This window comes from Marmota monax, unplaced genomic scaffold (genome assembly GCF_021218885.2).
Source record: "Marmota monax isolate L192 unplaced genomic scaffold, Marmota_monax_Labrador192_F-V1.1 WCK01_AAM20220418_F8-fsc00240, whole genome shotgun sequence".
Classification (NCBI taxonomy): domain Eukaryota; kingdom Metazoa; phylum Chordata; class Mammalia; order Rodentia; family Sciuridae; genus Marmota; species Marmota monax.
Genome location: NW_026693696.1, coordinates 2,004,219 through 2,292,576, shown reverse-complemented (window position 1 = coordinate 2,292,576; position 288,358 = coordinate 2,004,219). Strand labels below are relative to the sequence as shown.

General features: G+C 32.9%; 1 protein-coding gene across 2 annotated transcripts; it reads left to right on the top strand.

Annotated features, from left to right (window-relative positions):
- Positions 1-102,539: 102,539 nt before the first annotated feature.
- Positions 102,540-281,348, top strand: LOC124103352 (cadherin-10). Of its 2 annotated transcripts, none has more exons than XM_046459931.2 (12): positions 102,540-102,924; positions 175,329-175,682; positions 227,426-227,720; positions 229,933-230,052; positions 230,441-230,608; positions 248,555-248,742; positions 250,597-250,850; positions 254,496-254,632; positions 267,432-267,553; positions 272,512-272,620; positions 275,622-275,873; positions 279,661-281,348. In XM_046459931.2, the coding sequence occupies exons 2-12, from the start codon at positions 175,452-175,454 to the stop codon at positions 280,143-280,145; spliced, it is 2,361 nt and encodes a 786-aa protein (XP_046315887.1). In that variant the 5' UTR covers positions 102,540-102,924; positions 175,329-175,451; the 3' UTR covers positions 280,146-281,348. The 2 variants fall into 2 exon arrangements, with proteins under 2 accessions (XP_046315887.1, XP_046315886.1); XM_046459930.2 differs by having other exon boundaries at positions 279,655-281,347.
- Positions 281,349-288,358: the final 7,010 nt, after the last annotated feature.

Genomic DNA, 288,358 nt, shown 5'->3' with positions numbered 1-288,358 from the left:
TAGAAATGTTATTTCTAGTTTATAGTTCTCTCCCCTATCTAATGTTTTTCTCTATCACATCTTTGTCATAACCTATTGAATTTTTTTTTATTTTTTCAGTTTTGCAATACTTTTCTCAAGGCTCTTTCATTCTTGAAAAGTTTTATGACCTGTTTTCAAAATAGAACTGACCATCTCCTGATCTCTGTGAATTTTCCCTTCTCCTATCTTTACAATCCATCTTTGTTTTTTTAAAAAAGCATAGAACGCCATCTTGTATGTGATTACTAGAAAATTTGCTCAGATACTAAGTTTTAAGATCCCTAAAGAAAGGAACAGGTTTTTTTTTCCCTTGCAATATTAACTGTATGGACAAGAATGTCATAATAACAAAACCAGCTAAATTTGATTTTATATTTATGCCCCAAGTTCTGTCATGCAGTCTTGAATATCCTGCCTTACAAAAGCTCTGTGAAGCAGATTCCATCATCCTAAAGTAGCAAAGCATCCTCCCACCCTCAGTAGATTAAAATTAGAATTTTAACCCCCTGTGCTAGCATCTATGATGACACTATTTTACAACACCAATTTGAAGAGGCAAGAGTTTAGAATTCAAACAAGTCCTGATTTATAACCATGGTTTTTCTCTCATTCCAGGTAGCAATCTTTGGAAATATATATATAAATTGTTTGGAATTTTCCTCTTATAACATGGTAATGTATACATGATAAAAATGTTTGTGATTATTCAATGATAAAGTTTATGGGCTAGAGAATCCATCTGTTAAATCTTAGCCCCAACCTTACTTCTATTTTCAGTGTTCTCTAGAGAGTTTATCATGATACTCTTTTCAATGTGACTATTCCATATATTTTAAATGTACTTTTCATGCAATAAAAGACACACTACCCTATATTTCTCTCTCTTTTTGGAAAGATTTATCTTAGATCATAGATACATGTCACAATGTCTCCTTGACTCACTATTAACTGTCTTTGACGTTTCCAAACTTTGTTGTTTTATGGTCTCAGCAAGGAGACACTCAGAGCAGCCAGGAGGCAAGTTGTATGTGCTTTAGGTTTTACATCTGTCACTGAGAATTGACCTTTTTCATTTTCATCAACAGGAAAACCCAGTTCTACATCACGTAAAAAATAAAAGAAGAATAAAATTCTTAAGACAGGTTCCCATCACTTTTAGTCTATGAAAACAGTTTTAACAACAGCAAAGAGTGACTTTTCTCTGAGAAGCCACAAGCAATTGTGTTATCAGGATGAGAACTAAAAGCATTTGGTTTATACATGTGGTATGGCTGTCTTAATCTTTTAGTTCATCAAATTCCAAAGAGTGAGCAAAAGGCAAAGATTGTAACTTTAGCTGCCAAAGAGAGTGTGAATCATTTCTCTCAAGATTTTAAATATCCTTTTTTAGCTTAAAGGCATAAAGTAACAAACCTGAATGAAAACAGATTTAGGCTGTAACAAGAAGACAGAATTTAACCAGCATATGTTAGAATGACTTACTGAAACAGAACAAAAGTTTTATGTATAAATGTTACTTAAAAAAAAACATGGAATGAATTGTTCACACTGTGTTGGCTAGGCATTATTATACTTTTAAAGGTTATGAGAACTCTGCTAGGATAAAGAACTAGCAATTACAAAAAGAATAATCTGTCATGAGAAAGGGCTTTTGATCCTTATTGATTAAAACAAACATTTAGTAAAATCATCTTCCTGTGAATCGTGAGTCAAGGGTACATTGTGACATGTATCTATATGAATATGTCTTGCACAACTGAGTTGGATATAGATTATATTATTTAATATTTGTCCCTGAATTGATAATCTTTTCCTAAAATGGTTTATAATATTTAAGTTATTTACCTTACACTTAGTAATAATGAATCTACAGTTAAATGGAACCAATGGGTAAGTACAGAATGTACTGAAACACACATAACAGTTTAGCTTCTAATTAAGATAACATCTCACATAGAAAGTTTTGATTATTCAAATAATGCTGTAGAAAGGAACAGATTTGTTTATCTTTTTATCAGTATTTTATAACTAATGTCAAGATAAAGTCCAAGTGAATCCACATGTTAAGCGTAAGAAGTAAATAAATAGTAAAAAATATTAAATAAAATATTATTTTAAAAATGTTGATTGGAAAATTATTTTTAATGATTACAAGGTTCAGAAATCATAAAAGAAAGTTTGAAAATTAGGCTACACTGTGGAAAGATTGATATATGTTACACATAACATAAGCCAAATTAAAAGATAAAATGTGATCTGGGTAAAATACTATAGTAAACATGAGAAATAAATGTGTATCTTAAATATATCAAAAGCTAATACAAAGCAACGTAAGGGGACCAGCAGCAGGTAGAGTGAGAGGTTTCTTCCAGGTCTCTGCATAAATGTTTATTTCAAATGGCTTCTCTTTGACAGGCTCACAGAAAATATCACCCTCACTATCTCCTTCACCAGCTGCTTTTCATTATTTTTATGTTCTCTACAAGTTCGAAGAAGTCTAGTACCAGGAACTCTATATTTAATTTGTTATTATATCATAGCCCATAATTTATTGTTCCACATGTAGTTTCTAAAAATTTTGAATGAATTAATGAATCTTGTATCAATGAAAAGAGACATATTAAATAAATAAAGAAAATAAGAAAATAATAAATGTATTATTCCCAGAGGTAAAGACAAAAGAATAAAAATGTGTGTGTGTGCATACATATGTGTGCACAAATAAGAAAGTGAACATAAAAATTTGGTAATATGAATTTGTAGAGAGTTGAATAAGTTTGATTTTGCAAATTTACATATATTTGCTCAGCTGTTTAAAATTAAGAATGGAGAAATAAAGTTTTGAATAAGCTCTGATTTAAATTTTATAAGAAATGATAGTAAGCAATGCATAAAAAATAATTGCTTGATTACAGAGTATGAATGAATTGGTTCACCATCGGCCACACCATAGGCATGTGAAACTGCAAGTTGGGGTTACAATGTAAAGAAATAATGAATATTTGGAAAATACACAGGGACAATAAAAAGGAAACTTAATAAAACAGTGGAAAAGAAATGTTCAAAAGATATGAAACTTTATTTAAGATGGTATTATGTATTCTCTTCCACTTCCACCTTCTCTGACAGGCTTCTCTTACTGTGTTAGCTTCTGATAGTCATGTTCTCCAGTGTTTCTGTGCCTAAAAAAAATTCCTGGATGACTGCCTTCAAAACCATGTCCATCACTGATATTTATACATCAATGATGTTCTGATAATGTGTCTTTGGTTCCATTATTACCTTCAACATGCAGATTTATGGAACTAAATGCTATCCAAACATCACACTTTGGGACATTTATAGGAATTAACATCATTCTACATATTAAGACAGAACCAGACTCAACATAGTTATCAGATGCTTTTTAAAACTTCTGGTAGGACTGCTGAGGCAAACTCAACATCACAAGCAGAAGCCTTGACAGGAATTGTTTGAAACACCTGGTTCTAATACACAGATCAATAGTTTGCCTTCACTTGCTCCCTCTCCTGTTGACACAGGGGATCTAGGGATTGGATAGCTGTAGAAAAACCCAATGTCTTCAGAACTGAGCTTGAGAAGAACCAGTGCCAATCAGTTAAAAAATGGGCTCCCCACCAGTGCACATCTTAACTCCACATGTATAAGAGCATCTAAGCCAAGGTGCTGATTCTGTATAAAAATGGTAGAAATAGTGAATTCTACAAAAGCGATTTTAGTTTATTCAGCTTCTGAATGGAAGTGTATGGGTACAAAGGGGCAAGCTAGGAGGCCTACTGGGGATAATTCACATCAGCTAGCAGGTTGCATGGGTAATTCAATCACCAGAAAAACATAACACAAAATTGTGTCCATCAAATTTCTTTTCATCTAAAACCCCTCCTCTTTCTTGATAGGACTGTCTAGAAACCGTCCTTTATCTTTCATTTCTACTATTTCCAATTCTTATAGGAAATAAGTTGTTTTACTTTGGACACTGAAATGTCTTCTAAATCTTTTTGGGTTTCTGCATATAATCTTCCATTAACACATTTTTGTGTGATATGGGGAACATATTCAGTTTATTTATGATTATTATTTTTATGTGTGATTGAAATGATAATGAAATGCTCCTTATTAAAGTGAGTCAATCTAAAATAATTTTGCATTTTTTTTGCATTTAGTGACCAATTAATAATGTTACACTTATTATTTATGTTAGTTTCTTCAAGATTTATAGATCTATGCAAAATGTTTTTAATCATCAGAAAAATAGAATTTATTTAGTCTATAATATAGGTGGCTTCAGTTGTTTTTTGGACTATAAATATTTTTAAAGCCAACATTAAAGTCAAAAAACAATTAAATTACTAGAAGTTAAGGCTTTTGTTTGTGTTATTTTTCATTTTGAGTTTTATTCTATTTTATGAATTTAATTTGTGTTTAAAATAGACCTGATGATAAAGTTGCACATTTTATGTTGTAGTAAACTAACTAAAATCCCCAACAATGTCCCCATCTAAATCAATGAAATCTGTGAACCGATGACCTTATATCCAAAAGGATTTTATAGATGTGATTTTGTTAAGTATTAAAGTAGGAAAATTATTCTAGATCAACCAGATGAGTTCAATGTAATCACAGGGTCCTTATACAAAGTGAGTGGTAAAGTTAGTAGTAGCAGAGATTAGAAAGAGGTGCTATGGCCAGGCACGGTGGCACATGCCTGTAATCCTAGTGGCTCAGGAGGCCGAGCAGGAGGATTGTGAGTTCAAAGCCAGCTTCAGAAAAATGAGGCACTAAGCAACTCAGTGGGACCCTGTCTCTAAAAAAAATACAAAATAGGGCTGGTTATGTGGCTCTGTGGTCAAGTTCCCCAGGATTCTATCCCCAGTGGCAGCCCCCCACACAAAAAAGTAAGAGATGCTATGACTGGGGAAGAAGCTGAAGTAATATACTCTGAAGATGGAGGAAGGAGACACAAGGCAATTGCAGATGGCCTCTGGCAACTGGAAAAGGCAAGGACATCTCTTCTCCTGTGAAATTTCCAAATGGAATATGACTCTGTCGACAACTTGATTTTAGACTTCTGTCTCCGCTACCATAAGAGAGTAAGTCAGTATTTACTTCATTTGTAATAGTGAGCTACTTAATTTGTAATAATTAATTAAGCAGCAATAGATAACTAATGCATGTTGTTAACAACCATAAAGATTAGGTTCAGTCTGACGTGATGCATGATGTTCACCTCCTCATTTCTGGGAAGGTAAACATTTAACTTGGATGGTAATGCAATCTCAGACTTGACAAGCATGCCTGGGATTCAAGGCGGCAAAGGTTGTCATGCCTTTGAGAGATAATTAGAAGTGGACGGACTTAAAATTTTCTTTTGAGTTCATAATTTTAGCTCCATAAAGAGAATGTTTAACACTTGAAATATTTAATGATGTCAGCTCATCAAAGAAATACCAACAGTATGCCCATAAACAGGGCATATCTTATAATAACAATGTAACACATGAATAGTATCATGTACAAAGTGCTCCCAAAATACACGTTTAACATACTTATATTTAGAAATCACCACTTTCACAATAATCTGTAAAATATATTATATGGAACAGAAAAGGCCAATTAAAAGAAGATGAGATTGTTCTTCCAGCCACATGCTTTGTGAACTGAAAGTGACACACATGTCAAACCAGACAAATAGACTATCTAGAGTGTCATTTTTATGTGGCTGAAGCATAAGCAGAGAACGAAAAAAAAAAAAGGTATAAATAAACTGTTGTAAAAGAGGATGTGCTTGTTCTGGAAATAGTCATTGCTTAAAAATAGTGAAACTTATTTATTACATCTTGAATCATCTTAAGTTTTATAAATCGAAGATATGTTACTTTTGTGATTAGGGAACAAAATCACTAAAATCAGAGGGCTGCAGATACTTGTGATAAACTAGACAGGAAGAAATAAATCCTAAAAAGGTGATAAATGAAATCAACAATCATTCACTACAGATGGAATGACTTAGAAGAAGGACATTCTCCTTTCTGCTTTCCAAGTGGCAAATAAAACTCTGAAATTTTCCCACTCCAGTCCCAATTTCAATCTTAGTACAGTTGTTCTGACAACAAGGCTCCTGAGACATAAGCCACCTGCCTAGTAGACAGCCTTGGTAGCCTTCCCACCTCCAGGGTGCACTCCTTGCTAAGTATCCCCCTATACCTGGATATCCAGGAAGCTGGTCCAGGCCTCCTGCCATCAAGCCTGCCCCTTTTGGGACATGTTGTTTATTCCCAAAGCTGTTATGACAATTTTGTTAGACATGCATGGAGATTGCCTATCTAGGTTCCTATTTTCTTTACTTGCTGACTAAACATCTGTCAGTATGAATCTCATCATCACAAATGGATGTATTGTGGACTCCCATCTTTCCCCTTACTTTTTGCATAGCAACAATTTTTTTCACTCTCAGGAGATGACTATTTTAATACACATCATGTATGTTTCATCATTATCCTAATGTAATTTAGAAATTTATTTTAAATTGCCACATAATTAACAAATATTTATTGAAACTTAAAGAGTAGTACAGGTATATTTCATCTGAAATTAATAATTTTATATATATTATTGAAAGGTCATTAAAAGTGATTTACCAGGAATTGCAATTAAAGTGCTAGTAATCCTTCTGTATGTTCACTGAGTTATTTATATGTTCATAGAAATATGTATGTTTCTGTCATATTTCAGTTACAAATTTCCCCATTCTAGTATGACTGGTTATTAAAAGTGTTGGCTTTAAGAGATTAGATAAACTAAAATAAACTAAATTAAATTAATGTAATTCATTCAGAAATGTTAGCTATTTTGTTACAATCTGTTATGTTCCTTGGATAGCTTTTTCTAAGTTAATTTTATGGAAAAAAATTATAAACCATTTTCAAACACAAAGTGTTTAAAAATATAACACTTTCCAACTGGGCCATTACTTAATTCAAATCTAAAAAGAATATATTGGTTTTCAATGAATCCATTGGCTTGAGAGAAATTGAGTCCATAGTTCCCAAGAGGCAGAAAATAATGTATGTAATATCACCAATAGAACAGGTATTAAATAAGACCATAGAATTGAGCAAGTTAATTTCTTAAAATGTTGAAGAGAAGAAATGATGTGGTAAAGCACACATGGATGATTATATGAATTTTGCATTAATAAATTAAATTGCTATATTTGAGTAAAGGAAACCCCAGAATTTTTTAATGAACCAGTTGGAGATAATGGAACTAACTGATGCCAGGTCAACATGAAGCTTAATTTTCCATTTTCATGAGGAACAGATGGTATGGATGGATATAAAAATTGACTTCATAGAGGGAAAAATGGTTCAGCTTGGCAAGTTTATTTCAGAAATGTTCTTGATAAGTTAGATCTGTTCAGCCATTTTGAGAATGTTCTTCCACAGACATGGTTGATTAAGGGTAATGGTGGCCATGTGTGCCACCTGTGGAAGGACATCTAGATGTCTCCCTGTGGTAAATTTCCCTCCCTGGCCAGCTGGTTTCATGGACCAAGTTTCTGAGAATTTTCATTTTACTTAATTTAATGGAAGCTTAATAAACAAGGAAACAAAATTACATAATGAATTGAATTACAGATTCTTTCTATTTTCTAATGCCTTACAATTTTCCTATGAAGAGTAATTACAGTAAAATAATAAGAGAGATCATAGTGAATGTTCTTTCCAACAAAGATTTTTTTAGAGTAAGAATTATGCATTTAAGAATAATCAAATAAAATTTTATCTAAAGAGTTGTATGTTTGTCTAGGAAAGAATTGTTTTATTCAATCTAGTAATGACAATGAAGCATCAGAGGGCTCAAGATGAGTTCTTCTCTTTTCTTCTAGTGAAGTCTGATTTGAAAAAGTAAGGGAGATGAACTGATAGCTAGATATGTTACAGCCACGGACAGGTTCTACACACCCAGGCCTACTGCAAGTTCTACAGAATAAAGTTAACTTGCTTTTTTGGGGGCCTTGCAATCTACATTCTAATCATGAGAATTTTAAGGTGAACCTGAGTGGGAGAATGCCCGTACCCCAGAGAAGGAATCATAAAACAGTGTATACACAAAAGGAACAGATTTGTATCAAAAACTATTGGGTAAAATTGTCAATAATTAAAACTCCCTAATAATTCACAAGGAAATAATAATATGGTATGTGTCTTTAGGTGACTGTAAGAATACCAATAATAAACATTAGCATAAGAGTTTAACAGAAAAGACAAATATCAAATACATAATAACAATATTGTGTTGGGTGGAAATCACAATGACACAGAGTTCACATTAGGTGTCCATGATCTCCAGGGAGCTCTCCTAGAACCTGGGAGCACAGGTGCTTTTACTCTATTCCTGTGCCTTGCCCTAAGGATTTGTCATAGAGTGTATCCAATGCCCAGAAGCCAAAAGAAAGCATGGAGAAGCTCCTTTGCCTTTGTAAGCTCTGTCTCAGAAATGGTGAATGACTTGTCTCACATTTCACTGTTGAGAACTTAGGTCCTCATTTTATGATCAGGAAGAAGAATGAATATATATTTGACAACAGTGAGCAATCCCACAGGCATATGCAACACACATACTATATTGGTCAAATTATTTTAGGAATGTGTTCAACAGTGCGGCTAAGGGAACTCAAAAACCAGACAGCTAGGGTTCAAATTCTGATGCTTCTTACCTGGTGTAGACACAGTGGTGCTTACCTAACTATTCAGCAAATTCTTCATAGTTAACAGATTCTGTGACCTTATACAAGGTCTATTCTGGCCAATGACTGTGGACAGTGGAGCCATTTTGATATATCAGCACGCTGCGGAATCCGAGATACTCTGTGTTCCAGAAGATGCAACTACAAGAGGCAAGAGCTTCTATCAACCAGGGTCACTGATTACTGATTGGAATAGAGCTCATCATATACCTGGCCATGAGGGAGAGATGATTCCAGGAACATTCAGTTAATTTTAATCAAGGAGTCATCTATTGCTACTGCAATACCTAGTCTACCATAATACATGTCACATAGGTTTTTTTTTTTCTAATTTCATCATCTATAAACAATAATAATAATAAAATTTTGAGATGACAGGATCCTTGTGAGTATAAAATTATTTAATGTATGTGCTGCAGTCTGTCTGGACACAAATTACGAGCCACTCAAGCAGGAACAAACTTTATTTCTGAACTCCACCAGCACACTCCACACACACTCACCGGGTACTCTCCCGAACGCCACGCGGCTCGTCCAGGAACCACCAACCGGAAATCCCTCCTCCGGCACTTCCACAACCAATGCGAACTCTTCAGGAATCCCCGTGAGAGCTCAACCAGAACTCAAAGGGAACTCCGTGAGAACTCAAAAGTCATAATCTTAATGGCTCGCTGGCGTCACTTCTCAACCACTTCTTCTGGCAAAAATGCCATGCGTCATCCCGACTCTGCTGTGGCCCTCAACATCTCCCCCCTATTGTTTAATTAAACAACAAGCAATGTGGCTTAGGGACCATGCCTGTTAGGTTGTCCAATACTACATATGGTCCTTACCTGTCATCGGATGAGCTGACCTCAAGGCATCAGCCTCCGGTCTTAGGTTGGTACTACTGCAATTGGATCTTACCCATCACTGACTACCAGTCCAGCATACAGCCATACTTGTGGATAGGCCTATGCACCAGTGGGGGGGTGAGGTTCTTTGCCTCACTTCTGTTGGCCCCCAAATTTGGCCTTGATGCCAGTGGGGGTGTGAGGTTCTTTTACTCCTGTGGGAATGATTTGAACTCCCATCTCTGGAGTTAGTACTGCTCTGGCGGAGGCGCAGATGTCCAACCCTGTGCTCCCTCTGGTTCGTCTGATAAGAGATCTGATGGATAATGTGTCCTGGGCACTACCCTGATGGTGTCGCTGGGTTCCTCCAGTGCCCCATATGTATATTTGTGGTTGTGGACCCCAGAGCATTGGGCCCCCCTGTCTGTTTTTTGGCAATGGAGCCTGATGCCTTTCTCCACAATATCGTGGGTAAACACCTGGTCCTTGTCCATTTTTTGATAATGGAGTACCCTCTATGGTGGTTTGAGAATGGCATTCATTAGCCCAATGTCTCCCTCTACGGCATCATGGGCAAATACCCGGTATTCTACTCCTTTGATACCTAGCTTTGTTAAACCCTCCTCCTATGGGTCAACTCCTTTTAAAATGTCCTGTTTGTTCACAATTGTAGCATGTTTTTGGCCTGGTACCTAAAGCCTGTTGTACTGCAGCTGCCAAGACTTGCCCTTGTTCATTAATGTCTCTACATAATTTAATATATGTGTTTAAATCTCCATGTTTCCATGGTCTAATGACCTCTCTGAATCAAAGATTTGCTTGCTCATAAGCCAGTTGTTTTATTAATGGCATTGCTTGTTCTGTATCCCCCAAAACTCTGGTAGCTGTTTGAATAAGCCTATCTACAAATTCAGTGTAAGGTTCATTAGCTCCCTGTATTACCTTAGATAATTGACCTTGTAAATCTCCATGTCCTTGTAAAGTCTTCCATGCCCTAATGGCATCTGCAGCAATTTGTGAATATATAGCAGGATCATATTCAATTTGTTGCCGTTGACCCTCATAAGGTCCTTTTCCTAACAACATATCTAGATTTCTTTGAGGGTAACTGGCTGCTGCATTTCGCCTAGCCGTCTCCATGCAAAATTACTCATTGGCAACCTTCCATAACAAATATTGTCCTCCATTTAGCACAGATTTACACATGCTAGCCCAGTCTGCTGGTGTCATGTCCAAGTTGGTAATGGATTTGACCATGCTTACAGTGAAGGGTGCTTGGGGACCATAGGTTGTTACAGCCTCCTTTAACTGCTTCACTGTTTTGAAATCTAGAGCACGGTGAATTTGCTGCCCTCCTGCTTGCTCAAGTACAGGGCATGCTAATCTTTGAGGTCCTGTCTCAGGATCCCATCTATCAACTACGGGGGTTGGAGGCCCCATAGGATATGTTGTCTCTATAGGTGGAGCAATTGGTTGGACACTTACGCCCTCTGGTGATAGAAAGGTATTAGTAGCAGCCTCCTGTTGTAACTTTTTCCCTGATAGTTCTTCCCCCTTTAAATTTTCTTCCTCTGTCTGACTACCTCAAGAGCCCTTCTCTTTTACTTGATCTAAAATGTCTTTCTCCATGGTCTGAACCTCTAACAATTTACTTAACACACATTCGGTTTGTTTTTTACTAATTTCTAATCTACTATAAAGATAACGCACCCCAAAAAGATAACACAAAACAAAACTGAAACAGAATGAAACAAAAACGGAACAAAAAATTGTTGTATCAATTTTCCTATTTTCTTGAAATGTATTTTCGTGGTCTATCTCTATCTCTTCCTCAAGGCCGAACAACTTCAAACCTTGAGCCAACCATTTTTCCCAGGTTAACTGAGAAAGTTCTAGGGATAGGCAGCTTGAAACAAAAACAAAACAAATCAAAACAAGAACACATTGTTTTTTGAAATGGTCATCCATTCTCTCGCCTTCCCTCAGGGGCGAGCAATTTCACTTACCTCCGAAATTCAGGCATTCCCCGCACGGGCCACCAAATGCCGCAGTCGGGCTGGGCACAAATCATGTGCCACTCAAGCAGGAACAAACTTTATTTCTGAACTCCACCAGCACACTCCACACACACTCCCCGGGAACTCTCCCGAACGCCACGCGGCTCGTCCAGGAACCACCAACCGGAAATCCCTTCTCCGGCACTTCCCCAACCAATGCGAACTCTTCAGGAATCCCCGTGAGAGCTCAACCAGAACTCAAAGGGAACTCCCTGAGAATTCAAAAGTCATCATCTTAAAATGGCTCGCTGGTGTCACCTCTCAACCACTACTTCTGGCGAAAATGCCATGCGTCATCCCGACTCGGCTGTGGCCCTCAACATGTATGTAAAGTATAGAGGGCAGTAAATGTTTTGAACATAACTATTTAATAAAATGTTACTTATAAGTTATGAATATGGACTTAGAAGTCATAAAAGTGTTAACAGTAGCAGCCTTCCATCATATAATTAATTGCCATATATATATGTGTATATATATCTATATCTATCTATATCTATCTATCTTTCTCTCTCTCTCTCTCTCTCTCTATATATATATATATATATATATATATATATATCACAAATTCAAGAAAGAAAGTGTTTCAGATTTTTACCACAAATGAGAAACATACTGTTTCCATTGTACCAGCAACAAAAGCAACAACAACAACAACAATATACAGATTCACCAATATTTAAGTAAGTTTCAAGATAATAAAGCTGATTAGCCATAGACAAATTAAAGCAGGACTTTAACCTAAGCAGTGTCACATTAGAGACTTGTATACCGTCACTTTGAATATGTATCCAACTTTTAGAACATTTTTTTTAAATTAAACTTCTCTGTTTCATTTACAATGTACAAAAATCATTTAGTTTATTATAACAACATTATGTACAGGGCTGGGGATGTGGCTCAAGTGGTAGCACGCTCGCCTGGCATGCGTGCAGCCCAGGTACAATCCTCAGCACCACATACAAACAAAGATGTTGTGTCCGCCAAAAACTAAAAAAAATAAATAAATAAATATTAAAAATCTCTCTCTCTCTCTCTCTCTCTCTCTCTCTCTCTCTCTTTTTTAAAAAAATAACAACATTATGTAAATTTTAAAGTCTTTTCTATTAGGAGAAACAAAGAAATTTTCACAATAAATGTATTTTTAAGATTAAGTGTACAAAGAAAAAATCATTGTATACATAAGCAAAGCAGAACCTAACATATAAAATAAACAGAAGGGATACAGAGCCAAAATTGAAGGTCACAGTAAAAACTTCCAAAGGCAGCCAATAAATTTTGTTTTTGTTTTGTCTTATGACTGTTTGTTTTACTTATAGGCAAATAAAAAGATGATAGAAAAAATAATATCAATTTTGGGCCCAAGGCACAAAGAAGAAAGGTGAAAAGCAAAGTAAGAAAAAAAGAATTTTTTGTTTGATTTTTTCTGAACTTCAGATAAGTTGCAAATTGATAAGTGTAAAACTGAAAAAAAACAAGAGAACATCTAATCACTATTAGTGAATTTTTAAGTCTGTAATTTCAGAAGGTTTTACAGAAAAACAGTTAACAAAGTGATACTGAATGGGAGAAAATTCATGCCAGTTATTCTGATAGGGAATTAATATCCAAAATATATAACAACACAAAAACAAGTAATTTATTTCTTTTTAAATGAAAAAATGATCTGAATAGACACTGCTCAAAAGAAGAAAAATGGTATTATGGCTTGGATGTGAGATAGCCCCCAACATGTTACTGAAATCATGTTCAGAGGTGAAAGGTTTAGATCATGAGAGCCATAACCCCCTAATCAGTCCATCCAGTTGATTGGAAAGACTGAGTAGAAACTGCAGACAGGTGGGCATGGCTGGAGGAGGTGGGTCACTGGAGGATGCCCTGGAGGGGTTCCTCTTCTCTTCAGCCCATTTCCTTTCTCTCTCTCTCCCTCTCTCTCTTCCTCCCTCCTGGGTTTATAACTAAAGGAAATGAAGGTAGCATGCAAAAGAAAAGTCTGTGTACTCATGTTTATTGCAGCATTATTCACAATAGCTGAGATAGGGAATCAGCCTAGGTTCCCGTGGGCAAAGGAATGGATGAAGAACATAGTGTATGTGTACACAATGGAATATTATTCAGTCATAAAGGAGAATTAAATTCTGACATTTTCAGGAAAATGGACAGAACTCAAAAATATCTACTTAAATAAAAGTTGTCAGACACAGAAAGATAAGCCCTCATCCACATGTTATCACTTACATGTGGAAAGTTAAAATAAACAAACACACACACACACACACACACAACCTGGAAGTAGAAGAGGCACTGCTAGAAACCACTGAGTACTAGGAAGGATGCTGGGAGCAGTAAAGTGGAGAGGAGACCATGTGGTAGGGGACAAGGATAGAAGGACACAAGGGCATGATCAATGCATCAGGTATGATACAGGGGAAATATCACAATGAATAACATTTTTATAATTAGTTATTACAATTAAATTTTTTTATAATTTGAGAAGTTTCTTAACATACACCCTTAGTGATTACTAAAATATGAAATTTTTAGACTTTAAATGATGGGAAAGAAGGCAGCTCTTTCCTTATTCAAATAAGGGGTGCATGAAGCAAGAAAGGATTCTGACAAGACATGGTAGCAAATTTGTTGCTGAATTTTTTAAAAATTCTGAAATGACATAGTAACTTAATGTCATAATTACATGATAAGAACACAGTAATTAGAGCAAGAAGAGTAAAATACAGAAAGTAGTTGACTGCACTTGGACTCACCTGCTTTTCTAGAGAATGGCAAAATTATTGTGCAACTCCGGGTCAACTGGGTCCTACAATGTCATAAATTCAGTTTTCTCATGATCCACATACTCACAACTTTTTGAATGGCTGATGCACCCAGTTGAAATGGCAAACATACTTAACGTAGCCGACATGGACTTGAATGTTTCTCTCTGGTCTTTTTAATTTTAGAAATCAATGATACAAACACATTAACATTGAAGAAAACAAAACAAAACAAAAAATAACTCAGTTACTTATCTGTGAAACAAGCAAATATAATGAAATGGCCTCTTTAATATAATCAAAGTTTCATAAGGACTAAATGAGAAAATATAGATGACTTTCCTTTGTAAAATGCAGTATACCAGTAAGAATAAATAGTTTGGGGTTTGCCGATAATTCCACATTTGTGTTGTCTTACTGTCGTTTCAACACTGGAGATTGACTATGCTATTATCATTTTATTTTTTTATTCATCTTTTTATTGCTTATTCTAACAATCTTGTATTTAGAAGTTAAATGCCTGTTTCTTCTTTTTGTTGAATGTTCCTACATTGTAGGTTTTTATATACCTGACTTCACACATCAGTCAGAAATAGCTCTATTAACTTGTTAGAGGATAAAATGCACCTTGCAATAATTTTCCTCCAATCATTTTCTCCAATTGCACATGTAATTATTATCTTCTATTTTAGTGCCATTTTCTTTTATTTTCCCTCCCCCTGAACAACTCATGATTATTGCTTTATATGAAAATTTTAATTTGTCCAACACATTTGTTTATTTTCATTACACCTTCGTTCTTTCTGGGAGGAAACCTATTTCCTGGGGACTTAATTTTATTCTTTCTACAATTCAAGTTCAAAATTCACTTGTTGTAGAGTTGGGGGTTGGTAATGTTCTCTTTTATGAAAAATCTTTGTTTTTAAATTTATGTCATTTTAAATCATAGATCAGCTGATCACTAATTCTAGTTTGATAGCATTTCTCTTAGCACTCAGAAGAATTTATCCATTTTTACACTGGCTTCTGTTTTTATTGCTCTAAAGTATCTGTGTCAGTTAGATTGTCCCATTTCTTTGTGAGTTATCTTTTTAATCTTTGTTTTGATTTTCAAGAACTTATTTTTGCCTTTGTTCAGCATTCTCTAATATTCTCATTTATTAGAAACATGATGAGATGAAAATTAGATTTTCTCAAATACATTTTATAACTACTAATTATTCTCATGGATATCATCCCTTATCTATCTGTCCTTTATTCAAGATAACTTAGTTATTGCCAACAAGTAGATTTCAAGTGCTCTTTTCTGTTATATTGACATTTTATTTGCCCTATTCCACAAGCTTTTTTATTGCTATTCATCTAATGAATACATTTTGGAGTTTTAGAATCTATGCTTTTTAAATGTACTCATTTAAATATAGTAGTAACTTACAGTTTTCTTATTCCTTATAATAACTTGGCTTCTTATTTGGTTTCCACCATCTAACTTTGCTGGCAGCTGAATTCTGCTGTTTGCTATATCTGCTGACAGATATATATTTCTTTTGATGTATTTTTGTCATTGTAAAATGTAAGATCCTGTTCAGTGGAATGTTATCAGTCAGGATAGTTCACACTTTTTATTTTAAAGTACATTTCTTTTCAAAAGAAATATTTTGAATTTCGTGTCATTAGGCACGCAAGTGTTGTTCACAGTCTAGAACCATTTAATATTGATTTCTTGGTCTGAATGCAAATAATGTTAATTAAGCTCAAGTAGGCATCAAGGGAAATCTGTGATTATCAATTATAAAAGTGATTTTTCCTACCTGTTGTTCTCCTGTAACCTAGAAGGAGATGCTCAATTGTGTTTTTCATCATTTTTGCCTCCGAATGTATTTTCCCTAAATTCAGATTTTCACTTAGCAATAATCTGTTAAATTAGCCAAGTTTCTTCCTTTCTTTTTCTTTCTTTTTCAGGACTCCTTTGTGTAAGGTACCAATTCCCCACTTCATGAATTTGTCCTTGACTTCACTTGTTACGTTATCTTTAGAACTTCCATCTCTTGGCTACTGGAATAACCAAACACTTGTCCACTCCACCAATTAGCAAAATAGTTGTTAGCTTGTTCTTCCTACTTTTGCTTTTTTTGGCACCTTTCCAATTTGGTTTCTCAATTTGTTTTTCTCAAAAGCTAAGCTCTGCATGAGATTAGCAATTGTCAAAAATTATCCAGTATGCTTAAGGTATTTGTAGAAGAATATTTTCATGTAATATAATGTGAATATTTGCTGAAAATACAAAAGATGTCCATCAGTGTTTCACAGAACTCTTTGCTTTAGTTTGTTTATATTTTCTTAATACTCTTGTATAAATGGAGATTTGCCAAGAACATTTTAGAATAATCAAGGCTATGAGAAATAGCTAATATGGCATAAAAAATCAGTGAAATAAAGATGGGAACAAGATAAAACTTAACATGAATGAAATTGTCAAGTGCAAAATAAATTAGACATGACAACAGTGTTTTTAGTAGAGGCTGTTGGAAAACCATGATTTCTGTGGAACAAATGCATGTATAACCAAAAGAAAGACTGAAAGGTTTGCAAAAGTGAAGAGGATAATGAGAAAAATTTCAAACATTTGTAATGTTGCCCTGTATGGCAAAATGAAATAAAAATACAGGAATTTGAAAGTCAGAAATTCAGGATCAGTGTAAGAAAAGCCCTTATTGACAATGAGAGATTTTATCCATTTGGCTTCTTTATAAAGCACTGAAGATTATTGCAGACAAAAATATATATGAAGATCTGCTGTGGATACTATAGACAAGGTTCCTACTCTAAATGAAATTTCATTAAGGGCATAAGGTTTCTTAAAATTATGTAAGTCTATGGTTCTGTGTTTATACATTTGTTGCTTGATTCCAGGAAAAATTACAAATATATCATTCACTAGTGGTTTATAAGACATACAGTCATCATTCTGAGTAAAATATTTTTCCTATTCAAATCCTCTATGCTACAACTTACATTAGGTGATTTAAAATTCTTGAAACAAAAATTAGGCATTATAGGTTACATGATATATTATCTCTGAGATTCTTTCATTTTCCTTTATAAAAATCCAATAACTCTAAATTGTTTTAGAAAAGCTTGTAAGGAATAAAAGCTTGTTTTAATTATTATCCCCCCAAATAAGTATCAATTAGATATTTTATAAGTTTGATATGATAATAAAGATGATCAAATTTCATGTTCTAGTCTAGAAAAATAATTATCATCTTTTAAATACAGTATCAATAGTTGCTATAGGTCAGAACTCTTGTGGACTATGTTACCTCATTTAGCATGTACATTTCCAATTTTTAGCTAAACACATTCTGGTTAATTTTGTATATTCACTCATTTTACACATACTTAACAGCGAATCTGTTTTTTGTGAGAGACTGGTTAGTGCTGTGGATGCACTAAAAGAAGAAAAATAATCTACCATATTTCAATAAAGTTTATGTTCTAGTGATCTAAACAGTTATTAATCAAAGAAGTGTCTAGTAAAAAAGAAAAGAAGAAGAAATTTCCAAGAAGCACTTAATCCAGTAATAACATTTACTAGAGGAAGTTTTCTTTAGGAAGATCAATAAAATCTTCTCAAAGTAAAGGATGATTGACATGTGCTATTTTCTGGATGTGTTGGAAGTTGGTCCCCAGGGTGGTGGTACTGGGAGATGTTGTGGATCCCTTAAAGAGATGGATCCTAGTAGGAGTGCTTGCATCATTGGAGGAGCTTTTGTGGAACCTCTGAATTCTTGCAAGAAAGAAATATTATAAATGCAAGCCTGACCCCTGAGTCTCCTTCTTGTTTCCTTTTTAAGAAGGTACTTCCACCATTCTGATGTAATCCACTAGAGGCTTTCACCAGGACAGAGCTGATTCTTGGTGCCAAATGCTTGATCCTCCAGAACTATGAGTAAATAAACAACTTTCCTTTATATAGTTACTCTGCATCAGGGATTTTAAAAATAGTAATAGAAAACTAATTAATACAATCTAAGACCTGAAAAATAGCAAGCATTGGTTACTTAAAGAGACATAACAGAGGTATGTAGAGTTCTTGAAACTTTTTCTGGTACAGGGAACATGTTGGAAAAAAATTATTTAGTGAATGATGGGGCTCATAAGGCTATAGAAACTAAATAGTCATCGTGTGTTTAGATTATAGAAAATCAGCAATGATGTGAATGAAATGATATTGAACACAATCTTATCAACATTTTGTCTCTATTTAAGTACTTTCTGGGTTTGATGTCTAGCAATATAAAATATGAAATTGTGGGGGTAATGTATATGAACCAATTTTTAAATTCAATTGTATATCTATCCGTTTGAACTACAGAGCTTTCATTTTTAATCCAGATAATTGATAATAGATTTCCTTTGAACAATTCAAGAGTGGTAAACTAGCATCTCTTTCCTTGAATGTTTCATAACATTTAACTTTCCTTTTGTCTTGTGCCTTACTTGTCTTGAAGTTTACTGTCTCATCTTCACCTCATTAGTAAAGTTCATAAACAGCTTGTTCACAGTTTCTGTTTTGATGTTGGGGATTTTTTGTTATTTGTTTTGCTTTGTTTTACCTTTTATCATATCTTCTCACAGTTCAAGATAATTCTGTCTTTATCACTTTACCAATACATTTTTATTTTTTTGTAGTACTAAGAATTGAACAGAGGGGTGGTTTACCTCTGAGCTACATCTTCAGCACTTTTTATTTTATTTTGAAACAGGATCTTGCTAAATTGCTGAGGTTGGTCTTGAACTTGTAATGCTCCTGCCTCAGCATTCTGAGGAGCTGGAATTAAAGGCATGCACCCCATGCCAGGCATCAATACTTTCTTTCATAATGACTTCCTTAAAGCTAAATCCAAATGAAATATTTTAATACTACTTTCCTTGACCTCCACAAAAATTTGATACCGTTGACCTTTTTATCTTTTATAGTTTTACTTGAACTCTCTTAACTGATATTTTCTTTGTTGTTGTTTTTTCTTCCATGGAAATCTTTGTTGTGATCTATACTCCACTTTCCAACATAATATTATCAAAAACTGTCATTGGCTTGTCCTGGGTCTAATTTTTTCTCACTTGAATTCTTTATAAATGCTTTTGTGTATCCTCATGCTTTCAATACCATTTGCCCACTTTACAAATTTCAGAGTCAACAACAACCACATCGTCCAAGCCATTATTATCAATTGCATGGTACGTTTTTAATTTTATCTCTAAATTTAACTGGGCTACAAGACACCCAAACACTTGGTCAGATATTAGTCCAGTTGTGTCAGGTGAGTGGGTTTTGTACTGATTACTCTTTCTATCAGTACATGATTTTAAGCAGTTGCTCTCCCCAAAGGGTGTCAATCTCATCTAATTAACTAAAGTCCTGGATAAAACCAAAAAGCTAAGGGGGAACTCCTCCATTTGAGCATTTAAACTAAAATATTCATAAGTCGTCTTCAGCCTTCACACAAAATCATGAACTCTTATTGGTCAAGTGACTGCTGATGTCAAAATTGGAGATTGCTCCTTTGGCTCTCCTGGTTCTCAGGGGTTCTGACTTGGAATGGAAATGCAGGTTGTTCTTGGCTGCCAGTTTGCTGACTGTAGATTTTGGGACTTCTCAGTTTTCATATCACTTAAGCCATTTTTATTAAATGTATTTAACATACACAAACATCCATTTATGTTATGTGTGTGAATATTTTATTAGTTGTTTTCTGAATAACCCAGACTAATGCACTCAGGCTTCTGAAATATTTTGCTTTTTTTAATTTCAACTTCCATCTTCTCTTTTTCTAGTATTTTCTCTATTCATAGCCATTCTGTGGTCAGAGGCTTAACTTGATCTCATTGCATCTGTTCAATAAACATGTGTTAAAGAATTCCTTTACATCACTCTTACCTCACTTGTCACATTTCTTCTCTGAGAAAATATATTCCCACCCCTTCTATTGCAGAGCATTCTTCTTCTTTCAATATTATCTCCCTCTATATAATAATAGACTATTTTGTTTTCTATAATCTATCTTTTCTTCCTTGCCTTTTTTCCTTTGATACTTTACGTTCCAGTGATTTAGTAGCCCATGTTATATCTGAATTCTCAATCATTGGAGATTCTGCTTGATCTGAATGAAATTCCTTATACAACCCTGTTCCTTACAATTTTATTCATTTGGGCTGGGGATGTGACTCAAGCGGTAGCGTGCTTGCCTGGCATGTGTGTGGCCCGGGTTCGATCCTCAGCACCACATATAAACAAAGATGTTGTGTCCGCCGAAAACTGAAAAATAAATATTAAAGAAAAAATTCTCTCTCTCTCTCTCTCTCTCTCTCTCTCTCTCTCTCTTTAAAACAAAAACAAAAACAAAAAAAAACAATTTTATTTATTTAATTCAATTTTGAGATCTGTTCAACCTCAAATTTTCTATGTCACATTAAATCATAATTTCTTGTTTTAACTTATTAAAATGTCATCCAATTTATATTTTCTTGGTATTTCATATATATTGAACTTTTAAATTAGTCACCTACTTTGTGTGTCATGGTAATGACTCTCTCTTGCGGTTAGAACATAATAATTGATCAGTGTATCAGTTGAATTAAAATAAATTCCATGTGGCCTAGATTTTTACCAGCAAATTCTTTTTCTAATTTGAAAATTTTGATTAGGTTTACATACAACTAATAATCAGTGTATAGCTAAGGTGTTATTTCTATTCTAAGATATGAAATTCAAAGGAGATATTATACCATTTTTGATATTACAATCATCCATTGGCATCTGTGAAAGATCGTGACAGGACATCTACTAATACCAAAATCTGCAGAGGCTCAAGTCCCTATGTCAAATAGTGTAGTGTTTTGAACTAAATTATTTTGATACCATTCATCTTTGTCTTAGTCCTGTACTCCTGGAAAACAGAAATAATGTAAAAAAAAAAAAAAAAAAAAAACGTGGTTATGAGGCCTAAATATTGGAATGGGGGTTGTGGAGATATTATTTAGCAGATTAAAAAAATTTAGTTAAGAGAAGTAAACTCAGGAGTTTATTATACAGCATGGTATCTAAAGTTACTAATGAAGTCTTGTATTTTTGAAAATTCCTAATGATTTTGATTAGTAGTACTAACCAAAAATGTTTAGTACGGCCAAATAATGCATAGGATAGTTAGTACAAATGAGCCATTTCACTGTGTATACATATATACCTGTATCTGTGATAGAGTCCACCATAAATATACACAATTTTGTATATCTTAATATGTTCATTTGATTATATATTTGACTTCTGAGATGCATACAATGTTATTCATTCTGCTCTTTATTCTCTCTTTTAATAAAAAGGTATAGGAGGGCTGGGGATATAGCTCAGTTGGTAGAGCACTTGCCTACCATGCACAAGGCCATGGCCAAAAAAAAAAAAAAGAATGAGAAAAGAAATTCCATTTCAAATTTTAAATCATATTTTAGTTAGAATATCTAGTGACTTTCCTTCATATATAATTTCAGAGTTTGCATTCTTTGATGACAAGACTATGTGCTTCATTTCCACACTACTGAGTAGTATTTGTTCATCTTGAATTTAAAAGCAAATACTGAGCACAATACTTTTGAGCTTAATGATTTCTCTTTTGGAAATGATTTGTACATGATAAAGAAGAATTTCATATGTCATTGATCATAACATATATTCATATTTTAAAAGGATACTAGAACAGATGCACAAGATGAAAAATAAATCTCTATGTAGAATTCAAGCATTTATATGCACATCAATAATGTTATAGTCAATCTTAGTTCTATAACTAGGACATACTTTGAAAGCCATAGTTTTTATAACAAATTATTTCAGTCCTTTTCCTCTTTCAGTAATTTTATTTTTTCAAAGAAAATAAATGTCAAGTCAGAATTAATGTAAGTGAAATTATACTTTAAGTAGTACTTTGTGCTCATCCTTTTATTCATTGAACACATTAATTGGTCACATAGACCAGAAAAATATTTATAATTGAATTAAAGGAGACATACTAATCTAAAATATTTCTGTGGAATACAAATACAATTCATTGACTCCTGGATTTGATTATATTAAAAATATAAATATGAACATGTTTAATGAAATTCCACCATACTGTCCTTTTAGCATACTGGTAGTTGTTGAAGAATCAAATCCCAGTCAAGTTGTTAGTATTTCTTTGTTCACTAAATACTATTTTTCAATATATAGCTTTATCTAATTAATTTGTGTTAATTTTATTATTGTATTAATTTTTGGAGTTTGTGTGTCTTAAAAGATGAGTAGTGGAGAGCTTTAAGAATTGAGTGGCTCATAACCACTGAATCACGGCAGTACCATTTATACCTTTATATATATAAATTATGTTTCTGTTGTAACACTGACAAACATGATATTTTCAAGTGGATTATGATTATAAATTTCTTAGAGAAACTGTCTTATCTGAAAATATCTATGATAGACTAAGCTTATAGAAATCAGATCATTTTACCATCAGTAAACTAAAGAAAATCACAGCTTTCTGCATAAGCTAGAAATCACTTAAAATCATTTAAATTTAATATTTAACTATTAAATGACCTCTTTAATCTGCTAAGATTATAGCAGCAAAACTTATTTTAAGTATTATCCATTGCTGTTCCCGATATTTATTTTCTGTACAAAGTATTTAAAGTAATTATAATTTAAAAATACTACCCACTTGGGTCAGAAATAAAATTATTATTCCATATTTCAAAAATCACACATGGTCAATATATTTAACTACACTGATCTGTGTTTTGAGCAATTTTTAATCCCCATGATGTCCAAGTGCTTTAAAATTCAGCAAACTTTTATACAAAGTATATTTAAAATTACTTCACACTTCAGTGAAATTCACTCAGCTTTAGGCTAAATATAGAAACGAAACAGTCTACTGCACTCATGTCAAAGCTGGTTAAAGGGAGAAATAGAAAGGGTAATCCATCCAGCTCAAATCTCTGGAGAAATATAACATGCATGAAACAGTATGTCCCTTCCGGCCCTCTGCTATTATTATTTTTTCACTTTTTACTGAAACTGTTTTTATAAACTACCCTAGAAAAGAATAATACACTTGTAAATGACATGAACCTTGTGTGTAAATTTATTAAATTCAGGATAGAGCTTCAGAGGGGTTCAAGCTTCTGACTAGCTCTCCAGTATAAGGCCTGTAGGTCTTTTCTAATTAAAATTAACACACACACACACACACACACAAAATACTATAGCTCAACATTAATGTATAAAGTTAGGGATTTTAAAATGAATGCTAATAAGCAATTTGATTGCTACTATAGCTAACATGGTTTAAAAAGGGGGAAATAACAAACACCCAAGGCTCAGTAGGGAAGATTTCACTCTCTTTGACAAGCTGGAAAGTAGAGACTTGGGAGTCTATCACTTCATATATTTTGAATACTGTGATCTTGGCCATCTTGACCCTTTAACTTACAGGAATTATATCCAAATTTCTAATTCAGCTTATTTTAAAAACGTGACTGTAAAGTCTGAAGTGCAGTAAACTGGGTTCCAATCTGTGTACCCCACCTATAAATTGTGCATCACTGATGATTATTTTAGTTCTATTACATTATTATTATTATTATTATTATTTTGCCTATTAAGTGTGTATAATAGGAAGTGCAGTTTATAATCATTCAATGGATAATAAGAGAATGCCTGAAAGCTCTTACTATTGCCTGGTTCAGAAGTCCTGGACATCAAAGGTTAGATGCTCTTATTTCTCTTTCTTTTGAAAATTCTAGTTTGCATCACCAGCTGCCTTTATGAAATCTTCTTCTCTAACTTCATCTACAGAAATTCACACTTATCAGAGTCAAAACTAAATTTAAAATAAAACAAAATACAGCTCTCAAATAAAACTATCAAATTACAGTGTCTACAACTAGACAGTGTCACCTAATTTGAAAACAGAGACATGAGGTGGGAGGGAAAGGGAGAGAAAAGAGAAATTGCATGGAAATGGAAGGAGACCCTCATTGTTATACAAAATTACATATAAGAGGTTGTGAGGGGGAAGGGAAAAAAAACAAGGGAAATAATTAAATTACAACAGATGGGGTAGAGAGGAGGGGAGGGGAATGGGATAGTAGAGGATAGGAAAGGTAGCAGAATACAACAGTTACTAATATGCATTATGTAAAAATGTGGATGTGTAATTGATGTGATTCTGCAATCTGTATTTGGGGTAAAAATGGGGGTTCATAATCCACTTGAATCGAATGTATGAAATATGATATGTCAAGAGTTTTGTAATGTTTTGAATAACCAATAAAAAAAAGAAACAGAATTTTTATTTGTCTGCTCTTTTAATGTAAAATATTATTGTGAGTTCTATCCTCTGGATATTTGCTCCCCAGAATCTTTTTCAGTGTTTTTTTTTTCTAAAATCCAAGATGAAATCTTCCTATATCCCACCTAGTCTATAGCCTGTGACTTAACAGTCTTCTGACTGTTCATGAGCTTCTGATTATTTCTACTCTGTAATCTTGCAGTTAGATTCATCTTCCTGAAGCAACTCTTTGTTACATTTTTTCATTGGTACTCTAAAGCAAAACATGATACAAATTTTCTGTCCTATCACTCAATATTAATGTATTCCACGTACAGTCAGTCCTCCTTTGTCTTCTCACTGTGTTCTATACTGTGGGTTGCTAAAACAGAACTCTGTGGGTTGGGCTGTTTAAACAACAGACATTTATTACTCACAGTTTGAGGGCTAAAAAGCCAAATGCCAAAGTACTGGCAGATCCTGTGTCTAATGAACTGCTCCTTGGGATATGCAGAAGGCTATGTTCTCTTATCTTCACATGATAAACAGAAAGAAAACTGGTCTCAAAGACACAAATTCCAGCATGAGGGCTCCACCCTCATGACCATCTAAACTTAACAGTCTTCCAAAGACTCCAATTCCTAATATGATCCCATTGAAGATCAGTGATTCAACATTTAAATTTAGGGAGATCAAAAACATTTAGTCCATAACTCTTATATCCTTACGAAACTTATGAACTATTGTTCCAAGTGTCTGTGAGACATTAGTTCCAGGACATCTGCAGATATCAAAATTTGTAGATGCTCAAGATCATTATATATAATGGCATAGTATTTGCATATTATGTGTGCACATCATCCTGAATGTTTTAAGTCATCTTAATATCACTTATGATACCTCATAAATTATAAATGCCATATAAATAATTGTTATATAGTGTTGTTCAGAGAATACTGACCAGAAATAGTTTATACATATTCAGTACAGATTTAATTTTTCCAAATATTTTTGATGTGTGTTTGGTTGAACCCATTTGTAGAACTCACTGATAAAAAGGGATCACTGAATTGCTATTTCTTTCAATATTTATCTTTCCCAGATTTATGCCATTTTGTACAATTTTCCAACTGTTTTCCTTATGTATTCAGATTTTTATTTTTATTTTTATTGAATGAAGGCAATAACTAACTGATAATTCAGAACAAAAACAGAAAGTCAGATAAAATACATATTTTAATAAGAGACGGTTGAGAAAATTTACCAGTTTCCTTGGCTTCTGTAACCCTGAACTTGGTGGCTTAAAATAATCAAACTTATTCTCCAAATTTTTAAAGTCTGTGTGTCCAAAACCAAAATGCCAGAAGTGTTACTTCCTTCTGATTGACGCCATCCCATCTTGCCTCTGGTGGCTACCATACTGCACTGGGGCTCCTGGCCATGTAGATATGTTGCTCCAATCTTTGTATCTGTTGTCACATAATCATCTTCTCCCAATGATTCTCTGTGTCCTCCCATTTTATTCTCCATCCTCCCACTTTCTTCTTTGTGTAAGCACACCATTCATATTAGATTAAGGGCCCAGTCTGACCAGTATGACTTCATCTTTAATAAATATAGTAACAATGACCCTGTTTCCAAGCAGGGTTACATTATGAGGTCAAAGAGATTAGGACTTCAAAATATCATTTTAAGAGACATATGGATTTATATCAAAATGGCAGGAAAAAAATCAGAGATGCCAGACCATGTGAGAGGGTTTCTCACTTCATGGGTTGGTCTTTCTGTCTGGGTGAATTTCTCACACCCACTATTTACAGAAGTCTAGGGTGTTGAGACAGTACTGAATCTCCCTGCACTGAAATTGGCTCATCTACAATATGAAAACAATCATAGTCATGTTAATGCATTCTTGTGAAGTTTAAAGGGTTAGAATGAAGAAATGACTTTAAACAGTGTCATCAGCTTGTGTGTAATTTTTTTTATGACTCCAGGCAGGTCAGAGGCAGCAAGTAGCACCTTGTGCCCAGGATTGGTGTTGAGGAATGGTCTTATGTGGGTAGCCCTTATAATGTGATGCTGTTTCTCTTCTATGGCTGCTCCTTTCTTGATTTCCTTGTTTGACTCAATGTTTTTCATATAAGTAATCACTATAAATATGTCCATGAAATGTCTCAACTAATGACCTGATTAAGGCACCAATAAAATCTGCATGAGGCAAATAAAAGAAATTATTTTCTTTTGTGCTCTCCTCAAGGTTAGAGTGCTCAAATATGAACACTGGTGTCCCAGCTCTTCCCACTGACACTCCTCATATTCAGATAACTCCTGGTTTCATGAATATACCATCTATATCAAAACGAATTCCTTTTAAACCTCCAAACTGAGATATATATATATATATATATATATATATATATATATATATACAATTACTTAGATGATATCTACATATAATGGTGTGATATCTTAATTGAAAAGGGAATAATTTAAATTCACATTTAGCAAAAATAACATTATTTTTAAAACACTTTGTTTTTTTTGTAAATGAGATTGAACCCAGAGCTGCTTAATCACTGAACCACATCCCCAGTCCTTTTTATTTTATTTTATATTTATTTTTTGAGTCAGTTTATTTCTAAGTTGCTTAGGGCTTCACTAAATTGCTAAGGCTGATTTTGATTTTGTGATTCTCTTGCATCAGCCTCTCAAGCCGCTGTGATAACAGGCAGGCACCACTGTGCCTGACCTTAAAACATATTTTCATGTGAAAACGCAGAGTAAAATTGTTTTAAAAGTTCGCATATTCCCTTATTACCTTTTCCTTTCACACTATCAAAATTTTAACTACTGTCTTTTTAATACATGATTCATGGCATATTTGCCTTGAAATTTAGATTGGCAATATTCGTTATTAATTCATTACTGTGTCGATTCTGTGTATACATTGAAAACATAAAAAAGAGAGAATATGCTCACAACCAGTAGAATAATTCACAGTGATGGTCCTGTATAGACCAAAAAGTAAAAGGAAAAAAAAGTAATAATTCAAAATGAGAATACATTAGCAAATTAAATTCCATAAAGGTTTAAGAAATTATACACATTATCAATCATATTTATTCTTATATTTAAGACAGTTTCTGAGAGGAAATATTATATTAGAGGTCATTTTTATTTTTGCTGCAGGGGATCAAACCCAGAGCTTCCTGCAGGTGGTAAGTGTTCTATGACTGAACTAGACCCCTGTCCTTGGATGGCAGTTTTAAGCTAGTTAGCAGTGTGTAGGATAATAGACACATTTTCATTACCATATATAGTTAATGTATCTAAATAATGATACAATTTAATCTTACCTGTTCAGGACCTAAATGTTTCTTTTTTAAAAAATCACTTATAATATACCAATTTTTTATTATGAAGTACTAGGTTGTTACTTTTTATAGTGGTTTGAAATTTCTGTTTTATTTGATAAAATGTTTCTAATTATATATGGAGCTCACTTTTTTATGCTTATCTTTGTATTTGCATATTCATTATTGCTTTGAATAAAATACATTGTGATTACTTCATTTGCAAAATACTGTTATTGTTGAAACAAGATACAAGCATATAGTGTTTTTCAGATATATCCAGTTGTCAAATTGATCTGTTTGTGGACACAAATGGAGTTATTAATAAGACATTCCTTGATCAATGAAGGATTTAATAATTATAAATATTTCTTGAGGCATATTTATATTTTGCAATTTTACTTACAAAATTAACACTACTAAACTGGCCTAAGAAGCTTTTATAAATATGGAAACATTAATTGTAAAATTTAAAGTTTGTGCCAGGTTTTGTAATGTCATTGTTTTAGAAAAATCAAAGACTAAAATAGATAATAGAAATTGCAAATCTGATATGCTTTGATTTTTTTTTGTTCTAACTATATATATTTATGAAAGTAAATAATTTTACATGGAATATCTGCAATATTTTTAATGATTCAAAGGGTATCAGAAAATGTAAGTTATATATGAGATTATTAAACCTTACTAAATATTAAAATTAATTAATGCATTTCCATTAATATAAAATAATATGTTATAACTGTGGGCAGTGATTCAAAAGAAGCAAAAACTGAAACAAAGAATCCAGATTTTTATTGTTGTTGACCATAAATATAGTGTCTATTATGTATATAGTTTTGAACAAGCTCTGAGGATCTACATACTTTATATAGACTCCTCTTAGAATGTATAATCTAGGACAGAAATTAGATTTATATGTAAGTCATTATTTAACATAATTTTAAATACAAGGTTAATGATGAAAGAACAAAAGTTATTGTGTGGTTTTAGAAGATTTGCCTCCAGCTGTGTAAATCAGGAAATGTTTTGACCCTAGGTCTCCATAATCATAAAACAGACTAGTGGAGTAACTCAAATAGAGTATAGTGAACAGTTTAATTGGTTTGTAGTTGGGAGCAAAATAAAACAGAGAGATTTTGTACACAGAAATAAGATTAGATATGATTGGAAAAGTTAGCTTGGAGACACATAATACTGGATTTCACATTTAAAAAAAAAGGTAAGGTAATTTCATCTGGTATGTAATGAAGACTCTTTAAGATTTTATGCAAAATGTAACACAATTTTAGCAACTTTAGGAAAATTAATCTGGCACCATTGTATTATCTGAATTAGAACAGGAAACAAGGAGTCTATTGAAGTTTAATGCAATAGTCCAGGAAAGAGGCATGAGTTTAACTGTTGCATATGGAGTAATGGCTATAGAAAAAGAAAAGATTACATTGAACATAAAGTGTTACTAAAAGACATAAGATAAAATTACAAAAAAAAAAAAAATGCTGAGAATGCATATGGGAAATGTATAGATACCTTATGAAAATGCTCAGATCAAGTTACATAGCAGTTATTTTGAAATACTGAATGATATCAGGCAAATCATCTAACAGTTAGACCTTTGTTATAATTTTATCTTTGGAAGTTGCAGGACAGAATTTTAGAAAGTGAAAATTTTGACTGAATACACATCAGAATTCCTTAAGATACTTATAAAGCAGTAGGTTTCAAAATCATTCCCAAAACTACTAATTAAATTATGCATTTTTAATTCACTAATTTAGAACCTTATTGTATTTCTTCTCACTCTACCCTATCATTGAGTTAGAAGTGATAGGTTTGGGGCTATAACATAATTCATATTCTCAAATTGTAATTAAAAAATAAATCATGAGAATAAGGGCCTATTTTTAACACTTTGGAACTTCACTTTAGGTTAATGAGTAATCTATTAGACTAAATAATATTTAAATGAATTTAAACTCAAAATGTAATGTTGATTAGTAGATATGGGGGATGTATTTTTATCTGAAATTATTTTATTAAAATCAGTATTATAAATGGTCAGTTTTGTATTTCAAAGCAAAAATAAAACAGACATTTGCTTTTATTATTATCACTCCAGTACTTATATGTTGGCCTATACTTTACTCCCATTTGATGAACATATTTTCTGTTTTTTCTAAGTCCATTGCAGTCATAATACATTCATTTTAATTTCATATTTTTATCATATAGTACATGGCTTTAAATTGTGTAGAACCATCAAAACAGTTGTGAAACATTTTAGCATATTAAACACAATAGTATAAATCAAACTTTCCTTTATTGAGGTGAAAAACATTTTGACTAAAAAAAAAAGTGCAGCAAGGAGTTATATTTTCCCTTGGTTAATTTCTCAACAATTTATATGTCATTTTAAGATCTAATGTGAAATGGAAGTGAGAGAAATTGGAGACATTTAATTACTTGGATTTGTGATCTAACAGTTCAGTCTTTACATGCCTTAAAAACAGACAGTTTTTTTAATAAGAAGTAATGTGAAATTACCTTAACAAAATTAATATTAATCTTTTCACAATAAGCTATAATAAAATGACCAAGTTGAATGTATGCAGATATAGAAGATAAGTCTGTATCTTTTACAATGATAATTTTTTTTTCTGTGAGGCCAGAGTTTTGATGGCAATGAGAAAGAAGTTGACTGTGGATAAGGTCATTCTAGAAATGATAATGTTACTGGAAGATGCTCATACATATACAGTTCAACAAAGCAGATCCTAAGGCCTGAGCCCCTACTTTAATGAGAAGACTGGAAGATCATGCTGAGTTTGTTTTAGTAATGATGAAGTAAAGAGTAATTTGAAGGAATGTAACAGCAACTTTCTGGGAAATTTTTAAGAAAAAAATGAATTATTTTACATTGAATGTAGGCAGGATAAAAAAGATGATGAATTTGGATAAAAAAGATTGCCATATGGAGATAAAAACAATGACATTTTCCTGAAAAGGAAATTTATATACCAATCTAGATCTGGATCTGGATTGGGTTGAGTCATACCAATTGCAATCCTCTTCAGAATATAAATATTGAATGGGGACCAATGTTTATGAATTTATCTGAGAAAAACCTTAAAATGTATATTTGGAAGAAAAAGAATATTGGCTCTCCAAAGACTTATTGAATCATTTTATATCAGATCTTACATTAAGCTATAAAGAAATCAATCATTAGTCATTTCAAAATGACTAATATAGAGTTACAAACCTAGACTGAAACTTACACACAAAGACAGAGTTTATAGTCTCAGGAGATGGAGGAATATCTGCTGATGTGAAGGGATATACAAACCAATTAAGAAAAGATACACTCTGCCTCTAGGACTGTGTCATTAAACCAATGCAGAACTCATGTTTTGAAAGAAACTCACGCCTTACACAGAGCCTCTGTACTCTGACAAATCTTCACCATCCTCTTTCTCCTATACACAGATTGTTCTCCTGGCAGGACGGAAGGAACCCTTTCTCTTCGGTAGGTGGAAATTGCAATGGTGAAGTTACCCTGTGGGTTAAACATCGTAGATAACAGTGAATGTTTACAGTTTTGGTTTCATGTGTATTTTACAGTGTTAACAACTGTTGTACTTGAAGAGAAAAGTGTCACTTGAAAATAGAATATATACTCCAGAGGAATAACCCCTTTATAATGGATTGCTGCCTGCATATTAAACCAAGTGTTTTCAGCTATATCTCTTAAAAGATGAGTTGACTTCTGTGCAAGTTAATCTAAACCTCAGTTAACATCCATTCACATATACTTTTCTAGTGCCATACATACAACATATTTGATCTAATTTTGAATAAGGATCAAAAAAGAAATTTAAAAAATATAAAATATTAAGTAGTAAATAAGCACTATTCTGAACACACAGAAGTACACAAGTTCAAAAGATACCCATATACATAGAGGAAAAATGGTTGAAAAGTGTTTAGTAACCTCAAGTTAATTCAATAAAATATTGCCTTCCAAAATCTCAACTGCAACTTTTGTAGCAAAAGAAAAATCCATCCTAATATTCACATGAAATCTCAGGGGACAAATAATAAAAATTTTTTTGGAAAAGAAGGACAAATTTGGAATCACATTAACTGATTTCAAAGCATACTACAAAAGTATAGTAGTAAAAATAGTATGGAATTGGCATAAAGCCAAATGGACTGATAGAATAAAATAAAAGCCCAGAAATAAACCATAGCATATATGGATAAGTGGTATTCAGCAAATATCAAACCATTCAATAAGGGTATGATAATCTTTTTAATAAATGATGCTGAGAAAATCAGATATGGGTATGCAGTTTATCTTATACCATAATAAAATTAATTAAAACTGGAATAAAAATTTAAATATAAGACCCAAAACTATAAACTCCTAGAATAAAGCACAGATTAAGAACTTCATAATATTAAGCTTATTATTAAGTTCCTGGGAAAAAAAACACTAAAAGTACAAGAAACAAAGAGAAAAAAAATAGACAAATGGAACTGTTAACATACATACAAATGTCTGTATATCAAAGGACACTGTCAACCTGTCAACAGGTGAAAAAGGAATCTACAGAATAGAAAGAAATATTTATAAATCCCATAGCTAAAAGAGATTAATATTCTATATAAATGCAAAAACTTAACATAAAATCAAATAATTCAATTTGAAAATTTGGTAAAAGATTAGACTATAAATTTTCCAAAGATAATGTCCAGTGGCCAGCAATCGTATAAAAAGATGCTTAGCATCACTAATCACAGAAAAAATGCAAGTAAAAACTAAAGTGAAGTATCATTTCACACCTATTAGAGTTGCTTCTTTCTAAATAGGAAATAACAAGCATTGACTAGGTAATAAAGAAATTGCAATCTTGTACATTTTTAATGAGGTTGTAAAATGCTTCAACCAAGATGGAAAGCAGTGTGACTATCATTAGAAATTAAAATGACAACTATCATATGATTCAATAATTTATGAGTATATACCCCAAATACTGAAAGACCCATCCTGAACAGATTTTTTTTAATAACAGCACTGTTCACTGTTGGCAAGAGGTGGTTAAAAACAAATCCAAAAATTCATCATCAACTAATGAATGAGTGAATAAAATGTGGTCTATCAACTGAGTAATGAATAAGCAAAACATAGCATATTAATTACTTTTTCTTTCTTTTTTTTTTTTTTTTTTGGTATGGGAGATTGAACCCAGGGGCACTTAACCACTGAGTTATATCTGCAACTCTTTTTTTTTTTTTGATAGAATTGAGACAGAGTTTTGCTAAATTGTTTAGGGCCTTGCTAAGTTTTTGAGGAGGGCTTTGAATGCATGATCCTCATGCCTCAGCCTCCTGAGCTTCTGAAATTATAGGCATGTATTACCATGCCCAGTTTAATTACCTTTAAAAGGAAGGAAATTCTGTCACATTTTTCAGAATGAGTGAACCCTGAGGATATTATGCTAATGAAATAACCCAGTCGAAAAAACACAAATACTATGTGATTCCAATGATTTAGTTAAATGACTAAATCCATAGAAATAAAGTAGAGCAGTGGTTAGCAGGAGTTGGATGAACAGGACAGCGGAATTGTTTAATGTACAGTTTCAGATTTACAACATGAAAAAGCCTGGCATTCTGCTACACAACAATATGAATACAACCAACATTATGAACTTAAAATGGTTAATATGATAAATTTTACATTATGTGCTTTTAACCATATAGTTAAAAGAATATCACTAATTTAAAGAGCAAAAGAACACATGAAACACAAGATTATAATTTTGTGCACAATGGGGTGAGATTAATACAATCAGAGTCACATTGATGAGAAACCTAAAAATACAAAGAATACAAACGAAGAGAATAGAACAATAAGTGCAGGATTTGCATTGTAGAAAATGGAATCAGGGCTGGGATGTATAGCTCCATGGAAGAGCACTTGCCTGGCAGGCACAGGCCCTGGGTCTGATCCCCAGCACTCAAAGAAAGGAAAGATGGAATCAAATGTAGTGGGAGAGAGAGAACACTTCTCAGAATACAGATGAAAGGTCAGAAAGATTTACAAGATTATACTAAAAGATTACACCATAAAGGGCAAAGCTAACCTTGAGATGATTCTCATTAATAGAGAAATAAAACGAAAACAACAGGAAAAGTCGAACCAAAGAAGGAAACTTTAGTGAAATAACACTTTCTTGTGATGAAAACCAGTGCATGTAAATTGAAAAAGGGAGATTCATTTTAGAAAAATAAGTAAAAGAGGATCACAGCTTAGACATAACTGCAAATTATTCTGACAATAATAGAATTTTTTTAAAGCACTGTTGGAAATCCAAGCAAAAGTGAAAAGTGGGATCCCAGTCACATGCTTTGACACTTTAATGGGTGTGTAGAGCAAAAAAAAATATTTCAAAAATTGTATACCTACTCAAACGCTCTCCTATGTGAAGATTACACAAAACTCTCAATATCTCATTCACTTAGCTCTACTTGAAGGATTTCTTGAGCTTTTGAAATAGACCTGAAGTTTAAAATTTTCCATTTTTGAAAACTTCTTCCCACATATTATCTTGATATAATTTAAATCTCATTGCTCTTCATAAACTAAAAACTGGGGAATTCTAAAAGTGTTTGCACTGTTTTCTCACAGACTTCTATATTATCACATTCAAGGCCATAAAATATACAGATTCTGCCTGCATTGCTTCAAATCCTCTGTCCAAAGGCCTGATCATGCAGGCTTTTAAAGTCTCAATTGGAAGAACTCACCTTGCATAATAATATAAAAGGCAGAAGACAAAGATGTTTGTGGGCTATGACCAAGTGTTTGGAGGGATTATTGTAGATCTATCATAGTCTATGTAAGGCCCATAACAGAATGATGGCTACCGATTGTTATTCTGATATCTTCTCTGTCCTAGTTGGACGTTAGCCTATGAGAACATTCTATCCAATTTTCTCACACACATAAGGAAAAAAAAAGTGTGGTATCTTCCTATAATGTTATGGAATTACAAAAACAAAAGAATTAGTGTGGTTTTTAACACTGAGAATTATAAAAGCAGATTTACAGTCATCGTAGTCTTATTCTCATTACAGGATAGAGGTTTATATTTTGATAAGAGCCTAGAAATCTTTTATATTTTGCCTAAGACAAATAAACACTGATTTAATCTGTTGCTTTTGCTTTCCATGAGGAAAGAGGATGATAACCTTCTTATGATGTCAATGAATCTGAACACCAGCTTGTGATTGTTTTTCTCTTGATGGTCTCTAAAACCTCAAAGAATATGCCAATGACAATGGCATTTTACAAAAAAAGAAGACATGAAGAATGAAGCCAGTTAATCAGAGAAGTCCAAAACCCAAAGCCATTAACATAGGCTTATTAATGTATTATCTACCTACCACAAACATGTATTTAATTGTACAAGACAATAATTTTTAGTAAATTTACAGTCATGTTACCATTCAGGCTGTCAAGGCTTAACATAGTACTGTCACTCTGAAAAAAATCTTTCCAGCCAATTTGTAGAAATTGTGTATTTCCACAACCTGAGGTAACCACTGATTTTTCTCTTACTTACAAGTTTCTCTTGTAAAAAAAATATGTTCCAAAAGTGATTGTTTTAATCAATATTTGAGACAATTGCTAACTGAACCTCATATTCCTGAAGCAAGTATCCAGAATCCCAAATACCTAAGCTTTCCTGACAATCAGTCTTGCTACATTTCCAGGAAACAAGAAGAAAGCAGTTTAAAAACATGCTGTGATTGTGTGATTTCTCTGTTACTGTTACAAAATACCTGAAATAAATCAATTTATAAGAAGAAAAATTTTATTTTGACTTACAACTGTGGAAACACTGATCCATGCTTTTGAACCTTGTGGCAAAATAGTACCTCACTGTGGTAACAGGTAACAGAAGAAGTTGTGGCCAGGAAGCAAAAGAGAGAGAAAAAGGAGGGACTGAGACCTTAGTATCCCTTGCCAAGAGCAAGATTACCAATAACATCTTTATCTTCCACTAGGCTTCACCTCCTAATGTTTAACTGTGTTCCAGCAGTTTCATGGGTTGGGGACCCAGCCTTTAACACTTTTGGCTATCTAGACCATAATACTAACTTACTGTTGCAGGACACTAGATTCATTTGGTTTTGCCTCGAGTATTCTGATCCCCAACACTATGCTACAAAGAGCAGAAATCCTTATTTCTCTAATGTTCCTGTGTTAATTATCAAAACAGGAGGTTGGGAAACAAAAATCTCTTCTAGGCAACTATTTTTCTGCAATTGTTGATTATTCATTTAACTCAGATTGTGCTTTGCTGACATTCATTAATTTCAATGTTGCCCACAATCTCAATGCATCACTGTAAGACAAATTCTGTGTGAGTGGAATCAGACAAAGATGAATCTTATGGATGCATCTCCAAAATGTCAAATGTTCACCTTCATTACTGAATAGCTCTTTATTGCCCAGGGTAATAACTACACATACTAGCTATAGTACTGACACCTCATTTTAACCAGCCCATTCTCAGACACCATAATGAATCATTTATGAAAAGTATTCACCCGCTAGGTGCAGCTTTCGACATCTGCCTTTGTTCCTTCAAAACCTGCAGGATAACAGAAGGCAGGTCTTATTCCGGGTTCTAGCCTTGTTTTGTCCTGTTTTCCCACATTGGCATGAAGTAACACTTGTGTGTGTTAAATCATCCAGGAAATAAGGAAGAAATCGATCTATAATTTCTGAGAATATGGTGCAGTAAATAATCATTATCCCAGCTTAAAAGTATATTGTTTATATTCAATTTCTATAAATTAATTGTTAGGGGAATTAGACTGATTAAAATACCACCTGCAAGGGACCTAGGGAGTAAACCTAGAAAATATGGCATTTTTTACAGATGAGAAAGATTATCCTAAAAAAATGCCAATATCATTCTGTTTTGTCAGAAGGAGAGGAATATACAAGCTGTTATGCAAGAGAATTTGGTGTTACCTGGGAGTTCGGTGACAGGATGACAGGGTTATGAAAGGATCCGTGTAGACCGTTCTCTCTGTCTCTCTCTTGTTCTCACTTTTGCTTTTCTTTTTTCTTTCTTTCTTTATTTTTTTTGTTAAATTTCAAGGCATCAGACTATTATCTCTCATGAAATAAATATCAACTGGTAAATCAAAATCGCTGATGAGAAAATCTGGTACTGGCATGGCAAGTTGTTTTGAGGCCACTGAGAGTTCAAATGAATTAAAATTTGAAATATTTTACCCTTATTCCTGGCTAAAAAAAGATTCAGTCTAAGACTGATTAATAATAGTTGATATTTTCTAATCATGATTTTAATATGCCATCATGTAATAGTTTTTACTCATTGCAGTAATGTGTAATTCTTCCTTTCAAAAAGTCAGTGGGAGTGGCACAAAATGAAGTCTAAAGAAAAAATGGTGACTTTTAGAATCAAACTTTATTTCCAACTCAGGGCTTATTAGGAATTGGAACTTTAAACAATTAAAAATAAAAGCTTTATGGTCATTATCTAAATATCAGTTCTCTGAGTTCACCAACACAATTTTTAAAATGTAGGTGTCCCATGCCACTTCCCCACCTAAAATCACAAAGTGATTTAAACCAAATATTAGTGAGGCATTTACACATAAGAGTATATGGCTTTAAAATATATTTTACTTTGATTTCAGGAATTTTTAGTTGGCTGAAATTTTAGTGAAGATCTTTGTAAGAAAAAAAGTGCATAAACAATGAAAGTACAGTCCAATAAAATTTTACAAACTGATCACATTTTTATACCCACAACTCAGATCTAGAAGCAAAAAATCATCTGCTTCCAAAACCTTCCACTGTATTCTCTAGCAATCCTAATCTTTAGCCTAACTTCAAAAGTACATCATACTTTTATCTGATTTTGAAATAAAAGTTGTAAACACTATACACAAATGGAGTGATAGTGCTATAAATTGTTTGCCTTTTCTAGTGTAACATTATTTCTGACAGCTGTTTTTCTTGCTACAAGAAATTGCACTTTGATCATTGTCATTACTTGAGATCTGGTGTGAAACTATCCAGTTAAATACCTGCAGAGAAAAAATATGCATATATAACTGGGCAGAAGTATATACATATATATCTCATAGTTATATTCAGCTTTGTATTTTACAGTTAAGAAAATGAACATTTGTGCATGAATTTTGGTGAATATTAGAACATATGTTGTTGAATATATACCAAGGAATGGAATTGTGGTTTAAAGGGTATATAGATAATGCCCCCCCCATACTGATAAATGTTTTCAAAACACCTATTTAGGGTCTTTTAGTTTAAGTTTCTTGTCCTGCTATGTCCAGAATCGCCTACTTTGCCCTCCACCAAGATATTTCACCAATCTAAATATAAATCTTCACAATTAAAAATAAGAACAGCCTTTTTGGTAATGGTATGAGAATTCAATCCTCTAGCAAATTAGGAATCATCTATTTTGGTCTCACTGGAATTATTTGAGCAAGTATTAGTAACTTCCCTATATGGATTCCATTCCCCCCCCCCGCCTTTTTAAAAAATAAAACAAGATCAATTATTTCAAATAATTTATCTTATGGTACTAATTCTAATGTTTTAAAAATTTGCATACTTAATATGTCCAGAGAGTATTTCCTTCAAAAAATATATGTAAAATGTCTAAAAGAATTACCTTTAACTTGTCATATTATGAAGATGACAACATACTACTAAAATAGCAAGCACGCCATGTAAGATCTAGGGAACCATTTCACTATAGCTACTGTCTCTGAGGAGTAACCAAACACCTTCTTTGCTCATGTCATTTAGAGTTTGTCTTCATAGTACCAAGCCATATAATTCTTATAATTTTCCCAGAAGAGTTACCAGCTTAAGGACTATGAGTACATAGTCAGATGTGTGTCACATCTCAAGATAAACAAACACTTTAAAATAAAAAATAAATAGTAAATTTTTAAAAATGAGAAATTTTTAATTTAATAAAACTTTATTGATCATTCAACTGAGAATTCTGATTACTCAAAAAAAAAAATAAAAAATACAACACAATCACTCTCATCAAAAAAATCACAAATTATCTCAGAATTTAAAAGTTGCACCATAGTATATGTATGATTAAGTTAAAGATGACAATGATAATGCCTAGAAATTTCATGACCTTTTAAAGCTACTAGAAAGAGTAAAAATGACCAAAAAAATCTGTTTTCAGAAGGTACATCTTAATGTTAAATTTTAAAAGAAGAGTGTTTTATTATTTTCTGTAAAATTTTATAAAATTATTATTGATAGAACAGTTTTTAAATTGATTTAGTCATACTCAAATAAAAGGATTCATAAAATATAATATGGACTAAGAAGAGTTTACCAGAATATTGAGCTTTCTTTGATATTCACAGAAATCAACACAATGTCCATTAGTGCAGAATAAAAGACATAAAACAATTCAGTGTAAAAAAATACCCTGCATTAATGGAACATTAAAGTTATGATTTAAACCCACAGAAGTCAGGAAATTCAGAATTAGAACTCCCAAGGTAACCTTAACTGTGACCTCTTGTACATAAACACTGTTTAGAAAATTGAGATTTTTGCTGTCCTGATCACATATCACTATGAAGAACAGTTTTAAAGGGTGGGAAAAGGCAGTACCTTTCCTTTAAACCACTGTATATGTTTAAAATTTTATACCTACTTAAAAATTCAAACCATCCATCTTATATGACCATATAAGCTAATTATGGCATAAGAAAGAATTTTTAAGATACTATAGAAAGCTGTTGAAGCTACAACATAATGAACTATGTATCAAACATATGAATTTGGATTCTTTTTAAAATATAGTCAAAAGCTCTTACCAGATAAAAAACATAATCATACTTGCTGCAGAATGACAGTGGGGGCATTATTAAAATTATAAAGAATTACAACATATAAGGAAAAGGGATCAAGAAATAATTGAACTGAGGATCAGGAAAAAAAAATCATCCTTTATATATCTCAGCTTTCTAGGGAAGACATTTTATCTGTAATTCATCACCTCTTCATTTGTAAAAAGAAAGGTTTAAGGTAAGTGACATCTTAGCCTCTTCTAACTTTAAAAATAGAATGATTCTATGATTTTATATAAATTTATATTCAAGAAGAGGATCATAAAACTTATTTCAGTTATTCCTTTAGAAACTTAGCAAGCAATGGTTGATCAACCAAGAATGAGACTGATGTAATAAACCTGGGATTCTCTTAGATGGGATGAGCCTGTATCACTGCTACAGCCCTTTCCTTTAGATTGTTTGTGATGAGTCAAAAAATGTAAACGTGTTCATCCAAAGATTAGTTCAGTCTCTGTAACTAGAATGGGTAAAGTAGATGTTTTACTACAATGAAAGACATCTTTCAGCTCTGAGACTGTCTCCCAATAGTATGGAGGTGAAAAGAGTAAGGGCTCAGAGAAAGGCATGTGCATGGGTAGGTATCAGCAACACCAAAGAGTCACCTTTCAACTAAAGTCTCCAAAACCAGTCTCCAGTCCTCCTCAGAATCTCTGTACTGTGGGAGGTAGCTGGATGATGGATGACACAGACCCATACACTAAACAATATATTTTTAAAAGCAAGCAAGTAACAACAATAAAATCCATGACTTATGGTTCTAGTTAGATCAAAGGAAACAATTATGCTCTGTTTCTAATTGTATGTGTTTGAACTTTTTGTTGGGGTGAAAATGCAACTAGTTTCCAATAATAAAAATTAACACAGAACAACACAACAATGTCATCTCAGGGGGCAAATCAAGTCCAATAATCATCTGTGAAATTGGAACTTTGTGCTTGAAAATTACTTTCACCTAAGAGTATAATGTGATCATCCAATATCCATACTATCTCTGGATTTTCTTTGTTAGATCGGGAATAGCTGAGATCATTCATGGAATCCTATAGATAGAGGCTTATATGGCCCATTTACTTAACAGCATTTGATTCATTGAATCATTGATAAATATAGTGAAGTGAAAATAATATTAAAATGTTATCTTAATGTCATTTACAAAAATCCAAGTTGTCTTTTTATTATAGTATCAGAGATTTAAGATCTGACTTTTTTCTTTTACTGTTTTTCTTATATGCATTTGGATCCACCTAGAGAACAGCAACAATGCCTATGATGTAGCCTCATGTTATTGAAAAAACAAAGTGAATTTTGAAAAAAAAATATTATATAAGTCAAAAAATATATTTCAGCTTAATATTTCAAACATAATTTTCATTTTCATATTTGCATAATATCTTGCAAATATTATCAATATGAATGTACCCTTTTATGGCACAAATGGTAATAACCAAATCATTCTGTAGTACTTTTTAATGGAACTTTAAATCATCATATTTATAAGTCACAATTTTTTTCTTCTTATTTTAAAGGCAGAATAATATGCTATAAAGTTAATGCACTATAATTTACTTAATTTCCTTATTGTAAGATACTTCAGCTCTTAGAGAATACACCTAAGGGAATAACCATTACATATTGCTTTTCTTCTCTTGACAAATTTTCAACATGAAATATATATGACTTAATACATAGAGTGACATTGTAACTAGTTGAAGGTGAGGAAAGGAGTGTTTAAAAATTAGACTGTGGTCTTAATGAAAGTGACTGTCAGTGATTAATTGTCTGCTGGAGGAGTGGGACAGAAGACATGTCTGCTGATGGCATGTAGAATCTCAAAAGCCATCTCCCCTAGACGTGTTGAGCTACTTTATTCCTTACCCCAAACCAGTTGTTGCTGAAAGAATAATAGATATGCTTTAGATTTAAACATTCAGATTCACAAAGTACTTTTAAGGGCTTATTAAAGCATTTTTATCACCTTAAAATTCAGTTTAGAATATTAGGCACCAGCTCTGGAGGACTCCCACTGAAATAAAAGTCTGAATGTTTCAAATTTTGGCAGAATAAGCATGGATATTTTTAGAGTGAGCACTTTGCATTGTGTAGGTAATAAAATCATTTAAGGGATATTGTTTCATTATGCAAAACAAGTATTATTCCTCTGAAATATCACTGCATTTGAATTAAATTCCTTTTTAAGAACCCCCCCCTCCACTTTCGTGAATGTTCATAGCTCTTTTCTTCTCTTTCTCCACAAGCTGGTTTCCCCATGGAGGACCTGTCCCTTAATAACTGTTTTTCTTCCAATTACTTTTGTGGTCAGCCTGCCATCCATTCCACTTGACTGAAACCTCTCCACATGTAGGCACCAAAATCTTGTGTGTGATGAAATTTAACAACTCTTTCAATCTCTGTTTTACTTGTCTTCCCTCCCACGTTTGATATTTTTTGATCACTTTCTGCAGAAAATTTTATTTTCCCTTGGCTTCCATGTAAAAAGTGTCTCTTCTTTGTCTCACAACTTTGCTGTGATGGAAGAGAGAGAGAGAGAGAGAGAGAGAGAGAGAGAGAGAGAGAGAGAGAGGTTGAAGTCAAGGTAATGTTGTATCCTCTTCTCATACATTTTTTTCTCTGAAAGCTAATTCATTTTAATCACTTAAAATAAACCTCCTACATACTGATTCCTTACATAATTGAGATTTCTAGTTCAAACCTATATATGCTAATAGATACAGCAGAAAGACCATTTTCTCTCTGCATGAATAGTTGTTTAGAACTTGACCTATTACCTCATCTGAAGACCTGCTAATCATACTCCACTTCTTGTTGTGGTATGAAATATCACTTTCTTAATCAGCCAGAATCATGTCATCTTCACCACCACTATCACCAACATCCTTCTCTCATCATAAACACCCAACTAGTTGTTCTATACTATCTAAATATCTCTGTAATATGTCACTTTCATTTTAAAACTTCTGATATTCCTCCATAATGTTCTCTTTCCCAAACTATTGAAATATCTTCCTAATTCATATTCTGATAGTTGTCTTTTCACCTTATCTCTTCCAAAGTTTCCTCTCCAGGTTCAACAATGAAGATTTTTCTAAAACACGTGTTGGGTAGAATCATTTGCCTTTTTCATTCATTCCATTTCAATCTCTGGCAGAAAAGAGCCTACAGCATCCATGCACATTTTTAGTCATCCTTTCATAAATCCACTCACCTAATTCTTAGCAATAGAAGTGAACATGAAGCTCCTGGTCTCATGAAGTTCACAGTCAAAGATGGAATATTTAAGTTTAGTGATCAATAACACAAAGAAGGAACTCTAAGCAGAGGAATGACAATGAATTTGGGTAAGCCAGAGGTTTTGTGATTAAATTAAATTTGCGTACGCATTTCTCAGGTGAACTTAGGAACATGAGACAGTGTGTATGGGGCATGGTGTTGGGAATGTCCAAATATGAGGTACAATTTTATAAGGTTCTCAGGCAAAAGAGAACATAGAGCTTTGGAAGAGCTTGCTGGTGACAGAGACAGAATTTTACCTCCATTGAAAGAATGAAGAAGAGTAGATACAGATAAAATTTAAGAGGAATTTGAGGATAAGAGATTGGTGAACACTATACTCTTATTCAAGAAATTACATTCTCACATTTCCATTTTAAGAAAAACAATGGACAAAAAACAAAACACAACTATCTGGCTGCAGAATATAAAGGAAGAATCTTCATGACCACGTTCTTGTTTATTGCCCTCCTCTTCTTTCTCATCCTACTGGCTTCACACCTCCAACATGAAGTTAACATGGCATTTTCCTAGAGTTAGCTTTTTTGTGCCTCCAAGACCATGCAAATGTTTCTTTTTCCCCCTAAAATCTGCTTTCCCTTTTCTCAAACTATCAGAATCCACATACAAACAGTGTAGATTCTAGCATTTTCTCCTTTGTGAAACTGTTTTGCCCTCCTCTGTTTTCATGTGGCTGTGACCACATATGTTTGAAGATTTATACACCTAGTTTTGAGTTCCTGCCTCTACCCTAGAATTACACTACCTAAAATCACTGAATTTTTACAACTCTTTATTCACTGTGACAAGCACAGTGCCTGCAACTTGATGAAGGACAGAAAGGATCCAAGAAAAGGGAAGGAGGAATGGAGAGAAGAGAAAAAGAGTGAAGGAGATGAAAAGGAGGAGGAAAAGAGGATAAAGGAGAGAGAAAGAACAGAAGACTTTATTTGATTAATATGTTATTTTCCTACTATATTCCTATAACAAGAGTAAAGTGCTAGAGTAGGGAAAAAAACCTTCTATGAAATAACTAATCGCCTCCACAGAATCCTTGGCAGATGGTCTTACAGACTTTGCTTGAACATTCAGTTACTTGTGGTTCATTTTTTTTAACTAAATCAGTGTTGAAAATGTTGAATATTGAGAGATGATATTTGCCTTCTGACTTTGATCCTTTATAACTAGTTGTTCTTCCTGAGCGTAAGTGAACTTAATGAAAAAAACATCTCCAGGTACATTGTGTTATACAGTGCACTTCTCTGGGCAATTTCTATATGATTAGTGCTCAGAGTAAGATGCGTGATTGTGAAACTACAGCATCGGTGATACATATTATAAAAGCCAAATGCTATCATATGATGTAATATAAAATAACATAAAAGCCAAATGCTAGTGCTATCAAATTATTCCATCCTTCACTCAGTCTTGTTGGAATCATCTACACTTGTTTTTCTTTCTTGAAGACTTTCACCCTTAGTTTGAGGACCCTTTCCCAATATTACTTCTATCCCAGACAGTGATGAATTTAATATTTCCATAAACATTTTTTTCTAAAGTCTTAAGTCCTAGAGCCCACAGCTATCTTGTTCCTCCTCTCTCTCTTTCCTTAAACGTTTCCTCAACAGCTACTTCTGCCTCATGACTTTGCCCTAAATGAGAAAAGCACATTTCCTCTTAGGGCTCTTTGTAACTTTTCTCTACCTAAACTATCCTTCTTCCATATTTTCCCACAACCGTTCTCTACCTAAACTATCCTTCTTCCATATTTTCCCACTCAATCCTTTATTATTTTAATATTCAGTATAGAAATGCTTATTGAGGAGAATACAAAATGAGAATTTCATTTTGATATTTTCTCCTAAAATTGTATTTAAACTATGTCTTCATTTTTTATGCTTAAATCTGCTTTCTTTAAGCCTTCACCCTTTGCTTAATTATATTTTTTCACAAGAAAAAAAGGGTGAGATTTTTGAAACACTTGCTTTTGTGCCACGGAAAATGAGAGAAGTTTAGGGAAAAGCTTGGTTGAACGACTTTGACTTCACTTATTCCATTACTTTTTCTTGCACATCCGTCTTGGAAATTCAGACTATAGCAAAATGGAATCAATGCAAACACCTGAAATTGCAAGTGATAAGTCTATGAACTCAGTTTTGGTCGGCAGTCATGCAACTTTAACTCTTGCAATGATTCATAATTGGAATATCAATTCTCACTTTATATTCTCCACAAATTAAAACCTTTCAAGTTATACTTCAAATTTATTTATTTTGTATCAGAGATTGAACCCAGGGGCAGTTAACTACTGAACCACATCCCAAGCCTGTTATTTTATTTTTTATTTTAAGACAGAATCCTGATAAGTTGCTCAGGGCCTTGCTAAGCTGTTGAGGCTGGCTTTGATTATGATCTGCCTGCCTTAGCCACCCCAGTCACTGGGGTTATAAGCATGTGCCTCAGAGCCTGGCTTACTCTAAATATCTTTTATAATACATCATTTATTTCTGCAAAAATCAATAGATTTGCTCAAAGTTGATGAAAATTATAGGGAGGGGGGTGGTCAACAAACTCTGCAATTAATGTAAGATTAATTCTTCAAAATATGTGGTCATATATAAACAAGTCAATTATTCAGCCAGCTTTTGTGTGCTTATCTATAATAATTGATTGACAGATAAATGGATATTATTTGATGATAAAAAAGATGGGAGTCATTGCAAATAAAATGAACTAATGCCTTTATTTTATAAGGAAACATCAATAATTCTGTTCTTTCCACTGTGTAGGTTGAAATAAATTTATATAATTGTATAATAATGCAGTTTTTTTCTCTCCTTCATTATGCCACTATTTTTATCAAACTTCTTAAAAACCGTGTTTTTATCTCCTTATACTTATTTCTTTTTCCTTTCTGTTCTGGCCTACTTCTTTAAAGATTTCTTCCATTCTATTGGAAAAGCTGACTTCCTTTCTCAGAAACTGGAGCATATGGTTATTTATTTTAAGACCTTACTATTTCTTATCTATCTCCGTGATCATCTCCCTTTATTGTTCACAACATTTTTGACAGTATCAGTCAGGAAAACAAAGATAGTGTTGATTGAAGGTCACTTTATTGATTTCATCAGAATCTATATTTCCTGGATCTCAAATTGAACAGTATTTCTCTGAGTCCCTTTTGAAAACAGCACTTGTAAATTGCCACTCCAAAGTATCTGTGTTTCAGATTTAGGTCAAAGGATACAGCACAGCAGATATGTAGGATGAACAATCTTGGAGATTTAATGTAGAGCATGAGAACCAAATTTAATAGAGTTGTATTATAGTAGGGATTTTTATTTTAAGTAGATTTTACCTACATTTGTGTCAAAACAGTAATTGAATGATAGATATGTTAATATGCTTCAGTATGGTAACAATTTTACTCCCTATATATATATCCCGTAATATCATGTTGTTACCTCAAATATACTAAATTTGTTTTTAAGAAATCATTTCTCATGTACACTTGTCAAGAAATTCATATCAGAAAATTCTTATATTTATGCATTGGTATATTTTCTGAGTTGTACCACAAAATACTATAATACATATAGTTATCAGTTTGTAGCTTATTGTTCTTTCAAAAATGTGTTTATCTGCAAAGATAAATGATTCACTTATCTTTCTCTTAATTTTTTTGTAATTAAGCATCAATGTTCATGGATTCTTTGTGCGCCCTCTCCTCATGCTTTCTAAAGATAAAAGCTATGATCTGCTAAGAAATATATTTCACTGTGGAAGCAGGCATTTATTTCTTTCAAATTAGTTCACCAGGATGCTAATACCAGTTTGTTTCTAATGATTTTATTAAACTATTTAATGCAGTGCTTAAAGGCTAATGACTTTCTTTATTATTTGTATTGTTTTCTTTTTTATTATTTGTATTTTAAAGGTGTTTTTGCTCTATTAGAGATCTAAAATATGTAAATATTGTTAAATATTCATCTTTTATAACACAATGTACTTGTACGTATTCAAGAAGCCTAACATAATATTATTTGATGATTCTCCTTGATTTTATTCATTGATCAAAATGTATTGACTCTAAAACCATGGCAATATGTGCTCTCCTCTTCCTCAAATAGCCTAAAATGCAATGAATGAAGAAATGTGAGTAGATAAACATTTAAAGCAGGGAAATGTTGCTGATATAAAGCTATTTAGGATAAATTACAGTTTAATATTAGGAAAGAATAGGGTCTTAAGGAGCACTGTCAGGTACTCGAGCACATGTGTTACATAAATTATCAGAGGCCGGGGACTAGAAGAATGATAAGAGGTAGAGTTGAAGAAATAGATATTTACCTTAGTAATTTCTTGTGCTATGTCAGGACTTCTAACGATATTTTCCAAATAGTAGATAATTATCAAATGAATTAGAAGGGGGGCACATTTATAATTGTATGCACATTTTAAACAATCACTGCAACTATAATGTAAAGAATACGTTATAGGTAAATTAGCCTGGCCAAACAGGCCACTTCAACAAAGGAAAATTACAGTTAAGAGAAAGCCTTACTTAAGGGTGGCATGAATCGTGGTGGTGCTAGTACAGAGGGAGAGAAACAAATAAAGGGCATTGAAATTAAAAAAGTAATTAAAACATGGCAAACCTATATTCATGCTTTAAGCAGAAACAATAAAATAAAGAAATATCTTTAGATATCTTTCAGGATTGTCAGATTTGAAGGGCAAAAGTTAAAACACATGCAAAAAAAAAACTTGACATAAAATATCAGCTATAGTCATGATTCTAGCTCTCTTTACTTTGAACTCACATGCTGTAAGTATCCAACAAAAGCTCAAATTCCATGTTCAGAAATGATAGTGTAATTGGTGCCAGCTTTCTCAAGATAAGCAAAAAAGAGAGTTTTAGACAATGGTAGAAAGATGTGATCCTTGACAGAAGAGAAGTATTCCAGTTGAATACTTCTTGGGTGCAATTCCCACAATAGGGCACAGAGGAGAATAGGAAGAGCTCAGAATTCAGAATACTGAAGTATTAGAAATTTCCAGGGCAGAATACTCTGAGGAAAGAGAAAAAGAAGATACACAGAGTGAATATCAGATATACACATGGAGATTTCTATGAGTTTTTGCCTAAGGCTTATCTGTGGTAGAATGCTATTGGGACTATGTACTACATAGAGGTACCAAATGTCCCACAGTTCTGGGGGATTTTGCAATCATGGCACCAAAGACAGTAATTTGCACCATAGTAAAGTCATGCCTTTGAAACAAGGACTATAATATAAAGACTAGTTCTCCAGAATAAAGGCCAAAAAGAAATAGCATTTACAAACAAATGAGAGAATCAACATTGTTGTAATAAAACAGTTCACCCATAACTTAATGCTACCAGAGCAAAACTTTCCAACCTTTAAAAGAATACCAAATGATTCAACATGTCATCAGAAGTATCAGGCAGGGCCTTGGGTTTGCACCTGTGGTAGCAGTTATTTCTGCAGATGGGGCATGGGACTAACCTCAGCCCAGGAATATAAAGCCAGCCTGGGCAAAAACAAGACCTCATTTCTTAAAAAATAAATAAATAGAATTTAGTAAATAAAATAAAAATTTAAAAATATCTGTCACCAAATTGGAAAACCACTACAACATAACAAGATATAAAAAGCAGAAAATAGTGGTAATCAATTTAAAACACATGAGATGATCCAGATGTTGAAATTAGCTGCCGGCTTTAAAAAGTGCTTGTGCTATTTTATGAAAAAAAATATTTCACCTGATAATTGAAGTAAAGTTAATCTTGAAAAATAATTGAATCAGTATGAATAAACCAAGTAAAAATTTCATAATTGAAGATAAAAATTTAGAACATGAAATTTTCTAATTTACAATAATAGCAAAATGGAAGCTATAAAAAAACAGGAAGGTACACTTAAAGACAGATAGAAATGATAATATTTGAAAAATAATCAGAAAAATAAAATATGTGCAAACAATGAACAATATCTCATTTTGGACAATATCATACATTATTATATAAGTGCAAATGAATTCAAATACAGAATTATGTAGCAAATGTTGGAATAAATATTACTGGAAATTTCACAAAATTTTTTTTGAAAAATAAACCTATATATTCAAATATTTGACTAATTATAAGAATAAAACTTTTTGTTTGTACCAGGAATTGAATCCAGGCATGTTCAACAACTGAACCACATCCTCAGTCTTTTTTTACATTTTATTTAGAGACAGGGTCTATTCTAAGATGCTTAGGGCCTCACTAAGTTGCCGAGTCTGACTTTCAATTCTTGATCCTCCTGCCTCAGCCTCCTGAGCCACTGGCATTTCAGGAGTGCACCACTGGGACCAGCAGGATGTTTTCCTAAGGTCCTTAGGAACATTATAGTTAGCATATTGGAAAATATCTGTACATAAAAAATAAAAGATAATCAACAATAAGCCATATTAAATATATGGGAACAGTAATAGTAACAATACGTATATTTTTATCAGAAAAAATAATTTATCTTAATCATTTTCATCAGAAACAGATTACAAGGACAGAAGACAACAGGATAATATCTTTAAAGTGCAAAAAGCAGACAAAAGTAAACCAAAAATTCTGTATCACACAATATTTAACTTTAGAATTGTTCTTATTTAAGATGAGCTAAAGCTCGGAACTTTTTACAAACCAACATGCACGTAAAGAAAACTATTTGGAAATCAAATTAAACACAAAATAAGACCAAAAGAAATAATAAAGACATGAGAAAAAAATAATGCAATACAAAACAATAAATAAAATCAATGAACAATCATGCTAAATATTTTAAATTATAGTTTTAACATGTCTGTAGGTATAATAATCTAGGGCAAAAAGAAAATTGCAAAGATATCACAAGTGGAAAGGAAAGGAGATATTTTCACAAAACATCATAATATTTTTAAAAGAAATGTTATAAGAAATGCCAACAAATTCAAATCTTAGAAGAAATTGATATTAAAATATTAAATTATATTTATGTAATATTTACATAACATTTGAATTATCATTTATATAATATTTATTTTTTTAAAGAGAGAGAGAAAGAGAGAGAGAGAGAGAGAGAGAGAGAGAGAGAGAGAGAGAGAGAATTTTAATATTTACTTCTTGGCGGACACAACATCTTTGTTTGTATGGGGTGCTGAGGATCGAACCCGAGCTGCACGCATGCCAGGCGAGCGCGCTACCGCTTGAGCCACATCCCCAGCCCCTATATAATATTTAAATAATATAAATAATATTAAAACCAGGAAAGAGTAAATCAGAGAAGTCATTTATAAATTTAAAATATGATGATAAAACACTTTTCTACAAAGGAAAAATATGTGTGGTGTTCAGTACATGATTTTGCTGATAAATTCCTTGCATCATTTAGAGAAGGAATACTATAAGTCCTATGCAAATATTATGAGAAAGTAACAGAGGATGTAACTCTTCAGAACTAATCATAGAGGTACAGTATTACTCTTGTATGAAAATCATAGGACAAGGGACTGGGGGTGAAATCTCAGTGGTAGGGCAAGTGTTTACTAGTTTGAGCCCTGGATTTGATCTCTAGCACCAAAAAAGGGAAACAAACCAGACAAATTATAATCACATGCATTATAATGAAAAATATTGTTGGCTATGACAGGAAAAGAACTGAAATGGTCTGATGGAATAATGTAGATAACAGTAATTCAGTAAAAATTAAAAGCAACCCTGCACAGATTTTGAGGACAACAGTCTCTGTGCAATAAGAACACATAGGTCTGAGTAGACGTACAAGAAACTTTAAAGAAAGATAAAATTGAAGTTACTCCTGATAAAAGTTTCAAAGTTCAGGGGAAGAAAGTAATATGAATTCCAGGTGACAAATTATCTCATCTTACATAGTCTAAATTCAACAGAAACTATCTTAATAAAAGAAGAGATTCGAATATGATATTAGAGTCTGGAGCCATCAAGATGGGTAGGAAAGGTGCTGAGAGGGGCTGTAGATGGGTAAAGGAGAGATTTGGTCCAAAGAGCATAGTTTCTCTTAGGCAGAAAGAGTGAGTGCAAGTGATCTATGTAACACAGCATGATGACCATAGTGAATAATAATGTGTTGCATATTGTTAAATTACTAAAAGTACACTTTAAATATTTTTATTATAGAAAAATAATCAGAATGTGAGGTGATGGATATGTTAATTAGTATGATTTAGTTTTTCATATTACATACATGTATCATAAAAATCACATTATATCTCATAAATATAATCATTCTGTATCTATTAATAATAAAGTTAAAATAGAACCTTGCATTTAAAAAAACAAGAAATAATGTTGTATTGAATCATATAGGAGATGAAATAACCTGCTAAGAAATAGTACCTAAAATTAATGCCAAGTGATTAAAATAACATCAATAAGAGTTAAAAACAAATTGTTGAATATGTTTGTTTATTGAGAAGTTTTGGTGTGTTTGAAGACAGACATTTGAAATGATTTTATGTTATTTTAAGATTGTCAATATTTCTTGATTGAAAAGGTACATATATTAGTTTAAAAATGAAACAAATATAATAAAATGAGATTCCAATACAACTGAAAAAATGCAGAATGATACTAAAACTAAGAGATATAAATATCTACCAACTAATCAATCATGAAAGTAGCAGCTATCTATTATTTGCATGATTCTACATAAAACAATAAAAAATTATGTTGAATTATTTATTGAAGAAACCTGAAACATAACCCAGCAAGACATGTGCTTACATACACATATGTGTAAAAAATACATGCAACTTGAAGCTACTTTATTACCTCTAAGAATACATTTCATTGCAACCAGATGTGTTGCAATAGCTAATGACAGTGATCTTCTCAATGCCCAGAAAAGAACCCCAAAACTCTGTTAGACAATTACATATTTTAAATGTATAGATTCTAACATTAATTTATAATTAAAATATTTGAATTGCAAACATTACAACTCTAATTCAAATGATAATTCTAAATAACATGAAAATGTTAGCTTTTCCAAAGGCCCCAAATCTTCACAATGCATTTTGGATATGATCTTTTTCCTAGTCAATTTTCACTAAAAAATATCAATAAACTGAGCCACTGTTATGTTTTGACAGGAACTTTTGTCCATTTTGGTCAGACCAATGTTCTCATGGTTTATTTTCTTTTTTAAAGACAATCTTCTCAGTTATGACTCCAGCAGATGCCCTGCAAGTCTCTGGGAACCACCCACACCCACTGACAGCTTTCAAAGGAGCTTCTTACAAAAGTGAAAAAGCAACCAAATCTTCAACAAAGGCTAATGTGTTTTATGCTGGCCATGGTATAAATCAAACAAAAACTCAGAGGATAGTAATCCTCTTTCTCTCAAAAACTTCAGTGGCTTTATTATGTCTATTAGATTCTTTCTTAGATATGTTTTCCTCAATATTGTTGGTTGAAACGAAAAGTATTTTGGAAGAATAGCAATTATGTTTTTCTGTCTCTTTATTGTGCAACTCTTACATCAGTTCATCATCACTTTGTCTGGAGAGACTTTTTTTTCTTTTTTTTGTCCTGGTACTGAGGATTGAAACTCAGGGACATTCAACCACTGAACTAAACCCCCAAGCCCCTCCCCAATTTTTAAATTATTTTGAGACACAGTCTCACTAAACTTCATAGGCTGACCTTGAACTCGGGATCTCCCTGCCTCAGCCTACCAAAATGCTGGATTATATGCATGTGACACCATGCCCCCAGGCTTGTCTGGAGAACCTTGAAAAATGATTTTTCAGGTCAGTTTGCATCATGAATCTGCTTTTAATTGAGATCTGCCCTGCTGCACTCAGGTTCATGTATTACTATGGTGCCAAGTATTTTGTTATATCTTACCTGAATTTCACACTCTTTCTTGATTGCAATCTACTGAATATGTTCTTTTCTTTGTCCAGAAGAATCCAATTCCTCCCCACCCCTACACCCAAGACTCTTTGGTTTCTCATTCTGAGTTTGCCCATGCCCTAAAATCTGGTCAGGACTGGAGACTGATGTAAATATTGGCTCAATTTCAAGATGAAATTGCTGTTTCTGTGTTTTAATACTATCTACCCAACTAGATAGTGGATTGACACTCACAGAAAACAATGCTTGTGTTCCAGTACCTATTGATGTAACAGCCCAATGCTACATCACAGTGCCTGCATCAGCCTCCTCCCCTCCCCTCATCACTTAGTCTTCTCACATCCTAACAAGAAGGGTGAGAATGGCACAATAAAATATTTTTTTAAAGATATTTTTCTTTGTTTTATCATTAAAGTGATTAATTTTTTACTGTGCTTAATTTGTCAACTTAAATTGATCATTTATATGTATGTATAGGAACCAGCATAGTATATAGAGAGTTGGTTTAGTATATCAGTAGTTTCAGGCATCCGCTGAGGGTCTTGGACCAAATCCCCTGTGAATAAGGGAGGAATACTGTAAATAATAGGCACAATGCTGAGAGGTTGTCAGACGCTTATGTGAAAAACACATTTTAAAGTAAAGAATAGAAAACTACTCAGGAAGCTGTGAACTTTAAAAAGTAACTTTATGCTTGCAAAATAGAGACCAGAAAGACAGATGTTTTCTGGGAAGGAATGGGTGTAAAGCAGGAGGGGCAGTAATGTGTTAATACGATTGAGCTTATTGTTTTAGGTTAAGTCTTAGCTCTGCTGTTTCCTGGAAGCATGGCCATCAGAGAAGCACTACCAGCTGCCACCGCAGACTCCTGAAGCAACTGTGGAATAGCAAATAGCTAGACTGTCCCTGAAAAAGTGCCAGTTTTCTTCTCTCTCCCAACCTCCCCTGCACATTATAACGAGCAGACTTACAGCACATTCTTTTTAGTTTGATGGGTATAATGTTCTCTTCTTCTTACTATATGAAATTTAAATATATATGTACATGAGAAAAATAATCCTCTCTTTAGACAGATAAACTGAACCCATCTCAGTATCTGAGAAAGGATTTAGATCTCAGAGCCCACTACAAAACAGCCCTCAGAAATCAAGGATAATTAAGCAATTTTTGAATCCAATGGGAAAGAGTAGGAGCAAATGTACCCCCAGCTGGCATGGGTAACTGGGAACTGGCATCTGTGGCTTATAATTCCAACCCTTATGGTGTAAAGGAAAATGCACATACTCTATTAGGGTCTATTTTCAATTGATCATTGTCTCTTTTCAGTTGTTTCATTTAGAAGCCTTGTAATTAACCTTCACCCAGAGGTTTCATTTGCTGAAATGGATGGGATATTTTTGGCTGTGTTGTTTGAAGAGTAGAATGAGATCAATATAGTCAATAAGATTAAAATAGAATGTGTTCAAATTGTTCAATACAATTGGACACATTTGACATATCTTAGCATATTAAAGATGAGATTGAGGAAATAAGTTAATTTCAATTTATAATAATAATGACAGAGCAAACTAAGTGAAAAACAAGCTACCCTAGGGGAAAAATCCTGCAGAGCTTTCCTTTTTCTCACTAAATTGAGGTGACAACTGTGCTAGGATTTCCATTTCACTTATTATCACTATCATCACTATCACTAGGTCACCTTGTCATACATCACATTAGTTACACACATTTCTGTAGAAATTGCAATAATCAGCATACAGGCAGACAAGTTTCAATGTCATCTCTCCAAAATGTCTATTGATAAGATGGAAGCAATGCAATGTATGAGCCAGGAACAGAATCTTCAGATTTCTATCAATAAGTTTTTTTTTAAAGACATACTTGATATTTCTAATCAAATTTTATTTTTTCATTATTCAAGATTACTTTAGATCTAAGAAATAGCCATGAAAGTGACTACTAATAACTAATGATGCTGATAAACATTAAACACATCTTCTGTAAACTTGTCCATATAAGTAGTGGAAGTGAGGCTGTTTCATGATTTTACATGTGAATGAAAAAAGATGCCCACTGATTCATAGTACCTTTGGACCTTTTCCAACTGTGGATATATTTTGGTAAGGTCAAATTCACTAATCTATTTCTTCTGTTCTCTCTTTTATCTATCACTTGGGAAAAGGTGGTAAAAATTAGCATGTTAGGAGCTGGGGTTGTAGCTTAGTGGTTGAATGCTTGCCTTGCATGTGTGAGGCACTGGTTTGATCCTCAGTACCACATAAATAAATAAAACAATGATATCGTGTCCACCTACAACTGAAAAAAAAACATGTTAGTAAACAAATTTCATGAACTAACTTTATGCCCATTCATGAATTTTGCAAGATAGTTTTCTCTCTTTGTCACTTAAAAGGTAGTACCAAGAATGATGCATTGGAGGTACTGGGAAGATAGCTACTTACCTACCATGCATGAAAACCAGGGTTCAACCCCCAGCACTACATAAAAATAAATAAATAAATAAACAAACAACAATTTAAAAAAAAGGATAAAGAATGATGCAACAAAGAGAGGGAAAAAAGAGATAATATGAAGAAAAAAAACATTATTAATATATAAAATTGTTATGTGTATAATTTGGAAACAATCACCTTCAAAAGAAGGAGACATTTCCACATAAAGTATCATGTCCTTAAGCAATTATATTATTTTGCTAATTTAGAAAATACGACACAAGCCAAGAAAGAAAGAACGAAAGAAAGACAGACTAATTCTAGAATTTACTCACTTTTCTGTTATTAAAATAAGCTAGTTTTGAGTTATTAATAGATTCAAACAGCTTTTACTAGTATCACTCCCATGTCACAATGTGTTGACACATTATGTATTTTCTAACACATTTGGAATGCTAGGCTTCCCTAGTGAATCTCAGTATCTCAGAGGATGAAAACAAAATCTGAACACTGTCAGAAACATCCAAATGTGCTCTAATTTAGGGACTCAGTGGACCAACCCAATTGCCTTGAGATGTCCATTATATGAGAAGAGATAAAATTTTATTATTTTAGTTTATACTTCTCATTATTTATATTTTCTTTTTGGCATATTGTCATTCCTAGTAATAACTCTTGTTTCCTAGATCATATCTCCAAAACAAGTTAGAAAGAAAAAAATATTATATCATTATATATCATATACATGTATTAATATTAAAAAGTGCCAAATTTTTTGTGTGTGCTTATTTTCATCATTTTCTCCCTAAAAATGCACATATAGAGGAAATGTTTAAAATATGCATATCATTAAATAGCCTTTGAACATCTAATTTCAGTAGGTATATTCTATCCAATATTTGGAGTTGATAATTTTTTAAATATATATTTTTAGTTGGACACCATATCTTTATTTTATTTATTTATTTATTTATTTTCACGTAGTGCTGAGGATCAAACCCAGCACCTTACACATGCTAGGCGAGTGCTCTACTACTCGCCTAGCCACAAACCCAGCCCTTTGGAGTTGATATTTCTATTGTTTAACTGTTTGAATTGTTTCTATCTTATTGCATTCATGGTGGCCAACTACAATCATGTGCAAAACATGTTGTCTTTATTGATGCTTACTTCCTTAGTAGAGTTTCCTTTAAATGAAATAACATAATCTAAATGGCTGATGTTTTTAAAAGCCATATATATATACTATTTTCCTTTTATCTGCAGAGGCTACATTCCATGATGTCAGTGGATGACATAAACCTGGCATAGTATCAAAGTGGATATACTATGTTGTTTCCTATATCTGTGTTCCAGTGATAATTTTAATTTATAAACTAGTCACAGGAAGACTGACAACATTAACCAATAGTAAGTAGGGTGATTATAATTGAATGAGACATCATCTTAACCTTGGACTTCCCAGCCTCCAGAACTATGAAAAGTACAAGTTGTTTGTGTCTGCTCAGTCTATGGCATTTTGTTTTTTCAGCCTGAGCTGGGTAAGGCTTAATAGAAAATTGTATGACAAACTGTCAGTTTAATAACTACTACTCATTTTAGAATGAGTCTTTATTTTATTTATTTGTGATTATTTCTAACTTATATCAGCTGTTGCATCTTTTTTGGTTGGGTACATTTTGTAATAGTGTAACAAAATGCCATGAAGTAGGTAATTTATACAGAACATAAATTCATTTACTCACTGTTTTGAAGGCTGGAAAGTCAAATATCAATAAGCCATCAGGTGTTTGTTAAGGGTCAGATGTTGGCTTTCAATGATGTCTTGAGTACTGTTTCTCTCATGGCAGCAAAGAAGAAAGAGAACCAATTCCCACAAAGCCCTTCTTATAATAGCATCAAATATTTCATGGAGGTAGAGTCTTCATGACTGAAATACTTCCCCAAAGGCTTCACTTTCCAAAAGTGTTGAACTTGGAATTAACACATAAATATTGGGAGACACATGTAAACGTTAATCACTGATGACTCATTTTCACAGGGCCACACTATTTTAATTTGAATCACATCTATGTTTTTATGTGAGACAGGACAATGTATTACAATTTGCTCTCCCATTCTAAACTGTCTTTGCTGTTATTAACACTCATTTAATTTTTCCATAAGAATTTAGAAATATATATGTATAAATGAATAGTAAATGTTCTAATTGCAATGACAATGCATATTTTGTTGTTGATATTTGCTAATTTTTATGATCTTAGAGAAGAGAAAACTTAAACATTTTAATTGTAAAACAAACTCTATTAAATGCTTATAATTCTTCATACATAAATAATATTCTTAAAGTTATTGATTTCTTATTATCTGATTATTACATCACTTTCAATAAAAAGCTCATATTTATAATTTATTGTAGAAATTAGAGACAGAGAGTAAACCAGAGTAATTTGTCCCTTCCAGCCAGTATTGTAGAAGACTCTATTTAATAATATCTGTAGAAAAAAATGATTAAAGCCGATCATGCCTGCTACCCAACTAGGAACATTAGTAATTCATTTAATTAAATAGAAATGGTAAAAACAGGAAGAAAACTTCAAGATTAATTACTTAGAATAAAAAAAGTGTGTATGAGTGTTGGCAAAAATAATATGTACTGTATCTGATCTTTCCTAATATTACTGAGAGCAAGTTTTAAGAGGTCTCAATATGTCTAGTAGACATCACACATCCACTTCTCTTAGTAAGAAACATAGATAAGAGCACTACATTGGATAAATGGTTTTAAGGTTTTTTGTGTTATCTACAGTGTTTTAAAAAGCATAATCAACACATAAGACTCCTGCTTTAATTAGTGCTAATTTCTAGCTGAGAAAATATTAGAAATAATTATCTGCATAATGTCACTAGTTTTATATATAATAATTAATGAGAAGAGGGTGCTTTACCCAACACTTATGAAACAATAATTTAATATTAATGAATGCTCTTCAAATACACTGAGTCTTTGAAATATCCAGCTTCCATATTTGTGTTATTTCAAAATGCATTTACTATACAACTTAAATAAAAACAATGATCATGTCATTATTTGTGAATGCAATGTCTCAAGCTAGAGGTAAACTATGATTTCTTCCTGTAATATCACATACACATAGTGCTATTTACACAATAATATTTTAACATGGTTTCATGTTTGCTTAGTTCATTGAAAATACAGGTATATTTAACTGGGTACATAAATTTTATTTCAATAAATAAAGGATCACTCAACTGGTTAAAAAAGTTAAAAATTAAATATGTCAAATGAACATTAATGAACATACGCCAAAGCTTTCTTTTCTTTTTCATTTTCTTGTTTGGATTATGAATCTGATTTTGTAGAAATAATTTTTAATCCCATGCATGACAAAATGGCCATTCTCTGAGTCTTATTATTAAGAAACTTTATAAGAATAGCCAAACTTGAAGTTCACTGATTTTTCTAAGATCATTGTTTATAGAATCAATTTGTGAATGATGTTATTATGTTGTCAACATAAGTTTCACAGAGGAAAATAAACACAGTTTTCTGTAAAAATATCATAGAATACAATGTTCTTGATATATAATTTAATTCTTATCCATTTCAAAAGTAGCATTATTCACATATACCATGGCAGAATTATAACAGTAATAATTGTAAATAACAGATAAATAATAGTAGTCCACATTACTGTTAATCAAGATGATGCTCTAAGAGTGTATTTAGGTACAATTACCAAACACACACACACACACACACACACACACACACACACCACATCCTGATAGTTTCAATAAATACTTAATGATTTAGCAGATAACTTGCTGAATTCATCTATAAGGTAAATATTTTTATAATATATCACCAATACTTAAGCATAAATCAGAGCAAGGGGGTGAGGCTTCAAGACTTCTGACCCCCCAGCTGGCAGAAAATAGAGAACAGAGAAAAGATTCCATGTGAAATAATGGTAAATAATTCTATTTCAAGCACAAAGCAAAACAAGAATCCCTATTCTAAACCAGCATCAAGAGCAAGCATTATTATTGAGAAGAAATTTGAAACAGCAGCTATTTGCTCATGGCTTTCTGAGACTTTTAATTATTTGGGGTCTTGGGAAATGTGGAGCCTGAGACAAACCACCATGACGGCTTGGTGATCAAAACTACAGATATACAAAGATCCAATGTTTTCTTCCATATATGGAAGCTAACTCAAAATAAGTGGAGAGAGGATAAGAAAAATATTGAAGAAGAATCAATGGAGTAGACAAAGGGGAATGAAGGGAAGGCAGTAGCAGGATAGGGAAAGACAGTGGAATGAATCTGACATAACTTTCCTTTATACATATATGAATTTACCACAGTGAACCTCACCATCATGTACATCCACAAGGCACTAATTAAAAAAAATAACTATATATAAGTAAACAGCAGAAAGATCAGTAGAGGGAAGGAAACAGGGAGATGGAGCAGGAACGGGAAGAGGAAGTACTAGAGATTAGATGAGAACAAATATTATTCCATACTTTTAAAATTGTGTAAAAATAAATTATATTGTCTTGTATAACTTAAAAGAATCAATAAACAAAAAAAAACTATAGATATACAATATTTATAAGTGACAAAGTTCCCAAGACAATTTTGGAGCATTAGACACACGGGCTGCTTGAAGCCATTGCCAAGATTTCTAGACATAGACAGAAAAACACAAAGAAACATAGATGCAAAAGGGACAATTAATTTACCTCTTCAATAAATCACAGCCACATTTTTTTTTTTCGGGGGAGTTGTATCAGAGATTGAACACAGAGATGCTTAACCACTGAGATACATCCTTGGCCCTTTCTATCTATCTATCTATTTATTTATTTATTTATTTTTAATTTTGAGGCAGGTTCTCACTAAGCTACTTAGGCCCTTGCTGAACTGCTGATGTTGGCTTTGAACTCACAAACCTGCCTCAGATTCTCTGGCTGCTGGGATTACAGGAATGTGTCACCTTGCCCAGCTCACAGCTATGCATTCTGAAACACATGAATGATGGGCAATGAAAGAAATTCTAAATATAGAGTTTACTTCCAATGAAATTAAAATTAGAATGACACAAAATCTGTTTTCATTAATGTATAATTGTTAATCTTTAAAATGAGTGAACAAGCTCAAGAAAGTATGATATGAATAAAATAATATTATAAAATGAAAACACAAAAGAAATGAAAGATATAACATATATAACATATTTTAAATGAATTGAGACACCATAGTGAGGTTAGGGTTATACAATGTGTGTGTTTAAAAGAAAACTGGGAGCGCTAAGATAAATATGATAAGAATTTAGTAGACCGAATAGTGAGAGTAGAGATATTGTAGCAGAAATCACCACAAAATTTTAGAATTCAGAAAATGAGTCCTCAAATTGAAGAACCAATCTGATTCACTCATACTTTCTGAGTTCTAGATTGAGTCAATGGGGAAGTTTTAAAATTATTGTTTCAGAAGTATCAAAATATCTCAGACATGTATCACAAGTATTAAATCCTTTTCTTTAATGTGGAGGTAGATCAGATTTCATAAGATGTGCTGAGAGTATAATCACTGCTGTTGAAACCTATTCTGCTATCTGCTTCAAACAGCAAATTCCATCTTCTCACTTTCAGAACAAACAGATTCTAAATACGTTAGACATTATAATTCAATTTGTCAAAGACCATTGCATCTGAATACAGTTATCATTAGATAGTGAAAGTGAGACTATTAGTGGCCCTGCCAGTTGAAATTTATCCTGTTCAAGGAAGAGGAAAATGTAGTTTGGAGAAAAAAGAAAAAAGTTGACTCTACTAGGAAAAAAAAAACTTGTTTATTGTAATTTGTCAAGTCACACTCTTCTCATATCTAAATAACCCTTTTTTATACTTGAATGATTTAAGCATACTGTAAAACTTTAATCACTATTTAGAGCCACTAGAATGATGTTTATTAAGATAGCAGTAACCAAGAGTAAATAATGCTCATGTGGCCTAAGGAATTTAATAAAACTTCCCAAAGAAATCAGCTTCACAGAAGACACTACTCAAGGCTGCAAGAGCCTTTGACTTTCTTTTTTATCCTTGTGATAGGAAAAAAAAATCCATTAGTGTTTCATTCCCTTCTAATATTATAGGCAGTTCAGATTGTGCAATGTTTGGCAAGGGGAGGAAGTAAGGGAAAAAAAGGCAGAAAACTAATCAAGTGACTATCTTAAAATACTTTGTATTAAATATGTATTGTAAATCAAAACTTTCATCTTTGTTTGCATTGATATATCCCCTTGGAAGATACATATTTTAGATGATGAAACTAAATTGAAGAAAAATGTTAAAATTACAAACAAAAGATTATACATCAGATTTGTAAACAATTATATTTAAGGATGGGGAGGGAACTCAACAGGAAAAGAGAATTTCTAAGGAACCCACAGCTATGTTTTTTCTGATCCCTAAAATGCTGACAGGACCAAAAATATACCTGGGAACATCACTTAGTACAGCTGGCAAAAGGCAAGGGAACAGATATTTAAGTGGCAAACAGTGGAAGGTCACACACTCATAATTGCACATGCATATGCTGGAAGTCACCAGGGTGTCTGGGGAAACAGAAAGTTCAGCTAAGCTAATACAAGAAAAAAAATGTACAGAGACACATCCTTTGGCCTGGAATATCAAGACAATATATTCACCAGTTCCTGTTTTTAATTGGTTTGTTCTCACTAGCAGAGGATAGAATGCAAAAACTGATATTTTCCCTTATGTAGTATTATTTGCAATGCACAAGGGTCACATTATACTTAAACTGGGTACTATTAATTTAATCTTTGTCATAGAGGAATATATTTCATGTGTTTAAGTTAGTTGCATAATAACTGTGCTGTTTTTAATGAATAAATTTTCAGCCTCTTTAACTGTGAAGGGTATGGGTTCCCTTTAACTGATCAGATTCACAAATGGAAGGAGACAGACCATAAGGAAAAGAGAGAGGCAGAATAAGAGCTAAGAAAACAGTAAAATGGTTGCTGTGATGATTCTCAGTGTGAAAATATAGTATAAACTCTGGAGGAAAAAGCACTCAGCAGTCCATGTTCCTCTGGCAAGTGATGTTTTGATAGCATGTCAAAAGCAAGAGTTACATGGTTTTTGCATTGAGTCTCCTATGCTTAAATCTCTTTAGGTTTTGTATGTGATACTCAGCATCTGTTTATTTGTACTGTTTTGCACAGCCATAGAATGCAATATTTTTTTTCAAATTAGTGGGCATATATACTCCAGCTTACCCTGAAGCAGGACAATTATCATCTCCTGGGAGTTATAATCTACATTTATGCCCTATTATTGAATACATCATTAGCTTGCTCATATGAAGTAAATAGAAATATAACTTAGCCACTGGCAGCGGTTCCTATGGATGCCCAGCCCATTCTGAGCATGACACTAAGGCTTTAATCACAGGCCTGACTCCCAAGACAACCCATTCCTCCAATGCATGTGCTCATTGATGCTGTGGATCATCTAAAGGGTCAACAGAGGAAGATCTAGGACAATCTCTCCTGAGACTGTTGCTTCTGTTGCTGTTCTACTTGGAAACACACACACTTCTTGGGCAATCTAGGAATATCCCAACTGACATCTAAAAGTATATTTATTTTTGGATTAAATACATTGTTAACTTCAGCAGTTTTGATACACAGACATAATTTAGTGAGCAAATTATAGTTCCCTCCCTCCTGGGACTTACAACCTATTGAAGGTGAAATCAAGGGTAGAGAATAAAGGCAAACAACAATAGACACAATAAAGAATGACGATTCTAGTGTTTCTAACTCATTTTATATCTCATTATAAATATTGATATGAATAGTTCAATATTAGTTCCTATTTTACCATGAACATGCACAGAAATTCTTCTGTGGAAAGCTATCCTATTAAACGGGTCAAAAAGCTTAGACTCACCATTTTTCTCTTGATGCCCAAGTATGATCAATAAATTACAGCCTAGAGCCAAGTCAGACTCCTAAGTATCTCTTCAATCTAGATTTATTTTTCTCCATTCCCTTCATATTAGCTCAAGTGCCATGAATTGGAACACTAGGTCACCACTAAAAAGTGAGATTCCACACTGAGCACTATAAAGAATCCTGTAAATAAAGAAAGAAGTGACTGCAACTGTGTATTTCTATGTTATCAACCAGGGCAGTGGCTGTTCTAGGAGGGAGGTCTCTAATGGTAGACTGGCTATTGGCTCCTCTGAGACAGATGGCTCAGCCAGACAGCTAATGCTTTTTTTTTTTTAATCTGAACAGAATCAGAACAATAGATTTAAATCTTATGATATTTTATAAGCTAAAAAAATATTTTATAAGCTGTAGGAGTTCAATATTCTGAAAGTTAGAGCATGATGACTACTTCAGTGTTTATGTCTTGAAAAGGTAGTTTTATCAAAAGCCAGAGCACATTTATTTCAGCTTATTTCTCTCTAGGTCCTTGTGATGTAATTAGAATGGAATCATAAGATGAAGTTGAAAAACTATTAAGGTTTCCTACCCAACTGATGAAGAAAATACTGTGTAATCCTTGTCTTATTTTGCATTTTAAGTTAAAATGTTCTCAAAAATTGTTTTAGTTTGTAAATGGTAGTTTTGTGAGGACAAGCATTTATTGTTGTTGTTTTATTTGTCTTTTCACCCTCAGAAAAATACCAGTCACAGGACAGGTGAAGGATCAATGTACATTGAATGAATAAATATACACATAAATATATTTTCTGTTTTTCTTTCATTAGAGATAAATCATAACATTCTGAGGATATTTGTTTTTTCACATTGGTTTCCACTTTCTTTCATTTTTTTCTACTTACCTAAAAATGAGAAGATTAGGAAGAATGCTTGAGGAAATATAGGGTAAAACAACCAACTTTCTGAGTTTATAAAATCCAGATTGCTTAAGAATTATTTTAGACACTATTAACAAAAGTTCAACTGAGAAATTAAATAACAACAAAACTATTATTTTATAAAGCTGAAAATAAACAGTGATATATTCTTCAGTCATGGCTGACTAGGTGCTCTCTGCTCATGACCTTTGGGTATGGCTTTTTTTCTCTCAGGCAAACTTCTGCATATGGATTTAAGATGTCCACTGGCATCTCCAAACTTGGATGCCATTATAGGTTCAGTTCCACTGGAAGAACAAGCATGCTTCCTATACACCACTCTACTAAAAGTCCCCAGGAAATAATAGCAGGTCTCAATGCAGTTTCAGTATGTATCCCAGAGCCAAACACCAGACTGCTAACCAGGGTCTCTTTCTGATCTTTGGGCTGAAGGCCAACAGTTGAGGAAAGGTCAGCTCCACCCACAAGCTTAGATGACAACAAAATATTGCCAACGACTTAGTACCTGCAGCCCCACAAATTTTCATCTCTGTTTATTCTCATGTGACATCCTCTATCCTTTCCTCTCCAGTTCTTCATTCTCTTGTCTTAAAACTAAATTACCCTTATTTTTTCCCCTCAAATATATCAGAGCTTGTTCACTCCTGAAGGCATTACTGCATGCTTTTCTCTCTCTAGGCTACCCTTCCTTCTTTCCTCTTCATCCTGGTGAGTTCATATTCAGCAAGCAGCCTTCCGTTTAGCAATGACTTCCTAGGTTTGTGAAAACCCATTGATACATTGCTCCCTTAAGAAAATGTATGTGCTTCTTTTCAAATTTTTCATTATTTTAATTACTTGCTTTCTAAACATTTGTGGACTTTGGATCTCTTTAACCTTCAGGAGGACAGCATCCTAGATTGCGATCCTCCATACTGCTACTCCAGGATATGACTTGTTATCTGGCACAAGGTATGTGACATTAAAAGTATGCACTAAGGAGTCAAAGAAAGCAGGGAAAAGAAACCAATGGATTAACTAAATATCTAATAGCTGATTCACATAGACGGAGAAAAACTTCCTAAATAAAAGGCTAGATAGTAAATATTTTAGACTTTGCAGCCACACAGTTTCCGTGACATATTTGTTTTTGGATTTTGGTATTTGTCTGTCTGTGTGTCTGCCTGTTGATCTTTTTATAGTCATTCAGATTATCAGCCAGATGTGTCCTGTGAGTCATGCTTTGCTGACCTCTGCAAGAGCATACTGGTAGTTTTCATGATTTGTGCGACTGCAGAGCATGAGATGCTAACACCAACTCTTCCACCTTTTGCTTTGCTTTTGTTTCTGAGTGCTTAACTTTCTTCTCTACATGAACACAATTTTTTTTTCCAGCACTCAATCCAGAATCATATTGTTGTTTTCTCTTCTCAAATCTGTTTGGTACCAACTTTTTCTCCCTATAAACTGCCTGTACATTTCTTCTAATCTCCTGCTGTCGGTGCCACACTGTGCCTTTTTCATTCGTTAGCCAAGTGCACCTGCTGCCCTGGCTTCTTATTACTGTTTCAAATTTTTATGCTGCATCATCATGCCTTCTGCTTTCTGAAATGCACAGTATAATATTTCAATAGAAGGAGAAATTTTATTTAAAATAAACTGAGTAAAGCAGACATTCCTAGATTCTGACACCAGGAAAATAGCACACCATCTGCCCTTCATAAGGAGCTTTTGCCTGAGGGACATAACTGTTTCACCCAGGTAAGCTCCTACGAATGTAAAAATTGTACAGCCACCTACAAATTCTGATTGCCATTCTAGACCCTCTGTCCTTTTGCTGCCCTCAATTCAATGCTTCATTTTTAATACACTTTTCTCCCATTTTATATATTTTGACATCACTTCCCCTGGAAAACAACCTCCACTAGTCTTCTGAATGGGAAACAGAACACCTTAACCATTAATTCCTCGTGCCTTCAGTTTCTCAGTGTAAATTATGAGATCTTTTTTTTTTAAAGAAAAACTTGTGCATTCTATTTACTGATGTTATATTCTTAAAGAGTAATAAGGCAGCACCTATTATATATGTGCATATAGGTATTTTAAATTACATTCTCTTGCATGCAAAATTTATAAAACTAAGTGAGGATAAAAAAAAGGAACTTCATGAAGGCACTCAAGAACCTCAAATAAAGTATAGCAAAAATAAGTTGTTTCCTAAAATTTACCACAGATGTTTATAAATAATGCATAATTTCAACATGACAAATGCTACATTAAAATAAACTTAACATACAATAAAAATGCAGAGATCTAAATTTGATAAGTGTCTATAAGTGCAAGCATTTTATAAGGAATACCACAATTAAAACAAAACATATCAACCCCTGAAAAACACTTTATCATATCTATATGTTATTAGTCCTTGATCGCTTTTAAGTAAGCACTATTTTCTTTTCTAACTCCATTTATATTACTTTTCTTGCTCCTGAATTTCATACAAATGGAATCATTTACTATGATGTTCTCTTCACATACTCTAATGATCTTATTGCTATTATAGTATCTTTTAAATTAATGCCTTTTGTATATGCATAAAGAGTTCCATTTGTTTTCATTGCAAAGGATCATTTCATTGTATAAATAATGGTAATGAATATACCACAACTAGTTAATTCATTGTCCTATTAACTGAGATTGAGTTTTTAGGTTTTGTCTGTTATTGATAAAGCTCATATGTCTATTCATATACAAGCCTTTTGGTAGATACCGGCTTCGGCTTAGTTAAATTCCTAGATGTGTTTACTTCATTATAAGTTAGGTTAACATTTTATGTGATAAAGTATTGCCAAGCACTTCTCTAAAGTTGCCACAATGTTCCACATATGCTTCAGCAACCCATGTGAAATCCAGCAGCACCAGTCCTCAAAGTCTTTTGTGTTCAGAGTGTTTTTAAATTAACTTTGTTCACTGGCTATGAATTAGCTTGATTTGCGTGTTTCTGACATCTGATTATTTTGAGAACTCATTCAGCTGCTTATTGGCTTTCATATACTCTTCTTTGGAAAATTGTCAGTTTCCTCCTTTTGACCAATTTTATTGTGTGTTATCATTATTATTGTTATTATTGGTTTATAGAGAATCTTTACATAACTTAAACATAGGTAACTTTGTATATATCTTGGTTTATTTGTTCATTTACTTAAATGAGTCTTTTAAATAGCAGTGAATAATTTTCTCAAATAAGATTTTACTGTTCAACAATTTGGGATATATAGAATGGAAACAATAGTACAAATAGTCCCATGAAATTGACACTCAGTTTTCCTACTATCAACACATTACAGCAGTATTGTTATTTGTTGTAACTAATGAACCAATATCAGTAAACTAGTCTTAATTAAGAGTCACTTTTTTTCAGGTTTCCTTTCTTCTCACCTAACATAATTTTCTGTTTTAGGATCCCATCAGTGATTCTCTATTGTCTTTAGTTGCTGTGTATCCTTAGGCTCCCCTTGGTTGTGATAGATTCATAGGTATATTTAATGACTATGACTGTTTTTTAAAAAATGCTCCTTCAGGATTTTGTAGAATCTCCTTCAAATGGTATTTAAGATTTTTGTGGTTATTAGACTGATTTGTGAAAAAAAAATCTATATATATATATATATATATATATATAGATTTTTTTTTAAAGTATAGAGCCAATGTGCCTCTTTCGCCAAATCATTGAGTACATACTTCAACAGGACTTATTACTTGATATTGACCTTGAGGGCCTGTCTGATGTAATCAGTTACATAGTTCCTCCACTATAAATTACTCACCTCAAGCTCCCCTGATCCACACAGTTTATAACATATTTTTTTTGAAGAGAAACACTATGCATAGTCCAAACTTAAGGAGTGGAGAAATGGCACATCACCAGGAAGGCAGAGAATCTATGCAAATTATTTGAAATTCCTTGACATTATTTATTTGTTCAACAGCTTATCATGATGGACTAAATGGACATGTTGTTAATACTTTGGATTATAAGACAGTAATTTTTTTTTTTTTTTTTTTTTTTTTTTATTTGTTGATCGAGGTATACCTCTGGCTACTGGGAATTCTTTCAGTTGGTTCCATGTGTTCCTTTAACATAACCCAGTATTTAGTTGGTATGTGTGACTTATTTATTAATATAGTACAAATAGGCTTTACTTTTGGAGCAGTTTTGCAACTCATATGAAGACTTCCCATATTTCTTCTTTAGCTTTTTATATAGAATGTACTAACATTTTGCGTTAGTTTTGTGTATCTATTACATTTGATTAGTAGGTACTGATGCATTATTACTGAGCCCATAGCATATATTAAAATTCATTCATTGTGTTATGCAGATATCTGGCTGCTGAAAAGTACATAATGTAATGTGTCTGCGATTATAGTCTGATCCAGAATAATTTCACTGCCCCAAACATCTTTTGTGCTCCATCTATTTGCATTTCACTCTGTTTGCATCAAATTTTTGGAAACCATTAACTATTCTCCTGTCTATATAGTTTTGTCTTTTCCTGAATATATTTTAAATGATGCTTTCAGACTGTTTGTTTCACCTAACAATATGTATTTACATTTCATCCATAACTTGACAACTCAGAGCATTCAACTGTATGGGCATACCATAATTATCTTATTCTTACACCTATTGAAAAACATTTCCATTGCTTCAAATTTTGGCAGTTATGGTTACAAATAAGTTTTGTATGATTTCCATGTAAGTTTTTTGTGTAGACATAAATATTCAAATCATGTGGGTAAATACCTAGAAGAACAATTGCTAGATCATGTGTTAAGACTGTGTTGTGTTTAGGTCTGTGAGAAACTGTAAGCTGCCTTCCAAAGTGACTGGAATTTTACTTTCCAATCAGCAATGAAGGAGAACTCCTATAGTTGCATATCTTTACAAACATTTAATGTGTGGTTTGGATTTCAGCTGTTGTATCAGATTTGCACTAGCATTTCAATGATCCTTTAGTTTTCAATTTCGTAATAGCATGATATTTAGCAAATTTTAATATGCACACACACACATACACACATATGCATGCTAGATTTATGTGTCTGTCTTGTCTATCTCTAAGCACTTCTTTACTTTCTCGCTATATAGGATACTTTATTTTCTTTGTATATATTACCTGTCCCAATATTAGAATCATATTAGAATCATATTGCCAATGAATTCTTCACTTAAAGATGGTTTTGGAAGCCAAGATCTCTGTGTTGGGCATTATTGTTTACAATAAAGATTCACTAATTTCTAAGCCATTTTCACAGACAGAGCAAGGAAAGTTGATGTATATGCCAAATCATGTATTTCCATGCTTTAGTCCATTTTCTCCCACCATAACAGAGTATTAGAAACTGGGTATTTATTTGCAATAGAGATTTATTTGATTCAAAGCTCTGGACATTCTAAAATCCAAGAATACCACAAGGTATTTGTCAAGAGCCCTCAGGCTACATCATAGCATAGTGGAAGGGCAGGAGGTCACTCATGAGACAGAGAACAGGGAAAGTGTATTCTTTTATTTGAAGCCCTTTCCCATGATGACATTAATTTATTGAGTACAGAGTCCTTATGACATAATCACCTCTTAAACGTTCCACCTCTCAACACTATTGCAATGGCAATTAAATTTCAACATAATATTTGGAGTGAACATTCAAACTATACCAACACACATCATACACACACACACACACACACACAGATTCCAAAATACAGTTTTCTATACATAAATTAAGCTAAACATGAGTGAATATTGATGCTTTCTACTCTTATCCACTACCACATGAGTCATATTGACATTCTCAAGTTGAACTTCCTACCTGATCATTAAGAAACTGAGATCCCACAATCCATTGACAACATATCTATTTATTCAATTGCAGTATACAGGTAGAGGAATAACAAGTTTATTATTATTTATTCCCATAGAAAATAAATGTATCAACTAGAATACAATGCTTATGCAAAACTTATTTTGTCCTTAGTCATATAGACTCCACTGATTTCCAAATTGTTTAAATCAGAACTTCTATCCTTATTTCCTTCAGTGAGGTTGTTTCATATATTGGTAATACAATTAGATTGTTCAGTCATTCTATAGGATGGATCCTATTCTCAGATGCTTCGACCTGCTAAAGAAATTTATAAGTTCCTGTATATAAACATTTTACTTTTAATCTTGTATTCTTTATGGGTTTTAACAAATGCAAAGTGTCTTATCACCACTGTCTCTCTATGCTTCAACAATTCCTCCCACCAATCATACCACCTACTCTCCTCCTAACAACTGCTATTTTACTTTCTCTGTAATTTACCATATTTCAGAATATCGTAGAGTTGTCATGCCGATTACAACATATATCCATATTCTAGATATTAATCCCCTATCATAAATGACTTCTTTCATTTATCCATAGCTAGTTAAGATTCATCCAAGTCTTCTATGGCCTGATAGTTCAATTCTTATTACCAAATGCTATGCAACTGTAGTAATACACCATAATTTGCAAGTAGAGCATGTGCCTGCTGTTTTGGGATAAAGTATTATACAATTGTCAATTAAGTCAATTGAATGATAGTGCTATTGAGGTCAACTGTATCTTTACTGATGTTGTCTCTACGTTCTCACCTCTGACAGAAGTCTGTTTAGGCTCCTTATTACAGTAGTGACTGTCTTTATTTCTATACCAGTTCTATTAGTTTAAATGTATTTTGATGTTCTGTTTTTTGTTTCATAAGTGATTAGGATTGCTAATTCATCTTAAAGAAATGGGTTTCTTATATAAATATCTAATATTATTGTTATTATTTTTTACTTTTGAATTCAACTTTGTCAAGTAATCAATTTAAAATTTAATCTTATCCAAAAATATTCTCCAACACGACACAGAAATTAACCACCATAACATGAACTTCAATTGTATTTGCTAAATCTCTTAAGCAATGTTACATAACAAACTTTAGTGTGATACATCTTTACATCACAAACCTAGGACTTAAAAAAAGAACAGAATATCTTGATAGACATTTTTAGATTTGTGTATACCACATGTTTTAAAGCTGTTTTCTGTTAACTCTAATATCATGTCATCTCTATTTCATTTTTTTCTAGCATCTATGTTGTCTCTATTTTAATATATTTTACCTGCTTTTTCTTTTTATTGATGATATTTCCTTTTGCTTCAGTCTAGTTACTTTTCACTATAAACTGTGAATGATATGTTATAGAGACTTGGATTGATTGTTCGCATCATTGATTACTTCAAACATTATTTGAAATGTTTATTTTTGCTCTAGTATATAATGGATCACTGGAAGTCATTTTGAATACATGGAAGTTTGGTATTATCCTTTGTTCCCTGTTTGGGGAAAGTCCTTTTGTCCAGCAGTGTAGTCATAATTTGAAGGCATGGCTACACTAGGTCTTAAATGATAAAATTTGACTTCTTACCAAGTGACTTTTATTTTTAAAATTTATTCCTACTATAACATCTACAATGTTTTATTTATTTATTTATTTACTTACTTACTTTTATTGGTTCTTTTTAGTTACATATTACAGCAAAATCTATTTTGATACAATTATACAAGCTTGGAATATATCTTATTCTTGTTAGAGTCCAATCTTATGGATGTACATGGTGGTGAGATTCACTGTATTGTTTTCATATATGTAGATGGGAAAAACTATGTGAGATTCTTACCACGTAACTTCTAATGGTTAGGGACTGAAACTTCATACTCAGTCTCGCCTTGACTCTCCTACAGCTCAGCTCCTTTTTCCTTCCAGTTGTTGCTTTCTATTGGGATAAGTATCTTTTCATAGGAGTAGGACAGAATTTATTTAAAATTATGAAATTCATTATTAAATACCACAGAGTGAGAGAGCTGGGTTATATGATGATCATTTCTATTTTTTCATACTGCTTTCTAGAGTGGTGATGCTAAGTTATAGTCCAACCAAAGATGTAAGAGTGTATGTACCTTTATCACCACATTCTTGAAAACATATGTTATAGTGCCTGTTCTTATTAATTGCTAATCTGTTTGGAGTGAGATGAAATCTTAGTGTATTTTGATTTGCATTTCCTTAATTATGAGAGAGGTTTTTTTTCATATATTTCTTGGTCATTTATGTTCCTTCTTATGAGAAGTTTCTGTTTTGTCCTTTTGCCTTTTCGTTGATTGCCCTATTTGGTTTGTGGGCATTGAGTATTTTGAGTTCTTTATATATTCTAGATATTAATCCCCTATCAGAGGAGTAGCTAGCAATGATTTTCTCTCATTCCATAAGATCTCTATTCACTCTCTTAATTATTTTCTTTGCTGTGCAGAAGCTTTTTAATTTGATGGCATCCCACTTATTGATTCTTAGTTTTATTGCTAGAGCTTTGGGGTCTTGTTGAGGAAGTAAGTGCTAGTACATACGTGATGGAGTGAAGTATGGAACTTGCCCCCGAGGGAAGCTTTCTTCTCCATAGGATTTCCTTCTTCAATTTTCAACCCCTTTGGCAAACCAGAACCCTATCTTCCAACAACATACATTAATAAAACAGTATCTTTCTTATTGAGTTCTAGCAACTTATGACCCATCTACTGGAGTTTTCAATCAGATTAAAAATTATTGGAAGAAATTTCATCTAGTGCTATTCTCTTTATTTCAAGGACGACATTCACCATATTTTTCTGATTCTTTTTTCTTTCAGCTGCATTGTTTCCAGTAACTTTCCATGTCCTTCACATGTTTCACTTTTTTTTTTCATTTCTTTGATTTTACATTTTGTCTGAAGTTATAATGTCTCTGTAAGATGTGTCTCAAACTAGCAGATCATAAGCCATGTTGCTATAATCAAATGAGACCTCCCAATGATATTTGATTGAATTTACTAACAAAATATTTAGATGAAGCAGATAATATTAATTATAATTTTATCATAATTTGTCCCCAAACTTGAAATTTACACAATTTTCATATTATACTCACAATTTTCATGTTTATATACATATATATATATATATATATATATATATATAGACACAGACACATGTAAACATAAACATTTTTAATAAAAATGAAATTTGTTTAAACTGCACTGTAAAGAAGGTATCATAGGGTCCTTTAATTTCCATTATTCAAAATAAGTACAAATGGTCTTTGCTAATCATGCTTCTTAAACTATCCAAATTATTTATTCTTGTTAGACCTAATTAAATTTCTATTCTATGACTGTTAACACTCACTGATATTTAAAACAGGATTTAACACTACATTTCATACTTACTTTGCTTTCTCGCTTTTTGAGTCACATATATTACTCATACCACCTCAAGTTAAAAGAAAAATTCTTTAAGATAACTACAAAATGTAATGCATTTTTAAAACTGTTCATAGTGGAAGGGAAAGAGCTAAAGATCTTGAACACTCAAATAGATATGTTATACTTGTGGCCTAATGTATGACTCTGATACATTTTCTAATTTGATCTAAATTTGTCCTTTGAAAAACTGTATTTGAGTAAATTCTATAGGTTATAAGCTAGTCTATTTTGTGTTGTTATTTTTTCTTGAATCATATAAATGTTCTAAATGTTCTGTTTTCAATAATCATTACCTAATTGAGTGATAACTCTATTATCTTCTTTTCCCAGTGTCCTCTGTGTACTAAAATTGAATTTGATCTGTGTTCTTCTGTTTATTTCAGTACATTTGCCAACAAATTTTAGTGCTCTTTAATAGTAATCCTAAATGATACATCCAAAATATAAATAATGGTGAATGAATTGATATTTTAGGACACAGGATAGCAGATTGGCTATAACACTGTTGCTGAAATTTTTAATGTAAAATGAGTAGACTGATGAGAAAGTATTTCTAAAACTTTAAGTTTTATTTGAGAAGCTCTCTGTTATAAATAAGTACTTTATAAGTTTTGTGATTGCCTCAACTATGTAGATGAAATGCCCATCTTTTAATAAATAGACACATTAGAGGGAAATTTTTTTTAATTATTGGAAAGAAAAGAAAATCAGCTTTCTCCCCCCAAAAAAAAGGTCTTATACAAACCTTTCAAAAAATGAACTTTTGCATTTCAATAATTAGATTATGATCAGAGAGAAATGGGATAGTGCTTTATTTAGTCTTGCATAACAAATAAGCTTATATATCATATATTTTATTTTTATACACAGCTTTTCTCAGCATTCATAAAAGTGTGAAATAATTTGTACTAACACCATATTAAGTTAGACCTGTGTTTTAGATAAGTTGAAATCATTCATTTGATTTAGTTTAGTTGTTGTCCTAAACGCCTATGCTTTATCATATAGCTTTCTGCTCGTGGCAGCCATTTTTCAATCTTTATTAGGTAAAAACAAATCTGGAAAAGTGTGTAGGCCCTGTCTTGAGGATTATAGAAATAAAAATCATTTGGGGTAGATATGTTTGTGCTTTTTATAATGGAATACTAAAATTGCATTTTTTTGATTAGCACATTTTTAATTCTGAAATTTTAAATCAAACACATGGATTTTCAGAGATCCAGATTATAACTATTTGAAATCGTCAGGGAGATACACCAGGTTCTGATCATCAATGTGTTTTTACTTGGTGAAAAAATATGTTGGGGATAAGTGAGAAAGCAAAGGCCAGTTTTAATTTGAAGTTGCTAAAAATAGAAATTTTATCTTGATTTTCTTTTTAATTCCAAGGAGAAAAAAAGTATATTTTGCTAATGAACATTAAATGTTGACTGGACTTTTTCTTATCTCCTTATATTTTATTCTCATTTTTCTCTCTTCTAAACTCATATTACTCTAAGGATGCTGATGACAAATGTGATTATTATCAGCGAGGTTATTTGAGAAATGTTACATGATCTTATGTTCTATCTCTGAAAATCTTCAAGTAAATAAAAGATCATTTTCCCTATAGCTGTATTGTTTTGTGGACAACAAGCAGCCTGAATATCTGCATCTGAAAAAAGAAGAAGAGAAAAAAGTCACTGGCATTATTTAAAAAAATAAGAAATTATAACATTTAAATTTGATTACAGGGCTGGGGAGGTGGCTCAAGGGGTAACGCACTCGCCTGGCATGTGCGGCATGCTGGGTTCAATCCTTAGCACCACATATAAATAAAATAAAGATGCTCTGTCCACCGAAACTAAAAAATAAATATTAAAAAATTCTCTCTCTCTCCTCTCTCTCTCTCTCTCTCTCTCTCTCTCTCTCTCTCTCTCTCTCTTTAAATAAATAAATAAATAAATTTGATTGCACATATGCTGGGTTTAATTCTGTAATACAAGTAAATTTCACATTTTGTGTGTGGTGAAAATGGAATAGCATACACCCCTTTTATTTCAATTAAATAGCTCAATCCTGATTATAAATTAAGTTACTTAACTCTCATAGCTGTGAAGTGGGGAAGAGTATTTTCCCCATTTTACAGGTGAGACAAATTAGTTGCATAAAGAATAAATGACTTTCCCAGCATCTCATACCTACTTGGTGACAGAAACTATATTTGGAGCCTGAAAATTTGGCTGCATTATCTGTTTTCATTCACTTCACTAAGCTTCCTAACAGTTTGTGGGACTTTCATAGAAAAGTAGCTTCAAAAATGCACAGGTTGCTAAGCATGGATAAACAAGAAGATGAACACTGAGGTGGCCATGATGTGGGTGTTGCAGAATATCCTCTTTTCCTGCTCCAACTGGACCCTGAGGGACTTCTTAGATGCTGATTTGATCAAAGGAAAATAAAGACTGAAAATCTGTTATTTCTCAGGGTATAAGTTTCTTCCCAATTTTAACATGTATGATTTTAATATGTAATAACTGAGGTTAAGATGAAAAAACTTGCACAGTTTACATCCTAAAGAAGGTGAAAGAAGGAATATATTATAAATACCCCTAGATATAAAGATTTGGGATTGTATTATTGGGTAGAGGTGCACCAAGGGGCTAATTATGACATATGAGTTACCTATAGATTTTGAGGGCAGCTAAATGAAATGGAGGGAAAAGATTCATTGTCCATCAAAATTCCTATCAGTCGTTTATATCATTCAGTCTAGAGAATTCCCATCAAAGAGTTAATGGTCCTACTTCTTCATATATATATATATATATATATATATATATATATATATATATATATATATTTTTTTTTTTTTAGGTAGAGCAAGTTAGCTCCTGTTCAACTTATTCCCTTCTCTGCACCATTCAAATCACTAGATTAGAGGCTTCTCTGAGTTCTTTTATAATGATAACCATCTAATGAAATTACCTGCTTCTTTGGAAGAAGGAACTATAAACTACTATGAACTATTTTTTTTTAATTTTTTTTATTGGTTGTTCAAAACATTATAAAGCTCTTGACATATCATATTTCATACATTAGATTCAAGTTGGTTATGAACTCCCAATTTTACCCCAAATACAGATTGCAGAATCACATCGGTTACACATCCACATTTTTACATAATGCCCTATTAGTAACTGTTGTATTCTGCTACCTTTCCTATCCTCTACCATCCCCCCTCCCTCCCCTCCCATCTTCTCTCTCTACCCCATCCACTGTAATTCATATCTCTCCTTGTTTATTTTCCCATTCCCCTCACAACCTCTTATATGTAATTTTGTATAACAATGAGGTATTTTTTATTTTATTTTATTTTACCTTAATTATTTTTGTAGTCCTGGGGATAGCAAGCTAGTTAAGTATTCTACAACTGGGCTATCTCCAGCTCTTAAGGTAACTTTTGGACTTATAATAGTCATGTATACATAATGAATATATATCTATGTATTGATTTTCAAGAAAAGATATCTATATTTTACTAGTTCAAATAATTTTATTCTACTTAAATGTTTTTTTTCCTCTGATAACTTTAAGAAACAAAGTTTTATGTTTACATATCTCTTATAAATCTTTGATTATTTTGAAATGAAATGCTTACCTTTCCGAATTGTGTACATACTATTTATAAAACAAAGCAAATAAAAAATGATTTTCTCCACATCTTCTCCAGCATTTATTATTGTTTTTATTCTTGATAAATGTAATTCCTTTATTTTTTTAACTTTTTTTTAGTTACACTTTTATTCTTTTGTTGGTTTTATATACTAGTACAACCACTACAGAAATCAATATGAAGATCCTCAAAAGACTAGAAATGGGATGGTATGACAGAGCTTACCATTCTTCAGCATTTATCCTAAAGAACTAAAGTCCCTATACTATAACAATACATGCATAAACATATTTATAACAGCTAAATTCACGATTACCAAACTATTTAACCAACCTAGGTGTTCATTAATGGATAAATGGAGTAAGAAACATTAACACAATGCAATTTGATTCAGCCATGAAGAAGAATGAAAGGATGTCATTTGCAGGCAAGAGGATGGAACTAAAGAACATTATGTTAAGCAAAATAAGCTAAAATCATGTCATGTATTTTCTTCTATATGTAGGAGCTAGAGGGGAAAAAGCAAAACAAAGATGGGGGCATCTCATAAAATTCAAACAGACATCAATATGTAAAAGAAAGGGACCAGGGAGAAGGAGGAGGGGAGGCAAAGGCGAACTACTAGACAATGACATTGGGCAAATTATGTTATTATATTTTATGTGTGTATCAATATGAAACAATGAATCACACTACTGTGTATAATTGTAATGAACAAAAAATATAAGGAAAATAATTGAAAGTTAGAAAAATAAAAATTGTACATAGAAAAATATTTAAATTAAAATAAATAAATAAAATGTTTTTCAAAAACTAACAATATCTCATTTTTAATAAAGCTGTTTTACTGACAATAAATATTCATATATTCATTTTTTAAATCAAAAATGAAAAAGAGACATGTGTTTTCAAGGACATTAATATGCTGACTTTGATTTTCAACTTATTTTGAAATGAAAATAACAGTTTTTAAAGTAAGCCTTAACAATAGAAAGGTTTTTGTACTATTTCTTTGAACCAGATGGTTTTCAAGAAAGTTAAAGATTGGCAAACACATTATTAAAGGAACATTTTTTTTCATTAATAAAGAAGATAAACTGGGGTCATCCCCACAAAACTTAAAAATTTCAAATACATTTTCAGGTTGTTTTAATTTTAAAGTATTGAAAGAAATGGAAAGTAATATGGAAAGTAATAGGGTAGATTTTTTCTGCATTTTGTAGATGAGAAAACAGAGAAAGGCAGAATTTTTGTCACTTGTACAATGTCACTTTGCCACTAAATGACAGAGTGATCTGGCTAACACAAGAACAACTACACACTTTCTCTAATGCAAAGTATGATAAAGTATTTACCTGTTTTTCACCTCAGTGAAACAAATTCTAATTACCAGCATTATATCACTGCTATTGACCTCAAGAGAGAAAAAAAAAGAGATAAGAAAAATATAACATATAGGGCTGTACTGATTTAGCTCTGAGTATCTTATAAACAAATATATCTCAATTTATACAGTATCAACTAAGCACCAAAGACACATACATGCTTCATTTAGAATATACCTTTCTAAAGGAAATCATGCTAATTTCTCTGGATAAACCCAGTAAGTGTCTTCATTAATCCATATTTGCTTAAATAAGGACTGAAAATCAGTGGAACTTTTCCAAAAGCTGTCAAAAGATATTATTTAGCACTTTGAAAACAAGTTGAAAGCATTTTTTAAAAATTCAAGTAGTTGTTGCTATAACTAGAAAGCACAAAAGAAGACACATATTCAAGTAGCAAAGCGTTGCTTCATGTTGCATAGTACTTTATACACACTGAGTTATTGTATATATTTTCTTTCAGTTCCTACAAGTGTCATTGAGTGTGTGAATGATTGTTTGGAAGATTTACACTTATAATTGGCCAGTAATGAAAATGAAAATGATGGGTAAAATGCCAGATATTGTCAGATGATTATCAATTTATACTAGAATTGTGCCATATAATGTTGTATAATTGAAATAATATTTAAAAGAAATTGTCTCAGGAGAAAGTCTTCCTGAAGGCATGTATATGGAGATTAATACAAACTCCCTGTATTAGAACTTTGTTAAAAACAAGTAATTTTTAAAATTTTACTAACATCAACTCTTTAAAAGATTGAGATACACTTTTATTATGATAATAACATTGAGTAGGCAAACTGTCTTGAAGTAATTCTGTGCTTAAATATGGTTCTGCTATGAGAGTAAAAAACTGAATAGGTTGTTCCCTGACATAAGTTTAATTCTTAACTGTGGATTTTTAAAACAGAAACATAGACAACATAAATAAACAAAAACAAACATATCTGAATCTTTAAAGCTTGGGTTAATAATTTCCAATGGGGTTTCATTATATTTCCTAACTTTATTCAATATCACATGTTAGAAATTTCCAGAACTCAGAATTGAAGGAGCTGGTGCATTTTTTCTTGGGAATCCATGAAAGTAAAGGAAGTAGAATGAATTCCCTCTGCTGCTTTCCATATTGTAGATGAAAAATAAAGGCCACTGCCCTATAAAGTCTTAATTCACTTTTGTTGTTTTATGTGAATTAGTTTTTTGGAAAAAAAATAGTATATACATTAGCTTAAGCTAAAACTCTGTATTATTTTAGCTTCTTTATGGACTTATTATTCTGTGCTGTACAGTGCTTTTTGTAGATAAGAGATAAAAATTTCTTTGGGGAACTGAAACATGCTGGATCAAAAATGATAATATTTCAGAACTCTATTTCAGGGAAAAATTATCATGATAAAAGCTTCTTTCTGGTCTACATTGACCCATGTGCCTTAACCTTTGTCAAATAAGTTATAGCCTACAGAGGCACAACAATTCTGCATTGTACATAAAAACTAGTTTCTCAATCAAGAAGGTCATAGTAAATCAAAACAAAATGGCTAAGGTCATTGGTTTACTTTCCACTGTACCCTTAGTCCCTTCCATCAGCCATAGATTGGTACCCTAACCTTAGAAAATGATTTTGAAAATGTAATTTTTTTTCTTAAATTTAGAACATGTAGTAAGAGTGTAAATAGAAATATGGAAATAAAAACACCAATATTTCTGTTATGGTTTAGATATATATGTCCCCCAAAAGTTCATGCATGACACAATGCAAGAATATTCAGGGATAAAACAATTGAATTTCAAGAGTTTTAACCTACTCACTGGATTAATCCACTGAGGGCTAATTGTAAACGGGTAGGATGTAACTGGAGGAGGTAGGTCACTGAGGACATGTCTTTGGGTTTTATATTTTGTCCCTGTTGAGTAGAGCACTATCTATGCTTCCTGATTGCTGGGTCCTGAGCTGCTTTCCTCTTTCACACCTACCACCATGATGTTCTGTCTCACCTTGGGCCTAGAGAAATGGAGTCAGCTATTCGTAAACTGAGATCTCTGAGACCTTGAGCTCCAAAACACTTTTCCCTCTTTTATATGGTTTTTGTTAGATCCTTTGGTAACAGTAGTAAAAAACTGACTAAAAGACTTTCATTTATGGGCTGGGGTTGTTGCTCAGTGGTAGAGTGCTCGCCTCGCAAGTGAGACCCTGGGTTCGATCCTCAGCACCACATAAAAATAAATAAACAAAATAAAGATATTGTGTCCATGTATAACTAAAAAAAATATTTTTAAAAAAGGATATATATATATATATATATAAACTGCGACAAGGAGTATCAACCAAGGATTCTATAAACTGTGTGTTTTATGTATACACAGGTATTTTCAACTATTTCATCCAGCTCCTATATGGAAGTACCTTAAACACCAAAGTAAACAGGATTCTGTGTACTTCTAAATCTGTTAAGGCATGCACAAAAACTAATGAGTCCTTGATTATTCAGCTATTACACATGGCCCAATTTTGCTGAAAATCTGCATTTGGATATTGAGTAAGGAATAATATTTTACTGACTCAGTTTACTAATTTTTCAACAATGATTTTGTAGTTTACTCCCAAGTTCCCAATGAGACCTGATAAGTTATGATTCAATGAGTTAATTAACAATCAATATGTTACAAATGTCACCTTATGTAGTCACAGATTAAAAATTGAAAGAAAATATTACCAAGCATAATCAGAGAACAGCATTGAACACCACAATTAAGCATTTCACAAATGATTGCTGTACATCAGAAAAATTTTGAACTAAAGTAAGAGACAAATACCCAGATTTAAAACCTGGTGAGTTAACCTATAGCTGAAACATCTTGTAGCAAATGTGTGACATTAATTAAAAATAATAATATCCCTATTCAATTTGGTGAGAAAAATGAACCTACCTTTTAGAATTAAATTATTATATCAACTAAATATTTGGGAAGCAAAATAGAACATTTTTATTTTAACATCTTTAAATGTCATGTACTAGATAAAGAATGACAACAACTGTTGGTTAATACTTATAATTTTTAAAATTTTCTAAGTATTTGTTTAATTATTATCTTAATATAATAACCTTGTGCTCTCTCCAGAAAGGCTGTTGATGTCATCACATATTTTTTTTCTTTTAAAAGCAGTGATATTTATAGAACTTATTCTGCATCAATAAATGTTAGATGATTTCCACAAATTTACAGACTATTTAATACTGTTATTCAATTTCAAAATTTTATGTCATCTCCACTTTTTATTGTAAAACAGAACATAGTAAATTTTTGGTATAAGTGAATTTTATGCTTAAACAATTAATAAGTATATTTAATAACTATATTATTAAGTGTATAAGTGGGTTGTGTCTACATTGGTACTAATATTCATTAACTATTTGACAGGACTTTATAGTTTTCTACCAATGATGATCTTCACTCTATGTCCTTAGAAGAATTCACCTAGATATGTATACCTACATGACAGTAAGAATGATCATTAGTAGCATGATGAGTCTTGTAGGAACACTGATTTGTTTGTAGAGAGCTCACGTGCCCAGACAGGGAAGAATACTTTTACAAAGATTTTCTAAGTTCTTGGTAACACTTCAGATATTTGGCAATAGTCCACAGAATATATAATCAAAATAATTTTATTAAAACCATTGAAATTATTTTTTCAGAAGATGACTTAATGGGATTTACATATTATTTAAAATATTACTCTGCTTTGGTAAAATATGAGATATACACATTTAAGTGACATTAACCTAATTATTTTAAATATAATTTTAAAATATATGTCTATGTTTAGATAATTCCTGTGGGTTTAAAGATAGTTTATTACTGAAATTTACTTTGTTAACTAAATGGCAATTCCTATAAATATTTTAATTAAATAAAACAACATTTACTTTTATTCAAATTTACTTTTTAATCTTAATAAGTAAGCATGCAATGCAGGCCTTCTCAAACTATTATTTTTGTTTTTCAAATATATAATACTGATATTTTTTATTTAATGAAAAAATATAACTTGTATTTGATGTTTGAAACTTATCACCTAAATGGAAAACAAAAATTGCTCATTTCCACGTAGTGTGTCATAAGAATTGACTGCTCTTGGTAAGGAAATTCAAAAGCAGAAATTCTCATCTCAATGAATTTGCATATACTTTCAAATATCATTCTTATTTAGATTTTCAAATTAGGTTTTAGCTCAAAGAAGCATTGGCTAGAAACTACTCGAGTGAAAAATGTGTAGTTTGCAAGGTAGTTAAGTAGCAAACAGTGAAATAGGAACTTCTGAGTGAGCAGCATAGCAGTGATTCAGGCATGAAAATCCTGATGGTCTCTTCTAAAGTATTCATTTGAAATTTTTTAATTAATGCTAATAATAATATCCATATGTGATGTTGAAGGGAAAGTATAAGAAAGATAAATGCAGCATATGTGAGGTGTGGAAAAATGAGAAATATTTAAAATCATAAAACAAATTTGCAAATAGTTTAGCTATCCCTAACCCATTGTTCCTTAGTTCTCATCTCAGTAACACAACTACATTTTGCAGCTGGAGTCATTTCTCATCTCATTTTTCTCCTAATACTAATAATTAATTCATTATCAAATCCTATCATATTTAACTTCCAATTGCATCCCCCAAATCTAAGTATTTCTCTTCAACTTACTCAAGAGCCCATTATATTCTAGTTGGACAAAGCTCTTGGTTGGTACCAGAATTTGACCTCCCTTACTCCTGTTCTTTCTATGATGTGGTTGCCACTAGGTAACAGAAATATTACTTTCCAAATTAAAATGAAATGATGTTTTTCCTCTTCCCCAAATCTCCAGGCACTCCCTATCTTGGTCAGAATAAAAGGACATGACATAACAGGTCCTATCATGTCTGGCAATTTGACCACAACATTCACCTCACAACCTTATCATCTGACTCAGATTTACTGATTTTGAGTCACTGTGGTCTCCTTGCTATGCCTCAAAGTATTAAGGATTAAGAATTTTTCTGCCTCAAGATGCTTGTACTTACTCTTCCCTCTGCCCACAGCACTTTCCCTGTGTGTATAGACAGCAGGCTTTGTAACTTCATTTTATTTTATTTTATTTTATTTTACTTGTACCGAGAATTGAACCCAGAGGTACTTGACCACTGAGCCACATCCCCAGACTTTTTTTTTTTTAATGTTTTCTTTAGAAACAGAGTCTCACTGAGTTGCTTAGGGATTCACCAAATTGGCTAACTTTATGATACCCACGCCTCAGCCTCTCTGGCTGCTGGGATTACAAGTGTGGGCAACCACTCCAGGCCTGACCAAATTTATAAAAAGGAACATAATATCCAGTCTCTATGAACTCTGGTATTTGTTTTTTATTCTGCTTTCACAAACATTTTAAATTTGGTGGCATAAGCAATACAAATTATGATCAACAGTTCTATGGGCCATAAGTCCTACCCAGATAATAACAGTGTCAGTAGCACTGCTTTTCTTTTGAGGGGGGCTCTAGGAAGAATCTATCTCCATGTTTACCCAGTTCTTAAAGAATGACCACATTCTTTTAATCCTCCATCTTTGAAGCTGGCATCAGTGGGTCAAACTCTTTTCTTGCTCTCATACAACTAGTTCTTTTCTGTTTTCACTTCTATTTCTGAGCTAAGCAATGTTCTTTGCTTTTAAGGACTCAAGTGATTATATTGTGATTGACAAGATCATGTGGGATAAACTCCCCAACCCAAGATCCTCAACTTAATCACATCTGCAAAGCCACTTTTGTTATGTATGTGATTATATTCACAGGTTTTAAGGAGAAGGGTTTGGACATATTTAGAAGCTAATATTTTGCTTACCTTATCCTTCTTCGTTTTTATTTATAGGACTTATCACCATCTGCTTAGTTTTTTTGTCTCTCTTTTAATTGAAGGCATGTTTTGTAATAATAGTCTTTGCATATTATGTTTACTGCTCTATCCCTACAGCTTAGAATAATACCTGAAATCTAGGAAACACTAAATAAATATTTGTCCGGGGCAGGAAGAATGTGTGTAGGAACCCAAATCAAGATCGGGAGAATGGAGGTAGAGCAGAATGGCAACTGACTAAGACCCTGCAATAATCATTGCTGTCCCTACACACCAAATGAACAGCTACTCATGTACGGAACTACCTTCACAAAGCTAAGCAAGCCAGGTGACAGGCCACACTCATTAATTATCATATAGTAAGAATCATGTTGAAAAGTGTATTGAGAAGGAAACATTGTCCCACTTCATCCTTCCCCCAACTCCAAGCAGTGTGGACATATAATCCTCCTGCTTGGGGAAAGGAGAGTGTACCCAGGTCAGGCTTCAAGCTTGAAACTCAGTATTGGGTCTATCATGATGAACCCAGTGCTAACTAGAGTCCCATGACTTTTGCCCTAGTCCTGTACCTACAGAATGAGCTTCTGTTACTGTGTTAGCCAAGTGGCTAAGGGAATCCTTCTTACACCCCCCTGAAACCTCAGGAAGCAGAAAGGAGAGCAATATTCCCAGCACACTGTGGAGTAGGGCACAGCACTTTGCCTTGGAGCTCAGCGATGGACCGCCTCCCCTTCCAGGTGAGACACAGAACCAGACAGAAAACAAAGGAAGTTATACTCAGGCCAGACCTTACATGAGGAGACTGTAAACCTGCTCTAACACTCAGTAGTGACCTGTATGATGATGGAACCAAATAGAGTTTGGGCCTGCACCATTGATAGTCTTGGAATGGAATTGGGGCACATCTGCCCATGGATGGCACGAATACTAGGGACTGTGAAACTCAGGCACATTGCAACTTAGCATCAGCTTTTGTAGCCAAGGGACTATCTATACTACCTCTATCCCAATATGTGTTATGTTATGCATCACCATTGGATGCAACCGTGAGACTAGGCGGCTTATTGTGACTGTAAAATTCAGGCATCACAAGGCTTTAGCTTCAGTCTTGAGCCAAGGGACTATCCTCACCAAAACCCTTCTAATATCAGGCAAATAAGTCTGGACCAAGACTCCATTCAGTGAGTGTAAGGCAGAGTCATAAGCCCAAGATTCTGTCTTGAAACTCAGCACAGAATTTGGCACAGTTCAAATTCTATTTGCCCCCATATTATGGTTGGTGCTTATGCATGGAGCCTCTGGATCAGCATCAGTATTGACAGAGGCATGTAGACCCGTCTAAAAGACTTCTATCCAAGCCAGCAGCATGTGTGGCTGGTTGTTGAAATCTTGGACCTCTTCAGTAGTAGGCAGCCAATAGCCAATAGCAATATGGTCTTTGGTACTACCCAATGGTTATCTCAGGGACTATGGACTCAAGTTTTGACAGTGTTGTGGTGTTTATGGCTACATGTGTGGCACAGGAGCTGGTCCCTCCACCATGATTCTGTTGAGAACTAGAGAGGATAATGCAGGGCCAAATGAAAGGATGGTGACCATGGGTAAGGCATTTGGGACTACCCTGAACACAAAGACAGACTTTGGGAAACTTTTTGTATGCTCTTTTCAGATGCTTTTCAAGTTCATGTTAAACTAAACAAGGTAGTTTTGACACAAACCTGGGTTTGGATTATCCTTTAGTGCTGAAACAATGACAACACATTGATTCACATCAAATCTGGACTTTCGGTGCCATCTGGTGCTGACACAGTAAAGCAACTAAGAACTCCGAAAATAAGAAGTGTGCTTAAAAGATAGGCACAAAAAGAGTCAGTTAAAAAGACTGGAATAAGTAGCTAATCATTCAATAACCAGAGTATTCATACACCAAATATGAAGAACTTTCAAGGAACCCTGACCACTCATGACTGTTAAAATAAGGTGCTAGAAACTAACCAGATGATAACCAATATGGAAACATTGTCAGATAGAAAATTTAAAAATTTTTAAGGAAACTTAATGAGTTTGATGAGAAAACAGTGAAAAAATTCAACACTTAAACAGAGGAAATTATCAGAGAGATGGAAGAAATATAAAACAGACTAGCATAAATTATTGAGGTGAACAAATATCTGAAGCAAAACTAAAAACACAACAGAAAAATTAATAAAGAATACATCAAACAGAAGAGAGAATTTGTGTGCTCAAAGATAGGCCATTTGAAAATGCACAAAAGGAAAAAAATTGTAAAGAGAATGGAAAGGAATAAGAAAAGCTTACAGGACCTTTGACAGTATTAAAACAGTAAATATGCAGGTTATTGGGATTGAAGAGGTAGTTGAGAATGCCAAAAGGCTATAAAGCTTATTTAAAGAAATAATAGCAGTGACATTCCAAAACCTGGAAAGGATACAAATATCCAGCTACAGGAAGATCAAAGGTTACCAGTGAGATTTAATCCAATCAGGTCTATACTAACATGTTTTATAATCAAGCCCTTAAAGGTAAGAGATAAAGAAAAGATTCTCAAGGCAATAAGTGAAAAGAAATAACACACAGGAGTGTCACGATTCATCTCTCAGAAGACTTTTCAGCATGAGATTTTCATAGGACTAAAGGTAAAAAAAAAAAAAAGTTTTAAGCTGTCAACCAAAAATATTGTATTCATCAAACTTATATTTAGAAATGAAGAGGGATAAATACATTTCCAGGCAAACAATATCTGAGAGAATATATTTCAACAAGGGGCACTTGTACAATTGTAATGATTACTACAAATTGTCAAAGGAGATGCCAAAAATTAAGAGGCTTCTGGGTGTGTCAATGAGAGTGAGTTTAGGAATGACTGGCATGTGGGATAGCCAACTGAAATGGAGACTCTCCCTAAGCATGGGTTGCTCCATCCAATAGGGTGATAGTGTGGACGGAATAAAAATTGGAAGAACAAGGAAGCAGCAGAAGATGCAAGCTCCATTGTTCTTGAATGGGTTCTTGATTACTGCTGCTATCATCTGAGAATATTGGACTCTCATTTTTTTTTCCCCTCTGCCCTGATTCTCTAGAGAGTTTCCAGAAGCTTTCCTGTGTTGGACAAGGCTATCACCTTTCATTCCTCTTGTTCTGAGGCAGCTGCTGCTCTCCAGTCTGCAGATGGCCATTGTGAACTATCCAGCTTCTGGTCGTGTAAGCCAACTTAATAAATTCCTTTTTATAATTATACTTCCTGTTGATTCTGTTCCTCTAGGGAACCCTAACTGATACATACACTTTTGGTGGCTATGTAAATTAGTGTAGCCATTATGGAAAACAATATGAAGGTCTCCAAAAATTAAGAATAGAACTATTATATGATCTAGCAATCCCGTCCTGTTTGCCCATCCAAAGGAAGTGAAATCAGTATGTAGACGAGACATCTGAATGCCTATACTGAATGCAGCACTATTCACAATAGTCAAGAAATGGAAACAATTTGTCAATTGAGTCAATAAAAAACACATGTAGTACATATAATACCATGTTGTATACTATTCAACCCTTTAAAGATGTGAAATCCTGTCATTTGTGATAACTCAAACAGAACCTGTGATCATTATGCTAAGCCAGGCACAGAAATTCAAGTACAGGATCTGAGTCATGTATACTCTGGAAATGATGATCTCACAGAAGTTGAGTGTAGACTGTTCGTTACCTACCAGAGGCTCAGGAAAGGTTGGTCAGTGGTTAGTATTTATAGTTAGGAGTAGGAGGTTCTGTTTCTGATGTGCGGTTGCACAGTATGATGACTATTGATGATGATAATGTAGTAGGTATTCTAAAAGTCTTGGATTTTGAATGCATTTATCAAAAATAAATTATACATGATTGAGAAGTTTGATATGATTAAACTGGCTGGATCATTACAGAACATAAACATATTGGAATGTCACAAGTTACCTCAAATATGTTCACTTTTAATGTTTTTATGTATGAATTAGATATAAATTTAAATTTAAAAAGAAGTATTTGTTAAGTAAATATATAAGTCAAGTATATTTAATAAGTAAAATGAATATTTATGACCAGGGATATTATACTCAATATTGAAATCAGTAAATATTACTCAAGACATGTAAGATTTCATTTGAATAAGACTAAAATTAAAGTAAGTGTAGTAAAATAATATATGTTATATATTTTTCTTTATAACAATCTATTTGCAAGTTACCCTATCTCCTGTAACCACTCAAGTAATGATATGTTAAGTAAATACAAATAAAAATCAACAATTTTTTAAATTTATTTTTTGTACTTGTAGATGGACAGCATGCCTTTACTTTCTTTGTTTCATTTTTATATGGTGCTAAGTATTAAACCTAGTGCTTTACAAATGCTAGGCAAGTGCTTTGCCACTGAGCTGCAGCCCCAGCCCCCCAAATGAACACTTTTTTTACTGGGAGTTTTCAACCAGATGAAATTTATATTTGTAAAAACCACTTCACTACCACAGCAGTATATTAGCTCTAAAATGTATTGCTCTCAAGAGTCTAGTGCATAAGAAAGAGGAAAGAAAGTGTTAACACCCATTAAATAATTAAATAATCATCTGAATGCCTTACTTTTTTTATATTCATAAATCTATCCTCACTTTTATCATTTAACTTGACTCTATTATTTTTCAGAAATTGCATGCAAACAACAATTAATTCTTTCTTTCTATTGGCTCTTAAACCTTGCCTATACCAAACAGCATAAAGCATTAAGGTGAACACAAAAGATAAAATGCTAAAAATCCTGACAAATATTTCCAAAGCCCTGATGACTAATACTTGCAATCATTTCCATTCATGATACCACATGGTCATTTACATGTGAATATGTATTTTGTCAAACTAAATAAGTTCATATATTACATAGCTGTATTGATTCTTTTAAAAAAAACAAATATTTAAATAATCTGATCTGAGTGTAGTTGCATTATTAATTTTTAAAATTTCATCAGTGGTTTATATTTTTGTACAATTGTCTTTAACACAGATTAGAAGAATTTTTTTAATTAATATATTTATTGATTATACTGATTATAGAGATAATGGTAGATGCACTTAGAAATATATGCAGGATTTTAGGATCAATTGATGAGATAGTGGACCATAAACTTTTATTTTAGTATAGTTCACCTTATTCTCTATCCATGTTCTACAAAAGGAAAGAGCCCACTGTTGATGGTGACTATGACCCCTCCCAACTCAGGACTACAGTCCTGCAGGGATAAGTCCAAATGTGTAAAGTTCCCTATACTGGGCTTCCAATTTGAATTTGTTCTCTTCTACTATGTTCTAGGCCCTCTGCACCTCCTTCCTGACTCTCCTTGCTATGCTCACCTCGACACTAGATCCCAGTGCACAAATCAGTATCCCCAAATCTAAATTAATTAACATTAGAATGAGCATGGACTCCTCAAAAAAGAGATAAAATCTGAAGTGTTTATCAAAGGAAGTATGAACAAAAGAGAAAGGCAGCTCAGGATGAAGTTGGAGAAACAGATTCTTTTATATTAAAAAAATTCACATTAGCAATTTTCAAATACACTTTGATAACTGCAATACTGTGACTATGTTTATCCAAATATATTTAGCAGTTTTACAACTATTTTGCTACTTGAGATGAATTAACATCAAAAGACCATAAGTCATTCCCACCATTTGTAATTCTGTTTATCACTACTCATTTTGATAAATAGTGTTGTGCTCTCTCTCTCTTTTAACACTTATCATTTTCTTTCTATTTTGGATAAAGAAAATTCAACTCTAATATTGTGATTGCAAGTTACAAAATAACATTGATAAACAGGTGCACCTAAAAATTTTTCAAATCATGGAGTAGAATTTATAGAAACCATTTCAAATGATAAGTCCTTACATCTTGATTTATTGTTTTTAAATTTGAATTTAATATTTTAATTAGGGAATGATTAAACCTTTAGTGATTTTAACAAACAAATTCTCTTTGACTGTATATTTTCCAGAAATGTTTTATCCATTCTCTTTAATTGATTTAATAAGAAACACAAAGTGTTAAGCAAATATACTTAATTTAAGAAACTGTATTCAGTGGAATATTGACTATTAATACTTATTATCAAAATATTTGTTCAATCTTGGTGCTTTTACAGTCAAAGGGTACTTTGTTGCAGGGATCATGGTATAAAATAATAATAAAAACAGATCTTCACAAAAAAATCAACAAATCTCACTGTATAAACAAATTGTACCAACACAGATCTTTTTTCCTCTGTTTTTCTTGAAATATGATCTGATACCATACAATTAACAAATGATTCAACAGTTTTTTTCCTCTTGTTATTATTTCATTTTTATAGTGCTGAAAAGCTGGCAAAGATTAAGTACTTCCCCAGGGGCTTGATAGATGTGACATTTGACACATGGTAGTAATAGTTGAAGTCTGTTTTTCTTTACTCCACTTATACACATCATGTAAGTAAGAGGTATATAGGATAACCAAAACAGTATTTATATACATAATATATCTGATAAATTAGTTATCTATCCATTATGATAATGGTTCCAGATTTTGGCAGTAATGAATCTTCTTGGCCAATTGTATATTAAAAGGGTAGTATGTAAGTGCTACCAGGCAAAACACAAATTTATAAATTCCTAGGAGAAAAGGCATTCCATCACACTTATAATTCACTCAAAACCCCACTACATCAGGCTGGGGTTGTAGCTCAGTAGTAGAGCACTTGCCTAGCACATGTGAGGCACTGGGTTCCATCCTCAGCATCACTTACAAATAAGTAAATAAATAATGAAGGTATTGTGTCCATCTACAACTAAAAAAAGAAAAAGAAAAAAAGAACTTACTACATCAAGAACATCAAGGAGATGTCTCTAACCCCCTTTTCAGATACTCAATTCTATCATCACTCCCAGTTAAATCAAAACACTTATGAGTAGCAGTAGAATCAAGAACTGTAGTGGAACCCCCTTTCTCCACAGAAAAGTCTTACGTGGGCTTCTCCAGAAATCTTCACCATGGCTGATTTTGGGACTATCAGCAAAAGAGTCTCTGCAAAAGAATCCAATGTAGATAAACTTCCTATTTTTGTGTCGCCCTGTTTTACTTGGCCACTGGCTGGGAAAATATCATCACTCCAGGTGCTGGACACCCACTTACTAGTTTTTCACAAACATATCCAATATAGTAATTTGTAGAAATGTGCAAACCCGGCCTCTGGCCTTGAGCTGGGCTTCACAGAGATGTCTCATTTTTAAGATAAGAGAAGTTACCAATTGGGCTCCATGGTAATAGCTGGCAGGGAGAGGAAAGAAAGGAGAGAAGAAGCTCTCCACTTCTCAGGTGTTGTCTTTAAAGGGTTAATTTGCCAAGAACAATAAAACAAACAAACAAAAAACTGCTTTTATGTGAACTTCTGCAGACTGTGAACTTCTGAGCTCCTCCCCTTACATGCTGGGTATAAAATTCTGAAACTACCTGAACTCTGTGTTCAGAGGATTGATTGATTATAGCAAAAGTTGTGCCTTCTGAACCTGGCTGCAGCCAAATAAAGCTGTTTCCTGCTATCTTTGGTGCTTTGCCTGTCAGTCCCTACAACAGAACCATCTTTTGGAGCACTTACCACCATAAATATTGGTAAAATTACTTACATAATCAAATTATTATTTTCCTTGCCAGAGCATGAGTTCCATGAAATTGAGGACTCGATGAGTCAATTGAATATCATCAGATACCCAGTATTAAGTGAAACATTAGGCACATTTCAACTGCTCCATACATAATTGGAGAATGAGTAACTAAATATAAGGAATTACGAAATTTTGCATTCTGATTTAATGGAAACTTCCAGTGACTTGACTTTAGAAATTGAATGTTACAGAGAACGAGGCCTCCTCAGTAGAAGTCAAATGCAATTTATCATCCTTGTTTACTAATGACTAGCAGATTTATCAATGTGTTTGTCTGTTAAATGTCAATATTGATTACTGTTCAAACATTGACCTGTGATGAGACCTCTCTAATCCACAGCTGCTATCACACTACTTCAACAATATTATGAGAAAATAAGTAGTTCAGCTACAAAATTGTGTGTTGCAATGCTGAATGGCAATGTGAAGACCTTTGTTCAGAAAAATCATTATGAAATTTAAGTATACAACAGAAGTAAACCAAAAAGTGGCCCTGTTTATCTACGTGGAATACTTACCCATAAAGCACTCCCTATGGATAAGGAATAAGACTCTTGGTTTATTTTATTTTTACAATAGAATTTTATAAAAATTATCCTTTTTCTTTGTGTCCTCTCACCCTCTCCTCTTTCTCTTCCATAATGTCACACTCTGAAGATTATATAGGGCAAGTATTATTGGCAGAGGAACTGGGGAAAGGACAGATATTTGTATGGAAAACAAGCAATCATCATCATTGGAAATCAAAAAAGAAAGGAGTTAAGAGCATTTGTATTGTCAACAGGCTGTTTGAGTGGAACATCACAACTCTGGAATTTTCACTGCCATTCTTCCCCTAGAATGTTGACGCTGAAATGAAAACCAAAGCTGACATTCATCAGAGTTGTAACACTCTATTTTGGAACCTCGAGAGTCACTACTTCCACATTCATCACCCACTTGGCGAAATTCCTTCTTTTTTCCTCTTCATTTGTCTTAATTTCTGTTTCTTTCATTAGATAATTAAATTCTTATTTAGACAGAATTATGATTATAGCGCTCCTTCACAATCTCATAAATAGCATAATGTTTAAAGATGATTCTGCATACGATATATAATTGTTAAAATAATAAGTGATGAATAAACAAATTTCTCATTTACAAATTATGAGTCTTAATTCATTTTTTTCTCTTTTTTTTCATTGCCTTAAAGCAATGTGGGAAAAACTTTTTCTGATCTTAATTCTCAGAATCACCTTGATACTTCTGAAAACAAAACAACGACAGCACTCCCGTTGTTTGTGATTTAGTAAGTTTGAGATGAGACCTTAGAATTTTTAAGCTAATGCTATTTGTGGCTAGACTCTATTTTGAGAGCCATTTTTATGAGTCATAAAACTGCTTATGGAGAGATAAAGTCTACTCCTCTGCAAAGTTTTCCTAAGAGACAGGGTAGACATGTGGTTGGTGTAGGTGAGTTCCCTGGTGGACACATTCAGAAAGTCTCAGAGCTAGAAAACTTGAGTGGCGTTCCACTGAGCTATCATGTACTTCCTGGGATATTTCTGCCAGAGCTCAAACTGAGTGTAAGGGCTGTGACATGCTTTTAGAATGGGGGAAAAGAGTGAAAAGGTTAGGAAGGATCAAAAAGAGATCAGAGTTTATAACTTTGTAAAACAAAATTCATCTTTCCCTTTTTCTCAACAATTGAATTAGAATAGTGGAAGTAGCTTCAAGAGTAAGAAGCACTGTCTAAGAAACAACACCTTTACATGTTTAATGTCTTGTGCACACATAAAATTATACAAAGAATGACCCTGTTTGGTACCTTTCTGCTGGGTCAAAGTGAATTCAGAAAATAAAATCATGAAAATAATTACATTAGAATAGCTTTATTAAATTTTCTATATAGACTATTATGATAGGCTAACTTCACAGCCTTTCTGAAAAACATGCTCATTAGGCATTATTTTCACCTTTGGCCTCCAAGCTGTGTTGATCTGTAGCCTCTCTAGCCACATGTTGTTGGGGTGATGGATGTGAATATAATGACTTAAGAAAAGCAGTGGCTTTTCTTTTTTTTTATTGACAGAAATTCTGTGTATTCGTGCAGCATGGTGTGATGTCCTCATCTATGTACACATTGTTGAAAGATTACATCAAGCTACTTAACATATCTGTCACTTCAATTTATCCTTTGTTGTGATAAGAATATTTTAAAAATGTAACATTGTACAAATTTTTAAAACTAAAATACATTATTATGAACTATAGCTACTGTCCAATGCAGTAGGTCACCAAAACTTACTCCTCCTATCTTACTGAGTCCATTTCCTCTAATCACATCAACATATTCCCTTTCCCATCCCCCCAATCCTGGATCTGCCTCTGGTAACTACTTCTGTATTTTTTTTTCATAAAATTGACTTTTTGGGTTCCAAATATATATGAAAACACATACTATTGGTACAAAGATTTTTAAAATAATATGGAATCCCTCCCCCCCAAAAAAAAACAAAGAATAGAATTATAATATAATCTACCAATCTAATTGCTAGGCGTATATCTTAAAGAGTTAAAATCAATGTGTTGAAGGAATATCTATACATCCATATTTATTTTAGCTTTATTCACACAATAGCTAAGATTTGAAAGCAATATATGTATCCATCAAGAGATTAATGCATTTAAAAATGTGGATAGAATATGCAGTGGAATATTATGCAGTCTTTAAAACCAAGGAAATGGAAATATTTGTGATGACATGATGATAACTGTACTAAGTGAAATAAGTCAGGCACTACTGTAGATTTTGCTATGTTTAGTTCATGTCATGGTCAATATCTCCTTGGAAGAAGGATGAAATATAAAGGTCCCATGATATGAGCATGTGAGAAACAGTCACAAGAAAAGAGAAATACACTTGCTAATGAGGCAGCTGGATCCTACATCACCTAAAACGTGGTGGGGAGGTTGATAGTTTCCACTGAGTAACTAAAGTTCATGGTCTACTTAAATTACATAAGTCACAGCTCTGCTAACATTCTAAAACAAACATCATATGTACTTACACAGTATTATGGCAAATGATATGGATCATCACTGCACTTGCTACTCCCTTTCATTTGATTGAAGTTAATTTACATAGAAATCATTGTATTTGTAAATAATAGTCTTGAGAGACAACTTCCTAGTTCTCTCATATTTCTCTACTGATTTCCTTTCACTCTGACCTATCTCTTAAGGACTTTTGTATTTGGAAAAACTTGGGTGAGAGAGATAGTGTCCTACCAAAGTAAAGATTAACACATTATACAATAAAACAAAATGCTTCCCTTTGGAGCAAAATTGAGGACATTTTTCTCATAGCCCAATCAAAGAAAAAAACAGTAATTTTCCTTAAGTTGGGGTTCTTTAGCTAAGATGAAAATTCACGGCATATACAGTGTTCACTTGTGCTCATCTCAGCTATTACTCTGAGAAGGTAAGGGGGGAAAAGAAGGTGATCCAAACATGTGGTCATTGTTATGCTTTCACTATTAGGTGTTCCCCAAAAGTTTGTGCAAACAGGTTTATATGTGAACTCACTGGGTTATGAAAGCCTCAACCTAATGAGTTATTAATCCCCTGGTGTTAACTGTCAGCAGGTAGTGTGTGGCTGGAGCAAGTAGGTTATTGGGAGGGGCGTGTCTTTGGAGCATATATTCTGTGCTTGCTAAACAGAGCTCTCTCTCTGCTTCATGGTGCTGTGTCCTGAGCTGCTTTCCTCCACCACACACTTCTGCCATGATTTTATGCATTGCTTAGGGCCCCAAAGAATGGAGTCAAATGTCTATAGACTGAGACTGCTGAAACCATAAAGCTCCAAATAAAAGTTTTCTCCTCTAATTGTTCTTGTCAGGTCTTTTAGGTCTCAGTGGTGAAAAAAGCTGACTAAAACAGTCATATTGCTTCCTGTCCCCTTTGTCTCTGAATCAGGAATCTTGTGTTTTCTGAAAGCGTCCATGAAGCTGACAAGGCTAATTTGTTGGGTAGGGTAGATATCATACAATTACTAACTGCTCTTAGTAATAATAAAGGAAGGAAAGTAGGAAGAATGAAATAATATTTTTAAAGTGACTAAATAAAAATACTATTTGTGGTTTGTCTATTTTTTAACAGAATAAACAGGAAATGCATTTTAAAATACTGCCTTTTTCTTAAAACGCTTCTAAGAATTCTTAGAATGCCTTTTCAAAATGACAATATTGATTTAAAAGCTGCTTTTAGCTATCAGACCTAGTCTCTGCACTAAAAATGCAACCTAAAATACAAGATAAACATAAAATATTATATTCATGCTCATTAAATGCAATTGCAAGCACATTAGATTTGTGATTTGTTTTTTTTTCTACCATTCTATTTAATTCCAAAGATATTTATTTCATTCACTTCCTCAAGCATAGAGATAATTTTTAACTAGAAAATATAAAATTTAATTTTTATTATTTTCACTTCATCAGTGTTTCAAAATTTAAATATGCCACTAACCTTATTATTCAGGTATAGATGGAAGCAGTCTTTTTGAGTAAGAATTTAGTTTTCAATCAACATGAGAATTATTCAATCTATTTTTTTTATATTTTAATATGAAGATAGGAATCAATTTACTTGTAAATCTTTTTATATGTAACAAAAATTTTTACATTACAAATTATAGAAATAAGATCAAGCAATGTAATTCAGGTTTAATCTAGAAAAGTCAAGAAAACACACAGCAACCTTTATACCTTAAGTACATGATGGTTTACAACTGGAAGGGAGCAAGAAAAATAAATAAATTTAAGACCACATTTTTTCTCTCTTGATTGTTTTGCAAAATAAATGCATTTTTTGAAACATCACTGATTAGTTGAATTTTTCAACCTTATTTTTCTCTGATTCCATCTTTTCTCTTTCCACTTCCAATTTTCTGGATCGAAGAAATGTTGAGATATTTTTAATTAACAGAAATGTCAGTAACAGTTCAGTCTTATATAACAGAAAGCACTCTAGCTACTTTAGGAAATAATAATAATATAATTTTGGGAGGTAATGTTTAACATAAATCATAAGAACTAGGCCTCTATGAAGAGCACTTCCAGTTCCCAGAATAACATCTCCAATGCTGTTGTCTCAAATGCTTCCACCATTGCCTCAAGTAATGTAGACTGCAAAATCATGTTTGCTCAGCTCATCTACAGAACAAATTAAATGTTTTGCATTATGTCTTTCTCCTTGCTTAGTTCAGTTTATAATTAAGAATGATGAGGGCAACTGAGAAAGAAAAGATTATGGATCACCCTCTACTCTCAACCTGATCACAAGTTGACAATGAAAATGTAATTTTTAATTTTCCAAAACTCTACCTTTAGGTAGATGAAGAGGAGATTGGGGCGGGGGCAGGGAGATGGCTGATTCAAACAAACTATGATAAACTGTGCTTTCTATCATCATATTTTGCAGTTGCTATCATTATATTTTTAGAGAATGAAGCATTGTGGACATTTTCTACTCTTACACTCTTATCTCATACCCATAGAAAGTGAACTCTTCCCATTCCACTAATCTCTCTTCCATTTTTCACAGTTTCCCTATTGTCCCACCCTTGTTTTTCTCCTTTATTTTGTTTTAGCTTCTAATAAACCATTAGACCATTGACTTTGGACCTGGCTTATTTCACTTGGCATGATGTTCTCCAGTTCAATCTATTTACCAGCAAGTGCCATAATTTCGCTCTTTATAACTGAGTCATTCTGTGTGTATGTGTGTGTGTGTATGTTTACTTCATCCATTCATCTGTCCACAGGCATCTGATCATCTGGGCTGCTTCAATAACTTGGCTATTGTGAATTGTGCTGCTATAAACATTGGTATGCCTATATCACTGTAGTATGCTGATTTTAGTTCTTTTGGATAAAAACTGAAAAGCGGTATAGCTGGGTCATATGGTGATTCCACTCCTAGTCTTTTGAAAAATTGCACATTGCTTTCCATAGTGTTTGTACTAATATGCAGTCCTACCAAAAATACATGTGTAATTTTTCCCCACATCTTCACCAGCTTTTATTATTTGTATTCTTGATGATTGTCATTCTGATTAAAGTTAGATGAAATCTCAACCTACTTTTGATATGCTTTTCCCTGATTGCTAGAGATGTTGAACATTTTTTCACATATTTGTTGGCTATTTGTATTTCTTTGAGCAGTTATTTTTTAAAAATAAACTTTTTAGCAAGTTATTCCTTACAGAGTTATATTTATTATTTGGCTACTGCTTGACAACATTTAGACATATAATAATTCTACATGGAATGAAAGATTTTTTTAATTAATTGATTTTATTAAAGTTTGCTTTTTTGTAGAAAGGTCCACCTTCATAGGTACAATTATTATAGAATGAAAGTATGCTCTTTAATTTTTAGTGCTTTATGATAACTAGAAGGTAATTTTTGTGTACCTTTAGATGTAGTTTTAAAAATCACATGCTGAACTATCATTTCAATGTTTTTACCAGGAATTAATTGCTTTTAGTAGAATGTAGTTTTTCTTCACATCAAAGGACATTGTTTTTTTGAGGTACAGATTTTATTTATTCCATTCATATAGAGTTTCCTATAGTTTTTGCACTTTAATTCATCCATTTCAATTTCCATGCCTTACCATTTCCTAGTGATGGGGGTGACTATGGGGAACTTTTATCTAATTTACAAGATTGGTTTACATAGGATTTACAGGCAAAACTCAAAAGAAATATGAAAACTTGCAGAATCTTAAGTTAACTCATTGGTAAAGTAAAATATAGAAAGAATTGAAAAATAATATTGTATAATAAAACAAAATTCATTCTCAAATGTTTAATTTCTAACCAATGTTCTGTTTATTCTTTATTTTAGCCTTGATGTCTAAGCCACACTGTCAACAGGATGACATATGTTCTCAGATATAGAGTGTGGAGAACTTTTATGAGGAGGTCATTAAGAAACTTGTGATAACTATTAATACACTCATTTTTCAAATGCTGTTCCTATCTCTCTCATATTTCTATATATTTTTTAAAGTTAGAATACATTGGTTTTGCTTAGCATTTGTTAAATATGTCATCTAATTGTAAAAGATAATACAAAAATTGGTAAATTACTTTTTGCACTTCAAATTTTTAAAATTTAATTATAATTATTTTTACATGCATATTAATCACTAACATTGACAAAATTTTAATTTGAAACAAGAACAAAAGTTTACACTTTTCTAAAAAAGTGTAGTATATATAATATACTACCATATCATACACAGATGTAACAGGAACTCTTATTTGTATCCATTTCTGCCACTGCCTTTTCTAGGAGCACTAGTGAAGTTATGGGGGCAAATATTTTTCCAGAGTAAATACTACTTCTCCAAGTCTTCCTATTAACAATTTGCTACCAAGTGTCTCATTTCCAGCAATGCAATCATAAAAAAATGATGTGTATACCTGGGTCTCATCTTTAAATGGAAGGAAGCATTCCTCTCCATTTTATTCCTCTTTCAGAATATAGATTTGGAGTGATTTCTCTCATAGCATATAAATGAATTCAACTCTTTAAAAACACTGAGAATCCAGACAAACAACTTAAGTTTCTGATGACTATTAAAGCAGAACTATCATAGAAACAGAAATTTATTTTTAAAAAGCTTGCTTTGATAATACATCATTGCTGTATATATTCCAATTAAGAAAATTGAATTTTACTTCAGATCTCAGCCTTTGATTATTTTCTTAATTAGTCACTTAAGTATAATCCAATTTTTTTTCATATTATACCTCCATTTATTCTGATATTAGCAACAAACATGCAAAAATAATTAATAAAAGAACAATCAACTTTTATGTGTGTACCTCATCAAATAACTACATTTAATTAAATGCTATATAATTTACTAATAGTGTCTGAGCGTTTGAAATTTCTCTTGGAAGACAACCTTAATGTATAACTACTACTATTATATACAAGACACAAACACAACCTATTGACATATATGTGGGCTCTGAAATAAAAGGACATTGTTGAAAATGTATGGTTACATGATTCACAGAATTCTGGAGCTATTATTATGAAACAATTTTATATATTCTAATTTCCTCATGTTTAAAATTTCAAATAATTTTAAAATTCTAACTCTAATAAATATTATCCAGCTGAGGGAAAATGTTTAGTATGCTCGGATATAATACTAGTTACCAGCACTGGTCATATAATAACCTGTGACACATTGAAGGTTCTTTGAAACTGAATTTAGAATGTCATTCTCCCTCACTGAACCCGGGTTTGAGTTTCCTTTCTTTTGCAGTTTGTGATTTTATCAGGGGCCTCCTAATGGTTAGAATGATCAAATAAACACTGAAGAGGCAGTACGTCATCCCCAAAACAGTGCTAGACTGAATATTAAATGAATATTTAATTTTGATTTAATTTTGATTCTGTCCCTAGTTAGCAAAACATTTAACAGTCTAAGTATTATTATCATTAGTAGTAGTATAAGTACTAGTAGTAGTAATAATAGTAGTAGTTATAGAAGTAGTAATAGAACTGGGGATTGAACCCAGGGGCTCTCTACCACTGAGCCCCACCTCCACCCCCAACCCCTTTTAAAATTTTTAAATTTTTGAGAAAGGGTCTTGACTTCATTAAATTGTTAAAGGTGGCCTTGAAATTGTCATCATCCTGAGTCAGCCTCCGAAGCCCCAGGATTATAGGTGTGCTCTAGGGCATCTGGCTGAGCATTGTTATCTCTTTAAAAGGTCTTAGAGAAGATGATGTTCATAATTTCTCTTTCTCTATATAATTACATATTGTAAGTATATTGTATATTAATGTGTGTGTGTTTATGGTTGGCACTTTAAAAAGAAATCTATGTGTAGCCAGAAAAATATGTAGGTGGTAATTATTTTATGGAGCTATACTGACATCCTTTGGTGAGGTTTTGGTTGATTATAATTTAATATAGTGAAAGATAAATAGGGAGTCAATTACATGGCTGATAAGTAGATAAAAACCTTCAAATCCATTTAAATCTGTCCATAGACTAATTTGGGTATGGAATTCATATTTATGATAAATAAAAGTTAAGACAAAAAGAAACTAGATCAAGTCCAAAATCTAAATATTTTGATAATACTAACTACATATTAATTATTAATAAAACATTTTATCTCCAAAATATTGAAGTACAAAGCTGGTAAGATTAAGCAGATAAAACTTCCAAATTATGAGCACGGTATTTTCTCCTTATGACAATAAACAACAACAATAACAACAACAACAGAAACATAAATGGAGAATCAAGGAGAGAAAGTTCACTAAAAAACAAACATTTGAAACTGCAACACCTATTACTCTGGTAACAACACATCAGGTCTGATGTCAATTTGACTTGGCGCTCCCATTAATACTTGGGAGTGTGGTGACAGCATGGTAAAGAAAAATATATGCTAGAAGAAAAAAAAAAAAGAAGTATCTATTTAGAAAAAAAAAATAGGAAGAAGAAGAATTGCAAGAAACAATTGCAGAATCCTGTTCCTGGGATTGTATTACGGACGCAGGCGGATTAGATTGGGCTGATTACCTTAGCTTGAAACAGAGAGTCTTTCTGCCCTGCGGGGGAGGGGACTCCTTTCAAGCAGAGCCCTCCTCTCGAATGCGCCCTCCCCTTGCATTCACTTGCAAATCGCTGTGTGCTCGCAGAAGCAAGCACTTCCCCAGTCTCTAACCTTCCCATGGCGAGTGCTGCAGCTCCATCAGCAGAACCTTTCTCTCCGTGCGAGCTAGGGCTTTCCCCCCCCCCCTTTCCTTTCTTTCTTTCTTTCTTCTTCTTCTTTTTTTTTTTCCCCTTAATCAGAAGCACTGAATGAAAGCCAATCAGAGAGAGAGCTCGCCCCCGTTTTCTTCGGTTCCCTGCCGTCCAGAGTTAAAAGTGATGCTAAGAGAAAGCTTGAGTTAGATTGAAGTAGAATCAGTGATAGAAAATAATAGCAGAAAACAAACAAAAAGGGGACATAGTGACAGTTTCTCCAGGGTTATTTTGGCTGGAACCAACTTCCGCTATCCAGAAGCTGATAAAAAAAAAGGTAGGAAGACTTCACCTCTTTTCTTTAACTCCCTTAAGGTCTTTTTCTTTTCTTCCCTTGGGGGAGATATGCTTGTTTTTTAAGTTGTATTTAACAATTATTTCAAAATAATTATGTTTAATAAACAAATAAGGATACAACTCTTTATAGCAGATTCCAGAAAAAAACTGGGAATATCTATATAGGTAATGCAAAGCTGGATAAATTACATATTATGCTCAACAGTAGATCATGTTATTAGAGTTTGCAAATTCATTCACTCTGAACAAACGCTAAAATTTTAGTGTGGAGTGTAATTTATCATGCTCATATTTGTTTATTTTAAAAATCAGTTTAAGAAGGAACATTGTTGCTGTGAACTCTAACATAACCTAACATTAGTTTGCATTCCATATGAATGGATTCACTCTGTACTTCTTCATAGTCATAGTTCATTGTATCTTCAATATAAAGAGAGATGACAGGCAGAAGAGAGATTCCTTGAAGCTGTCAATGGTCACTAAGCATCTGTATATACAGTAGATTGACATTCATCAGAAATAAAATAGGCATAATGCCTATATTCACATTTTAAATCTGAGTCAGAAGTATGAGGGGGGATAGATTAAGAAGGGGGAATTAAATGCATGTAGTCAGCAGTTGCAGCATTTATTGTCTGTGCTGCAATAAAATCCATATTTTATGTGGTATTAAATTAATGCAGCATATTGCAAGTCTAAATGCCTGTCCCCAACAAGTAACTATTGATAGCATTATAAGTATGGATAAAAACAGGAGTCTGCAAGTGTTTTTATGCCTCCAAATAAAAACCTATCTCTTTATCATTAAAAAAGGGGAGAATATAGGTACACTCAAAGACAAACATCATTTTAGTACCAACCTATCATCTTTTGCTTTCAAAAACGCAGATCTGTTTCCTTAATTGTGGTCCTTTATTCCAGTAAAAGCTTTTATTATCCAAATCTGCACATCCATTTCTTCTCAGGTTTTTAGAGGTGCATTATTTTTTCTTATTTTTTCTCTTGAAGGATCTATATTAAAAATAATCTGTCCCTCTGATGCTGACAGCTGTTATACTTCAATGCATATGTTAGTAGACTTTCTCGCTGCACACCATCCCCCTCTCTATATTTCTTTAAAACATAGCTACAAGAGCTTCTCTGTGGTGAATAACACTTGGCAAGAGTGTGCTCATTTTTTAGGTCTGGTATGGTGAGGATTTTTAATTAGTAGAACTTTCATGAAAACATTATGTCATTGACAGAGCTGCATGTTCATTTTTAGTTAAGGTGATGAAAAAAGGAAGAGGTTAGTTACAGCTTAGAAAAATGGGTAAATAAGTTGCCTGGATAATCTCTGCCCCTTTGCACCCAGTGTAGTAAATGTGGCACATATGTATTCAATGTGCAGTGCATAAGGAAATAGGGGCTTCTGTGGGAAGGGAGGAGTGCAGGGATGGGTAAGTGAACAAATATAAACAGCCTGTGTCTGGTTGAGGGACACATCAAATGAAAAGCCTCTCTGATGATAAAAATATAAAGAAATGCTCCTTTGATATGCTCTTTTTTTTTCTTTTTTTCTTGGCTGTGTTTATAAAGTATGAGTCAATGTCTGCTTTCATTAAATCAGATACTTCTTTGGTTTCAAATACTTGCTGCTAACAAATTGACTTCCCTGGTGAATGCCTTTGCCTTCTCTGACTCCAGTCAAATAATAGAATTCCATTCACTTGATGTTGGGGGGTGGAGAGAACCAAGGAAATGGGAAAACAGAATGTAAACTGTATGAGAACCCATGCATGTGGGCATATATGTGAGGGTAATGGTTAAATTACCTGTTACCTGATTAAGGTTCCAGGTGATATTCCTTGATACTTATTTTTTTTTTTTAAAAAAACTGTTTATTATGAAAAATAGTACTATACAGGATTCAGTTTAACAGTTTACTGTTAGGTTTTACCTATGCTGAGGTTTTCTTTAAAAAAAAATAAATGAATGATTTTCTGCCTAGGCAGATACACATTTTTGGCAAATTATTAAGAAAGTTCATGTAAAAAACAACAAATGATTTTTTTCACATTAAAAGTAAAATGTTTGGAACTGAAAATGTAATTTGCAAAATGTATGAACTCTGATGAAAATAAAGGGTGAAAGTCTTCACCTCTACTTAATTCCACATTGAAACAAATAACTAAAGCAAAGTATATGTTATCTGGGGGATTTCTTGCCATATGACTTATTTCCTATGTTTTTTAACCTACTTTGCAGCAAGTGATAGCACCATGTCCTCCTGGTATATTTCCTTTTTATACCAAATCATTCCACTAGGCTGCAGCACAGGAACATCAGTGACTATGATGATGCTGATTCAGCAGCAAAGTGAACTATATTTTTGTTAAGTGTTATTATCAGTAACAATGTTGCACAGTAAGCAATTAATACAAATCATGGATTTAATTCAACTATATTCTAGTTCTGGGGCTTCAAAAATATTAGTAACAGTTTATTCTTATTTTTGCTATGTAATTTGCATTCTAATACTATTGCCACATTAGAATTGCTTAGAAATTACTGAAACAAAGTATGTAGAGAGAAATGTAAAAAGTAATTATGCCAATCATAACTAATTTCATTCAGCTATTTCATCTGAATTTCAGGTGTAGGTTTTGAATACTATTGTTGATTTACCCAAAATATTATTTTGGAACAGGACTTTAGAAATGCCAATTTACTAACTACATTAGATTTAATAGTTCTGTCTGAAAGAGACTGAAATAAAAAATCAAGTAGCAAGAAAGACTCCCTTATTCTTGTTAGATTTATATTGAACAAATGTAAAATTGACTGAGCATTACTATAATTATAATTTATGATACTTATTATGAATGTTTGGGGGAAGAAACCAAATTCCAAAGAATAACATTTTAAACATATAGATGAAAAATGAAATATAATATACAAAAATTTGATTTTCTTTTGATAATTCTTATTTAGACCAATGGGTTCATCCAGAAAATTTTGTTTTGTCATAGAAACCTGAAACACATATAGAGAAAATATCCTAAATTTAAATGTTTTGAAATATGCCTTTTTTATTGTTGTTGTTCTTACTTAAAATATTTGGATCATGTTCAGAGAGCATTAATATGACACATTTTGCTTTTAATCCAATGAATTCAACACTCAAAATTAGAGATTTCTCTTATGTATATAATGAGAAAATTTTCAAACAAGAAGCAATGCTATCAATTCAGGGTCACCTCTGTCCTCTTCTTACTTTCTGACTCTACTGTAGCCTTACCTCACTTGACATTTTAGTATGAGCCCTTGAGCCCTTGACAGTCTAGTTGTGTTTTCTTGTTTAACTGGATGGTGCCTGAAACATGTAAGGCCATTTTGTTTTTTCCAAACCTTCCCGATAACCTCCAATCCAACTAAAATAAGACATGAGCATTGTAAGATGATCAGATCAATCACATTAAAGTTGTAGATTTCTGGGAATGTATGATCTTTAATGAAATATTAATATTGATCAGTTAAAATAATCTGACAGGTCAGGTTTTTAAACATTGTTTTAGAGTCAACTTTTGCTTAACACTTTAGTATCAATGTGACTTCTTGCAAAAAGTAACATAAATTAAAATTTAAGAATAAAATGCTTTTTAAAAAAACAATTTATTTTTTTGTTTTGTTTTGTTTCTTTGCTGCAGTGTGTTGTCTTATTCTCTATACCTCTATATGACTAAGAAACACTTGTCAAACATATTAACCATATTGGAAGTAGGATTAAAAAAAAAGAGAGAAAAAAAACTGCTAATTGAATGCGAATGAGTAAAATAAAATCACTTTTTACATCATTTTAGCTTGTAAGGTTCCTTGAAAATGCTTGCTTGTGGGAGGTTGAAATACCTTCATGTGACAATCCCTCTCAGCAAAGAGATCCATATCCTTCAAGAGTTTATCAGTACGTTTTAAAGCACTTTACCAAATCATGTGATCTCAATTTCAATACCTTTTTATTTTTATTTTATTTTATTTTTTTAGAAAGCAGGCTTTATTCTACAAACTCTGTATGATACAGTGATATAAATTAAAGTTAAATGACATTTTAAGCTTCAGGACAAGATTAAGCAATAGGCCAGAAGATAGAATACAATACTTTCTCACAACAGGAAATTCAGCATTAAATGACATGTCTAAACACTTCAGAATCCTATTTGTCTTCATAAATGGAGCAGTAAGATTTTTTATCTCTCCCTTCTCCCTTTTCTTCCTCCTCCCTCTCTCCCTCTTTCCTTTGCTTCCTCATTTGTGACAATTACAAAAGTACTTAAATAAATATTTCATGTGCTTTTTTATATTGCCCTATATCAATAATATTTCTGTAAATCTTGTGTTTTTATGACCAGTATTCTAACGTCTGCCACATTATACACTGTATTTATTGCATTATTCTTTGCATCATAGCATGAAGTATTTGACAGTTCAGTTGGCTAAAGTGTGTCTTTAAAAATGAAAGCGATTCTTATTTATAACATTGAGGCTTCTGAGAAGTTGTAATTGGCACCAATATAGTTGATTGCACTAGCAAGGAAATATGGAATTCAGATTTATTAATGGAATTTCTTCTGCAAATAATCAGACTGTAGACTGCATAGGCATGAATTATTATACTCAGTGCATCAGTTATTGATTGTGGATCTGTGTTGATTTGCTGTATGAGAAAGTATTTAAGTAGTTTGATAGAGCCTTGATTTTAAATATAAATCAAATATAAATTTCGTATTTTCAGAAAGCAGTGGTTCATTGGACATGTGGATTTTTCTTTATTGTGAAAAAGAAATACAACAGTTTTTTTTTTTTTTAATTTTTTATTGTTGGCTGTTCAAAACATTACATAGTTCTTGATATATCATATTTCACAATTTGATTCAAGTGGGTTATGAGCTCCCATTTTTACCCCATATACAGATTGCAGAATCACATCAGTTACACATCCATTGATTTACATATTGCCATACTAGTGTCTGTTGTATTCTGCTGCCTTTCCTATCCTCTACTATCCCCCCTCCCCTCCCCTCCCCTCCCCTCCCCTCTTCTCTCTCTGGTCCCTCTACTGAGATTCGTTTGTCCCCCTTATATTATTTTTCCCCTTCCCCTCACTTCCTCTTGTATGTACTTTTGTATAACTCTGAGGGTCTCCTTCCATTTCCATGCATTTTCCCTTCTCTCTCCCTTTCCCTCCCACCTCTCATCCCTGTTTAATGTTAATCTTCTTCTCATGCTCTTCGACCCTACTCTGTTCTTAGTTACTCTCCTTATATCAAAGAAGACATTTGGCATTTGTTTTTTAGGGATTGGCTAGCTTCACTTAGCATAATCTGCTCTAATGCCATCCATTTCCCTATAAATTCTATGATTTTGTCATTTTTTAATGCAGAGTAATACTCCATTGTGTATAAATGCCACATTTTTTTTTATCCATTCATCCACTGAAGGGCATCTAGGTTGGTTCCACAGTCTAGCTATTGTGAATTGTGCTGCTATGAACATCGATGTAGCAGTGTCCCTGTAGCATGCTCTTTTTAGGTCTTTAGGGAATAGACCAAGAAGGGGAATAGCTGGGTCAAATGGTGGCTCCATTCCCAGCTTTCCAAGAAATCTCCATACTGCTTTCCAAATTGGCCGCACCAATTTGCAGTCCCACCAGCAATGTACAAGTGTACCCTTTTCCCCACATCCTCGCCAGCACTTGTTGTTGTTTGACTTCATAATGGCTGCCAATCTAACTGGAGTGAGATGGTATCTTAGGGTGGTTTTGATTTGCATTTCTCTGACAGCTAGAGATGGTGAGCATTTTTTCATGTACTTGTTGATTGATTGTATGTCCTCCTCTGAGAAGTGTCTGTTCAGGTCCTTGGCCCATTTGTTGATTGGGTTGTTTGTTCTCTTATTGTCTAATTTTTTGAGTTCTTTGTATACTCTGGATATTAGGGCTCTATCTGAAGTGTGAGGAGTAAAGATTTGTTCCCAGGATGTAGGCTCTCTATTTACCTCTCTTATTGTATCTTTTGCTGAGAAAAAACTTTTTAGTTTGAGTAAGTCCCATTTGTTGATTCTAGTTATTAACTTTTGTGCTATGGGTGTCCTATTGAGGAATTTGGAGCCCGACCCCACAGTATGTAGATCGTAGCCAACTTTTTCTTCTATCAGACGGCGCGTCTCTGATTTGATATCAAGCTCCTTGATCCATTTTGAATTAACTTTTGTGCATGGCGAGAGAAAGGGATTCAGTTTCATTTTGTTGCATATGGATTTCCAGTTTTCCCAGCACCATTTGTTGAAGATGCTATCCTTCCTCCATTGCATGCTTTTAGCCCCTTTATCAAATATAAGGTAGTTGTAGTTTTGTGGATTGGTTTCTGTGACCTCTATTCTGTACCATTGGTCCACCCGCCTGTTTTGGTACCAGTACCATGCTGTTTTTGTTACTATTGCTCTGTAGTATAGTTTGAAGTCTGGTATCGCTATACCGCCTGATTCACACTTCCTGCTTAGCATTGTTTTTGCTATTCTGGGTCTTTTGTTTTTCCATATGAATTTCATGATTGCTTTCTCAATTTCTACAAGAAATGCCTTTGGGATTTTGATTGGCATTGCATTAAACCTATAGAGAACTTTTGGTAATATCGCCATTTTGATGATGTTAGTTCTGCCTATCCATGAACAGGGTATATTTTTCCATCTTCTAAGATCTTCTTCTATTTCTCTCTTTAGGGTTCTGTAGTTTTCATTGTATAAGTCTTTCACCTCTTTTGTTAGGTTGATTCCCAAGTATTTTATTTTTTTTGAAGATATTGTGAATGGAGTGGTTGTCCTCATTTCCATTTCAGAGGATTTGTCGCTGATATACAGGAATGCCTTTGATTTATGCGTGTTGATTTTATATCCTGCCACTTTGCTGAATTCATTTATTAGCTCTAATAGTTTCTTTGTAGACCCTTTTGGGTCTGCTAGGTATACAATCATGTCATCTGCAAATAGTGATAATTTAAGTTCTTCTTTTCCTATTTTGATGCCTTTAATTTCTTTCGTCTGTCTAATTGCTCTGGCCAGTGTTTCGAGAACTATGTTGAACAGAAGTGGTGAGAGAGGGCATCCCTGTCTTGTTCCAGATTTTAGAGGGAATGCCTTCAATTTTTCTCCATTCAGAATGATGCTAGCCTGAGGCTTAGCATAGATTGCTTTTACAATATTGAGGTATGTTCCTGTTATCCCTAGTTTTTCTAGAGTTTTGAACAAAAAGGGATGCTGTACTTTGTCAAATGCTTTTTCCGCATCTATCGAGATGATCATATGATTCTTATTTTTAAGTCTATTGATGTGGTGAATAACATTTATTGATTTCCGTATATTGAACCAGCCTTGCATCCCAGGGATGAATCCTACTTGATCATGGTGCACAATTTTTTTGATAAGTTTTTGTATCCGAGTGGCCAGAATTTTATTGAGGATTTTTGCATCTAGGTTCATTAGAGATATTGGTCTGTAGTTTTCTTTCTTTGAAGTGTCTTTGTCTGGTTTAGGTATCAGGGTGATGTTGGCCTCGTAGAATGAATTTGGAAGTTCTCCCTCTTTTTCTATTTCCCGAAGTAGCTTGAAAAGTATTGGTATTAGTTCCTCTTTAAAGGTTTTATAAAACTCTGCTGTATACCCATCCGGTCCTGGGCTTTTCTTAGTTGGTAGTCTTTTGATGGTTTCTTCTATTTCCTCAATTGATATTGGTCTGTTTAGGTTGTCTATATCCTCCTGACTCAATCTGGGCAGATCATATGACTTAAGAAATTTATCTATGCCTTCACTATCTTCTAATTTATTGGAGTATAAGGATTCAAAATAATTTTTGATTATCATCTGTATTTCTGAAGTGTCTGTTGTGATATTGCCTCTTTCATCCCGTATGTTTGTAATTTGAGTTCTCTCTCTTCTTCTCTTCCCTAGCATGGCTAAGGGTCTGTCGATTTTGTTTATTTTTTCAAAGAACCAACTTTTAGTTTTGTCAATTTTTTCAATTGTTTCTTTTGTTTCGATTTCATTAATTTCAGCTCTGATTTTAATTATTTCTTGCCTTCTACTTCTTTTGCTGTTGTTTTTCTCTTCTTTTTCTAGGATTTTGAGATGAAGTATGAGATCATTTATTTGTTGGTTTTTTCTTTTTTTAAGGAATGAACTCCAAGCAATGAATTTTCCTCTTAGAACTGCTTTCAATGTGTCCCATAGATTCCGATATGTTGTGTCTGTGTTTTCATTAATCTCTAAGAATTTTTTAATTTCTTCCTTGATGTCTTCTATAACCCATTGATCATTCAGTAACCTATTGTTCATTCTCCAGGTGATGTATTCTTTTCCCTTCCTTCTTTTATCGTTGATTTTCAGTTCCATTCCATTATGATCAGATAGGATGCATGGTATTATCTCTACTCCTTTATATTGTCTAAGAGTTTCCCTGTGACATAATATATGATCTATTTTTGAGAAGGATCCATGTGCTGCTGAGAAAAAAGTGTAACTGCTTGATGTTGGGTGGTATATTCTATATATGTCAATTAAGTCTAGGTTATTAATTGTGTTATTGAGTTCTATAGTTTCCTTATTCAACTTTTGTTTGGAAGATCTGTCCAGTGGTGATAGAGGTGTGTTGAAGTCTCCCATGATTATTGTATGGTGGTCTATTAGACTCTTGAACTTGAGAAGAGTTTGTTTGATGAACATAGCTGCACCATTGTTTGGGGCATATATATTTATGATTGTTATGTCTTGTTGGTGTATGGTTCCCTTGAGCAGTATGTAGTGTCCCTCTTTATCCCTTTTGATTAACTTTGGCTTGAAATCTATTTTATTTGATATGAGTATGGATACTCCTGCTTGTTTCCGAAGTCCATATGAGTGATATGATTTTTCCCAACCTTTCACCTTCAGCCTATGTATGTCTTTTCCTATCAAATGCGTCTCCTGTAGACAGCATATTGTTGGGTCTTGTTTTGTGATCCATTCTACTAGCCTGTGTCTCTTGATTGGTGAGTTTAAGCCATTAATATTTAGGGTTATTATTGAGATATGGGTTGTTCTTCCAGCCATATTTGTTTATTTATGTTACTAAACACGGTTTGTTTTCCTCTTTGATTATTTTCCCCCCTTTAGTGTCCTACCTCCCACTGTTGGTTTACATTGTTATTTTCCATTTCCTCTTCCTGTAATGTTTTGCCAAGGATGTTTTGAAGAGATGGTTTTCTAGCTGCAAATTCTTTTAACTTTTGTTTATCGTGGAAGGTTTTAATTTCATCTTCCATCCTGAAGCTTAATTTCGCTGGAAACACAATTCTTGGTTGGAACCCATTTTCTTTCAGTGTTTGAAATATGTTATTCCAGGATCTTCTAGCTTTCAGAGTCTGTGTTGAAAGATCAGCTGTTATCCTGATTGGCTTACACCTAAATGTGATCTGCTTCCTTTCTCTTGTAGCTTTTAAAATTCTCTCCTTAGTCTGTATGTTGGGCATCTTCATTATAATGTGTCTAGGTGTGGGTCTCTTATGATTTTGCACATTCGGCGTCCTGTAGGCTTCTAGGATTTGGGGTTCTGTCTCATTCTTCAAGTCTGGGAAGTTTTCTCGTATTATTTCATTGAATAGATTGCTCATTCCTTTGGTTTGAAACTCTGTCCCTTCCTGTATCCCAATGACTCTTAAATTTGGTCTCTTGATGTTATCCCATATTTCTTGGATGTTCTGCTCATGGTTTCTTAACAGTCTTGCTGAGCTGTCTATGTTCTTTTCGAGTTGAAATACTTTATCTTCATTGTCTGATGTTCTGTCTTCTAAGTGTTCTACTCTGCTGGTAGTATTCTCAATTGAGTTTTTAAGTTGGCTTATTGCTTCCTGCATTTCTAGGATTTCTGTTTGTTTGTTTTTTATAACCTCTATTTCCCTGTATAGTTGATCTTTTGCTTCTTGGATTTGTTTATGTAATTCATTGTTGAAGTGATCTTTCATTGTCTGATTTTGCTGTCTGATGTCTTCCTTGAGACTCCAGATCATCTGAAGCATGTATATCCTGAATTCTTTATCTGACATTCCATCTGCTGCAGCTATTACCTCTTCTAACGTTGAGTTGACCTGCAATGCTTGTGGTCCTTTCTTTCCTTGTCTCTTCATACTGTTCGCGTTCCTTTCTACTTGGTGAAACTGTTGTGCTATTGAATTTTCCCCCTATATATTTATATTGGTCTTGTATAGTTGCAAAGTCTCCCTCGCAGGCGCGGGCGGCGGCTCTGTCCCTCTGCGGGCCGCTAGGCTTGTTCTGTCGGTGGTCACAGTTCTGTCTACTTTGCAGGTGCAGGCAGCGGCACTGCCCCTCTGCAGGCCTCTGGGGCTGTACTGCCAGTGGGTCGCAGGTGCGCCTACCTTGCAGGCGCGGGGGGGGGGGCGGCTCTACCCTTCCTCAGGCCACTGGGCCTGTTCTGTCTCTCGGTTGCAGTTCTGGCCTGTTCTGATGGTGGTCACAGTTCCCTCTACCTTGCCGGCGCAGGGGGAGGGGGCGGCTCTGCCTCTCAGCAGGCCGCTGCTCCTCTTCTGCTGGTGGGTCGCAGGCCCACCTACCTTGCAGGAGTGATTGGAAGCTCTGTCCCGCCGCGGGCCACTGGGCCTTTTCTGTCCGTGGTCACAGTTTCACCTACCTGGCAGGCGCGGGGGGTGGGGGGCGGCTCTGCCCCTCAGCAGGCCGCTGGGCCTGCTCTGTGCGTGGTCACAGTTCCCTCTACCTTGCTGGTGCAGGGGGAGGGGGCGGCTCTGCCTCTCAGCAGGTCGCTGCTCCTCTTCTGCCGGTGGGTCGCAGGCCCGCCTACCTTGCAGGAGTGATTGGAAGCTCTGTCCTGCCGCGGGCCACTGGGCCTTTTCTGTCCGTGGTCACAGTTCCCCTACCTGGCAGGCGCAGGGGGTGGGGGGCAGCTCTGCCCCTCAGCAGGCCGCTGGGCCTGCTCTGTGCGTGGTCACAGTTCCCTCTCACAGTTTTTAATGTTAAGAAAAAAAAAACTGATATGTAGGGAAAGATGTCTACTCTTAATATTGTGGAGTAAAGAACTGGCTCCTGATTTCCAATTAAAAACTTGGGAAATGAGTTGGAACAATAATCAGGTTAAGTAGAACATGTTGCAAATTAAAATAATCAATAGGCTGAATAAAGTAAATATTTTAACTTGAATTATTCAGGTAATTCTCTTCAGTCTTACCACAAGATGTGTAAATACAAGAATTAAAGTTCAGATTCAGATAGTTATCTGAATAGATCAAAACCAATCAACATATTTGCCTGGGTAATCAGAAAATTTTGAATACATTTCTAGGCGTAATACTAATACAGCTTTTAAAAGTAAACAATTTCCTTTTTTCATATAGATCCATTCCAAATAAAACCAGTTAAACTTCCTTTGAAGTCATTGTAACTTCTGGGATTTTAAAAAAATAAATAAATATTTCCATGGTTCTTGAATCAAATTTTAAGTTTAAATAAGGAGTCATAATGTTTCCATGGTGATTTAATTTCTAATGATAAACTTCAAGTTAATATGCTTATATTTAGGTAGATTGAAATATTTGAATTATCTGAAAATTTTAAGTGTTTTTTTTAACATGTAACTCTTCAACCCATAAATTATATTCGTAAAATATTTTAATAAAACATTTTCTTTTTTGATAATTTTATTTATTTATTTATATTTATGTGGTGCTGAGGATTATAGTGCTAGCATTCTACCACTGAACCACAACCCCAGCCCCTAAATCATTTTCTTTGCACAAACAAAAACTTATAGTTTGCAACCACTAACTTGGTTGATTTAAACCAATTGTCAATAAAATTAAAGATATAAATTGAATGTTTTTAAAGTCAGCATTGTTTCATTCATTGACTTTAGTTATGATAAAAAAAGGAAAGAAACTATTGGGGTAAAATTAAATGTATGTCAACTTATTCATCAAATAAGAGAACTGAGTAAACATTGATTAACCATTACCTTAGTCGAGTATAAAGTTTATATATATATATATATATATATACATATATATATATATATACATATATATATATATGTATATATATATACACACACACATATATACATATATATGTATACATATAATGTTTTACTGCTTTCTAAAGTGTAAGTTGAGTTTTTTCTGCTTTGTGGGTTTACTTCAACCATATGTGGTCATTATAGGAATTTTTAAACATATAGTCACCATACAGCGTAAATCACTAACATATGGATGTCATCTGTCTCTATAGAGTCTCTAAATTTCTGTATATTCTTCTAAATTTAAGTATTTCTTCAGCAACAGGAACTTTGAGCAACTCTTTATTTTTTTATCTCCCCCTCAGCCAAGGCTTATTATTCTTTTAGCGGTTAATTAAAAATTGAATCCTGAACCTAGATATATACTTAGAAACACTCTTCCCTCTTTCTTAAGCTTTCTTTTCTCTTCACTTCTGAATGAGAAGTGTAGATTTTCTATAGAATTTCTGCACTAAATAAGTGACCACCCTCCAAGCTGACATAAACCTTTTTGTATGGATGCAGTGAGAACTAGCAGGGCATGGTGGCTCATGCCTGTAATCAATCCTAAAGTCTGGGGAAGCTGAGGCAGGAGGATCACAAGTTCAATGCCAGCCTCAGCAACTTAGCAAGGTGCTATGCAACTCAGTGAGACCCTGTCTCTAAATAAAATATAAAATAGGGTTGGGGATATAGCTTAGTGGTGGAGATCCCTTGAGTTCAATTCTTGGTGCAGAGAGAGAGAGAGAGAGAGAGAGAGAGAGAGAGAGAGAGAGAGATCTTCTAATAATTATGCCTTTTATTATATATATATATATATATATATATATATATATATATATTTATATATATATATTATTTTTTCAGTAGTTAATAACTAGATAGTTTCACATATGTTTTATTAAATCTTCACTCACTTTTTTCAATACACATTTAGTATTGAAAACAAATTCAGGTCTATATGTGTAATTTTTAAATACATAAATGAAATATCTTTAAAATCTAAGAAATACTTTCATTAATATGCTTTTTTTTCTTCTTATACTTAGATCACTTACTGTCATAGAATTGAAATCCAAATTTAAGCCCAATGGCGATGTGTATAGAGCAAAGACATTAATTCACTTTACTTTGTAGATAGAGGCTAGATTGATCTATCATCAGCTAGGTAGATACCTATATCTAGGTAGGTTCAGGAAGAAAAAAAAAGAATGAATGAGAGAAGATTTCTACTTCATTGAAGTAAATTAATGAAGACTTTACATAAAAAACAAACAAACAAATAAACAAACAAAAAACACTGTTCCTAAAGTCTCTTTATGGAAATTTAATGTTTTTAGTAGTACAAAGAGCTTCAGTAGTATAAGGTAAAAATCTACACTCGTTAAGTTAATTGTCTTTTAATTTTGGTCTATCATATATTTCAGTTTATTCTTATGACATATTGGAATTTTTCTCTTGCATTTTCTATTACAAACATAAATAGCATACTGATGGCTTGCTCAATTTTTCCTTAGTTCCTATTAATTTCTTTCATTTTGAGGAAAGTGACCTCTACCATTTTTTCCTGTCACACCAGGAAATATAAGGAAGAATTCAATACAAATTTTGTTCTTGAAGGGAGGAAGAGTCTAATGTGAGATATTCACAATTAGTACCTTATTATTTATAAAAGAAAATATTAGTTATGTTCTGTTTCCATTTTCTCAAGATAGTAAAGTCAGACAAGAGAACATCATTGGGCAATCACTTATTCCTCCACCCAACAGTCTTCAGTTTTGGCCATGTATTATATATACAATTAGAGAACGCTCTTAGAATATTGTTTCACTCATTCCTTCTTTCTTTCTTTTGCCAATAAATAATATCATATGCCAGGCACTGTCAGATAGCTAGAAATACACACACACACACACACACACACACATATATATATATATATATATATGAGAGAAAATGAACAATTAAAAATACTGAAATGTACTTTCCATGAGGCACTAAATGAATAATCACGTGACTTATCATGATATTTCAGTTTTGATACATTTAATGATTTTACTATGTTTTTTAAAGTGCATAATACAGGTATCTAACTTCATGTTTACTATTGAAGTTACACTAACATATTCAAAGCCAACTGACATCTTTCAAGAAGCCAACTGACATCTTTCAAAAAATATCAAAGTGAAATAGCTGTTTGATTCAAGATATTTTTTTTCGTGTGTGTGTGTGTGTGTGTGTGTGTGTGTGTGTGTGTGTAGCTTCAGATTCATTCAATGTAGCCCCAAGAGTGGACTGTGAATTGCTGCTTCAGTAAGAGCAGCCTTTTGGTGGGTGATCTTTGGTGCACTTCAATTATTGCAATAGCCAATTTTCATCTTGCAGATGCAGGGAACTATATAGACTGAAACAAGTATCAAAATTTAAGACTACTATGCCCATCTAAGACAAGAAGTGTACAGAAAAAATACATATTTGAAGGCCAAGTATTTTCCAAAGTTCTATCACTAAAAATTGTTATAAATAGGAGCTTCCTCATGTCAAGTAATGAAAATCTGCACTCCATAAAAGCCCCTGAATTTCAAACTTAGTCACTCAGTAAAAGAAGACTCTCTTACATAAAATTTCAGGTTGCTTTTTTATTTTTAAGGAGACTGTACAATATTAAAGCTGCATGCCAGAAACACTGAAATTATTTTTTTAGAAAATGTAATGACCCTAACCTAAATGCTGTCATAAGGATGTTTAATGGATAAAAGCATGAACCGTGGCACCAGTCTGACTGATTAAACCCCTAGCTGTGCCACTTACCATTTTATTAATATTCAATACCACTGCTGGTTTTCTGATCTGTTAAATGGGATTAATGATGGTATGTACATAATAGGGCAATTGTCATGATTAAAAGAAGCATGATTAGAAGAAATCTAACACGAGTACCTAACAATTTCTAACACACAATTGGTGTCCTAGTATTGCATATTGATGTTATTTTCATTGACATAATTATTACTTTATGTAAATTGATGTGATTTGTGGTATTTTAAAAAAATATTGTTTTCTTTTAACCATATCATATGATATTTGTTGGAGTACAACTTTACACTTGTTGACTATTTTAACTTGTCCCATTTTGTAAGTTCTTGGTGTTTTAAGTCTGATGCTCTCATCAGTTCTATTAGGGAAGATCATAAATTCTTCATTGTATTTTTTGGAGGGGAGGATGGAGTTTGAATAAAATGATTCTAAGAACATGGTCCATTTATCTATTAATGCAATTGGAAAATTCTGATATAACCTATTATTGTATTTGGTAAGTTTTTGTATATAAAAGTTATAAATATATTCATTTCCTAAAGATTGTGAATCTGTCAATTATATAGAGTTGAATGAGTTGACTGCAAACAGAAAACTTAAAATGCATTCTCAGATAGCCTTTGCATGAACTACGAACTTTATGGGTAAGAATTTTGAAATGATATAAAGGACACAAATCAGGCAAAGAGGAGGAAAGGGCATTAGAAAGATGGAGACTAAGTGTTGTGAGTTCCATAAGCCACATGAACTCACTCAGGTGAAACCTGAGCCATTTCTGATTATATTCTAATAATGGTTCATTCACAAATTTTCCTTCTTGAGGTCAGAGTAATGAGTATAGAAAAAGAATGATGAACAGAGGTAGAACATTCCAGAAATAATCCCATTAACATTTGATACCTATAAATCTCACGAATAATTCTACAGTCTATATTATAAGCTGAAAGGTCAGGGGGCTACCAATTTCTTAGACGAGTTGCCTGAAACTGATGAAGATATACAACCACCTGCAAAATGTGGAACGTTTAACAGGTTTTAGTTTGATAATTCATTCTTTTCACAGTTCACATTCAAGGTGATGGGAAGATCAATTTAAAATCACTGTTTCTGTATTTGTTTTCTTCCCTTTTTGGCTCTATATTGTGATTAAGAACACTTCTGGAATAATTTCTATAGATTACATAAGCAGACCAAAACATAGTTTCGTTTAAGACATACACATTTATGATTCCATAGGTATCTGTCTTTATGAAACTTAATTATAAAGATTAAGAATTATAACAGCTATTTTATCTTTCATTGTTTATTTATAACTCTGGACAAATTAATGTATTTATTTTAGAAGTTCACATATAAAAGGACACACTTGGTACTTTATCCTATGCACCAACTTGTAAAGGTGAGGTCACCATAGTAGAGAACATTAAAACTAGCCAACAAATAAAATTTTCTAAATATAGGATAGAGATTTTTATTTGGTCATACTCTATTTTATATTTATTACCTATTTAATCATTCATTTATCTGTTACTCAAAATTATAGTCCTTTTTGTCATTTTTATTAATGCAGCGGCAGTGGCTATTTAGTAGCATGTTGTTTTTCACAGCCTCACTGTAATATTTGGCTAAATGATTTAACCCTATAGCTGATTGATAGGGAAGGCTAATTTACTATGTTCTATTAACATGGTCTACATTTTAAAATGCCAACAAAGTATATGTATAAAGGCATTAAAAAATAAAATAAAATGCAGTATATTTTATTATCTATGTCTACCTTACTTTTAAGGATTTTAATGGCTAAATATCAGACATTTTTTGTTTGGTTTTAAAATTCTTTTATCATACGAAAGGCAAAGATCACTTACTTGCATTTATTTTTCTTTCATTTATTTGGAAATAAGGTAAGAATAAAATTGTGTAGTATTAGTTGGAAATTAATTTAAAAATCTGAGAAAATACATGTTATTGAATTATTAATTGTGCAGACTTCTAAAAGAATCATGTCCTTTATAAATCCTTCAAATTTTTAAAAGCTTTCAACTTTATGTGTTGTTTTAAATGTTTTCAGTTTAAAAATGACATAAGTTATACTTTGGAGTTCATCAGAGGATTGAAATGAATTTTTTTTTTTTTTTTTTTTTAAGTGTTGACCCATTTATAGGGAAAATCACTGTTAATATTTCTGGCAACATTCTATTCACTTGCCCAGAGGGAAGGTAACATAATTGAGTGTTTGGAGCCATCTTGTGGCCATGCCATTGTAATTAGAGAATGTTCTCTGGATTCAGGTTCTTCTCCAAGAGAACATTGTATTTGAAAACTTTGAATCACATTAAAAATCACATTAAAGATGTATCGTAGATGAATTCCATTTAATTGTTACTTATATGAATTAAAACAAACATTGCATTAGAAAAATCTAAAATAGTTTAAGCAACTTTTTGAAACAAGATACAATTTTGCCATTCAGGTGCAAACAAAATCAAGGAACTCCTTAAATATTTAACTTTTCCAAGGAAAACTCCCTTCCAGCATTCTCTGGTATGGTTATTCTGCATTTTATATAACTTTAAAGAAAAGATCTGATGCCACTAAATTCTGGTCATGGAATATTTTACAGTAGACTCATTGAAAATTCAGAGAGAAATATCTTTGTTTTACTTTTCAATAAATACTAAAGTAAATGATATTTACTTAGGTTATAGTGTACAAATTCACTAAATATAAAGCATCTTTTACTTATTTTTCATAATAGGGAAATTTGTAGTGTTCTCTTATAATTTTATAAATAAGTGCTGTATTTTTGTAAAAAAGGAATAACTTTCTAGAAACTGAAAATAAATACCTAGATATTTAAATCTAGAAAAAAATCATTGATTGCTCATATGGACTTATACCTCATTATTTACTTTATTTTCTAAGTGTAACAAGGTAGAAATTTCATGAAAAACAATTTTCATTTTACCTCATCTGTAGCAATAGATGAGCATAACAATGTTCCTTATTTTATTTCTATAATGTCTATTCATAGCTATTTTTAAACATGCTTATGCTATATCCTAAAGTATTTTTTGTCATCATTGTCATTCCCATCAACATCATCAACATCAAAGCCTGAAAAGAATTTCAGTTCCAAGATGGGACATGGAATAGCTTAGTCTCTTAGTCTGTCTTAGGCTGCAATGAAACAGTTTGTAATGCCTGTTTTGGAGGGCAAAGAAATGATTTGGTTTAATTAACAGAATAGAGCTCAATAAGCACTCATGGTTTTTAAAATTATAATGAACTCGTAAGATTATACACATGCTATGTATTAAAGCCACGATTTTTTCATTGATGTCAGAAAGTTGTTTTCTCTCACTGCTTTGAGTAGGCTAGACTGCCTTTTAATATAAAACAAGTGGTCAGAGCATGTTGTTTCTCATGCATAGCCCAATAGCCTGATGGAAAGCACAGATTACTTTGCTTCCTGTTAAACCACGCTCTTTCTGTCAACAAAAGTGCTTCTATTCTAAGAGATATTACTATTGATTTGCTTTATTCTCAAAAGACAGCTAGATTTTTTTTTTTTTTTTTTGCAATGCTGCACACCAGGTATGATTTAAAATGAACATATAAAGTATTTATATCAGCTACAAAAACAAGACAGGAATAGAAATGATGTATTTAAGAGTTTAAAAGTGTCCAAAATCCAGATGCAAACTTTTGATGATGTCATATTCACATTTAGTGAAATTGGTGGAAACAAAGAATTTTAAAAAATGAATAATAAGTGAATAATGATAAACAAAAGAAATAAACATAAAAACATCTCTACAAGTGAGCAAAAATCAAGAAACCACTCAAAACTTTAGCTATGAAACTTTCACTTTCTTCTTAATTTTTGTCTAAAATATAGCATGCTCATTTGTCCACTTATTCTTTGATCTACTTATTCTTAAGTGATAAAGAAATTTTCATGGTCACCTATATCAGATAGTTGTTTTTTTTGCCCACCTTTTATTGCTTTTTTCAGCAACTTACAGCTAAAAATGCTTTGACTTTAGCTTTTAACTCTTTCCTCTTAAAATATGATTATTTGATCAATCATTTTAGTTCTATCTTTTATTAAAAATGATAGTTTTTTTTTTAAATTTAAATTCCACACTATAGAAAAGATTTAGAGAACAAAGAATTTCCTTTGCAATTCAGCCACACTTTAGAATTCTCAGTATATATTATCGAATTTGCAAGGAACTTGGGAAAGGTGTGTGGGTGAGATATTAAATCTTCCTCACTGAGATGAAAACATAAAGACCAATACACTGCAAGTCATTTAGTGATTTGCTTGTGATTTGAATGAAGTCTCAGAGGAATGTGGAGTAGGGAATATGGTCATGTAAGCCTAGAGAAGCAGACAAGGGACGGGGAGGTACAAACTCTTTCTTTGGTCATTAAAAAGTAAAATTATGACATAATAGCAGATAGAGATACCTCCCGGCTGACCTTCGTGTTTGCATCTCTTCCACCCTAAGCCTTCCTAAATATGTTTTTCTTAATCTATTTCTACTACAATTAACCATTTAGTAAAATATATTGATTTTCCATTATGCAGAAAGCAGCATGTTAGGCAGATGATGTGATGAAAATTAACCATATTTAAACTTCTAATCTCAAATGACTTTTGCTCTTGTCCAGAAGACAATAAAAGTAGACATGACAGGACAGGCTGATACTTTCATAGAATAACATAAGCACAGGATATCAGAAGAGTTAAAGATGAAGTATTTGACAATGTTAGGATTTAGGAAAGTCTTATTTGAGTGATGAGCTTAAGCTAAGCCTATAAAGATGTGATGGTTTTACCCATCACTAACTCAACATTTCTCCCATACAACCCTATTTTGAGAGTCACTAGTGCAGACCAGTAAGCTACTCCCACCCCAGAGGTGGTCACATGTACAGAGTCCTACATCTGCTACTAATGCATCAAAATGAAGGTCTTGGCTAAGGATTCTATTCAACAAATCCTATATTCTTGTCTAGATCAGATAATATCATGGCTGTCTCCTAACCATTCTGCCGTAAGACTTACATGAAGGTATATTTGTGAAGAGCTCAGTCTTTTGTTGTTGTTGTTGTTGTTGTTTTCTATTTTTGTTTTCTGCAATTATAAAACTCTGATGTATCTTACCAGCATCAGTACAACTTACTAGGTTAACGTCACATGTCTTCACTAATCTGATCTACAAGTAGGTCCTCTGGCTCTCCTATAATTCACTTCATATTGCAGAAAAATAGTCTAGTTCTCAGTTCTTCCTAGATTCTCCTTATTTTAGTATCTTATTTTTATTATTTTAATCTCTTCAGTTGTGTTTATTTTGGTCACTCTGACCCCAGGTATGCCTGCTAAAACTCATACTTAATTCAGATAGGCCTCAAATGCTATTTTCACAAGACATTCTGTGAGCTCACCAGATAAAATGTCTTTCTAGCTTTGGAAAACTCCTAACTATGTATTTATAACCTCCTTTACATAAGTCAGCATCCACCTAGAGTTACTTTTGTGTCTGTCTTATTTATTTTGCATATTATTGTGCTCTTAAAAACAGGAGCATTCTGGTTCTTACCTATAACTCAAGCACTTGGCTCATCATCTCCCATGTATCAGCAAATGTGTGATAAGAAAATTCATTTATCATGTAAGTAGAAAATGCATGATGATTTGTTTTTTATGAAAAGATACAATATCATTGAATAATTTAGAGATTACATGACCCATGAAACACACACAAAAAAACTGTTTTTCTTTTGTTGTTGTTCCACTGGGAAATATACACTTTCTCCTTCTTTAAGCAATTTTTGTTTTTAAAAGAAGAAACTCAAAGCAGTTTTTTTCCCCCCCACTTGAACATACCTGGAGACTTAATGCTTCCAACCATTCTCCACCTGACTATAGTTACCACTCAGTAGTCCATTTGGATTATTAATCCATCAAGTGGATTAATCCACTGATGAAGTTATAGTCCTAATCAAGGCCTAAAAGTTTAATCTTTGAACCTTGCTCCCTGGGAATCATGCTTTTAAAACAAGAGCTTTTTGGAGAGCCAAACCTTAATAAATTGTAATACTGAATTGTTTTAGTGTAAGCTCATGAACTGACTACAAATTATTTTTAAAAAGAAAGAATCTTCTAAATACATCTAAAATGACAAGCATTTATTCATTGAAGTAGATTTATTAAAGGGGACATTGAGATAAATTACTTGTTTTGTTGTATGTTGATTTATAGCCATTTATTGTTTTAGGTACATACTCTGAGAAGAGTTTTGCATTATACACAAAGATGAATATAATTTAAATAGTAAGAGACACTTTGTCTTTTAGAATCAAAGTAGTACATAGAAGTATTTATTGGAATATTATTAGGTACCAAAATGACTATAATAAACCAGTTAAGTATGAGGGATCATTAGTATAAGTCAGAAAGCTGAAGTAGTAGAAGAGATGGCATTCTTAATGAACCCTGGCTTGGATTATGGATAGAAGGCTGCAGGGAATTTGCATTCTCAAATATGTATCCCTGTGAGCAAAGGCAGGAAGGAATGTGAAAGTTGGTTGGTTCTTCAGGATCCCAGCTTGGTTGGTGTGGAAAAGATTACATTTATTAAGAGACTTATATATTAGGTTAAGGGCTTTTGACATGATTAAAAGTTTATACAATAGGTACTATTTTGAAAGTACTTATTAAAGAAACAAAGTGTTGAATAAGGTAATAAAATAATCAAATATAGTATGTGGTATTTTTATGCTATATTTGCATTTTATAGGCATGAACTGGTAGTAATAATATACACTCAAATGCTTTCCAATTCAAAACTGTACTAATATTTCTTTATATAAGCTTACCTGGAGGTGACAATGGAGTTATACCATTAATCATAAATGTCTACTTGTCTGCCCATTCTATACCCCTAGCAATTTTCCCATACATTCTGAGTTATTATATTGGTGTTTGTGGTGTTCCCTGACTCTGTTTCCTGCTCCTGACATCTTGATAGCTATGTAGCTTCCTCTCTTATTGATGGAGAGGAATCTTATTGATGCATAATTTCTTTAGTTAGTGTTTGGCGACAGTGTTCTGGCATTTCAAACCCTGTAAAACTGCTGATGCTCATATGAGGTGGCATTTTGATATGTCAGATTGTTTTATTCAAACCCTTCTTCACTTTAGGTTTAGTTACTGTGACCAGGGCAGGGGTGATTTATTTAAATCTCCATTTTATTAAAAATTGCTTCTAAATTCATAGTTAGCCATTGGCAAAATATAATGTAGACATGGAACTACCATCCCTATTTTATTACGTCCATGTTACAAAAGGAGGCAAATTTGTCTTCAGTATAAAGTAAAAACTTAGACAATATCAACATCATGAGTTTATTTTTATAATTGATTGTGATAATTCCTAACGTGATATAAAGTATATAATACTTGTGTAAAATTTTTCATTGTGTTTTGTACACTAAATAACATTATGTAATTAAAGCTACCATTTTGTTTGCAACAATACTGATTATAGATAGGACATTCTAGATTTATTATGGAACAGACTTGAAACAACTAATTAATATTGATAATACACATAATAATTATTGTGATCACTTACTGACCAGCTTCTATATGGTAGACACTATATTGAATGATTTGAATTTGGTATTCTTTTTATCATCTCCTTAAAGAAGGCAGGCAATACTATTTATTCCCATCTTCAAAGGAGAACACTGAGAAAGACAGGTTAGATAACTTTCACAAATCAAAATGCTGTTATGTGACATGGTTGGAATTATACTCTTGATAATATGACCCCTGCTCCTCTATTCTTTTGTTGTTGTTGTTTTTTTAATTTTTAAAATTAGTTTTAGTTATATATAATATTAGGTTTCATTTTGACATAATTATACAATCATGAAATATAATTTGCTCCAGTTCAGTCCCCATTATCTCTTCTTTCCTACCCCTTCTTTTTCGTGATTTACTTCCCTCTGCTTTAATGACCTTTCTTCTATTTATTTATAGTTTTTAAAATTAGTACCTTATATATAAATACACTATGATATATTCATATATGTACCTAGAAAAGCTTGATCAGATTCATTCTATTGTTCCTTCCTCTTCCTATTCCTTCTCCTTCCCACTCAATTCCCTTCCTCTATTCCACTGAGCTTTGTTCAATCTTAATGGAATTTACTTCCCCCATTTTTATTTTTATTTTTTCCTTCCTTTGGTCTGTCTTTGACATATTAGCCTGTTCCTATATTCTTAACCTTTACTCTGTTTCTGACTATGCTTGTATTCCTAAGAGAAGTAGTCAATTTGTTCCAGTCTTATATTCTTTTCTTACAAATTTCTATTTACTAGGGATTTATAATTGTTATTCTTTTCCAATGAGAGAAAAATCATTCTAAAAGCAAGTAGAAATTAAGCTTTAAAAGCATACCAAATGTACTATACTTTAAACATTCTTTGTTTTATTAATATGTAAAATAGAGTTATCAAAATTATTGAACAGTAAGGAGTGAGAAGATAAGAATTTAGATGATAAATGTGTCACTAAAACAATTTACAAAAAGATAGCCATAAATTCATTAGTAAACTTCATGTTGTTCTTAGCATTATAGTTTATTGAAATGTTCTCACTTGGGTAAATAAGACATATACCAATATTTTTAATTAACACAGAATATTTTCAAAGTATATAGGAAAAGAATCCCAGTGGTAAGTTATATGGATTAACTTTTGTATGGAATTAGTTAATTTTCAAAAGCTTATAAATTGTCATGGAACTACTACTGTACATGAAAAAAAAAAAAAAAAGAAAGATTCCACACTCTACATCCATATTACTAAACTGACCCACTCACTGTCTCTAAGCCTTCTCAGTTACACTCACATACACACACACCTCTTTAAATTTTAGCAAACTGGTTATTTCCAGGAAAACTTGAATAACATTTCTTTCTCTTGTGGCTCTAAGCTTTAAAAGATTTTATATTTTTATAAAAATATTTTTATATTTTTATAAAAATCTATATTTAGAAAACTGCATTGAAATTGTAATGTAGGCTAGTGTTTGAAAAATTCAGGTGGTATGGATTTTGAAACTGTGGGCTTTTTTTGTGATAATAGGAATATATTTAATATAACCATATATTTAAAGACGATGACTGTCTTATAATAAATTACTTATGGTATTTCAGGACTCACTTTTTCTACTTTGATAATTGTTTTTCATGCCTGCTTGTAAGTTTCTGAAATAGGAACCAAGGTAGATTTATTTTATGGATTTTTGTCAAATAAACTTCAAATTATATCATGGTAAATTATATGAATTATGGAAATGTTTTTCTATATAGAGAAAAGTGGATCATTGAATTTACTTTGGCCATACTTTTAAATCATATATATATATATATATATATATATATATATATATATGACAGTGGAATGTATTACATACTTTTAAATCTTTGAAAAATCTCCATATTATCTCTCAGTGCCATATACCAAAAGAATCTATTCCATGAAATTAATTTTAATTTGAATGCCTATTGGTTCTATGATTTTTATTTGCAATTATTTTTACCTCTGTCCACTGACATTTAAAATTTTATAAACATAGGGTTTTTTTTATCATTTAGCTAAAAATGCCCGTAAGCTTTCACGTTTAGTGTACAAGTTCTAGTAACATTATTCTGCAAATAATTCACATCACTGTAGCAGCAAGTGTTATAAGCAAACAACAATTTGCCATAAAAACCCAAGATAAATCTAAAGTTATCTCTCTCAATGTTAAATAAAAATGTTACAAATCATAATTACCAAGAGAGAGTGTATTATAGAAAGAACATGTTTTATTCTGCAGCAAAGATTAACATTTCAAAATGTGACAAACCCCATGATATAAGCAACCTTTATAGGTCCTCAACACCAGGAGCCCAAGATACTTCAAATAATTCTTTCTGTGCACCAAAATCTGAAGTTCATATCTAGTAGGGAAATGGCCATTGGTTCATTTTTATCTTTGTCAATTTATGAATTTATGTGTATTTTTGGATATATTCCAGTCAGATATTACCTCTAAATGTAAAGATTTAATTCATAGTCTTGAGGAGAATGCATCCTAAGAGATGGTTCAATATGTGAAATCATATTTTAATAATTGTCATTTGGGAATTTCACCTTGGCTGCTGAAAATCAACTCATTCAACAGCTAGCTATTGAATTATACACCATACCAACTCCTGCCATTTGGCCTGTGTTTCTGAGACTTTTTTTTTTTTAATCAGTGTAAAATTGTTCAAGCTTGGTCTCTTAAGATATAACTAAGGAGCAAGGAAAGCTCTGCACTTTGACAAAGATAAAAGCAGTATTAATGGTATATTAGACCAATTCCCTTTAATAGTCTAGAATTGATTTATTGTATGTTTTTTATCTGAACCTTTTATGAACCTATTATATTTTCAGCCTTTGTAACTTCCACGAGCACTCTACCTAATAAATAAAATAGTATGGCACTTCCCATTATTTGTCCTAAATTTATCTCTTTTAAACTTCACAGGGTACCCTTAGACCTTGTATAATTGAGGTTTGTGGAGAGCTTGGCTTTCATGCTGTCTACCTTCTTCATGATTTAATAGACGTCAGAGTTTCTAGATTGAAGATCCTAATCTCTAAGGTCTTCCCATACCAACTGACTCCATTTCTTTAATGATAGTTTGGTTGTCTTTCTGTGAGCATTTTCTGGCTCTATTATATTTCTTTCAAGTAACACTTTTAGCTTGTGTTAGAGCATTTTATCATGAGCATGGTTCATAGAATTCAATAATAGGAAAAGCATTTCAACATATGGGTTTCTATCCTGTCTTTTACACCTGTTAAGGGACTTAATCCTGCACCTTAATATCTCTTGATTTTTTAGTTCATGCTCATCAAAATCAGGCATTTTGAATAAGTTCTTAAGTCCCATGCTGAATCTAGATGTCAAAAACGAAATTACAATTATTATTTTTAAAAACAGTAGCATAAACCTGACCTAACTTTCATTTGTACATATATGGATATATCGAAGTGAATCACACCATCAGGTACATCTACAAGATAGTAATTAAAAAAAAAAAAAACTGAGAGTAAATAGCAGAAAGATCTGTAGAATAGAGGGAAGGGAACAGGGCAGGGAAGAGGAAAGAGAAAGGGAAAGTCCTGGGGACTAAATTAGAGCAAATTAAATACCATGCATTTATAATTATGTCAAAATGAATCCAAATATTAGGTATAACTAACAGAACTTATAGAAAAAAATAAATAATTTTGAAAAAAACATGAACAGAAAAAGTACTTTAGCAGGAGTTAATGAGAAAAAGAATGAAATGAAGTGTCTTAGACTTCACCTGTGTAATGAGAAATATGGAAATAGTCTTGCAATTTTACATACTGACATGGAAGCTTTGATATGTGGTGATCACCATGTCCAACCTGTGTCGGTCACTTCATCATGGCTTTCTGTAAGTGCCTCAGTAGCAATTATGTTTTCCTCTCTGTGTGCATTGCTTACCCACAGTTTGATTGTATAATTTGTAGCAATATTTGCAGCGTTATTAAAATGCATTTAAATATTGATTAAAAATTGGGGAAAATATCTATGATCTCAAGAAGTTTGTATTCTTGGATGGGAAACAAGGTAGACTAATCCCTATGACCTCAATGAGTTTGTATTCTTGGAGGGGAAACAGAAAATAAAATTTAACAAAACTATTTTTTATGCCTAATTGTAAAAAGCGCTATGAAGGAAGCAAAGCAAAGAATCCAGAGAGTACTGATTTGTAAAGTGGTTTCTTCCTCATAATAGGACACTGTTTCTTGATAGAGCTTTTTTTTTTCCCTACTGTACCCCAGAGCATGTGCCAAAGCTTAAAAAAAAAAAAATGCTGTGTGTGTATCTGCTTATATCCTGTTTTTCCCCTTCAACCTGGTGTTATGCTTTGATAGTGTGGAAATGTAACAGAAATGTATTTCTTAGGGGAAAAGAGAAAGAGAACTTTCATTTCTTATTAGGTAAGGTACAGTTCAGAAAATGCAAAAAACCCCAACAGTTTTGAGTGATACATTTTTATTTTCATCACTGATATAGTTGACAGTTCTGTAGAGAAAAAAACAAAAGACATGCTGTGAGACAAATCCCTAAAAAACACATATGTAGTTATTTAAAAGCACAGCTCACCCTGCAGTTGCATTTGGAATTCAGAATTGCTTTCTACTTGCTTTGATTCTGATAGCTTTCCTTTTCTGCAAGGTAAGAGATACTCTGACCACAGGGTTATTTCAATTCATAAATATTTTTATTCACATGATGCTTAACTGCAATTGAATTTCTCCTGCCAAACCCGACAATCTCTCTGTTTGGTGTTTTCTTATTTTTCTCTTGTTAGCTGCATTTTTTTTTTCTATTCACATAGGCCAAGGTAATTGAAAATAGAGAATTTATCTGATTATTTAAATTATTTTTGATTTACTCAATAAATACTCCCCTGTGAGGACACACATTACAATGTCAGTTCTCTTTTAAAAAAATCTGTTGTGCAGTTTACACGTTGTGAACTGTTGGTCCACATTTGTATATTGTTGTTACCTTTTCTTCTCATTACATGTCATATTTTATTTGCAATTATCAGGCATTTTCATGCCTAAGTGGTCATTAACTTTATGCTTTTCAGCTGTTTGGGACTGTTAAATTAAACTTGTACCCCTACTAATAATGTGCCTGACTAGTTTCCCTGGCTCCCCAGGACTGCTGGCTTAGAACTGGCTGCAGAAAGAACAATACCAGGCTGCTTGATACAGTAACTCCACTTTCCAATCCTCTGCCTTCAGAGGGGCAGAGTGGAAAGGTGAACTAATATTAATTTCTGGCAGAAGCATACCATTTTTTTTCAATTCCAGTATATGTAACATTTTAAGCACAGCCCTCTTTGAAGCAACCTCATATTTTGGTGTCCTAGAATGTGCCAGAACTATGGGTAAATATGCAATTCACATATATATTTGGTGTCACAATCACCTTTTGGAAATGAAAGAATAAAATTATATGATTTCTAAAATCTTGATCTCTTTTATAAAGTTGAATGGTTTTAAATAAATATTTTATTAGAAATATGTAGGTGGAAATATGTGACATTAGAGGTTGATTTCCCCCCTTAATTACCTATGGTTTTATTTGTTTGTAATTAAAATGCATGAATCAATGTTTGTTATCTAATGAATACTGAAAGCCACTTTACTACTACAACCAATAAATGGCTCCTCTGTCCTCAAATTTTATTAAGTCCTGGGGACCTAATGAAGAGTTACACATAGTCTATATTCAAAAGTTTCTATTAGCACATTTAAAGTGCATCATTATTAACACTGTAAAAACCAACAGGATTTTAGAATGATGATAGATTCTCTAATCAGAAGTTGTAGTAGTTCACCTAAAGCACATATCTGCTCCTGCAAATTGTCATATATCCTACTGTATTCCAAATTCTGTAGCCTGTAATCACAGATCCTTTCATATCCACAGAATGAGTTTAGTATGCCTGGTTAGAAAAATTTTCTTCTTCTCTCAGGACCCTCCATCTTCTTTGCAAATTCTCACAACCCAGTTGTAATTGTGTGTGTGTGTGTGTTTGTGTGTGTGTGTGTGTGTAGCTGGAATCAAATCCAGGGCTCTGCACATGGCAGGCAAGCACTCTACCACTGACTGCCACCTTGAGTCAATTAAATCAATTTTTGATGCATACTGTGTACTTTCCCACACTTTTATAAGATGAACAATATGATCAACAATTATTCACCTTATCAAATTAATATGATTTTTCAAAATAGAATTCTAGTGAATTTGAATTCTTGTTGATATTTTCTGGAAAATTCATCCTAAATGAATTGAGTGGGCTTCAAATGGGGCTCTTTATTTCTGTAGTGGCCTTATCTCCATCTCTCTCAACCCAAGCTAGCAAGATTATGCCACTGTTTTGTGGGAAAAAAAGAATCTTACTTGAGGTAATCGCCAAAGGAATAGCAGGAACTGTCAAGATGGTTTAGAATTTGGCTATCACTTATACATGGAAACATTTCATTTTTAATTCGTGTGTGTGTGTGTGTGTGTGTATACACTACATGTATTACATAAGAATCTACATATTCGTGTGTTCACATACACATATACACATCCCAAGTTACATTCTTTTTTTTTTGAGGTCTTTAGACAGAATGATCTATGCAGGAAGGCTTCCTTTGACTTCACTATTTAAAATTGAAATATGCTAACACTCCAAATGCCATTTTCCTATTTGGGTGTTTTGCAAACTTTTATCTCATGTAGCATATTGTAGATTTTTACTTATTGCATTTGTTTATTATTAATATCCTTCCAATGAAATAAAACTTCTTATTGATAGAGGTCTTGATTTTTTTTTTCTGTTGTGTGACTGACTTATTGTAATTTTTGGCTAAATCTTTCCACTGGAATTTAATATTGATGGTGGCTGAGAAGACTCCTTGATTTGTTTAGATCTCTGTCCTCTCAATTGATGAACTGTTTAAATTCATGAGTAAACCAATAGGTATGGGTATTCCATTGGTCTTCTGGATAGTATCCAGACCCAGAGATTACAGAGAGGCTGGATTTCTTCTTTGATTCTTCTTTCCCCTACTACTGTAGAGACACACTCATCAGTATTGTGTATTCAGGGAAAGAGCATGTGTGGACACTAGTCTAAGGGCTCTCATGACCTGGCACTTACACCACTTTTGAGGAGAGAGTTGGTGGAGGCTCCCACCTGAATTAAACTGCATCAGACTTAGCAATATTTGCTGTGTGCTGGCAGATATATCCCAGTTTCAATATCAAAATATTAAGTCAAATGCTGTTGTGCCAAGGGTCTTGTATATTATACTGGCAGTTAGACCTTGATGATAATATTAAACTAAAAAAGAGTTTTCCATAAACCTTCAAAAGTTGAAACAAACTGTCCAGAGCAAGACAGTAGCTAAATTGATTGCTGCTTTATGGAATTTGTATATTTTGTCTTTCCCTCCTCTGTCAACATTTTTTATGTCTAATATGAACACTGATGGATACAGGCATCACTTATAAAATAGTGACAATGAAAAAAAAGAAGAAAAAAATTATCCTGTCCCATAACAGTGGTAATATATAACTGGCATACAGAGTTGATTGCCTAGCATGATTCGGAACAATATGTAAAGGTCAGAAAGTACAACTTTAATAAGTATATGTCCTGTCCTTAGTACATTCCTGGGAAAATAGTTGGACTTGTATGATTTTATTTTATTTATTTTTTTTAAAGAGAGAGAGAGAGAGAGAGAGAGAGAGAGAGAGAGAGAGAGAGAGAGAGAAAGAGAGAGAGAGAGAGAGAGAGAGAGGGAGAAAGAGAGAACATTTTTTAATATTTATTTTTCAGTTTTCAGTGGACACAACATCTTTATTTTTTATTTTATGTGGTGCTGAGGATTGAACTCAGCGCCCCACGCATGCCAGGTGAGCATGTTACTGCTTGAGCCACATCCCCAGCCCCTGGACTTGTATGATTTTAAATAACGCAATATTAATGCGTATTTTTATAATTTTTTTTATTCATTGGCCACATTTTGAAAAAGGAAAAAGGAAGCAATCACATGTATATATCTTAACATACTAATAAGACTGGTTTTTTTTTCAACAAAATAAGAACTTTGCTTTTTTATAACATTCTTTCAGTAGCTATTTAGACTCTTGGCTACTGAAGAAGACTATGTGCATCTTATAAAGAATATGGATTGTTTGAAAATATAATGGATAAAAAATAAGTGAATATCGTTTTTCCATCAGTCTGACAAAAGCACATTAGGGAGTAATCTAAGTCAGTTGCATCAGAAAAGCTATTTCTATGTGTACTGTAGGTATAAACATTACAACTGTGCCAAAAAAAAAATAGGAGTTTGGTGATCTGAAGTCTCTAACATAAGATTTCCAAGGAAGGCAGTTAGGGCAGATGATTTGAGAGATACAGATGCTGATACATTAAATTTATAAACTACATTTTACTTACAAAGTGTTCCTTATTATGAGCACACTTCAATGGTCTTAGTCTGTGCTGGCAGCTAGTACCAAATGGCATATGCTAGGTAGCTTATAAACATTAGAACTTTATCTCTCACAGTTCTGAAGGTTGGGGGATTAAAAAACAAGGTGCCAACAGATTCATTATCTGATGGGGACCACATTCTGGTTCAAAGGTTTTGCCTTCTCACTGTGTCCTCCCATGGTGGAGGGTCTCTGGGGTCTCTTACAAAGGTACTAATCTCATTCATAAGGTTTCACATTATCCCAGTAGTGATGTAATCACCTTATCAAGCCTTGACTTCCTCAAGCCTTCACCTCATAATTCTGTCATCTTGGAGGTTAGGATTCCAGTATTTGAATTTTATAGAGAAATAAATATTCAAATGACAACATTCTGTCCTTGGTACTCCCAAATCAAGTCTTTGTTGCATGCAAAACATTTTTTTCTATTTAAATATTCTTCAAAATCTTAACTTGTTCCATCATTAACTTTAAAATATAAGTTCAAAATGTCATCTCAATAACACCTAAATTTGATATAGGTGAAACTCAGTGATTCATCTTGAAGTAAATTACCATTCAGCTGTGAAATCAAATGTGTTCTGAGCTCCCAAAGTACAATCTTGTAACAGGCATGATATAAGTATTCAATTCCCAAAGGGAGAAAGAAGAAAGAAGAAAGAAGAAGAGAATAGTAGGTCGTTCAGGGGCTAGAATGGACTTATTGGCTCCACGTTCTGTCCTCTAGTCTGGCCAGGACAGAAGATCCTCCTTCCTTCCAGAGACACTGGGATGGTAGACTAGCCCCCATGGCTTTGGGAGCCCTGCCCTGGGGTACTTCCTTGTGTTGGCCTTCCCTCCAGGGTGACTGTGCCTGAATCACTCACCTTTGGCTCCTTCGAACTGCAGTAGAACTCCAGTGGCTATTCTAGTCTGGGGTCAGGGTTAAGTACATACAGTAGTTCAGGGTTTTGAAATTCATGTTAGTACTGTGTAATTGATCTAATTCACAAGCTTATGTTTTGAGGTTTTGTAAGTTTAACTCTTTTATATATTACTATTACTCAATAATCTTATAGAACACACTAAAATACTAAAAATGACAATTACAAAAATAAAGTGGTACAGAGAACATTCAAGTTTGTTAAATCTCAAAATTAAACAATCAAGTAAATGTCATATAAAATGTTTATTAAGGATGATTAACAAAATGCCAAATTTATCCCTGACACTCCACACTGTCTCTCAATGCTTCCGACTATTTACTTAATCCAGAATAAAATAATCTCCTCAAGGAAAAGATAACTCAAATTATTAAGTAAATGTTCCTGTAAATATGGAATTTCATGGTCATGAATGAACATTTGATCAGTGAACTCAAGCATTGTTTAGGTAATTATGCAATAAAATAGTTTTTCTTTTCCATGATTCCAAAAAGTGGCCAGTAGTAGTTAATGAACCACTCATTTAATCAGTTACATAATTATGAGTTAACTGTAACCAGTAATTGCTTGAAATCACTATTTAAAATGAAATAAAGGAGCTACAATTTAAATGAAATAATTGATAAAAAATTAGAACTATAACAAAAATATAAAATATAGCAAAATAAAAGGTTTAATGTTTGTCCACATAATTAATATGAAAATTAGTACAATATGAGATTCCATAGATATTTAAATTATTAAGTACATATGCTGTTAAGTAAAATCATTTTAAAAATGAATGTTAATGAAGCACTTAGCAGCCACCTTTACACGGTTTGATTTTTAGGATCCTTTGCCTGCTAACCTGGTATTGACTTCTGCTTTGTAAACCTATCAGCCTTCAGTCACATCCATGAGTGTAGTTTCCAGACACCTAGAAATTATCACTATCATATCCGTGTTGAATTATTTTTATCCATAATTATGCTTACAATTATAGTGCATTTCTCTGAGATGACTTCTTGTACAAATAGATGATGAGCTACCTTATGTTTTATTTATAATGGGGGAAAATTCCAAATCCAAAAAGAAACCTCTAAACAAACATTGAGATTATATAGTAGTGAATCAGGGTATAATCTGCCCTTTAAACTATTATATGTAATAGAGATGAAATCACAAAATATTTTTGACGCCATTATGTAAAATGGAGTAAGCAGACTACTTAGACTCAAAGTAATTTTTAAACTGTGTAGTTCTACAATCAGCAACCCCTGTAAAAGATGTCCAACTGGGTTTACATGCACATTGATGATGATAAAATAATGCAGTGAGGGCTGGGGATATGGCTCAAGTGGTAGCACACTCGCCTGGCATGTGTGTGGCCCGGTTTCAATCCTCAGCACCACATACAAACAAATATATTGTGACCACGGAAAACTAAAAAATAAATATTAAAAAAAATTCTTTCTTTCTCTCTCTTTAAAAAAAAATAATGCAGTGACTTAAATTCTTAAAAAGTTCTAAACCTTCCTGTGAATTTAGGCATACATTTGGTACCCCACTGTATAATTTTTTATATAATCATATATGATAACCTTTTTTTGTCTTTTATTTATTTTCAGTACTGAGGATTGAATCCTTGCTGTCCAGCATGAGATGAAAGGGCTCTATGATTGACTACATCCCCATATCCTGAATATGGTTTTTAAAATTCCTATTTATATTATAAATTTGTTGTTATTTCTTATTTTTAATCCACTTCTTCACCTACCACCCACATAAGACAGAAATGATTATGGATTGATTGTCTCATCTCACTGAATATTAGAATTGACTCCTTAAAAGAAAGAAGAAAATAATGTATTGCATAAGAGCTTTGAAGTATAGTTTAGAACAATTTTCATATATATTCAACACACCTTTGACATTTTTACTTCCTTCTACATATCAACACTGAATATATCTGATTGCAAATAAATTTCACCAAATGGAAAGTATATAATTTTCTTTTGCTATTGATTTTAACCCCAGGCCCCTAAGAAAATTTTCTAAAATAATATTTTGAAGCATCAAGAATTTTTCATAAGCAAAAATCTTCTACAGATTTGAGAATCATATCATGCTACATGCCTATAAAAGAGAATAAAATTAAGTTGGTATTACCATGTATATCAGAACATATAAATTCTGCATTGGTAAAATAACATTAGAATATGGAAGTATATTGATATACAGAATGATCCAGACTCCTTTTGTTTTCTTTCTTGCCAATCCATGGTTTTGACTTCTATTGATGAGACTAATCATGGTTGTAAAGTAGAGATCTAAGTTTCTTGCTTTCTTGTGAACTACTAGCCACGGCACTGGAAAGAGAGAGAGAGAGAAAGAGAGAGAGAGAGAGAGAGAGAGAGAGAGAGAGAGAGAGAGAGAGAGAGAGAGGTATCATGGGTAAGGACTTAGGAAATCCTATCTTGAGTCAACCAGGGAAAAAGGGATGAAGTTCCTAGAGTTTGCATGCCATGTTGGTGTATGCCTGTTGTCTTAGCAACTCAGGAAGCTGAGGCAGGAGGATGGTAAGTTTGTTTCCAGCCTGGGCAACTTGGCAAGACCCTGTCTCAAAATAAAAAATGAAAAGGGCTAGGGATAGAGAACATCAGTCAAGCCCTCTTGGGGGTGAACTGATTGAGAAAATGTAAAATTCTGAAAACTGGAGTAAGATCCACATGGCTACTACTAGAATTTGCAAAAATACTATTAGAATTTGAAAAACTAGATATAGTGAATATTCCCTTGAGGCATATAAACTGACAAGATGAGTGTGTCATTTGAGATCTTAGATAACTTAGGAAGGAAAACAAAGGAAGCAATGCTAGTTAGCTAATACATTCCAAATCTAGGTATTTCACTGATACATTTATAAGCCCTAAAGTTTATTATTGAACAGGTTTGTGCCTCCACTGACTTCATCAGGAGATGAAATTACATCAAAAAATCCATTTTAATGCACATTTGCACCCCATTCTGGGAAGTAGGTCATAAAATCAATTCAACTTCTAAATATTTTCAGTAGATTTTTTTTCAGCAATTCTCAGTATCTCTGGATATATCACTCCCTACAGTTTAGTTAGCCTAGAAAATATGCAGGTTTTCTTTGTGAAAATGTATTTAAATGGTTTTTAGATTCATTCCTCAAGTGTACCTAAATACTTAATCATTTTAGGGATTCTTAATCTTGAAGTGACTCACTTCTGGAATTTTGCTCAAGAGTCGTACATCTCTGATTGACCAACAGACAGGTTTTTCCAATTTTCAGTTGATATAGTCCAGAGATCATTGCATTTCTGTTTCAGTCCCAGATACTTTGTGATCAATTTGTCACTGGAAAATACTTCCCTGAAGCATCACTATTAATTGCATAAACTACACTTCATATCTTATAACTCATTGATATTGTTTGGTTTTAGTACCTATGGATGCCATCATTCCTAGGGAAATGACCTATTTCAACTACAACATCTCTGACTAGCACTACTGACTAAAAAAGAGCAAACTATATGATATTCTTCAAAGATGCTGATGTTTTATCATCCATGTATTTCTTGAAAGGTGAAGGCATCTTTTACCCTGAAATTGATCAAATTGATTTTAATATATTCATGAATAGGTCACAATGAAACCCACCATTCTATATAACTAATATGCACCAATAAAAAGAAATGCATGGAGTAGGTTGAATAAATCACATATGACAAACCATTATATTATTCTCATTTATTTAATTAATGAATTTTTATAGGTAATGAATCAGTCATCTCAGATCTTCATTAAGAACTTTATTTGGGTTAGATGACCACCAGTAAAGCAAACTACTCTCTAATGTGCTTAGGTTTGAATACTAATGCTAAACTTTGGGAACAATACTGTAACTATAGATAGATACATTATAAAATTATGTTCTGTAACCCTTTGTTGAGTACTTTCAGAATTCATTCCTACAAATGTTTTCTAGATTGTTACTGATACAAATCCTAAAATTTTAGCAATGTTTGCATGTTTAATATCTTTTACGGTTTGAGTTTGTAATGATTTCCTCACCACATGTTGAAGTCTGTTTCTAATTTAGAACTGGAGATAATTAGAAATAACATGGGATGGTTTTCACTGATAAAGTCAATCAGATGAAGTTGTTAATGGTTTTAAGCAAGAGAAAAAAAAGTGTGTCATTGAAGGGCCCATTCTTTCTGCTAATGATATACCCTGAGACATTTGAATGGTTGAAATATGTTGAGCCATGTGGATCTTGCTCCAGTTTTCACAATTTTACATTTTCTCAATCAGTTCACTGGCTTTCATACTGAGGTTGTGATAAGGCTGTACACATACATAACCTTGAAATGTTGAGTTATAAAATTCCCATTGTTATTCTCTGTGCCTTGAGCCAAGATTTTAGGCATTTGTGCTTATTGTTTTCTTTTTCCTTCAAGACATCTGTTCAGTTTGCAACAGCCCACTCACCTTCACAGTACATTCTTCTGAATACTCTTTTATTTTCTTGTTGTGGAACAACTGCCAGATCCTTCAAAACCTTAGTGCTAAGAGGACATTGTACTGTAGGTCGTCGTTAGATGAACTGTTTTGCCATACTGCAAATGAATGAGTGGTATCTTCCTTTTAATTTCATATGAATTTTATTGTGGGAGAAGGGAGACTTAGCTCTACAAAGACTGATGATAAACATCATTTCTTGTACTGCTCTGAGGTTTTATTGTCTCTAAACTCTTCTACCCAATTCTGTATGATTCAGAATTGTGATGCCTCAAGTTTGTGGTGCCAGATTCATATTTGGTGTTCCTAACTGCAAAGGAACTAAAGAATTCTTTTTGGAATTCTTCCTTAGTAATTATGAGTTATGAAGCACAGCATTCACTAGGCTTTAAAAAGTTATTTCAAATATACTTGGCAGAAGAATAATGAAAATATATAGCAATTCTTAACTTTCCTTTGGGTATAGTCTATTTATTTCATATTTTTCCATTGTGAGTCTCATTTTTTTCTTATTAAATTGTCAAAGCACTTTATCCCTTAGAAGTATTAAGTCCTTTATCAAATATGTCACATGTATTTATTTCCATATATATCTTCAAAATCTGTAGGCTTCTTATTGTATTATAACTTTTATATGTATTATCTTTTTTATTTTTTAGAAGCTTATTAGCTCATTTTGGATATATATGATATTAGGGTTCATTTTGACATAATTATACAAGTGTGGAAAATAATTTGCTCCAATTCAGTTCCTAGTACTTCCCTCCTCCCTTCCTTTCCCCTTCACCTTTTTCTTTATATTCATATATGGTCATAGGGAAGTTTGAGCAGATTCATTTCTCCATTCTTCCCATTTCCCATCCTTCCTCCCTTCCCCTCAGTTCATTTCCTCTACTTCTCTGATCTCTGCCATCTTTTTATTAAAGTACATTAAAATTTTAAAGACTTTTAATATTGTCATAACTGTAATTGTGGTTTTATATATTTTTCTAATTATAGCATGGTCCTTTTAATTATATTCCATTAGATCCCAAATTTTGCTTTGTTTTGATTTGCCTAAAATGTCTTTCTGAGATCACTGAAATTGTCTTTTTCCCATTGATATGAAGTTTATGTCTCTTTGGATTTAATGTCATCAAAATTTATATTGGTCTTCTAGTGCATTAATATTGTTGTATTAAACTAAAACAAAACAAAATTTTAGTACTTTTCTTGTTCCTCAGCCGGCCAATCTGCTGTCCTGGACAGGTCACATGGCGAGGACTAAATGCTTTGCAGTGAGAATGTGGACTTTGCCCATTTTACAAGGAGATTTTGGAGGGTACATGGCAAAGACTGTGATATGTAATCCCAACAAAAGGAGCAAGTGAAGTGTTAAAATAGGCTTTAAAAAATCATTCCTTTGATATATCAGTCATTAATTAGTTTTTACATAACTTTCTATTTTTTTCTATTGTCATTGTAAGACCAAATAAATAAATAAATAAATAAACAGCATTTTCTTAAAATTTTTTAAAAATAAGTTCAGTGTTGTACTTACTCATTAAACTTTTTAAAATTTCTGTTGGCATGCGTTGGCTGTGAGGATTCAATTCTATTTTCAACATCAGTTAATTTATTATCAAATCATATCAGAAAACTTTAATTTTGAAATTAAATGTTCATCTTATAAATTAGTGGCTACAATTTCTTTGTTAATAAGGGAAATTATTGTGAATGTTGGAAAATATCATGTAAGCAAAGATTACTAAGTTGTCAAAAATACCACAGATGTCATTTTATTGTAATTATTTGCCAAACAAAAATGGAAGCATTCTTTCAGACCTTTTAGTTAACTCACTTTATTGAAAACTAATGTGAAAATATTGAGATAGATGAACATTTTGGATAACATAACTTTGGAGTACTACAGTGTATATGTTGTGCACTGTTGCTTTTTCAGAGTAGCTGAGCTTCTTTAAACCTAAGCAGTTCTGCTGGACCTTCTCCCACTTTCCTCAAGGACCCTCTTGGCCAGTTATTAAAATGGGACATACTAAGCTTTATCAATCAAGTACATGTGCTAGTGTAGATAAACATTTTGATCGTTTCCTGAATTTTAGTATAGTAAAATGCAGTGAAAGACAGCCTAAATGTATGCTTGAAACTGTACAAAATGTTTTAGGGAATTTGTTGTGAGACAGAGTTCTGAAACTTGGGGTTTTAGATCAGCTATATTAGTTAAAAAAAAAAAAAGAAAAACCTTTGAAAAAGTAATTTACTACTATGAAAACTGATTTTTTGCTTTTATACAATTACTCATTTGAGTGATATTGAATCTGAGGTCACTTAAACTATAAGTTGTAGCAAGAATAGCTTGGAAGTGGGAAAATAATAGAATATTACTCAGCAATAAAAGAGAATAAAATCATGGCATTGGAGAACATAATGCTAAATGAAGTTAGCCAATCTCAAGAAAAACTAATGCTGAATCTTTTCCTCTGATATAAGGAGTCTGATTCTTAGTGGGGTGGGGTGGGGTCATGGGAGGAATAGATGAACTCTAGATAGGGCAGTTGGGGGAGGGAAACGGAGTGTGCAGGGTTTAGAAATGATGGTGGAATGTGATGAACATCATTATCCAAAGTACATGTATGAAGACACGAATTGTATGAAGTAAAAATATACTTTATATATAACCAGAGATATGAAAAAATGCACTCTATATGTGTAATATGAATTGTAATGAATTCCGCTGTCATATATATAAAAAAATAAAAAAATAAAATAAAAATTTAAAAAGAAATAGTATCTTCTAAAAACTTGGCCTACATTGTATGTTTGCATAGAGATTAATTGGCTAATAGATTTCTCACTTCTTCTCAAGATTTTGGCCACTTAGTTTCAGTCTTTTTTTTTTCTTAAAATGTTCACATTTTGTTTAGATTTTTCTTGGAGAACTTAATTAAGTAATTCATCTACATATGAATATTCTAGGTGATGTTCTAATTCTGTGGTTCTCAATTAAGGGAAATTTCATTCCTCTTCTCCTAGGTAACATTTGGCAATATTTTGAGATTTTTTTTTAATGGTCTGGAGTTAGGGGCAGGGAGAACATTGCTACTGTCATGGGATGAATAATGTATAGGATTATACACCTCATCAAGCAACAAACAATTAAGTCCTACAAAGTAATGGAAGTGCTACTGTTGAAAATCTTATATAAATTCATTCTAAATAGAATGTTATGAATTTTAAAGTGATTGGATTAACATTTCTTTTCCAGCAATAACTGATGTAAAGACTTTCTTATTTAAAAATGGATATGTATTTTAAAGAGATGAGATATTAAAGTCAATGGAATCATAATAATGAGAGATTTGTGCTTTTCCAAAATCACTATCATACCTAGATGTCCTTGAATATAATGAGATGTAAGATGGCTGTTAGAGGAAAAAATTATATATGCACTTTGAGAACCAATGTAGTTTATGACCATACCACAAAGTGAGCTTAGCATTCATGCAAATTGATAAGCACAACACTTGGCCCCAGTCCAGGGGTCTAATATGATTTGACATTCCTGTCCATCTGGAAACAGTGAAAGCATTTGAAGACTTACCAAAATATGCTGGAAAACAATCTTAAATTTTGTTCCACATCTAACTGCTTACAAAATAGAAACAATTAACTACGGAATATTTTTTTAGAACATGGAAAAAAAATAGGTATGCCAGAATTTGCAAATTAATTCTAACCTAGTAATAACACCTACTTTGTGAACTTTGTTCACGTTTATCACCTCTACAATTTGTTTTTTCTATGTATTTTATACTTTATTCCTTTCTTTTTGTCTTTTAAAAAAAAAACTCCCTAAGTAGTCAGGCACATTGGCCCATGCCAGTAATCCCAGTGGCTTGGGAAGCTAAGGCAGGAGGATCATGAGTTCAAAGCCAGCTTTAGCAACTTAGTGATGCCCTAAGCAACTCATTGAAACCATGTATCTAAATAAAATATAAGGAAGACTGGGGATGTGGTTCAGTGGTTAAGCACCCCTGAGCTCGATTTCCTGTACCGAAACAAACAAGCAAACAAATACCTCCCTAAGTATAGTACCCTTGTTTAGTTTTCTTCCCTAAAATGAAAAAGGTCTTAAAAAACATAATGCTAATTATAATACAAATGTATTTCATTGAGGAAAACTTCTGATTCTCATAGTCTTGAAAAACAAAAAGTGTCTTAAGTTGTGAATGATTAAACATCATGTGATCCTTGCAACAGAAAACTAAGGTACCCAATATCAACTTTGTTTGCCAAACATAAATTCCTCTTTCTAAAAATTACTACACATAGACCTTCTTCTTTTTAAAAAAATTTTAACTTGCAGAAAATAACTAAATCCATGCAGTGCTGTGGGATATATACCTTTTTTGATGTTGTTGAAAAAGTATAAATACAAAAAAATGACAATATTGCCTAAAATGAAAATGGCTCACATTGATATAATTTGAAGTTATTAAACACAAGGCATACTAAAACCTTGGCAACATGAAAGGGTAGATGGAATACACCATGACCAAGTTCACTACCTCTAATGGCCAAGAGAATGGGGTGATGCACATCTATTATTATAGTAGATGTAATATTATAATAGCTGTCAATTATAATAACTGTGCTTAATTTATATAAATTAATTTACAAAAACAGAGCCATTCTAATGGGTAAGCTGGCAGTAAGAGTCCAAAGGTAAATAACAATCAAGTAAAAATTAGAGACCTCACTGTATTATTTAAGATATTACATTCCCCAGAAATTGAATTTTCAGAGAGAAAATTCCATGAGAAATGTAGGAGGTTTTAGAAATGCTACTTATTTTTAGAATGTAAGGTACTCATTTACTCAATGTTACCTTCCATTTGTTGCATACCTACAGTATGCCACACTATGCCTTATGCTCAGTAGCTTAACAAGAGAAAAATAAGAACTAGTATCCTGTATACATATAAAATGTATTTTAGTGACTGATGATAAACAGTTAAACAATATATAAAATTAACAATCATATAACATTATGATAAATTTCATGAAAAAATAAATGAGGTGAAGTGAATGAGAATGTCTTTGAGGGACAGTTTTAAGTAGGACACTCACAAGGTGATAAGGAGATGACATTTGCTTTGAAACTGAAGCATTTGATAAATAAAATATATGAGATACAGGGAAAGAGCTTTCCATGTAGGAGGATGAATAAGCGCACAGCTCCTGGTGTGGAAGTTGACTGGATCTAATGGTGGAAATGAATAGATGCCATGGGGCCAGAAAAGAATTGATCAAGAGAAACAGATGAGAGAAGAGTTTAGAGAAATTGACAGCAGTAGTATCATGCATGTGTCACTTGGCTGACGAGAAGAAAGCTTGGCTTAGAGTTCATGCAGAAATGTGGGGAAGATGGCCATACTTCTCAGTGACACCAGAACTCCTGCGGTTGGAGGTGGCACAATGGCTGAGGCCAGCTTGTTCAGCTTCATCATCTGGCTATAGAGGCAAGAGGATGCAGGGGAAATTACTTAAAATTTGACCTATCCCTTTGGATTTGCACAGAACAAGCTTGTGCCAAAATGAAGAATAAGAACCTAGGTAAACATGGATCTTATACAGTTTGAACAGGTACACAGGTTTTGCCTCCAGATACCAATTTCAATGTCATTGGCAGAAGGAATTTATTACAGCCTCCACTAGCATAATGGATATGCCTAGGTCTTTCTGTGCTTGCCTTGAAAACCAAAACTAAATCAAGCTTCATCAGATGGTGGATATAATTAGAATGTTGTGAAAATCAGTATCAGAGAAAACAGGTGACAATGTTCCCTGATCTCATTTCAGTTGTTTTTGCAATGTCACGATGGTCATTTTTGCTGAATATTTAATGCATTGACTGTCTGTTAGAGTTTAAAATTTTGATATCCACATCTGCAACTATAATGAGATTTCCATCTACAATTTCATGATTCGTACTCTTTCTATTCCCAATTACTCTTGTCCGAATTCCTTATTTTGGATCAGGAGGAAGTTTAGCTACTAGAGTATAAGCCCTAGAATTATTTTTATGGTGATAATATATTTTCTATGTATCTTTAGTTTTAAAAGTAATAAGGAGTACATATTGCATGCAGCATTACCACAGAGCCCATGTTCCAAATATGCCATTCGTCCACACTTGTTTTCATTTTCCTACTTCATAAATTCTTACCACAAAGATATGGCCTATCCTTAGATCTCACAGAGTTCAGCCAATCATTTAGAGTAATTGTTTCTTGACATTTTTAAATCCACCATGTACACAGTGTACATGAATAACAACACTGACTATACAATAGGACTAGTATACACACTTGTCAAAAAGTTTCAGAAAATCATTTCCGTTATTCCAAATAGATAATTTTTCAGATTCAAAGTTGAATTTGTCATTTTTTTAATCTAAAAGACTTCATTCAATAAATATTTACTTATTGAATAGTTTATTCAAGGTATCTTCAGTGGGTTGAGATGGAAATGACCATCTACTTTTAAAACAGGCCTTTTTGCTAAAAGTCCTTCTACTTAAAAAATAATAGTGAATTATTTTCACTTAATCTGTGTATCGTTTGGTGCTGAGAGAGTGATTCTTTGATGATCAAGAAAGCATGTGTGGAGCTGGGGTTGTGGCTCAGCAGTAGAGCTTCTGCCTAGCACATGTGAGGCTTGGGTTTGATCCTCAGCACCACATAAAAATAAATAAAATAAAGATATTGTGTCCAACTACAACTAAAAGATAAATATTTTAAAAAAAGAAACCATGTGCCCAAAATTTTGTTTAAAATTGGGACAGGTTGTGGCCCTGTTCTCAGTAGCAACACTGTCCCTACTTAAGCTTATTGAGAATGCCTTCAGCAGCTGCTGCCAGTACCTTTAAGGACATTCTTTCACTTTTGTGGTACATGAAGGCTATCATTCATTCATTTCTTCATTCACTTAATGAAGAGTATGTTTTCAAGTCAAACAACACAGGAAGGACATAAGGAAAATGGTGAACAAACATTGTAAAAGTTCCATACAGGATAGAAAGTGAAGACATAAAGATGATTTAATCTTCTTTTTGCTAGAAAGGCTATAGAAGTGAATCATATTGCTATGAAAATATTTACTTATAGGCATATTAACTGCAGAGAGCACAAACACATTGTTTCTCCTGAGTTTTTTTTTAAATATACTTTTGCTCACTTCAGATATAGTGGAATAATAAGTGAAAATTTAGCACTTCAGTGGTGATAAATAAGCTGACCTCCACACAGTCTATACTTCCCATTTGTACCTCAGTCATCTACTTTCAGTTCTAAGAAACTGACAGCTGCAGGATGCATGTAAAGGAAACCATTGCATTGCACTCTTTAATTTCGTTTTTCTCTACAGATATGCTCTTGGATTATTCTAGATAATGATAATGACATCACAAATCAATTATTGATAATTTTTCTCAGAGGCAGTAGATGTGGGTTACACTTCTTAGAAGACCATGTCCTCAGCTTTTCCAAATAAGATACCATATAATCTTAATAAATAAGTAAAAACATTATTAAAATTTTAAATGTTTAATAGTAATATTCTGTCAAATGCTATAATTTCCACATGCATTGATTTTTTTTTTGGGGGGGGAGCAGGGGGTACTGGGGATTGAACTCAGAGGCACCTGACCACTAAGCCACATCCCCAGACCTAGTTTGTATTTTATTTAGAGACAGGGTCTCACTGAGTTGCTTAGCTGCCTTGCCATTACTGAGGTTGGCTTTCAATTTACAATCTTCCCATCTCAGCCTCCTGAGCCCTGGCATTACTAGTGTTCACCACTCTGCCCAGTTCCACATGCATTTTATGATAGATTAAATAATGACATTACATTCTTAAAATTCAACATAGCAATTTCACCATTTTACTAATTATTAGGAGGCATCAATAAATTTAACTGAATGAAAAAATAACTTTAAAACCTCTTCATAAAATGTGTATAAACATGAAAGCTCTATATTATCTAAATTGCCTTCTGGCTTTCTAAGAACCAGTGTGTACATGTGAATTTTTAAAAAATTTCCCCAAATAATGAAGAACAAAAAAAAAAGCATTAAAAATTTATAGTATTAATACATTTAACAAATATTTTTGTAGTTTTTCTATTATGTAAGCAAAGTTATTTTTGTGATATGAAGAGTAAAACTGATTCCAATTCAACTTTCAATCAATTGGAAGATATTTTCTGTATTCTCAAATAGTAATATGATTGTGAAAAACAAAAGTGTGTTATGGAGGTGAGAGAAGATTGCCAATGGGATTATCAACAAATTGTAACATTTTTAAGAATTTCCTTTTTAGGATACTTTATTGCAGTTGAAATGACATCAATTATGCCATTTTATTACAGTTTAAGAAACTCTTATTTTTTCCACTGAACCATTAGAACACTCTGTCCCTTTTATAAATTCATTTGTATAATCATAAGCCACTGATATTTTCATAGAAAATACATAACAATTTTTAAAATTTTAACATAAACAAATTTAAAATCTAAACATATAACAAATTTTAAAATCTAAATCAATTTAATTATTTTATTTGATATTTACTATAGTATAACACATTTCCATAAAATTTAACTATTTAAAACAACATTTATTATGTCAGTTTGTGTGGGTCAGGAATCCAGGCCTGGTTTTAGGGTCTCTCACAGGTTAAAATCAAGTATTGAGTTCCAGTTAGACTAAAGTCCTGAGTTCATTGCTGGCTGTTGGGCTTTGTCCTTCTTCAGAACATGGGTGCTCCACTGTTAAGCTGTATCCCCAGTCATTTATTTTTTGATTTTGACACAAGATCTCTCTACATTGCCCAAGCTGGCCTCGAATATACAATCCCCTTATCTGAGCCTCCCAATTCGCGGTGTTCACTATGGTTCCAGTCAGTCTTTTACCACAAATCCTCTCCAATAGGGTAGCTAGTTTATCCAAGCCTGCAAGTCAAGAAGGCAGGAGAGGGATCTGTTAGCCAGATATAAGTAGCAGTCTTTTCTAACTTAATCATGGAAGTGATATATTTTCACCTTTGCAGTATTCTATTGATTAGAAGCAAATTCTAAGCAATTCCACATTAAAGAAGACAAGATTATATAGGGTGTTCATACTAGGAGGAAGGGTTCTCTGAATACCCTATTAAAGCCAATTATTAGGAAAAATCTATCTTGAAAAATACAAGGCAGAGATTCTTTAACAAGTTTTCTAGTGATGCTGTTTTATTCTTGCCTTTATGTTTCTTGGTTTTAATTCTTGAACTGTTTACATTTTGAATATAGTGTAATAAAGAAGAAAAACTTAAAATTGCAGTATAGCCATTTACTTGCTGAATTGTATTATCATGTTATTTAATTTTTGTTTGGTTAACCCTGTTTGGTTAATCAATTAAGTGGTATTAATATGATCTAGTTATGGATATGAATTAAGGTAATAACAATTATAAGTATGTGTGCATAATACATATGCATAATAATTATATATATATGCATATATGTGTGTATAATAATAATTTACTTACCACTAATTAATTGAGCAATTATCTATATAAGGATCCATGCCAGAAATTTAGCACATTAGCATAAAAATCTGGGAAATAAATAGGCCTGTCTCAGAGTTTTAATTATTAAAATATGAAATATATCTATTCTGTAGTAATCACCAAGCAAATGATGTCTAAAAAAGGATTTGATCTTTATTAAATTTTCTTTTTCTAAATTCTAATTTCTGAGCCTCACAATACCTTCTACCTTCTGCCCATCAGTGACTGTAAATGACCAGTTCTTACAGTATTAACAGAAAATCAAATACAGGTGCAGGGATTTTTTTTCTTCAGCATAATAACTTGTTAGTTTTCATTTCTCTACATCTTTCAGATTTTAAAACATTTTCCCCAAATCCCCAAATGCACATAAGTACAGGCACTTAAAACCTTCTTGAGAGTTTGGACTCAGGAAAATAAAACTCAGCATGAGAATATTTCCAGAAAATATTTATTGATGTTATTAAAAAGATTTCACTAGAAATAAATTAAATCAATACATAATCTCTTTATTCAGGGATCATAATTCCATTTGGTAGAGCTGTTTAACATTGCCATTCATAGGAAACCTGATGTTTTATTCATGTGTTTTTTTTTAAATAGAGGCCAAACATTCATATTTATAATATGAAAAAAATCCCATATTAATATTTAAATATCTGTCTCTAAATTTAATCAAATATAATTAGCATAATGAAAGCCAAAATACAGATGATCTTAGTCAATACAATTTTCAAATGGACTCTAAAACTACTGTTTATTGGAATTAAGTTTTAAAAATTCAATTTATATTTAAGAATCTATTTAATATGATATTCTTTGCTATAGTCCAACACGTGAATAGTTAGAATTCTTTTCCTTACTTTCCCCTTTTATAAGTATTTAATAATCTACTTCACAGTATTAAAAAAATTAACTTAGCATTTTTTAAAGTTCCTGGCTCAATGATTGACAGGTAATAATTACTCATGTATAAAATTTTATTTTTTAAAAACTGTCTCAAAATATAATTAAGTCCTCAAAAAAGGATTGACTTGCAAAAAGTCTCCAGTGTATCTGTGATAATATGGAACATTTCTGCTTCCAGGACCCCTTTAAAATATGTCACTAAATGACTTGTACTGGGTTCTGTTGGAAGCCATGTATAAATTATGGCTTTGTTTGAGCCAACATAAGGCAGTGAGGCTACTTTTCTGAGAACTCATGGGTGAAATTCTCCAGTTGGAGAAAGCCCAGATCATAGTGGTACCCTGCATTAGCACACAGTCCTAGGTTCAAATGCAGCTGCTCAGAGATGGACAAAACTGGCCAAGCCCTGAACAGTCTTGTTTTCCCATCCTTATCCTGCTTTCCTCAAGAAGCCTGCAATACTGAAACATTTTGATGTTTTTTCCCTTATAGAAAGCATTGGGTCCTTTTTCCTTTTTTCAGTTCCAGTTCCTATCAGAGATGGAAGATTTAACAGGGATCCCACTTCTAAAACTAATTTCTGTCTTTGTCTTTTATTCCTCAGTGATTATTTTTTTAAAAATTTATTTTCCTAGCTGATTCACAGCTCTATGGGGGTACTGGTAACCCCAGCAGGATTCCCCTCTCTACTCTTCTGGCCAATACTGTAACAGTTACCAGATGTTATATCCTAAACTCTGGGATTGGTGGGGAAAGAAGTGAATGGATATCTGACAGGCTATAACTGAACAATCAGTAATTCTGATGGGCATCTGAACATTGAGGTAAAGTCAGCTGACAAGATAATTAGGAGACTTTCAATCATGGTGGGGGTGACTGAAGCCAGGAGGGCAAATGTGTATACAAGGAAAGGGATAATGGGGAAAACCAGAAATCAAAACATTAAAGAAAAATTAGCATTAGCTTTGCAGTGATGGCACATGCTATCTTGAGTTCCTGTTGGTCTCTGCTTCACAGTGTCTAATCTCTTTATACACTTGTACTGCCATAATTTGGCGGTGAACATTTTGACAAATTCCTTCAGAGTTTGTTGGCTTTTAATGTAGTGTGATATGCTCAATAAGTTGTAGACCTATCCTTTCACCAACTGAGGTTGAAATATGTGGTTTCTACTGTCTTTGTCTTCATGTTGCTCCCTTCCAATTTTTGTTCTGGCTTATGAGTTACATAATCAGCACACACTGGGTTGCACAGGGCTTGTTATGATTTGGATCTGGAATGACTCCCAAGACCTCCTGGGTTAGTAGATGCAGCAATTCAGAGGTGAAAGGACTTGATCACAAAGGCTCTGGCCTCATCATGAAGTCCATATCATGTCCCATTCTGAGGGTCAGTCCCACTGATAGCTCAAAGATTCACTAGGAGGTGAATCCTCTTTGGAGGAAGTAGGTCATTGAGGGCATGTCCTGGAAAGGAATGTCTTTCTTCCAACCTTTTCCTCTCATTCTCTGTCTTGTGCTCTCTCTCTGCTTCCTGGATTCTATGAGCTTAGCAGCTGTCTGGTACCACATGATTCTGACATGATTTTTTTTGTCCCACCTCAATCCCAGAGGAATGGAGCTGGCTGAACACAAATCTTTCTGCTTCTAAGTTGTTCTTGTCGGAATGAAAAGCTGGCATAGCACTCTTGAGGCTGCCCTTCAAATCATCCACCTGGACACCTGCATCAATCACTTCTTATCTCCACCCAATCTGAGCATCCTTTTCTCCTCACCCTTTAACCAAACCTCAGGAAAGTAGAGAAACAGAGGAGTAATAAAGAGTCAAGACTCAGTGGGCTGATACTATTGGATCATCTGCATATTATTGCTTTTCTGTGGATGATTCTTCAGCATGGTTTTAGTCAGCTTTTTTGGTGCTATGACTAAAGTATCTGACCAGAACAATTGTAAGGAGGAAAATTTTATTTGAGGGCTCACAATTTCAGTGATCTCTGTCCATAGACAGTGGATTCATTCCTCAGGGATGCAGGTGAGGCAGGAAGAACATGGTAGAGAAGTGTGGCAGAGGGAACCAGCTCAAATGGTGATCAGGAAGCAGAGAGAGAGATTCTCCATTTGCCAGTTATAAATATAAACCCAAAGCCACACCCCAGTTTCCACCTCCTCCAGCCATACCCTACAACTTCAGATACCACTCACTTGATCCCTATTGGGGTATTAAATCACTGATTGGGTTAAGACTCTTACAACCCAATTATTTCTCCTCTGAACCTTCTTGCATTTTCTCACACATGAACTTTTTGGAAACACCTCACATCCAAACCATAACAAGCACTTATCGTTCTTTTTTTTTTTTTTCCTTTCCTTATTGCAGGAAGGGAATTTTCCACCTTTTGTCCTCAGTTATCTCCACACCAAAGTTTTTAGTAAAGCATTACAAATTTAGTAATTACTGACTTTCAAGGCATTTATTCTACAAATAAGCCAAAGAAAATACAGTTTGAAACTCAGGGTCATGTCCTCACCCTTTCTTCTGTCCACACACTTGGAGCCTCCCACCCAAAGAATAATGTTATTATAAATGGGTCATAGGCACCCACACATTATGGGAAATTTTAAAATGCACAAATTTTAATAACTTTTGAAATATTGCACATCCAAAAGATCATACAGCATGATTAAGCTAGTTTCATTCCAGGAATGCAAGATTTGTTTAACATATTCAAATCAATAAATGTAATAATGACATGAATAAATTATAGAAATCAAATGATCATGTAAATAGATATTTTTTAAAACATTTGATAAAATTCAACTATATTTATCATAAAAGCTAAGAACAAATTCAATATTGAAATATAGTACCTCTCAACCTAATAAAGGCGATATATGACAAGCCCATAAAAATATCACAGTGCATGATAAAAAAAATATGAACTCATTCCCACTAAGAAAGGAGTAAGACAAGGATGTCCATTCTCACTGCTGCTACTCAATATAGAAGTAGACATTTTAGTCTGAGCAATGAGGCAAGAGAAAGATATAAAAGGCATACAAATAGCAAAGAAAAAAAAATCAAGTTATTATTTGCAGATGATATGATTCTATACATAGAAATACCTAAAGACTCCACCATCACAACAAACAAATGAATTCAGTAAAGTAGCAGGATAAAATGTCCCTCATGGGAAATCAGTAATTTTCTATACATCTATAATTAGTTTGCTGAGAAAGAAATCACAAAAGCTTCCCATTTATAATAGCTAGAATATAAACAAATATAGGAATCAACAACCAAAATGTTTGGAACAAAATTAATTAAGGTAGAAAATATTTGTGCAATGAAAATTATAAACACTGAAGAAATTCAGAGTTGGAAAGATCTTCTGTGTTCACAGACTGAAAGATTTAATATTCTTAAAAACTCCCCATGTTATCTACAGATGCAATGCACTCTTCATTAGAATCTCAATGACATTCTTCACAAAACAGAAAATTCTAAAATTCCCAAGGAAGCGCAAAAATTCCAAATAGACAAAGCAATCTTGAAAATAAAAAAAAAAAACAAAAGTGGAGGCATTATAATACCTGACTTCAAGACATACTATACAGCTATTGTAACCAAAAAAGAATGTCATTTACATAAAAGTTGATGCATAGACCAATAGAACAAAATAAAGAATCCAGAAATAAACCCATGCATCTACAGCCAACGGTTTCTTAACAAATGAATCAAAAACATATATTGGAGAAAGCAATCTGTTTAACAAATGGCGCTTGGGAAACAGGATATTCACACTGAGAAGATTGAAACTTGGCTGCTCTCTCTTATACTGTATAAAAATCAATTCAAAACATATCAAAGGCCTTATTTTAAGACCTGGAACTTTGAAACTTCTATAAAGAAGGGGAAACACTTTAAGATATTGGCACAGGCAACCATTTTCTTCCAAAAGCACAGAAAACAAGAGTAACAGTTGACAAATGGGATAATGTCAAACCTAAAAGCCTCTGAACAGTTAAGAAATCAAGAGTGCAGAAACAACCTACAGAATAGGAGAAAATATTTGTCCATTATTGATCTCACAGAGGATTAATAGTAAAAACATTTAAAGAACTCAAAAAAAAACTTAACAAAAGCAAAAAATCAATAATCCTATTTAAAAATGCCCAATAATTTGAATAGACTGGTCTCAAAAGAAGAAATACAAATGACCAATAGTTATATGAAAAAGTGTTCGTTATAGTTAGCAATCAGAAAATTGCAAATCAAAATTTTAATGAGATATAAGCTCACTCAATTTAGTGAGTCTCATAAGAATATGGCCAAACTACTATTAAAAATTAAAAAAATTATCTTACATACACTTTCATGTTCTTTCTCCTAATAGTAAAATTTTATATCAAATGTATTTCAATAGCAAACTGTAAAGGATTAAGAAAATTCAGTCAGGCTTGATACTATCAAATAAAAATAATAGAAGGCCCCCTTTAAAATATAAAATTATCTTTATAATAATATAGTTAAGAACTATTTATCACCAGATAATCTTTAATATTTAGATCAGGCTAGGATATAAAATATTCAATGTATTAATAAAACAATTTTATGGAAATTACAGAATATTTGGTTTATTTATTTAATGTGAAACAAAAACTTTAATTTGTATAGTCTAAGATGAAAAGTTCTTTCTGGATGACATATAATTCAACTTCTCTTGAGAAATCTTTCATTTCACTTTTTCAGAATAATCTAAAAAAAGAACAACTAATGTTCATCCCTAGACAATAAAGTAAAATTTATTCTGTATGGAATTCTTACCCATATTGCTTAAACTTCTTTGGGATTTACAGAAGGTTGTTAGTTGTTAGAAAACTTAGTCAATATGTCATAAAAATATTATTCCTTATTTATAATTTATGCTAGAAAATTTGTGTGTGAATAAAGTGGGGACAATAGAAGCCTGGTGGTATCTTTCATAACTTTTTTTTTTTTAATGAATAATGCAACCCTGTCAAGTTCATTTCCCTTGTTGACTTGCCTTTTCCTATTTTTGTTTGTTCCATCAGATACTTGTAAATCTAAGGCGCTTTGAGAATAGCTCTCCCATCCCTGTGTCTGTCTCCAAGGGAGAATGTAATCTTACTTCAGTCATCTAATTAGGAATAGGAGTCTCTGTGCTTCAGGCATTGACATCAACACAAGTCTGATGAGCCAGTGTGCTGACATCAATGAACACTTTATTAAATTACACACTCCCCTAAGCAGGCATGGGCTTTCAGAGCCTAATATTTTATGCACTACTGCACTGACTCCTTGTTTGCTGAAGCTCAGGTTGTTCAGGCCTCGCTAAGTATATAAAGTTCTAATGAGGTTATGGAAAAAAAAATTAAACAAGATAGTTGGCATGCTGTTAGGTGTTAAGTGTAGTCCATTGTTTTGACAAGTGATAACTAGAATCAAAGAATTTCAAGAAACAAGACAGAGTATAAGTTTAAGGCAATTTAATTTTTTCCTTTGAACAACAGTTTCTCAGAGTAGAATAAAGGAAGCATTGATCAAAATAAAAATTTAAAATGACTACTTTTTCTGCAGACTACTAATTTAGATATGTAATTAATATTTAGTAGGTCTTGTGTTCTGTATAATTTATCAAATTGCATATTCTTAAAAGTTTTAAATTATTAAAATATTCAATATTTGATAAAGGAGAATGCAGTGAAGGTAAATACATTTTTAAAAAATTTTACATCGTTTTATGGAATAGCCATCCTAACAGATGGGAGATGATGCCTCATTGTGGTTTTGATTTGATTTCTCTGATGTTGATTGATATTGAAAAGCATATCATACACCTGTTGGCCATTCATATCAGTATAAAATTTAAATAGAATAAAATGTATCCTTCCTAAAGTAAAGTTCTATGAATTTTGACAAGTTCCTATTTTCTGTTTTTTTTTAAAGAGATAGAGAGAGAGAGAGAGAGAGAGAGAGAGAATTTTTTAATATTTATTTTTAGTTTTCGGTGGACAGAACATCTTTATTTTATTTTCATGTGGTGCTGAGGATCAAACCCAGCGCCCCGAGCAGGCTAGGCGAGTACACTACCGCTTGAGCCACATCCACAGCCCAAGTTCCTATTTTCTTATGACTACAGTCAAGACAGAGAATATTTCCATATCCCCCTCCCAAATTCCCTTGTAGTATTTTAAGTTTACTAGACTGGAAATTACAGATTTGTGTTGTATCTCTATATTTTTGCTTTATCAAGCGTGTTATATGAATGCAATCATATACTATATGTAATTTTGAGTTTGATGTCTTCTTTTAGTGTATTTAAGATTCATGCATGTGGTTGCATGTATCAATAGTCCATTCAATTTATTGTAGTGTGGATACACTAATATTGTTTATCCATTCATCCATTTGAAAATATTTTGATTGTTTCCATTGTTTTATGATTCTGAGTAAAGTAGGTACACTTTACTTGCATAGAGTTTTATTTTAATAATTCTTTTTTTAAATATGTAGCCTGATAATGTTGAGTGATTGGTACATATGTAACATGATAAACAGAACAAAGCAAATTTGTTTTCAGAAGTAGCTATGATATATTATTCCTACTCGTAAGGTTTAGTAGTATCAATTGCTCTATATTTTTGCCAATACTTAATAATGTCTTTTTAAAATTTTGCTTTAGCTATTTTATTAAGTGCAGTGGTATGCATTGTACTTTTAATTTTTACTCACAATAATGAATGCTGAGCATCTACTTATGTGCTTGTTTGTCATCTGCATTATCTGTTGAAATATCTGTTCAAGTCTTTTGCATGCTTTTATTTTTTTTTAATTATTGGCTTTTATGTTTTCTTTATACAATGTGGATAAATGCTTTCACAGAATAGAATTTTGCAATTATTTTCTACAAGTTTATGAATTGTATTCTCATTTTATTAAAGCATTTTAAAGGAATTTAGCTTTTCTAAAAAATATTATATAAATATTTAGTTGTAGGTGAACGAAATACCTTTTTTTATTTATTTATATGTGGTGCTGAGGACTGAACCCAGGGCCTCACACATGCTAAGCGAGCACTCTACCACTGAGCCACAATCTCAGCCCAAAAGGCATTTAATTTTGGTGGTCAAATTAGTCATTTTTTTAAATTTTAGAAATACCTTTTAAGAATCATATCTAAGAAAGTTTTACCAATTAAAAATCAAAAATGAGTTTTATTTCTAAAATTATTAAAATTTGAATTTTACTTTAGTCTTTTGAAACTGACATATTAAGCTTTCCCAATTATAAATATTTTAAAAATAAAACATCTCTTTGTTAAATTTTTACTTTCCTGTAGGGGCTTGAAAATTTCAGCGTAAAGATCTTGCATATTTTTTTTGTATTCCATCTTAAATATTTCTTGTTTTTTTGGTCTCAGGTAAATTATACTTTTATTCTTATTTCAGTTTACAATTGTGAGATTGCAATTACTTGACACTGTAATTAATGTTTTTTTGTTTCATCTTGTATTTGTCAACTTGCTAAATCTGTTTATTAAATCTAATGTTTCTAAAGCAAATTATCTGGGATTTCTTATATTTAGGATGAAACAGTTTTCTTTTTTCTCTATGTATGATTTTTATTACTTTTTTGTGTTAACTTACTGTTTTGTGGAGGAACTTCAGTTTAAAGCTGAATGCAAGGTGTGAGAAATGACACTTGTACCTGGTTCCTCATCAGCTGGAGGAAAATAAGTAGGTTCTCCCATTAAGTGTGCTAGCTGTGGGATACTGTAAGTGCTCTCTGTGGGATGCAGAATTTTTACTATGAAGGATGTTGAATTTTATGAAGCATTTTTTCTTCATCTCCTGAAGTGGTCAGAGTTTTTCTTAATTTGTTGATAACAGGATTTAAATGATTGACTTTTGAATATTGAACTGAGGTAAAGTCATGATGTGTTATACTTTTTACATATTTTTGTTTGCCTATGTTTCATGAGTATATCTGTCTTCACAGAGATTATTGATCCTTGGTTTCGTTCCTCCAATCTCTTGTAATGACACTTTACTGTTCCAGTGTCAGAGTATTGATGCCTTCACGAACGGTTTTAGGGAGCGCTGTCTTCTGCACATATTCTCTCTATTCAGAAGGTCTGGTTAGTTTATATTAGAATCCGAAGGTAAAATGCACAAGTTGAATTGAGTGGGGCCTACTACATACAGCTACGATGGCGGATGGCGGATTGACATCTCCAGCTAGACAAAGCATTCACTTCCTTACTATTCTGTTTTCTGCTCCTCTTCATATGCCACTGATGATTTTTTTCTTCCTTATTCATTTTCCTTCCTCCCCTTTAATTCATAAAATTAGATATTCTGTATTTTAAAGTTTCATTATTAGATAAAACTGCTGTGATCCAAGGTAAATACTAATCGTGAACAGAATATGCTGAAAAAGATGAAGATACATGTTTGAAAAAAAAAAAAAAAAAAAAAAAAAAACCGAGAGAGCTATTCAAAGGATGCAGGTTGTCCCCTTTCTAGAAAATTGGCCTTGAGATAGATCCTTACCTTTCTACTATTTATTCTCATTCCATCTAATTTATAGGAAAAAGAAAATGACAAAACTCTGTCTAAATAACAATGAACTTTTTTTCATATTGTCTTCCCATTGAGCTTGCTGCAAGTATCTACTACTACATGTTCCTGGTTATGCGAAAATGCAGGAACTTAAATTAAAGTGACCTTGAAATATTTTCTTTGATGAGCTCAGTCCATTGAAGGTCATTAGGATGTGTACCCCCTCACCTCCATAAAATGATGTACACTTTCCCCAAGATGCAGCAGGTCACTTTGGGCAAATAGGTTAAAAGTAAGGTATATGACAATTAAATAAGTAGAATTTCACAAAATATCATTTGAAGATAGAGAGAAGTGAATATATAAAGCGTGCCAACTATCCAGGAGAGAGAGAGAGGAAGTGCTGGGCAGCACTCTGCTTGAAATAGTAATTTGCAATTAACTGACAGAATGGCACTTTATAGATTGTGGCTTAATGGTCCAGAATTTAGATGTACTGTTTTGTTTCTAGCACTGGTCTTAGCCTTCTAAATTCTTACTCAAATGATGAGCCACTCTGGGTCTCACAGTAATTGTGACTGAATATAGGTCAAGTATATAATTGCTGCACAGGCCAATGCATAATCTCTTTTATTGTCTAAAAGCTTAAAAATTTCACTGCCTTTCGTAAGTTTAGATTTTTGTTGTAATGATTAGTATTAAACTGGATTCAGGCACAAAAATGATGCCCTGAATCAGAATTTTAAATTCGAATACTTTCTACTGTTTAAAAATTAAAAGTAATGATTTCCCCATTGACGTTTGTGCTACAAAAAACAACCAATAACCAACATCAAGAAAAACAAAAATTGGACACACCTGTATAAAAAGGAAAGATTGTTGGTCATGAACCTCATCACATGAAAGACTGTAAGCTGTGCATCAGATGGAATTTCAATAGGGGAAGTTGGGAATTAGTAATGATATGGTGAAGATCAGACTGTAAAGCTAAGCCAGAAACCACTCAATGTATCCACGACTTAAAGATGTTTACGACATTTCTTTTTATTAAGCAAGTTACAACGGTAATTCATCAAACTTTCCACTGAAACTATTCTTAAAAAGGAAAAATTGGCTATTGAATGTTTGTTCTCAAGAGTAATTAAATAGCAAATATATACTTAAAATTTGACATGTCAATATATATAAAATCAAAAGCAATCTATTGAATTTAGATACACAAAATGCTTTTATTGTTTTGAGAAAATATTCTAGACCCAGAATCACGCTGTTATCCAAACATGTCCTTCCACAGTTAGTAGTTCTTATGCCTCCCACCACATTAAAAAGAAATCTTCCTCTCCCAATTGATCCATGATCCTCCTGTTGAGCCAACTGGAAGCTAGCTGGAGTGTCTTCTAGATAAGCTTTAATCATAGTAACATCTGTTCATTACTGAATTATGTAGAGAATTTATAAAGAGTGCAGATGCATTTGGTGACCCAAGTATATTTCTAGTTATAACACTGTTTGAATTGAACACCTCATATAACATTACTCTTGAAACTTTCCATACCCTTCAGATTATCCCATAGAAGAAAAATATCTTATGCTGTTTTGAAGACAGCTCAAAATCCATGATAAAGTTTGCTACTGAAAATCAGGGTCAACTTCCCCATTTAGGCGTAGACCTGAGTGCTTGCAATACTTTTAGGGACCCATGCAAATGTTTTAATTTCTTTTAAAATCCAAGAACTAAGCAAACCTCTAAGTAAAATAAAGACATATAGTCATATATAAGTTATATGACTATATACACATATCTGTTAATGTATATATGTATTTATATGAATGCAGTTGTAATATACATTTTGTTTTAAAGCCCACAAAAGCTAAATACCTAGTTTCCATGAAAAGCATAACACAACCCTGAGTAAGAGAAAATTTTTGTCTTAATTATTATTATATTTGGGCTCCACATTGTTATAGGCCTGGACCTAAATTTATATTTCAGCTTATTTATCTTAGAAAAGTGAATTTCATTAAATTAGTGCACAGGCTGCATTTTCTTCTTGGAGCTCTGTAATGTCCTTCCTCTATTCATGTCTCTGTACCTGTCTCTGCCACATTATTCCCACTCATGAAACACAGTTCCACTCCATTGTGTTGTCATAGCTGAATTTAACTCTTACAGTTGTTGGCAAACCTAACACACATACAGTTCACACATATTGGCACTCTATTTTTCTTTCCTTTGGATCATTTTGGATATAAATTCCATCAAAATAATTCCTTAGACCACTGATGTTTAAAGTAGGCACTCCTTCATGTTTTTACATTGTTAATTCTTAGGTGGTAAAAGACATTTCAGTTTTGTTTACATTTGACAGCTCCTATATGGCAGACTTGATGGTACAAGAAAAAGTACTCCATAGACACTGCTGAAAGAACCATTCTGAGTATTGATGACGCATATATAGAATGGAAATTCTGAACACATCCCACTGAGATGCAAAGAATAAGAACAAAAATTTTTAAAGAATGGTTCATTGATTTGTACAACATACTATAGGTTAATACTTCAAATATTTATGTACCTAATAACAGTTTTTGGAGTCTAGTGTCTATATCTATGCATTGATAACTTTAAGAATTAAAATAAATAAATGAATATTAGTAAAAAAGGAAATAAACCTTGAATTGTTTGTTTACTTGAAAAATATAATGAAATTATAATTTAGCATTGAGATAAACATTATAATAAATAAGAAGTACTTTATAAGCTAATCCTGTCTTCCATGAAGAAAATGAACTTCAGCTGACATGGTATTTTTCCAATTTTATATTTCAACCACAGAATGTCATTTAGTAGATACTTCTTTTCTATGGAATGGGATTCCATATAGGGAAAGGACAAGTGATCAACTAATGAGCAGTTCAGTTTAGATTGGGCATATCCTAAAGCATAAATAGAATTAAAAAATAGTGCTAATATATTTTTTGTTTTTTTTTTTATTAAGCCCAATTATATCACAAATCCATGCCACAAGGTGTGTCTGATGATTACTGTGTTTATCCTCATGTTGACAGCAACATGTATCCTTTTAATTTAAGTAGATTTTAATGAACATTTGTTTATCTTTGTATATTTGTATTTTTTACTCATTTTCACAAATTAGTGTCAAAATATTTTGCACTTTTAGTTTAACAGTGAAAACATCTTAAAATACTGTTAATTCCAAATTAGTGCATATTCTATACATTTCCACAGGAGAACATATTAAAGTATATAGTGATTTAGTACATATACAAAAGGTCTTCATTGAAGTGACTTAGAAAAGATCCTTAGTAGTGGCTTCCAACTTTATCTTTTCCTTGGTGTTCTAATATTAATGTTTTCAATAAGAAATAATTCATTCTGGGTGCAAACTCCAAAAGAACTCTGAAATTCTCTGTCTTTGTTTCTTTATTCATTGTTTTGCACAATCATTCAAGTCCTGGATCAAAGAAAATTGGGTACCAGATGGCTTTTATCTGAGCATCTTTAAGTTACCCTGAGAGCATTCTTGCTACCAATTTCCACGTAATGAAATAAATCCCAGCTACAGTAAAATGAGGCTTCCTGAAAGGAGCAGGTGTAATGTCACAGCTGTATTGGCACTGCTAACATGGTCGTGGATCAAGTTACATCTGGGACTGTCACATTTGCTGCTGAGTTAAAAAGGTTGTGCAGAGAGCAGGAAGAACTTTTGGATGATGTTCCTAAGCCTATTAGCAGGAATCTTAGAGATAATGACCACACCAAGTTATGTGCTTCATTCACCAAGGCTCCTCTTCACCCCTGCCATATGCTTTATCTACTCACTGCTGCAAATTTATGTGGGTTGTACATGGCTGGAAAATTACAATATGAAGATGTTAGTTCATACTACAGCTGGAGAAGTGTTTTGCCAGTTTGTGTGCAGGTCACATTCCCAGGAATAAAACTAATTTCAAACAGTTTTGCTTGAAGGGGAATTTTAAACTGAGAATAGCAAGAACTGGAGCTTTTTAGAATTCTTTCTGCATTGATAGCAAACGTAGCAATCAAAAATGTTTGATAACTTATCTGAGATTAAGAAACTTGTGTTGTATATTTTTTTTACTCAACAAAGATGTATTGATCACTAGTTTGAATAATGTCTTATGTGAGTTCTGTCATGTTACATACAAATAGGATTATGCATACAATGTTTTTGTTTTGTTTTAGGGAAGGGAGACAAGTTTCCTTCTTATTAAAATATTTTAGACAGAATAACAATATTCAGTCAATTTCAACAATAATATTCATTGAACACTTTGCATTAATCCCTATATTACTAAATTTGCATGCAAGTTATGCATGCTTTACAATTTAAACAGTAGTACATATGCAGAATATTTAAAATAGAGTGATAAATATTCAGTATAGAACTATATATTTTCTAAGGCATTAAAGCACATTAGGTAATGTATGATGAAGTCTTGGAAAATATGATCAAACATATGGACTCATTTTATTTGTGTCCTTTGTGTAATGCTTTGATTCAATTATCTCACATTGTGCTTTATTCTAGATGCATAAAATGGCACCATTTGAATAAAAAGGAAGTATTTAGTATGCATCAACTCATTTTAATTATACCAATACACCTGAAAAGTGTTCCTTTATTTTTCATTCTTGAATTTCATTAGACAGTATTTGTTGTATGAAATACTAAAAGCATTAAAGTTATATGACTACACAGGCTTCAGTTTGGTCTCAATAATCTTTAGCATTTTTGTTACTATTATAAATGGTGGTTAAAAAAACTAATACTTTAGGATTCTAATCAACATAGCCAATTGACTGAAGAATGATTAATTCTTTTTATTAGCCAAAGATGGATTGTAGCTTAAGTAATCATCTGTGATGTATGAAGACTTAATTAGTAATTGAGTTTTGCCAAAATACCCACTTGTGTATCCTGTGATCTGCTTTTTTTTTGACTGTTTTAATGATAAAATTTGAAGATTTTAGAGGAATTAATATGTGTGATAAGTATTTACAGAGAATAATGAAATCTTGTGATTATAAAAATTATAGAAGCCCAGTGAGAGAAATTATCTAAAATGTGCTTATACAAGAAATCATAGTTTATATATTTATGTTTCTGATTAGAAGGGAAATTGTTTTAGTGTATGCTGACTTGAGTCAAAACTTTCTGGTTAAAAAAGTGTCCAAAATGACTTTGAATATTGAGAAATAATGTTCTAATCTTCCAGTAGCAATCATTATCATAGTAAAATGTGTACCTGTTTTCTGAAGCACTAAATAGGGGAAAAAAGTCATAATAACATTTTATTTTTTTTTTTTATTTTTTATTTTTTTAATTTTTTATTGTGGGTTGTTCAAAACATTACAAATTTCTTGACATATCATATTCCACACTTTGATTCAAGTGGGTTATGAACTCCCACCTTCACCCCATACACAGATTGCAGAATCACATCAGTTGCACATCCATTGATTTTCAAATTGCCATACTAGTGTCTGTTGTGCTCCGCTGCCTTTCCCATCATCCACCCTCCCCCTCACCACCTCTCCCCTCCCCTCCCCTCCTCTCTCTCTACCCCCTCCACTGTATAACCCTGAGGGTCTCCTTCCATTACCGTGCAATTTCCCTTCTGTCTCCCTTTCCCTCCCACCTCTCATCCCTGTTAAATGTTAATCTTCTTCTCCTGCTCTTTGTCCCTACTCTGTTCTTAATTTCCTTATATCAAAGAAGACATTTGGCATTTGTTTTTTAGGGATTGGCTAGCTTCACTTAGCATAATCTGCTCTAATGCCATCCATTTCCCTGTAAATTCTATGATTTTGTCATTTTTTAATGCAGAGTAATACTCCATTGTGTATAAATGCCACATTTTTTTTATCCATTCATCTATTGAAGGGCATCTAGGTTGGTTCCACAGTCTTGCTATTGTGAACTGTGCTGCTATGAACATCGATGTAGCAGTGTCCCTGTAGCATGCTCTTTTTAGGTCTTTAGGGAATAGACCAAGAAGGGGAATAGCTGGGTCAAATGGTGGCTCCATTCCCAGCTTTCCAAGAAATCTCCATACTGCTTTCCAAATTGGCTGCACCAATCTGCAGTCCCACCAGCAATGTACAAGTGTACCCTTTTCCCCACATCCTCGCCAGCACTTGTTGTTGTTTGACTTCCTAATGGCTGCCAATCTTACTGGAGTGAGATGGTATCTTAGGATGGTTTTGATTTGCATTTCTCTGACAGCTAGAGATGTTGAGCATTTTTTCATGTACTTGTTGATTGACTGTATGTCCTCCTCTGAGAAGTGTCTGTTCAGGTCCTTGGCCCATTTGTTGATTGGGTTGTTTGTTCTCTTATTGTCTAATTTTTTGAGTTCTTTGTATACTCTGGATATTAGGGCTCTATCTGAAGTGTGAGGAGTAAAGATTTGTTCCCAGGGTGTAGGCTCCCTATTTACCTCTCTTATTGTTTCTTTTGCTGAGAAAAAACTTTTTAGTTTGAGTAAGTCCCATTTGTTGATTCTAGTTATTAACTTTTGTGCTATGGGTGTCCTATTGAGGAATTTGGAGCCCGACCCCACCGACTGTAGATCGTAGCCAACTTTTTCTTCTATCAGACGGCGCGTCTCTGATTTGATATCAAGCTCCTTGATCCATTTTGAATTCACTTTTGTGCATGGCGAGAAAAAGGGATTCAGTTTCATTTTGTTGCATATGGATTTCCAGTTTTCCCAGCACCATTTGTTGAAGATGCTATCCTTCCTCCATTGCATGCTTTTAGCCCCTTTATCAAATATAAGATAGTTGTAGTTTTGTGGATTGGTTTCTGTGTCCTCTATTCTGTACCATTGGTCCACCCGCCTGTTTTGGTACCAGTACCATGCTGTTTTTGTTACTATTGCTCTGTAGTATAGTTTGAAGTCTGGTATCGCTATACTGCCTGATTCACACTTCCTGCTTAGCATTGTTTTTGCTATTCTGGGTCTTTTATTTTTCCATATGAATTTCATGATTGCTTTCTCAATTTCTACAAGAAATGCCGTTGGGATTTTGATTGGCATTGCATTAAACCTATAGAGAACTTTTGGTAATATCGCCATTTTGATGATGTTAGTTCTGCCTATCCATGAACAGGGTATATTTTTCCATCTTCTAAGATCTTCTTCTATTTCTCTCTTTAGGGTTCTGTAGTTTTCATTGTATAAGTCTTTCACCTCTTTTGTTAGGTTGATTCCCAAGTATTTTATTTTTTTTGAAGATATTTTGAATAGAGTGGTTGTCCTCATTTCCATTTCAGAGGATTTGTCGCTGATATACAGGAATGCCTTTGATTTATGCGTGTTGATTTTATATCCTGCCACTTTGCTGAATTCATTTATTAGCTCTAATAGTTTCTTTGTAGAGCCTTTTGGGTCTGCTAGGTATAGAATCATATCATCTGCAAACAGTGATAATTTAAGTTCTTCTTTTCCTATTTTTATGCCTTTAATTTCTTTCGTCTGTCTAATTGCTCTGGCCAGTGTTTCGAGAACTATGTTGAAGAGAAGTGGTGAGAGAGGGCATCCCTGTCTTGTTCCAGATTTTAGAGGGAATGCCTTCAATTTTTCTCCATTCAGAATGATGCTAGCCTGAGGCTTAGCATAGATTGCTTTTACAATATTGAGGTATGTTCCTGTTATCCCTAGTTTTTCTAGAGTTTTGAACATAAAGGGATGCTGTACTTTGTCGAATGCTTTTTCCGCATCTATCGAGATGAACATATGGTTCTTATTTTTAAGTCTATTGATGTGGTGAATAACATTTATTGATTTCCGTATATTGAACCAGCCTTGCATCCCAGGGATGAATCCTACTTGATCATGGTGTACAATTTTTTTGATATGTTTTTGTATCCGATTCGCCAGAATTTTATTGAGGATTTTTGCATCTAGGTTCATTAGAGATATTGGTCTGTAGTTTTCTTTCTTTGAAGTGTCTTTGTCTGGTTTAGGTATCAGGGTGATGTTGGCCTCGTAGAATGAATTTGGAAGTTCTCCCTCCTTTTCTATTTCCTGAAGTAGCTTGAAAAGTATTGGTATTAGTTCTTCTTTAAAGGTTTTGTAAAATTCTGCTGTATACCCATCCGGCCCTGGGCTTTTCTTAGTTGGTAGTCTTTTTATGGTTTCTTCTATTTCCTCAATTGATATTGGTCTGTTTAGGTTTTCTATATCCTCCTGACTCAATCTGGGCAGATCATATGACTTAAGAAATTTATCTATGCCTTCACTATCTTCTAATTTATTGGAGTATAAGGATTCAAAATAGTTTTTGATTATCTTCTGTATTTCTGAAGTGTCTGTTGTGATATTGCCTTTTTCATCCCGTATGCTAGTAATTTGAGTTCTCTCTCTTCTTCTCTTCGCTAGCATCGCTAAGGGTCTGTCGATTTTGTTTATTTTTTCAAAGAACCAACTTTTAGTTTTGTCAATTTTTTCAATTGTTTCTTTTGTTTCAATTTCATTAATTTCAGCTCTGATTTTGATTATTTCTTGCCTTCTACTTCTTTTGCTGTTATTTTGCTCTTCTTTTTGTAGGATTTTGAGATGAAGTATGAGATCATTTATTTGTTGGTTTTTTCTTTTTTTAAGGAATGAACTCCAAGCAATGAATTTTCCTCTTAGAACTGCTTTCAATGTGTCCCATAGATTCCGATATGTTGTGTCTGTGTTTTCATTTATCTCTAAGAATTTTTTAATTTCCTCCTTGATGTCTTCTATAACCCATTGATCATTCAGTAACCTATTGTTCATTCTCCAATTGATGTATGCTTTTTCCTTCCTTCTTTTATCTTTGATTTTCAGTTTCATTCCATTATGATCAGATAAGATGCATGGTATTATCTCTACTCCTTTATATTGTCTAAGAGTTGCCCTGTGACATAATATATGATCTATTTTTGAGAAGGATCCATGTGCTGCTGAGAAAAAAGTGTAACTGCTTGATGTTGGGTGGTATACTCTATATATGTCAATTAGGTCTAGGTTATTAATAGTGTTATTGAGTTCTATAGTTTCCTTATTCAACTTTTGTTTGGAAGATCTGTCCAGTGGCGAGAGAGGTGTGTTGAAGTCTCCCATGATTATGGTGTGGGGGTCTATTAGACTCTTGAACTTGAGAAGAGTTTGTTTGACGAACATAGCTGCACCATTGTTTGGGGCATAAATATTTATGATTGTTATGTCTTGTTGGTGTATGGTTCCCTTAAGCAGTATGTAGTGCCCCTCTTTATCTCTTTTGATTAACTTTGGCTTGAAATCTATTTTATTTGATATGATTATGGACACGCCTGCTTGTTTCCGAAGTCCATATGAGTGATATGATTTTTCCCAACCTTTCACCTTCAGCCTATGTATGTCTTTTCCTATCAAATGCGTCTCCTGTAGGCAGCATATTGTTGGGTCTTGTTTTGTGATCCATTCTACTAGCCTGTGTCTCTTAATTGGTGAGTTTAAGCCATTAACATTTAGGGTTATTATTGAGATATGGGTTGTTCTTCCAGCCATATTTGTTTATTTCTGTTACTAAACATGGTTTGATTTCCTCTTTGATTATTCCCCGCCCCCTTTACTGTCCTACCTCCCACTGTTGGTTTTCATTGTTATTTTCCATTTCCTCTTCCTGTAATGCTTTGGCGAGGATGTTTTGAAGAGATGGTTTTCTAGCTGCGAATTCTTTAAACTTTTGTTTATCGTGGAAGGTTTTAATTTCATCCTCCATCCTGAAGCTTAATTTCGCTGGATACACAATTCTTGGTTGGAACCCATTTTCTTTCAGTGTTTGAAATATGTTATTCCAGGATCTTCTAGCTTTCAGAGTCTGTGTTGAAAGATCAGCTGTTATCCTGATTGGCTTACCCCTAAATGTAATCTGCTTCCTTTCTCTTGTAGCTTTTAAAATTCTCTCCTTATTCTGTATGTTGGGCATCTTCATTATAATGTGTCTAGGTGTGGATCTCTTATGATTTTGCACATTCCGCATCCTGTAGGCTTCTAGGATTTGGGATTCTGTCTCATTCTTCAAGTCTGGGAAGTTTTCTTGTATTATTTCATTGAATAGACTGCTCATTCCTTTGGTTTGGAGCTCTGTACCTTCCTGTATCCCAATGACTCTTAAGTTTGGTCTCTTAATGTTATCCCATATTTCTTGGATGTTCTGCTCATGGTTTCTTAACAGTCTTGCTGAGCTGTCTATGTTCTTTTCCAGTTGAAATACTTTGTCTTCATTGTCTGATGTTCTATCTTCTAAGTGTTCTACTCTGCTGGTAGTATTCTCCATTGAGTTTTTAAGTTGGTTTATTGCTTCCTGCATTTCTAGGATTTCTGATTGCTTGTTTTTTATAACCTCTATCTCCCTGTATAGTTGATCCTTTGCTTCCTGGATTTGTTTGTGTAATTCATTGTCGAAGTGATCTTTCATTGTCTGATTTTGCTGTTTAATGTCTTCCTTGATACTCCAGATCATCTGAAGCATGTATATCCTGAATTCTTTATCTGACATTCCATCTGCTGCAGCTGTTACCTCTTCTAAAGTTGCGTTGACCTGCATTGCTTGTGGTCCTTTCTTTCCTTGTCTTTTCATACTGCTTGCGTATCTTTCCTGCAGGTGCGGGCGGCGGCTCTGCTCTCTCCTTATTCCAATTTGGGTGTCGTGGCTACCACGCCCGCAGGTCACTGGGCCTGTTCTGGGAGCTGGCGGCGGCTCTGTTCTGCCCCTACTCCAATTGGGGTGACGAATGTACCACGCCGGCAGGCCACCCGGCCTGATCCGCCGGTCGGTTGCAGGTTTGCCTACCCTGCAGGCGCGGGCGGCAGCTCTACTCTGCCCCTACTCCAAATGGGGTGACGTGTCTGTTGTACCGGCAGGCCACTGGGCCTGTCCCGCTGGTCGGTCGCAGATCTGCCCACCTTTCGGGCACGGGTGGAGGCTCTGCTCTGCCCCTACTCCAACTGGGGTGTCGTGACTACCCCGCCTGCAGGACGCTGGGCCTGTTCCTGGCAAGGGAGGCGACTCTGCTCTGTCACTACTCCAATTAGGGTGGTGTTTGTACCACGCCGGCAGGCTCCTGGGCCTGATCTGCTGGTCTGTTGTAGGTCTGCCTACCTTGAAGGCGTGGGCGGCGGATCTGCCCTGCCCCTCCTACCACGCCTGCGGACCCCTGGGCCTGATCTGCAGGTTGATCACTGGTCTGCTCACCCTGCGGGCACGGGTGGCGGTTCCGCTCCGCCCCCACTCCAATTGGGGTCACATGACCACCACACCGGCAGGGCCTGATCCGGGCGTGGGAGAAGGATCTGCTCTGCCCCTACTCCAGTTGGGGTGACGTGTGTACCACACTGGCAGGCCACTGGGCCTGACCCGCCAGGCTGTCACAGGTCTGTTTACCTTGCAAGCGCAAAGGGCGGCTCTGCCCTGCCCCTCCTACCACGCCCATGTACTACTGGGTCGTGGGTCTGCCCACCTGGTGGGTGTGGGTGGCGGCTCCGCTCCGCCCCCTCTCCAATTGGGGTCACGCGGTCACCACGCTGGCGAGCCGCTGGGCCTGCTCCGGGGGCTGGCGGCGGCCCGGCTCCTCCCCTCTGGCTCGAGGACAAATTGAGGAGACTCGGGTGACTGAGCCTCACCCCCCTTACCAGGAGACCAACTGCTTATGTCACCGCTGGTATTGATGAAGATCTCTCCTCCACCGCTTTCTGCTGACATCAGATCTCTGCCATGTTGGTATCCTATGCAAATGGCAGCATTTCGTTCCCCTTGCCGGGCAACCCAAGCAACGGGTGAGTCCTGACCGGCCCTCAGCAGGACCCGGACAGAGACACAGTTTCTGCGGGCTACTAGCCCCGGTCCAGGGAAGTTCCGGGAGCTGGAACTCGGCCGCTCCGTGCTCGGTGTAAGCTCCTATAAGTGTAAGCTCCAAGAAGCAGCCCCTGCGGGCTCAGTTCCGGGAGCCGGGATTCGGCTGCTTAGTGCTTGTTGTTTGCTCTGATAGTAGCAGGGTCCAAGAAGCAGCCTCCGCAGGCTCCGCAGCCCTGAGCCAGGGCGGTTCCGGGACGGTTCCGGGAGCCGGAACTCGGCCACCCCGCGCTCGGTGTTCACTCCGATAAGATCAGATTCTAAGAAGCACCCAGGCGCTGAACCCTAGCAATCTGTCTGCAAGCCGCAGGCGAATTGCAGCCTGAAATTACCTGTTCTATGGCTGAATGAGCTGCGGTCAGTCGAAAACAGGTATGGTGACGTCAGTTTACCAACATGGTGGCTGCTGGCCTCCTCTGTGGTCTGACCGGTGTGGAGAACCGAGATGGACCGCTTCCTTCCCCCGTCTCAAACCCAGAATTCAGCCCTGAGTGTGGTGCTTGCGCGGCTGGCAGAAACTGCAGCAGTGTAACCCTGCGTCTCTATCCCAGTGCGCGTTGCAGACTCTAGCCGCGGGGCGATTTGCTGAATAAGCAGTGTTACCCTCCGTGCGACAAACCTCTCGCGTTTGAGTCCCCGTAGCCAATCCTCGTGCGATGGAAATCCTTCCTCCAGGTTCCGGCGCACCCCACTATTGCTGGAAATTCCTAACAAGATATCCTTTAGCCGTCCTGACTTGTCATACTCCCACACAGTGAAGCAGCACACGGGGGTAATGCACTCCCCTCGCCGCCATCTTCCTTCCTCCATAATAACATTTTAGAGGTGAATTTAGGTTTGAGTTGGTCTACAGATTTTCTGTTGAAAGCATGGGACCAAGCTGTTTTGGCATAATATGGGAGCTAGTTGGCAATGGAGAATCATGCGTGCTACCTCAGATATGCTCAGTGGGAACAGACACTTACCAAAGGTCCTAAGAATCCAGAGTGTATGTCAAAAATTGAAAGCACTAATTTAAAGGAATATGGGAATGCACATGCTAAAGGGTGGTTTAATGATTCTTAATTTGCATGATATTTATGTTAGTTTTATGATGAAAATAAGGAAATATGATTTTAAGTGGACTACTCAAAAATTAAATTTATTAATTGGAAGTTACATTATAAAATTCCATTAATTTAAGTATTTTACTTTTATCGTAATCCTGTTGACACTTTTAATAGTTTATAATTTCCAACAAGTACAATAGTTCCCCTGAATAGTATTTCTATATTCTAAAATACAACTTTTATTTTTCATTGCAAGTAGTCCAACCTATTTAGAAAGAGTTCTTTGTGCAGGGAAGGGGGTACCAGGGATTTAAATCAGGGGCACTCCACCACTGAGCTACATCCTCAGCCCTATTTTGTGTCTTATTTAGAGACAGGGTCTCACTAAGTTGATTAGTACCTCACTTTCGTTGAGGCTGGTTTGAACTCACAATCCTCTTGACTCAGCCTCCCAAGTCTCTGGGATTACAGGCATGCCTCACCATACCCATCCAGAAAGAGTTTTTAAAAACATGTATTACTTAATTCTAGAAACATCTGCTGGTATATCTACATCTAGCTTACAAAATGGAGTTTCACTAGTGGGGAAAATTCAATAGAGTCTAATCACCTAAACAGTACTCTGATTTATATATTCATGAGGAAGTAGTTTGTACACATAAGAAGTTTCATATCAAAACTGAAATGAAAAACAATTGGAAATAATGTGAAATAAAAATTTTAAAATTATCTGATTTCAGATATTGAAATGAATTATGAAAGGTAGATGTTATGTTCCCAGTAGGAGATACACTCAAAATTTTTAATTGATTTGAATCTTGGTGAAATGAGTTTTGGAAAATTAATTTAGGTAACACCCTGTAGGATAACTTTTAAATAAGAAAAGTTGAGGTTTAGAAAACCTGCCAGTAGATATGAACAAGGTAAGCTCTCATTCATGAAATGATCATTTAAAGTTGGGTAGTGGCACATAGAACACAGGGTTGGTGGGGAGCACAGTTTTGAGTCATGAAATACTAAATAAAACAATAAAATATATTAATTTACCATATCAAAAGTCTATTGGTTGAGGGGCTGGGGATGTGGCTCAAGTGGTAGCGCGCTTGCCTGGCATGCGTGCGGCCCGGTTCCATCCTCAGCACCACATACAAACAAAGATGTTGTGTCCGCCGAAAAAACTAAAAAATAAATATTGAAAAATTCTCTCTCTCTCTTTCTCTCTCTCTCTTAAAAAAAAATCTATTGGTTGAATCTAAAGTCAAAGTTATTCTATAATTTGAGGCAGGTTACTGGCAAAAATCATTATTGTGGTATTAATAATAAATGAGCAATGCTTTGACATGTCTACATATAGACTCCGAGCCACATAGAACATCCTAGGGAAAATTAACTTTGGACAAATTAAATGATGATTTAATAAAAGTGTCTACATTTATGTATTCTTGTCAGTGGAATAGTTTTTCCAATGATCATTGTGTAAAATGTACTTAAAATAGATGAACTGAGAATGACTGTTGCTTCAATGAAATTTAATGCTTTGGTGGAAAAGGGTAGAAACCATTCATTACACAAACTTTTCCTTCCCTTAGGAAGTGACTTTCCGGATATACTGTTGAGCACACCCTGAGATACAAAAAGACAAACATCATTTTATTAAATGTTTTTGCTACTTAGAATCCAAACAATATGAGTTTCTGTAAAGTCATTACTTTAGGATGTACAACTATTTTGTGCATCAGGTGATTACTAAACTCCAAGGAAAGTATCACATATAATATTTTAGTAGAGTTAGTATCAATCATGTTGAATGACTTCACACACTATGGAGGTTTCAGTGACATTTAGTACACTCAGGAGATTTACTGCTTCACCATTAGTATTATTTCTAAAGCACATTTATATTAGCTTGTCAATATTTTAAATAACAAAACAAAAAGTAAACAGATTGTTAGCGAATAGTCATAGACGGAAACACAAATGTAAACACCAGAATACTTAGAATTCATGCTATATAAGTAGAACTCAATCATTTCATTTTCCAAGCCATTTTTCTTAACAAATGTCTTATCATCCTTGACACATAATTTATTTCTGTTGGAAAAATTTAAAAATCCACACAAAATTTTAAAATAAAAATATTGTTCTGGGGCTGGGTTTGTAGCTCAGTAGCAGAGTGCTTGCCTAGCATGTGTGAGGCACTGGGTTCCACCCTGAGTACCACATTAAAATAAATAAAACAAAACAAAACAAAACAAAAAAAGGCATTCTGGCCATCAACTACAAAAAGTTTTTTTTTTTTTTTTAATAAGAATATTCTAATAATAAGATAAATGAGGATTAAGAATTTTATTTAAAAATATGCATTTCCATAGATGAATACTTTAGCATAACAACACACAGAAGGTAATGAATCATATTCAGATGTTTGTATCCACTTACAATTTATGCAGGCATTTATTCATTCATTCAAACTATTAGCATCTACTATGTGCAAGATCCTGTTGTATCGTGTTGTTACTAAAGCAGTAAAGAAAACAGAGGAAAAAAAAATCCTTCCTGAAAGAGATTGTAGCTGGTTGGCAGAATTTATGCATAACAAATAAATAAAATGCATGTCATGTGTTGGGATATGTAAAATATCAGAAGAGATTTCAAAGCAAAACCTGAAGGAACCAAAGGGCCTATGTAAGTTGCTATCTTGGGAAAAGGTATTCCAGGCACAGGCAATAAGCAGAAAGACTTGAGGAAAGAAGCAGATGAACTCTGTTGCAGGGTGAAGAAGAGGGTCCTTGTAGCTGGAAAGGAGTTGGTCAGGAGGGCAGCTGGAGGGTTGAAGTGAAGCAGGTCAGAGGAGTGACAGTGATGAAGGGAATGCAGTAATTTTGCATAGATTTTAGATTTCACTCAAAGTTAGATGAGAAGCCAATTGAATGTTCTGTGCACAGCAGTGAAATGGTGTAACTTACTTTTGAATGGGGTTACTTTGGAGATTTTGTTGAGAAAATATTGACAGGCACAACATGGAGAGTGGGGAGTAGACTATTGCCACAGTCCAGCAGAGATGCCATGCAATTTGGGACAAAGTTGATAGCAGTAGGGACCATTAGAACTGCACAGTTTGGGTAAACATAGCACAGGTAGAGCTGTGACTTGATTATATCCTCTTACCCACTAGTATTCATTGTTTTAGAAATGATTCTCTGTAGTGGAATTTTTTTTTTCTGCATCTGGGAAAACCCAGATGTTTTACACAACAAAGAGAGGATTACAACAAAGTGTAATCCTCTTTTGTTTATATGTTTGCTTGTTTATATGTTTATATGTTTGCTTGCTTTTGTCTTTACTTTTGCATCTAGACTAAATTGGAAAAAATTGTGCACTGTTTGAAAAATATTTAAGTATTATTATATTTCACAAGTAATGCACAATTCCTGTAGTTTATTTAAATCACTGTTTTTAAAGTAAAATTTATTCCAGAAAAAAAATGATACACAAAATAAAATACACCTCCAATCTATAGGAATTATAAATTCTAAATACTATTAAATCACCAAAAGAGATAAATGAACTTCATGATGTCTCTTCTTTATACTTTGTTTGAAAGAAAACACCCATAATTATATTTTCTTAAACCATGCATATTTTATGACACAATGCTTCCCCAAACCAATCACCATTCTATGAAAAATAGATACACTAAATATTTTAATAAATTTTTATAATTTTAAATTTAAAATGACAAGTAACAGTCATGATGTTGTCAACTGACTTTTCTTTTATTTGTTTGCTTAAAGATTTTGGAAACGTACCAAACATTAATGAAATGTTGGAAACCAGTTGAAATGCAGTAAAATCCAATCCAGTAAAATAGGACTACTTTTTCTTCATCCACATTGGGATTTGTCAACAAGTGAACTATGACAATACACCAGTTTTTGAGACTGATTCTACTCTGCGTATGCCTGCCACATTTCTGTTCTCCAGAGATAACATTCAGAAGGACTCCTGTGCCTCAACAAAGGATTTTAGGTGCACGAGTGTCAAGAAGTGATGGCAAAATTCTGCATCGTCAAAAACGTGGTTGGATGTGGAATCAGTTTTTCTTACTGGAGGAATATACAGGATCTGATTATCAATATGTAGGCAAGGTAAGTCCATACTGAAATGACAAATATTTACCTTCATACTTTACAAGTCTTACTATGGAAAATGAAAGGTTGTAGAGATGATGATCTGTATAACTTTGATTCCCAAAATATCCGAAAAGCATTATTTATGAAATACTATTCTATTTTGAAAAACTAGGAAATTAATAAATGTAGGAATTTATTTATGTAAATTAATTTTTTTCCACCAACTCATGGACTCAAGATGTAAAAAAATTCCCTTAAAATTTTAACTACAAAACAATGATAGATATATGTTAATATAGTCATTTAAATGACTATATGCATATGTGTTTGTGTATATATATGTGTGTATATGCATGTGTATTCTTTAATTTTCTTAAATCACAATTTGAGAGTATTTGTATAAAAGAAAAACAACTAAGAATATCAGCAGGTAGAAACAATTTACTTACTACAATATGGGGGGGGGATACAAGTCTTGCATTAAACTTTTGTTAAGTTTTTATCTTCTAAGTAACACTATTTTTGATAAAATATAGTTTCATTCATTTAAAAAATGTTAATATGTTTTATCATATTCAATTATATCAGTCCTTAAACATCCAATAATGTAAGAAAGATGATATTAAAGGTGAAATGTTATATTAAGAAGAAAAACAAATAGCAACCTAAGCAATCTTAGCAAAAAGCAAGAATTAACAGACTTGTCACAGACCCAATGGTTGCATGCTTAAGAGCACAGTGTGAAGGTAATTTTTATGGATGTCACTCTAGAAAACTTTTAAAACATGAAATCAACCACATAAAGATGTGATAATTGTAATCTTGACAATAGAAACTATAAATAGTTTTGTTTGTTTTTTCCTGGACATAGGGATCATTTGGCATCTATTTCCCTTCATCTAGTTCTTAATGAGGATTTAATAAATGTTGAGAAATTAAATTATTGCTTTATATACTCTCTCCAGATAGTCAAGATGCTTCTTGTTTTCTTTCTTTTTGCATTGCCCATAGAATGTCAATACTTTAAAATCAAGAACTATACTTCATATCTTTGTCCATAGTCTTGGAATAGAGCTTAATAACTACTTAGCTGATTGAATTAACTTGAGACTTAGTGAATTGAATTCCCTCAGCCATCTGGTACCACTTGGCTCTTCAGCAGATAAAACTAGTCTAGAATTTTAAATCACTGAGGACAATTAAAGTGAGTAACCACTTAAGATATATGCATCTTGATATGCAGTCAAATTATAGTCTCTCTATTCTGCTCTATGAAAGCAAATCAGAAAATCATTTAATGGGATGGGCATAGAGAATTTATGGTAGTTACTTTCTGTAATCTATATACTGAGCTCCTGGATGAACAAAAATTTAGTAAATGCTTTACCTCTGAGATACAAGTAGATTCTGAATCTGTATTACAGCCACAGTGTCCATTTTATACTGTATGTTTCAAGTGGTACAGCACTTTCAAGTTACTGTGGATTATTCATTTCATAATCTGTGAAATAGGAATTTTGTTATTTTTGTCTATATTACAGTATTGTATTAGTTATATTGCATTAATTTCCTATATAATTTAAAATCTTATTTTAAATGGAAGCATACACATTTATATATGTCAAAAAGGCAATGCTAAACATACAATAATTTAATAAATGTGCCTTATGATGAATGTAAATTCAGAATAAGATATATTTTCTTCAGGAAATATGAAAACTTAAAATATCCTACATATTCTCACTAATATTATTTATAATAAGTTTATTACAGCCATGGACATTTCCCCTTAAGTTTTCACTTCCTTTAGGATAAGCATGTGATATTAATGTGTAATGAGCACAAGAATGCAAAGAGGAAGGACATTTTTTAAATATTCAAACAACTGGGAGTGTATTTAATTCATCTGATAAAATTTTTGGTTATAGTGTTAAAGTTGAGGGAAACACAGGAAAATCATACAGTTGGCCACAGAACACCTAGCATATAATGTTTTTTTCTGCCAACATTTCTTTTTCAATGTTTAATTGCATTCTCTTGGTCTTCATTTTCTCATCTATGAAATCAAAAGGAATGATTATACCAGTGAACATTTATGTACATTCACTTTTTAAAGTACTATTATATTACTAATGTAAAGTGTATTTTAATATCTATTTAAAAAAGAGATAAAGAAATAAAGAAAGCATCGGGCGGTGGGGAGAGAGAAAGAGAAGTCAGTGGCTGAATTTCACCACCACAGCTACTATGTTATAAGAAATAGAGTTGGACTGGGGCTGTATCTCAGTGGTAGAGCACTTACCTAGCATGTATGAGGCACTGGGTTCAATCCTCAGGACCATATAGAAATATATAAATTAAATAAAGGTATTTCATCTATAATATGCATATATATTTTTAAAGAAATAAAATCAACCATAATGAACTTAAAACATTTCTTTGCTGAGTTTTCAATGACTAAGAAGGCTATTCTAATAAATCATTCAATCAAATGGATTTCCAAGCAAAAAAATATATCTATCATAAATCCTTTTTTCTTCAAAGAGTTAGTAAGAATGCTGCCCTTTCAGGTATTTTCTATATACAAAAATTGATAGCATTTTGGGGAAGTTTTCATGTACTGGGTCCAATTTCTTCAACTTTGAAAGCATAGTCTTCAAGAGTTGAACTTCAAGAAATATACTTTAAGCCTTTGTATTGCAAACCTCTAACTATTTTTAAATTTCCTAATTTGATTTGAGAAACATTATAATTTTGAACTTTTTATTAATTTGATTTTTTCATATGTAGTTTCTAGTCACAGAGTCCTGTTGCCTGTAAGAGTTGTCCTATTTTATCATAATTTCCAATTTCTCATCTTCCTATTTTTAAATCTAAAATAAATAATGAAACTAAAACTTGTATTCTTGAATTTAATTTTGGTAATAACAGACAACTCTAAGTAAATTACTAATAATATTTACTGTACAAACTTTGTATTTTATATAATAGTCTGAAGTAATGAAAAACATGTTAAAATAGATTTTAGTAAAAATAAGATACAGAGACAAATCCAAACCCACAAAAATTAATAATATAAAAATATAATCGTGGATTTGTCTCTGAATCAGTATAATAAAATCATTCACTTCAGGAAATAAAACTGTAAGCATATGTATATGGTCATGTATATATGTCTGTATATTTATATAATCAGAATAACCCTCAATCCTCTTAAAATCATACAGCATCCAGAGTCATAAAAGATTAAGGGGCCTCCTAGCAATTCTGAACTAACAGATGTCATTAATATCCTTTTCTAAATACAGAATTAGGTCCCAATTTTTTAGCATTCTTGAAAAACAGAAACCATGTTCAACTATTTCTTAAAATCATATCCCTTTGCCCTGAAACATTGTTGCCTTATCAGACTGGAGCCATAATGCCTGCTTTCCATTTCAATAAATTAAGAATATAGTTGAAGCTGTAATTCCCACTGATAATTTAACTGAGATTCCCTTCCAACCACAAGGTACATCACATCTTTAATGCATTGCTGCTGTTTATACACTCTATAACCTAAGATGAACAATCATTCTCCCTCTTGAATAGTCAATAGAAATACTGTTCCTAATGTTTTATTTGTTACAGTTTGGAAACAGCTGCTTTTGTTTGCACAAACCTCTTGCAGGTCATTTGACATTTCATTTTTTTAGTTTACATTTTCTGACTCTAAACTTTCCCATGATCAAAGAGGAATGAGTCATGTATTTTGTCAGTTCTTCTCCACTTCATGTTTTCAGAACTTTCTCATTTGCCTGCACCTTCTGAATGACTGTGATGAGCTCAAATTACCCTAGATTAGTGGTTCTAACTGTGAGTGATTTTGCCTCCCCTGGGACATTTATATGTGTATGGAAGCATTTTAGGTTTTTACAACTTGGCATGTGATTCTTAGTTCTGGCTGTGGGCCAGGACTACTACTAACCATTCGCAATGCATAGAACTGACCCTCCAAGGAGTTTACAGTTGTCAATGTTAGTAGTGCTAAGATTGAAAAACACCATTCTAGAGTTTGCTAGAGGGTTTTTTCTTTTTCTTTTCTTAAATGCTTCAATCTTAATTTTAAATTCTTCACGAGTTCTTACTTCTGAATCTACTTTAATTACAATCATATATCTTTCCTTAAGAGTTGCCAGTCATACTTGTTTTCCCCAGCTTCTACTTCTACCAAGACCTGAACTCCTGTCTTAAGGCTTGGAGTTGGCACCAACCTGCCAGTCATCCCTTGCTGTAGAATTGTGGGCACCAAATAACACTATGAATGAAGTAATTATTCATTATGCCAATAAATATCTAGAAGGCCTTCCAGGTGCTACTTTGTTGTTAAGAGTATGGCAATAAAAAATTTAAATTCTCTGCTCACTGACTATCTGTGTTTAGAGAGAGAACAAATAATATATAAGGGTGTGAGGAGATTATGAGGCTTTTTTTTTTTCTTTTTGTCTCAGGTATGGCCAAGAACAAAACAATAGGTAGGAAAGATCACCATGTTTCATTTCTGCAATACTGAAAACTAAAATTGAAATAACACAGTTTTGGAATTTGTGTTTCATGAATCAATGTTATTAAATGTTAAGACTAGACAGTCAAAGAACCTGCTTTTATATTTATCTTTTTGTTTTTAGAAAGAGTTGTTCATGCGTAAAGCCTCATAATGAAACGGTCACTCAGGATTTCTAAAGGAAGTGTCTCTCAGAAACTCTTTTTTTTCCTCCGAGAAACCTTAAAGGTGATCCATGAAAGACAAACTCATTTTTAATCATTACTATGTTCAGAAATATCAGTGATGTCCACTATATTGGACTGTGTTCCTATTTTCCTGTTAATTTTAATTATATGGGCATAATCATGGTCAACTCTGAAAGGAGTGGTTAGAAGTCAAAGTGAAGCATGTCTAAAATGGGCAATTTAAAAAACTTCATAATATATGGTAGTTTGGAAAGTAAAAAAAAATACTTTTTAATTACTGAAATCAAACCTATATAAAAAATGAAATGATCACTAATTATAGACTATTGATAGGATAGGAATGGAAGGTAGGGGTTGCTGGGATATACATTTATTTTCTATTTGAACAGTACCAAATACAGATATAAAACAAATAGAGTCTATAAAAGGTAAATGAGTAGAAAATATAAGTGAAAAAAAGCTCTGGAAGAAAATCATTATGTGGTATAATTGACAAAGACTCCTTTAAATTAAGTGATAATACATTTCTTCCTAATGGGTGGGCATTTGGATAAAAAGAGACATTATTTCCCTTATATGTAAAAAGTTATTCCCTGATAGCACTGCAAAGTGAATAGATTTTATCACCAGTGATAGATTCTCTGGTGACTTTTATACAAATATACTAATAATCAAGCTGGAATCAATAAAAGCATTTTAAGAGGATACCCTGCAGAATCCAATAATGTTTTCCAAGCAAGCCACCTATTGGTTCTTAAGTCATGTATATATATATATATATATATATATATATATATATATATATATATATGATATATATATTTGATATATATCTCATTTAAATAATATTTTAACCAGAAATTATATAGAGAAAGCTTGCTTGCATTCACAAATCTCATTATAATGTTGTAAAAAAAGAAGTATTCAAGATGATCTTGAGTAGCACTCCAGATATACTTGACAGAGCTTGAAAGCCTCCATAATTATTTTGAAGATTAAAAATCTTCAAAAAGAATGTGCAGCTAAGATTAGTAAACACACAGAGAAGACTTGGAGATTCATTTTAACTTTTAAGTCATTTCGAAAGACTACGTTAACCATTTTACATATTTACTTTACACATTATCCTATACAGAAGTTTTATTGTGTCTTAGTGACATTATAAGAATTTGACTTTGAAGTTTGGTTTAAACATTTTGCCTTATTCCATTTAAAATAATTGTCATCACTTTCAAGCAGAGTATGAAATGTCAAATGTGAAATGTGAAAAATAAAATTATTCAGGCACAAAATCAATTGGGAAATAGGAGGCTTGAAAAACATTTTAAATGAAATGAACCTAATAGGCATATTAAACATTTTGTCCAATACTAGCAGAATACCCATTCTTCTAAGCCCAAATGAAGCATTCTCTAGGATAGATCAAGTTGGATAATGAACAAAGCTTAACAAAGTTAAGATGGTTGTAATCGGCCTGGGGATGTGGCTCAAGTGGTAACGTGCTCGCCTGGCATGTGCGGGGCTCTAGGTTTGATCCTCAGCACCACATAAAAAATAAAAAATAAAGATGTTGTGTCCACCAAAAACTGAAAAATAAAATAAAAAATTCTCTCTCTCTCTCTCTCTCTCTCTTAAAAAAAAAAAGATGGTTGTAATCATATCCAGTATTTTTTCTAGCTATAATGGAATTAGTCTAGAAATTAATAAAAATAGAAATTTTAGAAAAATTGCAAATACATGGAAACAATATGTTCTTGAACAAACTATTGACTCAACAAGATATTAAAAGTTAAATTAAATTATAAAATGTCTTGAAATTAATGAAAATCAACACACAATATATCAAAAGTTTTGGAAGGCAATAATAGTTCAAAGAGAGCAGTTTATAGCAATAAATGCCTACATCAAAAAAGAAGAAAAAACTCAAATAACATCATTACAACTCAATGATTTGGAAAAATAAGAACAAACCGGACCAAAAATCAATAGAGGGAATAAAATTTTAAAAAAGATCAGAGAAAAAAATAAATTAAGAAAACAATAGAAACTCAGGAAAATCAAGAGTTGTCTCGTTGAAATGATAAACAAAATTGACAACTTTTTAGCCTGAATAAATAAGGGAGAAGAATCAAATAAATAAGTCATAGACAAAAAGTGAAGTAATTACAACTAACACAGAAATACAAAAGGGTCAAAAAAATCACTGAGTATTTATTCTACGACAAATTGGATAAACTAGAAGTATTTCATAGAAATGGATGGCATAGTAAAGTTGAATCAAGAAGAATAAAATCTGAACTGACAAGTAGTGAATAATAAAATTAAATCCATAAAAATCTCATCAAATAAAGTCTAGTATCAGATGGATTCACAGTGGAAATCCCCATCTAAAGAACTAATGCCAGTCCTTTCCAAATCATTTGAAAAATTGATATGGAACAAATATTTCCAAACTCAGTTTATGAATCCAGTATTACCCTACTAAGAAATCTACTTAGATATTACAAAAAAAAAGAATAGAAAGAAATAAATTTATAGGAAATTCAGTATTTTTGAAGAACAAAGATACTAAAATACTCAACAAAATACTCACAAACCAACTGAACAATACAGAAACTATAATTCACCATGATCAAATTAGTTTTACCTTTTAGCTGAAAGGAGGGGTCAACATATGAAAATCAATAAATGAGGTACACTATATTCATAGAAAGAAAAAAACAAAAAATATGATCATTTAAATAGATGCATAGTAAGCATTTGACAAAATTCAACATCATTTCATTATTAAAATCTCTCAATAAATGTGGCATAGAAGGAATGATATCAACACACTAAGGATCATATATGAAAATTCCATGGTTAGCATCACACTGGAGAAAAGTTGCAAGTTTTTCATCTAAGATCAGGAACAAGTCCAAGATGCTCATAAATTCTATTCCACATGGTACTGGAAGTTCTAGCAACAATCATTAAAAAAGAAAAGTTAATAAAATACATTTAAATAGACTAGGAAGAATGAAGTTTTGTCTGCTCACTGATGACATTACCTTATAGAAAGAAAACCCTAAAGAAGATATCAAATATCAGCTAGAATCAATAAATTCTCTAGTAGGAGGGCACAAAAATTTCAGTGATTCGATATGTGCAGAATTCTCACTGTAGTGCATTTAAACGGGAATGCAGAAGGATAAGTTGGAGAAACACATGTGGCAAACTTCTGAGTATCTTGCCTAAGATAAGCCCTTATATTCAGCAGTACTGAAGAAGGTGGGAAGCAGTATTAGAGCAACCAAGAGAAAACCCTTTTTGTTTTTTGTCTTTCCTCATTGATTAAAAACTGCAGTACAATAATCCATAGACTATATGATGGGAAGAATTCTTATTTCTCTTTATTTCGGAGAAAATATTTAATATTTTACCATTGATTCCAAAGTTTCCTAAGCCTATTTTAAATAATTTCTTTTTCAGAATAAAGAACTAACTTTTAATTCTAATACCTAATGCTTTTTTATTCATAAAGAAGTATGAAATATGTCCCAATATACTTATGTTCCCATTGAATACTGTTTATTTCTCCCTTTTCCAAATTAATTTGAGAGATACTTTATATTTTCTTGTCTGAACTAAACTTTGAAGTTCTGGAAAAGTCCACATTGTTAATTCTTTGTATATTTTAATCCATTTACTTAGTATATTTTTAACTTTTTTATCTTATTGTTTTCTTATTTTTTTAATGCTTTGATTTATCTCTCAATTTGGGGTTTTCTGATATATATTTTTTTACACAGATAGAGTATGGTTTTGGGTTTTCACAGGGAAGACTACAGAGGTGAAATGTTGATGTCAACATATCATATGATGCCATGGGCTCATGGCTTTAGCATTACTTATTACTGATCGTGTAAGGCTAAGGTTCCCATGTAAGCATTTAGGTAAGATGTGACCTTGTACACTAAATTTTCTAAAATTTTCCTGTTGGATTTAGAGATGAACTTTCTACTTGTGACATAAAAGAGGTAGGCAGTAATACCACATTTCCTAGTCTGTTAAATAATTTGCACAAAATGGATTTTTTTTTTCATGAATGTTGGACAGAATTCAGAAAAGATACCCTATGGCACCACAATTTTATTGTAGGGAAATTTGAACTATTGATTTATTTTCTCTAATGATGATAAGGATAACTAAATTATTTTTCTTCCCTGTAGTAAACAGCACTTTAAACGTCTATTAAATTTTAATTGGGAAAAGTATAATTATGTCTCATAAAAGAATCCCAAAGAGATGAATCATTTTATTTTTTAAAATGTTTATTGTAGTATAACACTTGTGATAGTGATACAAAAAACCCACACTCAGTTTCCCATATCGTTAACATGTTAATACCTTAGTGCATTTGTCATAAGTAATGACCCACTATATATGCTTTATTAACTCGGTTCTATACATTGCTCAGAGTCCATATCTTCTCTTAACCTTTTTCACTTCTAGGATCCAATCAGGAGCCCACAGTGCCATTAGTTCTCATGAATCCTTAGACTTCTTTGAGCTCTGTAAGCTTTATAGATTTCTTTGGTTTTGTTTACTTTGATATTTTTGAGATATACACATGAAATATTTTGCAGCATGTGTCTGAATTTTTTTTTTTTTCTGATTTTTTTTCTCATGGATACAGTATGGTTCTGGTCTTTTTGGTGGCTGACCCAGAGGTGAAGTGCCATTGTTGACATATTATATCATGCCTTGGGCACATGACTTCAGCATTACTTATTACTGATGATGTTAACTTACATTTCTGGTAAAGTTTCCAATGAAACACTACTTTCCTTACAGTGCTTTTTAGAACCTAGTCACTGATCATAGCAAATAATGAATGCACTGGCGGTTATTCTCCAATTCCGTTAAGGGTAGATTTACAATGTTATTTTAAAGTTTCCTGTAGAGGAGAGTTTTATTTTCTACCCTATTCATTGATTTAGTTACTCATTTTTTGTTGTTGTTGTTTTTGCTTTTGATTGTAATATAAACTCCATGACTTACTTTATTGCTTAAATTGATCCAAAGTTGACCATTGGGAAGTCTAGCCAATCATTTTATTCCCTGAGCACTTTCTTACTTTCTGGAACTATCTTGCTTATTTGCCAGCTAAGTGCTGGAATACCACATTTCACAAGGAAGACATTTTAAATAGAAAGATGTGAGGAAAGTTAAACTTTCCAGAATTCAAGTCATCTTATGTTGTAATGCAGAAAGCACATAGCTCTGAGTTGAAGCAAACATTTAAACACCTAATAAATTAAATACTGAAAGATAATGTAGGGTATCAGGAGATTTCAATTTAATAAATATCAGGAAAACTCAGTATGGAAAAGTCAGCCTCATTTAATTGCTTTTGCAACTACTGGATAACAATCTAGGAGATCAAATTTCAATTAACAATGATACAATTGAGGAAATTCTGATGGCAAGTCATCACAGAAAAATCACTTAAAACAATAATTAGAGTTGCAAAAAATAAGTAAAAAGCTATTGTTGGGGAGTTAGAAACTGACTTATGACAAATAGCTTTATGATTTGATTAAAATCATCAGGAATCAATATTTTCAGACACAGTGAAACAATTAGATAGGTTTATATATTTTAATCTCATAATTCCAAATTGAAAAATATAGATGTTATTAACCCTAAAAGAAAATGAATGTTTTACATAAATTCTAGTTATTAAAAACATAAAATGAAACATGTTCAAACTTCCAACAATAGGATAATGGTTAAATAATCAAGATGACTTGCAAAATAAAGCTTGCACAGATCTTAAGGTAAATATACAGACCATAAAATTTTATGGGAATATTATTAGAAAGGAACATCTCTACTACTGGAAAAAACAGATAGAAAATTAAAAGTATGTATTCTTTACACTAAGTGAATTAAATAAATGTTCAGGTTTGTTCATTTACATTCATTTATTTATAGTTATTCAGTAATTCTTTGACCACCTATGATGCATCAGAAGTTAAGGGTGTAGAATAAATTTTAAAACTTGTATTTTGACAAAATCTCAAAAACATTTAAAAATATAAAGAGAATCCTGTCATCATTAAGTTCTTTTGAGGGTTAAATATCTTAACTCATAAAATATTGAAGGCAATAGACTAAAATTGTAGATGAAGATTCAGGAGACATTTGGAGGGCAAAGTCGACTTCCTTGCCCAGAAAGGGTCTCAGAAAAGTTTGAATGACTATGAAAAATTCACTTGAGGAGAAGCTCTTTTGTAATAATTAGTATACTAACTCATAATTAATCCCTAACTCATACACATGAGCTATTTTTCATTTAATCTATGGGTTAGTTTGGACTTAAGCCTATCATCTTGTTCTTTTTTCCCTGTTTGTGTCATCTGCTTTGGCTGCTTTTTTCTTTTCTCTTTTTCTATTGTTGAGAGCCACAGTCAAGTCCGATGGCGCCTGGCATTTTGCCAGAAGGAGTGGTTGGGAGGTGATGCCAGCAAGTCATTGGGGTGATGGTGATTAAGTTAAGCTGTGTATAATTATTGGGATGGTAACTGATTGCTGTAACTGGATGATGCTGGATTGGGGCAAGCTGTGTATTCAGTTGTGTATGTGGACCTCTGCTGTCCAGCAGTGGGGCGGCTCCTGCTGCCTCCGGTGTCCGCTACTTTTGAGTTCTTGCGGAGTTCCCGTTGAGTTCCCATTGGTTCTCATGGAGTTTCGGGGAAGTTCTAGAGAGTTCCCCTTGGGTTCTGGCAACAAAGTGGTTCCGGTTTGAATGTACAAGTGGCTTGTGACCTCCCGGTTATTTTTTGCCCAGCCAGACTGCTTCATTCTATTGTCTGTTAAAGTAACTGAACTTGGTTGTAACAATGCTAGTAATTTTTTGGTGTGTGTGTGTGTGTGTGCAGGATTTGGTATGCTGTGGGTAGTGACTAGATACAGAAGGCCTGTGATCTAAGAATGATTTTTTGTTGTTGTTGTTGTTGCCTGGGATTGAACTCAGGGGCCCTCAACCAGGAAGCCACATCCCCAGCACAATTTTGTATTTTATTAGAGACAGGATTTCACTGAGTTGCTGAGTGCCTCCCCATTGCTGAGGCTGGCTTTGAACTTGTGATCCTCCTGTTTCAGCCAGTCAAGCAGCTTGGATTACAGATGTGTACCACCATGCCTAATGATTTTTTGCATTTTTTAAAGCTCAGTTTAACAAAGAAATAAAGGAAAAGAACATGATGTAAAGGTTAAAAGTGGTCCTACAGCCTGAAGTATTTACTATTTCTTATCTCCATTTTCACAAAAACAGAAAAAAGAATGAACCTGTTTTAGTGCCTTATTTGGAAATTACTTTATCGAAAATCTTCTTTCTGTATGATAGTGTGAAGCCCTCAAAAATATTGGTGCTAGATTAAACCAATCAAAATGACCTTAATAGTTCTACTACTTTCAGGTGTATTTATTTGTCAAAGCTTTAAACTCTTCAGCTATCTTTTATAAATGAAAATCAAAGTTTTAAAAACATTTTATCACAATATGCATCAAGTAAAACTTGAAAATTTTACATATCTTCCCTTTGGGCAATAAAAGCAGTGTTTCCTAAGAGATAGGAAGCAAATTAGAATAAAAACTCTATTTTTCTCAGCTCACTGCCTTGAGATACAAGTGAAATAGAAGAACCTGGGCTGACCCTAATGCTAATGACCAAGTTTTGAGATTCCATGAAAACTGCATTGGCCCATGATCACATGCCTCAATAACTCAGGACAGAGTACCAGAGATGAGAAAGCTATAGAGTGAGAGAACTCCATAAATATTAATAGCACACCCCTCAATTATTCATCATGTGTGAAAACTACCTGAGGCTAGGAGCAGAACCACATACAGACATTAGAAGAAAACACTGTCCCCTGTTCACAGGGAACTGAGAATAGCAACATTCTTATCAACCAGATAGGCAAAAAATAAAAATAAAGGAACTATGTGTTACTGATTAAAAACAAATACCTTGACTCAAGTAGAAAACAATTAACCTAAGAATTACCTCAATTCTTCATTTAGAAAAAAACAAAAATCTTAAAAAAATAATACTCGAAACACAGTTTCAGAATAAAGTCTATTAAAAATACACAAAATCCCAAAATGAATTCTTCTGTGTAATGAATAATAAAATTATAAGTTGTGCAAAGAAGCAGGAAAGTGAACACTAATAAACAGATAGTCCAATCAATTGTAATTGACCCAGAAATTAAACAAGGTATAATTAGCAAGGATATGAAAATACTTACAATACATGTATTCCTTCTAATAAAATAATAATTGGGGCCATTGAATATACAAAAGGTACATAATTCAATCTTTTTAGTTGTAAAGTAAAATGTATATAATGGAAGATACAGAAGATATAATTATGGGTATGTTAGATATTGCAGAAATAAAGAATAAGGAAGGTGAAGGTAAAGCAATAAAAATTACCTAACTCAAACAAAGAGGTTAAAAAACAAATTCTCTTTTAAATTGAAGATTTTTTCACTTAGTTTTCTATGCTACCCACTCACTAAATTATTTCAGCTAGAAGAAGTTTAGTTTATATTGACTATTTATGGTTTAACTTACAAAAAACATTTCACAACATTTGTTTATCAATATCCAACTTTAATCCAGCTTTAGTGTTACATGGATGCTACTGTTAATGTGACACAGATCACATTATTGCTATTCATCTCTCACCTAAATTGCATTTTCATTGTCTTGTGTGTTCCTCATCTGTTTAGAATCACACATTTTTTTATTCTCATCACGTTTGCTTCTTACATCTCATATTCAGTAGGAAATCACTTGTCTTTGTTAGGAAATTAGAATTTTCTTTAATATATTTGCTATTGATGATAATATTGAATTTGAAGAGATCTTGGACTTCATGTGAAAATGTTGATTTTGGGGGGATATAAAATTTGAGAATGACAGATATTTCTCTCTTTTAGTATTATTGGAGTCTTGTTTTTGAAAAATTAGAGGATGGTCTGCTTCTCATATTGAACACCACTTTACCACTTGCCTTTTTTAAAAAATTTTATTTTTTTCTACTGCTTTTAAGCTTTAGCCTTAAGGTTCTCTATTTAACTTACACATTTAAATGTGCTAGAGCTATTGGTGAGAGCCAGACTGTGGCCAAAGCTTCATAGAAGCAATATTGTTACTTTACATGTGGTTACTTATGCATCATCTTTCCTTTATTTTTCTGTCTTTATTTCATTTATATAGGTTAATTATCTGTTTTTAACTGTTTAATAATTGAACATTTTATCAACCTCCTTTTTTATTAATTCTTTTCAGTTATACATGCAGTATGATCCATTTTGCCAAAATTATACAACCATAGAAAATATCTAATTCTAATTAGGACCCCCCCCTTCTTGTGGGTTGGTGTAATAGCCAAATTATGTTAGATCTATTCTATTGTCTTTCCTATTCCCCCTCCATTCCTTTCATTCTCCTTTGTCTAGTCAACTGAAACTCTCTTCTCCTCCCTACCTTTATTGTGGTTTAGCTTCCACATATATACAAAAATATTTGACCTTTAGTTTTTAGGGATTGGCTTATTTCACATAACATGAGAGTTTCCCATTCAAGTTATTTACTGGAAAATGCCATAATCTCATTCTTCTTTATGGCTAATAATATTCCATTGTGTATATATACCACAATATCTTTATCTATTCTTCTGTTGATGGGCATAAAGATTGGTTCCATAGCTTAGCTATTGTGAATTGTACTGCTATAAACATTAATGTGGCTGTCACAGTAGTATGCTGATTTTAAGTCCTTTGGGATAGATGCTGAAGAGTGGGATAAATGGGTCAAATGATGGTTCCATTCCTAGTTTTTTTGAGGAATCTCCATATTGCTTTTCCGAGGGGTAGAAAAAATTTGCAGTCCCATCACAATGTATGAATGTACTGTTTGCCCCCATCCTTGCCAACATGTGTTATTTGTATTCTTGCCATTCTGGTAGGAGTAAGATAAAATATCAGTGTAGTTTTCCATTTCTCTAATTTCTAGACATATTGAACTTTTTTATATATTTGTTTTCATTCATATTTCTTCTTTTTTATTTTTATGGATCTATTGTTTTATATTGTTTCCAGAATTTTTACCATAATTATTTTCCAAAATAACTTCTTTGCTCATATCTGAAAGTGGTAGACTGTCTCTAAGAATTTGATAGGAGCTACACACATATTTTCACTATATGTTGTATTTTAATCATTTGCATATCTTGTTAAACACACTGGACTATTTTTATGAAGTCAAATTATTTATTTGTTTCCCTTTTCTAAGTTTTTTCCTTCATTTTTCTGATTCACTTCTTGGAGCTAACACTCTTCATTCTTTTGTTTCTACATTATTTTGTTTTCGATGTTTTTATTATTTCATTATAGTTATACATAATATTGGGTTCATTTACATAATCATACATGCAAGGAATAAAAATTGTCTATCTTTCTAAATGTTTCACAAATATTTTTGATCTTAAATGTTCTTTTATCAACTGTATTCAGAGCAATTTCTGTATTTTTAAAATTTGTTCTGAGGTATTTATATTTTTGTAACTGTTTAACTCTTCACATTTTTTTCCTGAGCTCTCTTTGTTGTCTTTTTTAGTAAAATATCTTCTACCAATTTTTGCATCAATTATTTCGCATCAATTCTTTATAGTCTTTTTTCAAAGAAACCAATTTTCTTCATAATTTTCTGGTGTTATTTATTTATTTTCTTATTGATTTTTATGCCTTTCTATTGTGTTCTTCTGCCCATTCTTTTTCTTCTTCTAGTAAATTTTACAGTATCTTAGCTGTTTTTCCCCCTCATTATTGATTCAAATAAGTCTTATATAGGTAATAGTATATACAGGTAGGTATTGTGTGAAACATGCAAGAATGCAGGAATTTTCTCTTTATATGTGAATATGATGTCAGACATGAAACTTGTATACATTGGCTGTTATTTCTTTATACTCATTAAAATTGGTGTTTCTAAGGCTGTTCAATATGTAGAATGAGTCTCATCTCTCAGTCTCATACGTGTATAACTTCCTGCAAATAAAGTCTTCTCTTTGATTCATTTTATCCTAAAATTCTTGTGCCCAAACTGATCCCCTACGCTTCTGCCATCAGTTCACATCACTATTCATTTTCTTCTAAATAAGATGGTGCTGATTTTTTTCTTGCCCTTTAATACCAATTTTACTCAATCCTTAAGCAATGTGAGAGTTTGGGAACCAATATGTGCAGTTGAAAATCCATATTAAAAATATCTTTAAAATTTATTTTAACTAGGAATATATAACAGCAAAATGGTTTTTAATTCATTGTACACAGTTGTAGCACAACTTTTTATTTCTCTGATTGTACATGATATAGCACCACACCCTATGTGCAGTCTTACATGTACATAGGTTAATGATGTCCGTTTCATTCCACCATCTTTCCTGCCCCCTGCCCCTTCCCCACCCTCGTTCCCCTTTACCCAATCAAAGTTGCTTCATTTTTCCCATGCCTCCCTTTACCCCATTTCGGCCTTTTTTTTTTTTTTTCCTGTGTGTGTGTGTGTGTGTGTGTGTGTGTTATTGGCTTGCTTCACTTAGCATGATATTCTCCAACTCAATCCATTTACCTGCAAATGATGTGATTTTATTGCTGAGTAATATTCCATTGTGTATATATACCATCGTTTCTTTATCTATGTACCTAGTGAAGGGCATCTAGGTTGCTTCCACAGTTTATCTATTGTGAATTGAGCTGCTATGAACATTTTTGTGGCTGCATTACTATAGTATGCTAACTTTAAGTCCTTTGGGTATAGACCACGGAGTGAGATAGATGAGTCAAATGATAGTTCCATTGCATGTTTTCTAATCACCATACTACTATTCTTATTTTTCCGTTCTTTATATATCCTGGAGATTAATGCTCTATCTGATGTGTGTGAGAAAAAAAATTGCTCCCAAAATATAGGCTCTCTTTTTACCTCATTGATTGTTTCTTTGGCTGAGAAGAAGCTTTTTAGTCTGAGCCTGTCCCATTCATTAATTCTTGATTTTATTTCTTGTGCTATAGGAGTCTTGTTAAGGAAGTCAGGACCTAATTGACATGATGAAGATTTGGGTCTACTTTTTAAGAATCATATGATTACATCAATTGATGCAGATAAATCATTTGACAAAATACAGCATCCATTCATGTTTAAAACACTCAAAAAACTAGAAATAGTAGGAACATACCTCAATATTATAAAAACTGTCTATGCTAAACCCAAGGCCAATATCATTCTAAATGGTGAAAAATTGGAAACCTTCCCTCTAAAAACTGGAGCAAGACAGGGATGTCCTCTTCCACCACTTCTATTCAACACAATTCTTGAAACTCTAGCCAGAATAATTAGACAGACAAAACAAATTAAAGGGATATATAGGAAAAGATGAACTCAAACTATCATTATTTGCTGATGACATGATTCTATACTTAGAGGATCCAAAAACTCCACCAGAAAATTTCTTGAATTAATTAATGAACTCATCAAAGTAGCAGGATATAAAATCAATACCCATAAATCAAATGCATTTGTATACATTAGTAATTAATCCACTGAAAGAGAAATTCGGAAAAACTACCCCATTCACAATAGGCTCAAAATAAAAATAAAAATACTTGGAAATAAACTTATTCCTTATTCTTTCTGCATGCATCATATTCCATTGCACATATATCACATTTTTTATACCCCTTTATCTCTTGAAAGGCACTTAGGTTTATTTCACATCTAACATATTGTGAATAGTGCTACAACAAACATAGGCATGCAGAAATCTTTTTGGTGTCCTGATTTTATTTTGTTAGAGAACAAGGAATGATGGTTTCATTTGTAGTTTGTGGAGAAACTTTGGACATTCTTCATACAGGAACTAATAAGGAATGTTTCAAAGGTACCATATAGGACACCTAGAGAATGGTTGACTTCATTACACATAACTGGTCTTTCAGTTTCTCAAATCCTTTTAAGTTCCATCTGTGATTTCATGTCCAGTGTGAATTTCAATATAATATTGATTTTACCATAGCCATGTAGACAAGTTTTTTTCAGGGGCATCTTCTGGTTATGTCATGAAGACTATGATTGTATAAAAATATGGATTTTTGAATAATGTAATGTTTTAAATAAAATTGAGTTCACCTTTTATGGCTTTATGATTCATAAGAATGATCACTTGTGAAATATACATAGCAATGCTCTGCTTGAGTCAGCTCATGAGAGTACTTTGTTAATTTTTCATAATGTTTTTATGTTAGCTGATGCCATAGGGTACTTTTATATCACAGAAATTGGAGGACACTACAGGCCTTCTGTCTCCAGAAAGTTATTTGTCAAAGACTTGTAGCCCAGCACCATATAATATCATCTTTAATTGATTTTATAGAACTAATGTTAGAATTGAATCTACTTTGGGGCCTATGGTACATTTTTCCTGGCATATTAAAAATACTCAGTAAACCTTCTATATATACTTCCTGCCTTATTGCTGCTCTGGTCTAACCAGTATCTTTAGTACAGGTCTTGAGGCCACATTGGAATGTCTTCTGAATTCATTCATTGTTCTTACACTGACCTTGACTCAAGATGGGTAATGCTTTCTTGGCTTCTGATATAAACTAATTTATTTTCCTGTCATATGACTCATCAATTATTCCTTTCTCTGAGGCATTTTCTTACTCCTGACCCCTGTGGCTTTTAGTATTAATCAGTCTCTACTTGGCTTAATTGAAGCTGTTCCTATTATTTATATCCTGTTTTTCTGCCAAAATTCTTAAAAATTATTTCCCTTCATCTTTACAATATTCAGGACTCATTGTGAATCTAATGGTTAGAATTCACTGCAACCTATCAATTATTAATATATTTACTTCATGTGTATACAGTTCACAACTAACTGCAAATATGCCAATTATGATGAATTCCATAATAATGTGAAAGAGAATTGTTTGGCCTAAATCTCTTCAACTACATTTTTACTGATACAAAACTCCATTTTAAGTAATGTGAAACCTTCAAGCAAAGTGATGAGTTAATGCACACCGTTTTTCTTCTTCATTTGAATTAAATCTTAAGACATCAGAGACAAGTCTTATTAAAATAGAAAGCCAATAGGATTTGAAATTCAGAGGCAATAAAACATTCACACTACATATGATCATCAGTCTAGCCATCATGTAAATTCCTTTGAAAAAAAGGAAAAAATAATTTCAAATCATTCACAAAAGACCTTATTACTAAGTGCAAAAATGTAAATGAGGTTGAGCAAAGTAGGTTAAAAGTAGGAAACAATAAATTATCATAAGCATTTTTTATGTATTCTACAGAGACTTTTTAAAAATGACATCTGACTAGACAGAAAGGTAGAGAACATTTTACTAGTATACATTCTTTGCAGTAATCAAACAACAATTACGTTGTATACATGTTGCATCTTACAATGAAGCCTTTTGGAATATCCATTAAGAAGTGTCTTGCTATAGACACCTATGGAAGGGAGAGGTAAAGAACAGAATCAGGCAAAGAGAGATGGAATTGAAGGCAGTCCTTCACACTGCCACATCTGTCGGACTCTGAATGTAGGTGCCATCTGAGATGGTGACCTGTTTTCTGAAACCAACAGAATACTTTAAAGTGATTTCACACAGCCAGAGCAAAATTCAATCCTTCAAGGCAAAAGTGGAACTATCAACTCTGCATAAATTCCCAATGCATACATTGGGTAATAGTTTTCAATTAATAGAAATAGTTCATTAGTGCTAAAATTTTATGTAAAAGCTTCTAAAAATTAATATTGCTAAGAGAATATTCCCAGATGGGAAAGGAAACTGTAACAATTTCAGACAAAAATAAATCTTACATAAAACATTCATTTGTTCATTTAAATATGCACAGTGATGACAATGGATCTCCTAATAAATAATAAAAATTTAAAGAAAAATATGTATATGTTTGATATAAGCACATAAAGCCTTCTAAAATTTTGAGAAACATAAATTATTTGAATGAAAAAGAATGAAACAATTTTAAATAACAATTTTGCACAAATTATTGTATAATTACATTAATGATTTTGCGGGCAACCTATTTTTTTGACAAAAGTTATTTTTGATATATCCTAATGAGGAATACATATATAGTATGTATTTTATTATACAGGTAAAAGCCATCACATTTGAAGTTTATTGAAATTAGTACACTGATAAAATTCCTACAATTCTTTTATTTTTTTGTTGTAAAATATAAAGTTCCACCATTTTAACTATTTTTAAGTGTGCAATTCAGTGAGATCAATTAGATCCACAGACTTGTACAAATATCAAAGTCCATCTCCATAACATTTTCACCCTTCTCAGTGGAAGTTTTTTCCATTAAACCATGATTCCAAATATTGCCCTGACCATCTTCTTGCAATCAGTGTGCTATTTTTAGTCTATTAATTTGGCTCTTCTGGTTACCTCTATATGAAGGATAAAGGAATGATATAATATTTGTTCTTTTATGTAAAGGAATGATACACTATTTGTCTTATTGTGTCTCTACTGTTTTACTTACTGTATTTCTCTCATGGATTTTTCACCTTGTATCAGGTCTCAGAATTCTATTCTTTTTAAAGATTGAATAATATCAATTTTGCATGTACACTATATTTGGTTTATTCATTCCTCTGAAGATGAACATTTGGATGATTTCTTCCCTTTGGCAAATCTGAAATATGCTGCTCTGAACATTGGAATACAAATAACTGTTGAAGTCCCTGCTTTCATGTCTCTGTATACACACCTGGAAGTGCTAGGTTATAAGTCCGTTCCACATAGAATTTCCTGCAGAACAATCATGCTCTTTAGGACAGTGTTTGTACTATTCTTCATTCCCAGCAGCAGTGTACATGGGGTTCAGTTTCACTACATCCTCACCAACACTAGTTTTGTTTTTGTTTTTCTCCACTGTTGAAAACCACCATCCTAACTGGGCATGAAGCAAGACCTCTTTGTGGTTAAATTTGCATTTTTCTAATGACTAGTGATGCTTTCTATTTTTTCATGTATTTATTTGTCTTGGAATGTCCTCTTTGGAGAAACATGTGTTGAAGTCCTTAGATCAGTTTTTAATTGACTCCTTAGTTAAAATTTCATCATTCTGATCTTTTTAAAATAATGTGATTTAAGAACATGTTCATTATGCCCAACATTTCTTTTTGGAGGCAATATAGCACTATATTAATAATTGCCCTCTGAGTTCTGTTATATATTGTTTTTTTTATCTTTGTAACAATCTTACCTTGAAACAGTTTCAAAGCTGCTTGTCTTAAAATATAAAAGTAAAAATTTAGTTATGGCAATATCTCCTAGATATTTTTCTGGAGTGTAGATCATGAGGTTTTGTTCAACTGACTGCCCTGCTGCTCTTGAACTGATTATGGGAAAACAATTTAACTTTGAAAGGTTTTTGGGTGAGATTAAAATTGAGACACCACAAATTGAGACCACCCCATAAAATTGAGACACCACAAAAAATACATTATATACCTATGTATACTTTGACACCTTTTGTGATAAATTAATAGATTATATATTATCAATCTATATAAGAATGTTAACATATACACCATTTCTGCAACACAACACAGAAAGAAATATAAGGATATAAACTAATAAACATTGCAATAAAATACATTATTTAATTATATATGAACACTACTAACAAAAGGAAAGAAAGAAAAAGTTCACACACAATAACAGGACAGGGCTATGACTTGTTGGCTTATTTAAACTTTACTTATAATCCTCATGAGAAGTTTGGTTTTATGTAGCAAAATACAGTGATTTTGAGTATAGCTGCATATAAGTTTTGAAAAATGCATGTACTGTTGTTATCATATGAAGATATAGAACATTTGAATTTGAATTACATGGTAATTTCCCTGCACGTTTCCTATCTCCATGAAAATTTCTCTGATTTCTCTTGACATAAATCAATATTCTAATAGGAATTGCATTAAATCTATAAAACAGTTTTGGCAGTATGTTCATTTTCACATTATTAATTCTGTCTATCCAAGAGAATGGGAAATCTTTCCATTTTCTAAGATCTTCTTCAATTTCTTTCTTTAGTGTTCTGTAGTTAGAATTGTAGAGGTCTTTCACCTCTTTTGTTAGATTGATTCCCAACTATTTTATTTTATTTTTTTTTTTTTGAGGCTGTTGTCAATGGAGTAGTTTTCCTAATTTCTCTTGCAGTGGCTTCATAACTTATGTATAGAAATGAATTTGATATATGGGTGTTGATTTTATATCGTGCTACTTTGATGAATTCATTTATTCTAGAAGTTTTCTGGTGGAATTTTTTTGGATCTTCTAAATATAGAATATTGTTGTCGGCAAATAGCGCTAGTTTGAGTTCTTCTTTTCCTTTTTGTATCCTTTTAATTTCTTTCATCTGTCTGATTGCTCTGGCTAGAGTTTCAAGGGATATGTTGAATACAAGTGGTGAAAGAGGGCATCCCTGACTTGTTCCAGTTTTTACAGGGAATGCTTTCAATTTTTCTCCATTTAGAAAGTTGTTGGCCTTGAGTTTAGCATAAAAAGCTTCTATAATGAAGAGGTACATTTGTACTATCTTTAGATTTTCTAGTGTTTTGAACATGAAGTCATGGTGTAGTTTGTCAAAATCTTTTTCTGCATCTATTGAAATGATCATATGATTGTTATCTTTAAGTTTACTGATGTGATGAATTATGTTTATTGATTTCCATATGTTGAATCAATCTTGCATCTCTGGGATAAACCCCACTTGATCATGGTTCATTATCTTTTAATATGTTTTTGTGTGCAATTAGCCAGAATTTTATTGAGAATTTTTGTATCTGTTTTCATCAAGGGTACAGTTTAATGCAATTCTTATTAAAATCCCAATGACATTCTTCATAGAACTAGAAAAAGCAATCATGAAATTGATTTGGAAAAATAAGAGACCCAGAATATCCAAAGTAATTCTTAGCAAAAAGAGTGAAGCAGGAAGCATTACAATACCAGACCTTAAATTATACTACATAGTATAGTAGTATGGTAACAAAAATGACATGGTATTGGCACCAAAATAGATCTGTAGACCAGTGGTACAAAATAGAAGATGCAGAGACAAACACATAAATATAGTTATCTGATACTGGACAAAGGTGCCGAAAACATACATTCTAGAAAAGAGCCTATTCAACAAATGGTGCTGGTAAAACTGGAAATCTGAATATAGAAAAATGAAATTAAACCTCTATCTCTCACCCTGCACAAAAATCATTTCAGAGTGGATCAAAGACGTAGGCACTAGAACAAAGACTCTGTGCCTAATAGAAGAAGAAGTAAGCCCAAATCTGCACTATTTTGGCTTATGACCTGACTTCCTTAACAATACTCCTAATGCACAAGAAGTAAAATTAAGAATCAATAAATGGGATTGATTCAGAAAGTTACTTCTCAGCAAAGGAAACAATCAATAACGTGAAGAGAAAGCCTACAGAATGGGAGCAAATTTTTACCACAAGAACATCAGAGAGATCACTAATCTCCAGGATATATAAATAACTCAAAAATTTAACACCAAAAAAAAAAAAAACAATCAATAAATGGGCTAAGGAAATGAACAGACACTTCAAATAAGAAGACATACAATTTATCAACAAACACATGAAAAAAATGTTTATTATCTCTAGTGATTAGAGAAGTGCAAATCAAAACTACTCTAAAATTTCATCTCACTACAATCAGAATGACAATTATCAAGTATACAAGCAATAATAAGAGTTGGTGAGGATGTCAGGGAAAAAGGTACATTCATACATTGCTGGTGGTACTGCAAATTGGTGCAACAACTCTGGAAAGCAGTATGGAGATTCCTCAGAAAACTGGGAAGGAGGGAACCACCATTTGACCCAGCTATCCCAATCATTCCTTTATACCCAAAGGACTTTAAATCAGTACAATACAGTGACATAGCCACATCAATGTTTATAGTAGCCCAATTCACAATAGCTAAACTGTGGAACCAACCTAGATGTCCTTCAACAGGTAAATGGATAAAGAAAAGTACAATGAAGTACTCAGCCTTAAAGAAGAATAAAATTATGGCATTTGCAAATAAATGTATAGAGCTAGAGAATGTAATGTTATGTGAAATAAGCCAATCCCCAAACACCAAAGGTGAAATGTTTTCTCTGATGAGTGGATACTGATCCATAGTTGGTGGGGGGGGGAGTGGTAGGAAAAATTAAAAAACTTTGGATTATGCAGAGGGGAGTGAGGGAAAGGGTGGAGTGTTAGGGATGGGAAGGATGGTTGAATGAGGCAGACATTATTACCCTACATACATGTATGTTTACACTACTGGTGTGACTTCTTCCATGTACAGCTAGAGGAATGAGAAGTTATGCTCCATAAGTGAACAAGGTGTCAAAAAATGCACTCCACTATCATGTATAGCTAATTAGAAAAAAAATTAAAAGTTATAGTTATTCCAAATTTGCATATACATTACCAGTGTATACAGTAAAATTTTATCAAATCAAAATTAAAAAGTCAAAAAATTAATATAATTTCTTTATCATTTTCTATCAAAGGACTTATGAAGCACCTACTATTTCTTATATGGTTTCTTCTTCTCAGCATCATATTTTGAGGATATCTATTACATTTGTCAGTGGTTATTTCTATTTATTGTGGAGAGCAGCTATACTGTATTATCCCAACTCCATTGATGTGCATTTTATGTCCTTTTGTGTCTATATATTTTCCTTTTTCCCCAAATTACTAGAAATCAAATTTTTCATCTTGGACAAGGTATATAATTATCTTAATGAGAAAATTCTAATTTTCTGAAATAGATGAATATAAAATTTTACATGATCTTTATTAATGTATGAGAATGCCTATGGCTTAATGCAATGAATTTCACTGACTTTTAAAATTTTTAAATGCTTTTAATTTTTAATTGACATATAATAATTGTACAAACTTATGGGTTTCAATATAGAGCATCTGAACATGTATCCATTATATATTGATCAAATCAGGGGCTTCAGCATATCTGTCAGCTTGTACATTTATCATTTATTTGTGAGAAAACATTTGAAATCCTCTCTCCTACTTGTATTGAAATACATAACCTCTTATTGTTAAGTACAGCCACTGTACTCTGCAATAGAGTATCAGAAATTATTTCTGCAATTGTAACTTTGTATCTCTTGATCAAACTCTTCCCTTTCTCACCTGCCTCCAGCCTTCCTCAACCTCTAGTAACTACTATTCTACTCTCTTTTTCTTTTTCTTTTTTTATTGGTTGTCCAAAACATTACAATGCTCTTGACATATCATATTTCATACATTTGATTCAAGTGGGCTATTAACTCCCATTTTTACCACGTATACAGATTGCAGATTCACATTGGTTACACATCCATGTTTATACTCTCTTTTTCTATGAGATCTGCTTTTTGAAAATCTTCCACGTGAGTGGGCTAATGTGCATTTAGTCTTCCTGTCCCTGACTTCTTTCACTAAACTTGAAATTTTCTATTTTCACCCACGTTATCACAAATGACAGTATTTTATCTTTTTATGTCTAAATAATAATCCATTGTGCATATGTACATTTGCTTCATCTGCTCATCCACTGATGGACACTTAGATGATTTCATAATGTGGACACTGAACAGTTGCAACAATGAACTCAGGAATGAAGTTATGTCTGCAGCATGATTTCCTTTCCTGACCATGTGCTCTTGCCTTGATCCAAAAGAAGAGACGGGACATAGGAAGATACTATTGCTGAAATCTCAGCTTCAGAGGTCTCAATCTCTAGACAACTAACTTACTCTTGGCCTGAGATGAGGCAGAATATCATGGTGGAAGGGCATGCTAGAGGAAAGTAGCTCAGGACATGGCCATCAGGAAGCAGAGAATTCACTGGTGTTTTTTTGGATTTCAAATTGAGTTGATCCAAGAGGTGTGTATTGATATTTCAATGTTGTTTAATTTTCATTTCCCTTATAACTAAATATGTTCAAAATACCAAATATGGTCCAAGAAAATGGCTTAATGACCAATTGTATACATTATTTTATACAATGTATTTCTAAGGTCAGGGCAAATATTGTGCTATGTTGCAGGAAATTTATCATCAAGTCAGAGGAATTTGCTTATTCTGTGTCAGATGTAAAGTTATTATTAGTGGCTTTTTCTTTAACCTTTCACTGGCATAATCATTTTCTTTATGTTCGAGGAAAAGGTTTACATTTTAATGAAGTCCAGTGTATTATTTTTGTACTTTTTATGATTGGTGCATTTTTGTATTTTGGGGGGTTATCTTACAAATCTTTAATTACCTATATTTGCTTCTAAGCAAATTTACAGTTTTACATATCCCAAATAAATATTTGAATATTTTTGTGTATAATATATGAATATTTTTCTATATAGTCAGCTGTTCTAGCATAATTTGTGAAAAAAAAATCTTTTCTGTTCATAATGAGATGTTGTCATGCATCAGTCACAAATCCATTGACCATGTACACTGGGGTCTAATTATGAGTGATAAATTCTGGTTCATTGATTTATTTATAGATTGTTATGCCAATATCACATTACCCTGATTACTATAGCTTCAAACTAAGTTTTAAAATCCAGTAAGTACACCAAATGTAATTTTCCCCTAAGTTTTTTTTTTAATTCTATGTTCTTCGCAATTTCATATAAATTTTAGATATATATAAAAAACATTCAGGGATATTATTTTTATTTTATTGAGGTTTTATTTGTAAGTGAGGTTGGAGAGAACTAGTATATTCAGGTACCGTGCTTGGACTCCTAAAATGAAACTGTCATGGATTAAGTTGTTTAAAAAAAAAACACAGAAATTTATTTTCTCATTGTTCTGAAGGCTAGAAGTCTTAGACATAGGTATGCAAGGTTGGTTTCTGGTGAAGGCTGTCTTCCTGACTTGCAAACAAGTACTTAACGTGTCTTTTCTTTCTTGTGAGTGAATGGATAAAAGGGTATGGAAGTTAAAGAAAGAGAGAAAAAGAAAAGTGTCTCTGCTTATAATGACATAAATCCTTAGGGTCAGGGTCCCACTCTTATGGTCTCATTTGACCTTCATCATTTCCTCAGAGGGCCCATCTCCAAGTGCAGCTAGGGTGTCAACATAAACTTTTGCGGGGTGAATACAAGTTAAGTCCACACCATATCTTAACATCGAGTTTTCAAATCACTGAACAGATTATATGTTTCCATCTATTTAGGATTTCATTTAACAATATTTTTTAGATTTTAGTGTAAGGATCTTATATGTATCTCAATACAGTTTACCGAAGTATTTTGTGTTATTAGTGCTATAGTAAAAGGTTCTATAGTTTAGAGACAATTTTCAAGTATATGATACTAGTTCATGGGAATATATAATTATTTTTTGTTTGACCTTGCATAATGTGACCTTGATTCAATTATCTATAATCTTTAAAATTTTATGCATACATTTTTTTTTCTACATAGGTAATCATGTTGTCTGAATAATTCCACAATCCCTTCTTTCCTCTTCTCCTTTCTTTCCTGAGTGTTACATTTTTAAGTATATTAAGGGCAAATTAAGCTAGACATTTTCAGGGCTCAAAGAACCTCCATTCTATAGAATAAGTTTTCAGAACCAAATCTGAGTAAGTAGTCATTTTTAGAGATGGCAGTCAGATGTGGCATCTCAGAGATGGATGAAGTTATAGTTTAGAGAGTCGGATTGCTATAGGCACAGTAAGATGTGGAAGAAGATGGTCATATGCACAGTGCAGTGGCAGTGTGAGAGTAAGAGTAAGCAGAATGAGGAGGGAATTCATGCACGGGGAGCTTAGTATGAGGTACTGAAGCAGGGAGGTAGATGCGGTCACCTGAGATATGATGGTGGCAGAGGGGAGATTTGTTACAGAAAGGAGGACTAATCAAAAAGTAAATACACTAAGTAAGGATCATTTCAGCAAATATTCTTTCTGTCACAGAAGGAAGATATAAGTAAGGAAATGAATAAAACTGTGTTATTGAACAACAATTAGAAGCACTAGAATGAATTCATTTTAACATATGTACATATATATACACACATATATATAATACCCATGTATGGTATATGTACACAAAAATAAACCTTAGTTCTATTTAATGAGAGTGTCCCTAGTAGCTTGACTTTTGAGGATGAGTCCACAAGAAGATCAGGGTTTATACAAATCTCATTCATCTTTTATCAGAAAGCAAATAGGTTGTCAAAGAATGAAGGCAACTTGTACTCAAAAGCAACTCTATATATAGTGTTTGAACATCAAAATAAATAATATTAGTCATGAATCATAACCCATTGAAGAAGATAAGAAACAATTCATGAAGATATAAATTATTGATTCATTGATGGAATAAAAAAATAAGAAGTACAATGCTTACATTGTTGTTTCCTATGAAAATATGTATTAATTACAAGGGGAAGACACCAAACTTTCCAGTGGAGAAGATTTATGTTGAACAAAATGAATATAATATGTAAAAACAGAAAATGATATTTAGTGCTCATTATCAAGGTGAAAAAAGAACATAGCACCACTTTTGTGATAATCCCACCAAAATGCCTACCCCATATTTAAATATAAGGAAACATGAGAACTAAATCGAGGCAGATCTTGAAGTTCAGCTCATCTGTAATTACTATGATTGTCTAAATCTTCATTAAGGAATACTGACAAACAGTTCCAGACTCAAATATCCTAAACAAACATACCAACTAAATGGGCAGGTTATTTGAGAGTCAAATCGTTTAGGATAAAATGTGTTCTTACTTCATTCCAACACCCTATTATTTTGACTTTCAAATATCTTTCAAAAGATTTTCTTTCTTTTTTTTCCTTTTCAGTTAGTACGCTTGCTAATATATTTGTATGTACTCATTGAAAGTGTGAGTATTTGGGGTACTGTGTTAAAGGAAATGGTGAGATAGATGAGTTTGTCTTTTGGCTTTGATTTTGAGTGTGGAGGAAACCCCCTTTGTCTTCCTAAATTATATATGATTTAACTACAGAAATCTTTATAGAATAAATGCAAACTCATGTTTTAAAATTGCTTATAAATATACAAATTTAACAGCCTTGCAGATACTTTTTTTTGTGAGTTATGTAATGACACTCTTGCATGCCATTCTCTGCCACCAATTATATGTATGGAAATGGGAAAATCATTTAATTTCTTGGGTTTCTGGTTTGGTCATGAATCAAATGGAGCATTTGGATAAGATTAAATTAAAAACATCATTACTTCTGCCATTTTTTTTTATTTGTTCTTTTTTAGATACACACATAGAATGTATTTTAATATGTACACATGGAGTGTAACTTATTCTAATTAGGATCTCATTCTTATAGTTGTACATAACATGGAGTTTCACTGTGGTATATTTATATATGTACATAAGAAAGTTATATCAGATACATTGTATCATCTTTCTTATTCCTATCCTTTTCCTTTCCCTTCCTTCCCCTTTGTCTAATCCCCTATACTTGTATTCTTCCCCTCCCTGATCTTGTTGGGTTTAGCATCCACATATCAGAGAGAACATTCAGCCTTTAGTTTTTTGAGACTGGCTTATTTCATTAGCATGACAGTTTCCAGATCTATCCATTTACTGGCAAATATCACAAAGTCATTCTTTTTTTAATGGATGAGTAATATTTCATTTTTTATATATAACATAATTTATTTATCCATTCATCATTTGAAGGACACCTATGATAGTTCCATAGCTTAGCAATTGTGAATTGTGCTGTTATAAAACTTGATGTGGCTGTTTCACTATTGTATACTAATTTCAAATCCATTGGGTATATACCAAGGAGTGGGATAACTGGGTCAAATGGTGGTCCTCTTCTAAAATGATATTAACATAGATGACAAAAATAAAGAATGAAAAATATAAGCTATATAAAAGATAATTACCATCAGACTGAATGATAATGTATCTCTATTTAAATTTTGTAAATCAGTATCTAAAGAGCAGTGTTTTCAAATTATGGAGTGATAATTTGCATTTATCATGGTTATATAAAATTTGTGAATATAGTTTGGTAAGCATATTTTTTTAACTTCTATGTATTGTATTTTCTTGTTTTTTTCTCTTTTTCTAAGTTTTCATTAATCTTGCTCTTCTTTTTATCAACTATTATATATGTATATATATATATATATATATATATATATATATATATATATATAAATATCCTAGTTTCTTTTAGTTTTTTTTTAATTTTTATTGGTATATTATGGTTTTATACAACATTAAAATTCATTGTTACATTTTAAAAAATTAGTTGTAGATGGACACAATACCTTTATTTAATTTATTTATTTATATGTGGTGCTGAGGATCAAACCTAGCACCTCACACTTGCAAGTGTTCTACCCCAGCCCCATTGTTACATATTCATATGTGCAAATGTATTGTCTGTGAGATTCATTCAAATTGTTGGGGAGCACTGATTATTTAGTTACAGTTCCAGGAGTGACCCATAGTAATAACTGATTTATAACACATGGATTTACTGGTGGCATTCCTTTATTCAGTATACATTTATAAATATCATATACTGGGGGCTCTGCAAGGGCAAATTTGCAGTTCAAATATGAGTACAAATCCTGGTATCAGAACATTATAGTCTAATAAAGGAGACAGACACTTTTATAAATAATTACAGCATTGCTAGCCAGTCAACATTAGGGGTGAAAATGTTTTTCAAAATACTTCATGGAAGAGGTAAAGCTTCTTCTGATTTTCAAATGATTATTAGAAGTTTTACAGATGATCAGAAGGTGATTGCTCATGCATCACCTTCTGATCATCTGTAAAACTTCTAAGCTTCATGGTGTCTTCAGAGACCTACAGTAGTGAAACTTTGACTTTAGATTGATCAGAATTATATGAATACCAAAAAGGGCTGGGGCTAGGCCTGTAGCTCAGCGGTAGCTCTTTTGTCTGGCATGAGGCACTGAATTCGACTCTCAGCACTGCATATAAATAAATAAAAGTCTATCAACAACTAAAAAAAAATTAAAAAAGAATGCCAAAATATCACTTTGTGAAGAAATTTTGAGGAAAGCATTGATTTTTAAGTTTTCTGTCTACACCGGAGCCCCAGGATATTGTTTGTAGCATATGGTCCTGGAAATATTAAAGTTGAAATGACAGAGAATGGCACCAGATCTTGATGATTTTGCTAGCAAAGGAAAATGTGTTTAAGAGTGCATTATGATTGGTATTATGGAAGAGTTGGGATTGGATAAAACTATAGATGCATATTATGAATGTATTTTTTTCAGTAACTGAGATGAGATGACTTGAGATAGACAAAGCCATCAAAAATTCCCGAAGGTTGGATTTGCATGTAGCATCTTTTCTGGGTCAGAGCATTTTATAGAGAAACGTGTTCTCATTGTGTGAGTTATCTAGGGCTGCCATAAAAAAATACAACAGATGGGGAGGCTTAAAGAACAGAACTTTATTTCTCCCAGTTCTGATGGCCACAAGTCTGAGATCAAGATGTCTGTCAGAAGGATTGGTTTCTTCTGTGATCTCTCGTTGGCATACAGGTAGCTAGTTTTTGTCATGTCCTCACATGATCTCTTCTGGGTTTCTGTTTCCCATTTCCTCTTCTTATAACATTGGATCAGTATTGGTGCTAATGTGTGTGTGAATATATATATTATTGGCTCCACTTAGAAAGATTCTGATATGTTAGACCAGGACCATTTGTTTTTTGCCTTATAATTTTAGTTTTTTGCATGATCCACATTGGAATAGAAATAGGGGATGGCCTTATCTAACATTATGAATTGCTATCTCTAATTAATTACTAGGATCATTGTCTCATGGCTCCTTTATAATATTGTGGTTTCTATCCAAGCTTTAGCTTTTTTCAGAATATCTTGGAAATGATCTGATTTTACTATTGCTTTATGCTGTCTTTTTATGTTTATTTTAATTCTCATGATTCCAAATAATATACATTTAATCTTAAAATGTGGTAATTTTTAGTCATTTTATGGCATCTGTTCTTATACACTACAGGGACATTTTCTTTAAGAGCATAGGCACAGTCTTTAATGTTCACCTAACTGTGGGAAATTGAGTACTTCTGAAGTTTGGAGGAGACTTGTAGAGTTACTACAGAGAGTGATAAGGGAATGGATGAATGCAAATGGGTCACAAATGATGGCTCATTTTGAGCTAATCACAAGGAAAATGTCCTTTGAATTAAGTCCAGAGTAGTTTAACCGTAACACAGTTAGAAATGTGTATAGTCATATCCTCATAGGATTGTTTTTAATTTTTTAATTTATCTTGATTACGAAATAATTTAAAATTCATACCAAGCATGTTTCTGCAGTAATTAATACAGAATATGAAATTTCTTTTAATCTCCTAGATATTACTGCTTTCAAACCTCATACACATGCTGTACCATTCACATTTTTTCTATGTATAATACACATTGATATTTGAGCATTATACTTAAAAATAAAATATGTGATATTTTATAACATAATTAAAATAACACCACGGACCACATTCTGTTCCCTTCATCTGTGCCAGTTATTATTTAAGTGCTGTGTTTAAATCTTCTCAACACTATTGCAAGATAGATATTGTCATTCCACAGGAGGAAACTAACTTAGGAAAGTCAGTTATCCTATCTAGCCATTTAGTTAATAAACAACAAGCTAGGAATCAAATCAAAAACTACATAATTTAGAAACCTGGATTATATATGCCTCTATAGTGTAAGAGCATATTAATACTTATATGCAAAGCATCACAGAGTTACTGCATTATTTTGTTTTGTTTTGTGGGCAGGGTTCTGATTGAGTACAAAAATCCATCGGCAACAATTTCTCAGACTGAAATTGTTTTACTCAAAAAATGTACAGACAGACATTTATAGGGAAAAAAAAAACCTGGAGTTTTAACTCCAGCATGGAATTCATTGAAAACATGACCTAATCTTTCAGAGTCTCAGTTTCCATGTTTATAAATGAAATAATGGTATCCATTCATGCAAATCATAATTCCAGAAATCAAAATCAGGTGATCAATATGCAAACTCTTTAGAATTTATCAAGCCCTACCCAAATGTGCAGCCTTATTAAAACTTACATGAGAAAATACAATAATTATTATCAAACAGCATATTTAATTAAATGCAATTTTAATTATATAAATGAAAAGAAGAATCTAAAAACAGTCAGAATTGGAAGCGGCAGCATTAGTGATAATTATATGTTGGGCATGTACTATGTTGGTGGTTGATTTTCTTCCCAAGCATATTTTTCCTGCCAGCATCTTTAATATGCCAGAAATATGCAAACTGAAGGAAATGGGTAGAATATTGAAAAACATACACACATGCAAGGAACTGGAAATATTTCTGAACAAAATATCATTAGTTCATTTTTATTTAATCAAGAAAGCTAAAGACATGTTACCTAAAGTTTTTGAAGTTAAAGGCAAGACAAAAATATTGAGATATTCTCAGATTTAGAGATTAAATACTGAAAACTGATGTTACTCAAAAGCAGTGATATAAAAGTAGCAAATATTAAAGAGTAACACATTGAAGTACAGAAAGTATGACCACCCATTTAATTTGTTTTCTAGCCAGTAGAAATACATAGCCAGTAGGAATCTGGTCTGTGAAATAAACTGATTTTTTTGGGGGGGCGCATTTTAATCATTTAAACATTTTCAAATGAAAATGCTCATTTACCATTAACTAGACTGTAACATTTCTTTCTTATGATAACTAAACTTAGATTTTAAAGTATCAATTTTGAAAGCACTTGTTTTTTTTATAACACAGTCATCAGTTACTAATACCACCTTTTTATTGCCTTGCAAAAATGCATGTTTTGGGTAATTATTCATTTATTTTGGGGGGTGTAAGGGTGGTACTAGTGATTGAACCAGGGGGTACTTTACTACTGAGCTATGTGCTCTGCTCTTTTTGTTTTATTTGAGACAGGGTCTCACTAAGTTACACAGGCTAGCTTCAACCTAGGAAATCTCCTTCTTCAGCCTCCCCAATCCATGTGATCATAGGCATGGGCTGAGCCTGGCTACTTTGGATAATAATATTTTAACCAAAACTTCACTGTATTGGATTAGCCTATTTTTCTCTTTCCTGCCCATGATATATTTTCAAGTGGTCAGAAAACTTTTGAATTTTCTTTTCAAATAAAGATTTCTCAAGATGAAATGGGTCCTTCCATGTGAATGAGTGCAATAATATACTGTCTGAACAAAGTGTTGTTATGAATATTGATCTAAGTTCAACGTACACATATTGTAACTACATTTTTATTTTATAAAAACAAAGATAATTAATTTAGAATGTTTCTACATGTGTCTAGATATATATTGCTTGCACAGATTTAATGTCAGAAATAAGTATTAAATTTTAACATATGCTAAAATTTCAACATGGCTAAAATTGGCTGTGGCATGTTGTCTAAAAACGAAAGGTGGGATGATTCATTTGCTAGAAGAGTAAAATGTTAGCATCCTATTAATTCCTATGGTACCTATTTTTGAACAGCATATTTATCTCTGTGTGCTAATTTAAAATACACAAAATATAGTGCATAGTTTGATAAGAATTATATACTACTAAAGAGATACATTAAAATAAATAATTCAAACTACACATCCACCCACCACCATCACATTACCCAAGGAAAATGTTTGAGTTTAAGAATAAGATTTTTAAAGTCACTGAATATATACAAATTTTAAAAGTAGTATGCTGAATGAAATTGGATAAGACTCTTGTGAAAATAATCTGGGTTATGAAGCACATTAAAGTTTTTTTTTATTGTTGTTTTTTAGTTGTTGTTAAACTTTATTTTATTCATTTATTTATATGTGTTGCTGAGAATTAAACCCAATGCTTCACACATGGGAGGCAAACGCTCTACTACTGAGCCACAACCCCAACCCACATTAAAGTTTTGATTTTAGATGCCAGAATTCATGGTGGCAGTCAATGTGAAACAGACAGTAAGACTTCACAATGTGAAATGTACTGATTCTTACCTAGCTTATGTTTCAGTTATTAAGACTTATATACGTTGTAAAAATCTGGAGAGATGTTATTCTTTATTATATATACATATGTGTGTGTGTGTATTTACCTGTCCTACTGTGTTTCTTTCTATCTTTGATTTTTAGTCATACATCTCCTTTTCTTAACTCTGACATTTTTTATTTGCATGAGATGGGTAATGAAATTTTTGCCTTTCAAGTATATACATATGTCCTTTGACAGTTAAACAGAGTGTGGTAAAAAAAGTATGGTCATCTAAATAAATCTTGTTTTCTAAAATAACTGATTATAGTAACTAATGTAATAATTATCTTTAATAATTTTTATCCTAATAGATACTATTTCTTTAATTTCTTATAAATCCTTGTTATTAGTGGGATTGCTTCTTATCCTAAATGAGAGATTGAGAATATTTAAGTTTATGAATATCCTAGAAAATTGAGAATCTTGACTGAAGTTTGTAATAATGGACTATTAAAATTTTATAGACAAACATCCTGAAATGAAAAATATAGTGATTGCATTAAATGCCCTTAATTACAGAAAGTTTGACCAGAAATATAAATAAATTTTAACACTACTTAGAGTTCTACAAGTTTTCAGCATTTAAATGATCTTTGGTGCACACTGTATTTACTCTGTTACACTCAATTTAAAAATAGAGTTCACCTTTTTCTCTTTTTCCTATTCCTATTTTACTTAATGTCACATAAATTTATAACACACACACAAAAAAAAATTTTACGTTTTTCCTTTTTCTCTCATTTCAAAAAACTTGAATTCTGGGGGCTGTTAAAAGTTTTATGCAGAATATAAAATTGTTGGGATGATAACTCAAAGGGGTTAAATACAATTAAATTTAGTTCTTGCTTGAGAGAACTGATATATATGCACCATTACTTGCATCTTTAATCCATTCCATTCATCTTATTTTGTTAAGTGACTATACCAATTTTTAAATAATTGTTAAATTCATCAGGGAGGATTTCATTGGAACAGCATTGATTGTCACAGATGCTAAAGGAGTTATTTGTTCTCATATTAGACAGAGATACTTATTGGTAACCTCAGGCCTTTTTTTCAATGACTAGAAATAAGCACTAGGAATTCATATCATTTTTGTTCCCTTGACTATGTAAAGGATACAAGCAAACAATTGAGCTGAAAAATGAAATTAAGCTATGGAATTTTAATGGTGTGTTGTCTTTACTTTTATGTGCAAGGGGCTGAGAATCGCCAATCAAATTATACATGAAATTATATGGAAATGCATTGAACTCGTTTTTTCAGCTAGCAATTGGTTCTGTTTTACTAAAAACATAGGAAAATGTAATAAGTAGGAAAGAACGATGATTATTTAAATTAAGAGCATGAAAATAAAGAAAAACAATACAACTTTCTTAACTGGAAAAAAGGAAATTATAAGTAATGGAAATAAAACCCAGAAAATTTCAACAAGAAAATTTTATAGTAATGTCAGATGTAAATGAAAAAGAGTCTAAAGAATTGGAAGTAAATGCAAAATAAAAAAGAAATTAATTTTAATAATCTTTTTACCTTTGATCACAGTTGCAGAATATGGTATAACAATAGAAAGCTATCTTTCATAGAATTTAGGAAGATGAAGTGATATTGTTTAGGAAATCTTGAAAAGAAGAATATCTCCAAATTCATTTTCTCATTATTTTTTAAATAAAGAGTATGAAAATAATCTTCAGAACATAATTTAATTATTTGGTTTGAATCATTTCAATTGATTGGTAGTATATGTAAAAAATATTTCTGAACAACTCTAGTGTCTAAGTGAATATGTAAGAGTTACCACAGTGTTATAAATAAATTATGCTCAATTAATTTTTCTTTATTACATAATGGCAGGAATAAAGACATGGGCTAATTTTTAATAGTTATATTAAATATTTAATTAAATTGTATTAATTCTTGTAATTTTCTAGTCACTAAATTTTTTACAAAAACTTCCAAGTAATTACATATAATGGTTAGTTCAATCAAAAATTTTGTCTGATCATTAGTGGTAAAAGGACATGTAATGAATTTTTCAGCAAGGATGGAACTTAGACTATAATGTTGATTTAATTAATTCTTATAAAAAGGCCTTGTGGGACTAATATGTAAAATAACTATATTTTATTGATTTTGGAGTTTCAACAGTGAAACATAAAAATGAACATACAGTTATATATTATTTATTACTGTAAATCAAATCACAATTATTTTTGAGCAATTATAGACTACAATTCAATTTAACTTAGAACAATTGCACTATTTTTTCTCAAAGGGTATGTTTTAACACGGTTGCCTAATTACTCTTTCTTTCTTATTTACAAAAGAATAAAATAAGTATACATTAGAAGCACAAGGAACATATGATACCAGACAAAAAATTATGAAGAATTTATTGGGAATTAATACAGGGCCACCATAGGTGCTAGCTACCCCCATCACTTCAGCAGAAGTGCACTGTGATGAGAGTACTACAGAAGAATGCTGAGGTTGAAGTGGCATTATTTTCACCTTTAATTTGAACTGAATGTTTATTGGATTTACTTTCTCCACAGTAATCAACTGTATTGATTGAATTTGCATCTCTATCTCCCCAGCTTTCCAAATCTACTAATGACATAAACAAAATAGTCAATCATATGTTTCCCTGGAGGTGATATATTAAGTGTGTCTACCTACTGTTGAACCTAATCTTTAAAAAATAAACAACAATAGAACGTTTAAAAAAGGTGTAATACTTTAAAAAAGAAGTAAAATACTCAGTACGCAAAAATGAGAAGAAAGAAAAGAATAAATTGGAATAATTTCTAAAATTTTATAAGATAAAATTTTGAACATTGCTTTGTTTACCTTAGTGAAACTATCAACCAAAATTTTTAAAGAAAAACCATTCCAAAAAATCAAAGAAAGGAAACAAATGGGGAGAAAAATAATTTGAAGGAATTAGAGAATATGCAAAAAATTTAAAAAGGTCAATTCCACATGTATGAAAATATTCAATGTAAGTACTATATATATTTGTTGACTAACCCCACTAAATTTAATGATTTAGCACAACAATAATAATTTAAGTAGCTATCATGATGCCTATGATTCAGGACAACAGTAAGAACTTGACTGGAGGATTCAACCTGAGTTTTTCATGAAGTTGCACTCCATGAGTGGCCTAACAGCTAGAGTATCTGACAGATAACTGGGTATCTATCTCTTTTTCTTTTTCTCCCCTTCATTCTTGCTTTTGCTCCCTGTCCTTATATGGATTCAGTAAGAGCTAGTTGGTGCTCCTCATAGCATGCTGACATCAGAGCAACTCAAAAGATCACATAATAACTGCTCAGTGCAATAGTGCAAGAAATCCAGTTCACAAGGCAAAAGGTTCTCCATCTTTTCTCACCAGCATGAGAAGTCTTGAAGCATCCTCTTAGGTATATCCTGTTCATCACAAGAGATTCAGGGGGAGAGGAATTGTGTTCTTGATGTGGAAACCATAGAAAGGATATAAAATTCTTTCTCTTGATTAGGGAGTGATAAGTTATTAAAAGAGGATATAAGGTGGAAAGATTGTTGGATACCCCTATGGAAAATACTGTGCATTACATATATGTAATTAAAAGTGAAGTATCATAGATGAAGAATATGCCTTTGGAAATAAAATTCTCAATATATGACTTGGAGAGAAATGTAAGAAACACAGACAAGGGAATAAAACATGAAGACAAAGAAAAAAATAGAAGCTAAGGGATAATGGAATTAAAGGAAAAATGATGAGGATTGATGTCTGAATAAATAGGATGTCCAAAAATGTTGAATGTTAAAATGGAGGAGAGGGGCACTAATAAAAAATTTTATTAGAATGTCCCAGAACTGAATGGTATGAGGCTGCTGACTGAAAGGACTTGGTGAGTGTGTTGCAGTTTTACTACTATAAACTTTAGGAAATCTGGATAAACAAAAATTTCTTCAAACTTTTAGAAGGAAATAAACCCATGAGTTTTATACAAAAGATCAGAAGTCAGAATGAGTATAACTTTTTTTTTTTTTTTTTTTTTGGTACAGGGGATTGATCTCAGGGGCACTCAACCACTGATCCACATCCCCAGCCCTATTTTGTATTTTGTTTTGAGACAGGTTCTCACTCAGTTGCTTAGTGCCTTGCTTTTGTTGAGGCTGGCTTTGAACTTGCTATCTTTCCATCTCAGCCTCCTGAGCCACTGGGAGTACAGGCATGCCCCTATGTACCTGGTAACTATAGCTTATTTTTTTTACTGTAATGTGAAAATGAAGATAAAGAAGTTGTCCATTCAAGAAAAACAATTGCTGCCCAAGAGAATAAGTGTACATATACTCAGTATTTATCACATCGAAATGAAAAAAAAAATAAGGGTATAACATACTGGAGTTGGAAAGACACAGGGCACTGGTGAAGAACTATCACAGGGTGACAGAGATAAACACAGTTTGAATCTCACAAATTCCCTTTTGGATCATATCAGCAGACTCTGGGGGATGTGTCTTGAAAAAGATGGAACCTGGTTTACCTCACTGTCTAGGCAAAAACATAGGCAGTTATAGATAAGCCTGTGGTTGAGGTAATTGTAGGCAATAATTCTATTATTCTATAGTAATTGTTTTGCTATTATAACAGAATGTTACATACTAATTTAAAAATCTATATGGTATAAACCAAGAATGCCAAGACATTTTTAAAAAAATAGATAGGAATTGTTATTTATTTGAACAGATATCAATAATTATTACAACAAATTGAGAGTTTTTTTAATGAAATAATCATGCCTGTCATAATTTAGTTTGTTTTGTGCTGCTTTGTCAAAATACCAGAAACTGAGTAAGGAAAAAAAAAATATTTCTCACGTATCTGGAGAATGTCAAGGTCAGTGACAAAGAGTTGGCATCGGACAAGAACAATTTTGCTGCATTATCTCATAGTGGAAGATGAGAGGATGAGAAAGCAAGAGAGAGGACCAAACTTGTCATTTTATTTAAACCTATTTCCATGATAAGGAAGCCACTCTTGTAACAACAGCATTAACTTTCTCATTAAGGCAGAGCTCTAATGGCCTAACCTTCCCTCATTAGTCCTCATATGCCAAGACTGCTGCACTGGTGATTCAGCTCTCACCAAATGCTTATTGGAGTGGTAAGGGGAGACACATTCAAGCCAAAGCAGTGCCAATGGACAAATGGAGCAAAATGGAAGGATCTAAAACAGACAAAAATACATTGATGATCTAGTTACAGTTAAGAATTAATGGCTTAAGAAAAATCTTTTTTGAATGCTGATTAGAAACACAAATAGGTCTTTGTGATATGTATAGCATCATAGGCATACATCACACACACATTCAGATGGTAAAAGTGAATCCAATGTCAAAAGGAACACTTATAAAATATTAAAAGAGAGAATTATATGGCTCAATATATATGATTTTGAGTTAGGAAAATATTTCTTTAAAGAGATACAGAGAATAATAATCATATAATGAATGATTGATAAATTTGACTATATTAAAATTAAACATTTCCCTAGGACAAAGGAAACTATTATCAATGATAAAATAAAAATCTCAAACTTGAAGAAGTCATTTCTGATGACATACTATAAATTGTTAAATCCGAATGTATAAAGAAACCCTTAAAATTGAGAATATGTCAAACAGATCAAGAAGAACAGAGAGGGAAGAAAGATATAAATGCACAACAGAGGAAAATTGAATAGTGTACAAAAAAATAAGGGAAGGGGTGATCTCATTCATAAAAATAGCAAGGGTATATTCAAGAAACAGGCCAGTTTGAGTATAGTTGGTTGAAAGGAGTATGAAGTCAAAGTGACAGGCAGAGGCTACATCATTATGAATTAATTATAAATAATTATAAGTTACTTATAATTAATTATAAATTAAGCTATGGACTTTAGATAATGCTCTAAATATGCTAGGAATCCACTGATGGATTTTGAGCAGAGTAGTGGCATGCACTGTTTTACACTGAAAGATGATCTCTTTGGCTAGGAGGTAGAGAGTAATCCTGGAAGGACAAAAATAGAAGTGGAGTGACCAGCTTCGAGAGCTTCAGTGGCAAACTATGGAGGCTGGGATTCAAATAGCAACAGTACAGATTATGAGAAGCAACTGAAGATATATCTTGAAGCCAGAAGGGTTTTGCTTATGGAATAAGAGGGTAGAGCAAGGGGGAAGACTCAGTGACTCCTGGGATTTCACTTTGCTTAGACTTTTTTTTTTGGGGGGGGGGGGCGGACGATGCTGGGATGGAACCTAAGGCTTTGTGCATGTGAGACAAGCGGTCTACCAACTGGTCTATGTCCCCAGCCCTAGGTTTTTGGTTTGAATGAGTAGCTTGATAATCACAGTTAACTGAATTGGAGAGCCATGATTTGTTCAGAGGATGGAAATGATGCACTTGTTTTAGGAGAAGGGTTAGTACTATTACTGGGAAGGTTTTTCTCAAATTATTTGCTCATCACCTGTGATCATTAATTTTATGTGCCATCTTGATAAAGATAGGGTGCCCAATTGTGTGGTCAAATATTTGTCTTACTATTGTTGTGAAGATATTTTTAAATAGGATTAACAATTTTAATCAGTAAACATTACATATATAGATTAACCTCCACAATGTGTCTAGGACTCATCCAATTGGTTAAAGGGCTTAAAATCAAAGAAGAATCTGAAAGAAGACTTCTCAAGATTCTAACAGAAATGCAGCTTGAGTTTTCATCTTGCTACCCTGTCCTATGGGTTTCTGGCTTGAGATTTCAACATCAAGTCTTACTAGAATTTTAAAAATTCCATCCTTCCTTACAGATCTCAGAATTGCCTGTCCCCACAATTGCATGAACCAATTTCTCTCTCTCTCTCTCTCATTGTCATCAATGATTGACAAATTCTCCAAAAGTAGATCGGCTGTCTGTTTTGCCATGTCAGCTTTGCATGAAGAATGTATCTCCTGCTTTCTTTTCCTGGCAGTGCACATTTGCCAAGGGACCAGGTCTGTATTTTTAAACTTTAAGAAGCACTGAGATTGAATGCCTTTAGAGAAAAACATATAAATCGTCAGTTCAATTTACCATTCCTTGGAGAACTCTCCACTCTCACCTATTTCCTACTTTTATATGTTGTTTTGTTTTGAACCTAATAGCCATTAGTCTCTAGCAATATGGACAGTTGTGTTCTGCTTTCTGAAGCTTTCAGCCTTATCCTTAAGCCTCCCTCCAGACTCATAATTCAACACACCTTAAGTCTTTTGCTGAAGAATGATAATGTGCTTGAAGTCCCTTGCTTCAACAGTGTTTGCCCTTTGATGCTATGTGAGCTCTGGGTCTCTAATTCCCAGAAATGCCCTCTTCTTTGGTCAACCACAGGTCTTCACTTCAAACCTATAGCAAGAATGGCCAGTTTTCCAGTATAGAAAGCTGGTGCTGATCGCTAGTTACCTCTGCACACTTTTCCCCCTCAGGTTCCAGTTCTGGTTGTATATACAGTGATGGGACCATAGCAATAGGATTGTTTCTTAATCTATCTGGCTATTGCACATGTCACCAGTGGGAAAGTGAGCCTGCTATTACTAATCTGAGTAATGCTGTTCCTAAGATAAATCAGAGATGTGTATGATACCCTGACAGTTTCAGAGAAAATTTAAATTTGTATCCTTTTGGGTTGGGGAGTGGCACTGAGGATTGAACTCAGGGGCAATCAATCACTGATCAACATCCAGAGCCCTATTTTTGTATTTTGTTTAGAGATAGGGTTTGTCTCAGTTGCTTTGCACCTTGTTTTTGCTGAGGCTGGCTTCGAACTCTGAATCTTTCTGCCTCAGCCTCGCAAGCTACTGGGATTACTACAGTTGTGAACCACTACACCTGGCTAGATTTGCATTCTTTTTTTTTTTGGTGGTGGTTCTGGGGATCGATTGAACCAAGGGCCTTATGCATTCGAGGCAAGCACTCTATCAACTGAGCTATATTCCCAGCCCTATATTTACATTCTTATTCCTACAAAAAATAAATATGTTCCTTGGTAATCCATGTATCTATCATATTTCCATTGATTCATATTCATAGTTGATTTGAGCTCCTGTCTAACTTATAACCTCAATATTCTTCAATATGAAGAATAAGATTTTCTTATTGTACAGATCCACTTTCATCGTAAAGCAGTTGTTGACCCCCACTTTTCATCATCTAACTTTAACTTTTCCACTCATCCAAAATATTGAGGATTTTTAAGAAATAGTACAAAATGGGCTAGGTGTAGTTGTGCATACCTCTAATCCCAGTGGCATGGAAGGCGGAGGCAGGAGAAAAGTCAAGGCCAGCCTCAGACATTTAGCAAGATCCTAAGCAACCTAGTGAGACGCTGCTTCCAAATAAAATATAAAAGGACTGATGATGTAGCTCAAGGGTAAAGCACCTTGGAGTTCAAGCCACAGTACAAAAAAGCAAACAAACCAAAAAACCCTACACAAAATGGGCCCTTATAGTTTGAAAAAAAAAAAGAGAAAGAAAAAAACATATGTGTGGCATTTGACTGCAATATTCATTTCCTTCTAGTAATAGGTAATGGAGTACTCTATACAGTATTTATAATTAAGAGTCCAAAAGAATAGAAGGCTTGGTTCCTGTCCTAAAAATAAATACATGTTTTCTTTCAGGATGACTTACAGAAATAATATTTCAAAATTGTCACATGTGTTTTGAAAGTTTTTGCACGTATTTATATACATATATGTATACACATAATTTATATACATAGTTATGAATAAAATATGGAGAATTTATACATATGTATACTAAAATTATAATTCAGGCAGAAGGAAAGAGACATAATTTTTAAATCAATTTATATAGGATCACAGTTATGACCTTGAAGGCTGAGTAAGAATTTTGCACAATGGATAAATGGAGAAGTTATGGACACATGACATCTAGTAGTTCTGGGGAACTTGTCTTTCTATCTGATAAAGGTGCACATGTCTCAGCCAGAGAGAAGCAGCCTGCTTTATTGATGACAGCCTCATATCTTGATCTCTCTATTCTTTTGATAAGGAAAACACAGAAAGTTAACCTAGAATAAGTTTTTCCTTTTTAACCTAATGCCCTATATTTCAGAGGATCTGTGCATCTATCAGATACTGCATTCAGTATTGTTTTTGTATTTTTCACACATACATACCACATACGTATAATTAAGTTTTTTTATACAATAACATTTATTGCATCTTAAAACAATCCTCATTTCAATAATTATTTTAAAAATATGAATATAAACATTCAAAATCCTCTTTCTAGTTCTCCTCCCTAGACAAAGGACCTCTATGGGCTTAGCAACCCCTTCAAATCACCCTTTGTAGCCAAGTCTTCAATTCTCTTGAAATCATAAAATACCACGTGCAGAATTTTCACCATTATCTTCAATTTGGTGTAGTACATTTCAGTTCAAGAAATATTTAAGTAAACTCCTTCCATTGGTATTTATTCCTAGCCCTCACTTTCCTTTCATAGCGTCTGTTATCACACATTTTTTTGGTGAAGAGGTGGACAGAAAAATTCTCAGTTGCTTTCACAGTTCATATAATTGACATGATCTTCCTTTACTAATTATTCTTTAATCTTTTTTCACATAATTAATAAAAAATGAAGTCAGGCATGGTGACACACATCTGTAATCCCAGTGTCTTGGGAGGCTGAGACAGGAGGATTGCAGGTTTGAGGAAAGCCTCAGCAACTTAACATGGCCTTGGATAACTTAGTGAGCTCTGTCTCAAAAAAAAAAAAAAAAGGCTGGGCTTGCAGCTCAGTTGTAAAATGACTCTGGGTTAATTCCCCAGTACCACCCCCCCAACAAAAAAGTCATATATATTCAAATATATACATAGTTTACATATGTATTGTAAATCCACAATTGTTAAGACTTGTCTAAACTGTGAGAAAGTAAGGTATCAATGTTCACCTGTATTTTCGGACCACAAAGGAATAGTTTGCATAATTTGCTCATTTTTAAAACTATAAGAAGGAAGACACTAACTTCTTAAATAATATAAACTTTCTCTAAAATATTTCCTTTGTAACTCTATTTATAAAGGATAATCTTACAAGTTAGAAATAATATGTCTACTGTATGTTATACATGACACTGATGTTCTTGCCATGTAAAATATTTTTTTTTCCTTTTTTAATTGTGGGCCTCTGAAGTAGATAATGCCTATAAAAGTATGTCTATGAAAAAAAATCAATGCTTTTGATGTTGTCTCACTGTTTTTCTGTACTAGAAAAAAAAACCCTAATTGATATGCTTCAAGATGTAAGTTTACTAAACTTTCTTTTCTTTTCTTTGGTACTGGGGATTTACCTCAGGTATATTTAAACACTGAGCCACATCCCAGCCCTTTTAATTTTTTTTTTTTATTTTGAGACAAGGTCTTGCTAAGTTGCTTAGAGCCTCCCTAAGTTGCTAAGGCTGACTTTGAACTTGTGATAACTCCTTCCTCATCCTCCCAAGTTGCTGGGATTACAGGCATGCACCATCATCCCTGGCTAGTTAACTGATTTTCTAAAAGATGGTAACTTCTAGAGTTGTACAGCACTCACTGATATGAAAACTGATTTCTTGAAGAGTCTTGAGGAATTCTTAATGGCTTCAGAAAGAACTCCCAAACTTCCTTGACCATCCAGATTAGGGTCACCAGTCAGGGGCTCATAATCGCAAGGCCAACCACCCTGTCCATATTTTACTTCCCCATCTCCCCCCCAAAATTAACTATTTATTTATTTCTGAACAGAGTTTGTTTGCTGGCATTAATGTGCTTTCAGCTGATTTCTGATGCTAGACTACCTTTACTGGTATATTTTATTGAATTTTGTTATTTGAGTCAATGCCTTACTTTTCATAAGATATAATTCAGTGGACCAGTAAGAGCAGTATGTTAATGTTGATACCCCCAGACTCGCAAAGGATATCTGCTACATTCTAGATTTCTTTTCAACAACAATAAAATATCTAAGCTATTTGAAAGAAAATCAATCATAAAATGCTCATTGTACTTCAGAAACTATTCAACAATATCTGATATTTTTACAACAATGAACATAAAAATGAACAGAAATTGTTAAATTCAGAGAATGTATGTTATAGTTCTCTTGATTCTTTTATCAAAATTCTTCTTTCAGAGTACTATAAACAATACAAATGTGATTCTACTTATCTATACAATTATTTCTCAAATTTTGGACTGGAGTCAAATACTAACAATTACCAATATCTAAAATGGTCTTAATATTCTGAATAAGAAAGAATTTCACAATATAAACAATATAAGAAGTTTCTCAGAACTAGTCATCTGACTTTTACAGGAAGTACTAGTATTTTTTTTTCTTTTCTTTTCCTTTCCTTTTCCCTCTCCCTCCCTTCCTCCCCCCACCCACCCACCCCCTCTTCTTTCCTTTCCTTTCCTTTCCTTTCCTTTCCTTTTCTTTTCTTTTCTTTTCTTTTCTTTTCTTTCTTTTCTTTCCTACCAAGAATTGAACCCAAAGGCACTTAATCACTGAGCCACATCCTCATCCCCTTTTATTTTTGATACAGGGTTTAACCAGATTGCTTACAGCATCTCTAAACTGATTAAGCCGGCTTTGAACCTGTGATCCTCCTGCCACAGCCTCCTAAACCCCTGGCATGTGCCACCATGACTGGCTTGGTATTTATTTTCACTTTTAAATTTTTTCAATATTTTTTTATAGCCAAAAGTGGAAAAATGAGGTAAAAGCCTTTATGGATTCTTTCAGTAACATGTTAAACTTCTATGTACTCTGAAGATAGATCCTTTTATTGTTTTAGTGGTATTTCCTTATTTTATGAATGAACAGGAAAAAAATGAACTGCTATCAAGAGGTAAAAGATTTGCTATGGTCTGAATATTTGTTTCACCCTAAATTCACATTTTGAATCCCTAACCTCCAAGGTGATGGTATTAGATGGGCCTCTGGGTGGTGGTTAGGATGTGCAGGTGGAAAAGCCTTCAGGAATAAGATCGGTGCCCTTGTAAAAGAAGCCTCAGGCAGACCCCTGGTTCCTTCTGCCATGGAGAGCTCAGCCAGAAGGTACTGAAGAGGTGTCAGCAGACCCTGAATCTGCTGACACATTGTTCTTGGACTTTCCAGCCTCCAGAACTGTGAATGTAAATTCCTGTTGTATAGCAGCTATGTGTCTGTGGTGCTGATTATAGCAGACTAAACACTGTGAAACAAGGATCCTCCAACATGAACCCATCCTGGAGTTTACTCTTAATTTAACTTCCATGCAATAAACAATTGACTCTCTAGTTCCTAAGCTGGGTAATCCAGAATTCCTTTTAATTTATAAGCTTTATTTTATGTAAATATCTCAAATGACTGCTTTATTAGAAATGTTATAAAAAGTATCAGAAATATGCCACATTTCAAATTACCGGGCATTTATTAATCATTTATATTTCAATAATTCTTTAATATAAATGGATTGCTTAGTTTTAAACATTACAACTACTCAATATAAACAAACATAATGATGCTATAATTAAACATATCTGAATAAAGTTAAGGCATAGGAAGATAACTTTTAAATGTGCAGTGCGGTACCAGTTGTTCTATTTTCATTAGTTGTCATGTATCTTGCCATGTCCTTTATCTGCTTGTGAATTTACAAGTAACACAGCAGGTTGTGAATTTTTAATAGGCTTTCCTCAAGGAAAGAAAAGGTCAGTATTAACATAAAATTATTCTTAAAGATTTGTGGCACAAATGTTTCACACCGGAAAACAGGTGTTACTGAGAAACTAAAGCCATAATAATCTAATATTCTTTCCCTGTTTAAAGAAAACTTAGTGTCATATAATAAAATAGCACAAGACAAGTTCTTATAAAAGTTATTTCTCGGTAAGTAGGTGCTATAAGTTTTTTAACACATGTTCCATTGATGACTCTTCTCTGCAACAAAAATAAGTGATCTTATTCAATTAAATGTTTAACAAATTCAAGTACTGAGGACTCACATCCAAATAAAAAAAGGGAAGAGTAATTAGAGGGTTACAATTATAATAATTAATTATTGTCTGAACTTACTAAATGAGGTAGAACAGGAAGTCACACATACACAGAATGACGGAAGGAAACAATGCCAGTGCACATGTGAATAGAGTATGCTCAGAAAAGATGATTGGAAACTAAGGAGATATGTAAAAATAGAGGAGAAGGATTGCCCATTTGTCTCTTCCTGTATCTGCTAGGAAAGCATCAGCATTCAGTGTACCTGCAAGGAGTTGCCTTTAACAACTCATGGGTTTCATCTTTGAGAAGAGGCATTTTCTCCAATCTTGGGAGTATAGGAATTCATCTCTCTGACTCATTTAGTATAACAGATGTCAATTTTAGTTTTTTACTTATACATTTCTCAATTAAAAAAAACAACCTTCTATCATTAAACATAGGTTAATATCAAGACTGTAAATAAGGTCATTTTAATCTTTGTTTTCTTTTTGTTTGTTTTTAGTTGTAAATGGACACAGTACCTTTATTTTATTTATTTATTTTTAGGTGGTGCTGATGCTTGAACCCATTGTCTCACACATGACATGCTAGCCAAAAGCTCTACCACTGAGCTACATGCTCAGACCCAATATTTGTTTTTCTTTTTCTTTTCTTTCTTTGTTTCTTTTTTTTTAATTTCTTTGCTTTCCGTCTTTTAAATAATTTTTTTTTTCGGTACTTGAAATTTAAAGAAGGGACACTCTTCCAGTGATTTACATCCCCAGCCCTTTTTAATTTTTATTTTGAGACAGTGTCTGGCTAAGTTGTTAAAGGTGGCCTCAAATTGCAAATCTTCCTGCCTTAACCTCCCTGGCAGCTGGGATTACAGCCGTGCATCACAACATCCAGCTTCATGTTTTACTCTTTTTTAAAATGTTTATTTATTTATTACTCTTAACTAATATAATATAGTTTACTTGTGTACCTCTGTAAGCAAAGTTTTCTTTAAATACAAATTATTATCACTTCAATATCGTATAGTTCAAAAAATTATTATGTCTATAGTTTCTTAACAATAAAACACAAATACATAGAGAAAATTAATGAGACGGTTACAATTATAACTATTTGCTTCTCTTAGTTATATTTCTGTTGGAGAAAGTAGACATACTTCATTTTTCAATTTTTAATGTCACAGTCTGACTTACAATCCTCATCTCTTTGATACCCTGCTACATGTACAATTTTTCTAATCCAATGGAAACTCCCACAGTATGTGATCCAATTATAGAATCTAATTTTTACTCTCTGTAGTATAATATAAGTAAAAGTAAAAATCCTGCTGTAATTTATATTCTAAAATTCAGCATTATAGAAATTAATATCTCACCATATAAGCAGCTTTTTAAGTATGTTTAACTGATTAGAATAGTTGAACTGATTTTAATCAGTTTCATATCTTGCTTTATATCCTTGACCAAAATCTATGTTCTATATTCATCCTCTGTTCTAAGATGTGAAATTTGTAAAATGGAAAAACTTTTCCCAGTTCAGATGTCTTCTCATTCTTTATTAGGTAGTTTGGGTGTGTATACTTAACAAACCCTCCATTATTCCTATAGGCTAGTTTGGTAGCTGTCCTGTGAATATCCATCCACACCTTGTTTGAATCTTTCATTGAACTAGAATGAAATTTTTTATTTCTTTTAGTTGTACCTGACTCTTCTGATAATAAACAAATATTTATCCATTCAAATTACTGAATGAATAAAAAAAATCAGAACTATCTACTGCAAACCATAAAGTTAACTGTTCAAATGATGGATATTGATATTATCAATGCTCTTTTCTTGAATTATTTTGATTCCCAGGCAGAAAGAAATGTGCAATTCCTAGATCTGCCATATGGAAAATTGCCACTGTGTGGTACATGCATATAATTGAAAAGTTTCCCAGCAACTATGTGCATTTTCATTTACTAAAAATCATCAATCTTGTGACTTTTTGAGAGTGGTTCCCTGGACAACACAATCATATGTTACTTCTGAGAGCTTTTCAGTTAAAAGTAGATATTTCCTGAGTTTTCCACCCCTACTTTACTGTTTATGAATAGCTAAAAAAGTATTTAAAATTTTGTTCTCTAATTTCTTTATCTTTGTCTCTAAAGTGAATATGCCTTTTGGGTTTTCTGTCTTGCATTATATTTGTAATAATGAGTTATCAATCCTGAAATAAGAGAAATAAAAATATTTTTCAAGAGTTGATAGGTAAATACAAATTACTGATAATCATTAAAAATCAAACTACTTTTGTTGATAGTGATAATATTAAAAATTAAGAAAAATCTACAATTTATTAAATATTTCTTAAGGCAAATAATAAAAATTTGAACTGTAATATTTTGTTTCAAATAATAAAACTGTAATCCTAACATGAAAATGTTTACTGGTTGTGTGCTACAACTGAAGAAAACCTTACAATCCTTGTGGTTTTCAAAGCCAAACTTTGTCCTTCCTATGGCCAACCTCCTCCCTTAAGGACACAAATCCAGTGGAAGGCAAGAGATACACTCACTAGAATCCATATCCATTTTTATAATCCACAATGCATGAGGGACACATTACTACCTGCTCAAACATCCTTGGGCTTCCTTTAGGTTCTATGGGTATCTCTTCTCCAGGTCTTCTTAAGACCAAATTCACTCACTGATACCTGTATTCATATGTCTGAGGGCTGACCTTATAGGTGGGTATCTGGTGAAAGGCAGAATATACGGAACTTTCCCATGACACACAGATTCCTGGGTTTGCATTTGTACTCACTGTGATGGTACTGGAATGGGATGTCCATGTGGATGCATGAAAAGCTCTTTGATGTAATGAATTAATTTTGAAAGATTGAGTATAGTTTTCTTTGGACATAGGCAAGGAAGAAAGAAAAAGACTTGCCCTGCATTGTCTTGCCATTTAAGGATTTTAAGAAGATAGATTTGATAAGGCAAGAAGCCAGAACATATTTTATTTTATAGTTTCCTATTTTTTTCAGTAATAAGGATCAAATAATTTTTAATTTGACTTACAACATATATATTGTGTGTTTTATGTAGATTTCTATCTGAACTTGTGCTATGAGACCTACAAACATTTATGAGGTAGTCACTGTCTTTTGTTTGAACCAAAAATGATGTATATTTTTCCTGAAGTATACACTATGCTTTTCAGCTTTGTCTATCTTACAAATCCTAAAATATTTCTAATTCACCGATAGAAATACAATGACTGATAATAAGTTTGTAGAAGGTGAAATTCCTGCAAAATATGAGAGTTAAAGACTTTTCCATACAGCAAAAGATTGAGAGAACTATGTTTACAACAACACATCAAGACTGATGGTTGCTGTCTCAATCAGATTTATTTGCCCATGAAAATGGTTATTTACCAAGTAAAGGGAAGAAGGGATTTGGTTCATTTTATTACTTTTTCCCATTTATAAAAAAAAAAATCTCAATGATACATAAAAGACTATTCCTGGTGCTTAAAGCATATAAATGAGTGTTATCAAACCTATTCAACTCTCATTTCCAGAAGTAAGATTACTGACCCCATTATTCTGTGATGGGATTTGAAGGACCTTCTTTGAATTCTTTCAGCATTATTCGCCTTTAAACGTTATCATGGACATGCTCATTTTTATTTCCCATAGCTTCATTCAGACCAAGATAAAGGAGATGGATCACTCAAATATATTTTATCTGGAGATGGAGCTGGAACTCTTTTTATTATTGATGAAAAAACAGGTGATATTCATGCCACAAGAAGAATTGATAGGGAGGAAAAGGCCTTTTACACTCTACGTGCGCAAGCAATTAACAGAAGAACTCTGCGGCCAGTGGAGCCAGAATCTGAATTTGTGATAAAAATCCATGATATCAATGACAATGAACCAACATTTCCAGAAGAAATTTACACAGCTAGTGTTCCTGAAATGTCTGTTGTAGGTAAGTTCATTTACAGCATTATGAAGATATTTAAAACATGAAAAATTTCAAGAAATACTTAAAATATTAGGATAAATTAACTGAAAACATTTTTATATTCCTTATCAAGACTACATGTTTAACATTATTTTAGTTAGGAAATAAGGAAAAAAGAAATTAATGCATTTCACAGTGCTTGTGAATTTGTAAATCTCATATATATATATATATATATATATATATGATCTTTTAAAAATTAATTAAAAATTGACTTTCAATAAAAAAATGTGAAAATATTAATTTTTGTCACATGGATTTGTATAACAGTTGTGTAAAATTCTGTCCTAGGATATAATTATAGTCATCTCTTTCTTTCCACAAAGGCTGGTTCAGGGCTGCCCACAGATACTGAAATTCTTGGATGCTCAATTTCCTCATATAAAATGGCACGGTATTTGCATACAATGAATGGCCATCCACACATGTATTTTAAATCATTTCTAGATTATTTATAATACCTACTGCAATGAAAATGCTATAGAAATAGTAGCTATACTACATTGGATAGAGACTATTACAGGAAAAACTTCTACTCATATTCAGTAGATGTATATTTTTAAAAAATATTTTTGAACCCAGGAAAATAAAGAACCTGCAGATATAGGTGACCAATGATTTTAAGAATACTATTGCCTGGTGCAGTGGTTCACACATGTAAAGCCAGTCACTGGAGAGGTGGAGGCAAGAGGATTCTAATCCTGAGGCCAGCCTGGGTAGCTTACTGAAAACCTGTCTCAGAATAAATAAAAAGATTGGGGTTTATGGCACAGTGGAAGACCATTTGGCTAGCATTCACGAGGCTTTGGGTTTAATTCCAGTACCACATACACACAAGAAAAATATTACTATTAATGCAATATAGAATTTTAGCTATGTATATTAGTTATGAATTACCAAAAGAGTTTATTTAGCTTATCTATATATACCAAATGATGGAATTCAATTACTGATTTATTTCTTACTATGTATTAAGATACTCATTTATTATAACACATACATATATGTATTTGTATATATAAAATATACATGTATATAAAAATATACAATATATTTAAAACTGCTGATATGAATCTCAAATTGAAATAAACCTCCAGTTGAAAACACACAATTAATCATTTGCTGGTAGAGAATTACAAGGTTGAATTTTGAAACTTATAAAACAGAAGTCATGAAAAGGGTAATATTCAAGAAAGTGAATTTTACTTTTCAACTTTAAATAAAAATAAATATATTTGTAGGAGAATAATGCTAATACTGTCATTTTTAATTAGATAGAGGATGACAAAGAATTAAATGCACCACGAAATTCAGATAATATTTTTAGAGAGACACACATTTGAATTTAATACAAATACACACTTTTCAAATGTATGTGCATTTTTTAAACTGATGTGACTGCTATGATGATTTTGGTTTTTTTACATGTAGCAATTTAAATAGTAAAGTTTTAAACTGCAATTCTCAAAAGATTTGGTCTGGATTGTTATTTAATGTTTACTTACTAAATTCCAAGGGCTTGGGAGAATCACCTAACTCTAAAGCCCTTGTAAATATCATGAATTTTATTAGATTTTAGTAGTTCATGAAAATTAGGATCATGTTAGATTGTTTCTAAGTTTAGAATTTAATATATTCATAAAGATGTATTCTAGATCAGATGTTAATTATTTTTAGAGTTAATTAGTGCAGGGGTGAGGAAGAGAACAGACTTATTCCTTTGTGCTTAAATATGCCCTTTACAAAAAAACAAATCTATTATATGAAAATAAATTTAAATATCAAAACTGAGAATTTGAAAAATGATCATATTTGTAACATTTGAAAAACTGCACCATTATCTATTTCATACATTTAAAAATACTGTTGATTAAATATAGATTATGTAGTTGAACTTAAAATTGAACTGCAGTAACACCATATAAATATAAAAATCAAATATTTATATTTTATCACCTTACTATAAAGCCCTTTTAAATATGAACTTTATTTTAGTAGTTCATGAAATACACACACACACATACACATATATTTGATTTTCATCCAAATTATATGTAAAAGTTTCATTAAGGGGTCATTATTAAAGACAAACATCAATGAAGTCTTCAATGAAAACGAGTGCTTTTGCTCCTCCTTCTGGTACTGTGCAGAACTAAGCTGAGTTTGGATACTTCAGGTACTTCTGTGGTGCAAGTCACAGCTACAGATGCCGATGACCCTTCCTACGGGAACAGCGCCAGAGTCATTTACAGCATACTTCAAGGGCAGCCCTATTTCTCTGTGGAGCCGGAAACAGGTCAGGAATAATGAATTGGTGTTCGTTCATTTAACCATCTTTGTGATCTTTATTAGTACAGAGAGGGGAGAATGAGAACAAAGCATTAATACTCAGGAAAGTCTGAGGATGCCACAATTAAAGATGACAAAATTCAATGTTAAAATATCAAATGTGCTAATGGAAATGTAATTGTTTTGGTGTTTTTACACATGGATTCAGATGACTCTAGAATACACTGGGAACTGCTAGAAAATATTTATATGGAATTATTTTTACAATTAATATAAATCAATATCAAAAGAATATCTTTTAAAAATTCACTAGTCTAAAATACTACTTGTGAGCTGAATCAAATAATAACTGAAAATCCAGTTAGAATAATGAAAGTATTTGTATTTTCTTCAAGGTATCATCAGAACTGCTTTACCAAATATGAACAGAGAAAACAGAGAACAATACCAGGTGGTCATCCAAGCCAAAGACATGGGTGGCCAGATGGGAGGTTTGTCTGGGACCACCACAGTGAACATCACACTGACAGACGTCAATGACAATCCACCTCGCTTCCCACAGAGTAAGTGGCCTTTAATGGTCATTTATGTTCATTCTGAAGAAAGTTTTAGAAATTTTTCTTAAAGTTTTAGAAAAAAAAATAGAGTTAAAAGAAGAAAGGAACTATCAATTTTATTTGAAACACTTGAAAATGTGCTATACAAATGAACTAAAACTATATGTTGATGAGTTCACTGTTATTCAAAATAAAATGAAATATTTCAGGCATATTTTATTCAGATAGGAGCTGTGATTAACAAACATCTTTATATTTATACATTTAGTTTAATATTTTACTGAAAATGCACTGTTATAATTAACAATTCACTCCTCTCTATTTAGAACTTAATAAAAGGACCCTAGCTTAAAGGTAAATTTTTATGATACAAAATATAATTTGACAAATTATAAATACTTCATCAGAAAGGGCTATATAGAAAAATCTTCTAAAACCTGAGAAATATTTCCAATCACTGTGTATTTAATGTCGACTATTAACACTTCAAATCCTCAAAATAAATGCAGAATATATTAAGACCCCCTAGCTTCTGCCCTTATAATACATACATTTATTCTTCTTTGTTTCTTGTACAAATTTGTGTGACTACATGCCTAATTGTACATAGAGAGAATGATAATGAGTCTCAGTGGACACACACAAGCCCAAATAAATTTTTTTTTCTATTCTAAAAGAGCCTGTACTTCAAGATGGAATTTAATGTTGTTAAAAATGAAACATAAAAATCAAATTCTAGTGATAATCTAATTTCTCATCATTTGCTGAATATTTACTTCTAAATATATCTCCAATTTCAGTTAGTGTTTTGGTTTAAATATTTCCCTAATAAAATATTAAAATATTAAATGCAATGGCTTTTTTGTGATATTTGTATCTTTGAAGACTATTACTCAGAATGAATGATAGTGTAAGAATTCACTGTGGATTTTTTTTTCTATTTATTTATTTACTTTTGTAGTTCTAGATGGACAGCTATAGCCCCAGCACTATTTGATGATTTGAAAGCATTTTATTCTTTTCTCTGTTTTTTTAATCAAAATGTGATTATTAGTAGTGTATTTTTTGAATTATATTGCCTACAATTACTTATGTGAAGGAATGTTAAGTTCAGATAGAACCTTCTTCAGAAGACCAATTGCCTGCCTCTATACCCATGGCGACTGCTTGCTGGGTGTTTGATGCAAGTGCCCATCACACATAAGGTTGAGCCCAGAACAACGAGGAAGGCATCCATGTACTCTATTTTCAAAAAATCAGGTTTCATCTCCACATTATCTTTGTCAATTTACAAGAAAAAGCAAACTGATAATAAATACACATAATTCCATGAAACAGGTTTAAAGATATAAACAATTTAAAAAAAATTTTCATAACAGGAAAAAAAAAGAACACTGTAAATATACAAGATCATTAAGATGGAGAAAGAAGGACTGAGGGAGGGAGGAGGGGAAGGCAAGTAAGGTATTGGGGAATGAAATTGATCAAATTTTGTTTTAATGTATGTATGAACATACCATATTAAAACCCACCATTCTGTATAATTAATATGCACCAATTAAAAAATAAATAAAACAAATTTTAGATTACATATGTATTCCTGGCCACCTCTTATCTTGAGCCTTTTACCAGGAGAATGAACATGCAAATTGAAGAGAATAAGCCATAACTAATTAATTTCACAATGTACAATGAGCAATGTATTTTGGAAAAAAATGTATTTTATCAGTAGTTAATAATCATTTGGATTAGTACTGTATTCTTAAATTCTCAGTAGTCTAAAATGCAGTCCATTCACTAATAGCACATTTGATAAGCAAATATATAGATTCTAATTAAATGAAGAAAATTAGACATTTTATAGGCAGTAATGATCAATGAAAATACACTTGATTATGTTTTCAATTGCTGGGAGTCCTTTATTCATTCATTTAATAAACATTTCCTTTCATTTTATTAACTTGAAATTTTTGATTGCTCTCTTAGGCACAATATATAAAACCTGCTGTAGTAATAGTGGCAATAATAATCATTAGGATGCTAATAATAATGAAAGGAAAAAACTGCAATAATTTTTGCATTTTCTAAATGGCATTTTTACAGGACACTGTGCCATATTATTTATTGACCTACCTTATTTAATCAGAACAAGTCATTCAGATCAGTGTTATGATCTCAATTATATAAATGAGAAGAAAATGAGTGGTTAAAGATGTTAAGGCCAAAGTGATAGTTATGACAGAGATGTGTTGACATCAATGTTCAATTCTAAATGTGAAGCACAATATATTTAAAGGGATTTTAGCACATCCTGCTTCCTGACTCATTATTTTAAAATATGGATGGAAACATAATTTAGTGATTTTTATTTGCTAAATTATCTTTTATATTGCAAACATTTGCAACTGTATCTGACTGTTGGGAACACTCAGTCATGGCAATTAGAATGTCATTTGATAGCCTAAATCATCTAACATTCAAGAAACTTGATTTTAATTTCTAATATCATTTTATTAGATACACAAAGTTAGTTCTGTTTATGTAATCTTTCATGTGTAATATATCATAGAAATCTCATACTAACTTTGAAACTAAGAGTGGGTATAATAAAGAGAACAAAGAGAGAAAACCAATGCTGTCTATTAACAATATAATGTAAATTTAGAATGTTTGCTACATGTGTAAATTTTCTATCAGCCATGTTAAAAAAATAAGCGAGACAGGAGGAATTTACTTTAATTATATATATATATATATATATATATATATATATATATATATATATATATATATATTTTTTTTAAAATTTATTTTGGTGTATATGGACACAACACAATGCATTTTATTTTTATGTGGTGCTGAGGATCGAACCCAGGTCCCACCTGTGCTAGGCGAGCACTCTACCGCTGAGACACAATCCCAGCCCTAATTATATATTTTTAACGCAATATTGTCCTTTATATATGTCATCAGTATAGGACACAGTTAGATAGTTTTCCATTCTTTTTCCCCTCCAAATCTTATACTGGGGTCAAATATATTCCACTGTCATCAAATTTTAATTCAGATGAACTGCATTTTCAATGCATAGCACAAGAGTTTTAGTGATTTGATTGTAACCTGCCATATTTGCAGTTCAGGAGCAGACCCTGCGATCAACCTGCATGAGACTCAGTGATCTCATACTTCTAGGAGCATTTTCACCTTGATGAACTAAACTGCACTTTCTATTTTCCAGTGTCATTGGTTACACTGGAGACTAGTATATACTTTGTGGCCTGATGTAAGACTAAATAAATAACTCTCTGAGGCATTGACTCACTGTCTAGCACTTAGTTTATTTATTTAGTGTCCATTAATGTTGATCTGTGCAAGTGCTGCTCTTTTAGCATCTTCATCTTTAAATGTTTTAAAAGTAGAGTCAAAACTTAAGCTTTCAATACAGTTGAATCATCCAAATTTAATATTTCTGAATATGCTGCATAAATACTTCTGTCATTTAGAAGGGACAGGGACCCATGCAAGCTAAGATGTCCTGAATCATTGTTTGTTTATTTTATTGTGTGAATTTATAACAGTGGTTCTCAGTTTAGGGCAATTTTGCCTGCAAGATGTCAATTGTCAATATCTTGACATTTTTTTGTGTGTTACCTGGTGGGTCCTACTGACATCTAGTGGATGGATGCTGGGGAGGCTGCTAAGAATCCTTATAATACAAAAGACAATTATTTAAGCCAACATATCAATAATATTTAGGTTGACATTTTTAAATATGTTAAACGAATAACAATTCATGTGACTCAAAATATTTTTTCTAAGGTTGCCTAAATAAGTTTAAAAACTGAAAGTGCATAAAATTAGGCAATTTGATTTTCCTGACCCTCAATCCCTGTATATAAATCACTTGTTACTCATAATAATGTTGCAAATAATCAATAAGGTCACATAAATAAAATGGCTTCAGTAATTCTCATAGCATATAATAGTATTTCAATACATGGATTTCCTCTTGAGAAGGAAAAGGGTAAATATCAAGGATTATATCTCAGTTTTCAAATTTTAGTGTTTTTTCTTGTTCTGATGCCAAGCTGCCATTTATTTATGGCCAAATATTAAATAAAAACACCTCAAACCTGGAAAGATATATAATCATGAGTTTCACAATAAATTAAATGTGCTTGTCTCATAAATAACTGCTTAACACTATCTTTAATGAGGACTACAGGGCAAATTAGTCGAATATTCAATGTTCCATGAGATTTGCTATTTCATTTTACAAAAGTTAGAAAGATATTATATGTCCATACATTAAATATATTTGTAATCCATCCCCATTTGAATATTTTAGGCCTATCCATCCTATTTTGTTCACTTCCTATATGAATTTTCTAAAATCATAATAAAACCAAATAGGCTTTATGGAAGTAATCTAAGCAAATATTAAATTACTGTAACTAGATTATTGTATTTGGCAAAAGCAACCGGACAACAGGATTTTTTTCAAAATTACATTTTATTTATTTATTTTTTAATAAAAACATCCCTGGGAAAATAATTCAATTTTGAGTCGAGAGTCATTCATTGTGTGAGGGATATCTCATCTATAGTGAGCATGCTAGGCCCAGCATCCTTACTTTAATGTTGCAGAGAACAGCTGCAGGACTCTACTCTCAAATTCTTTCAAGCAAAACAAAACAAAAACACCAGAAAGGAAGACCCTCTTCTAGAGGAAAAAGAGTTTGCAAAAGCAGTTAAACCAGTGGTCAGGTTTCCATTCACCTAGTTAGTGTCTAAGATTTGGCTCCAGTTTTTGAAGGAACTGCAAGTGTCAAGATAGCAAAAGGACTCAAGAGACACGATTTGGTATCCAAGACTAGCATCTGAGACTCAGGCAAAACATACAGACCTGACCCACAAATGGGTTGCAAACCCTTGCACAATTTTCAGAGGCCATAGCTATTTACACAACACTGAAACAAAATACAAAGAGAACAGATTACTTTACATTCTAGCTAAGGATGTGTCTGCTGTCCTAGCATTTACTCACAGAACTTTTTTTCATACAACTTAGGTTGAGAAATCACAAACCAATAGCAAGAAAATTTATGTAATGTCAGGTTAGCTGAGATTTTATGAAGGGGAAAACTTTTAAATTACAAACAAAAGATCATGCAATGAATGAGATACCCTCATTTATGGTATATTAGATATATGTCAAATTAATATGATATATATTATTAATATGTATATTATATTATATATATATATATTAGATACATGTCAAATTAATGAGAATCTGATATGGTATTTATTATATAAGCATCCAGATCTATACAAAGTGTACTCAGAATAGTGAATTTATTACTATCTGTTATTTTTTTCCCATGAACTATTGAGATTAGTAACAAAAATCGGTTGTTGTCCACCACTTATTAATGACCTGAGAACTAATGCAAAATTTCTCACAGGAAAGTTTTTGTTAAAATAAATTATAGGTGATAGATGAGCTTTGGGATTGAACATTAATTTAACAAGACTCATCTTCTGCATATTTCAAAACCATCCCTTAGCTGGGCACGGTAGTGTGTGCCTGTAATCAGCTTGGCAGGCTGAGGCAGGAGGAGTGCAAGTTCAAAGCCAGCCTCAGCAACTTAGTGAGGTCCTGAGCAACTTTAGCGAGACCCTGTCTCAAAATAAAATACAAAATAAGGTTGCAGAGTTGGCTCAGTGGTCAAAGTGCCTCTGAGTTCAATCCCTGGAACCCAATAAAACAACAACAAAAAAAGAAAACTCTGTCTCTTAGTATTTCCCTTCGGATTATCACTAAAGATTACACACAACTATAACTATTTAAAAGAAAGAGTAAAAAACAATCCAGAATCACTGAGGTCTGGAAACAATTTCATATTTATATATGAAACAAGAACAACTTTTTATTTGGATGTTCTTTTTTTTATTACAGCTTTATAGTTATACATAGCAGTTGGGTTTATCCTGACAAACTTATCAATGCATGGAAATAAATTTCAGTTATGATCCCCCAATTTTTCCTCCTCTTTTTCCCTCCAATTTTCTTTCCCCTCTCTTACTCACCTTCCTCTGCTTGACTTCCTTTTGTTTGTGTATAAATTTGTATTTGATTGGCTCTATATAATATCCTGTCCTTCCTTCCCTCTTTCCTTTATTTTACTCTAGCTTTCACATATGAGAGAGAACATTCAATTTTTAGTTTCTGATTTTGGCTTATTTCACTTTGCCTGATAGTCTCCATTTCCATCCATTTACCAGCAAATGACATAATTTCATTATTTTCTATGGTGGAAAAAAAAAACCTGTGTGTGTGTGTGTGTGTGTGAAATAATTTCTTAATCCATTCATCTGTTGATGGGCATCTGGGTTGATTTCATAAATTAGCTATTGTGAATTGTGCTGCTATAAATATTGAAGTGGCTGTTTTGCTACAGTATGTCAATGTTAGACCTTTGGGGGCAATAAAAAGGAGTGGGATAGCTGGGTCACATAGTGGTTCCATCCCTAATTTTTTAAGGATCGTCCATACTACTTTCCAGAATGGTTGTACTAGTCTGCAGTCCCACTCACAATGTATAAGTGTATCTTTTCCCCCACAATCTTACCAGCATTTATTATTCTTTGTAGTCTTGATTATTGCCATTGTGACTGGAATGATGCAAAATATTAGTGTACTTTTAATTTGCATTTCCCTGATTGCTACAGATCTTGAACATTTTTTTCATGTATTTGTTGGCTATTTGTGTTTCTCCTTTTGAGAAGTTTCTGTTTAGTTATTTTGCCCATTTATTGATTCGGTCATTTTTTTTAGTTCTTCTGGATATTAATCCCCTACTGGAGGAGGAGTAGCTGGCCAAGATTTTCTCCCATTCTATAGTCTCTCTCTTCATACTATTAATCATTTCCTTTGCTGCAGAAAAGACTTTTAGTTTGATGACATCCCACTTATTGATTCTTGGTTTTATTTCTTGTACGTTGGGGATAGGTGTCAGCACCAATATGGTGGAGTGTTGACCCTTATGTTTTCTTCTAGTAGTTTTAAAGCTTCCAGACTATTTTCTTAATCTAATACATTTCAATCTGAGTTTTTTGCAGTGTCTAGTTTTATTTTATTTTTTTTTACATATAACTATCCAGTTTTCCCAGCACCATTTGTTAAAAAGCTATCTTTTCTCCAAGATATATTTTTGGCACCTTGGTCAAATATTAGATGACCTATTGGTATGTACATTTGTCTCTGAGTCTTCTATTCTATTCTATTGGTCTTTATGTTTATTTTGATGCCAATACCATGCTGTTTTTGTTACTACCTCTTTGTAGTATAGTTTCAGATTAGATATTGGTCAGATATTGTGATTCCTCCTGCTTCTCTTTTCCTGTTTAGTATTGCTTTGGCTATTCTTTATCTCTTAGTCTTCCAAATGAATTTAAGAATTGTTTCTTCTAATTCTGTGAAGAATGTCAGTGGTATATTGATGGGGATTGGATTAAAGCTATACAATGCTTTTGGCAGAATGACCACTCTGACAATAATGCTCCTGCTTATTCAAAAACATGGGATGTCTTTTTATCTTCTAAGATTGTCTTCATTTTCTTTCTTCAGTGTTCTATAATTTTCATTGTAGAGCTATTTTTTCTCCTTGGTTAGGTTAATTCCCAAGTATTAAATTATTTTTTTTTTGGTCATTGTAAATGAGATGGTTTTTCTGATTTCTTCCTCAACTCAATCAGTATTGGAGTATAGGGGAGCTATTGATTTATGGGTATTGATCTTATATCCTGCTATGTTGCTACCCTCATTTATAAACTGTAAAAGTCTTCTGGTAGAGTTTTTTGAGTCTTATAGAATCATATCATTGGCAAACATAGATAGTTTGACTTCTTCTTATTTAGTTTTATCCCTAAGATTTCCTTTTCTTTCTTGCTTGCTCTGACTAATGTTTCAAGAACTACATTGAATAGGAATGTCGAGAGTGGACAGCATTGTCTTATTCTTGATTTTAGAGGAAATGCTTTTGGTTTTTCCAGTTAGTATGATGTGGATGTTCTTGATTGAAGACTTATATTATCCCATTAGTTTCTTGTAAGTATGGATTATATGTTTTGCTCAAAATAAACTAGAACAACATTATAAAATAATAGGTATTTTTATAGCATGTACTGAATAGTATAAAATATAACACAAACATTCTCATTTAATCTTCACAACATCTGTATGAGGAAGTCTATTATAATTTTCTCTCTCCTTTTATTAGTTAAAACAATACACATTTATAAACTAAAGTCACTTATTCATAATTATGCAGTTGGGATAGAAGGAACAGCCTGAAGACTGACATAATTTGGCTCTCAATTCTGTACTTCTAAGCAGTATATAAAGAAAATAGTACATTAAAAAATCATTCCTCCTTCTTGCATTCCACTTTTAGTTAATTATATGATTCACTTTACACATCTGGATTATAGGGTCAGCCTCAAGGAGTACACACTGAATTCTTCAACATCTAAGTATCTTGGTACCAGAGCATGAAACCATGCCTTCATAGGTGGATGCTTTTGTGATACTTAAAGACCAAACATGACTGGCCCTTTTCCTGAGTTCTCTATACTGCTTGGGCAGATCCATAATCAAATTTTCAGTAGACAAGGTCTTTCAAGGAAATTTTATATAATATGCATAGGAATTTAAGGCATGTATATTCAGGGAGCTCTGAGACTACCATAATCCCTGCCTGGTACCAAAGAGATTTGATTTAATAACTGCTGGTTTTATCTTTGTAAATAGAGTCAACCTCCCCTCTACTGGGGATCCAAAGATAATGTAGGCCCCAGGCTGATCTGCATATTTTAAAGTTAGCAAGCACTTTTCAACTAGAGTAACTGTCAGGTATGTCCCAAGGAAGATGCTTCAGCTTGAAAAGAAAATGAAATTTAAAATGTCTCTTTTCCCCGTATTATTTTCTAGAAAAAATAAATGTACTCATGTTTCACAGCACTGTTCTATGATTTATTTAGTTAGATATAGTGTGATTTTTACTGTGACCATGAAAATAATGTCAAATATTTGTTGGATTTTTTCCCTCTTCGCCCCAATGCCTGCAGTTTGCAAGAATTACACAGAAATAATATTATTTAGAATTTGTTGATTTAATAAACATTGATTAAATTCCTAGTGTGTGTCAAGAACTATGCTGGGAAATAATAATGGTTTATAATAATCATAAAGCAAGTATTAAGAAGCGGGATAGACCCACAATAATCTGCATTTGGATAGAGTATAGAGATTGATTCTCTCTCTCTCTCTCTCTCTCTCTCTCTCTCTCTCTCTCTCTTACACACACACACACACACACACACAGAGAGGTTATGATGTCACTTTGTAATTTATCTTATAATCTTGATGCTTTTACATGCATATATTGTGTGTACATATGTATCATGTGTATAAGTGAAAATACAAATGTATACACCACATATATATATACAAAACATGAATAAACATGTAAGTAGAGATTATTTATGAAAATCAGTGCTACAGTTATCAAAGACTGCTGTATCACAAAATAATGTGCCCTCTCACATATAAAACCATCAGTAAAGAGAAAATTATCTAAAACTCCCTCTAAAATAAACAACAACAACAATAACAAAAATTGGCACTGAGGCAAAGAGCATTTTTGTTTTGTTTTGTTGCTAGAACAGAGTGAACACCATTGGTATTCAGTGAAAGGTGTATGATTTAGCATGTTGGGGCCCCAGGGTTCAAAGCAGGGATTGTAAAAGAAAAGAAGTGCAAGCAGTGTTAGTATCAGGAGGGGGGCTGGATATAAAGCACTGCACATATATTATCTAAGAGATCCTTACTATTTTCAAAGCATCAGGCATAGTTCTTCTTTTTGACTAATTGTTTTGGTAGCAGTGAAGCATGCTACTTGGACAGGAAAGGCAAGAATTGATGAGAGTCTGAACTAATGCTGAGGAGAGGAGGGATTTGAGATTACAGTGTATTTAAGGAGGTGATCCACAGGACTTAGAAACCAGGTCGATAAAAGATTTGCGGGATAAAAGGTAAAATATCAATACAAAGATACTTTCACGCTTTCTACTAGACAAGTTTGTTTGAAGAGAAAGAGATTTCAATTCAATTTGAACATTTTGAACTGAGAGAACTAAAGAAAGTGGGTTATAAATATCTATAACTAGTAAAAAATGACTGTCGGAGCTATGTATGTGACACAAAAGTGAACACAGACGTGACCAATCTTGGCTAAAGGTTTAGGGTGACCGAATGTGGGGAAATATCCTATTTCCCACATGTGATAAAATCATATGAGTCCAAGAGAAATTAGATATATAAAAATATGTAAAAACTCACTTGGAATGCTCCAGTTATTCTAAAGGAAACTTGATCTACACTAATCAACTTGGCCTTTTGTGTATTGGGATTCAAAGCCCTTTTGTATCATGATACTCTCTAGAGCAAACTTGAACAATACCCCAAGATGTGTGTGTGTGTGTGTGTGTGTGTGTGTGTGTGTTTGTGTGTGGTGTGTGTGTGGGTTTAAAAAAAGTGAGGTATGCAAAATTAGGCCGTTGTTTAAGAATTTTTAATGCACTTAAAATTTCAGGTGAGACATATTGTCAGAAGACTAAATAGTACTATATCTATGAATGATTAACTTAAGGTTTATCATAACCTCCCCCAAACCTATATACTTTTTATATTTGTACACATTGCAATTGTGCAAAACTGTTGATGCCAATTAACTCAGAGACAATTTCAAATAAATGTATAAAGATAAATTCTAAAAACTATGGGGATCACTGGCAGCCTATCTAAAAGCTTTGTCATGCTACTTTCCTCAATGGCATAAACAGGAAACTAAGATATTATGAAGAATCTCTATTTGCTCCAATTTAACTTAAATGCCCAAAGCTAAGTTTGTGATAAGGTCTCCAGGGTTCACAAATATAGGTTTCTCTCTTTCCTCTGATGAGTATCTTCAATTCCAAAGTCTTAGCACTTCCTGAGTCTCTAGTGTGACTTTCAATTCTCCTCTGCTTTCTCCTAAATGCCCATTTAGCATTGCGTAATTTCCTTAACTACTCTGCAGTTGCCTCCAAGGAGCTTTATCTAGTTTTTAATTTCTTCCTGTTAAGCTCATTAAAAAACATCTTTTAAACATTATACAATGGAATGGTTTATAAACATGCATAATTGTGTCATTTTTCTTAAAGCAAGTATTGTTTGAGATTATTATGCAGCATAGAGATGTTACCATAAGATTGCACACAAAGCAAATAAAAAATTAAACTAATGTTAAATTATTTTGTTGATTCACATGTGTGGTGCTTTTTTATCTCAACTCTGGAAAAGCAGAGCACTCTTATGTAAATGTGAATAGTAACAAGGGCAGGGAACAAAGGATAAAGACAAATTACAGCTCTTTGAACCTCATTGTTTTTTAATCAACAAAACAAAACAGTAGCTATTTGGGGTTAAATTCAAAAACTGAAGGTGAAAATTTGCCTGGCTTTCCCTCTAGCTGATTTCTGCCACTTCTTGTGTGGCTCTTAAGGAAGTCTGTGTCACATTTCTTACTTTGCCTGTCTTATGTCTGTCCTCCAATGTTTCTTACCCACATTGAGCTATCGATGATTTCAATTCTGGTGCACCAATCTGTAATGTTTTTAATATTCTAGTGAAAAGTGCTATTGATCAAATGTATGGTAGAACAAGTGACTTGAAATATCAGTCTCAAATGTCAGAAGCAGAAAACAACAACAACAACACAGAAATAACTCAAAATCTTTTGAAATCTTTAATAAAGACAATTCAGGTGCTGTGCAAAAGCATGTTTATTTAAGTAGCCATATATTTTGTTCAGTTTTCAGGAAACCTTCTTTGCAACATCACTGTCTAGATTTTTACTTGCTTATTACAATTCTTTGTATGCTTTACAGAAATGGCAATTACCTGTCTCCTCACATTCTTGCCTTGGCCAGAGCATACTTACCAGGAAGAATTATTTATCTGCCCTCAACTTTAAAAGAGAAGCAGATGATTCAATCTGACACCTGAGAATGAATTTAAAACAACTATAAATTGGAATTGATAGGAAAGCATACCACATAATTAAAGATCCATCAACTGTAAGATAAAAAATAAGAAGCATGCAAATAGATGTCTTTAAGGAGAAATTAAACTTAAGATGGGTGACAGGTGCTCCTTTGCCTTAGTCACTGTGTAAGTAACAATCTTTGCCCCTTTTCCAGCTCTCCTCTGCTGCATGCTGTATGTGGTAAATGCTCTTGTAGGGAGAACAGACTGGTTCTCAATTAAATCAATTTCAGTGAGCTTGACAAACTGAGATACTTGTATTCAACATACAGGACATGCAAATAAATAAAGTATGAATAAATCATTCTTCCATGCATTTAAAATATAGAGAAACACTTTTTAATTTTGAAAAATACTCAATAAATCTTGCCCTAAGAATGGTTTCTGAGTAATTCTGAAAAAGAAGCATTATTAAAGTATACATGTAGGACACTGAATAAAAGTATTTTAAATGAATTAACTACTGAAATTGACGTGCCATGAAACCAACTGTGATGTGTGTGCAACATATGATTTTTTTTTTCCTTTTTTGGTACTGGGAATTGAACCCATGAATACCTAACCACTGTGCTACATCTGGAGCCCTTTTTATTATTTATTTTCAGACAGGGTCTCATTAAGTTGCTTATGGCCTTTTAAAGTTGCTGAGGCTGGCTTGTGATCCTTCTGCCTCAAACTCCTGAGCTACTGAGATTATAGGCTTGTGCCACTGTGCCCAGCAACATATGTTTTTTTAATAAATCTATTTAGATTATTTGACAGAAGACCAAAGTTTTTATTTTGATGAACGCTCCATCTCAATTGTAATTTTTCAGAAAAGTACAGAACACCTTGAAAACATTTTAATTAATATCTTAGGAAAAAACAAATATAGGTATTTGTATATATGCATACACCTTTATCCACATATACACTTATCAACAAATTACTGAGGAAGAATACTGATAGATCATCATTGCAATTATAACAATACAGTTCTAAAACTTGGGTTCCCCTTAGTGTAAACCAATGGAGCATGTACAATATCCTATTTAAGTCTCAGAAGGTACTAGAAATTAATAGGAATATCACTAATTATAATCAAAATGAAATATACACCTTGTAATGGATATTGTCCTGTACAAATCAAGAAATTAAATAAAATGAAAAATAATTTTTGATACTTCACCAGAGCTATTATAGCAAGTTCACAGCAGACCAACTTTCAGGATCTAAGGATATGTCTAAGAATACAAAGAAGTCCAAGCTAACATGAAAATGTAAAAGAAAACATAGAGGCTAGAGTAAGTAGTCATGGTTAAAAATAATTTTATCATCAATTTTGATGACATTGATTACCTCGAAGAAACACTTTAGCCAGGTGACCAAGGTTAACTTCATCAGTCCTAAGAAAAATCAACAGCATGTACTCCCTGACAAGTTATGACATACTGAGAACACATCCCTTTTGTGATGTATCTCACAAAGGTGCATAGCCTTAATCTACTCATGAGAAAATATCAGACAAACCCAATTTGAAGATACTCTGAAAGAACTGACTAGTGTTCCTGTAAAGTATCAACAGGAGTGAAAAAAAAGCCTGAACTCACACACTGGAAGTCAGTAAGGAGATATGATAACCAAAAGCAAAATGAGATCTCCTAAAGACTAATGGAAAAGATGATGAAATTCAAAGAGTAAGAAATTTAATAGTGAGAAACTAATGTGACTCCATTTTTGAGAAACCAGACTCTACCTCAGAGCAAAGCCTGTCCAAGGAAGGGGGCGTGACCCTTGTCCTTGGAAAAACCCACAGAGCACTCCTAGGCACATACCCACCCTGCTGAGTTGTTTGTCTGTAAATAACAGTAGAGGTCCATGGTGCCAGGTGTCCCTGACTCAGTTAGGCTAGGTGAGGACCCATAGCAACCCCCCTAGCAACCTCCAATCACCATGAGACAGGGAAAATACCTGGAATGCCAGATGACCCCCAAGTAGTTTATGGTGGTTGATAACATGTTGGGAAACCAGGTAGTTTAGCACGTACACCCCTCATGGCCTAAACCAATCAGTTCAAAGGAATCCCCCTATTGTACTAACCAATCACTCCTACCCAATTTGTTCCCGACATTGAATGTAGTAATCATTGTTAAGAGTTGTTGTTTGATTTTCCTGCGGTATGGAATGATTTGCTGTGTGGTGTTGTGATGCATAGAGTATCCCCCCAAAACCTATAAAATCTCACTGAACAAAGGACCAGGACTCACTCCCTGGGACCACTGCATCGGGACAATTGTAAGTCCAGGCTCGAGCTTGTGATAAAGACTTTTGTGTGATTGCATGGGATTCAGCTCCTGGAGGTCTATTGGGGTCCCACAAATCCGGCATAATAATAGAAAAGTGATTAGAAAAATATTTGGCATAAACTGAACTTTACAATTGAGATTATGAAATATAAAAAATGGACTGAGTATTTACATGTGGTAGACTTGGAATTTTGACCATACTATATTACCCACCAAACACTTATCATTTGCTTTCTTTACCAGGGTTATACTGATCTCATATAATGAGTTAGAAAACAGTCTTTCCTTTCTGTTCTCTGTAAGACTTTGCATAAAACTAGAATTTTCTGGTCCATAAATTTTCTGTTCTTTGAAAAATGAGCTATTTGTGTCTGAAGGGTAGATGATTTTAAAATCATCCTTTACTTCTTCATTAGTAGGGTTTGGTATAGTTTAAATTATTTGTATTCATTTTTCAACATATCAATATTTCTAATATTTTCTAATTTTCTAATCTTCTGCAGTTGTAGTCTTTTTCTGTTAAATTTTTAATAATAGGTTTTTCTTTTTATTCCTTTTCCATAAGAAACTTTTCCAGACATTTGATTGTTTTGTAAGGTCTTTAATATAAGAAACAATGTTTTATATTTTTAATCTCTTCCTTTTATATGTATCAACTTTATTAGTTTCTATATATTTTTTACTATCTCCTATTTCTTTAGCTTTGTGTTCATGTCATTTTCCTATGTTTCATGCTTAAACTATTAATTTAATTTCATCTTGTCTTTATTTTTTTATAAGTATACAAATTGATAAATTATCTTCTTTTGGTAGTATTTTCTGTGCACCACATTTTACTTCATTACTTCTTCAATTGTAGGATTTTCCCCTCAACTTGTTTTTTCTTCTTAATTTGAACATTCATAAGTTAATTTTGATATTTTTCTTTCAAGTTTTTTCAAGAATATAAAGATTTTAATTTATCATTTTGTGCTAATGTCTAGCTTGTGGCATAATCAAAGAGTTTAATAAATACTGTTTTAAAAAATTTACTCAAACTTGCCTAATAAACTAGTCCTTGATCATATTGCAATAAGTGCATATCTGCTTAAAAATAATATGTAATCTCAAAATGGGTGCCATTCAGTTTTATGTACATATAAATCAAATCATTCACATTATTTATATTTGTTTTCTAAACATATCATATATTTGTAATTTTGGGGATGGTTAACTGATACTTAGTTGAGAACACATTAGCTTGGCTGCATTTCTTATGTACTGTAGATTTGAAAATAGATAATAAAAATACTAAGGTTTTTAGCAGAGATCAGATTCTAGGCTTTCTAAAACAAATGAAGTTAAACAGTTGACCTTCATAATGAGTTCTTTATGTATTATAGTGATCATTTTTGTATTCTTTCTGTATTGTGATCATTTTTGCATTTCAGAAACAACATTTTTCTGTATTTTAATAGATTGATTTGTTAATGTACTGATTGTATGACATTTAATTTTTTAAAGAAAGTTCTTGAAGTAAGAAGGCTAGAGTTCTAGTTCTGCACTAGAAGATTGATGATACAGGCATATATCAAACAAATGATAAGCAGTTCTATAGATTTTAATGGGTAATTTTTTATGAGGAGGAAAAATGTATTAAACTGAAGTAAGAAAAACATGTCAGAAAACCTCAAGGAGACAGATGTTACTGGTAAGTATAAATTAAGGAAGAGAATGAAAGAGCAAAATTAGGGAAAGTCAGCCTATGGATCTTTTGTTGTACCTTAAGTAAAATGGGAGCAATCATCATATAGTGCTTACAATATTCAGAGGGAAAACATTGGTGAAAAAATGCAACCAGCCTATGTTTTATGTCCTTGTGGCATACATAAGTACGTATGCAGATAGTATAGTGCCCAGAAATGGAAAGAGGTAAGAAGCACGACTGGGATTACTGCTTCTGACCAGTCTATTTGCAATTAGGTTACTAGTGGAATGTTTCTGAGAAGGTTATAGTTGGACAAGTACTTGAAGGAGATGATCAAGGGAACCATCCAAATACCCAGGGCTCAGGTGTTCCAAAGTGAAGTGATGAAAAAGGCCAGGAGAGGCAGTAGGATAGTAGTCAAGAAATGAGTTAACTGACTTTCCATAGCGTGATACCAGAGACAGAGAAAAAGGTAAGCAAATACCCTCTGAGAGCAACTGGTATGTGATGAAAACTGAGTTTTCACAATGTTCTCCTAGAAAATTACTTTTAAAACTGAGTGAATGTATATGCCTGTATTAGGTTGTTACATCTGCCACAGAAATTCCATAGGCTGGGTGGCCTAAAGAAAAGGAAATTTATCATCTCACAGTTCTAGAGGCTAGATTTCTAAAATCATGCTCTCAACAGGTTTATTTCTTCTGAGCCGCCCCCTGCCCCCGACCCCTTGGCATAACACCATTCCTAAAGCACTTCGCCCATGAAAGTGCTATTTTCTTCTGACAAACTGCATTTTAAATATATTTGGGTAATGGGGAGAGGATTTTACTTGAGGGAAATAGCATGAGAAAAATACATAGAATGATGTTGGAAAGAAAGTAGGGGTCAGAAAAAACTAAACGGTCTAGTTCGATGCAAATCTTTCATGAAAGTGAACAAAAGCCAAATATGTTAGGAAAGATATACGTAGGCAATAACACGGCTAGACAAGAGGTCTGAACTTTATTATGTATATTAAGGAGAATTACTTAAGGTTTATGAGCAAGAAGGCTCAATAATCAGAACTGTGCTTCCAGTCGATTAACCTGTCAGAAATATGTAGTTTATGACCAGGTGCTAAACATAAATCTCATTAGCAGTAGAGGTTGTTCAAGCTGGAAGCACATCCAGGTACACCAAGGGCTTAGATAAATTCTTGTTTTGCTCTGGAAGGAAGGAGAGTTTGTCAGATTTTAGTGTTTGTTTTTTTTTTCTCTGACACTGAGAAGGGCATCTTGATATTTCTGCCATAGACTTTCCTTTGTTTTTTGTTGTCACAAATAGAAATAAGATTCCCACCTGTTACAGCTGATTTCACTGGAATTTTGGAATGTTCTGTCTTGCAGCTAAAGGAAGAGAAGAAAATTACCAAATACAACATAGCAAAATTAATTAAATAGAAATAGTCACTGTATATCCTGTGATTTATTGTGATTGTATAAACACACATAGATATATAACTGCACTCAAAGCAAATCGGTGCAAACAACAAAAAAAAGACAACATGCTTATTTTCAAAACCAGAAATCCTGATACTATTAGAGGTTGGTACTCAGTATTCATTTTAACACACACACACACACACACACACACACACACACACACACACACAAGTCAAAGCCCTCATGCTCCTAGACTTTAAAAGAATGTTAACCATAATTGGTATACTCAAAGTATAAATCAATCAACATCTAATGTAGAGTTTAAGACTTACAGGATTCTCATATACATTTTACTTCCGAAAATTCTGTTCAGAAATCTCTCTATTCATCTCTTCTTATTCTCTGCAGACACCATTCATCTTCGGGTTCTTGAATCTTCCCCAGTCGGCACAGCTGTTGGAAGTGTGAAAGCAACCGATGCCGACACTGGGAAAAATGCTGAAGTGGAATACCGAATTATTGATGGTGATGGGACTGATATGTTTGACATTATAACTGAGAAGGACACCCAGGAAGGCATCATAACTGTGAAAAAGGTGCTCTGCGTCAGCAGAAATAAGCATCATGTGTTTAGAGAGTTGAGGTTTCATTATGTACTTTTCACTCAAGCATTATCCATTAAAAGATATATCACTGCCATGCTTGAATGTAATTCATAGTTTACTTAAGTAAGAAGGATATAAAGCCAAAAGCTTCTTAGACATGTTCACTGTGTTTCTGTTGATTGAAACATGAGTCTTGAGATTTTACAAAATTTAAAAAGTTAATGTATGTGTGATTATATTTTCAAGTCATATTAATAAAAGTCCACTATAATAACATTATTTTCTTAAGAAAATGCTTAATAGCTAATAAGAGCAATATATCATTATAGTTGGAGGCATAAAATGTAGTACACCATCCAGATTCATGAAGCAATAACTAGAGATGCTAATAAAAACAGAATGGATTGGAACATAATTCAATTGTTCACATTTCCCCTTATGCTATGTAAATTAAACTTTTCTGCTAACATATGTTCAGTGATACAATTTAAAGGTAACCAGTTACGTTATTGTAGGATCAGTGCCATCTTATGAAAATGTAGGGAAAATTAAAAAAATAATAATTTCTAATGAAATGCCAAGCATCAAGTAACTACTGAGGCACTGGTTAATAAGAAAATTATCCTGAGAGTGCATGGCAAGGCAGGAGGTACTCAAACTTCATTAAACAGTGACCAGCAAAGGGCAAAGCAGCTTTATTATTTTCCATGACCAGAATGTAGCACTCATGCAAACAGAATCTTGTACATCTAAAAATGAAAAAGAAAATGGAGGAAGTCTGATTCAGCAATGTCTTCTCTGTTAATAAAACTTATCTTTCAGAGTGAATGTGAGGTGAGGGACATAGTTCTTTATTTTTGACAGTTAAAGTATATTGATATTTAAAGCCCCTTTTTTGTTTATTAATGCATCCTCATGCCAACTTGCTATTAAATCTGTGCTCTCTTTTTTATGTGTTATTTTTACTTATACATGACAGTAGAATGTATTTTGACATGTTATATATACATGAAGTATAACTTCTCATTCTTGTGGTTGTACAGGATATTCTCCTTTCTTATTCCTGAGATTTTTTTTTATTTTGACTCTTTCAAGCAAGTATGGAAATTTATCACCAAAATTTTGTAAATTTAAAATTTAAAAAAAATTTTGGTACCGAGGATTGAACTCAGGGGCACTCTTTTAGCAACTGAGCTACAACCCTAGCACTATTTTTTTTTTTTTTTTTTTGATGCTGGGGATTGAACCCAGGGCCTTACACATGCGAAGTAAGCACTCCACTAACTGGGCTATATCCACAGCCCCTCCCAGCCTTATTTGGTATTTTATTTAGAGATAAGGTATCACTGAGTTGCTTAGCACCTCACTTTTGCTGAGGCTGACTTTGAACTCACAGTCCTCCTGCCTCAGCCTCCTAAGCTGCTAGGATTAGAGGTGTATGCCATCGCACCCAGCTTCACTTTTTTTGCTTAGAAAAATTTAGTAATACCCAATACCTCAACACACACATGTATGCATGCCAACATATACATAATCTGCCAGTCCATTTTTTTTGTAGGGAATTACCACCTATGAGATAGGTTTGAACATCTAGCCCAATTTTTTGCAAGGTTTAAAATCTCATTTTCTTAAGTTCCAAAGTGTTACATTTTGAATATATAAAAAGTGAAAATTGAATCCTAAACAATATTTAAGGATTATATAATTATCTGTGCTACTTTCTAAACTTATTAATAAGCAAATCAAATGCATTCAACCTGGATTTTAAAAATCATTCTGTAACTTGAAATGAGCATGTCATACAATTCCCGTCACTTTAATTGAACGACATGTGTCTTTTTACAGCCACTTGACTATGAGAGCCGGAGACTTTACACTCTGAAGGTTGAAGCAGAAAATACCCATGTGGACCCACGTTTTTATTATCTAGGACCATTCAAAGATACCACAATTGTGAAAATCTCTATAGAAGATGTAGATGAACCTCCTGTTTTCAGCAGGTCCTCCTACCTCTTTGAGGTTCATGAAGATATTGAAGTGGGCACAATAATCGGGACTGTAATGGCAAGGGATCCAGACTCTGCTTCCAGCCCCATTAGGTAATTATGCCTGTGTTTGAGATGAAACAGAAGAAATTGAAATTCGCATAGAGATTATGAAATTCTATTTGAAACATTTAATGCAATAAAATACTACAGGAGTTTTTCTGTATGTTATACATAAATTTGGTGAGCCCAGTGTTTAAGGTAAATTGGCTTTAAATATCTGGGAGCAGGTGTGCACAAGGGTTATAGCTTATTCTTATCACATCCTATAGACTAAAGTCTGGCTTGTATCATCTATTTGTCTCCTTAAAGTGCTTGTTGTTTTCTGGGGGAAAGGAGGTACTGGGGATTGTACTCGGAGGCACTCAACCACTGCCATATCCCCAGCCTATTTGTATTTTATTTAGAGACAGGGTCTCAATGAGTTGCTTAGTACCTCACTGTTGCTGAAGCTGGCTTTGAACTCTTCCTGTGTCAACCTCCCACTAGGATTACAAATGTACATCACTGCACCTGGGCTCAAGAATACTTTTTTACATGTACATTCACGATGCAACCAAGCCATGATATTTGTATGTGAGATAAATATAAACAGTTAAAAATAATATGATTGTGCTATAATTCAGTTTTGTCATAATTTTTACAAATTGTACTTATACTCTAGTCATCAAAGAAGGGAATTTTAGCATTGTTCTTGGTTTTTGGCTTTGTTGTTGTTGTTGTTTAGCTGTCTCAAAAAATGCAAGGACATTCCAGAAATATCAGTCACTCAACATTTTTCTTTATTATGGCAATCAAACACCTGAGATGTGATAGATACATAAAAATGAGAAAGACTCAAAGTTTGCATTGACATTTGCACTGATATAGCAAGGTAACACAGATATACCTAATATTCATCATCAAAGTGAACGCTTACTTTAATCTGTTAGTCCATCATGTGTTCTGGATTTCATTTGTTTCCTTAATTCTCAGCAGGTTGATTTTGCTTCCACATGAGCTAATAAAGTATGAGTTTAAAGGTTTGCTGTACAATTTCTGTATGTACTCATGACTCATTCACCTGACTCTGGTCAGACTTACTTTGAAAATTCTATAAATTCTGCCAACTTTCAAGTGAAGTCATACTATATAGAGTGACAAATGTATGTATGGTTTTATTTAACTATATAATTATGCATAAATACTATTTCTTGGATTGATGTGCAGCATCACAGTATACGTGCTGCAGAAGAAAACTGTACATAATATTCACACATTACGCCCATCTGCCAGCAGGACTTCCCTATGAATATCACCCCTCCAGTCCACTTGACTTCATCTAAGTGGCTGCATTCCCTGAATTTTTCTTTAAGCTTTAAAATAACTAATATACATGTTTAATTTTACCCCTTAAATACTTACCAAGCATTTTCTTGGCAGAAATTCTAACTTCAGTAGTCTGTTTTCTGGGTCCCTGATTTCAAAATGGTCCTTTTAAAAAATGATACATCAGAGTTTTGATGAGACAAAATTAAGTTGACTAGTATTAAGTCCTGATATAAAGACATATCTCCACAAAGTGAAATATACATTGCATCCTCACATAGACTGATGGCTATTTTATATTAAAATCTATATGTAGAAACTTAAAAACACAATAAATATAATCTTTAATGAAAATACAAATCAAAGGACCAGGAAGAGTCCATTCATGTTTAGAATATACAATGCCAATAGGTATGACTTTGTATCACCTTGTTGTAGAAAGTAGGGAGGCATACTCTTATATCTTATTATTTTTGTAGAACAAGAAGATACAATGTATACATGTGATATACTATGTATATAATCAAATAAATGAAATATTGTGGATAAATATGCACAGATATGTAGTAAATTTATATACTCTACAGGTTCTGCATCTGCCAATTTAACCAAAATCAATGGAAAATTTTTGGAAAAGTATTGTTTGTACTGAATGTATGAAGACATTTTTATTGTCATTATTTCCTAAATAGTATAACACATTTTTGTGTAGGGTATGGCATTTACCTTATATTAGGTATTATAAACAATCTAGAAATGATTTAAAGGAGAATGTGCATTGGTTCTAATCCCCAGTGGATATAAAAGGAAAATTTTATATATTCAAAGAAATAAAATAGCCTATAGCCTTGCAAGTTTAATGTATTTATGTATCATCCTGGACATGTTACAAATTATGTCATATATTCTTAATGCTAATGCAGTAATCAAAATTTTTACTGAAAACATGTATCTTGGAAATGATTTTAAAGGAAAAATGAAAGTTAACACATAATTTGGTGATTAAGAATCAGAAAATAAAATTATATTTTGAATAATATTTGAAAAAGAAGGGCTGTAGTTTCTCTGCATCTTCAAGATAATATCACATAATACTCTAAATCTTATTATTACTTCTTTAAACTGAACTGCAAAAAACTAATCAAGAAAAACACAAAAACTGTGTTTGGCAAAATCATGGTACATGATAACAAAAGCTTTCTATTAATGAACATATTGCAACTTCACATCACGTGTCTATATAAATAAGGGAACTTTTATTTGCCAAAATTCCTAATAATTCTGTCATTCTTTCTTACATTGGATAAATATTTGTAGATAACCATATCAGATATTAGCATATTATTCAAGGAATTTTCATTCTATTGGAGAAGAATATGAGAATCAAATAATACTCACTAACTGCCTACTAAAGTTACAGTAGTAGATATATTATGATAGTGGTCAGTAGGCACATTGTTTTCAAGTTTAAATTTCTGTTTTAGATTTGGAATGAAACAAATTTCAAATACATGAGATAAATGACAGATATAATTGTACAGTTACTTTTGGTAGGAAGCAGATAGATGCTTGAAATTTAGGTGTTCATGGAAGACTATAAGGAGGAGATAAAATTATGTTGGGTCTTTCAGTAGTAAATTAATTTTGTAAATCTGGGGTGGAATTTGGAGATTATTCTAGATATAGGGATAAAATTATTTGCTTTATTTGTGAAGGCTAAAACCTGTAGTATTATTTTTTAAAAATGGGATTTATCCCAATGACATCATTAAGATTGATAAACCTGGTATTAGGTTTCAGAATGATATACAATACAATGCCACAATAACCAATTGCTGCCTATTTTAATACAGATGTATGAAGATTTCTCATCTGGAATTGTACTATTTTAAAGTTATATATTTTATAATACATGTGTTTAGAAAATGAAGCTATGTATATATCATATCCTGAAGCTCCAAAACACCCAACCCGTTTGATGAACCTACTGTTATCTCCAATTTTGTCACTAAGGAAAATCTGAGCTTCTGGCATTGATCTGTTGCAATGGATTCCTGCAGTAATTCTCCACTACTAAATAAAGCAATGTAACCACATGTAATGTATACTATATTGTGGTCAAATATATCATTGTTAGTTCACATGAAAATAGACAATGATTTTAAGAGCAGAGATTTTAGAAGACTAGCATTTCAATGCAGAACCAAGTGCCAATTCATGCTTGGAGAGAGTGAGTGTTTTTCTTTGATTAACTCATGAAACTACATTCTAGATCAGTACTGTGTTTTTTCCAATAATTATTAGTAATATGTGTGTCTTTGAATTTTACCATTTTCTCCTGTAACACTTCAATAACACTGCCATGTGCTTTTCTTTGCCCTCTATGTTCAGATTTTCTTTGGATCGCCATACTGACCTCGATCGGATCTTTAACATACATTCTGGAAATGGATCACTTTACACATCAAAACCACTTGACCGTGAACTATCTCAATGGCACAATCTTACTGTCATAGCTGCTGAAATCAGTAAGATGACTTTTATGTCTATAATACATATTTATGTTTATAATTCTGTATATTTTAGTTTGTATATTTAACATACATTTATAGATTTAATTATATACTAAAATAATTCATTCATTGCTTATACAAATTATAGTTTTTGTTGTTGTTCTAAGAAATTTATATTTATTTTATTTATTTTAGAATTTATTTATATATGACAACAGAATGCATTATACTAATAATTAAACATATATAGCATGATTTTTCCTATCTCTGGTTGTATACAAGGTATATTCACACCAATTCATGTCTTCATACATGTTACTTTGGATAATAATGATCATCACATTGCACCATCATTTATAACCCCATGCCCCCTCCCTTCCTTTCCAACCCCTCTGCCCCATCTAGAGTTTGTTTGTACCTCCCATGCTCCCTCTTCCTACCCTACTATGAATCAGCCTCCTTATATCAAATAAAACTTTCAGTGTTTGATTGTTTGGGATTGGCGAATTTCACTTAGCTTTATCTTCTCTAATTCCATCAATTTACCTGCAAATGCCATGATTTTATTCACTTTTATTGCTGAATAATATTCCATTTTTATCCATTCATCTATTAAAGGGCATCTAGTTGGTTCCACAGTTTAGCTATTGTGAATTGTGCTGCTATAAACATTGATGTGGCTGTGTCCCTATAGTATGCTGTTTTTAAGTCCTTTGGATACAGACCAAGGAGAGGGATCGCTGGGTCAAATAGAGGTTACATTTCCAATTGTCCAAAGATTCTCCATACTGCTTTCCATATTGGCTGTACCAATTTTCAGTCCCACCAGCAGTGTATGAGTGTACATTTTTTCCCACATCCTCACAGAACTAATTGTTGTGTGTGTTCATAATAGCTGCCATTCTGACTGGAGTGAGATGAAATTTTAAAGTGATTTTGATTTGCATTTCTCTAATTGCTAGATATGATGAACATTTTTTCTTATATTTGTTGATTGATTGTATATCTTCTTTTGAGAAGTGTCTGTTCGGCTTCTTGGCCCATTTATTGATTGGGTTATTTGGGTTTTTTGATGTTTCACTCTTTGAGTTCTTTATATACCCTAGAGATTAGTGTTCTATCTGATGTGTGAGGGATAAAGATTTACTCCCAAGATGTAGTCTCTCTATTCACCTCACAGATTGTTTCTTTTGCCGAGAATAAACTTTTAGTTTGAATCCATCCCATTTATTGATTCTTGATTTTAATTCTTGGCCACAGCAATCTTATTAAGGAAGTTGGGGCCTAATCCTGCATGATGGAGATTAGGACCTACTTTTTCTTATATTATATGCAGAGTCTTTGGTTGTATTCCTAAGTCCTTGATCCATTTTGAGTTGAGTTTCGTGCATGGTGTGAGATAGGGGTTTAATTTCATTTTGTTGCATATGGATTTTCAATTTTCCTAGTACCATTTTTTGAAGAGACTATCTTTTCTCCAATGCATGTTTTTGGCAACTTTGTCTAATAAAAGATAATTGTAATTTTGTGGGTTAGTCTCTGTGTCCTCTATTCTGTACCATTGGTCTATCAGTCTGTTTTGGTGCCAATACCATGCTGTTTTTGTTACTATTTCTCTGTCCTATATAGTTTAAGGTCTGGTATAGTGATGCTACCTGCTTCACTCTTCCTGCTAAGGATTGCTTTAGCTATTCTGGGTTTCTTATTTTTCCAGATGAATTTCATAACTGCTTTTTCTATTTCTATGAAGAATGTCTTGGGGATTTTGATCAGAATTGCATTAAATCTGTAGAGTGCTTTTGGAAGTATGGCCATCTTGATGTGATATTAATTCTGTCTATCTAAGAGCAAGGTAGATCTTTCCATCTTCTAAGGTCTTCTTTGACTTCATTTTTTAGGGTTCTGTAATTTTCATTATATAGATCTTTCACCTCTTTCATTAAATTTATTCCCAAGTTTCTGAGGCTACTGAGAATGGGTAGTTTTCTTTATTTCCCTTTCTGAGGATTTGTCACTGATATACAGAAATGCCTTTGATTTATGGGCATTGATTTTATATCCTGATACTTTGCTAAATTCATTTACTAATTCTAGAAGTTTTCTGGTGGAACTTTTAGGGTCATGTGATTCTTATCTTTCATTCTATTGATGTGATGAATTACATTTATTGATTTCCATGTGTTGAACTAACCTTGCATCCCTGGGATGAATCCCACTTGATCGTTGTGCATGATATTTTTGATATATTTTTCAATTCGATTTGCCAGAATTTTATTGAGAATTTTTGCATCTGTATTCATTAGAGATATTGGTCTGAAGTTTTCTTTTTTTGATATGTCTTTGCCTGGTTTTGGAATCAGAGTGATATTGGCATCATACAATGAGTTTTGAAGTGCTGCCTCTTTTTCTATTTCCTGAAATGAATTGAAGAATATTGGTATTAGTTTTTCTTTAAAGGTCTTATGTAGATCTTGGCTGTGTATCCGTCCAGTCCTGGGCTTTTCTTGATTGGTAGACTTTTGATGGTGTCTGCTATTTCATAACTTGAAATTGATCTGTTTAAATTCTGTGTATCATCCTGATTCAATTTGGGCAAATTATATGACTCTAGAAATTTGTCAGTGCCTTTGATATTTTCTATTTTATTGGAGTGCAAGTTTTCAAAATAATTTCTAATTGTCTTCTATATTTCTGTAGTGTCTGTCGTGATATTTCCTTTTTCATCATGTATGTTAGTGATTTGGGTTTTCTCTCTCCTTCTCTTTGTTAGCATGGCTAAGGGTCTATCAGTTTTATTTATTTTTTCAAACAACCAAATTTTTGTTCTGTCAATTTTTTCAATTGTTTCTTTTGTTTCAATTTCATTGATTTCAGCTCTGATTTTAATTATTTCCTATCTTCTGCTGCTTTTGGTGTTGATTTGTTCTTTTTCTAGGGCTTTGAGATGTATGTTAAGTCATTTATTTGTTGACGTTTTCTTATTTTGAGAATTGAACTCCATGCAATGAACTTTCCTCTTCGAACTGCTTTCATAGTGTCCCAGAGATTTTGATATGTTGTATCTGTGTTCTCATTCACCTCTAAAATTTTTTTAAATCTCCTCCTTGGTGTCTTCTGTAGCCCACTGTTCATTCAGTAGCATACTATTTAATCACCAGGTGTTGGAGTAGATTTTATTTCTTATTTTATCATTGATTTCTAATTTCATTCCATTATGATCTGACAAAATTCAGGGTAGTAGCTCTACTTTTATATATTTGCTAAGAGTTGCTTTGTGGCATAGTACATGGTCTATTTTAGAGAATGATCCATGTGCTGCTGAGAAGAAGTGTATTCTCTCATTGAAGGATAAAATATTCAATATAAGTCAGTTAAGTCTAAGTTACTGATTGTATTATTGCGTTCCATAGTTTCTTTGTTCAGCTTTTGTTTGGAAGATCTATCTAGTGATGAAAGAGGTGAATTAAAGTCACCCAAAATTATTGTGTTGTGGTCTATTTGACTTTTAAACTTGAGAAGATTTTGACGAATGTAGATGCTCCATTGTTTGGGGCATATGTATTTATAATTGTTAATTCTTGTTGGTGTATGGTTCCCGTAAGCAGTATGTAGTTTCCTTCTTTATCCTTTTTGATTGACTTTAGTTTGAAGTCTACTTTATTTGATATGAGGATGGAAACCCCTGCTTGCTTATGCAGTCCATGTAAGTGTTATGATTTTTCCCAACTACTCAACTTCAGTCTGTGGATGTCTTTTTCTATGAGATGAGTGTCTTGGAAGCAGCATATGGTTGGGTCTTTCTTTTTCTTTTTTTAATCCAATCTGCTAATCTGTGTCTTTTGATTGGTGAGTTTAGGCCATTAACATTCAGTATTATTATTGAGACATGATTTGTATTCCCAACCATTTTTGTATATTTTTGGTATTTAATGTGACTTGGAATCTCCTCTGATTAGATTTTCCTTTAGTGTAATCCCTCCCTCTGCTGATTTGCATCACTGTTTTTTATTTCCTCTTCTTGGAATATTTTGCTGCGGATGTTCTGTAGTGTAGGCTTTCTAGTTGTAAGCTGTTTTAACTTTTAGTTTATCATGGAAGGTTTTTATTTCATCATCAAATCTAAAGCTTAGTTTTGCTGGATATAAGATTCTTGGTTGGCATTCATTTCCTTTCAGAGCTTGGTATATGTTGTTCCATGATTTCCTGGCCTTGAGGGTCTGGGTTGAAAAATCCGCTGATATTCGAATTTGTCTCCCACTATGTGTGATCTGATTCCTCTCTCTTGCAGCTTTTAAGATTCTATCCTTATTCTGCATCCTAGGTATTTTCATTATAATGTACCTTGGTGTAGATCGATTGTAATTTTGTACATTTGGTGTCCTGTAAGCATCTTATATTTGTTTTTTCAATTCGTTCTTCATGCTTGGAAAATTTTCTGATATTATCTAATTGACGAGATTGTGCATTCCTTTGGTTTGAAACTCCGTGCCTTCCTCTATCCCAATAACTCTTAGATTTGTTCTTTTCATGCTGTCCCATAATTATTGGATGTTCTGTTTATGGTTTCTAAATATCTTCACTGTGTGATCAACTTTATTTTCCAGATTGTATAATTTGTTATCTAATATTCTTTCTTCCAAGTGATCTCGTCTGTTGGTTATGCTTTCTACTGAGTTTTTTATTTGATTTATTATATCCTTCATTTCAAGGATTTTTGACTGTTTTTTTTTTCCAGAATCTCTCTCATGAAGTAATCTTTTACTACCTGTATTTGCTCTCTTATCTCATTGTTAGAGTGAACAATTTTTGCCTGTATTTTCTCTTTTAAGTCATTCTTTAATTCACAAATATTTTAACTATGGACCTTCTGAACTCCTTTTCTGACCTTTCAGCAACTTTGCTGTCCATGGGTTCTGTTATTATAGTGTCCTGGTTTGTTTGGGGCATTTTCCTCCCTTGTTTTTTCATGTTGTCTGTGTGTCTTCCTTTCTTGCAGTGTGGATCTGAGATATTACAGTTTCTCCCCTATGTTCTTTTAGTCCCATGCAGATTGTCTGTACCTCACTTTGATGTTGGGCTTCCAGACCCTGCTGGTGTCCCTCAATGAATGCTACTGCATCTTGGATATGTGCAAGTTAGAGTGGTTGAATCTGGGCCTCTGGGCTTAACCTCCCTAGTAGTCTACTTGTCAGAAGGGGAGGTCCTGCGCCAGAGGCTAGGCTCTGGCGGGTGTCTTGCCTGCCTGGAAGGTGGAGGGGGGGAGTACCAGGCCGACTGTGAGCCTGGGTATCTCAGTCTGGTGTGAGTGGATCAGGGCCGCCAGGCTTGGCCTCCTATGGTGGTCAGCTGGTTGGAAGGGGCGGTCCTGCACCTGAGGTACACTAGTCTGCTGGTGGGAAGGGTCAGTCCTGAGTCAGAGGCTAGGCTCTGGTGAGTGTCTGCCCTGCCAAGGGAGGCATGCACTGGCTCCCCTGTGAGCCTGGGTCCCGCACAGGCAGGTCTACGAATTATAGTTTTAATTGAAATCTTAAATTGATTCCTCAGAAACCTATTTTTTTCAGTATTTCTTTTTGATATATGCTGAGGGATGACTATAGGTATTGTAAAAGAAGCAAAATTGCATTTATGCTATCTTAGAATTTTTTACCACGTCTGAAAATTAAATTGATATTATGGCAGATTAAGAGGAGAAAGGCACAGACATTTATTTAAGATTTATGTAATAAGGAGCATTCTTAAGGAAATGAGGAACCAAAAAAAGTTGCAAAGCCTGAATACTTTTGAACTAGGATGAACAAAAAGAGGCAATAGTGAAAAAATAACTAAATATTTACAGAATGTTTATTTTTCTTTGTTTTTGTACAGAATTTTCTCTGTTTCAATTGCCTGTCCTCCTCAATATTAAGAATGTCACTGTCTTCATGATATGTAAGAATACTTTTTTTTTTTTAAGGTTCTTTTTTTTTTAATTTTTTATTGTGGGTTGTTCAAAACATTACAAATTTCTTGACATATCATATGCCAACTTTGATTCAAGTGGGTTATGAACTCCCACCTTCACCCCATACACAGATTGCAGAATCACATCAGTTACACATCCATTGATTTACATATTGCCATACTAGTGTCTGTTGTGCTCCGCTGCCTTTCCCATCCTCCACCCTCCCCCCTCCCCACCTCTCCCCTCCCCTCCCCTCCTCTCTCTCTACCTCCTCCACTGTATAACCCTGAGGGTCTCCTTCCATTACCATGCAATTTCCCTTCTCTCTCCCTTTCCCTCCCACCTCTCATCCCTGTTAAATGTTAATCTTCTTCTCCTGCTCTTCATCCCTACTCTGTTCTTAGTTACTCTCCTTATATCAAAGAAGACATTTGGCATTTGTTTTTTAGGGATTGGCTAGCTTCACTTAGCATAATCTGCTCTAATGCCATCCATTTCCCTGTAAATTCTATGATTTTGTCATTTTTTAATGCAGAGTAATACTCCATTGTGTATAAATGCCACATTTTTTTTTATCCATTCGTCTATTGAAGGGCATCTAGGTTGGTTCCACAGTCTTGCTATTGTGAACTGTGCTGCTATGAACATCGATGTAGCAGTGTCCCTGTAGCATGCTCTTTTTAGGTCTTTAGGGAATAGACCAAGAAGGGGAATAGCTGGGTCAAATGGTGGCTCCATTCCCAGCTTTCCAAGAAATCTCCATACTGCTTTCCAAATTGGCTGCACCAATCTGCAGTCCCACCAGCAATGTACAAGTGCACCCTTTTCCCCACATCCTCGCCAGCACTTGTTGTTGTTTGACTTCCTAATGGCTGCCAATCTAACTGGAGTGAGATGGTATCTTAGGGTGGTTTTGATTTGCATTTCTCTGACAGCTACAGATGTTGAGCATTTTTTCATGTACTTGTTGATTGACTGTATGTCCTCCTCTGAGAAGTGCTGAATCCCTTTCTCTCGCCATGCACAAAAGTGAATTCAAAATGGATCAAGGAGCTTGATATCAAATCAGAGACACGCCGTCTGATAGAAGAAAAAGTTGGCTACGATCTACAGTCGGTGGGGTCGGGCTCCAAATTCCTCAATAGGACACCCATAGCACAAAAGTTAATAACTAGAATCAACAAATGGGACTTACTCAAACTAAAAAGTTTTTTCTCAGCAAAATAAACAATAAGAGAGGTAAATAGAGAGCCTACACCCTGGGAACAAATCTTACTCCTCACACTTCAGATAGAGCCCTAATATCCAGAGTATACAAAGAACTCAAAAAAAAAAAAAAAAAAAAAATACAATAAGAGAACAAACAACCCAATCAACAAATGGGCCAAGGACCTGAAGAATACTTTTCATGTAAGAGTTTTTTCTTCTGCTTTCAGGAAAAAAAAAGGAAAGGTTCAAAGTATCCTTCTTGTACATTCTATTTATACTATTGTATTTTATGTTATCTTATATTACAGTCCTGGGGATTGAATCCAGGGCCTCTCACATGCTAGGCAAGTGCTCTACCCCTGAACTATATCCTCAACCTTGTTTTTCTCTTTTTCTTTCTTTCTTACTTTTTTCCTCTTTTTTTCTTAATGTCTTTAGGTCAATGTAATCCTTAGAGCAAAATATTTTGGGTTAGCATATTCTGCTACTCTAAAATATCTGTAAATCTAACATTTATTATTAACTAATAACATTCAGGTAGAATTGGTACTGCAAATTTTCTCTTTTGAGGAAACAACTGAGATGTTAAATTTTTTCATCAACACTATTATTGTGAATCTATGATAAACCAGGTATGGGTTATGATTCTAAGAATTTAAAATTACATTTCATCTTACTAATATATTAAATTAGCCTCATTTAAATGAGAAGAAACTAAAACTCTGGAGATTTTTGAAACTTTCTGAAATAATGCTAGAGGTAGTAAATTGGGACTGAAAACAGGTTATTCCAGTTCTATCTCTAATAATTCTACACATAATTTACAAAATTTCTTCAAACTCTAAACAGAGATCAAGGATTCAAAACCCCTCTTTCTTTAGTTGCAAAAGGTGTTGCCTGAACACAGGATGGCCAGCGTCATTTATGGAACTCATTTTCAAATTGAAATGACAGATGGCCTATTCAAAAAGTATTAAGAAATTCAATAGTAGCTTCTTCAGTCTACTGTGGGGTTCTTTAAGATGGGAGGTCCTGGTCAACAGGTGAAATCACATGTTCAGGTCTCACAAACCTGCTCCATTTCTGATTAAATACTGAGACAAACATGAAGCAGAGAAATTCAAACTGCTTTAAAAATAAATATTCATCAGGAGTTAAGTCATGGTCAGACAGCAAGCTGGCAATTTCCACATCTGAAATACTAAGCTGAATCCTCAAATAGGTATCAAGGTGAAGTTATTTGAAGAAACCATTCCAGACTTTGGAAGGCAAAACATCAGGTCTGAATCACGAAGTGCCTCTGAAGAACTTAACTAGGCTAGGCAGATCATCAGCAATCATTCAAAGCTTCAAGCTAAAGTAATAGATTTAGTTTATCTTTCTAATTTGGCTCTGAAATACAGACCAACCCTAAAACACCCAGTTTCATCACAATGAGATATAAACAGTGGTACCTGTTAATACTAACAATTGTTGGAGTTTTCCTTTATGAAAGCTGTCATTTCTCTGTCTTCATCCTAAGAGTTGATTGTGTCTAACATGATCTCGTCATTCCAAAAGTAAAGTTGTTTGTGCTCTGCTCATTTTAAGATACTTTCTCAGGCCCAGTGAGCTTGGAATTGCACTTTCCATTTCAGATACTGTGAGAAATTTAACTTCTAAAGCTAGTTGAAGTAATTATGATTCAGTAAAAAGCTAAGCCAATTACCTCTTCTTAAGAACTGAACCTATTTTTTGCCACTAAATGAATTCAATCTGTGGCACAACTGTTGGAAATACCTACCTGCCAAACCAACACCAGTCAGGGTCCCATTATGCTATTCTGGGAATTAAATTAAGCAATGAGAGTGAAAGGGAAACTGCATATAGGGAATTGTTTTTACGAGACTTTAAACACTGGTTTTATGCTAAGTGTGTCACATACCTCGCCTGGAGCAGGACAGAATGACATACAAATGTACTTCTTACCAACGTGTTTCCAGGCCCTGTCTCAAACAGTTTAATTCTACATTCCAATGCAATGTATCACATCATGTGGTAAGTGCTAACTACTGCAAGTAATTATTTAGTGCATTATTCCATGGCATAATTCCCCTTTTCGTCTTTAAAAAAATATTTTAAAATGCCATGCAGGGAATGAAAATAATCTAAAATTAAGGACACAATCAGGGTCTTAATAATAAACTTGAAGTTTCAGAACACATTTATTGTAGTAGCCAAAGAGTTCCTTCAAAAAAATTTAGCTATAATCATTTCAACCCACTCTGAGGACAATGGAGCTTGGTATAGGAAGGAAGGACTCCATTATGTATTAGTAAAAAAAAAGTTGTGTCCTAAGCATGTGCAACAGTTCCATTTTTGAAAATCTGGGGTATCTAGACAATAATTGAAGACTTTTCTCTATTTAGAGATTTGCAAAAGCTTTTTGAATTCTAGGCATAGTCTCACCTCAGCACACACATTTTAAGATCCTTTGTTGCTGGTACATTGTATTACTCTCCTGCTTCCCTAAAGGACTCCGAGGAAGACTTAAGTGGTAAATATATGCCAGCAGCTCTTCTGTATGATTCTGCATTCTCAGAATGCTTTGTTTGTTTATTTATACATAAGCCATGACATTTGCCAGCAAATATATACATTGCTTTTTTAATAGGTGATGCCAGACCCAATGCTTTACAAATACATTCATCCCTGTGGCTTTAGCTTTTGATTTGAAGATCCTTGGGCTATTTGGAAAGAGGCTAAAGAATCTACATATTGTGTTAGGGCAAAGTCTAACAAAGCCATTTTTGAGGCTTGAAACTTTCCTTTTTCTTCTTGTTTTCTGTGACATAGCTAGTGATTGAATTGCTACCAACAAGAGTTACTTTTATGTCACACTTTATATTGAAAATACACATTTTGTTTATGTCCACTTACTATAGCAGTAGATTAAAGAGCATGTTCTAGAGAAATGGAAGAAGTGTGCATTTCCACTCTTCTTCATAGCAACAGGTATGAAGGGGTCCATTTTTGGTGAGTACTCTACCTCTGGGTCTTATGAATAGTATGAGACAGATAAAGGTGCAGATACAATGGAAAATATTTTTCTGTTTATTTTCCTTTTCCCTCTTCTTCTTCCCAATGGGGACCTCTTCAGACCCATGTGATTGTGAGAAAGCTTGTTAACAGGTTTTTAATGTGTGAATGCATTACATGGAGAAAGATTGCACAAACTCTTATAAAATAGCCATGAATACATGATATTGGTAATAAAGATGATGTTCATAACATTTAACATGTTTGAAGTACTAGTCATCAAACTGATGCTCTGACAAGAACTTTTCCTGCTTTATCACACCTAACTTTACAAATAACTATGTGAGATCAGAAGCCCTGTGTTTTTACACATACTGAGTAATAAGGCATTGGGCAAAGTCACAATGCGTGAACATGAGTGGACTTGGATATAAAAGAAACTCAGTTTACCTCCAGGGTATGAACTCTCAGCCACCTGATGCAGGAAAAGGTGGAGGGCATGCAGCCATATATTACAAACAGGAAATTAGAACCTGTCAACACAATATATGTGGATTAAGAAGTCAGAGCTAAGATTTAAGAGGAGTGTCAAGGAGATGCATTTTAAATTCCCTCTTGGAAAGAGGAACAGAAGTTGAATATACTTCAGATAGATTTAGAATCCTATTTGCCTTCCTTTTTACTACTTCAGACTTGTAAATATGCCTGCTAAGAAATCAGTTCTTACACATTATTTTTAAAAAGCTGAAATTATTATATTAATAACAATACAATTACACGTAGCTGGAAGAAGAATTCTTTTCAACAGTAATATATACTCTGTTTGCATATGACAGTATTTTTGTATCTGAAAATTATTTAGTTAAAATTAGGAAGTCAGACAAATTTTGTAAAGGCAAATGATAATATCCATAGCTCTTTTTGGTTTATATCACTTAATAAGTTTGTTAAATATACTCTTTCAGCTTTTATAAAGCTAATTTCCCTTTTCTTCTTTTAAATTTAGTTTTAACTGATACATTAAAAACAAAAATGTACATATTAGTGGGATTCCACTTAATATTTTATATTAAAATATATACATATTCATATACACACATATGGCATGGTGTTTAATCAGGTTAAACATATGCTTCTCCCCAAATATTTATAATTTCTTTATGATGGAAACTTCCAAAATCCTTTCTTCTGGGTTTCTAAAATATATAGCACATTGTTGTTATCTGTATTGCCCCTCCTGAGCATAAGCACACCAGAATTTCTTACTACTTTGTAACTATAACTTTGTATCCATTGATCAACCTTTTCTTATTTTTTCTCACTTCTCTACTTTTTACAGCCTCTGGTAATCAGCATTCTACTCTCAACTTTTATGCGTTCAACTTTTTGAGATTTAACATATGAGTGAAATCATGAAGTACTTGTCTTTTTGTGTCTGGCTTATTTCACAGAATACATCAATCTCCAGTTACTTCCAGATTGTTGCCAAAGACAGCAATTGATTCTTTTTCAGAATCAAATAATATTCCATTGTGTATATGTACCACATTTTCTTTATCCATTAATCAGTTGACAGACACTTAGGTTGTATCCATTTCTTTACTGTTTTCAGTGGTGCTGGAAGGGACATGGAATTGCAGATGTTTCTTCAACATTTCTATCTGTTTTCTAATGTTGTTCCTCTACTTTGTCAAAGTTTTCAAAGAAGTTGGATTTTATCTAAAGATTGTGATATTTGTATTTAAGTCTGAATAACTATAACATGATTTTAAAATGTTAAAACACTCAGATATCAATAAAACTGCTTAGAAAAATCTACAATGAAGATGATGCAATTGTGACTATTATAGGTTTGTTACTCAAGCTAAGGTAAATAAGGAACATTTTTTTATTTCCTTTACAAATCAAAATATTTTATCTGCATCACTTTACTTGGAAATTTTGATGCTCTTTATTTTAGCATTTGTAGTAAAGACATCATTATTAGCTTGCCATTTGTTTGTAGAGCTAATTTAGAACCAATAAATTGTTATGCAAAATCAAGTCATGGCTGTTGAAATGGTACCATTCATGACTATATAAATAAAATGTCTGAAACTTTATATCCCAGGGTAAATATTCTATCACATTGTAGAATTAGTAGCCATATGTTATAATTTCCAAGAAGCAATTTGAATGTTGCTATTAGAATACATTTTAATTATCATAGTCAAAAAATAGGTTTTTAGTAGAACAAGGATTTATTGATCTTGCATAAGTAACTAATTTATTTTAAAATAGTTCTTCATCTCAAAAAAATGTTAAAGATTAAATAAGTTATATGTAAAAATTATGTAATAAACATTTATTCACATCTTGTATATTTGGACAGTAAAGACACAGATATGAGCTCAATTATACTAGGTTTTACTGTTAATTTTTTTACAAAGTAAAAATAATCCCCTTGTGCTCAATATTAACTGAATTCATGACTACTTAATTAGGCTCTGCAGTAAATTTCTTCATTGCATTTGCTCATTATGTTAGGAGAATGAACGAAATGTTTATTGGTATGTGAGCACTTAAATATCCATAAGATGTGTATATAAATTAAATCTGGTGCACAAACATGCATTCCTAAACAAAATTCTCCTTTATTTTTTCTAGACAATCCCAAAGAGACAACTCGTGTAGCTGTTTTTGTGAGAATTTTGGATGTTAATGACAATGCCCCACAATTTGCTGTGTTCTATGACACTTTTGTATGTGAAAATGCCAGACCAGGACAGGTGAGCAACTGGAAGATTGAAAACACAGGGCAGTTCTGTATTAAATGTTTTATTTTCACAAACTTGACAGGAATGAATGAAAAAGGGATAGGAACCCTCACATATACTCCCTGCAATATTTTCAAACGGTGACATGTTTTTAAAATTGAGAGTATCTAAAATAGCAGTGTACCAGGTTTCTTAATTCCTTCCTAAAGTTCTGGTGAAAAGAAAAGACATTATCTCTTGCACACAAATGTATAGAAACAACTTCAGAGAGAGAGAGAGAGAGAGAGAGAGAGAGAGAGAATTTTTTAATATTTGTTTATTTTTTATTTTTCGGTGGACACAACATCTTTATTTTTTATTTTTTTGTGTTGCTGAGGATCGAACTCAGCGCCTCGCGCCTGCCAGGCAAGCGCGCTACCGCTTGAGTCACATCTCCAGCCCCACAACTTCAACTTTTAAAGCTTTCGAAAACATGAGCAAACTAGAATCCTCTGCTGTACCATTAGGTAAATATTGAAATTGCTAGAGAAATGGGAATGAAAGTTTGTGAAAACCCAGCAACAAATGCATGAAATCTTTGAAGCATTCCATCAATATTCAGATAAATGTGCAAATACATTTTGAAGTAGGGCAGCAGAATTTGCTTATACATTGGTTTTCATCATTACACCAACATGTAAAGTGCTTAATGACTCAGTTTTAGTCCTTTAAAGCATTCTCCCTACATCAGCTTTGTTTATAATTATTTAAATCTTTTCCTCAGTGGACTCATTTTGTTGTTTAAAAAGCTCCAGAATATATGGCTGAAAAGACTGTTCTTAATTGCTTTGAGTGCTATCTTCACAGAAGGAAGCTGCATGTTATAAATAATAATTGGGAATCCAATGTATTTTATTAGAGAAAGAGAAGCCATCATGAAGCTGTATTGTGTTTTGACATCATTTGATGCTTTTATAAACATCAATGTCCTTGTTATATTTTTATGCAAATTATATTGTGGAATACTTCCTTTTGAATATACTAACAGGAATTCAATAGCCTGTCTATTGTGAGAAATGGTAAAATGGCTGCAATTGGATTCCTTTTTTTTTAACTTGAAAATATTATAGAAGTGTTTAATTGGGAATATTTAAATGACTTAGCTACTTCCAACTTCTTAATGAAACAGTGTCCACCCTAAAATACCATTCAAAATAGTCCTCTGCTTGGAAGACTCAGCATGAGATAAGTTAAAATATTTTCTCTAAGAGATAAATTACCCATTTTGCTACTACTGCATTCATTGCTCCCTCTATGATTATTCTATTTGATTTTCAAGAGATATCTTTTCAGAGCATTTCAATTATTATAAATGCAGACTTACAAATGTATTCAAAATACAAAATAAAGAATTGTGTTTATTTTCCAGTGCCTTTTCTCTTTTTAACTATAGTTGGCTCAGTAATGCTCCAGACTTTCTGTACGTGTAAAACCTAGTTGGCATAATGAAGAAAAATAATCCAAAGAAAGATGATTTTAATAAAAAGCAGTTAGCCTACCTTAACTATGCTGATAGAAAGGACATGATTAATAATTCTTGTCTAATTGACTGCATGTACAAGTCTTCCACACTAGTTATTGTTAATATGACCAGTTCGCAAAATACCACCATGTTCTCATTGGCTGAAAACTAGTTCTGCTTATACAAAAATGTTATAATAAATGATAGAATTCTAGGTTCTGACATCCAAGCTTGCAAACTTAAAGTGATTATTTGATAAACGTCTTCTCTGTGCCTTTTATGATAATCACTCATTAGCTTGGCCTCCCCTCCTCCTAAGAAAGGAGGATTAGGATGTCTGGGAATGCTGCAGTTATTTATAGAGAATCGCAGTCCACCCAATACTCCTGCAAATTAAGTGCTCTTTAAGTAGCACTTAGAAAAACAAAATGGGGAATAATTCCATTCATTTGGTGTGCAGACAAATTGATAAGACAGAAATAAAACTAATTGCCACTCCCTCCTCCTCCTTATTTCCTGGCCTTAGCTCTTCCTTGGTCTAAGCATACAAGACTTTCTTAGATAGGATGCAGTTTGCAACTGATGAAGTATTAGAAGTCGGTCATCTCCTGCCTAACAGGGTTACTTAAATTCTCACCTTTCTACCTCAGAGAGACAGGACCTTGAAGGAAGGAACAATAGGTCTTTTACTTCCCTTCGGTTTCCCTCACTTACCTTCACTCCTGCAGTCGGTAAAATGTATTTAATAATTTTCCAAGTCTAGATGAAGAAAATACCATGTTAATCACAAAGAACCTTTCCCAAGGAATCTCTCCAGGGAGGGCTGCTGTTTATATTTACTGTTTACTAAGCACCTTATTAAAGCTAATACCACTGACAGCAAATATCAAACCAGATAGCAACCAAGACTTTATCAAACCAAAAATCGTTTCACGTATTTTTCATAGGACAATATTTAGTTACTTCCTAACAGCTAAAAGATTGAAGTTTTCCAGAATAAAAGAAAGGTTTTTTTCATCAACAAAAACTCCTAGCTAAAACATTAAAGCATAATAACTACTTGTTTAATTTCAAATACATTAAAATCCACTCATTATTCCACATTTGGTTGTAGTATGATCACTGAAATATTCTTAATGCTTATATCAAATGTAAAAATACAATGATAATATAAACAATTATATTATTGCCAAGAAGAAAAGCTAAGAAAGAGTTACCTATATCTCTTTTCCATAGCTCAAAATGAATATTGGATATCACCAGCTTGTGTTCATTTGTTTCCTGAGTGTGATAAATTGTTTCATTGCAATTGGATTAAAATGATTTGTCTCCAGTAGAAATAAAATATTGAGTGTTCATATAGAGAGCCAGAAGAAAAGTTTTATCTACTTCTTGTTGTGAACTTCTGATATTGATTGCTAGTCTTTATGGCATACTTAACCCAAACAATAGTTTTGTGATTTTGAATGTATGATTGGAATAGAAAGTGGGGTTAAATTGAAAGGTAAATTTTGAAAATAAAGGGGTTAAACACTAAAGCAAAGTATGTCTAAAAAAAAAATCTTATGAAGCAGTACCTCTATTTGCAACAGAGAAGTCTTAGAGTCATAAAATTTATTATAAAATGATAGGGATTCTGCAAAATGTGATTCTGTTTTTTGTAACTTTAATATGAATTGGAATTACTCCTTTCATCACAAAGTATATCAGTTAACCACTGACTTTTAAATCAATGAATTGACTTTTTCATTAAAATATCATTGAGCATTTTATATAAAACTTTATGGTTTACATATATTTAAAGATGTGGATATATGTCCTCAGAAATGTATTATTGTATTATTTTGAGGATAAAAATGAACTGCAATTGTTATTTGTAATAACAGTTACAATCATATGTTTATTTTGAGAAATTGTAGTTTTTATTCTAAAGAAATTAGCTCTTTCTTGTGTTTATAGGTGTATTCATATAGAAATCTTTGTGACTAGGAATTTGAACTACTCTGTTGTCTTTCAAGATATGTTATTTCATTTATTTCTCTTCAATATACCCTTATGAATCAAAATTTTAAAAATAAATCTTTTAAGTATATTTGATAGATACAAATCAGTTAAGAAATTCTTTGGTAAATGAGTTAATAATTCTTGAGTAGTTTTAATACCTTTTTTATGTTTTTATCTTTAATTAACTCCTATACCATTTTTATATTTTATAAGTCTGGCTTCTATTTAAACTTATTAGAAATAAGATTTAGTTAAATATATTTTTAAATTGTTTTAAACTAATTTAGTTTTAAATAATTTTTGATGCTTATTTCTAGGTAATAAACATATTTTTGCATGTCTTAATTAAATTCTTGTGTCATTTTTGATAAATGAGTAAAATAATTTTAAAAGTTAATACTTGAAATTTTTCACATTTCTGTTGATGTAGCAAACTTTGAAAGAAAATAAGAATGGTTATAATGATCTCTTCATTTATTTCTTGTTTTGTTTAATGTTTTAAACTTGAAATCCCTAATTAAATCAAGAAAACCTTAGCAACAAATATTTCCACCAACTATTCACACAAAGTTAAATTGAATTGATGCATTAAAAAGCATATTCCTTTTAATTAAGCATATTTGATGATTTTTACAGGCATAAATAGACATCAATATGCATAAGAAGCAACTTTTGAAACCCTGATAATAATTGAAATATTTTTTAAAACAAAAAAAAATTATTTCATATGTAACTTAAAGAATAAAGAAATCATATACCGATCCAAATACATAACTGTTACATATATTATATATTTATATAGTATCAATCATATACTATATCAAAAAACAATGATATGATTATGTATAAACTGTTAAATTTTCCACTGTTATCAGACAGTTTTTTATTAACTCTTATATTAAAACCAATTACCATTTCCCCATATAATACATATCTTGAATTTAAAAATATATAATTGTATTTAAAGTGCAAATGAAGCAAACTATTGCTATCACAGTGGAAAATAATATATAAACTTTTCTTTGTAAAATTTATATTCAACATTATGTATGAAGTATCTCTTTTCTTTTATTATGTTGCACCTAACTTTGGGGAGGAGCAAAGCAATATTTTTATTTCCACAATTTTTCTTACATCAGATCAACTCTTCCCAGTCAATGTTTAGATTTATGTGAAATAACATACTAGTTCTACATTTAAATATACAAGCCCTCAAAAAAATATAATATCTTACAATTTACCATTTTGAAGGAAAAGACAATATTTATGAGAGAGAAATAAGTGGGACTGAATGGTAGAAGAGAAATATCATTAAAAAGAAAATGATCATTAAGATTTATTCACCATGAACAAAATAAATTCTTTTAAATTTTTCTACAAAGCAAATTTTTTAAAATTATGTATTACAAAAGCAGATTATACATGTGTATTTTTGATGACTATATAATATTTTTCTCTCCTACAGCTAATACAGACTATAAGTGCAGTAGACAAAGATGACCCTTTAGGTGGTCAGAAATTTTTCTTCAGTTTAGCTGCTGTCAATCCAAACTTCACAGTACAGGATAATGAAGGTAAGTTTTAGAACTTGTTCATTATGATATAACATGACATTAACTGGAAATTTCTTCTAAAGTAACCATTATAATATACATGATCTATCAATTTATTGATCTGCATTATGAAATTTTGTTTTTATCTGATAGTTAATTATATTTCATGATAATGTCTTGTTTGAAAATGTTAGCTCTCTTTCATTTAATAAACTACATGAGAGAAGTGTCTGTGTAGATATGAACAATGAGATTGATGTTGAAATGATTAGAAAGGCTACAAATAATCACTTTGCCTAAGAAAAGATATAGAAAATATGAATGGAGAAATAAGTAACTCAGTGAAAGTGTTATGCAAACTCTGATGAGACTGAATAGCAGCAGGTTTATTGAAGCCAAGTAGGCATAAAGGAAGAGTAAGAATGTGACGTAGCCTCACTAGCCCCTTAGAAAATATGATGCAAAGGCATTGCAAGGTATGCTGTTGTCCTTATAGCATACAAATTTTATTTTTCAGAAATTAATTTTTCTCATAGTCTCATAAAAATAAAACACATTTTACAGAATAGTTATGATTGTTTAAAAGTTGAACAGCTCTGTTCCCTGATAAATATGTCATTGGAGTCATTCTAGTTAAAAAAAATTATGTTGTCAGATCTCTACTGGACTTATTGTATTTTATGTTAAGCTAACTATGCAAGCTTCTGTTTGCTAAAAGACATGCGTTTTAGAATGGCTGCAGATTTGTGTATTTTTAAATAAGCCTCATAACCACATTGGCATGTATGTAGTGCTTTCTTCACAATACATGATGTGTGTTGGCAGAATCAGAATCTAGGTAGTTTTCAAAGTACCAGCAAATAATTTAAGATAATAGGTCATTTTACATTGTGCCAACCTTTATTCAAGCTATTTCATCTGGTAGAATCTTAGCAAAAACCAACTGAAAGGGGGGCGGGTATCTATTGTCAACATCTGTTTTTTTATTAAATATGAATTTATTAAAATGCTCATGTTTTCTGTCACTCCAAACACCTAAAGTTATCAAGTTGAAAAAAATTAACACAAAGGTGGCAGTCAAAATGCAGAATGACTATTTAATTTCTAAATATGAATTGTAGACATTCATATGAAATATGAATTAGAGATTAAGTCTGAATTAGAGATAAACAACATCCTACTTTTTAATTTGCTGAACCTGGCAACAGATACATTGAGTTTTGTTGTTGTTGTTGTTATACATGACAGTAATCAAACATTGAATTTAGACTGGAGCTGTCCCTAGTACTGAATTTATAGTATTGAATTGACAGTACCTGCTTCTTGTTGTATTTTAATTTTCTCCCTGCTCCAGTGAAACTGAGCACTGGTTATTAAAAAGTGATATAGACATGAAATAGTATTGTCTTAGCATGGCATTTCAAAGTTATTGGGGAAACCACTCAAGACCAGCCTTAATTAATTTTTGACAAATATTACCAAGAGTTCTTCAATCTATATATGGTACTCAAAGCAGGAAATAAGCCCACAGAATATAAACCAGAATATTTAACCTAATCATATAAAATTAATTATGCTGTGATACTGGGTGAAGTTTTTTTAAAAAAATTGAAATAGCATATATACCACCTTAGTGTTAATTTTCTAGCCTTGTATTTATTAATATTTGCCTTAAACTCCCTTATTTCTATGTTATTCCTGTTTAAAATTAATTTTATTTATTCTATCATAGGTCAAAAATTATATCATGAATTTCTAAATATTCCATGAAATAATTTGAAATGAGTCAAACTTTATTTGGTCCCTCAACCTGTCAAAACTATTACAAAACTAAGGCTCAACCATTTGTTAAAAAAAATTAAAAATTAGACAAGCAAGATTCTAAAAGTACCATATGTATGCTCATATTATCTTAGGGTATTTCAGGGGAAAAATAGTTATTGAAAGATAAATTTTAAAATTTGTTTATGTGCATGTTATTTTGTTAATCTGCTTTCCCAGCTTATGTAGTTAACTGGTATCATTAAGTTCCAACTCATAATTAAGGAATAGATTATTTTGTATTCAACCACTGTACTTGCAACAGATTACCACTATTTTTTTTCTCTCCTGTTTGTTTGATTTAGCAGCTCACTGACTCCCTCCCTATATTGGCATTTTAAACAACTCTGCAGGGCTGACTAAACAAAACTAACTTCTCTGGGAAAACAACCAGGATAGAAACTATCATACCAATTATTTTTTAAATATTACTTGTTTGGGGATAGAAGTCTTTTTTTCTTTTTAATCCCACAAATTCCATGTGAGAATACTAGGTGAATTACCAGGTAAAGAAAAAGTCAGTAGTATAATATGCTAGGTAGTGGGATATTTGTCTTTATTAAATCTTTACTTCAGTCTGGAACTTTATTAGGCACTTCTAAGAGTTAGCCCAGGCTTTCTGTTATTTCAGTTATATACATGCTTTAAGTTATGTGTTTGTTTGAATGAGTGGAAATCAATGCTCAGAAATGTTAAATAATTTGCATGCTGCTGGGTATGTATTGAGATTCTTCATGGATTTTGACTATTTTATTGCTTTAAACAATGTAATAATGCTTACAATGTATCCAATCCTATTTTCTTCATGAATATTGGATTGAGATATGCTGTATGTGTGTAAATGAAAAAATGAAAGAAAATAATATTTTCTTTTGGTCTACAAAGCAGATTTTCAGAAAACAGTAAAAAAAACTTCTCATCTATGTAAACTTGATATTTACTTATACAAACTCACCATTTTGAAAATACTATGGGATAATTTTTGAAAAGCTAGTTAGTAATCAATCCATAATGTTAGATTCTTTGAACTACCTTATTTGTCTTGTTTAATGGCATTGCACATATGTAATAGAAAACTTTATAATGGTTTTATATTTTTTATGAAGAGAGTTTTATTTATATATACAATCCTGGCTATCACCATGAGTTATCAGTTTACTATATGAAACAAACATTTGTAATGTTTTAAAATTTATTTTAGATAACACTGCCAGAATTTTAACTCGAAAAAATGGCTTCAATAGACATGAAATAAGTACCTATCTCTTGCCTGTGGTGATCTCAGACAATGATTACCCAATTCAGAGCAGCACAGGCACACTGACCATCAGAGTATGTGCCTGTGACAGCCAAGGCAACATGCAGTCCTGCAATGCAGAAGCCCTGCTCCTCCCTGCTGGTCTCAGCACTGGGGCCTTGATCGCCATTCTCCTCTGCATCATTATTCTGCTGGGTAAGAAACTTTAAAGAAAATTGAATCATCTTCTAGGATGCTTACTGTAGTATGATTTTAAACAAGGAATATTGCTATCAGAATAGTCCCTTGCCCAAACTAACACCAAAGTTTTAGGATATCCAGCCAGAATATAGAAGCAGTGAGACTTTTCATCATTCATATGTGAATCAAAATGCAAAAAAAGCAGCTTTAATACTGTCATTACAATATATGAAATAAGTAATGAAAAAGCAAGAAGGGTTGAGGGCAGAATAGCTTTGTTAGATTTTAGAAAGTTGAGAGACAGGTGATTGCAATTCTTGAAAAAAAATCAATGATTGGTACCTCCAATTAGTTTATAGCTGGTCCATCACTGCTCTCCTGAGCCCTGTAGTAACTCTATGGTGTTGTTTCATTTTGGATCATCTGCCAAACTCTAATTCAGGAGGAGGGTAGAAGCTGGAAGAGTATGATAAGATTTTAACCTCAACTCTGAAAGTTAGATATCAGCAAATCTCAGTAAGAGTAAAACAACAATGATAAGGTTTAAGATACATTCTGTTAGAAACACAATTCACAAATTTGATCTAGTATAGGACTTCTCACCAGCATAACTATACTTATTATCAATTTTTCATACTTACATTAAAGTTAATTTAATAATTAAGCCTTCATTTCAAATTCTAAAATAATCTTTACAATAATTTATTTTAACAATTTTTACTGTTATAAAAAAGACAGCACCTTTTTATGTGAAGTTAGGACCAATAACAAAGACATTGCAACCACAAAGAATATTAAAAATATGTGTTAATTCCATAATATAGCTAATCCTTCATAGAAGATTAGATTTTTTCCATTTTTTTTCATAGTATATACAAGAGCTCTGTGATTAAATATCTCAAAGGTAAATTATACATATCACTAAATTAATGGAATGATCAATTCTACATAACTTTCTTTGTTTCTTTTCCTTTTTTTTTTTTTTTTTAGTTTTTTTACTGGCAATTGATGCCAGGAGTGTTCTAACAATGAGATCCACCCACCCCCCCCCGCATCCCCCGCTTCTCCCCACCCCCCAGACAGGTTCTCACTAAGTGTCTTATGGGGATTATAGGTGTGTACCACCACATTAGACTTTACATTAGATTTACATGTAGTTTAGGAAATGAAAATGTGCACATTTAAAAATATGTATTATTGACTGGAATGGTGGTGCATTCATATAATCCCAACAATTGAAAAGGTTGAGCATAGAATCACAATTCCAGGACAGTCTAAGCAATTTAAGGAGGCGCTTGGCAACTTAGTGAGAGCCTGTCTCAAAATAGAAAAGGAAAAGGATTGGGGATGTAACTCAGTGATAACAAGCATCCTTAGGTCCAATTCCCAATGCCAAAAAATAAATAAATAAATAAATAAAAGTGTTTTTTTTAAATATTTAGTTATGAGGTATTTTCATATATAACAAAAATAATAAATGATTTCACTTAACAGAATGTGGGAGAATTGATAAAAGTTTATTTCTATAATTTGACTTTTCTTTATTTCTAAACATATTAAGAGAAGTCAAGAAGCAAACTTTATATTAATTAAATCAAAAAGTTCAAATATGAATAATCTATTTGAGGACTTTATAATTTATATGTAAATTATATTCAGTCATTCTGCTGAAATATGTATTAAATATAAAATCTCCAGTAAGAATAACATCAAGAGTAGCAAGCTTTTATTAAGTTGATTTTGTCAAACAGTGTAAACAACAATATAATGAAAAACACTTTTATCTTTCATTTGATGAAATAATGTATGCAGTATGTATGGTTATCTTCACTTTATACACAATAAAGATGAATGTTCGAAATATTTAAAGCATTCTCCAAGGCCATCAATTTGTGAGAGGTTGAACCAAAGCACCCTGCTTCTTGGTGATTGTGTGTACAATTTTCCAGTGATATTTGGAGTTTTTGTCCATGTTTTTTTCTCATAATGGCTGGGTTGAGGCCTCACTGTCTTATGTGTTCACTGAAAAAATGAACTCTCCCTTTATTTGATTTACTTGTCTCTAAAATAATGATTCTTGATTTTATAACCTAGAGTAAATTGCTTTTTAACTGCTTTTGAGTTAAGAATAAGATTAAATTTACTCTCCAGATGCATTAGCTTCAAATTATTGTTTTGGATATCCCTCTGACCCTTATTGAAAACACTATATCTGACATTCCAAGAAGCAAGGGAATGAACTTGGAGTTGGAATCAATATTACTAAATTTTTATTATTAGAAGCTTTTTAACTCAGTAAAATCATTTTGTTCATAATAATCAATCTGAGTTTCAAAACTTTACTTCATACATTTTATGGGTGCATGAATACATGAGTTTAAGCAAAATAAAATTAATTCTTCCCAAAGACCTGAATAATAAACAGCTTTCTGTCTTTATCAAGGGCTATTTTTTTTTTTTTTTTTATCATTTTAAGGCCAAGATTACTTAGCAGTGGGTTAAAACTCCTTTTGGTAGAATTAGAAAAGTTTCTTTTTTGCCCTGTCACAGATTTGAAGACCAATAGTCTGAGAATTCCATGTTAATAAATAAGGAAACAAACAGAACTTAGAATATCTTGATACAAAAATATCATAATTCCCCCATCCTTTAGACATTTCTTCTAAAAGAGGCTAAGGACAGATATATAAGAGAGCAAGATTTCTCCCCTTCTTTTACCTATGTAATTGAATTTCCATCTGTTTCTCTAAATCAGTTTAATGGACCAGAATCTAAATGTTTGGGTACAGCAAATAATAGTAGGAAATTTAAATGCAATCAGAAGAATTTGATGTTAACTTCCTCTTAGAGTTCATGTTATTAACATTATTTTGGTTATTAACAGTATTATTTTTATACTTATTGTTACTGTCTCATCAAAGTGGAGAACTGTCCTTTGTGAGCAATATACATTTCAACTTATGTATACACACTTTTTAAAAATGTATCTTGGGCTGGGGATATAGCTCAGTTGGTAGAGTTCCTGCCTTGCAAACACAAGGCCCTGAGGTCCATACCCAGCACCAAAATAAAATAAAAAAAAATGTATCAGGCCAAGGTCCCTGCATTGATTTGGAGTTAATCCAGTGTAGTGACTTGAATATATTTGTTGTACTGTCATCTAACAATTTGGGGGAGTTCTCTTACAAGATATATATTTCTAAGGAAAGCATCATAAACCTCTAAACCCATGTTATGTCTAAACATCTGGGTCTTATTTCCTATAATGTAGGCCTTCTTTTAAAAAAATAAGAAACAAAGCTATATAAATCAATCAACACAGTTATTTAACAGAATCAATATTCTATACCTTATTAAGAATGGTAAGGATGTGAAAATGCAGGCATATTTTAGCCACTTGGATCTTACATGAAGCTTAGTTCAACTTTTCTAATGTTTGTATAACATCTATCTTACTATTTATTACACAAGGCTCATATATTCCGAACAACCAGAAACTAACACTTCTTAGAAAAACAGATAAAATATGCACTGTACTTAAGGAAGATTCCATAGTGCCTTAACAATAAGTCAGAAACACCCCTTTTGAATATCACCTACCTTGACTAAACCCTCTTCTGCTTCCCCCAACAAAAAAAAAAAAAAAAAAAAAAATGGAATGTGAAAGGAAAAATGGGGAAGTAAAAAATACCCCAATAACTCATGCTCCTTTTTCGCTCTCCCACTTGCTTGATAGCATTCTGAATGGTCTTCTTATGTCTCTCCTTGTTTTTTTTTTTTTTTTTTTTTCTTCAAGTTATAGTAGTACTGTTTGCAGCTCTAAAGAGACAGCGGAAGAAGGAACCTCTGATCTTATCCAAGGAGGACATCAGGGACAACATCGTAAGCTACAATGACGAAGGTGGTGGCGAGGAGGACACCCAGGCCTTTGACATTGGCACGCTGAGGAATCCTGCAGCGATCGAGGAAAAGAAGCTGCGGCGAGACATCATGCCAGAAGCGCTCTTTATCCCCCGCAGGACTCCCACGGCGCCTGACAACACGGATGTGCGGGATTTCATCGCCGAGAGGCTCAAGGAGCATGACCTGGACCCCACTGCGCCACCCTACGACTCCCTGGCCACCTACGCCTATGAGGGCAACAACTCGGTGGCTGAGTCGCTGAGCTCCCTGGAGTCAGGCACCACCGAAGGAGACCAGAATTATGATTACCTCCGGGAGTGGGGCCCCAGGTTTAACAAGCTCGCGGAGATGTACGGCGGTGGGGACAGTGACAAAGACTCCTAACCTGGATTTCTGTTCTGCTCAATAAGAGGAAGCGACGTGAAGGACACTGTCTCCACTTCACCATATTTGATAATCAGGAGACGTTTCCTGCCATTCAGCACAATTCTTTCCCATTTATTTCTTAATTTGTTCATTAATTGCATTAATTCTTTCCTGTAGGATGTCTCATAGAATATATGCGACATTTTATTTAATCACTTCCAAGAGCCAAAGCTATGGAAATTCAGTGTTGTCCATCTTAGTAAATAATAAAAAAAAAAAAAAAAAAAAAAATTCAGAAACATGAACAGGATAGTTCTCCCTTAAGCAACCTCAGAAATGAGCCGCTTCTGTTAGGTACATGTTCTGCCCTTGCAAATGAAGCTTTTGAAAAGGTGCAGACAAATTTTAAGATATATCCTGTTCTGTACATTAAATTTAAAAAGAAAAAAATGTACATGTGGTGTTAGTAGGTGTGATATGCAACCTGGTATACAAACATTTGTGCAATTTCATTTCATCAAATTCTATCTGCTAATGTTTTATATTTATATTTTTGTATTTATTTTTAAAAAAAATAAACCAGTTTTTACAACTACTTTGTCTCCAGCTTTTTTTTTCCCCTAGGAAGAAAACAAGTTCTCCATGAACTAAATATCTTGGTAGAAAATTATATTAAATACAAGTAAGAAGACAAAGTCACTTTAATATTGAAAACGGTAACCAATTTAAAATAACTTAGTCAAGACTTATCTTTCCTAGTGAGTCTTGTTGTGTTATAATATGTGAAAAAAAAATCTTAATATTAAAATTTTAACTTATAAATCATTTCAATGTACCATTCAAACAACTTTAAAATATTGTCATCCTTGTACTAAAGACACCAAGCAATGCAATAATTTCATTTTGTTCATATTTCCTGAAATAATTGAGAAAGGAATAAAACATTTTTCTCATTTTTGTATGACATCTGTGCTATTGAGGTTTATAGGCAATAATAGTTCAGACAGATCTCAGACTGAAATCATGTTTTAATGGAAAATATATTTACCTCCCATGGTGACTTTGAAAATGGCTAGTAATGACAGTAATAATGCTGAATGTTCCATTAAGATACATCGTTGCAATTATGTCAACTTTCCAAAAATGCATTACACATTTATGTGTAACAAAGTCTGCTTTTCTGTCAATGAATGATTCAATAGCAAAGAAAAGGGAGGGAGGATTTTTTAGATAAATACACTGGCAGTTAGTGCCAGTCCAAAGTTTCTGAGAATCATGGAGTTTAGCTGCCACTAACTGATTCTTTGTTTCTCAAGCTCCACGACATAATTTATTTATAAGTGGAATACTTTATTGGATCTAAGCAAAGTTATGTTCCCTGTTGAGTATACTGTAAACAATACCAAAGATTTGTGTGTTAATTAGTGAAAATGCTATGGTTTTGGAGTAAGTCAAGGTATGATATTGACATGTCCTTAGTGCAGAATTAGTTATTTCACTCTTTTTGAACACTAATGTTTTCTAACTCCCAGGTTGCCCCACATCACTCTGACCACAGATACTTAGGTTTGCATAGTAATAATGAAAGATAATGAAAAGATAATGAAAGATAAACAAGCCTGGTGGTCTAATTAAAATTACAGCCACATTTAAGACCAAATACACATCACACTGTATAGTAAGATCTAATTTGGCACACTCCCTCAAGTTCAAGAGCCCATTAATGATATACTGAAGTCTGGCTACCAAAAATATAAAGTTTAAGAAACAACAACAACAACAACAAAGTTTTATATGTTGAACTGAAAGGAAGAAAAATTCTCTAAACCCCCTAGGAAAAGAGTTCATTAAAAATAAAATTGGGGCTGGGGATATGGCATGGTGGTAGAGCACATGCCTAGCATACATGAGGCCCTGGGTTCCACCCTCAGCACCAGATAAAAAATAAAAAAATAATAAAATAAAAGTATTATGTCCACTAACAACTAAAAAATATATTTTAAAAAGAATACTTTGTAATAAGATACTTGCACTACTTGTAAAGCAGTAAAATGTTAGAGGTGGATCCATTTTTAAAAAATTTGGTTAACAATGGAAAAGATAATAGGATATGTATCTTAAGAGCATTTTATATTATGATTCAAAATATAATTTTGTTTAAACATTAGTTTTAATGTTTCCAGCATTAGTTGTTTTTATTAATATTAGATGTTGGTAATTGACATTCTTAATTAAAGGATTTAATTATCTATGCTCAAATAATTTAAAAGCGACATTAACTTGTTGTCATTTATTTTGACATACATTTTTTTTTAAGAATTCAAGGATTGTGACAATGATCCAAACCAATTTTCCAAAAATACTCTCCGAACTAATATTTGTTGGCAATGAAGGTGGTATGGTAAAGGTGTGAGATTTCTTGGTAACCCTGAAATTCAAAATATATGCCTATATTAACCTGTTTAATTTTTCTTAATTGTTCTTCTAGAATTATTCTTCTAGAATTATTGTTCTTCTAGAATTATTGTTCTTCTAGAATTATTGTTCTTCTAGAATTATTGTTCTTCTAGAATTATTTGTTATTCTAGAATTATTTGCTACCAAAGGAACACACAAGGTTTAGCTTATTCTATGTCCAAATTTTGTTTTGTGTGGGGATTAGGGCAACTGTCTTCAGTATCACAGACTATTGATTTCACTGAACCAATGTGGGATACGCATTTATTTATCCATTTATATGCTCATTTGTCAAATATTTATTGAGCATCTATTAAAATCAACAAATGTTTTAACTCCTAGATATGTAAAAACAACTCATATAAACATTCTTCTATGAATGAAAATGAAAATATGGTAAAATTGTTATTGAAAAACTCTTATTTTATGACAAAACACCTAGATTTTCCTATAATCAAAATTTCTAAACACATAATAATAAATCATTCTGTTCTTTTTCATGATTAAATATTCAGATAAGTAAAAAAAAATTGGCTTATAAATCTTTTGATCATTAGTAATGATAACTGAGTTCTCATTTTTTTAACTTTCAACAAATTACCAAAGACTTATATAATTTTATATTCAGTCTTAGATTGAGTTATCTCTTTCTCTCTATATATACAGATATATCTATTTGCTATATATTCTAAAATAAAATAAATTTAGATTTAGGACTGAGGATTAAGGATGTCTTCTTATCTAGTTCAGGTATCAATATATGTACTTAACTGTCTATAATTTATATCAATAGTATATTCATAGATATGTACATACAAACTATCAAAACAATAAAATTAATTCCATAAAATGTTCAATGATTTCATTCACATTGTGAAGTTTACAAATACATATAGACAAACACATAAACTCAGATATTTATTAAATAATTTTCACTAGACATATTTATAAGAAAATGAATCACTTCTCATTTATTACAGGTCTTTTGATCCAATGAATACATAAAGAGATGGTAGGATAGAGTGATGCCTGCAATCATTCAGAACTCCTTTATTAATCATGATCAATACTTACCTCTGAAGTTATTTGAAGAATAAAATCATACAAAGCTAATAAATTTTCAAAACGTTTTGATAGAACAAATGGCTGAATTATAGACCTTGCCTTTAGGCAAGTAAGTATAACCAATGTTACATATGTTCAACAGTAACAAAACAATATGCAGAATGATAAGTAAGAAATAAAATGAATAAATGATTTGCGAGGACCTCTATTGTAAGGGTGGTAGCTGTCTTCCCCTCAACTGTTCTCTCAGTAGATAGTGCTGAGTATGTAGCACATGATAGTTATTCACTAAATATATATCTAGTCACTATCAAAGCATCTCATCCATTATGGTTATTCAAGGTAGAATTGGGGCCTTATTTATTTAATCCAATCAACTTCCTTACATGTGTCAATGATTCTTTTACTGGAGACTCTTTAAATGTAAATAGACTTTATTTAGTCTGTTACCATTTTTTTTTCAATTTTCCTAAGCACTAAGCAGCACTCTTGTTAGTTTTTGCCACACACTTAAAAGAGTTTAATCATTACAATAAGTTATATAGTGTTAATATATCCATATTATTCCTTTTAAATAAATTAATAGATTGGCTAAGTACTGCTATTCCCTCCTTGCAGTCGGGACTTGAAATTGTACACTTGGACAATTGCCAAGGTAACACATGCCAAATTTCTTTCCTTCCTTCAAATATAGTTTTGCCTAGTAATCCATCCAGTCTTGTAAAAAAAGAAATCAGTGATTTTTCTGAAGAAATTTTTTTTTAAAGTTTGTATTGTTCTGTTTCTCAAAGATTTCACTGAAGCCTCCTTACCTATACGTTTAATTCTGAATTCCTATAAAAGATTAATAAATTTGCCCAACTGAAAACACTTTTGTTTTGAACAAACAGTTTGAACTCAACTTAAAATTACCTGTGGGTTTTTTCCTCATTGCTATGTTTATAAACATCATTTTAATGCTCAAGATCACCTAGTTTACAAGCCTAAAATTTTCTGGAAATTTCAAATACTATTACTACTTATTAGTAGCATCAATTACTTAACATATTCAGAGATGAGCCATCTAATTCCCACCAAATCCATATCAAACCTTCTCTAACTGCTGTCTGCTTCACCTGTGATTGGCAATGTTGTTTTTCCAGTGAAATGCTCAATCAAGTTATTGGAGTAATTCTCGATCCTACCTATTCTTACAAATCTCACATTCACGTGGTTGGATTTGTTTCATTTTTAAAATACACTGTTAATAGTTCAGATATGTGGTGTCACCCAAAGTTCATGTGTAAGACAATGTGAAATTATTAGATTTCAGAGGTGGAATGATTGTATTATGACAGGCATGATTTAAACAGTAGGTTAATCCACTTATATGGATTAACTGGATGGTAACTATAGGCTGGTAGGGTGTGGTCAGAAGGTTGTGCCCTTGGAGTATATATTTTGTCCTTGGTGAAGGAAGCTCAGCACTCTCTCTGCTTCCTGGTTGCCATGTTCTGAGCTGCTTTCCTTTGCTTGCCCTTCTGCTGTGATGTTCTGCCTCACTTCCTTGGGCATATGGACTGAACCTCTGAAACTGTGGCCCAACATAAACTTTTCCTCCTCTGCATTGTCCTTGTCAGGTCTTTTGGTCACATTGACAGTAAAACTGATTAGAATATGTAAAGAATCTTGCAACTTCCTGGTGCCAGGCAACAACTTCATAGTCTGATATTCAAATCAAATATCTTTCTAGGTGGACTCTCATTTCATTTTGGTCCAGGTACACACTACTGTCAGAAATGAGGTCAGAAGACTTGTTCACAGTGAATTTACTCAGTGGCTGTTGCTTTCTCATAAACTCTTTTAGTCAAAGGTGAGTACAAAATTCTAACAATGGCCTCAATTCTTCCCTGTGACTCTTTTTATTTTTTATTTTTTTCCTCACATTTGCTCCACTCCAGCAGCTCTATTATTATTTCCTACCTCTGTGTGTTTACAGTGACAGCTTCTTCTTCCTCCTTTTATTTCCTCTCCTTTTTAAGTTCTTGATCAAAAAGTTTGATCATTGTACTGTTATGTGTAACTAATAATAATAATAAAGAAGTTTGTTTCCAATTGAGGTCACCTGATCCAGTTTATTTCAAATTAAATGTATAGTATTTCCCCAGCCTGTCTCAACCATGTATTTGTTTTCTTCCTAACACTTCAACATTCTTAACATTTTAATGTCTTATTGTATTCTATGATATTTTCTGTCTCTCCCAAACAGAATGGTAAAATTCATGATAGCATGGCTGTCTAAGTTTTCCTCATTATTATGTCCCACTTACATCTGACTAGGTGCTCAATAAACATTTTTTTGGACAAATTAAAACATATTTACTATTAGATTTATTACTCATTTTATTTAATTTCACTCATTCATTTACTATATTTATTTTTAAATATGTGCATGTATGTATTATATGCTTATAATATTTTGATCCTCAGGTAGTGAACTGCTAAAAGTTGTAGGAAGTGTTTTAAGGATTTCTTTGTTTATTTTTTGGCAACAATTTTTCTTCTAGAATCTAGCTGTGTTGGATCACCGTTAAATAATAATCAGGAAATAAGAATTTTGATTTATTAGTTTAGGAAGTTATAAATAAATATTTAAGGGCATAAAAATCTGAGAAAGGCAAAATACTATTTTCAATGAAATTTTATTACAAGTAGGTTTGGGATATTTGTGAAAAGCCACTGACTATGGTAATAGGAATCAAAATAAGCTAAAATATGTGCTAGCAATTAGAGAATGATAGTCTTTTCAGATTCTGTTCTGATAAGTTTGAGTCTGGGTCACAGTTTGTGGGAACTTCATAGTCTAATACTGTGGAAAGACTGAGTTGAAGTGGAACTATTCCTTACAGAAAGTTTTGAAAAAGACTATAATGCCAGGATGTTAGATCACAAGAAAAACTTTTCTAGAAAAAGCTTTCCTATTTGAGATTATTTTCTTTTTGTATTGGTGTTTTGCTTCTTATTTCCAGGTCATAAGGGTTAAATTTGCATTTTTAATAAGTTTCACTTTTTGATATTATCAAGATATACCAAGTATTAATATCCAATGACAGTTCTCAAATTCATGATCCACAAACTTTGGAGACTAACTTCATGAATCTACAGCAAAACCAAGGAAGTGAGGTGAGATAATTGATAAGAATGAGCGTGAAGCCAAAAGACATGGTGTTGATTTAAAAATAAAGTAAAATGAAAGAATATATTTTAAATTCCAGCTCCTATAAAGTAAGTAAAATTTTATGTAAATTATATAAATTCTGGAAAATTGCATTTATTTCATACTTTTCAGACCCTTTTATGCATTTTTCAATTTGCACATGGGCCTCCTGAAAAATCTCATTAATTCTTTAAGTCTTAATATATAGTACTTACCTCCTTGCCATATTTTCTACTTATTTGCAGATTTTGTTACTGATAAATGAAACAAAGATGGAAAAAGTTAATTTTCACAAATATAAGAAATAAGAATAACAACAGCAACAACAAAAAATAGTAAAAGTGGCAAACAAAAATCATTAATACCATCATATTTTCCATTCATTATAAAGAGAACTAATCTAAAGCATCCATGAGTTAATTCAATGGATAGTTTTTAATTAAAGGATTTATATAGGAAAGGATTAAAGATTAACAAGAGCACAAAAGAAGTGGTAGACCATTTGTGAAAATTTTTCCAGCTGTGGAATTATCCTCAATTTGGAACATGACATTTACAACTCCACAGGAAGGATAACACAGCTACTTCATTCCCGAATTTATCTGAGCAAACCTCCTACACAATGTAAAATAATTCGAAGCAGGCCTAAGACTCTTGCTATATTATATTCTTTGTCTCTATTTTACAATCAAAAGGATTTTAAATGAGTTTTGTTCACAATATGTACAATCTGTGCCACTGTTACAATTTGCCTTTATTTTGATAAATAATGATTCATCTTAAATGAATTTCTCCTTAGTGATTTTGTTAACATCAGTGCATCTTAAAAAACAAACAAACAAAAGCCAAAGTCAATGATTGTTTCTACTTTTGGAATGTTCTACTTTTCTTTTAGAAAAGTAAGATTTTTAGCACAGTAAATTCATGAGTGAGAAATTATCATCACTTGAATACATAATTAAATTTCATATTTCTATTTCCTCAAGGAGCTACATTTCTTTTAGTCATAACTTGGCTTCATTTGCAGTTACTGTGAGCATTCAAAGGCTTTATTGACATCAGTAGTTCCAATGTATGAGTGTTACACTCTGTTGATGGGTCTATATAATTTAGATTAAGAAAATTCTTAGATTTTTAGTTTACATTTGGTTAAGTGCTTAAATTTGATAAAACCATAGTTCCCATAGTGCCTTGGGCATCTAAATAGGTATTACATAAATTCTTGTTGAGTGATTGATTAATGTTGGCACTCCAAAAAAATTTGTTTTCTAATTTTGGCACTGTGGAAAATGTCAGGTTCCATACCTTCCCCACCTTCAACCAAAAAGGCAGCATGTTTCATTCATATTTGAAAAAGCATATTCTAGAAATGTCACAGTAACCTTTTAAGATGACAGTCTCTGACTAGGTATTCTTGACAGCATCTATGCACAATTATGCCAGCTATATATCGAAACTTTCTTACATCATCTTCCCAAAAGTGATAGCCTGAGCAGACAGCATGAAGATGATT

Coding starts and splice junctions, on each gene's coding strand:
- LOC124103352 (XM_046459930.2), top strand. CDS start 175,452: ATGACAATACACCAGTTTTTGAGACTGATTCTACTCTGCGTATGCCTG. Junction 230,609..248,554: donor TCCACCTCGCTTCCCACAGA/GTAAGTGGCCTT, acceptor TATTCTCTGCAG/ACACCATTCATCTTCGGGTT. Junction 275,874..279,654: donor CTGCATCATTATTCTGCTGG/GTAAGAAACTTT, acceptor TTTTTCTTCAAG/TTATAGTAGTACTGTTTGCA.